This window comes from Lithobates pipiens, unplaced genomic scaffold, assembly GCF_037356315.1.
Source record: "Lithobates pipiens isolate NorthernLeopardFrog02 unplaced genomic scaffold, aLitPip1_a1.2 Scaffold_30, whole genome shotgun sequence".
Lineage (NCBI taxonomy): Eukaryota > Metazoa > Chordata > Amphibia > Anura > Ranidae > Lithobates > Lithobates pipiens.
This window is the reverse complement of record NW_027507791.1, coordinates 11,496,068-11,784,425: the sequence shown is the minus strand read 5'-3', so window position 1 is coordinate 11,784,425 and position 288,358 is coordinate 11,496,068. Positions and strand designations below refer to the sequence as shown.

Here is a 288,358-nt window from a genome sequence, read left to right as displayed (position 1 = left end):
GTCTTTCTGTCCTAAATAAAAAATAAAAAAAAATGAGAGAACACGAAGAATAAAAAACACGCCTTTCCAAAGGTAGGACTGTGTAGGGGAGGCATAGAGTAAAAGGGGCCACTGTGATTAGAGAAAAAGGACGGGGCATGACTGCAAGGGGCACTGTAATGGGGGGCTGTGATTGGTAGGGGCACTGTGATGAAAAGGGAACTGCACTGTAAAGGAGGACTGTATATCACAGCGCCCCATTACATTACAGTGTGGAGGACCGACTCCATGATTATTCCATCACCAACCACCCTCGCGAACGGGCGGTTGCTGGAAAATTGGCTGCTCAGTCTAAATTGCCCGGGCCTATTTTTTTGTCCCAGTCCGGGCCTGCTCCCATGTGATGATTTTTAGGTGACAGGCAGGCCCGGATTGGCCATAGGGCAAACCGGGCACCTCCCGGTGGGCCGTGGCCACCGGGGCCGCCAGGCTGCAAGCCCTTGCGGGGCTCAAGGCTTGAGCTTGCGCCGCTCATCTAGCCTCTCCTCGGCCGCCCGGCTGCCAGTTAAGCTCAGCCATCGGCGCCAGGGGGAGGAGCTAGATGAGACGCCTTTGGCGGCCTCTGCGTGGTTGCACGGCCGCCCGTATAGGTCAGCCGTCAGTGCCGGGAGGAGGAGCCAGAGCAGACAGCTTCTGTCGAGAAGTGCCAGAAAAGAAAACGTGAGTTCAGCCCCCCCTGTAAACTGCATAGGAGGAGGGGTGGGGGCGGCTGCATATAGAAGAATAATTCTCTCCATCCTCCTCCCGCAGTAGCAAATGCCTGCGAGAGGTAGAGGAGAAGCAGGCAGAGACTGCAGGAGGAGGGTGGAGAGAATTATTCTTCTATATGCAGCCGCCCCACCCCTCCTCCTATCCTGCTTCTCTCTACTGCTCCCCCTGGGCTCTCCACCACACCCATACTCTCTGCCATCCCCCCATACTCTCCACCTCCCCTCCATGCTCTCTGCAACCCCCCCATGCTCTCCACCTCCCTCCCCATGCGCTCTGCTACCCCCCACATGCTCTCTGCCACCCCCCATGCTCTCCACCTCCCCCCATGCTCTCTGCCACCCCCCCATATTCTCCACCTCCCCCATGCTCTCTGCCACCTTCCCCCATACTCTCCACCTCCCCCCCATGCTCTCTGCCATCCCCCCATACTCTCCACCTCCCCCCCATGCTCTCTGCCATCCCCCATACTCTCTGCCATCCCCCCATACTCGCCACCTCCCCCCATGCTCTCCACCTCCCCCCCATGCGCTCTGCTACCCCCACATGCTCTCTGCCACCCCCCATGCTTTCCACCTCCCCACATGCTCTCTGCCACCCCCCCATACTCTCCACCTCCCCCATACTCTCCACCTCCCCCATACTCTCCACCTCCCCACATGCTCTCTGCCACCCCCATACTCTCCACCTCCCCTCCATGCTCTCTGCCATCCCCCCATACTCTCTACCTCCCCCCCATGCTCTCTGCCATCCCCCCATACTCTCCACCTCCCCCCATCCTCTCTGCCACCCCCCATACTCTCCACCTCCCCCCATGCTCTCTGCCACCCCCCCCATACTCTCCTCCTCCCCCCATGCTCTCTGCCACCCCCATACTCCCCACCTCCCCCCCATGCTCACTGCCATGCTCTCTGCCTCCCCCCATGCTCTCTGCCATCCCACCATGCTCTCTGCCATCCCCCCATGCTCTCTGCCATCCCCCCATGCTCTCTGCCATCCCCCCATGCTCTCTGCCATCCCCCCATGCTCTCCACCATCCCCCCATGCTCTCCACCATTGGACACTTATCAGTTCCATCTGTCATCAATGTCACGTGTCATCGGTGCCACGTATTAGTGCCATCTGTCATCAGTGCCACGTATTAGTGCCATCTGTCATCAGTGCCACGTGTCATCAGTGCTACGTATAAGTGTCATCAGTGCCACGTATAAGTGCCATCTGTCATCAGTGCCACGTGTCATTGTCCTGGTGCTCCAGGGCCTTCAAAAGTGTAAGCCCCTGTACACACGGTCGGAGATTTCCACAACCAAATCCGTCGGATTTTGTCCGTCAGATTGTGTCCGAAACTGTTGCATACACCCACGGTCGGACTAAGTTGTCCAAAAATCTGATCTTTCAGAACGTGATGACGTAATTTCGTTACGATGGGACTAGATTCAGGCTAGTAGCCAATAGCTTTGATGTAGGAATTTGATCTGAGCATGCGTGGCACTTGGTCCAATCAAAATTCTCTACACATGATCGGATTACGTCCGACCGGCCCGGTTGGTCGGGAAATATTTCCAACATGTTGGAAAATTGGGTCCGGCGGAGATTCAGACGGAATCAGTCCAATGCATACCACACACAGTCGGATTATCTGACGACACGGTCCGATAAGACGCATTCCGACGGATTCTCCGACCGTGTGTACACGGCATAATAGGTAGTCAACAAGTTAGATGTATAATTTATGCTCCTAGAACATGTAATGGCGCTCCCTGCATGTTGGGCCTCTCTATGTGGCCAGGCTGTAAAAAAGTCCCACACATGTGGTATTGTAATACTCAGGAGGACTAGCAAATTTTTTTTTGGGGGTGTCATTTGTGGTATACACATGCCACGTGAGAGAAATAACCTATTACAATGACAATTTTGTGGAAAAAAATAAAAAATCTTAATTTTGCAAAGAATTGTGGGAAAAAATTACAACATCAAAAAGCTCACCATGCCTCTTACTAAATACCTTGGAATGTCTACTTTCCAAAAAGGGGTCATTTGGGGGGTATTTGTACTTTCCTGACTTGTTCGGGTCGCAAGAAGTGAGATAGGCCACCAGTACATCAGATGTGATCAATTTTGTATGATTCACACCACAGCTTGTAGACTCTCTAACTTTCTCAAAGACCAAATAATATCCACTAACTTGGGTTATTTTTACCAAAGATATGTAGCAGGATAAATTGTGGCCAAAATTTATGACGAAAAATTAATAATTTGCATAATTTTGTCACAGAAACAAAGAAATATGCGTTTTTTTTCCAAAATTTTCGGTCTTTTTTCATCTATAGCGCAAAAAATAAAAACCCCAGAGGTGATCAAATACCACCACAAGAAAGCTCTATTTGTGGGAAAAGAAGGACAAAAAATTCATTTAGGTACAGTGTTGCACGACTGAGTAATTGTCATTCAAAGTGTGAGAGCACCGAAAGCTGAAAATTGGTCTGGGCAGGAAGGGTGTTTAAGTGCCCAGTAGGCAAGTGGTTAAGATGCAGATATCACGTGGTTCGGGGTTTCCGGTCAAGAAGTATGTTCTGACTCAATGGTCCTGGTCCTCCTGACCAGCCCCCAGGAAGGCTATGGCCTGGGGTGCGGATCCACCCAACTTTATGTCTCGGGGCTGGCTAGCCCGAGGCAAGGAAACTAAAGAAAGGATTCCGAGGTGGTCCGGTGCTGTCTCCGGTCGTGGAGAGGCCCAGCGACTTCGTAACTATCCAGGGAGGACTCTTCAGAAGAAGGTCCGCACGGGTTGGCTTCTTAGCAAGAGCCTGGAGGGGCTGAATTACCTAAGTGAATCCAGTCTCGTGGGTATCGCCAAACTGGCTGAAAGATCCAGGTATCACACAAGTGTGTTCTACAAGTCCTAGTTTCCTACATGTTCTACAACGTCTGTGGCAGAGACTTGTTCCTGATTTAAGCACCTTGTTGGCTGCTAGGCCTTGTGGGAGAGGGACTATCTAACTAGAGTGAACATCCAGCTGTGAATGGCTATTCTCTGGATTTAGTCAAAGTAAGAGAGTTCTTTATTATTGAATTTGACACTAAAGCCCCGTACACACGAGAGAACTTATGTCCGACAGACTTCCGAAGGAGTTCTGCCGGAGTTCTGCCGGAGTTCCGACAGAGTTCTGACGGACTTTTCGACTGAGCGGACTTGGCCACACACAATCACACTAAACTCCGACGGATTCGAACGTGATGACGTACGACTGGACTCGAATAAGGAAGTTCATAGCCAGTAGCCAATAGCTGCCCTAGCGTCGGTTTTAGTCCGTCGGAATAGCATACACACGAGCGAATTTTTCGGAGGGACCGGGTCCGGCGGAGTTCCGTCGGAAAAATTTGAAGCATGTTCCATATTCTAAAGTCCATCAGACTTTGGCGAAATAAAAAGTCCGTTGCAGCCCACACACGATCGAATAGTCTGACGGAATCATTCCGTCGGACTTTGGATGTTCAAAAGTCCGCTCGTGTGTACGCGGCATAAGAGTACCTGAACTTGTCCTCCTGACGCTCTGATCCTATACTAAGAGACTGTTCGTTAACTATGTTTTTTGCAAATAAAAATCCCTTTAACCACTTTCAGACCGGACCAATTTGCTGGTCAAAGACCAGACCACTTTTTGCGATTCGGCACTGCGTCGCTTTAACTGACAATTGCGCGGTCGTGCGACGTGGCTCCCAAACAAAATTGACGTCCTTTTTTTCCCACAAATAGAGCTTTCTTTTGGTGGTATTTGATCACCCCTGCGGTTTTTATTTTTTGCGCTATAAACAAAAATAGAGCGACAATTTTGAAAAAAAACGCATTATTTTTTACTTTTTGTTATAATAAATATCCCCCAAAAATATATAAAAAAACATTTTTTTCCCTCAGTTTAGGCCGATACGTATTCTTCTACATATTTTTGGTAAAAAAAAAATCAAAATAAGCGATTATTGATTGGTTTGCTCAAAAGTTATAGCGTTTACAAAATAGGGATAGTTTTATATCATTTTTATTAATAATTTTTTATTATTTTTTTTTTACTAGTAATGGCGGCGATCAGCGATTTTTATTGTGACTGCGACATTGTGGGGGACCCATCGGACATTTTTGACACATTTTTGGGACCATTGTCATTTATACAGTAATCACTGCTATATAAATGCAGTGATTCCTGTGTAAATGACACTGGCAGTGAAGGGGTTAACCAGTGGGTGGCAGTGTAGGGGTTAAGTGTTCCTAGGGGTGTGTTACTAACTGTGGGGGGGTTGGGCTTTCATTTAGTGAACACTGATCTCTGCTCCAATCACCTGGAGCAGAGATCAGCGTCACTAGTTGCTAGGCAGAATGGAGAAATGCTGTTTACAACGGCATTTCTTCATTCGGCCGCTCCGTGAGACGATCGTGGGTATGCCCGCGGCGATCGAGTCCGCGGGTCCCGGGACCGGACTCACGGGGGTCCCGACCAGCGCGGGAGCGCGCCGCCGGCGGCGCGCTCCCGATGGCAGGGCGGCAAATTTAAAAAGGGACGTACATGTACGCCCATTTGCCTGCCCGTGCCATTCTGTCGACGTACATCGGCGTGCGCTGGTCGGCAAGTGGTCAAGAGGATCTTTCGGCAGTCTCTAAAGTTTCTGGGCCATCTACCATGGGAACCCCTAGACACAAATCGAGGTGAAGAAGGTAACGGTAAGCCCAATCAAACCAGCAGCTCCTTTGGGGGTTAGTGCTACATGTCATACACAGCCACGCCCCCCCCACAGTTAGAAACACTCCCCAGGGCTCACTTAACCCCTCCCTGCCCCCTAGTGGTTAACCCCTTCACTGCCAGTGTCATTTACACAGGAATCAGTGCATTTGTATAGCACTGATTGCTGTATAAATGACAACGGTCCCAAAAATGTGTCAGAAATGTCCAATGTGTTCGCCATAATGTGGCAGTCACGATAAAAATCGCTGATCGCCGCCATTACTAGTAAAAAATTTTTTATAAAAATGCCATAAAAGTATCCCCTATTTTGTAGACGCTATAACTTTTGCGCAAACCAATCAATAAACGCTTATTGCGTTTTTTTTTTTTTACCAAGAATATGAAGAATACATATCAGCCTAAACTGAGGAAAAAACATTTTCTTTATATATTTTTGGGGGATATTATAGCAAAATATAAAAAAGAATGCTTTTTTTTCAAAATTGTCGCTCGGTTTTTGTTTATGGCATAAAAAAATAAAAACCGCTGAGGTGATCAAATACCACCAAAAGAGAGCTCTATTTGTGGAAAAAAAAGGACGTCAATTTTGTTTGGGAGCCACGTCGCATGACCGCGCAATTGTCAGTTAAAGTGACGCAGTGCCAAATCGCAAAAAGTGCTCTGGTCTTTGGCTTGCAAAATGGTCCGGGGCTTAAGTGGTTAAGGAACCAGGATCTGAATTTCTTTGGGGTTAACACTTTAAAGTTTCTTGTTCCCATGACAGGTCCACTTTACAGGGATCATGTTCCCATGAGAGGTCCACTTTAAATTTTTTTGTTCCTGCGACAGGTCCACTTTAAATGAATTCTTGTTCCCATGATGAGTCTACTTTAACTTGTTGCCGCCCGCCCACCGTCAAATGATGGTGGGGCGGTGCAGGTCTCGTCTCTGTGTCCCTGGCTCTTTAACCATGTGAACGTCTGTGTCCAATCACAGCCGGTCACATGTAAACAAGGTAGTGCCGGTAAACGGTGCTCCTCGCCTCACACTGAAAGAATGTGTGGCAAGGACAGCTGATCAGCGGCATCTCCACTCAGGGGGAAATGTAGGAATGTAATCAGTGCACCGATTACAGTATAGTAAAAAAGTGTCACCATACAGTGCCCACCAGTTCCCACCAATGCCAGCAATCATTGCCCACCAGTGGCAGCAATCAGTGCCACCAATCAGTGCCCATTAGCTATCAGTTATTATCAGTTATTGTTGGCAATCAGTGCTGCCTATCAGTGCTGCCCTACAATGCCCATCACTTCTGTTCAATGCCACCCATCAATGCCCAGTGTCCATCAGTACAGCCTATCCATGCCGTCTATCAGTGCCCACCAGTGTCGCCCATAAGTGTCCACCAGTGCCGCCCATAAGTGCCCATCAGTGCCACTTAACAGTGCCGCCTATTAGTGCCAATAAGTGCAGCATATTAGTGCCTCCTCATCAGTGCTGCACCATCAGTGCCCATAAGTGCCACCTCATCAGTGCCCGCCCGTTCAGCCTATCAGTGCCCATAAGTGTTGCCTCATCAGCGCACATCAGTGAAGGCGAAAAATTACTTAGTTACAAAATTTACTGATAGAAAAATGTAAAAAAAACTTTTTTTTTTTAAAATGTTGGTCTTTTTATTTTTTTGTAAAAAATAAAAAAACGCAGCAGTGATTAAATACCATCAAAAGAAAGCTCTATTTGTGTGAAGAAAATGCTAAAAAATGTGTTTAGGTACAGTGTAGCATGACCGTGCAATTGTCATTCAAAGTGTGACAGCGCTGAAAGCTGAAAAATGACCTGGGCAGGAAGGCATCATTTTTTTTTACTTTCTGATATAAAACACATCCAATAAAAAAAAAATCGAGTTTCTTCATCAATTTAGACCAATATGTATTCTGCTACATATTTTTGTTAAAAAAAAAAAAAAAAAATAATTGCAATAAGTGTTTATTGATTGTTTTGCGCAAATGTTACAGCGTCTACATACTATGGGATATATATTTTTCTTTTTTACTACTAATGGCGGCGATCCGAAACTTATAGCGGGACTGCAATGTTATAGGGGACACATCTGACACTGAAACTTTTGACATTTTGTGTCAACCAGTGACACCAATACAGTGATCAGTGCTAACAAAAATTTGCACTGTCACTGTACTGACACTGGCTGGGAAGGGGTCAACATCAGGGGCGATCAAAGGGTTAAATGTGTTCCCTGGAAGTGATTGCTAACTGTGGGGGAGGTAACGATCCGTGTTCCTGCTTAGCAGAAACACAAGATCTCCATTTTCCTCCCTCGCAGAATGGCGATCTGCCTTCTTTACATAGGCCGAATGGCAGTCTGCCTTTCTCCTGAACGATCAGGGGGTCCCAGCGAACATTGTGTCTTCCAGACCCGCTGATTGGACAATCAGCAGGAGCCAATCGCAGCCAGAATGGGTCACCGGCAGCATGCGCCGCCCCAGACCTGGAACCGTCAGCTCCACTTTAAAAGGGCCAATTCAGAAACTTCACATAAGCGCTCGATTTTACTGCATGTTTACATAGACATTTGAGGCTCGTTTGAAGCGCGCTTGGCATGTGTTTAAATGTGTTTTGCACTGCATTTGCAGTGCATTTTTCTATACATCTTTGGGCGTGGCTTTCTTGGCTTAAAGGAGCGTGGTGCGAGTACCTTTGAAGCACGTTTGTAGTGCATTACCTGCATTTGCGGTGCAGAAAAATGCAGCATATCTACCTTTTTGTATGTGAACGATGCCCATAGGATTACTTTGAGTTTGGGCTGTCTATGCAGTTGAAGTGCAGTTCAAAATGCATCCAACTGCGTTCAGTGTGAAAGGGCCCTAAAGGGTTCTGGTTCCCTTTTCAGGTCCACTTTAAAGTGTTCTTGTGACAGGTGCACTTCTAGTTCTTGCTCCCTTTATAGGGTTCTGGTTCCCTTTTCAGGTCCACTTTATAGGGTTCCAGTTCCCTTTTCAGGTCCACTTTATAGGGTTCAGGTTACCTTTTCAGGTCCACTTTATAGGGTTCCGGTTACTTTTTCAGGTCCACTTTAAAGGGTTCTTGTTTCCTTTTCAAGTCCACTTTAAAGGGTTCTTGTTTCCTTTTCAAGTCCACTTTAAAGGGTTCTTGTTTCCTTTTCAGGTCCACTTTAAAGGGTTCTTGTTACCTTTTCAGGTCCACTTTAAAGGGTTCTTGTTCCCTTTTCAGGTCCACTTTAAAGGGTTCTTGTTCCCTTTTCAGGTCCACTTTATAGGGTTCCGGTTACATTTTCAGGTCCACTTTAAAGGGTTCTTGTTCCCTTTTCAGTTTCACTTTAAAGTGGACCTGAAAAGGGAACAAGAACCCTTTAAAGTGGAACTGAAAGGGGAACAAGAACCCTTTAAAGTGGACCTGAAAAGGGATCAAGAACCCTTTAAAGTGGACCTGTCATAGGAACAAGAAACCTTTATAGTGGACCTGAAAAGAGAACCAGAACCCTATAAAGTGGACCTGAAAAGGGAACCGGAACCCTATAAAGTGGACCTGAAAAGGGAACCGGAACCCTATAAAGTAGACCTGAAAAGGGAACAAGAACTAGAAGTGCACCTGTCACAAGAACACTTTAAAGTGGACCTGAAAAGGGAACCAGAACCCTTTAAAGGGTTCTGGTTCCCTTTTCAGGTCCACTTTAAAAAGGATCTCGTTCCTATGACAGGTCCACTTTAATCTTCTGTATTCCTGCTCCTCTGGAAGCCATGTGTAATGGTGAATGGAGTTGCCATGAGAAATCTGTCCCCCTCTTCCCTGCACACACACACAGATCGTCTGGTTGTGGTCGATTGTGGCGCAGACTTGTCAGACTGTTGTGAAACCTCCAGATCAGAGCTGGCAGGTGACCACAAGACCTTCGCAGGTGTGACACCGAGCGAGTCGAGGTTCTCAGAGATGGAAGATTTCCCCCCCCCCCCCCCCCCCCCCGACTCTTCCTGCCGAGCACCAGAAATTCTGAAACTTGAAAAGTTTTTTCTGTTTTTTTAAAAAAGCTACAAAGTTTCCAAGAAATTACGATTTTTCTAGACACAGAGCGTCCTGTCTGAGCTCCTTCTTCTGTCATCTCATTGGCTGATCTAGTCTGCAGCACTTTAGTGATACTCTGCATTCCTGGAATGTGAATCTGCCGACATCGGTGATCTCCAAACTTTCTAAACAGAGGGCCAGTTTACCGTCCTTCAGAATTTGTGGGGGGTCGGACTGTGGCCAGTGGGAGTAGAAAATGGTGTCAGTTGCAGTAAACATTGCCCCATCCTTGGTGTCATTGGGAGGAATAGTGCCCCATCATTGGTGTCAGTGGGAGGAATAGTGCCCCATCATTGGTGTCAGTGGGAGAAATAGTGCCCCATCATTGGTGTCAGTGGGAGGAATAGTGCCCCATCCTTGGTGTCAGTGGGAGGAATAGTGCCCCATCCTTGGTGTCAGTGGGAGGAATAGTGCCCCATCATTGGTGTCAGTGGGAGGAATAGTGCTCCATCATTGGTATCAGTGGGAGGAATAGTGCCCCATCATTGGTGTCAGGGGGAGAAATAGTGCCCCATCATTGGTGTCAGTGGGAGGAATAGTGCCCCATCATTGGTGTCAGTGGGAGGAATAGTGCCCCATCATTGGTGTCAGTGGGAGGAATAGTGCCCCATCATTGGTGTAAGTGGGAGGAATAGTGCCCCATTATTGGTGTAAGTGGGAGGAATAGTGCCCCATCATCGGTGTCAGTGGGAGGAATATTGGGGATAATGCCCCAAGGGCTGGATAAAAGCAAGCAAAGGGCTGCATTTGGCCCCAGGGCCACAGTTTGTAGACAGGTTTTTTTTAAAGCTTAACCCCAGAAGTTGTAGCGGCTCTTCTTCTGGACTGAAATGGCTTACTCTGATTTCACTGCACACTGTGAGCATTAGAAGCTGCGGGAGTTCCGAGCACCACCTCATTTCCAGGAACAAGGACATCCAGCATCACCTATCTCCATCTTCCCCAGACTGTCCCTGGCCCCGCCCCTTTCATTTATTGGATTTCAGTCTTTTCAATCATGGGGGTTCAGCATCACATGTGGGCGTTACCTAGGATCGTCTGCATGCAAATGCAATCTACCGAGAGAATAGCCACTCCTCCAGACTGACATCCACCAATGAAGTCATTTATATATATTTGCAGAACTCATCCCGGGAGCCAGCCCACTGCTTGCATCCGGGTTGGGGGGTTCTTGATAGGAATACCGAGGCAGGGTGCTGTGAGGTTTTCAGGAAGCACTGCACCCTGCTGGCCCCTCCCACCTGCCATGATCTGCCTGCATTGCATAGAAAAGCACAGAGACCCCACAATGACATCACCGGCACTATAAGATGATGTGTTATGAAGCTCAGTCACATGTTGGTGATGGAAAGGAAAATTATAAACAGATTTTATATCAATGTCCCTAGGGCAGCAAATCTTCAAAGCATTTCAGATTGGCATTGGTCAGCTCTGCCAGTGCAGCATATTATGTCATAGAGGAGAACAGAGGCCAACTTCTGCCTGCCGGGTGACATGGGGTCAGCCAACTGCCATATGTCACATGTTAGAACCTCTTCCATGTTTTTACTGCTGTGTCCCCATTGGGATTTCCTCTCACTTGATGTCCAGGTCACAGTAGTCACCATCAAGAGTACATCTCCTGCACACCAGTGTTGTGCATTCAATGCAGATATAAAATGCCATCCGTGCTGCCGCTCACCTGTGTTCCTCGGGCATTACGGTTTTCCTGCCAGTTCGCTGGAGAAACGATCCAATGGTGCGGCCGGCTGCTCCCATAGGCAGGGCCGGACTTACTATTGGGCTTGACTGGGCTCAAGCCCAGGGGCCCCGCCCAATAGGGGGCCCCGCAGCCCTGCCAAGATACATAGCTGAACCTGTCACTCAGAGGGACACTGTCAGCTGCTAGCCTAGGAGATTTGGAACAGCGAGAGAAGCGGGGGCGGGGCTGTGCTGTGAACAGTGGGCGGGGCTGAGGAAAACAGCGAGGGCTGGAGGAGCAAGTCAGTGTATTTTGCAGCAGAGTGTAACTCCCCTCCCCCTCTTCAGCCCGCCACATTGGACTACACAGGTGGTGAATGGGGGAGCTGGGAGGGAGATGCACTGTACCTGAAGCCCCAGGAGGATATAGCAGAGGAAGGTATGACTATGGGAAGATCCCTGCAGCACTGAGCACACACAGCATTCTGGCTGAATGGGAAGAAGATGATGGGGAGCCCTGCACAGGCACATGTAATACTGGCTGGTCAGTGTCCAGAAATGTGTCTTTAGATAGTGCAAAGTTACTGATCAGCCTCCCCCTCCTCCCTCTGTAATCTTTGTTTTTTCTTTATAGCTGCACTGTGATCAGATCTCTGGAGGACAGGCAGCCCCCCAGCATTCTGTGTCCAGTGAGGTCACACTTGGTTGATTGTTAACCATTTCAGCTCAGCTATTTAGCCAGAGCTCTGTGTGTGCTGCAGTTTGATGTTTTTGTGAAGGATTTCCTGCTGATTCAGGCTAGAAGTTTCACAGACCCATTAACTGTTTACTGTCCTCCACTAACCCTGACCAGATCACTGTTTGTAAGAAAAATGTTATTTTGGAAATTAAATGTGCTGCTGTCTTGTCACGTGGTTGCACTTTTCAAAGAAGAATTACTGACTTGATCTTGCAGAACCAGTTTAAATAGAGTGTCACAGTCCTGCAATACGATATATATATACACTGAGTTCAACCATATCTGCAGTCTCTGACCATCCCTTGTACCGTGTCTGAAGTCTCTGACCATCCCTTGTACCGTGTCTGCAGTCTCTGACCATCCCTTGTACCGTGTCTGAAGTCTCTGACCATCCCTTGTACCGTGTCTGAAGTCTCTGACCATCCCTTGTACAGTGTCTGAAGTCTCTGACCATCCCTTGTACCGTGTCTGAAGTCTCTGACCATCCCTTGTACAGTGTCTGCAGTCTCTGACCATCCCATGTACAGTGTCTGCAGTCTCTGGCCATCCAATGTACCGTGGCTGAAGTCTCTGGCCATCCCTTGTACCGTGTCTGCAGTCTCTGACCATCTCTTGTACCGTGTCTGCAGTCTCTGACCATCCCTTGTACCGTGTCTGAAGTCTCTGGCCATCCCTTGTACCGTGTCTGCAGTCTCTGACCATCTCTTGTACCGTGTCTGAAGTCTCTGACCATCCCTTGTACCGTGTCTGAAGTCTCTAACCATCCCTTGTACCGTGTCTGAAGTCTCTGACCATCCCTTGTACCGTGTCTGAAGTCTCTGACCATCCCTTGTACCGTGTCTGAAGTCTCTGACCATCCCTTGTACCATGTCTGAAGTCTCTGACCATCCCTTGTACAGTGTCTGCAGTCTCTGACCATCCCATGTACAGTGTCTGCAGTCTCTGGCCATCCAATGTACCGTGTCTGAAGTCTCTGGCCATCCCTTGTACCGTGTCTGCAGTCTCTGACCATCCCATGTACAGTGTCTGCAATCTCTGACCATCCCTTGTACCGTGTCTGCAGTCTCTGACCATCCCTTGTACCGTGTCTGCAGTCTCTGACCATCCCTTGTACCGTGTCTGCAGTCTCTGACCATCCCTTGTACCGTGTCTGCAGTCTCTGACCATCCCATGTACCGTGTCTGCAGTCTCTGACCATCCCATGTACCGTGTCTGCAGTCTCTGACCATCCCATGTACCGTGTCTGCAGTCTCTGACCATCCCATGTACCGTGTCTGCAGTCTCTGACCATCCCATGCACTGTGTCTGCAGCCTCTGACCCTCTCTTGTACCGTGTCTGCAGTCTCTGACCCTCTCTTGTACCGTGTCTGCAGTCTCTGACCCTCTCTTGTACCGTGTCTGCAGTCTCTGACCCTCTCTTGTACCCTGTCTGCAGTCTCTGACCATCTCTTGTACCGTGTCTGCAATCTCTGACCCTCTCTTGTACCGTGTCTGCAGTCTCTGATCCTCTCTTGTACCGTGTCTGCAGTCTCTGACCCTCTCTTGTACCGTGTCTGCAGTCTCTGATCCTCTCTTGTACCGTGTCTTACACATATACAACTCGCATCACTCACACACACAGCCTACATAGGCTGTATGTGAGTGATATGAGGTGTACGGTATATATGTGATATAGGCTGCATATGAGTGACATTATACACACATACACAGAAAATGTTTACACATATATTAATGTGTCATGTGGGGGGTCTTGTTGCGTCACCACCCTGAAATTAGTTTTTGCAGGTTGGAATTAGGGATGAGCTCCGGCGTGTTCACACACTCTATGTGCAGAGCCCACCAGGAAGTCAGCGCAACGTAGCACGCATCGAGGCAATGTCTCACTGCCTGTGATTCGCGCAGCGCTGCGCCGACTTCCTGGCGGGCTCTGCACGTGGAGTGTGCGAATACGCTTGAGCTCATCCCTAGTTGGGATGTCTGTGAGACTGCGAGCAGACCCGAGAGCCGCAAAGATACACAGGACTCTATCTCTGCGGTGCCATTTTTAAACTTCAAGACTGCAATGACAACAAGGCTGCAAATGACACTGACAAGGCTGCATTGATGGGCATTTAAATGTAAAGGTTTTTTTTCCTCAAACTTCCCACCTAAACTTTGGATGCGTGTTATACGCCGACGCGTGTTATACGGTAATGTATAGAAGGTAGGGCCCGAAAGTGACTCAAGCCCAGGGGCCCCGACCACCCTAAGTCCTGCCCTGCCCATAGGTGATCACAGGCTAAATCATCTTTGTTCGCCTTTATGGCTTTGGAGGACCAGAGCGACGTTATGACGTCACTTCCGGTCCAGGCTTGGAGTAAACTATTTTTATTTATTTTTTTACAGCTAAAAAATAAAAAACTAATTTTTTTGGGTCTTTCGCTTTTAAAAAGGTAAAGAGGAGATTTGAGGTCTTTTTGACCCCAGAACTCTACATAAAGAGGACCTGTCATCCTTATTTCTATTACAAGGGATGTTTACATTTCTGGTCATAGGAATAAAAATGCTAAAAAAAACAAACAAAAAAAAGTGACAGTGTAAAAATAAAAAGGAAAATAAATAGGAAAAAAAAAAATGTAAAGCGCACCGCTCCAGTATGATAGCACGCGGGCTTTCACACTGGGGTGGCATGGGAAGTGTTTTTCAGGAGCTTTACAGGCGCTATTTTTAGCGCTAAAATTCCTGAAAAATGCCTTCAGTATGAAAGTAGCCTAATGCCCTGTACACACAGTCGGATTTTCTGAAGGAAAATGTGCGATCGAATCTTGTTGTCGGAAAATCCAATCGTGTGTGGGCTCCATTGGACTTTTTCCGTCGGAATTTCCGACACACAAAGTTTGAGATCTGGATCTAAAATTTTCCGACAACAAAATCTGATTAAATTAAAATTAAATTACGATCACGTGTAGACAATGCCGACGGACAAAGTACCACACATGCTCAGAATAAATTACGAGATGAAAGATATTGGCTACTGGCCTCTTTATAGTCCCTGCGTACGTGCTCTACGTCACCGCATTCTGAATGATCGGATTTTCCATCAACTTTGTGCGACCGCGTGTATGCAAGACAAGTTTGAGCCATAATCCGTTAGAAAAAATCTGACGGATTTTGCAGTTGGAATGTCCGACCGTGTGTATGGGGCATAACAGTTTCTAAATACATCTCAAACGCACTATAAACACCATAGGGGCGTTTGTAACGCATTTACATGGACATCAATGGAATGTTTTTGGGAAGCAGAAAAAGCCTGGCAGACAACACATGTAGGGTTAAATTTTGACGCAATTTTTTATTTTATTTTTAATAAAATCCTTATTATTTTATATAGAAACAACATTAAAGCAATACAGTCAAAACCACAAAAACAAAATCACTCCAAACCAAACCCAAGAAAACAAAAAACGTTTGACGCAAATCTAACGCAACCAACACTGGGTGCTGCCAATGCACACAATTTTGACAAGCATACATGGAGCTTTAAAAGCGCTTATGAAATGGATGCTAAGTGTAAACTAATAGTTATCAGAGCCCGAGCCTGTCTGCACGCCCAGCACCCACATAGGGGAGACTGGGGTGTCCTGGCCCCAGATATTTAGTATAAACAGTGTGGAAGGATTTCCTCCTCTTACCTGTCTGCAGATCTGCTTTGCTGGATATGAAGGGTCTGCCTGTGAGTTCAGCTGTTGTCCTAATCAGAGGAGGATCTTCTCTCCACCTGAGCTCAGCCTCATTGATTACTGACCAGCACAGGGCTGATAGAACATGCTGGTTGCCTGCTAAACCTGCCCCTAGATCAGTGATGGCGAACCTTGGCACCCCAGATGTTTTGGAACTACATTTCCTATGATGCTCAGCTACACTGCAGAGTGCATGAGCATCATGGGAAATGTAGTTCCAAAATATTTGGGGTGCCAAGGTTCGCCATCACTGCCCTAGATCGATCGAAATCTGTCTGGTTCTGCAAGCATCGGCCAAATTTCAAATTCAATCCATGTATGGGTACTGTGGTTGTACAGAAGTGGGTTTACTGATTGACTTCTGTACAGCCGCCCTGCATGAAAATTTCCTCTCAATCAGCACAGTACCCTACAGACTACAGCACTGATCTGTGTATTCTGACAGCAGGGCGATACAATGACATAGCAAGAAGATTCTCCCCATCCACCTTGAGCCTAGGTGTGGAGGGCCGTCTGTGATTCTGATCGCATTCCTGTTCAAATCACATGCAATGTCTGTGCGTTGCGATTTAAGCCTATTCCATACCTCCCAACTGTCCTGATTTAGAGGGACTGTCCCTGATTTGGAGCAATGTCCCTCTGTCCCACATTCCTCCTTATTTGTCCCTCATTTTGGTCTGATCTATATAGATGTACATAAAATGCACGTTTTATCTATCAAAAAGTGTTTTCAAGCGCTAAACCTTTCATCTGATTTCTAAATTGCTGCATTTGTAAATTCCAAAAGTCAATATAAAGGAATAGTAGTGGTAAAAAAAAAAGCACTTGTGGGTTTAACCAATCTTGTTTTTTGTACAATTCTCCTTTAAGGGGCGTGGCAAGGGGGTATGTCCTATGCCTGCATACTTTTGCTGATAGGTGTCCCTCATTCCCATCTCAAAAAGTTGGGAGGTATGCCATTAATTCTGTATGGCTTAGATTGCAATCATTGCGCACCAAAATGGTGCAGGATCCTTTTTTATTAATTCATTTTTTTTTTTTTTTTTGCTGCACCAGAATCACATCGCATGGGTGTCGACACTCATGCAATTGGATTCAGGCAATCGCACTGCATTTTGAGAGTTGCTTCGGGGTGTCCCTGGACTGACTTGTGTGCCACTCCAGCTCACCGGAACGGGGTGTGAATCCCAAGCAGATCCACCGCTGGGAGTGCCGACAGGGGAGGGAGCCCATCCCAGCTCCTCCGATCAGTAAAGAGAGGACTCCCTGGAGCCGCAAATCCCTGCTGTCCCTAAACTTGATCTATGAATGGCAACCTCAGTCTAGACTCCAAGCAGGCCTTCGGGGGGTGTTGTTAATTTAACATTGACACCTGCGGAAGATCGCATGTACGCTGTGCGATTTCAATGCAGTGCGGGAAACGCACAGGATTCGCTGCATTTCCCACATCACAGATATGTGAACCGAGGGTTACTGTGTGGAGGGGGGAATAGGGTCTGTTTTTTTTTTTTTCATTCAACCCGCTGGTTGAATATAAAAAAAAAAAAAAAAAAAGACCCATCTACAGTATCTCACAAAAGTGAGTACACCCCTCATATTTTTGTAAATATTTTATTATATCTTTTCATGTGACAGCACTGAAGAAATGACACTTTGCTACAATGTAAAGTAGTGAGTGTACAGCTTGTATAACAGTGTAAATTTGCTGTCCCCTCAAAATAACTCAACACACAGCCATTAATGTCTAAACCACTGGCAACAAAAGTGAGTACACCCCTAAGTGAAAATGTCCAAATTGGGCCCAAAGTGTCAATATTTTGTGTGGCCACCATTATTTTCCAGCACTGCCTTAACCCTCTTGGGCATGGAGCTCACCAGAGCTTCACAGGTTGTCACTGGAGTCCTCTTCTGCTCCTGTACTACTGCATGTGCTTAACACCCAGTTCACATCTGGGTGTTCTAAAATTGCTGGCAGAATCATGCGATTCTGCGCACCATTCTGGTTTGCGGCAATCGCACACAACAGAAAAAAAATAAAATAAAAAATCACACACAACAGGCATTTGGGTACCATTGTTGTTATTGGCACCCCAAACAAGCACATGAAATGGGCATTTTGCTACGCACAAAACACTTAAAATCGTGCTTTGGAATTTTGAATTTTGGTATCGTGTGTACGGGCCTTTAGCTATGGCGATGCAGGCCGCCAAAATGACAAAAGCCAAACGTGCCTGTTAATGAGTAGAGAAAATTGTGTACCCTAATCCAGAATCTACTGACTTTTGGGCACTCCCACCAAATATGGTGGAACAAACTGTCTTGGGAGCAGCCTCTAAAGCCTGTCAGGTTGTTTTTAGGCATCAGTGTCCCATTTGGGAGATTTCCTTTCACTTCCTGTCCCATAGCCAAAACAGGAAGTGAGAGCAAATCCCTCCAAAGTGAGGAAATTCATTGCTGTCACCAGAACTAGTGTCCCCACTGGAAGATTTCCTCTTTATTCCTGTTCTGTCAACAACCCAAATATTGGGATTTTCTTCATTCTCAGTGATAAGCCAACAGGAAAAATAGAGAGGGTGAATCTCCCTAACAGGGGGGCACAGAAAAGAACCGAAACCTGACAGCGGTTTTAATCCACCTGCACTCAATCCAAAAGTAGAAAAAAAGATTACGTTTAGTTGTACTTTAAGGAGGTTGTCACTATTGAGCTACCAATGCTAGTTTCCGGCCTGTTATGCCAACCACCTACCTTCTGTACCCTTTGGAATATGGGGGTATCTTTTAGAATCTAATTCCAGGTTCAGACACCGCTACTCCAGTGATCTCCATTTGCTTCTGGGTTCCATGCCCAGTGGCTGCTCTGCACCATTGAGATCACTCACTTGGTATGGGTGCCCTTCCAAGAACACTTTACAAAGCATTTTTAAACTAGATGAGGTGAAGAGGTGGGGCGGTGGCGTCACGATATCCACCCTGCCCAGTTGGAGAACGCTTTAAATTTATTGAGAAAATGCAAAGTGTTCTCTAAATGGTGCCTTGTGAGGGGGCAGTCTTGAGGAGGAACTTCAGTAGCATGGTTGTTCAACATCATTGATGAGCATCCCGTTGTTCTTCTGGCATACAACGAACAGATGAGCATGTGCTCATGGCCAAGTACCTGGGATGGTGTGGAGGATATTGTGGCCTTGAGCCACAAGATTCCTGGTGTCTTCTACCAAACTTGTTTTTTCTATATTGTTGGTTCTCATACATTTCTTGATACGCTAGAACCCATTGGTTATCTTGCCGAGTCAGGAAGCACCACATGCAATATGGCGATCGTGCATTCTAGGCGGTGGATATGACATGACCCAGAAGTCCTTACTGACGCGTTTCATCATCAAGAGTCTTGCTCCCGAAGACATCACAGATTGATGGTAAAACACGTAGGAAGGGACTTCCAGGTGACGTCATATTTGCCACATGCAACACAGGGCAGCCATATTGGATGTGGTGCGTCTTGTTTCATTTATACAGGCAGGTTTATGATGTCTTAAGAACATGCATTACTTTGATTGGTTAATATTTAAAAAAAAGCGTATTTACATTATATGAGGCCCCATCCCTCTTCCTCACATTTGAGGCACCTTCACTGGGCTATACAAATGGGCATTCAGGAACACCACAATGACCTGGATGGATGATTTCCAAAGGGGATGAGAATATTCAAAGTCTCTAAATGGTGCCTCATGGGGAAGGTGGGGCCGTCTTAAGGAAGAAACTTCAGCAGCATGGTTGTTGGACGTCATTGGTGTGCATCTCGTTGTTCTTCTGGCATATATCGCACAGTGAGGGTATGCATTTGGGCAAGTACCTGGAATGGCGTGGAGGATATTGTTGCCTGGAGCCAAGTTATTTTTGTGTCTTCTACCAATCCTTTTTTCTTCTATATTTTTGATTCTCGTGCCTTTGTTGATGCGCTTGAACTCATTGGTTATCTTGGAAGCATCACATGCAATATGTCGTACATTCCAGGTGGCAGATATGACGTGACCCAGAAGTTCTTCCATAAGTGTTTCATCATCAATCTGAGAGCCTTCCGGGCCATATCTGCCACCTAGAATGCATGGCGGCCATATTGGATATGGGGCTTCCCGATTCATTTATACGGGTGGGTTTATGTCTTTTTATGTACATGCATTACTTTAAAGTGTATTTACATTATATGAGGATCTCTCCTCTACCTCCCTCATACATGAGGCATCTTCTCTGGGCTATACAAAGGGGCATTTAGGCACACCCAAATGACCTGGATGGAGGATTTACAAAGGGGATGAGAAAATTCATAGTGTTCTCTAATTTGTGCCTCGTGGGGAAAGAGGGGGTTGTCTTAAGGAGGAACTTCAGCAGCATTGTTATTCGAAATCATTCGTGTGCATCTCGTTCTTCTGGCATACATCACACAGAGCGAAGGTGCGCTTTTGGGCACATACCTGGGATGGCGTGGAGGATATTGGTGCCTGGAGCCATGTTATTCTTTGTGTCTTCTACCAATCCTGTTTTTTCTATGTTTTTGGTTCTCATACATTTCTCGATGCACTGGAAGCCACCGATTATCTCCAAATTCCTGAATCAGGAAGCACCACATCCAATAGGGCGGCTGTGTGTTCCAGAAGACGCAAATTATATCACCTGGAAGTCTTACCCTACATGCTTGCTGCACATTTTCACTGGAAAGTGAAAATGTGTTCACAGAGCACTTGAAGCACAAGTTCTAGTTGACACTTTTCCAATTTGTGGCAAGTCTATAGCAAGAGCAAAGTTGTAGTGGCGGGTCTACAGCTCTGCAAGTCTACAGTATATAAATTCAGCCACAGTGACCCCTGTGGCGGGATGACTATTCTACATCAGAACTAAACAAGAACTTGCAGCAGAATGTTTGCAAAGAAAGTTAATCTGGAGTCATGCGATGTGGACTTGCTGCAATTGTGTAACAAAATTGCGAAGCGTGGAAAGTCTAGCAATGGCTTAGCAAGTCATTTTCAACCTTGCAGCATCCGGGGCAAGCCTTTGCTCCTGAAGACATTGCAGATTGATGACGAAACGCACAGGGAAGGGCTCATACGTCTCTTTATGTGCTTGAAACCCATTGGTTATCTCTCAAAGCCAAACCACATCACACAAGAAGAAAATAGATCTCAAATTATATTTAAAAAAAGTCTATTTATTTGCTGCACATACAAGACAAGGCAAGACACCAACTTACAAATAAATACAAAGCACCACCAAGCTCCCAGAGATAGAACTTGCTGTTAACATACGATGTGAACGCAGCTGAGCCAGGAGTTGGACTCCAGTAAGGCTTTTGTCCAAGGCTTTGCAAAGAGACCAAAAAAAAAAAAAGTACAGTTCAGAAGAGAAAGCGACCATTTTGCGGTTTTAGCTGCTACAATTGGATATATAAAACACTACCATTGCGAGATATTACGTAAATGTATAGGAGGTTATAAAACAATCACTTAAGAACAGGTAAGCCTACTCTCGTCTTCTCAAAAGACCTTTTCTTTTTTTTTTTTTTTTACCCCGCACATTAAGACATTGGTTTTGTAAGATTCCATCTGCGAATGAGAATGAACCCTTAAGTCCAGAGCACCATGCAACAAAGTCCACCACTGAGGAAAGAGTTTCAGCTCCTGCTGCAATATGGAAGATTGTGTACTATACTGCCGTGACACTGTTACCTTCATCACCATTCAAGACCAGCTGATAGAGCTAATCATGACATAACTACAAGGGGCTAAATATCCGATAAAATACACTTAAGGGAGCAGTTTGACCCGCCAGATTTGTATTTCTATCCATCCAGATCTGACATTTATACAGCTCTTCTACATAACGCAGACCTCTCTGGCAGAGCTGGAAATCTGATTAGTCTCTGCTGCAGTTAACATAAATGGGTCTGGTCCCTCCCTGATCCTGTGATAGGACAGTGCAGCAGACTGATGAGCTCATCACTGAACCATTCTGCCCTCTCCTCCTAACAGCATGCTCCATGTTAACACATAAGCACATAAGCATAGCAGCACAATCTATTGGCTCCTTGTGCTCTTTCTCCCTCTCCCAGTCTAAGATCCATTGTACAGGGATGACAAAAATAACTTGTCTCTCTCACAACCTGTGATAGGCAGGGCAGGACTTAGGCTGGTCGGGGCCCCTGGGCTTGAGTCACTTTCGGGCCCTACCTTCTATACATTACCGTATAACACGCGTCGGCGTATAACACGCATCCAAAGTTTAGGTGGGAAGTTTGAGGAAAAAAAACCTTTACATTTAAATGCCCATCAATGCAGCCTTGTCAGTGTCATTTGCAGCCTTGTTGTCATTGCAGTCTTGAAGTTTAAAAATGGCACCGCAGAGATAGAGTCCTGTGTATCTTTGCGGCTCTCGGGTCTGCTCGCAGTCTCACAGACATCCCAATTAGGGATGAGCTCAAGCGTATTCGCACACTCCACGTGCAGAGCCCGCCAGGAAGTCGGCGCAGCGCTGCGCGAATCACAGGCAGTGAGACATTGCCTCGATGCGTGCTACGTTGCGCTGACTTCCTGGTGGGCTCTGCACATAGAGTGTGTGAACACGCCGGAGCTCATCCCTAATTCCAACCTGCAAAAACTAATTTCAGGGTGGTGACGCAACAAGACCCCCCACATGACACATTAATATATGTGTAAACATTTTCTGTGTATGTGTGTATAATGTCACTCATATGCAGCCTATATCACATATATACCGTACACCTCATATCACTCACATACAGCCTATGTAGGCTGTGTGTGTGAGTGATGCGAGTTGTATATGTGTAAGACACGGTACAAGAGAGGATCAGAGACTGCAGACACGGTACAAGAGAGGGTCAGAGACTGCAGACACGGTACAAGAGAGGATCAGAGACTGCAGACACGGTACAAGAGAGGGTCAGAGATTGCAGACACGGTACAAGAGATGGTCAGAGACTGCAGACAGGGTACAAGAGAGGGTCAGAGACTGCAGACACGGTACAAGAGAGGGTCAGAGACTGCAGACACGGTACAAGAGAGGGTCAGAGACTGCAGACACGGTACAAGAGAGGGTCAGAGGCTGCAGACACAGTGCATGGGATGGTCAGAGACTGCAGACACGGTACATGGGATGGTCAGAGACTGCAGACACAGTGCATGGGATGGTCAGAGACTGCAGACACGGTACATGGGATGGTCAGAGACTGCAGACACGGTACAAGAGAGGGTCAGAGACTGAAGACACGGTACAAGAGAGGGTCAGAGACTGCAGACATGGTGCATGGGATGGTCAGAGACTGCAGACACGGTACATGGGATGGTCAGAGACTGCAGACACGGTACATGGGATGGTCAGAGACTGCAGACACGGTACATGGGATGGTCAGAGACTGCAGACACGGTACATGGGATGGTCAGAGACTGCAGACACGGTACATGGGATGGTCAGAGACTGCAGACACGGTACAAGGGATGGTCAGAGACTGCAGACACGGTACAAGGGATGGTCAGAGACTGCAGACACGGTACAAGGGATGGTCAGAGACTGCAGACACGGTACAAGGGATGGTCAGAGACTGCAGACACGGTACAAGGGATGGTCAGAGATTGCAGACACTGTACATGGGATGGTCAGAGACTGCAGACACGGTACAAGGGATGGCCAGAGACTTCAGACACGGTACATTGGATGGCCAGAGACTGCAGACACTGTACATGGGATGGTCAGAGACTGCAGACACTGTACAAGGGATGGTCAGAGACTTCAGACATGGTACAAGGGATGGTCAGAGACTTCAGACACGGTACAAGGGATGGTCAGAGACTTCAGACACGGTACAAGGGATGGTCAGAGACTTCAGACACGGTACAAGGGATGGTTAGAGACTTCAGACACGGTACAAGGGATGGTCAGAGACTTCAGACACGGTACAAGAGATGGTCAGAGACTGCAGACACGGTACAAGGGATGGCCAGAGACTTCAGACACGGTACAAGGGATGGTCAGAGACTGCAGACACGGTACAAGAGATGGTCAGAGACTGCAGACACGGTACAAGGGATGGCCAGAGACTTCAGCCACGGTACATTGGATGGCCAGAGACTGCAGACACTGTACATGGGATGGTCAGAGACTGCAGACACTGTACAAGGGATGGTCAGAGACTTCAGACACGGTACAAGGGATGGTCAGAGACTTCAGACACTGTACAAGGGATGGTCAGAGACTTCAGACACGGTACAAGGGATGGTCAGAGACTTCAGACACGGTACAAGGGATGGTCAGAGACTGCAGACACGGTACAAGGGATGGTCAGAGACTTCAGACACGGTACAAGGGATGGTCAGAGACTGCAGATATGGTTGAACTCAGTGTATATATATATCGTATTGCAGGACTGTGACACTCTATTTAAACTGGTTCTGCAAGATCAAGTCAGTAATTCTTCTTTGAAAAGTGCAACCACGTGACAAGACAGCAGCACATTTAATTTCCAAAATAACATTTTTCTTACAAACAGTGATCTGGTCAGGGTTAGTGGAGGACAGTAAACAGTTAATGGGTCTGTGAAACTTCTAGCCTGAATCAGCAGGAAATCCTTCACAAAAACATCAAACTGCAGCACACACAGAGCTCTGGCTAAATAGCTGAGCTGAAATGGTTAACAATCAACCAAGTGTGACCTCACTGGACACAGAATGCTGGGGGGCTGCCTGTCCTCCAGAGATCTGATCACAGTGCAGCTATAAAGAAAAAACAAAGATTACAGAGGGAGGAGGGGGAGGCTGATCAGTAACTTTGCACTATCTAAAGACACATTTCTGGACACTGACCAGCCAGTATTACATGTGCCTGTGCAGGGCTCCCCATCATCTTCTTCCCATTCAGCCAGAATGCTGTGTGTGCTCAGTGCTGCAGGGATCTTCCCATAGTCATACCTTCCTCTGCTATATCCTCCTGGGGCTTCAGGTACAGTGCATCTCCCTCCCAGCTCCCCCATTCACCACCTGTGTAGTCCAATGTGGCGGGCTGAAGAGGGGGAGGGGAGTTACACTCTGCTGCAAAATACACTGACTTGCTCCTCCAGCCCTCGCTGTTTTCCTCAGCCCCGCCCACTGTTCACAGCACAGCCCCGCCCCCGCTTCTCTCGCTGTTCCAAATCTCCTAGGCTAGCAGCTGACAGTGTCCCTCTGAGTGACAGGTTCAGCTATGTATCTTGGCAGGGCTGCGGGGCCCCCTATTGGGCGGGGCCCCTGGGCTTGAGCCCAGTCAAGCCCAATAGTAAGTCCGGCCCTGGTGATAGGACAGTGACAGAAGAAACAGACTGTCTGCTGTCTTCCCATCAGCATACCTCTTGTTAACACATAAGGACTACAGCACATCTGGTTGGCTCCTTGTGCGGCTTCTTCTTTTCCAGTCTGAGCTCCTCTGTACAGGGACAGCGAGAGGCTGATACCAGGACATTATCAGATACTTGCATTAAAATAAAATTCCTTTAATGATGTATTAATAAAAAACAGAGCTGCATTAATGTCTTTTATATTTGCCGAGTTCAGTTTTAGGGGTTGATTTATAGATTTATAATGCATTTGCATTGCCATTCACCAAAATAAAGTGTGTGTGTGTATCAGGGACGTGCAGTGAGGTCAGTGGCTGGTGAGGCCCTGGCTAGTATCAGATCCAGATACACACAAGTTATATAGAGCAATAATTATAGCACTAGACCTCTTCTGTAACTCTAAACATGTGACCTGTAAAAAAAAAAAAAAGTAAAGTGTCGCCTATGGAGATTTTTAAGTACTGAAGTTTGGCGTCATTCCGCGAGTGTGCGCAATTTTAAAGCGTGATATGTTAGGTATCTATTTAGTTGGCATAACATCATCTTTTACATTATACAAAAAAATAGGGTTATCTTTAGAGTTTTTTTTTTTGATATATATATATATATATATATATATATATATTCATGAAACAGTTAAAAAAAAAATGCATTTCAAAAATTGTTGTGCAAATACCGTGTAACATAAAAAGTTGCAGTAACCACCATTTTATTCCCTAGGGTGTGACTGATAAATTTTCTAGCAAAAAAATTATGATTATTACATGTAGGAGAGAAGTGTCAGAATTGGGCTGGGTGGTAAGGGGTTAATTACCATAAGTAATACACAAATAATTATTATATATTGTTTTTAAAGGGGTTGTAAACCCTCGTGGTTTTTCACCTTAATGCATTCTATGCATTAAGGTGAAAAACCTTCTGTAGTGCTGCAGTCCCCCCTGTTGTACTTACCTGCACGCCGTAATCCTTATGGTACGTTACTCCATCTAGTGCCCATATGTAGTATTTTCCATTTAACTTAAATTTACATTGAATTTTTCCCCTTTTACTGGGTGAATGACTATGCACATTATAAATCAACCCCACAGACTACACCAAGCATAGCAGATAGAATGAAACTCCAGAAATAGAGCTGTAAACGATGGCGATAAAATCCTGCCCAGAACTCTCCGTGGGACTAAGGCTAGGTTGAGCTTGACCCATTTTTGAAGCGTTTTTTTATGCGTGTTTGTACACAAGTTTTTCGGGGCGGTTTCAAGCTTGAGTGTTTCTTGGTTTAACCAATGGAAAGCTAGTTACTAAGAGAAGGAGAGGCATTAAATTGTGCAAATCATGCAATGTACACGTGTGCTCCTTCTGAAGTCTATAGGACCAGAGATGCAAAAGACTGCCCCAAAGAGGCCCATGTACTTTTTCAAGCTTTTTCAAGAGGTTTGAATGGGTACCATTGATTATAATGGTTGTGAACTTGACCTTGTGCCAACAGGTTTTGGACTTGTGCTGATGGCATTAGTTTAATAAGCTTCTGGGACCATTCAGAATTGATTGACATGGGTAGCGGACCTGCTTCAAGTGAGATTTCCCTTTCCCATAGATGTGTACATCAATTCAAAACTCGTTTTAAGTGCAAAAAAAGCCCATCTACTAAGAGCAATACTCATTCCATCAAAGTCAACCCAGAACTAAAAATATTACTTTTGGCTGGACTGACTTTTCAAATGACAATAGGATTAGGGGATATTCTTGGGAACCCATCTAAAGCCATGCAGGCAACTTCTGGTAAAACACTGACACGGCAATCAGAGAAAAGTCACAGCAAAACCATGGAGGATTACTCTTTACTCGGTGTGCTTTCTTGCAGAACAAAAGGGACATCCTCAGGACCAACCACAGTGGTCATTGACCTTCATATAAGAGTCTGTGTATATTATCCACTGCTGGAAAGACATATAGAGAGAGGAAACAGTACTGTTACTATCAATCATCATAGTCGTATTGGTAGAGAAGTGATACTACTATGTTCAAGAATATATTATTCCACAGTGATATAAAGCAGTGATGTATGACTGTGTGTGAACTCAGTCCCTTTGAAGCCCATAATGTCAATCTGAATTATCAGGATTTGTGAAGAAAGCACCACAACAGAGTAAGAAAAAAGACTGCATCACTGGTATGACTAAGGTAGGTTGTCAAACAGGTTTTGTACATCTGCTAGAGACGGATGACATCACTGAGAATGCAGCATGTCCATTCACTAGAGACCGGTGACATCACTGAGAATGAAGCCTATCCATTCACTAGAGACTAGCAACATCACTGAGAATATATCCTATCCATTCACTAGAGACCAGTGACATCACTGAGAATGCAGCGTGTCCATTCACCAGAGACCAGTGACATCACTGAGAATGAAGCATGTCCATTCACTAGAGACTGATGACATCACTGAGAATGGAGCCTATCCGTTCACTCGAGACCGATGACATCACTGAGAATGCAGCGTGTCCCTTCACTAGAGACCAGTGAACATCACTGAGAATGAAGTCTATCTATTCACTAAAAAATGAATATAACCGAGAATGCAGCCTATCCATTCACTAGAGACTAGTGACATCACTGAGAATGCAGCCTATCCATTCATTAGAGAACAGTGACATCACTGAGAATGAAGCCTATCCATTCACTAGGGACCAATGACATCACTGAGAATGCATCCTATCCATTCACTAGAGACCGATGACATCACCGAGAATGCATCCTATCCATTCACTAGAGACCGATGACCTCACTGAGAATGCATCCTATCCTTTACTAGAGATCAGTGACATCACTGCAAATGCAACCTATCCGTTCACTAGAGAAAGATGACATCATTGAGAATGCAGCCTGTCCATTAACCGGAGACCGATGACACCACTGAGAATGCAGCGTGTCCCTTCACTAGAGACCGGTGACATCACTGAGAATGAAGCCTATCTATTCACTAAAGACGGATGACATCACTGAGAATGAAGCCTATCTATTCACTAAAGATGGATGACATCACTGAGAATGCAGCCTATCCAAACACTAGAGAATGATGACATCACTAAATGCAGCCTATCCGTTCACTAGAGACCAGTGACATCACTGAGAATGCAGCCTATCCATTCACTAGAGGCCAGTGACATCACTGAGTGCAGCCTATCCATTCACTAGAGGCCAGTGACATCACTGAGAGTGCAGCCTATCCATTCACTAGAGACCGTTGACATCACAGAGACTTTTTTTGTAAAGATGGGTGTCTGCATTTTGTGTATCATCCTTGTATCAGGCCGTTTAATATTCATACATCAGATTGCAGTAAACTGCCAGGTAATTTATTTAATTGCACAGAACATTGTAAACATGTAATATTTTATAAATATAAAGTGAACCATTTAATACTTGCATTACATGGAACATAGAGCCGTAGGGACTGAATTCATACACAGTTTATACAGTAATTCAACTGGAACCCGTGCAGAATATGTGGCACTAGATTCCTGTGACGTCAATGACAAAAATAAAGAATAAAAAGACAAAAAGAAAAAAAAAACCTCCCCACAAAATAAGAAAACACACAGAACATACTCGCTTATTCATACATCACAAAGCATCCATATCTTGGTTTTCACTTAAACTCCATTACTTTTGGTTTGAAAAGATTTTTGCTGACTTATGAGCTTTTCAGGATTTTGGCTTGAACCTAAAATGAGCACCAATGACTTGTATGCGATGTGTAGCATGCACCACATAAAAGTACACTTTAGGCCTTATTTATCAAAGGCGTCTGTAGATAAAACAATGCTTGTTGCTCATGGCATTTGCACCCGGTTTTCTGTTCTCAATACAGTACTGGAGTTGTCAAAAGGAAGAACCCAACATTCTTTAGACACCAATAAATGAGGTGGAATATTGTTTCGGTGTCCACCACGGATTCCCCATAAAGTGCAGAAAACTCACAAGAGGCTTTATAAGTAAATTGGGGTCCACTGATGAGTAAGTACAATGAGGCAATTCACTAGGGGGTAGGGACTGAATATTATACTGGAACCGAAATAGGAAGAAAAGCTCTAAAAATACAGTTCAAGTGTTACTAAACCCAGGAGCCTGCATTCACTATATCTGGTCTCCCACAGTACACAGAAATGCAATTATTTTAGTAAATATAAACTGCAAAATACCTTTTCCCATCAACAGTATATAGCAGTCTTGTGACTTCTATCAGTGTCTAGTTAAAGCTTGTAGGAGGAATTTTCATTCCTCTCTGACTGTCCTATGAGGCTGCATGACCCCTGACCCTCTGTCAGGACAATGCTGATTTGCCCTATGCTAATCACCCTCCCAAGAAAAAAAAACCTCTAGAAATACACACCAAACTGAGCTTGTGCAGAGTGACTGCAAAGGCTCTGTCTTATCAGGAGATAGACTGGGATCAGAGAAGACAGGATCAAACAGCCTTTTTACACAGTGAGCAGGATTAACCCCTTAGGTTCCACAGCAAGTATAGCAAGCATGCTTTACTGCATATACAGACTGATTTTACTGTTGTGGGTTTAGTAACACTTTAAGGGTGACAAGTCAATGATGTACAACTTTTTTTTTTGTTCAGCTTTCATTATAAATTTTAGTTTGCGGCAATAGAGCATCCAAAAAGACAAAGTATAAGGAAAATTGTTCCAAACTCTCCAAAATCAGATGCATCCTGAAATATTTTGGGAGAAGGGTTGGCAAAACCTTTGGGAACACAAAATCTTACACCTTTTTGGTGCCTCTACATATCTTGAAGGTGGCCATAACGAGGTAAGAAGATGGGTCTAGTTTTATCAAGCTGCCATAGCACATAAGGCATGCTCCTAATATCACATACTGCCTAAAAAGTGACGTTGACTGAGCCTTAAATGTTTAAGTAACGACAGTGCCGAAGTGCATTGACTATAAGTCTTGAAAAGTATCCTCATGACATGCGATGACCCCTTGGACCAGCAGAGGACTGGAACCATTGGCATCGGGGGGGGGGGGGACGGGACGGGACGACACAACCAAGTGGTCCAGAGGACCCTCTTTCTTGGACTCTAGACAAAGACTGGAGCCTTTGCACCAAAGTAAAGGTGGGCGGTAGAGGCTCTGGCATTTAATGGTTAAATGAAAGGGGCTGGAAGTTAAACTTGGTTTTACAGAAGTTGGGGCCCCATGTTCAACCTAAGAAGGGGGGGAGGGCACTGTTTTCACATTAAAAACATTTTAGGCCAGCAGGAGCTAGATCAAAGATATTGCCCAACACAAACCAAAGGCCAAGGCTGTTTTATCATAACACCTTGTTACCTTAGGCCTCTTTGAAGGGGTTGTTGCCCATTGCAACCAGATGCTCCCTTTCCGTCTCCTATAATGAACTGGAAATGGAAAAAAAAACAGCCAACTGGTTGCTCACGGCAATAAAAACAGCTGGTTCAACCCTTTTGAGAAATAAAGCATACTGCATTCCTTTCCAAAGTAGACCCCATTGTAACGCTCCATCATATGTCAATAGCCACACTTGTAGGTCCCACATTTCAGTAGTAAGCATTACCAATCCAGAAGGATAATTGCCAGTATAGCCCTTACTACACCACAGTTGGATCATAAAGTACTGAAATTCAAATATAGTCCTTGTAACCGTTTACCCCCAACTCCCCCCTCTCGACTATCAACTGCCAAACTGTATCACTTACAAACTGTAAATATACATGGAGGAAAAAAGCCTGCGATATCCAACCAACCGCCCATCTGAAGCAGTTGGAAAAGGTAAAGAAGCAGCAGTGTTCAAAGATCATTCTCAAATGACATTCAATAGGTCATGTTATTCATAAACTGCCATTCCATTTCTCCTGGGAAAAGAAATAAATCCTTTATGGAAGGTGGCTGTTCAGTCGTTTCTAGCCCTCAGCTCGTTAAAGCAGAACTAAACCCAGCACCCAACGGTTTCAAAAGAACTTACATTTCCAGAATGCCGGGAAGACTAACGGTCACATTTGTTTGAGCTTTCAAACTGTCAAACAATCATATGTGTTTGGTGACTGATCACATGTGCAGCACCATGGCATTTGCAGATCAAACAGTGGCTAAAATGGCAGCTTCCTTGGCTGAAAAGGATAGGAGGGGTTTAGTTACGCTTTAAAGTAGAACTATAAAGCAAACATTTTTTGTTTTTCATTTTGGATAGAGTAAGGAAGAGGTTACAACCCTTGCCAGATTCGTTTTTTCGCCATCTGTGTCCCATTACGGAGATTTCCTTTCATTTTCTGTCCTATAGCCCAACAGGAAGTGAGAGGAAATCCTGGCAAATTAGGTCACAGAACTAGTGTTTGGCTAAACTCAATAGTAAACCCCACGGACTAAGACTGGGTTGCCATTAAAGTTCATGTGCGTGTAAAGACAGGCAAACCAATACTTTTGGTAATATAGTGTAGGTCTTTTATGGATAGGGAAGGGAATATCACCGCTCTAGGTAGGTCAGCCAAAAGTGAAACCTCTCCTCCTGTTTAGAAGCCACAGGTGCTGGCAATGCAGATAGCAATGGTAAATAGGAAGAAGTTCTGGACAGCCGCACTCCAAAAATGACCTTTTATTCAAAAAAACAGGATCAAAAATACATGCCACAGCAGAACGGACAGAAGAGCTGATGCATTTCACACTATACACAGTGCTTAATCATAGCTATGATTAAGCACTGTGTATAGCGTGAAACGCGTCAGCTCTTCTGTCTGTTCTGCTGTGGCATGTATTTTTGATCCTGTTTTTTTTTTTAATAAAAGGTCATTTTTGGAGTGCAGCTGTCCAGAACTTCTTCATATTTTCCAAGGCCTTTTGTGGATTTGAGTTTAGGAGCCTTGACAAAAAAAGACCAAAACCTCCTAAACAAGTGTACATGAAGCCTAATGGGTTTGAACCCTTCCTCATTCTATCCTAAAAAGTTTTAGCTACAAAACACTTTTAAAGTCACGTTAGCCTTCCATTTGACTAAATTAGTAGTCACTGACCATGCTGGCCATGCTAAAAGAAAAGGGTCTAAAATGACAGTAGCCCTCAGGAAACCTGTCTGTGTCCTATTGACCCGTTTGCACTTTAGTCTCCTCCTCGCTGGTTGGTGTGAGGGCACCACGAAAAGGGCACAGTGGTTGTCAGATCCTAAATCTACAGAAGGGGAATCCTACAACCAGACCTGTCCAAATATAACAAAATAATTCCGTATTTCAAAATAAACTCCTTTGAAGCTAAAGATATAAGTCTGTATACATATATATATATATATATATATTGAATCTGTTCACATACAAAATAACTAGCATGCGGTACAGTATATGGAAATATAAACTGCAAAACGGTACAAAAATAAAATGTAATTTCTTCACTAGGTTCTGTTTATATTTGCCCCATAGCTAGAGTTACATCTTCACTCGCATCACTAGATTAATATTGATTGGCCACTATATAAAAAAATAAATAAATTAAGGTGCAAATTCATCTTTGCATCTCAAAAATAAAATGGAGAAATGCGTTGTTCAGAGATGTACATCCTAGAATAACCTACCTTTCTATACGACTTTCTTACCTACGCTTTATTTTTTATTTTATACATTTTTAATTCAAAGAGTAACTCCACTTTTTGTTGAGAAAAAAATATATATATTCCTCTCTGGGGGATCTCTGTACATTGAAGGGATTTTTAACAATCTCTGTTGCAGATTCCTACCTTTCGTTATTCTGGAGAAATAGCTGTTTGTGTCCATGTGCTCAGTAAATGCATGGGAGTGGCTTTATAATTATCAATCAGCTGCTGTACCCGCAGGGCTCTAATGAGGGAGCTTGCAGGGTCTGCAACCCTAGAGGTGATTTCCCATTGGGAATATCTCACCAGAAATTATATTTTTGTTGCAGGAGATGCTCAAAATCAAATTTGTATCTTAGTGCAGACTTCTGGGAAAATCAGTGAGCCAATCACATAAGTAGGAAGTTACATTTCTGGGGGCATTCTGTATACCATCTGTGTGTACAGAACACCTCCAGGTTGCCATATTGCTTTTTTTTTTTTTTTTTTTAACAAGAAATGCCATATTGTATTTTACAGAAAATTACAGAGCAGCAGATTGAAAAGGAAAGGTCATTTTTAATAACATTCTATTACAAAATGACTTGCAATTGTATGTGTTAAAAAAAAAAATGCAATTAAAAAAATAATATAAGTGTAAAATGTAAAAACGGATAAACTGCACTGTCTCTTTAAATTATATGGTAGCAACCAGCACAGCAAAGGATCAATTTGCAAAGTAAGAAAATATACGCAATTTTTTTTTCCCCACAAGAGTTGCCCTTGAAGTTTTTAAACATTTTCTTAAATGGAAGTTTAATTAAAATTTTTAAAGAAATCAAGGTGGATGACTTCTCCTAATGCTCTCCGGGAGTGATTGTGAGCTTCACCCAAAGGTGAACTTGCGCTTTAGACCCCCTTCTTAGTGTCATTCAGTTAAATCTTTATACATCTATATTATACGTTTTGTACTGTAAACATTTTTGCCCTAAGAAAATGCATAAATTTGAGTTTTGGCTTCATGTATGAAAGTGAAAATGGCGCTGCTCAGGGCAACCCAGATGACTTCTCTTTCCTTATCTAATCTGCACTGAGAAGGAAATGCTTATTGGTTGCTATAGACAACACAGCTACTTCACTTTTATACTGAAAAGACTGCCTGTGTTGCTCCTAGCAACAACCAAATAGTTGCCGTCCAGTTTAGAAGGAATATAAAGGAATAAGGGGTTTACATAATGAGGTGTGTAAGGGTACAGGTCACTATGGCCAGGAGAGATGTTTCTGCCCCACAGACCTCGCAACTGGCTTTCCGTGTTGGAGGTGAAGAGAGGTATAGCTGACCCAGTTGGGTGCAAGAAATGAAGGCCTCAACGCATAAACACAATTCTTTGTCTAAACACACCGAAAATTAAACAGAACACATTTTTCTTCCATACTAGATAAAATATTGGTTTATAGGAGATACCATAAGGCATGTGTAATTACCTGACCTATGCTCCACCAAGATTATGGTGTACATTTCCATTGATTGGGCAAGTGAAAGCTAAAGCCCCATACACACGATCAGAAATTCTGCCAGCAAAAGTCAGATGTGAGCTTTTGGTCCAACCGTGTGTATGCTCCATCGGACTTTTGCAGCAAAAGATTGAGAGCAGGTTCTCTATTTTTCAGTCGGAAAAAGTTCCGACCAGAAATTCCAATCGTCTGTACAATTTCCGACGCGCAAAATTCCTACGTATGCTCGGAAGTATTGAACTTCATTTTCTCGGCTCAGTGTAGTGTTGTACGTCACCGCGCTCTTGACGGTCGAAAGTTCAGAGAACTTGTGTGTGACCGTGTGTATGCAAGCCAAGCTTAAGCGGAATTCCGTTGGAAAAACCATCCAAGTTTTTTCCGACGGAAAATCCACTCGTGTGTACGGGGCATTACACGAGGCTATGTGCCATCCCACTACATGCCTGGCAATTAGCCAGCCAAGAATACAACACTAAGGGGAGGCAGGTTGAGATGTCAAAGGTTCGCCCTTATTTGAAAGCACTGGGTATTTCTCAGACATTGGGGTGGCAGAAGAGCATGGGGAAGGTGAAAATGGTAAGGCTGCGTGAATCAGTTGGTATTATACTTGCTAAGAGTAAATATAAATCCAAATCTAAGAATGACTGCTTATCATCAAACAATTTGACTGAAAAGCACAAGGTCCTCACTATATTTTGAATGCCAAACCCATGCAGAATGGACATTCTTGTTTCATGTGGTTCCAGGCAAGCCGAATTACATGGTGCCTTCTTATTTTAATCTATGGCTCCATCAATGAGATTTCGATATCAGAATTAAGAGTTTTGTCCATCCACAGATACATCCGTGTTCACCTACTAAATACACCACAAATTAAGAGTCCGGTTGTTAGAGGAGGACATAGGGGTTGATTTACTAAAAGTGGAGAGTGCAAAATCTGGTGCAACTATGCATGGTAGCCAATCAGTTTCAGCTTATTCAATTAAGCCTGGAAGCTGATTGGTTTCTACTCAGAGCAGCACCAGATTTTGCACCATTCAGATTGGGTAAATCAACTCCCACGGGGGCAGATGTGGGTGGAGAAGACGATGCACTGTTTGGCCAAAGTTCAGCTTGTTAGACATCCTATTCCAAAACCATATTCACCCACTTTTGCAGACCCTCTTCACTAGAATTGAAAGACTTTCCACAAGATTTTGGTATGTCTGTGGAGATTTGTGCCTATTCAACCAAAATAAAAAAAGATGTTATTGGCAGCAGAATGGCTAAGTGGTTAGCCCTTTGCCTGGCAGCAGTGGGTTCACTGGTTCAAATCCCAACCACAGCGCTGTGTGGAGTCTGCCTGTGCCTGCGTGAGTTTCCTCCCACACTCCAAAGACATGCTTGTCTCCTGTTGAAATTGGCCCTAGAATGAGTATGAGTTAGGTCATAGATGATGTGAATTTCTTTCCTGCAACCACGGGATGGGTTGCAGGAAATAAATTTGCACGATTCCCCCTTCAACACAGACACTGACAGGGGGATCCTTTCTGCCGAGACATTGTATTCTTCCGGTGGGGGAAGCTGTCCCCACCAGAAGACAGTGATTATTGCTAGAGGTTATAGCAGCTGCTAGTGATAATCACAAGTAAAATCCAGCAGGTTGGTTGTACCCAAGTTGATCTATCGATCAACGTGGTACATGAGGTCTGCCTATACACAGTTCAAATCTTGGCTGGTTCCTGCTGAACCGGTCGAGATTCGAACTGCCCATGGCTGGTCTTAGGGACCTTAGATTTGTTAGCGCCTTGAGGGCAGGGACTAGTGGTAATGTATAGTAAATATGTAAAGCACTGTGTAAACTGACAGTGCTATATAAGTACCTGTAATAAATAAATGTTGGATGAAAAGACTTGGCTTGCAATCTGTGCTCTAATTCATCCAAAAGTTGTTCAGTAGGGTTGGTCTGTGAAGGCCACTGGAGTTTCTACACACCAAACCCATCAACCCATGTCTTTATGGAGCTGGCTTTGTGCAGTCATGCTGGAGCAGAAAAGGGTCTTCTCAAAACTGTTGTCACAATGTTGGAAGCCCACAATTGTCTAAAATGTCTTTGTATGCTGTAGCATTACCAGTTCCCCTTAATGGAACCACAAGAACTGAATTTGAAGGGGTTTCCTACTTTTAGCCATATAATGTAAAAGCCATGGTGATGAAATACTGCCACTGGAAACATGCGTGATTCAGCCACCGGTGACCACTCTAAAATCGAAATACAGTCTGTACATGAAGTCTTTAAGGATTAGCGCGATCGCTGTTGGGACGGATCAGCACCAGTAGAGCCAAACATTGACCACTAACTGGTGTATGTATCGATATTTCAGCCCAATAGCACATCGTGCCAAGTTGAAAGACAACATGAAAACTTTTCCACCCTGAAAACAGCCCTCTTGAAGGTATCCCTTCCATTTAAATGCATTATCTAACGGGCAGTGATGACCGCCATGATCATGATATATACTGCTAGTTAAGGTTTATCAGTTTAAAAAAAAAAAAAAAAAAGGTGGCCATCGTACGCCCGCCATTTGCAGCCGATCCACTAAGAATAAGGAGCATCTCTAAGTCCTGGAGGCACCTCTTGCTTTAGTGAAGGCACAGATTGCTTTTAAAATCAAAAGCTGAAACTTGACAAGTCTACAAAACAGCTTCTTTTTGCACGAACAAGGCAGCACCTTCTGTGGAAAGAGGACCTGTCTTTTGTAATGTTTTTATTCATCAATCCAGTTCCAGTAATGACTTTTTTTAATATTCTTTAATGTTCAAAATGTTTAATGGGGTGCCACTGTTGGATGACCACCCCTTCCATCATTGGTGGCAAAAAAGGCTGTGCAGTACAGGTTGTGGATATTGAGGTTTTTAATACTGTCTGCCCCGGTTGAGATTACTTTAAAGAGGATTAGTGTTTCAGAGGAGATTTCTCTTCTCTTCCTTTTCTGACACCTGAACAGGAAATGGGGGGAGATCTCCAACAAAGAGACAAAGACAGCAATAAACCCCTTGGTAAAAGATCATCAGGGCTGTGCTGAAAAGTTCTGGTAACTTCTAGGCTGGCCACTTGAGCAAGCCCTAGAATTACAAGCTTGCTAATCGAACCACTTTCCAGTATCAACTCTCACAAGCCCTGATGAGGAACCTTATATCCAGAAATGTGTTGGCTATATCTCTGCGACAAATCTGAATTTAGCTGGACATTCATCCACAGACAGGCACGGTCTTTCCTTTGATCATATCACTTCTACCCTGTGGACTCTATTCTAGGCCCATCGGATTCCAATTAGTTGTCATCGCCATCGACTAAGCCCCTGCATCAAACTTCAGTTGGAGTGCCTACACAGACCAAGGTCCAGCGCCCCACCAAGACAACTTGTTTCAGAGTTTCTTAAAGCGGGAGTCCGCCGGGACTCCGCGTTTTTTTTTTTTTTTTAAAAGCCAGCAGCTACAAATACTGCAGCTGCTGACTTTTAAAATAGTGACACTTACCTGTCCAGCGCGCCTGCGATGTCGGCACCCGAAGCCGATCTCTAGATCGTCTCTCGGGTGCTGCCGCCGCCATCTTGGGTATGGGAATCAGGAAATGGAGCCTTTCGGCTTCATTTCCTGGTTCCCTACTGCGCATGCGCGAGTCGCGCTGCGCAATAAGGACGGTCCCCGCTGCCTCTGGGATCTGTGTGTTTCCCAGCAGGCAGCGGGGCACTTGCGGAACGGGGCGGGCACTTGCGGAAAGGGGCGTAATCTACGCCCCTTTCCACAGAGAGCTATCCCGGAAGTGGGTGCAGATACCTGTACTGTACAGGTATCTGCACCCCCCTCCCCCCTGAAAGGTGCCAATTGTGGCGCCGGAGGGGGGGGGGGGTTCCGATGAGCGGAAGGTCCACTTTAGGGTGGACCTCCGCTTTAAAGTGGTTGTAAAGGCTGAAGGTTTTTTTTTTTTACTTCATGCACTTTGATTGCCTGACTCCAGGGATTGGCCGGGGCATGATAAATATTCAACTGATCATCTGAATCTCCAAGCCCTATTCTCTGGAAACTTCTTTCAGAGGCAGGGAGAAACAATCAAACTCTCAGTTCAGGAATCCTGATCAGACCAATCAACAACCACTCCACTTACTACAGTGGAGCCAAAAACTAAACGTACCTAGCTGCCTAACTTACCTGAGCCCAAACCAGCGATGTGCATGGGAGTTGAGGGTCTCTCCCTCCTGATTGGCTGAGATACAGCAGCAGGGGCCATTGGCTCCCACTGCTGTCAATCACAGCCTGTGAGGGGGCCGAGCCACGTTCTGTGTGTCTTAGGGACACAGAGCCAGCTCAGGAGTGAGCATGCACTGGTGTCCTCACAGCAAGCAGCTTGCTATGGGGACATGTGGCAATGGAGAGGGGCCCAGAGCACCGGCGGGGACCTGAGAAGGAGGAGGATCTGTGAACAATGCAAATTGTAGCTTTTTTCATATTATTTCAGTAACAGCACAGTGACTTAGTGGTTGGCATTTCTGGGGTCACTATCTGCATGGAATTTGCCTGTTCTTGCATAGTTCCTCTGGGTACTATGGTTCCCCCCACTCTCCAAAGTCATACTGGTAGGTTAACTGGGTTGTGTCTAAATCAGCTCTAGAACATGTGTGCATGTTTGTAAGATAGAGGCTTTAGATTGTAAGCTCCTTGAGGGCAGTATGTTACATAGTTACATAGTAGGTGAGGTCGAAAAAAGACACAAGTCCATCCTATGTGTGTGATTATATGCGAGTATTACATTGTATATCCCTGTATGTTGTGGTCGTTCAGCTGCTTATCTAATAGTTTCTTGAAACTAATCGATGCCCCCCGCTGAGACCACCACCTGTGGAAGGGAATTCCACATTCTTTCTGCTCTTACAGTAAAGAACCCTCTACATAGTTTAAGGTTAAACCTCTTTGCTTCTAATTTTAATGAGTGGCCACAAATCTTCTTAAACTCCCTTCCACTGTAAAACAGTGCATTCATTTTCGACGCTATGTAAATGCCAGTGATAAATATTTAGCACAGCTAACACCTCTAAAAAGGAGGCTTTACAAATCTGCAAACGTAAAAAGTGCTACTTGTGCTGACATAGGAGTTTTTGCCAATAAAGGATATCAGAGATGTCAATAAACTTACAATCCGATTGATAAATAAGACATTTCAAAAAACAAAATGGTCCTCCTGGAGGATAACTGCCCACGTTTTGTGTTTTAGTCGCCAAGCCTTTGAAATGGATTTCCTCTGTTCTGCTAGAGATAAGCTTAGAGCATGGGTGCGCAACCCGTGGCCCTTCAGCTGTCGTGGAACTACAATTCCCATCATGCCTTCTGCCTTTGGAAGTCGTGCCTCTATCAGCTGTTTGCAATGCCTCATGGGACTTGTAGTTCCACATCAGCTGGTGGGCCACAGGTTGAGCACCCATGGCTTAGAGGCACCAGAGCACATGCCTGTACTCCCGATCATTCACTACCAGCTACAGACAAGAGCTGAAGATGCAGCTTAAAACCTAAAAAAAACATATATATATATATATATATATATATATATATATATATATATATATATATACACACACACATATATATATATATATATATATATATAAATATAAGACGATGCTAAACTTTTTTTTTTTTGGAATATGCTGTAAACAAAATATAATATTGCAAAGTCGCTTTTTTTAATTTATTTTTTACTTACCTTTCCCTAGGTACACCCCACTTCATTGTGAGTTGCTCCTGATTTACATATAATTCAATGGACTTTCACTGTGTTCTCCCCTCCCCAGGGTCCCTTTAAATCCTCTGTGGTTCTCCAGCATTTATTAACAGTGATCTGGAGCCTAAAGTGTATGTCTGGTCAAAATTCAAACATATTCAGTGTACAGTAGCGCCTTGGTTTACGAGTAATGCAGTTTTAATGAGTGTTTTGAAAGACAAGGAACTTTAAAAAAAAAAAAACCCTGACTCTGTTTGTGAGTGTTGTCTCGCAAAATGAGCAGGATTCAAGCCACTGGGGTGTGCAGTACCGCATTTGGCCAGAGGTGCTGGGGTGCCGGTGACACTCGGAACGATTCGGAGCCATTCGGAAATACTCGGAATCACTCAGTTCCCGAGCCGTTCCGAGTGCAGCCGAGATGTCCCCAAGTATTTCCGAGGCTCCCCAGCACCCCCACCTCTGGCCACATGTGGTATTGCATGCAATAGAAGTCAATGCGGAACAAATTATCTTAGTTTCCATTGACTTCTATCAGGAAACTCGCTTTGATATGTGAGTGCTTTGGGTTACAAGCATTCTCCTGGAACGGATTATGCTTGTTATCCAAGGTTCCACTGTACCTCTTTGCAACACATGCACATTTTCTGCATCTTGTCTATAAAAACCAAGGACATCAAAAAATACCTGTCCAACTGCCACAAATCCAGTGAGCTCCCTACTTCCTGTAGTATGCCAACACTGCCTGCGCTTCACTGAGATCCCAAGCAGAGTTGTCAGCACTATTTCAAGTGTTACTAAACCCCATTCACTATATCTGGTCTCCCACAGTATACAGAACATGGAAATGCAATTATATTTCTAAATACAAACTGCTAAATACCTTTTTCTCATCAGCAGAATACAGCAGTCTTGTCACTTCTATCAGTGTTCTGGTTAAAGCTTGTAGGAGGAGTTTTAATTCACCTCTGACTGTCCTATGAGGCTGCATGACCTCTGTCTGGACAGTGCTGATTGGCCCTGTGCTGATCACATGCATCTTCCCACAGAAAACAAACAACTCACTAGCAATACACACCAAACTGAGCATGTGCAGAGTGCCCCCAAGGCTCTGTTCTATCAGCAGATGCTAGATAGATGGGGATAGAGGAAGAAGGGGAGGATCAGAGAGGACAGGATGAAAGACTTATTTACACAATGCAGAGGATTAACCCCTTTGGTTCCAGTAAGTATAACAAGCATGCTTTATTGCATATACAGACCGATTTTACTGTTGTGGGTTTAGTAACACTTTCTTTCTCTCCTGCAGGACAAAACATCTCTCCTAGAGATAAGTGGAAGAGCGTGGTGTGTAGCACAGCGGGGTTCAGCTCAGCCATGCATGTATTGCAGAGATGTACTGTATAGGTTTTTATTTTACTCAGACATATCAGAACTATACTACAGGGATGTGGTGTCCATGTTGGCCACCGACACCTTTGGACGCTTTTTTTTGTTTTTTACCAGGTACCAACCTTTGCTCGTTTTCATTGGCCAGGCAAAGATGAGGCCACTCCGACACATGCGCGGGAGTTCATTCATCTCGGCATTGTCGAAATTGTAAACTGAGCTGCGCATACGTAGTTCAGTGTACAGTACGGACAGGTAATGTAAAAGACATAGGGGTTGATTTACTAAATGCAAATAGACTGTGCACTTTGCAAGGGCAGCTGTTTCAGAGCTTAGTAAATGAGGTAAGGCTTCACTTTGTAAAGGATACCCAATCACAAGCAGGGGAAAAAAAACAAAAAAAAAACCCCCAAAAAAATGCATTTTAGCCCATAAGGCGGTTTTAAGGCGCCAGCTAATTAGCATAGCCTCTAGGAAAAATAGGGAACGATGGCAAAAAATATATACACTGACCACGGAACTAGACAATTTATACAAAATACAAATAGGGAATCCAACACTGTCCAATGCACAACTGGTAGCGCAGAAGCGGCTTGAATTGGATACCACTTTGTCTTCCAAAACAGAAAAAACCCTTCGTTGGTCAATTTTCTTCTACATAGCAATTCGGCTTCCTCTAGGTTTGCCCGTAAATTAAATCAGACCATACATGCCCCTCATCTATACAAACTTCGCAACAATTCTGTTCATGTTGTCTCGCATCCCAAAGAAGTCCTGACGGAGTTTGAAAGTTTCTATTCTAACTTGCTTTCCCATCCTCCCCCCTTCCGATCCCAAGCTTCACAGGACTGGCTATCCTCTTTACTACTACCCTCAGGGCCATCTTTAATATTGATTGGACCCCGGGCAAAACTTTTCTTTGCCCCCCCCCCCCCCCCATGCAGTTTTGCTCTCCACCTGCTCTGAGACATACAATAAATAGCAGCTGGACTCAAAATCAGTTTACTGAATCAGATCAAGCAGCTATTGCGATTGGTTGCCAGAGGTTACAGTGCATCATTGCCGCTCACTGATTGGTTGCTAGAAGTTACAGCACACATTACGGCTCGCTGATTAGTTACTAGAGGTTACAGCACATGATTTCTGCTTGTTGATTAGCTGCCAGAGATTACTGTGAATATAACCTCAGGGGGGCATGATATACATATCAATGCCACCGACATTTACATATGAATGCCACTGCTATTTACATATGAATGTCGCCACTATTTACATGTAAACACAGGGTCTGCAGGTGAGTCATCTGTACTAATAGGGCGGAGCTGGGCAGCATTAGAAGCAGCACTTCACACTGAGATATTGGGACACAGCACATGACTAAAACTTCATAGGAAAAGGGAATTTAAACCAGAACAGTTGGCAAGTATGAGGCACCTGCTTTGGGCCCCACAACAATGACAGGGCCCAGGGCAGCTGCCCCCTTTGCCCTGCCTTAACGGCCCTGACTACCCTCCTTAACATCCTCTCAAGTAGAATCCCTAAATGCACTTTTTATGGAAGAGGAACTTCATAGGGTAATTAAATCCTTTAAAAGATCGGTTGCCCCAGGCCCAGATGGGTTTACTGCCAGTTATTACAAACACTCTGCCCCTGCCTTGACCCCTTCATTTAACCACCATGTTTAACAAAGTCCTTAATGGAGAACGTTTCCCAAATGAGCTGACCCTGGCCAATATGTCCCTGTTACTAAAACCCCTTAAGGACCATTCTCTCCCACAAAACTACAGGCCAATATCGGTCATTAATAATGATCTAAAAACTTTCAGTCGCGCCCTAGCAGATCAATTGGCCAAGATTATCAAAACCCTGACCACCCCTGCTCAATCAGGCTTCATCCCAAATAGACTTATTACAGACAAATTCACCTGGCCTTGAACATTCTTCAAGATGCTAACTTACAAAAAAACGAATAAAAAACTGCATTTTTGCTTGCACATGATTGGTTGATGAAAGTCAGCAGAGCTTCTGCTCTTTTACTAAGCTCTGCAGCAACCTAGCTTACAGAATGCACAGTTTGCCTTTAAAAAAAAAAAAATTTAAAAAATCAACCCCATAGGTTTCTTCTTCATTAAAAATTCTGCCTGATCACCATTTTTGTTTCCTAAAGTTCCACTTGAAGCCACTGCTGGAATTGCCACCTGTTGGAGACGATCCTTCGTTATTGATTGGATGTCAATGTTGCTACTGAATAAAGCCCTATATACTTAAAGTATATGTGAACCTGTACTTTGTAAAACAATGTAAACAGTTTAAAATAGAAATGAAAGGCAAAACATCTGTGTATACGCTAGGTATTAAAAAAAAACAAAAAAAAACAAAAAACATACAAACATAAATACCTTTCTTTCCCCTTTCTTATAATGAGATATCCTTTGTTCTCAGCGGCATAAGGAGCTCAGAGAGCTGAGGGAGGAGAAATAGCAGCACACTGGTGTTCTCAGGGCATGGTTGGGCGGGGGGGGGGGGGTCATTAGCGGAGAGCAGGCTGAGTTCCCAGCATAGCTACAAAACTGACCACACTGTGCTCTCCTGCTTTGTGTGGTCAGTTCTTAATAGGAAAGCACAGGGACTGGCGAGATCACCGGTGATTTCACACAAAGGAAGCAATATGAAGAGAACAGGAGACTTTCTCATACAAGTACATGTTACAGCATGCACATATCAGGAATGCAAAGTGTTGGGTTTACATATTCTTTAAAGCTATATTCAATAGCAACATTGGCTAGACTTTTGTATAATCTGAGTAGAACTATACCCAGTGTGATATTTTTAAAAATGGATAGGTCAAACCATCAACCAGAAAATAGTATTTTTTTTTTTTTACCCATTTTGTTCTATACTGGCCTTTGGGGTGACTTATTGACAAGAGCAAACTGTAGACCAGCATAAGGTTGATCTTCCCGGATCCTGCTGAGTTTTCCTAAACCCAGGAACCATATTTGACCTCTGCAGACCTTGTAAGGGCAAATTTGGCTGTTGCCTCTCGATAAAAAACAAAAAAGACTTGTTATTTGGCAACCCCCCCCCCCCCCCATCCTGACTACAAAACGCAAAAAATATAGAAGGATAAAATGCTCACCTTACACCCCAGGTTTCAGTAGGCTCCACAAGGTGAAGGTGACTTTTTTGGGGTCTTCTCATGGAATCCTGGGAAAGCCAAGCATTCCAAATCCTATGAGAATGTCCTCACACCCAGTGAGCGTGGACAGGACTGAGCCTTGCACCGTGTGTGAATGGACACACAGAGCAGCGGCTCAAGAGCGAGCCTGTTTGGTCCCCCCTATAGCAAGCTGCTTGCTATGGGGGCACTCACTTGGGAGGGAGGGACCTGAGGAGTATCGGGGGCTGCTCTGTGCAAAACCACTGCACAGAGCATGCAAGTATGACATGTTTATTATTTTTTATATATATTTTTTAAATCTGGCGTTAATATCACTTTAAATTAATTAGATTCATACTACTATGGTCTCATGGCTGTATTCACTCATTTATCAAGCACTTCTACAATCCTGAACTCTACCTCACTGGTGCTTACTCTTCTGGTGTCCATTTCTCCAATAAACCATTTAGCAAGGTCCTGGAGCTGTGTCTACAGAATGTTCTTAGAGCTCTATAGCTCCTTTATGGCAGCAAGCAAAATGGCAGCACTTGGGACAACCAATAGACTATTAGGCCCCGTGAGATCAGCTACAGGAAGCGGACAGAACTTGCGGAGTAATCAGGAGGTGGGGGTCTGCAAACTAAGTGGACCTTGTATTTCAGGTCCTCCTTAAAAATAATTACACCCATGCTACTATGGTTTCATGGCTGTATCCATTCATTTACTCCAGCTCATAGGTGCTTACTCCTTCATGGGTCTATTTCTCCGAAAACCATTTTGCAAGATCCTAGAGCTGCGTCTCCCAAATGTTCTTAGAAGATTATAGCTCCTTCATGGTAACAAGCAAAATGGCAGCACTTGGGACAACCAATAGACTTATTAGGCCCCATAAACTCAGCTATAGCAAGCAGACAGAACTCCAGGTGAAAGGGGAGCTACCAACTAAGTGGATCTTGTATTTTAGGTCCTCCTTCAGTTAATTACACTGTGGTCTCATGGCTGTATTAACCCTAATACTCCAGCTCACAGGTGCTTACTTCTTACGGGTCCATTTCTCCAATAAACCATTTAGCAAGGTCCTGGAGCTGTATCTACAGAATGTTCTTAGAGCTCTATAGCTCCTTTATGGCAGCAAGCAAAATGGCAGCACTTGGGACAACCAATAGACTATTAGGCCCCGTGAGATCAGCTACAGGAAGCGGACAGAACTTGCGGAGTAATCAGGAGGTGGGGGTCTGCAAACTAAGTGGACCTTGTATTTCAGGTCCTCCTTAAAAATAATTACACCCATGCTACTATGGTTTCATGGCTGTATCCATTCATTTACTCCAGCTCATAGGTGCTTACTCCTTCATGGGTCTATTTCTCCGAAAACCATTTTGCAAGATCCTAGAGCTGCGTCTCCCAAATGTTCTTAGAGGATTATAGCTCCTTCATGGTAACAAGCAAAATGGCAGCACTTGGGACAACCAATAGACTTATTAGGCCCCATGAGCTCAGCTATAGCAAGCAGACAGAACTCCAGGTGAAAGGGGAGCTACCAACTAAGTGGATCTTGTATTTTAGGTCCTCCTTCAGTTAATTACACTGTGGTCTCATGGCTGTATTAACCCAAATACTCCAGCTCACAGGTGCTTACTTCTTCAGGGTCCATTTCTCCAATAAACCATTTATCAAGGTCCTGGAGCTGTGTCTACAGAATGTTCTCAGAGGTTTATAGCCTCTTTATGGCAACAACAAAATAGAAGCACTTGGGACCATCAAAGGACTATTAGTCTCCATGAGATCAGCCACAGGAAGTGGGCAGGACTTGAGGAGTAATTGGGGGTGGCTGCCAAGTAAGAGGCTGTTGTATTTTAGGTCCCCTTTAAATGAATTATGCTACTCACCCATTTATCAAACACTTCTACAATCCTGAACTCCTCCTCGCTGGTGCTTACTCCTCCAGAGTCCGATAAACCATTTAGCTGGGTCCTAAAGTTGTGTCTATAGAATGTTCTCAGCGTTTTATGGCAATAAGCAAAATGGCAGCACTTTGGACAACCAAAGGACTATTAGAAATACAAGTGAACCAAACAGATAATGACAACATAAACTGATGACCTTTTCTGGCCTTTCTTACAATATGAAGTTTAGAACAGATGAAATGCAATATCACACATAGAAGGTGAATGACTTGAATGCAGAGTGAGAAACTTCATTTGAATTTATTGAGAACCTGACAGTTCAGACAGATGCCCTAGTTTAGGGTGATATGGTGAAAGGCAATGATGCACAGCATCGAAGAATGATCTTAAAAATGTAATAACTGGTAATTGTGTCATAAACCTACGACATCATGGAGCTGCTTTACATTTCAAAAGTGAAATATTACGGCCAGAGATGAGCCAACCCATTCAGGAATCAGGTGAGTGGCTCCACCGGATCACGATCAGCAAATTTACTCCGCGTGAGGGCAACAGCCGAAAACCCCAGATTGTTGGATCGATTGGCTCATCTCTAATTGCGACAGATGAATCGCTGTAGTAGCTGCAACCAATCCGCTACTTTTTAGGATGTTTTCCCATAATCACCAGCAGAAAATGAAAAAATAAAATAAAAACGACAAAAATGACATCATGTTAAATAAAAAGGGAAAATTGGTAGTCATGGAACTATGTGTGTTTTTGTGATAGGTGGACACTGGTGACAATGGCAATGAAAAGGTGGATCTAAATATGGAGATGACCGTTATTTTACAGGATTTCCTTAAACTTCCATTTAAGGCCAAGTAAATCTAAAACTACAAATGAGAATTCTATAACCCTCAAATGTGTAAAATCTCCCGTGTCCAATCAGAACATGAGCTATTTGACATATATTGAAACCCAATTTCCCCATAAGGGGAATGTGGTGGAGTGTCCTTCATTGGGATAATTGACAGCTAGTCATCATTGTGACCTAACCGTCTACCCTCAGGATCAGAACTTTACATCAAATGCACTCTTTTCTAATATGCCTATGGAACTTTTACATGCGTTTATAGAAAGTTGCGATAAACATTTTTTGGGACTTTATGGTTTCAACACCAGTGTCACCTTCACAATTTTTAGTCTTTGTCGAAAGCCTAAAAGGTTATTCCCAAAGCCACATGGCAGCGGAAAGCAAGGTTCCGGAACCCCTTCTCTTATTGTCCAAAGGCTGTGGCATTGACAAAGCTCAGGTCTGGCAAAGGGTCAAAGCGTAGCTAAACCCAAAAACAAAAAATGATTACATTGCAACGTACTGGTCCTTTCCCTTCATCTGCAACCTGGTAGTTCTACCAACAACGCATACACTGTCCTAGGGTGAGACCGCTCACTCCTCCAATGTATCTATGGGGGCAGCCATGGTTGCCTTTCAGGCTGGACTACAAACATGTCTGCCTTTATTCATCTCCATTACATGGGGAGATGGGGAGACATGTCTGCCTTTATTCATCTCCATTACATGGGGAGATTAGTAGTTTGCAAAAGGTAAACATTGTTTTATGCTGCATTTCAGGCAATATCAATGGATATTTTATGTACTTGCTGAAAAAATGTCCTGGAAAAAAAAGAAAAAAAGAAATGCAGCCAGCATAGCTAAGGTGTGGGTGAGCTGCAACATATCAAATTTATATTCTTGGGTTTAGTTATCCTTTAATACTCTCTGATGGGGGTGACAAATGGATGTTATCTAGAGATTGACGCAAAACGCAGTGGCTATACTTTGTTCTGAAAAAAATAAAAATAAATCACAAATATAGCTTTGATACTATTGGGCAGATTAAAATATTATATATATATATATATATATATATATATATATATATATATATATATATATATATATCCCCTTTCTGTCTGCTACCCCCTGAGCAAAAGTTATCACAAACTATTCCCAATTCCTGTCCCCGCCGAACCCCCACCCCACCCCCACCCCCTTCCTCACCCTACCTCAGAGCAAAACAATTAAAAAAATAAATAAATTAAACCTCACAACTTAAACCTCAGTTAGCACAAGGGTGAAACTACTCTTCAATCATTGACAATTCCAACACGCTCTGTGTAACAATAAAGAGGTCAATCATTGCACAGAATGTCGCGGTCTTGTGCGTCGGAGCCCCTCCCCCGGGGGGGTCCTTGGTTCCTTCTGGTTTTCGGTTCCAGCTCCAACAGGTCCACTTCCAAGTCTGGGGACCTCTTGGTTTTTTTTTGTTTTCGAGACAGATTGTACAAAAACCCCAAGCTGCTCTTTCCTTATAAAAACAGCACCTGGCACTGCCCGCTATCAAGGGTCCGGCAAGTCTGATGTATCGACTATGACTTTAATAAAAATAGTATCGTCTTTTATGTACGTCCCGTTTTCCAGCACGGTCTGAGCGACAAACACAGGGCACCCGGAGGCAATGTTCATTTCCCCGGTGGGTTTTTTGAAGCTGCTGCTGTTGGGGTCTGGCTTGAAGGCGTCGCCTAGATGGCGGCGTGACGGTCCCTGGTCCATTAGCATGAGGCTTACTTTCTGTTTGAATGGCCAAGGAAGCAAAGAATCGTACTCTCCCCTCATGATAACGAAGAACAGCGATAAATGAGTGTTCTTCCCCATGCCGTCCCCGTTCAGGTAGACCCTGGCGCACATCTTGTAGCCAAAGTAGCCGGTGTAGAAGGGCTGACTGTACAGCGACAATGTCTTTCCCATGACGGCCTCTTGCTTCCGCCTCTTGTAATCACGGATTTTCCAGATCAAAATGCCGTTGTAGCTCGCGGTCTCCAGGACCTGGAACCGGAGGTCCATGTCGGCCAGGCGGATGTCGTGAACGCTCAACATCTGGTCGTGTCTATTAATTTGGGTCTCCAGGACACCTAAGGGAATAAGGCAAAAACATTAGAAAAATATGAACATCTACTGTGAGGGGATATAAAATCTGATCTCTAGGCATCAGAAACGACTCTTGCAGTGGGGGTTGCTGTACCCCCCCACTGCAATGGATGAATGCTTGCTTATTCTAGGGGTGCACAGATAAGGTGCAATACTTATACCCCTGGCTTCAATGCTTCCGCCCCTATAAGGTGCTCTCAAGCTGCGGTCGGATCTCCTCACGTACAATGGAGGGTTAATAACCCTGCACTCTACATGATACAGAGGGGCAGGTCACAGAGCTTCAGGCTGAGAACACCACTGGAGCAAGGGTTGGGGTAAGTAATAACCTTATACTTGGACCCCTAGACTAAGTGTACACTCACACTGGGGCCAGTTAAACTGAACCGTGCCCTTCTTCCCCTACTGGTCTGCATTCACATTAGCAACACCTACAAATGTTCTTGGGCACCATAGGTCTGTACAGGGGGTGTGCCAGGTGTGCCTGGGCACACCCTAATTACGTTTAGCGCCGATTCCCCAGTATTCCTCCCCCGCAGGGCTGCTGGCTTTCCGCCTCTCCCCCCAGCTGCTGCGGGGGATGTTTCAGGATGGAGAGTGGGGGAAGGGGTAACTATGTCACTTACCAGCACCTTCCATTTTCTAAATGATTACACTCACACATAACTGAACCACAGTAAACTGTTTTCACTACGCTTCAGTTTGTGAAGGAACAGGAAGCCGCTCAGCATAGAGCACTTCCCATTCATTCACTGTCCAGTGCAGCTTAGGCTGCAGAGAAAGCCATGTGTGTTTTATCTTTGGGGTGCACACCCTAATGCAATAAGCTGCACACATCTATACTGGGCACAATCCTCTGATAACCAGACCACTGATACGAGCTTCATTATATTGCCCTCTATGGTGTTCTGTGCTCTGGCATGGTTTACACTCACACTGAAGCAAACTGTACTGACCACAAGTGAACCTCTGTTCAAAGCTTGGGGTGCTTAATCAATCCCAAGCACAGTTCAGAGCACTCGCACTACACAAAATGAACCAGCCCAAGGGGGGTGAACTGTGCCCAGGACTGGTTCAAAGTGCCAGCGTGAGTGTACCCTCAAAGAACAAGAAAGAAAAAGGGCACCACCTTCTAAGTGTAGTTTATTAGTAAACCCATAAAAACAAATTGATAATTATGCACTTACTGTTTTTATTGGTCTATACAGCGTGTTTATAATTATAGATTTTTGGGGTTTTATGGATTTATACAGTGAGTGCATAATTACCAATTTGTTTTCATGGGTTTACTAATAAAATACACTTAGAAAGTGGTGACCTCTTTCTTTCTTGTTACCTTTACACTCTACAGCAGTGGTCTCCAAGCTGTGGCCCTTTGCTTGCCTTTATCTGGCCTTTGAGCTCCATTCCAAGAAAAATGACACCTATAATTGGGCACCTTTCCTCCTACTGACACCATCATTGGGGCACTATTCTTCCCATTGATACCAACAATTGGGCACTATTCCTTCCATTGAAACCAACGATGAAGCACTGATGCTGGGGCATTTTTTACTGCCACTGGCCACAGTCTAACCCCTTTAACACTGAAGGACAGCAAACTGCCCTTTGCTTAGGATACCCGAGGTCCTATTACCCAGAGGTGCAGCAGCCATATTGTGCCTGTCTCTCCCCCCCCCCCGCCAAAAAAAAAAATGTTAGATGTTCCTCCAGGTCTCAAAGTGTACATCCAGTGATCCATAGGGTACTCTGATGGGGACACTTGGTGTAAGGGAACACTGATGGGGACAGTTAATGTAAGGGGCTCTCTGCTGGGGACAGTTGATGTAAGGGGCTCTCTGCTGGGGACAGTTGATGTAAGGGGCTCTCTGCTGGGAACAGTTGATGTAAGGGGCTCTCTGCTGGGAACAGTTGATGAAGGGGCTCTCTGCTGGGGACAGTTGATGTAAGGGGCTCTCTGCTGGGGACAGTTGATATAAGGGGCTCTCTGCTGGGGACAGTTGATGTAAGGGGCTCTCTGCTGGGGACAGTTGATGTAAGGGGCTCTCTGCTGGGAACAGTTGATGTAAGGGGCTCTCTGCTGGGGACAGTTGATGTAAGGGGCTCTCTGCTGGGGACAGTTGATGTAAGGGGCTCTCTGCTGGGGACAGTTGATGTAAGGGGCTCTCTGCTGGGGACAGTTGATGTAAGGGGCTCTCTGCTGGGGACAGTTGATGTAAGGGGCTCTCTGCTGGGGACAGTTGATGTAAGGGGCTCTCTGCTGGGGACAGTTGATGTAAGGGGCTATCTGCTGGGGACAGTTGATGTAAGGGGCTCTCTGCTGGGGACAGTTGATGTAAGGGGCTCTCTGCTGGGGACAGTTGATGTAAGGGGCTCTCTGCTGGGGACAGTTGATGTAAGGGGCTCTCTGCTGGGGACAGTTGATGTAAGGGGCTCTCTGCTGGGGACAGTTGATGTAAGGGGCTCTCTGCTGGGGACAGTTGATGTAAGGGGCCCTCTGCTGGGGACAGTTGATGTAAGGGGCCCTCTGCTGGGGACAGTTGATGTAAGGGGCTCTCTGCTGGGGACAGTTGATGTAAGGGGCTCTCTGCTGGGGACAGTTTATGTAAGGGGCTCTCTGCTGGGGACAGTTGATGTAAGGGGCTCTCTGCTGGGGACAGTTGATGTAAGGGGCTCTCTGCTGGGGACAGTTGATGTAAGGGGCTCTCTGCTGGGGACAGTTGATGTAAGGGGCTCTCTGCTGGGGACAGTTGATGTAAGGGGCTCTCTGCTGGGGACAGTCGATGTAAGGGGCTCTCTGCTGGGGACAGTCGATGTAAGGGGCTCTCTGCTGGGGACAGTTGATGTAAGGGGCTCTCTGCTGGGGACAGTTGATGTAAGGGGCTCTCTGCTGGGGACAGTTGATGTAAGGGGCTCTCTGCTGGGGACAGTTGATGTAAGGGGCTCTCTGCTGGGGACAGTTGATGTAAGGGGCTCTCTGCTGGGGACAGTTGATGCAAGGGGCTCTCTGCTGGGGACAGTTGATGTAAGGGGCTCTCTGCTGGGGACAGTTGATGTAAGGGGCTCTCTGCTGGGGACAGTTGATGTAAGGGGACATTCTGATGGGGACAATTGATTGATGTAAGGAAGCACGCCACTGGTGACAGTTGATGTAAGGAAGTACCCCTTTACAAAATAAAGCTTTGGCTTTAAATTTTACATCCCTGGGGTCAGGCTAAGATCTTTCGGTTGTCCTTACCTGGATTCCATGCAGCAGCAGTCTTACTTATCGTCTCCAACTGAGTCAGACGGGCCTGTAGTGACTCCAGAGAGCTCTTTATATTATCTGCGTCTTCCCCTGTCTGCCGCAAGCTATGGATTTCCTTATCCAAGTCCTTTAGCTTTTCTGCTTGGCCTTCAATTACTCTCTGCACAGAGGAAATAAAATGTCAATAATAAAAACGATACACCAACTAAGAAGGATAACAAAAATCAATCTGGGTGCAATTCTCCTGCAAGCCCAGTTATCTGATGGCAACAAACTGCATTGAATTAAACCCAACGCAGGAAAGACATTGCACCTGGCCATCATTTAGCAAGCCAAGACACGGTAAAATCTCCTTCAATTATCATGAGCCTATCAGATGCACACAAAGTTGTCCAAAATGATCAGAATCTCTCAAATTGTGGCCTGGCCCCTATTGCTCCATGATGGGGATTTTAAATTGGTAAAACCAACTGGTAATACATAGGTTAATAACTGATAATACATAGGATAATAACTGATACAACTGATAATATAGCCGAGGCTTTGCAGACTTACTTTACAATTATTAGTCTTTATAAAATCCAATACTTGAGATGCATTAAGAGCAAAAAAAGATTTAAGAAATCCTTTGCAAAAAGGAACAGAACTAAGATTCACAATAGGGAACCTAGGTCCTTACTCTTTATCAACAGGCAAAAAAGGGCAAACCCCTCAATCTGTCTCCCGAGGGTGGCGCTATAACCCAATGAACAGAGATCAAAATCTCAGGAGGTCCCCTTCAAATCTTAAATGTTCTCTTTTTGAGAGCTCTTTGGAAATGTAATTATAGTGGGTCCAGAGTACAATCTGCACATGAAATGCAAAAAATATATTGTAAAAGAAAGAAGCAGATGATACTCATATGAAGAAGACAAATTTAATACGGTTTATATCGTTTATAATGAGAATACTACTATAATAAATAATAAAGCTAAACTCCAGGCAGATTTTAAATATACCAGTGAATGCATTTATGTCTAAAAAATAAAATTTGATTTATTTTAAATAATAAAAACAAAAATATAAATTGGCTTCATTTTAGACCCCTTTCACACCAAGGTGCTTTTCAGGCGCTTTCACCCAAAAAAAAAAAAAAAAGCACCCGAAAACCTATTTCCATTAAAATCAATGAATGCTTTCACACTGGGGCAGTGGGCTGGCAGGGGGAGGGAAGAAACACCCCTCTCCATTGAAATTAATGGAATGCGCTTCAAAAGCGCCTGAAAAGCTCTTTAAAAGCATTCAAACTGGTTTAGAGGCGACTCCGTGTGAAAAGGGCCTTAGAAGCTGGTAAATCCTTGCACATCAGCACTCACACTGGGTGAGGGAGGGTCAGCAATTGGACCAATCAGCTGTCCTGAATTCACATGTGCTGACAAGGAGCATGCTTACAGGAAGAGGGGGGTAAGGGTGGGCTATCTAAGCTTATCCCTGCTCCTTGACTGTCCAATCACAGACTGAGGAAAGAAAGATGACCAGGCTGTGTTGCCAAAAGCAGAACAATGGCCTCCGATTAAAAATGATGGTGCTGCAGCACTTAAAGAAGAGCTCCACCCAAAAGGGGAAGATCCACTTGATCGTTTACTTATAGGTAAAATTCATGCATGGGAGTTTACTACTTCTTTAATTTATGAGGCTTGCATACATCACATAGCAGTCTTTTTTTAAGGAAAAAAAATAAAAAATCACCACCCCAGACAGGCTATGCTGTCTAGGCAGGGCTGTGTAAATCTCAGGACTGGTTGGGCAGAATTAAAAATCCTTTGGCAGGTAGGGCATGTTTCAGCTGTGTATTTTGCTGGGCACCTGGAGTTCAGCTTTAAGAATGAATACACACCTGCCCTGAACTCCCCTTGTGATGCTTATGAAAAGTCGCTTATTACAAAAAAGTAAAGTCACTTATGACAACACGCGGAGAGCCCCCCCCTTTTTTTTGGGTCTTTATAAAAAAGTATGCAAATGTTTTCACAGAAATTGTCCATTTCAAAGACTTGTGAAACCGTTATGTCAGAGTGAGAAATTTCTGCAGCTCAAACACAATACGGTTACTTCTCTCCCCCCCCCCCCTGCACAGGAAACCCTCTGATGACAGGTAGAAGAGATCTTTCCTGGCAGGTCTGATAGGCATTAAAGGAGAACTCTGCCAGGAATATCCTCCGGCGGAGCTGGGCACATAATACAATGGTTCCTGTGCAAAAAAAAAAAAAAACAGCCGTAGACACATTACTCTATTTATTGATAATTCTATTATAATAAATAGATTTTCTCCATCCCTTTGAGATAGCATACTGGCTAATCAGGACTCTGTTTTGCTCAGCTCTGTTAGTCTAACACTGTAAATGTGCTTACATGAAGGGAAAGCGCACAGCTGACCTCATCACTCCTCTGCTGCTCCTGCCCAATTAGCACCAAGCTGTAACTGCACTAGAAGGAATGCCTGCATGACAATACTAGCTGAACAGGAGGCCAACATTTTAAAGTGTTTTCAAGTGAACATAAATCCATTTTTTTGTGTGTGGATTTAGGTAAGTAGTGGTTAACTTTCTTGACATGGGGGGGCTTCAAGCTTGGCACTCAACATCACAAATGGGCTGCACATAAACTTGTAAACTATAAATAACTATAATAGTAAATATTCAGTGTCAGAGACAGCAGACAACAGGATATAGTCAGACTATTGGCATGATACAAAAGATGGTCAGAGACTGCGGACATGATACAGGAGATGGTCAGAGACGGCGGACATACTACAAGAGATGGTCAGAGACGGCGGACATACTACAAGAGATGGTCAGAGACGGCAGACATACTACAAGAGATGGTCAGGGACGGCAGACATACTACAAGAGATGGTCAGGGACGGCAGACATACTACAAGAGATGGTCAGAGACGGCAGACATACTACAAGAGATGGTCAGGGACGGCAGACATACTACAAGAGATGGTCAGGGACGGCAGACATACTACAAGAGATGGTCAGAGACAGCAGACATACTACAAGAGATGGTCAGAGACAGCAGACATACTACAAGAGATGGTCAGAGACGGCAGACATACTACAAGAGATGGTCAGAGACGGCAGACATACTACAAGAGATGGTCAGAGACGGCAGACATACTACAAGAGATGGTCAGAGACGGCAGACATACTACAAGAGATGGTCAGAGACGGCAGACATACTACAAGAGATGGTCAGAGACGGCAGACATACTACAAGAGATGGTCAGAGACGGCAGACATACTACAAGAGATGGTCAGAGACGGCAGACATACTACAAGAGATGGTCAGAGACGGCAGACATACTACAAGAGATGGTCAGAGAGAGACCTACAGGGCAACTGAAGAATCAAGTTTTTGAATACTGACAAGGAAGTCAATATACAATACATTTTTGTTTCTGAAGGAATGTAAGCTGTGGAGGAAGTAATGTACAGAACTGCAATTTCCCTGTCTGAATACTGAGTACAGCATGTTCCTGGTCATGTAGGCAATTTAAGATTACAACAGATTAAGGCGGGCACTGTGCCAAAACTATAGGCCACATCTGTGTACAGGGTTATAGTAGTTCTGCGGTTGTACACCGTTATCATATAATATGTATATAGGAGCATTGAGTGACGGAAAAAAAAAAAAAGGACCTTGAAATGGCAATAATAATTGTAGTAAGAACTACATTAAAACATATGTTGTCCTTGCTTTCCAAATAACCTTTAACAGAGGGAAATCAACAGCCAACAGACAGCATCAATGGGCAACCAGCCACCAACGGTTATCAACGGTCTACAGAGGGCAACCAATCACCAACCAACCATCAAAAGAAGCTAGCCAACTGCCAAGAGTGGGCAACGGATTGTCGACCGACAGAGGGCAACGGATTGTCGACCGACAGAGGGCAACTGATTGTCGACCGACAGAGGGCAACTGATTGTCGACCGACAGAGGGCAACTGATTGTCGACCGACAGAGGGCAACTGATTGTCGACCGACAGAGGGCAACTGATTGTCGACCGACAGAGGGCAACTGATTGTCGACCGACAGAGGCCAGCAAACTGCCAACATAGGACAAACATCCACCAACAGTCAGTCAGAGCAACCAGTTACCAACCAACCATCAAAAGAGGGCAACCAACAGTCAACCAATCACAAACCAGCTTTCAACAGAGGCCAGGCAACTGCCAATAGAAGGCACCCAACTAACAGTCAGCGCAACCAACCACAAACCAAAAGTCAACAGAGCGCAACCAATTACCAACCAACCATCAAAGAGAGGACAGGCAAATGGGGCAACCAACCACCAACAAAGTGTTAACCAATGGGGGCAACCAATCACTAACCAACCATCAACACAGGCCAGCCAGATACCAACAGAAGGCAACCAACCAATAGCTAAGAAAGACCAACCATCCACCAACTAACTGTTAACCAACAGTCAACAGAGGGCAACCAACTAATAGAGGCTTACCAACCGCCAGCAGAGGGCAACAAATCGTTAACCATCAACAGAGAACAATCACCAACCAACCACCAACAAAGATCAACAAACTGCCAACAAAGGAAAATCTGCTATCACACAAGCATCAATGGCAAAACGATTGCTGACGAAAAATGCATCAAATCCTAAGCACAATAGTACGACCCCCTCAAGAGAAACCTTGGGAATAGAAGCCATATTTGTATTGCTTACCTGCAGTTGATGGATTTTGGCTTCATTGTTTCTCAGCATCTCTTTGTGTCTCTCAATCTCCACTTCAAAGTTACACATCTGTTTATGAAGTATCTGAATACTTTTGTTTTTATCTGAACTTTCATTCTGTAACAAGGACACCTATGGAAAGGAAAACACATGACAAGGCCGGGTGAATGATGAGCTCCATTTTCTCTCCATTAACTTGTAAAGTTACCATAAATTATTTTTAAGGGTGGCTGATATCTGTAGTAACAATGGAAACATGTCATACTGTTTACTTAAAGATTTGTATCAAGGAAAAAAATTACGTGAAACTACGGCAGTAAAGCAACTTCCGCATGGTGCCTCTACTTCCTTTACAAGGCTAGTCCACCTGAAACTGACCTTTCCAATGCTTGGTAGATGTCAGAGAGCTACAATTCTGGCTTTACACACATTCTGTGCCACTTATGAGGGGCTCCCACAATCCCTGCTGGATTTTATTTTTATTTTACACTATGCGGAATATAGCTGGAACAGCGGGAACAGTGCTAAGAACTCTCATAGGGAGATCTCCTTTTTTGAAGTATTCAAGACATATAAAACACCAGGCAAAACATTGCTCTTGAATTAAAGAGCTACACCAAATGTCCAAAATTAAGTTTATTCCAAATATTGAAGTATGGGATATAACGCGTTTCGGAGATCGTTCCCTTCATCAGGGCTTAAAGTAGAAGTTCAGGTTAAAACTAAAATACTTGAAATCTACTTGCAAAGCAGCCCACAGAGAATTGCACCCATGATCACTGCAGCACAGGAACAATGCATAGGCTTTCCATTGCTGCTCCCCAGGCTCAGACCGTTAGGGTCCCGCTGTTATTGGGCTGGTGCATTGTGGCATACAACCATTGTTCTGCAGACTAGAAGAGGGGCTGCAATTTATCCCCAAAGTTGTGCATGGTCGCACATCTAAAAGCCCCACCTCACTCCCTGACTGTGCCTGACATTGGACTGGCATGTCACTTCAAGGCAGGAGAGATGGAAGGTGAGGCTGAGAGGGAGACAGCAAATGCACACAGGCACAAGCTCTGTGAATACGCTGTGGAGGGACCTCTAATACTAGTAAGTCCTCTGGTAGCCTATGTGTTTCATCAGCAGTGCACAGAGACTGTTTGATAGTCTCCATGCACCTACCCTTAATACAAACCTGCATGAGGGTAAGAAAACCTTGAGCCTTTACAAACACTAAGTCGCACTGATCTGAACGGGTGCCATTGAAAACAATGGGCTGCGACTTGTCCTGCAACTTTGTCTCCAAAGTTGCATGACAAGTTGCACAAGTGTGAATAGGGCCTTATCCTACAATTTTAAAGTGTATAACTCTTTTCCCATTCCCCCTGCAGTCTGCACCCTGGGCAGCCGCACTTTTTACCCTTATATTCGGCCTGCTAAATTCACATGATCGTTCCCAATACTACATTGAGAAACATTCCCCCATCCTAGCATCCTTGTACAACACTGTTCAACAGCACCTCTCCAAATATAAAACTCTTCATGAACAAAGCAGAGGATGCCTAGTACTTGACTTTAAGCTCTGTGTAGACTTCTAGAAAAAAAGCGAGCTGACTGTAAGTACAGGGGAAGGTGAAAATTAGGAAGCCCATGGAGTACTATTTTCATGATTGAAAGTCAGTAAAATAAGATTTTTCAGCAGCTACTGAAACTTCTAGCAGGTGCAAAATGAAATGAAATGGCGATATCTACTGACATTCAATCACATAATGGCAGAGATTTCCTTTAACAAGTGATATAATGCTAATTTAGTAATTTAAATCTTTTGTTGGACCTAGTGGCTGTATAAATCACATAAATGTAGCAGGGCAATCTTCCCAGCTTAGTATGGAAAGCCCCAGCGCCGTATAGACTTCCTGGTCAACGGGGGGGGGGGGTGTAACCATAATGTCTCTAACCAAACATCTGTCTGATCAAGATAAATACAACATTACAAAAATAAGAATTAAAAAAAGATATAAAACAATAGCAGATTCCCCAGCTGGAGGAAGAAGAAAAACAAGCCCCCAGTTCCTTATTGACAGTCATCACATGGCCAGGCTGTGGCTTGCTTGGCAAATCCTGGGATTTCCAGTGATTCATCATTAACGGGTAAAAGGAAGCAAAGAGTCCTAAGAATAAAGGACGACCATGGGAAATAGTACATATGATAAATGGCAGCTATTTATCAAGACTATCAGAGGAGTCACTTTATTGGCATCAGGAGGAAGCTGCTTGAATCCCACACAATGGGGCCTGATCATATGTATATACACAAACTGTGTGTGTATATATTATATATATATATATATATATATATATATATGATCACGCTTACGTTGTTTAAAAATATAATGTGTGGAATCCCTTCTACATGATCTATTATGGAGCCTACACATCCCATTCACCAGAGACCGGTGACATCACTGAGAATGCAGCCTATCCATTCACTGGAGACCAGTGACATCACTGAGAAGGCAGCCTATCCATTCACTAGGGATCAATGACATCACTGAGAATGCAGCCTATCCATTCACTAGGGATCAATGATATCGCTGAGAATGCAACCTATCCATTCACCAGAGACCGTGACATCACTGAGAATGCAGCCTATCCATTCACTAGAGACCATTGACATTGCTGAGAAGGCAGCCTATCCGTTCACCAGTGACATCACTGAGAATGCAACCTATCAATTCACTAGACAGCGTTGACATCACTAATAGGCAGCCTATCCATTCACCAGAGTCCGGTGACATCAATGAGAACGCAGCCTGTCCATTCACTAGAGACCGGTGACATCACTGAGAATGCAGCGGTTTCATTAACTAGAAGTATCTGCTTACCTTACTCTCCAGAAAACTACTCCATTCTTTCATTAAGTTGACATGCTGAACAGCTGAACTGGCTTCATGTGCTTTAATCTGCTGGTTTGTTCCCTAGGAAGATGAAACAAAAGAAATAAGCAAAGACTACAAGGAGGACAGGTTGATTGATAGATATATATATATATATATATATATACACACACACACACACACACACACACACACACACACACACACACACAGCGAAGGGAAAAAGTATTTGATCCCCTGCTGATTTTATACGTTTGTCCACTGACAAAAAAGACGATCAGTTAGTACTTGGTGGCAAAACCCTTGTTGGCAATCACAGAGGTCAGACGTTTCTTGTAGTTGGCAACATCTCAGGAGGGATTTTGTCCCACTCCTCTTTGCAGATCCTCTCCAAGCCATAAAGGTTTCGAGACTGACGTTTGGTAACTCGAACCTTCAGCTTCCTCTACATATTTTCTATGGGATTAAGGTCTGGAGACTGGCTAGGTCACTACAGTACCTTAATGTGCTTCTCCTTGAGCCACTTCTTTGTTGCCTTAGCTGTGAGTTTTGGGTCATTGTCATGCTGGAATACCCATTCACCACTCATTTTCAATGCCCTGGCTGAGGGAAGAAGGTTCTCATCCAAGATTTGATTGTACATGGCCCATCGTCCCTTGATTGCAGTGAATTCGTCCGGTCCCCTTAGCAGAAAAACGCCACCAAAGCATAATGTTTCTTTCCACCTCCATGTTTGATGGAGGGGATGTGTTCTTGGGGTCATAGGCAACATTCCTTCTCCTCCAAACATGGCAAGTACAGTTGATACCAAAGAGCTCGATTTTGGTCTCATCTGAACACAACACTTTCACACAGTTCTCCTCTGAATCATTCAGATGTTCATTAGCAAACCAGACTGGACTGTATATGTGCTTTATTGAGTAGGGGGACCTTGCGGGTGCTGCATGATTTGTCCTTCATGGCAACTATGGTCCCAGCTGCCTTGAGATCATTGACAAGATTCTTCTGTGTAGTTCTGGGCTGATTCCTCACCGTTCTCGTGATCATTGAAACTCCACGAGGTGATATCTTGCATGGAGCCAGAGACCGAGGGAGATCGAAAGTTATTTTGTTCCTTCCATTTGCAAATAATTGCACCAACTGTTGTCACCCTCTCACCAAGCTGCTTGGCGATGGTCTTGTGTAGGTCTACAATCTTGTCAATGACATGCTTGGACAGCTCTTTGGTCTTGGCCATGGTGGAGAGATTGGAATTTGATTGCTTCTGTGGACAGGTGTCTCTTATACAGGTAACAAGCTGAGATTAGGAGCACTCCCTTTAAGAAAGTGCTCCTAATCTCAGCTTGTTACCTGTATAGAAGAACACCTGGGAGCCAGAAATTTTGCTAAATGATAGGGGATAAAATACTTCTTTCACTCATTAAAATGCAAATCAATTTATAACTTTTTTTAAAATGGGTTTTTATGGATTTTTGTTGTTATTCTGTCTCTCACTGTAAACATAAACCGACCATTAAAATTATAGACTGATCATTTCTTTGTCAGTGGGAAAACGTACAAAATCAGCAGGGGGTCAAATACTTTTTTCTCTCACTGTACTGTATATATATTTATATTATTTATCAAATACACAGCACTAAAGACAAACCTGCAAAAGGAGTGCAATAGCAGCAGCACCCACTAAAATCAGACAATACTAAAATGAATTAAATTGGAAACAATAGCACCCGATTATGCTACAGTGCAAATTAACAAAATGTGCAATTAACCACTTGCCGACTGCTGCACGCCGATATACGTTGGCACAATGGCAGCGGTGGGCAAATGGGCGTACCTGTATGTCCCCTTTAAGAGCCAGGGATAGCAGGCGCATACGCGCCTGCTGCGTACAGCGTTACTGGCGGACTTGATGTCCGCCGGTCTCCCGGTGATCGTGTTACAGAGCCTCAGAACGGGGAAGTGCCTATGTGAACAAGGCATTTCCCCGTTCTGCCTAGTGTCATGACAGAGATCACTGCTTCCTGTGATCCGGAGCAGTGATCACTGTCATGTGACTTGAAGCCCACCCCCCCCCCCCACAGTTAGAATCACTCCCTAGGACACACTTAACCCCTTCATTGCCCCTTAGTGGTTAACCCCTTCACTGCCAGTGTCATTTTTATAGCACTGATCGCTGTATGACAATGGTCCCAAAATAGTGTCTAAAGTGTCCGATGTGTTCGCCATAATGTCGCAGTCCCGATAAAAATCAGCGCCATTACAAAAAAAAAAGACAAAACTACCCGTAGATTCGTAGATGCTATAACTTTTGCGCAAACGAATCAATATACGCTTATTGTGATTTTTTTTTTTATACCAAAAATATGTAGAAGGATACATATCGGCCTAAACTGAGGAAATACATATATTTTTTTTATATATATATTTTTGGGGGATATTTATTCTAGCAAAAAGTAAAAAATAATGTGTTTTTTCCAAAATTGGCGCTCTATTTTGTTTATAGTGTAAAAAAAAAAAAAAAAAAAAAAACACAGAGGTGATCAAATACCACCAAAGGAAAGCTCTATTTATGGGGAAAAAAGGATGTGAATTTTGTGCGGGTCACACGTGCAATTGTCAGTTAAAGTGACGCAGTGCCGAATAGCAAAAAGTGCTCTGGTCAGGAAGGGGGTAAAATCTTCCGAAGCTGAGTTAATAACTGTAAGAAAACAGTTCGATGTTTTTTTTTGTTTTTTTTAGGATCGCTTGGCCCCGTTTTGTGTAACACATACTGACCTTAAAACTGCAGCCGTAACGTTTAAAACTGCATGTACTGGGGGCGTTCACACATTCTGCTAAGTGAGCGTTCAGCTGCAACAAAAGAGAAAATATAAAATATACATGGAAGATACATAAGACAATTCATTATACAAAAACAAGAAAAGATGATGCTAAAAAAAAACAAAAAAACGACCAAAAAAAAAAACACACACACACACACAAAAAAAAAACACACACATGCAGTTCATAAAGTCAATTTTCAACACAGACCAACGTAACATGAACCAAAGCAGCCATATTTGGCAAACTACATGCACTACACAAAGCCATAAAGAAAGTCGAAGTCTCATTGATTACTATGTGCAGCAGTGCAACTGTTCTGTTCTTCACTCAAAGTACCTACCTCACTTCTTAATAAGCTTTTTACACTACATTTATGAGGACAGGAAACAACGACAGACGGGCAATCCATCTCTTCGTGTTTCTAGAATAGACAGAAAGGCACACATTTTACAATTAGCGGGAGATTGCTGGACTGCTCAGAGACATAAAAGCACATCCTGAGAACACACATCACTTAATACCGTTGTGTACTGTAGTTGTGAAGTGCACATCAAGATTTTAACAGGAGAGCATAAGAAGAGCTGCACACACACAAGCCTGCATTTTACAGTCCATTCATAAAATGCAATATTGAACCTGCAGCTGATTTTTATTTACCTCTCCGTCAACAGATATATACTATATTACCAAAAGTATTGGGACGCCTGCCTTTACACGCACATGAACTTTAACGGCATTCCAGTCTTGGTCCGTAGGGTTCAATATTTGCAGCTATAACAGCTTCAACTCTTCTAGGAAAGCCATCCACAAGGTTTAGGAGTGTGTCTGTGGGAATGTTTGACCATTCTTCCAGAAGCGCATTTGTAAAGTCAGGCTTGAGGTCAGGACTCTGTGTAGGCCAGTCAAGTTCCTCCACCCCAAACTCGTTCATCCATGTCTTTTTGGACCGACCTTGCCTTGTGCACTGGTCCAAATCATTTGGTGGAGGGGGGATTATGTTGTGGGGATTGTTTTCCAGGGGGTTGGGCTTGGCCCCTTAGTTCCAGTGAAGGGAACTCTTAAGGCATCAGCATAACAAGACATTTTGGACAATTTCATGCTCCCAACTTTGTAGGGATGGGGATGTGCAGACCAGTCAAGTTCCTCCACCCCAAACTCGCTCATCCGTGTCTTTATGGATCTTGCTTTGTGCACTGGTGCACAGTCATGTTGGAACAGGAAGGGACCGTCCCCAAACTGTTCCCACAAAGTTGGGAGCATGAAATTGTACAAAATGTCTTGGTATTCTGACACTTCAACCACTTCAGCCCCGGAAGATTCTACCCCCTTCCTGACCAGAGCACTTTTTGCGATTGGGCACTGCGTCGCTTTAACTGACAATTGCGCGGTCCTGCGACATGGTACCCAAACAAAATTGATGTCCTTTTTTCCCCACAAATGGAGCTTTCTTTTAGTGGTATTTGATCGCCTTTGCGGTTTTTCTTTTTTGCGCTATAAACAAAAAAGTTACAATTTTGAAAAAAAAAGCAATACGTTTTACTTTTTGCTATAATAAATTTCCCCCAAAAAGATATAAAAAAAACGATTTTTTTCCTCATTTTAGGCCGATCTGTATTCTTCTACATATTTTTGGTAAAAAAAAATTGCAATAAGCGTATATTGATTGGTTTGTGCAAAATTTATAGCGTCTACAAAATAAGGGATAGATTTATAGCATATTTATTATAAAAAAATTTTTATTAATGGTGGCGATCTGACGTTTTTATCGGTACTGCAACATTATGGCGGACACGTCAGATACTTGACACCCAGCATGCAGAACCGCTTCTTTAAGGGGATGTACTTGTACACCCTTTTGCCCACCAGTGCCATTCTGCCAACGTGAATCGGCGCGCACTGGTTGGCAAGTGGTTAAAGTGACTATAAAGTCTTGATTAAAAAAAAATATGTAAATAACAAAATGTTATACTTACCTCTTCTGCGCAGCCCAGATCCTCCTCTTCTCGGGTCCCTCTTCGCTGCTCCTGGCCTCTCCCTCCTGTTGAGTGCCCCCACAGCCAGCAGCTTGCTATGGGGGCACTCGAACAGAGTCACAGCTCTGTTTGTCCATTCAGACTAAGGCTGGCATGCCATTAAAGTTCATGTGCGTGTAAGGCAGGCGTCCCGATACTTTTGGTAATATAGTGTATCTCTGTGATTAGTTTTCCTGTATTCCCATTTATTTTAAAGTGAACTTAAACCGATCCATTTAACAGCAATTTTACACACCCTTTGGTTGTACTCTCAACCAAACTGTCAAACCATCCAATGGTTGGTGTCATTGCTTATGACATGTGCAGCATCATGGCAGTTGTAGATTTTACAGAGGTCAAGATGGCAGCTTCCTTGGCTGAAAATGGTTTACTTCCATTTGTGCTTTGCCAGCTTCTGATTCCCGTAACCGCTTCCCGACCGCCTCACGCAGATATACTGTGGCAGATTAACATACCTGTATGTTGCCCTTTAAGAGGCGGCTCATGTGCGCACCCGCCGGGAGCTCCGTGACCGCGGGTCCCGAGGACCCGATGTCCTCAGGGAAAGCCGCGATCGTCTCACGGTGAAGAGGAACGAGGAGATTCTAATGTAAAACGAGCCTCTCCCCGTTCTGCCTAGTGACACTGTCACTGATCTGCTCTTCCTGTAATCGGGAGCGGCGATCAGTGATGTGTCACACACAGCCCCTACCCCCCACAGTTAGAATCACTCCCTAGGACACACTTAACCCCTACAGTGCCACCTAGTGGTTAACCCCTTCACTCCCAGTGAAATTTTTACAGTGATCAATGCATTTTTTTTAGCATTGATCACTGTATTAATGCCAATGGTCCCAAAAGTGTGTCAAAATTGTCCGCCATAATGTTGCTGTCACGATAAAAAAAAAAAAAAAAAAAACGCTGATCGCCGCCATTAGTAATAAAAATGGCATATAACTATCCCCTATTTTGTAGACGCTATAACTTTTGGGCAAACCAATCAAACGCTTATTGCAATTTTTTTTACCAAAAATATGTAGAAGAATACGTATCGGTCTAAACTAAGGCAAAAAAAAAAAAATGCAGAGGTTATCAAATACCACCAAAATAAAGCTCTATTTGTGTGTGTGTGTGGGGGGGGGGGCGTCAATTTTGTTTGGGAGCCACGTCACACAACTGCGCAATTGTCAGTTAAAGCGACGCAGTACCGAAACGCAAAAAGTGCTCCGGTCAGGAAGGGGGGTAAATTCTTCCGGGGTTGAAGTGGTTAAAGTAGATGTAAACCAGATTCGTGAAATTTGAGTTGGGCACATATATCTGTAATGTTTTGTTATCTCTTTTCAAAGCACTATGTCCTGTGTCTTTGTCCTGCTCTGTTCTTCTGTTATCAGCCTGATAACTCCTGACAAGTCCTCTGTCACATATGATAAAAGCAGCCAGAGTTTTGTGTTGGAGAGGATGCTATCAATAGATTAGCAGAGTGCTGATTCAACAGAGCTGAAAGTCCCTACCTATGAGGAGAGGGGGTGTGTGCCTTTCCTCCAATCAGCAGTCTTGGCTGCATGCCCAGGCTTCACTGCAGTGCTGAACAGGAAGAGAAAATTCTCCTAACACAATCTGCACTTTCTAAACAGTATGTAAAGCTGAAGCCAGCAGATATACAAGTAAAACTTATGTAGGGAGATTTGTTTCATCTCTGTATCATCTGAGGCTGTACACTTCAATGGGTATATGTGAGGGTTTACATCCACTTTAAGCCAGCTGAGTGCAATTTGGATTTGTGTCAAAGGGCTTTGAAAGGTTTAAGTCAATGACATCAGAGAAGAGCGGTTTATCAAAGTGGGCGTACCTGCATTTCTGCCAGTGGGACCTGGTTTTTACAGTACTGACACGGCATCTCGCGATACTTGCATTTCTTCTCTATGTGTTCGCTCAGGTCTTTGCGAAATACCTTGTCTTTGCAGTCCGCTCGGGGGCAGGGAAGTTCTTCAAACTGGCAGTCGCTTTTTAAGTGGATCTGCAAACAGAAAGGGAGAGAATTTTTTTTTCCCGGAGCCTCCAATCAAACTACTGTATGCATTGCACATGCACATAGGGGAGTCCATTCATTTCATTGGGTTGCCCTACATGAAACAAACAGGGCAAAGTAGCTCAAGCAAACTTTTTGAGCTTCATGTGTGTTTCCATGATTTTTGCAAGCTCTATTGCTCACAAAAACGTGATGTTTTTATTTTTTTGAATGTTCACACAATACTAGTGTAAATACAGGATTACTGTTTTCCAGATCACAGCATCCAACACCATCAGTATACCAGAGGGGAAGGGTTCTGTAGTCCTCAGGGATGGCTGGGAATAATGTAACTAAAAAACAGTGCAGCACAGGAAGGGAGCACAGAAACGTATGAGCCTACAGAATTTCTGGCAGGATCTACTGGTATTTTTTTTTTTTTGCACGTATTGAACAGATATAACAAAACTCTTCTGTTAGTTTATTAATCAGACCAAAAGGGGCCACAATAAAAGCAGTGTTAGGGTAGACAACCCCCTCCCCCAAGACCTGAAAGTTATTTCATGGGTTCCTCCATGTTAAAAAGGCCGGTCTAAAGCCTTGTACACACGATCGGATTTTCGGCAGGGAATTGTGTGATGACAGACTGTTGGCCCAACCCCACAGCTGCATGTACACAAAAGGGGCGAGATGCTCATGACATCATATGACCTCTTGAGGTCAATGTCATTGGCCTAAAATGACCAAACAAGGTCAATGATGTCACAATCTGTCTATTTGCAGCAGTGGGGTGGGGAGTGTCCAGGCTAAAGCCTGATGGTCCAGGAATCACAGCTGCCTTCCATGTTCAGCCAAACCCAACCAGGCGCATCTCTAATCTCAATGGCACCAGTGACGAGGTCCAAGGTCTGCAGAGCTACCGGGAATTCTCACTTCCTGTACTGGTGATGCTTATACAAAAAAATGGGGGTGTGGTGAGCACTGGGACAGGAAGGCACAAACCGCAAAAAAAATTAAAAATCCGACCGTTAGTACGCTCCATTAGACAATTGTTGTCCAACTTTCCGCCAACAAATGTTGGATGGCAGGCTAGTAAATTTTCGGCGCAGAACGGTCTGTTGTCAGATTTTCGTATCGTCTGTATACAAATCCGTCACATAAAAGTCCAAAGTACAAACACGTATGCTCGGAATCAATGCTCACCAAACACGACATTAGCAGAAGGTGCCCAAAGGGTGGTGCTCAAGAGCTGAAATTCTACTTTGTTCGTGTTTGTTGCCCGACAATTGTGTGTCGTTAGTATGCAAGACAAGTTCCTGGCACAGGCCCTTCGGACAAAAGTCTGGAGCTTTGTCTGCTGAAAATCCGATCATGTGTACGAGGCTTAAGTCTTGGAAGAAAATACATTTTTCATTGCAATTATTTTCTCTACACCATAAGTTGTTTGCTTTTTGACCAAAGTTAGGAAAGCATAGCTGACCATTTCACCTAGTCAAGATTGGCAGCGGTCAACAGTTCCCGCACACTGGCAGGACGTTGGCGTACACAACAATGCCTCTGGCTGCCTTCGCTGCCCCTCTAACTAAACAGGCCCCCAGTATCAGCCAAGATGAATAAGTGAGATATTTTATTTTTATCCCTCAGATACCAAACATTACTTCTACTGAACCATGAAATACTTTTATAAAATCAATTCCTTTTGATGATTTCCCTACAGTCACAATGCTGTTGGCGTTTCTCATGATCTCCGATGAAGGATTCCGGTGCAGAGATGGGCTTCGGTAAAAACTTCCATGTACTGTGTGCACCGAGAACTACCATCCTCTGCTGCTTTAAAGGGCCAGTCTACCTAACACTGGCTTTTCAGCTTTTCGGAGATTCCCAAGTAGTAAACCCATAGCTCCCAACTGTCCTTAATTTCGAGGGACTGTCTCTGATTTGGAGCAATGCCCCTCTGTCCCTCTTTCCCCCTCATTTGTCCCTCATTTTGGTCTGATCTATATAGTTGTATATAAAATGCACTTTTTATCTTTCAAAAAGTGTTTCCCAGTGCTAAACCTTTCATCGAAATTCTAAATTGCTGTATTTGTAAATTTTAAAAGCCAATATAAAGGAATAGAAGTGGTAAAAAAAAAAAGCCCTTGTGGATTTAATTAACCTTTTTTTTAGGGTTAATTCTCCTTTAAGGGGGTGTGGCAGGAGGCGTGTCCTATGCCTGAATACATTTGCTAGTAGGTGTCCCCCTTTCCCATCTCAAAATGTTGGGAGGTATGAGTAAACCAAATGGATTCTTCTGCATCTCAAGTAGGGATGAGCTTGGCTTTGGCTCCAGGTCTGGTGCCAAACCACGCTCAGCGGAACACGGGAGTCAGCCGTCCGTTCCGGGACAATGAGCTGCGGATGGGAGGGGGATTCCCAACCCCACAGCTGCATGTACACAAAAGGGGGGAGATGCTCATGACATCATATGACCACTTGAGGTCAATGTCATTGACCTAATATGACCAAACAAGGTCACAAGCATCTCCGCCCCATTTGTCTATTTGCAGCAGTGGCGTGGGGAGTGTGCAGGCTAAAGCCTGATTGGTCCAGGAATCACAGCTACATTCCATGTTCAGCCAAACCCAACCAGGCTCATCTCTGATCTCAATGGCACCAGTGACGAGGTCCAAGGTCTACAGAGCTACCGGGGAGATTCTCACTTCCTGTACTGGTGATGCCTATACAAAAAAAATGGGGATGTGGTGATCATTGGGACAGCAAGGCACAAACTGCAAAAAAAATGTTTTAAATTATAATCTGTCCTTCTAAACATATTTTTGTCACACTGGGGGGGGATCTCCCATCACTTTCGATCATAACTGGTGAAAAAACAGAACAGAGTCCAGCCAAAAATGTTTTTCTTGGTATTGGCATTTTACCATTATCTGGGCTTCATTTCAGAGATTTTACCAGACAGAAGTGAGACGAATGTTCCAACAGCAACCCAGACAGAAGTCAAGAATACTTTCCTTTGGAAGAGCAGGGAAAGGCTTGACCCCCTGTCATATTTTTATTTCCCTCTGTGTTCCTGTAGATTTTCCCTCTCTTCCTGTCTGGTGAAAGCGTGGTCAGCAGGACAGGAAGTGGGGGTAAATCTGTCTAATGGACACTCATTAGAAAAGTAGCTTGACCTAAAGAATAAAGATGAACTCCAGGCAAATACACTATTAACCACTTTTTGACTAGGTTTTTTCTGGCGCTTGTTTACAAATTTAAATGAATATTTTTTGCTAGAATATTACTTATAACCCCCAAACATTATACATCTTTTTTTTTTTTTAGCAGAGACCCTGGGGAGTAAAATGGCATTGTTGCAATATTTTATGTCACGCGGTATTTGAGCAGCGAAAAAAAAATTTTTAGGAGGGGAAAAAATACACTTTAATTAAATAAAAAAACAAAAAAAAACAATTGACCCCAATTATTTTGTAAAATGTGAAAGATTATGTCACACCGATTAAATAGATACCCAACATGTCATGCTTTAAAACTGCATAGAATGTATGCAGGTAAAAAATCTTGTGCTTTTACAACCACTTTAACCACTTCAGCCCCAGAAGGATTTGCCCCCTTCCTGACCAGAGGACTTTTTGCGATACGGCACTGCGTCGCTTTGAGTGACAATTGCGTGTTTGTGCAACGTTGCAACCAAACAATATTGATTTCCTTTTTTCCCCACAAATAGAGCTTTCTTTGGTGGTATTTGATCACCTCTGGGGTTTTTATTTTTTGCGCTATAAACAAAAAAAAAAAAAGAGCGAAAATTTTGAGAAAAAAAACACATTTTTTTTACTTTTTGCTAGAATATATATCCCCCAAAAACTATAAAAGTGCACTGATTACTGTGTAAATGACACTGGCAGGGAAGATGTTAAACACTAGGGAGCGATCAAAGAGGTTAAGTGTGTCCTTGGGAGTAATTCTAAGTGTGTGTGTGGGGGGGGGGGGGGCTACAACACACATGACAGCGATCACTGCTCCCAATGACAGGGAGCAGTGATCTCTGTCATGTCACTAGGCAGAACGGGGAAATGCCTTGTTTACAAAGGCATCTTCTAGTTCTTCCGCTCCGTGGGCACTGGGGTGCCCGGTGGCTCGTGCCCACAATGCCGCATCTTAAAGGGGACATACCTGTACGCCCTTTTGCCGAATTATGTCGGCGTGTGGCAGTCGGGAAGGGGTTAACAAAGCATGTGCTGTACTTAGAATAAATTAGTCAGGAGTATGAAATGTAAAACAGTGAGGGGAATTTATTAAAACTGGTGCAGTCAGAATCTAGAACAGCTGCCCATGACAACCAATCAGCTTCTATCTTCAGCTTATTCATCTTTAACAATGAAAGCTATGAGCCGATTGGTTGCCATGCACAGCTGCTCCAGTTTCGATAAATTCCCCTAAGGCAGTGATGGCGAACCTTGGCACCCCAGATGTTTTGGAACTACATTTCCCATGATGCTCTGCAGAGTGTATGAGCATCATGGGAAATGTAGTTCCAAAACATCTGGGGTGCCAAGGTTCGCCATCACTGCCCTAAGGGCTCTTTCAGACAGGCACTGAGACAGGTCCTGTATGCTGAGCCACTTTTTGCTGCATCTGCATCCACCAGAGAGCTTCACCTATAGAAGTGGGTGCACAGATCCGAATACAGACACTGTGCGTTCGGATACATGCATCCCTTCCTGTCTGCGTGTCAAATTTTGACATTCGACTATGTCCATGCAGCTGCTGCATCCCAATCGACTTTGACTGGACTGGCTGCACAGACAACCAAGTATGCCCACGCGGTACACGGCCATCACAATGGGCATGGACACATAAGCTCCATGTGAATGAGGCCTTAATGTTCATGTGTGATAGCAGGAAAGAGGAGATGTCGGGTATGTAATTTTTTTTTTTTTTTAATCATACTTATGTAGGTGGATGCTGCATCTGTCCCCCCGGCTGGCTCTAAGGCTGAGAACTGAGTAATCAAACTGATCACTCAGTTCTCAGTACTCCCTGAGCAGAGAGCTGGTGGCTGTAAGTCTCTGGCTCTCTGCTGTACCCTCCACGCTCACAAACACTGGGCTGTGGAGGGGACGGGAGCGGCTAGCCCAGGGGGCTGTCGGCTGACCTCACAGAGCTGATCCAGGCTGGGGAAAGATCGCAACCATGTGATCACGTGCCTGAACCGGCTCTGTGACATCAGCCAACAGCTTGCCCTCAGCTGAAAATAGGTCGACCGAAACTTATTGGACAAGCCCATGTGAAAGGGCCCTTAAGCTGCACAACTGGGTCCCTGACCTGTCACAAACCAATGACGGGGCAGTGAAGAAGCAACAGCCGACTAATGAAGTCTTCACTCCCCTCCTTTCAGCACATGTGATTGCTCTCAGTACTGCCCCTCACAGGATAAGTGCTCTGGGGATTATAAAAGGACTAAAATCAAGTCCAATTCAGTTAATTACTGTTTGCATTAGAAAATAAATGTAATGTTTTTTTAATAAATACGTGAATTTCATGAAGTGATTTTTTTTTCTTTTTTACACATCTGCCTGGAATTTCGCTTTTACTTGCTGAAGCATTGGGACCCTCGAGATGACTACGATTTAATTCTGCAAAACCAAAACTAGCTATGACAGAAGGGCATCTCTGGGAAATCACATTGTGGAGTACAAATCAGGAAGAATGGCCTATTCTTCTCAAAACTGTCACTTTTGATTTTAAACAAGAACAGAGAACAAAGATTTACTGTAAAAATAAATCAAGGTTTTACTAAGGTGACCATCACTTTGAGGGATATCTTCAGGAGCGCCATCCACCTGCCAGTCTCTAAACAAGCCTTTTGCAGGCCACGCACAGCTGCACTACGAAGACAATTCAAACATTGGTAACTTTATTCATTCAGGCACAATGCACAGAAAATCATTGCCTAACCTCCACCTGAATCTCGCTCATCCATGTCTTTATGGACCTTGCTTTGTACACTGGTTCGCAGTCATGTTGGAACAAGAAGGGGTCATCTCCATACTGTTCCCACAAAGTTGGGAGCATGAAATTGTCCAACATTTCTGGTATGCTGACACCTTAAGACTTCCCTTCATTGGAACTAATGGGCCAAGCCCAACCCCTGAAAAACAACCCCACACCATAACCCCCCTCCACCAAATGATTTGGACCAGTGCACAAAGCAAGGTCCATAAAGACATGGATGAGTTTGGGGTGGAGGAACTAGTCTGGCCTGCACATTGTCCTGACCATAACCCTATAGAACACCTTTGGGATGAATTAGAGCGGAGACTGTGAGCCGGGCCTTCTCGTCTGACATCAGCGCCTGACTTCACAAACATGCTTCCAGGAGAATGGTCAAACATTCCCATAAACACACTCCTAAATCTTGTGGACGGCCTTCCTAGAAGAGTTGAAGCTGTTATAGCTGCAAAGGGTGGGCCAACGCAATACTGAACCCTACGGACGAAGACTGGGATGCCATTAAAGCTCATGTGCGTATAAAGGCAGGCGTCCCAATACTTTTGGTAATATAGTGTGCTGCACACCCAACAAAGATTAGGGAATTTTCTTTGCCTTAGAACATGAGCACAGGTATGTAAGGTATATCACCCTACAGAGATCAACAGATAAGCCAAGCTGCATTGTCCTCAGTATGTGAATCCACCGTCTGTCTTGAACACTATACTATAGCAAAAAAAAAAAAAATTAGGTTAATGCAATTGGTGGCGTCTCATTAGGGGCCCGTCGGTGGGATCTGATTCTGTCTCACAATTGTAAATCTAGAAGCAGCAATTCCTAGTATTGGATCTGATTCCGCAGACACAGGTTACGTTTCGACAAGGTTTAGGGTGTCTCTTTCACTCTTTGTCTTGCTGTCATGTACTCTCTCCTAAGCTTCCACTGACCAAGTTCTGTCACTCTACGAGACCACCAAAACTGAGAAACAAGACCCTTCATTGCAGCTGGCATGCCCCCCCCCGCTAGGCCAGTGATAGTCAACTTCTGAGCTAAAGGGGGCCTTAAATCCGGCCCCTGACATCACCCCAGGTGTCCGGTTGGCGTTTTTGGTGCTTGATGTTGGCTGCTGACTTATAGCTATTCTCGGCACAAGACACTTTTAGCCAGCAGTGACTTCAGCACACGTTTGCCCATACCAGCTCAGCCCTTGGTCATCTGCACTGATATTCCATCAAGCTAATTTTTTATTTGTGTGTTCCTGACCACTGGGTCATTGGATTCCAGCCTTAGCCAGGCGGTCCAGTTGGGCCCACCGCGCCCCTTATGGTGTTTACCAAGAGACAGCTTTGCATCTCAACTTGGTTTTTATCCGTTTACAGCTCAGGGCATCATCTGACAGAGTTTGAAAATCCTTGTGCCTACAGAAGAGCATCTGAAGAAGACCTCATAAGTCTCTATAGCTTGTGTATATAATCAAGGTCATGTTCCTCCATTGTTTCTGTATCCAATGTATACTGTTCTAGCCGTGATTGTGCTTATTTTTATGGATTGTGATACCATGTGACATAAAATATTGCAATGACCACCATTTTATTCTCCAGAGTCTCTGGAAAAAAATAAAAATAAAAAAATTATAATATATATATTAGATAAAAATATATTGTAATAAAGATTTGTATATTGTGACCTTTTGGAGCATATTTGTCTGTGGTGCCACTATATAGTCCCTTGTTTGCCTGGGAGGGTATTCTGTTTTCAGATTTTTGGGATGAAGGCACTCCCACCAGCCGGCTGGTGCTCAAAATTTGGGGGGGGGGGGGGGCGCAAATTGAAAAATACTGAACCCTCCCATCAACAGCAGTCTCACTGTGCCCATCAAATGCAGCCATTGTGCCCATCATACGCAGCCACTTGTGCCCATCAAACGCAGCTGCATTGTCCTTCACGAACTGGGCAAATATAAAAATGGTCTCTGTGCGTTTTTCGGTTTGATTTCAGTGTCAAGTTCGCACCTGAAACACTGAATGGAAACCGCACCAAAAACCAGACCTGCATTACTGTGAACCCAGCCTAAGAGTGCCGCAGAGCTCTGAAGAAAGGGGGGGGGGGCGCGACTACAAAAAAAAGTACTATCTGGCCCCTTACAGTTCTAGGTATTAAGCTTTTAGAATAAGTTTGCACCATTATGCATTTATGTACATGTTTAAGGTAAAAAAGGAAAAGCACAGAGGTATACTGATTAAAAAAATAATAAAATAAATAAAAGATTGCAGCTAGGGGTAAAACTGAATGTTATTAGGCTACTTTCTCTCCTGGTTGAATATTATGGATTCATAAAGAATGGAGCAATTCATGAAAATACCACATTACAGACACTAGATGGAGCTCACAATCACAGTGAAGTATTTCCTCATCTGCTCCATCTAGTGGCTATAATGCAGTATTTTTTCCCCACTTTTTCACTCTGAATAACATTTGACCCGGGCAGAAAATAGCCTAACATCATTTGATTTTGCCCCTATTCAGACAGAATGATTGTACATAGAGAAGAAGAACAGCTCTATGATTTTTTTTTTTTTTTTTTTTAATACACTAAAAGTGTTTTAACCAGTGATAGAAGACTGCTTGCAACTTTAAGGCTTTAGCAGCTATACATCAGCAGAAACCCAATAGCCTCAATGATGTGGCCAATAAATGATTAATTCGTCAGGCAGCACTGGCTGGGTATATATACGAGGCAAGGTAAAGGATATGGTAATGAGATGCCGAGTTAAGTCAATAATTCCAAGCCCAAATTTTAAGGCTCATTCACATCACAACACGCATTACTGCAACATATTATAACCTGCAGGTGGTGTGCGTTGCAGTATATTGCCTTAGAACGTAACTTACAATACGCAACTACAGTGTACAATGATACCTGTACATTGCACAGACCAGCATTTCATCCCCGAGCAAGAGGGAGGCAATTACTATTATTCAGAATTTAACCACTTAAGGGCCTCTTTGATTTGTTGTTTACAAGTTAAAAACAGTTTTTTTTTTACTAGAAAATTACTTAGAACCCCCAAACATAAAAAAAAATTTCTAACACCCTAGAGAATAAAATAGCGGTTGTTGCAATACTTTGTCACACCGTATTTGCACAGCGGTCTTACAAGCACACTTTTTTGGGAAAAAATACACTTTTTTTTAAAATAAAAAAAATAAGACAACAGTAAAGGTCAGTACAACAGTAGAGGTCTCTAAGGCTAGAATTATTGCTCTACCAATGGCGGCGAAACCTCCCATGTCGTTTAAACACAGTTTTCATATGTGGGCGCTACTCACGTATGCGTTCGCTTCTGCACGCCAGCTCGTCAGGACGGGGCGTTTAAATTTTTTTTTTTTTCTCATTTATTTTACCTTTTTTATTACACTGTTCTTTAAAAAAAAAAATGGTGTCACTTTTATTCCTATTACAAGGAATGTAAACAACCCTTGTAATAGAAAAAAAAAAGCATGACAGGACCTCTTAAATATGAGATCTGGGGTCAAAGAGACCTCAGATCTCATATTTGCACTAAAATGCAATAATAATAAAAAAAAAGTCATAAAAAAAAAGGGCACTTTAAGAGCTGTGGGCGGAAGTGACATTTTGACGTCCCTTCCGCCCTGCAATGATATGAAGACGGGCGGGGGCCATCTTCCCCTCACTCATCTCCATGTCACACAAGAGAGAAGCCCTCCGTCGCTGGCTCCATTAAGAGGCAGAGGGCACCGGAGCGTGGCGGGTGGGGGAGGGCCTTTCCCTCTGCCAATAAAAGTGATTTTGCGGCTAATCCGCCACAGAGACCACTTATCTTGAAGCGCGCCGCCTGCTGAAGAGGATACCGGGGCTATGGCAGCTAGCTGCTGCCATAACAACAACATTCCTCATCAAAGTACCGACGTATAACAACGGTGGGTGGTCCAGAAGTGGTTAAAGAGTGCCAACAGTTTGGGCATTGCTTTTCAATATAAAAGGGAGACAATACAGTTATAATACAATAAAATACAAGAGGGTTAAAAGGACCCTGCTCATAAGAGCTTACAATCTAATAGGGTGGGGCAGGTGGTACAAAAGGTTATAACTCTGGGAGGGATGAGCTGATGGAAGCAATTTAAAGATTAATTGGAGGCGTGATAGGCTTCCCTGGAGAGATGGGTTTTCAGGGATCGCCTAAAAGCAGCCAGAGGAAATAGAAATAGACTGGACAGATTTAGGTAGAGAGTTCCAGAGGATGGGAGAGACTCTGGAGAAGTCCTGGAGACGAGCATGGGAGGAGACGACAAGGGAGCTTGAGGGCAGGAGGTCTTGAGAAGAGCAGAGAGGTCAATCTGGGTGATATTTGGAGACAAGATTGGTGATGTAGCTCAGGGCAGAGTTGTGAATGGCTTTGTATGTTGTAGTTAGTACTTTGAATCTAATGCGGTGGGCAATCGGAAGCGAGTGTAGGGATTTGGTGGAGAGGGATGGCAGACACTGAGCGGTTGGGTAAGGCAGAGGAGTCTGGTAGCAGCATTCATTATAGACTGAAGAGGGGATAGCCTATGGAGAGACAGGCCAATGAGAAGGGAGTTGCCCCAAAAATGTGTTGGCTGTACCCATCATCTGTCATCTTCAATCTCAAGAACCGCAAGTGAGACGATCTTTTGGGACCTATCCAACTTTTGTACTTTTGGCAAATAGAATTACACACCTATTTCTTATATATCCAATAAAATGATGATGTCACAAGGGGCGGTGCCACCAGGTGAAGTCACCCAGTGGCCCTGCCCCTTACCTATTTAATAACTGTCAGCGATTCGTCTTCGACAAGTGAGGAGCTTTTTCTTTTTCCTGGTTCAGCAGCCTGCATGATCTAGGGCCCCCTTGTTAAAAGGGGCTACTATATTCTAATAACCCCCCCCCCCCCCGCCTGCAGACCCCCGACAACAACAGTGCAGGCTTGTGGGAAAGAGGCCTTTGTCCCCATCAACATGAGGACAAGGTGCTTTGGGGTGAGAGGGGCAGAGCCCTCCCCTCCGCCCCAAATCAACCTGTCCCATGTTGAGGGCATGTGCCTGGTATGGTTCAGGGGGGGCTCACGCTCCCCCCCTTCTTTGCTGACCTGCCGGGCTGCATGCTCAGATAAGGGTTTGGTATAAATTGGGGGGGGGGATCCCCATTCCTTTTTTTTTCTATTTTGGCGTGAGGATCCCCTCCAAATCCATACCAAGCCCTTCAGGTCTGGTATGGATTTGGAAGGGACCCCCGATGCCGTTAACCAATTGCCGCCCGCCATATAGCAATATGACATTGGCAATTGGCGGCTCTCCGTGTCAGAGGGGGGTCTGTGCTGATAATCAGCAGGTTGAAGGTCAGTGCAACCCCTATCAGAGGTGCGCATCAGCTGCCAATCACTGCCCATCAGCTGCCAGCCTGTGCACCATAAAGAACGCCTGTCAGTGCCCATAAATGTGCCAATCAGTGCCCCATCAGTAATGCCTGTCAGTGTCCTTCAGATGCCACTCAGTAATGCCCATCAGTAGCTCCTAGCCAGTGCTGCCTATCCAGTGCCATCTATCAGTGCCCATCAGTGCCACCTATCATTGCTCATCAGTTTTTTTTTTTTTTAAATGTCGGTCTTTTTTTAGTTTGTTTAGAAAAAAATAAAAACCCCAGTGGTGATAAAATACCACCAAAAAAAAGTTCTATTTGTGGGAAGAAAAATGCAAAAAATTTAGTTCGGGTACAGCATTGTATGATCGTGCAAATGTCATTCAAAGTGCGACAGCGCCGAAAGCTAAAAATTGTCCTGGGCAGGAAGGGGCTAAAGCGCCCGGTATTGAAGTGGTTAAAGACGTGGCGGCAGGCTTCCCAGCCCGCTCATTAGTAACCAGCTATACACAGTGTTTTTAAAGTGGAAAAAAAAAAATTGCATGAAAAATGCATCAACTGCAACCGCATAGATGTGAACCTCTTATTGTGGGTTCAAGCCAGGAATTACCGTATATACTCGAGTATAAGCCGAGATTTTCAGCCTCTTTTTTGAGGCTGAAAGTGCCCCCTCGGCTTATACTCGAGTCACCGCTGTCTGACTGCTCGATCAGCGTATCGAGCAGACAGACGGCGGACATTAAAATTCAAAAGCCGCGCCTCCTTCTCCGCCTCCGCCTGTGATAGGCGGAACACTGAATTTCCCAGCAGTCAGTGTTCCGCCTATCACGGACATCCGCTCATTCTCATACTACGGACGACGATGAGAGGATGTCCGTGATAGGCGGAACACAGGCTGCTGGGAAATTGAGTGTTCCGCCTATCACAGGCGGAGGCGGAGGCGCGGCTTTTGAATTGTAGAATGGCCGGCGAGAAGAGCGGCGATCCATCGGCACGACACGGGACGGAGGAGGCACGGGACGGAGGAGGCACGGGACGGAGGAGGCACGGGACGGAGGAGGCACGGGACGGAGGAGGCTCGGGACGGAGGAGGCTCGGGACGGAGGAGGCACGGGACGGAGGAGGCTCGGGACGGAGGAGGCACGGGACGGAGGAGGCTCGGGACGGAGGCTCGGGACGGAGGCTCGGGACACAGGTAGGCTGGACACACACACAAGGCTGCACGGACACACACACAGGGATGGATGGATGGACACACACACACACACACACACACACACACACACACACAGGGATGGATGGATGGATACACACACACACACACACACACACAGGGATGGATGGATGGATGGATGGATACACACACACACACAGGGATGGATGGATGGATGGACACACACACAGGGATGGATGGACGGACACACACACAGGGATGGATGGATGGATGGACACACACACACAGGGATGGACGGACACACAGGGATGGACAGCCATGTCTCACCCTCGGCTTATACACGAGTCAATAAGTTTTCCAGTTTTTTGGGGGTAAATTGGGGGCCTCGGCTTATATTCGGGTCGGCCTATACTCGAGTATATACGGTAAATGGCTCCTCTTTTACGAGCGCCATCCAGCAGCTCTGCGCATTCGCCAACTGCGACTTACAAAAAAAAAATAAAAAAAATAATAGTAATAATAATAATAGAGAGAGAATTCATATCTCACCAGTAGATTTCCTAGTGTGATCTGTTCCTTGCAGCCTCGAGTATCATTCCTGCAGTACATCTGAAGAGCCAACACTTCCCGCCGACAACAGTTATCCTTAAACACCTGCAATTCAAGAGATCCGTTTATTGCAAACTGATTTACATTTTATAAGCCGGGAACATAAATCCTTATCCCCGGCTGTGATGCGTTTAGCGCTCGGGGAGGGAGCCCCGCTCCAGTCTCTGCCCAGAACTAATTCACTTAAGGGAAATTGAGGATTAATTTAGGAAGCGTGTCCCCGCATTCAGACCTGTTTAGAGTACTTTATGGAAGGAACAGGCTTTTAAGTAAATTTTTTATTCAGGTTATTAAAGACTTAAAGTCCAACTCCGGGCACAAGAAAGTAAATTCTTTCCCCTGACCCGATTTTTTTCAAGAACTAAAATGCTAATTTTTTTTGCCTATAGCTAGCAGAATAAGAGGTAATAATTATCCAAGACCCCTTTCACACTGGGGCGTTTTTTCAGGCATTTTAGCGTTAAAAAAAAGCGCCTGTAAAGCGCTTGAAAGAAGCGTCATCTGCAATCCCAATGTGAAAGCCCAAGTGCTTTAAGAGCCCTTTCACACCGCCAGCGCCCGAAAAATGCTCGTAAAGCGCCGCTTAAACTAGTGACGCTTTACCAGCATTTTTCGAGCGCTAGTGGGGTGCTTTTAACCCCTGCTAGTGGCCAAATAAAGGGTTAAAAGCACCCACAAAGCGCTGCTGCCAAAAGCACTTTGCAGGTGCTTTTCAGTCGTTTTTGCAGGTGCTTCCCATTGATTTCAATGGGAAGGGGCGCTTTAGAAGCCATGTATTCACCGCTCCAAAAGCGCTGCAAAGAAGCTGCTTGCAGGACTTTTTTTGACGCCCTGCCAGCGCAGCGCCTCAGTGTGAGAGCACTCGGGCTTTCACATTGGGATTGCAGTTGCGGCTTCTTTCAGGCGCTTTACAGGCACTTTTTTTAAGGCTAAAGCGCCTGAAAAATGCCCCAGTGTGAAAGGGATCTCAGTGTGAAAGCACTCGGGTTTTCAGTTTGGGATTGCAGATGAGGCTTCTTTCAAGCAGGTGTTTTTTTTAACGCTAAAGCACCTGAAAAACGCCCCAGTGTGAAAGGGGTCTTATTCCTTGCTCCAACAGGGTGTCTCAAGTGATGCGACTGGTCCTGAAAAGCGTAAGGCTGTCCATACCTTACACAGTCTCTTACACACCACATGCAGTCCAGTGCATTTTTTTTCTGCATCAAAAAAGCATTGAAAGTAGGTTATATGATTTCCAATGGCATAATTCACATCAGTGCAGTCAGTTCCAGAAAAAAAAAAAGTAGAACATGCTGCATTTTTCCTGCACTGCACCGGAATGTGGTAAAATGCATCAAAAACGCACTGGACTCCAAGTGCAGTGAAAAAAAAAAAACAGCTTGAATGCATCTGGAAACGCACCAAAAACGTGCATGCAGAAACGCTCCTGGAACAGATCTGGAGTGCCTTTTTGTCATCCCTTACTCTTACCAAAACCATAGAATATTATACAGGATTTATATAGTGGCAACAGTTTGCGCAGCGCTTTACAACATGAGGGCAGACAGTACACTCACAATACAAATCAATACAGGAGGAATCAGAGGGTCCGGCTCGTTGGAGCTTACAATCTAGAAGGGAGGGAAATAGGAGGTCAAACCAAAACACTTTCAGGGCCAGTTCACACCATAGAAACTCAGTAACGATGCGACTGCTTTTCTGCATGCGCGGTTTTGCCGTGTTTTTTGGTAGGTTCCAGTGTGTTTTTGGTGCACTTTTTTCTTAACCTTAAATAAGGGCACGTGTGTTCCAGTGTTTTTTTTTTTTTTTTGGTGCGTTCCAGTACGTTTTTGATGCGTTTCACAGTGTTACAGTACAGTCCAGTGCAGGGAAAATGAAGCACGTTCTACTTTTTTTTTATTTTTTTTTAACTGCAAGCACTGGTGTGAACTATGCCATTGAAAACCATATAACCTACTTTCCTTGGTTTAAATGCGTCAGTGACCCCAAACAAGTGTGAAGGTCAACAGCTGCAGCTTCACTTGCTCTATTGTTTGGCTTTGAGGCTGGGTTCACACTGCAGCGGTGACGAGAATCGGATGTGATACGCACCGCACTGCATTGCAAATCACATGCGATCTCTGTGCGATGCGAGTTCAGCCATACAGATAGTATGGCTGAATTCGCATCGCACCCGGCCCAAACTCGCAGAATCGGATCGCATGGGTGTTCACACCATGCGATCCGATTCCTGTCCGAGTTTGCAGATCGCACTGCTGGGGGTGTCATTAACTTTTCACTGACACTCCCAGCCGTTCGCATAGGGCAGTGTGAACTGCCGCTGGGAGGCATGCGATGCGGGAACCCGCAGCGGATTCGCGGCGTTCCCGCATCGCTGCTATGTGAACCCAGCCTAAGGCTGGGTTCACACTGCTGCGATGCGAGAACCCTGCGAATCAACTGCGGGTTCCCGCATCGCACTTGACACGCACGGCAGTTCACACTGCCATATGCGATCTGATGGGGAGTGTCATTATATGTTAACGACACCCCCATTTCAGCTCACATATCGCACTGCGAACTGACAGTTCGGACATGAATCGGATCGCATATGTGTGAACACACATGCGATCCGATTCTGGTCCGAACAGAAAAAAGGGTCCTTTGCGTGTTTGGACCGAATGCGGTGCGATATCAGCCATACTATCTGTATGGCTGACATCGCACCCGCACAGACATTGCATGTAATGTGAACAGCAGTGCGCTGCGAATTACATGTGATGTCTGGCATCGCACAAGTGTGAACCCAGCCTTAAGCCAAAGCCTCTGCTATAATAGCCAGGCAGCTGGTAATTTTTTGAAGAAGGTCAACACTGGCAGCCAACCCATTTCCCACGCTGAAGGTTTTCTTTCATGCTTGCAAGGCCAAGGGTTGACTAACGTATTGCACCTCGGGTGGCAATTTATTCATTTTTTTGTTGTCACCTCTAATCAGATGCCATCATTCATTCAAAAGAATTGTAGATTGAGATCGAGGGTCCACCAACATTCCCGAGCATCGGACAGTGGAGGAGTGGTGTGCTGGCTGCTGAGGGAGTGAGGAATAAGGCAAATATATCACCATATTCATCATTCCCTAGGCAGAACAAGCAGTTAACCCTTGCAGTGGGGAGGGGGACCCACTTCAAAAGATGATTTTCATCTTGAAGTTCAGTGTGAAATGCAGTCTACGTAACCAGATTTGACTTTTGCAGCACCTGTACAGCAAAGCTCAGACTGGGGATAAGAGAAGCAACACAAGGAGATGATCGTGTGGCAGCACACCAACAAGCTACATTAGATGCCGATAGGAGAAGAGGACAGAGTGACAGAAAAATGACCAGACTGCCGCTTCTCCTTCACGATCCTGTCACAGGCTGGTGGAGACACCTAAGCCCCTGTACACACGGTCGGAGATTTCCACAACCAAATCCGTCGGATTTTGTCCATCGGATATTGTCCGAAACTGTTGCATACACACGGTCGGACAAAGTTGGCGAAAAATCCGATCTTTCAGAACGTGATGACGTAATTTCGTTACGATGGGACTACATTCAGGCTAGTAGCCAATAGCTTTGATATAGGAATTTGATCTGAGCATGCGTGGCACTTGGTCCGATCAAAATTCTCTACACATGATCGGAGTATGTCCGACCGGCCCAGTTGGTCGGGAAATATTTCCAACATGTTGGAAAATTGGGTCCGATGGATATTTCCGACGGAATCAATCCGATGCATACCACACACAGTCGGATTATCCGATGACATGGTCCGATAGGACACATTCCGACGGATTCTCCGACCGTGTGTACAAGGGCTAAGTGTTACCTAATTGTAGCAGAGAAAAAAACAGGTCTCCTGTCCTGCCAGATAGAGCTGCCCCGTATGGCAGAGTGGTGCAAATTTCAGAACTGGAAGGACAGAAATACAAAGTATGTCAAGTAAAACTGCTCTTTTATTGGCATTTCATCTGTGTATTTAGCGATTTGCCTGGCATTCGGCTTTAATCATCTTTATTGTTTTCGCTAGTTGCTTAAATATAGCCCACGTTTTGAAGAAGATCTATTTGGTGCCCAGAGAAACCAACTAGGATTTGCCCTTAACTTCCAAACCTGCTGTGGGAAAATGAAAGGGAAATCCGACTGGTTGTTACGAATAGCTCAGACCGCTCTAAATAAGTCCCCAAACTTCTGCATTTAAATATCTGGCTCCAGTCTCTTCTGAGGTGAAGGCGCCTACAGGCACGCACAACCCCATCCAAGGAGCTGAGATCAGATTTCGACAGAAATATCCTGTAAACATGCATCCTGTTTCATGCTTGGGACTTTCCAAACCTTGTCAACCCTGCTCATTTCAAAGAAACAATGCTGAAGATGTGACCTCTGGATTGCAAGGCTGTCGCCACTCCCCGGGTGTTCACGTTAAGCTTTCTCGCTTATCAAATTCCCACCATATTGAACTGTACTTCACCCAACTTCCATTCTTGCGTCACAGTCGTATTTGTCATTTCATAATTCCCCCAAATTCCAGTCTTACTGTACCTCCCACTGATCAATTGCAATGTTTGTTCACAGTTGCTGGGAAAATTCTGAATATTAGGTCTTTCATAGTGGTCAACATGGTGGTTTGTCAAAAGTCAAGTAGACCATTCGATTTTAGATTTTACACCCAAAGATTTTCGTGAAACCCTTCTAAAACTTGTTGAGTTCATCTTGTACTTCCCTAACACTTTGATTCCAGCTCTAGCTATAGGTTTATACATCTTAGTTTCTCCTCATCAATTTCATCCACAACAGCTTTGACGTTCTTCTTTCTAGACCAGTGATGGCGAACCTTGGCACTCCAGATGTTTTGGAACTACATTTCCCATGATGCTCCACTACACTGCAGAGTGCATGAGCATCATGGGAAATGTAGTTCCAAAACATCTGGGGTGCCAAGGTTCTCCATCACTGTTCTAGACTATCAGTCCTGGTATCTACTGGTTGCAAGATCACTCAGCTCCATGACAGACCCAACACAAGTCATTTCTATTTATGGTACTTGACAATAGTATCTCTAGGTTCCTTAACCACAGCATGGTTTTGTTGAAGAAGGCAGACTGCAACAGCACCCTCCCCCATCTATGCTGAACCCAGAACCAGCCTCTCTCAGCTTTGGGACGTGAGCACGGGCCTTTTCCAAATCCCAAACCCAAGAATGAATATCCTTCAAAGTCTTGAGTCCAAAACAAGCCTCTTAAAGACTCTAAAGCCAAGCAGTGGCTTTTCCTAAATCCTATAATGTACCAGGATCCCTCAGTTCCCGTTTCACTATTATCCACCTCTCTATGTCCCACATATGTTAGCACTTAAATTTCAATGTCCCTAGAAGCCAGTACCAATTTCTCACATTCACTAGACACCAGCACCAATCTCTCACATCCCACAGATGCCAGCACCAACCTCTAGTGGTCCCTGGACACAATAATCTCTCCTGGTCCCTGGACCCCCATCAACATCTCTTGGTCTCTGAACCACCATCAACATCTCTTGGTCCCTGGACCCCCATCAACAACATTTCTTGGACTCTAGACCCTCATCAACATCATCTCTTAGTCCTTAGACCCCATCAACAACCACTGTCCCTAGATTCAACAGTCCCTTGATTCAGCTGACTTTCTTCTAGACCAGTGGTGGTCAAATGTGGCCTTTTGCATGCCTGTATGTGGCCCTTGGGGCACTGTTCCTCACACTGACACCAATGATGGGGAATGTTTCCTTCTATTGAAAGCAATGAAAGGGCACTACTACTTCCACTGCCACAACAATAGGGCACTAGTCCTCCCACCAACAATGGGGCACCATTTTTCCCACTGACACCAATGGTCGGGCACCATTCCTCCCACTGACACCAATGATGAGGCACTAACCCTCCCACTAACACCAATAGGGGGCACTATTCCTCCCACTGACACCAATGATGAGGCACTAATCCTCCCACTAATAGCAATGATGGGGCACTATTCCTCCCCATACTGACCAGGGTTATATCATTTTTTTTACTTCACCCTGCCACCACTGGCACCAGGGCGCTTTCTTCTCCAACTGGCCACAGTCTGGCCCTCCTAAAGTCTGATGGACAGTAATCTGGCTCTTTGTTTAGAAAGTTTGGAGACTCATGTTCTAGACCATAGCACCATCTCCTTCTAGTTACTGCACCACCCTAGCTAGGATTCAGGTCCCCAGAATTAGCCTTTGCAGTTTCCTTGATGCCACTTTGTACTACTTCTAGTGCAAAGTCGTCCTTAATCCCTGCTCCCAAGTTACTGTTTCTCTCAATTCAATTTGCCCTTTTCTTGTTCTCATTTCCTCCCCTTCTCTTTGATCTTCTCAGCTCTCCTCTATCTAGATTGCTTCTTGTAATGTATTTATTTGTTCTTTCCATTTATATCTCCAGGCCACTTTTATTAGCATTTCTCATTCCACTTCCATCCCCATTTCCAAACGCTCACTCTTCTCCATCGCTCTTCTAGCCATGTTTGTCATCATGTAGCTTCCAATGCCTGTTCTACTTCAGAACTTTGATATTAATAATGAAGAGCTGCAGTGATGGAAGAGTTAACACTTGCCATGTAATTATACTTCTCCGCTTAGAGATTGAATGAGCAGTATTTTCCATCCAGAGCCTCCCACATTGGCGCCAGCCACCACTAAATTCTACTAGAGAGAGGAAGAAATGACACGCGGTACACTGTTCTGAGATACACAAATTACAACTGGAAACCGAGAAAGGTTCATAGAGGTGGTGATCCTCCGCGACAAATTACGGCCTATTACATTCCATCATGAAACAATCATCTCTTATTGCTCCTCCTCCATCTCGTGACAAGTCATCACTGCTATGTAAATACAAGTGATGTCATCATAACAGGCTATGACATCACTACTCACTACATGTAAGCTGTATTCTGCATCTCACATCTAAGAGATAAGCAAGATGCATACAAGACAGAAACATGACGTTGGGAGGAATATCCAGAGGCAAACACCTTCCAAAGGCACAGATGGCTCCCATACAGATAGTGACAGATGATTTCATCTATCAATTGGATCATTGATTGATTGATCTATCAGGGTTGACCAATTATTATGGCATTCAGGATCCAGTCTGTCCAGTTCCCAATTTTAGTCCTCTTTCGATTAGACACACTATAATACTAAAAGTACAGTATTGGGACGCCTGCCTTTACACACGCACATGAACTTTGCCATCCCAGTCTTAGTCCGTAGGGTTCCATATTGAGTTGCCCCACCCTTTGCAGCTATAACAGCTTCAACTCTTCTGGGAAGATTGTCCACAAGGTTTAGGAGTGTGTCTATGGGCATTTTTGACCATTTTTCCAGAAGCGCATTTGTGAGGTCAGGCACTGATGTTGGACAAGAAGGCCTGGCTCGCAATCTCCACTCTAGTTCATCCCAAAGGTATTCTATCAGGTTGAGGTCATGAACCACCAACCGGGGACACCACCAAATGTTAATTTTTCAATTCGCACCTCCATGGAAGTTGAAAGAGAAAAAAAGAAAAGGAGACCCATGCTCCACATAGTGTAAATTTGATAAAGCCCTATATTATATCACATCAATTGCACTCGCATGTACAAGAAGTACAGCTGCACCATATTAAGCATCTAAGCTGACCAAATTCAGAATCTGGGAACACCTCCAGTATGTGATGAGTTCGCATAACTCTGCCCAATGTGTTTCGTCAGAGATGACATCTTCCAGGGCAACCACTGGCTGTGCAGATACAGGTGAGCAGCGATGGCTCCTCTTAGCCTGTCATTACTTCATACAGGCTGAGCCACCGCCGCTGCTGTTTGCATACAACCGTCATCCCCAGTCGCACCAATCTGGTGGTTCTTCCCACTGGAATCTGGTGTATGAATGTCACCACCCTTATGAAGGCAGTTTTAAGGAACTTTGGCCAGCTGGCTCCTGGGATTTGTCCCCTCCTGACTGGATAGATGGCATCCTGTTGCCCAACTTGTAGGCTGAGGGTCCTTCAGAACCTGTTTGGCCATTGGAGCAACAGCATGCGTGAGAACACTGGTTTGTAAAGTGGTTCTAATAGCATAGTGATCTCATGTGACACGTCATTAGTCTTGGAACGTCTCTTCTATAGCATGTCCCCAGGCTCTAACAACTATGGGTTGCAGGAAAAAAAAATTTGGATTTTCCCATCAACACAGTCAGCATTGATGAGGTCTTCCCTGCTTGCGGAACTCAACGATTACTGCTAGTGGCTATAGCTACCAGCAGTAATCGCATGTAAAGTAATCTGACAGGCTGGCTGTACCCAGTCTATCAATGGATGGATCGACTTGGGTACAACCAGGTTGCCCCTTCATGGATCGAATCCCGGCCGGTCCCTGCTACTTCTCACCTACTCGAGCAGCGAAGTAGTAAGTAAATCACAAGACTGGATAAACAGTACTTTGGCAGATGAAACAAGTAATTTAACTTTCCACAGGTTTGCCACCTGCCTGGTGTTTCCCCTTTAATAAAAAAAAAAAAAAAAAAAAGAAGATTACAGGCTCGTTGAATTCTTACGGCTGTCCAGTCGCCTACAAGACAGCCAGGTCGATCAATTCACTTTTAAAATTGCTCGACAACAGAAAATACAAGAAGGACAAGTCAATTAGGGACAGGCCATTAAGGCTGAGCTGATCAGCATGACAACCAAACAACCACGCGCCTCACAATCGCACTAATTGCTGCGCAGATCACAAACGCCAACGCTCCAGCCCCACTTCCAGGTCAAATGGCGACCTCAAGGAAAAAACGGTTACGCCGCTCTCCGTTTTACAGGGTCACACGAGGTCAAAAAACATCAGAGACGCTAAACCTACACAGCGTTTGGCCAATTAAAGACACAGCTTAAAAGCTTCCTATGGAAAAGCTAAGCAACATGTGGCCAAATGCCCAGCAATGCGATCGATGCAGCGCTTCGATGATGGAATCCCGTCTATCACAAATTAGCTGCGCTAAATGGACCATCCAACTGTTTTCGTCAATAAAGAAACAATTGATCCAAGGGGAAAAATGCAATGCAACCAATTTGATCGCTTTCTTTGTGTTGAATGAGCTCTTGGTAAGTGAAGGAATCAAATCTGTCACTGGTTGTTTATCGCTACCTGTATAGTCTAAATAAGGCTACTTGGGCTAACAGAAGCTGCTTCATGGACCATTACATCTATTCAAAAAGAAGAAGAAGAAAAAAAAAAGGGAAATCGGACTATAGAGGCTAAACAAGGAGTACATCAACATGTGTAAAAGCATAAAGTTTTATTATACAAAAAGTTAAAAAGCCAAATACCATATATGCATAATAATAGTTAAAAACAATTACATATTGTGCTTGGGGTTGAGCCAACCGTAATATTAGAATATATATATATACACACACACACACACATAAATACATACATACACACAGCAATGTGTATTAACATGCTTTACAGGATCTAATGCCAATTAGAGGCCTTCATGTGTCAACGCATTTCACTAGAATTAGCTTCCTCAGGACACATGAAAGAACAATACAGTAGTCGTCTATAAATAAAGAATGACACGCAAAGAAATCTCTGTTAATCAATGTCCAACGTACATGTGCATTTATTGTATGAGACATAACTCAGCACTAAAGCACAGAAAGCTCCCTTGGCGGGCACCAGAGTAAAATGAGCAGCCAGAGAGAGGGAAGGGGACAAAAGATGGGAACCCCCAGAGCCAGACACTGGTGTACCTAGTTAAAAAGATTATGACGTCATACAGCCATACGGGCATGATGCTATCCAGACAATTTTATCAACCCTGCAGCGTTTATATGATTGTCCGGATAGCATCATGCCTGATGTGGCTATAAGACGTCATCATTTTTTTATGAGGGGTTTCCATCTTTGGCCCCTTCCATCTCTCTGGCTTCTCCTTTTACTCCAATGCCCACCTAGGGAGATTTCTGCACGTTGGTACTTTGGAGCTGAGGTAGGCCCCATACAATAAATGCATACATATGTTGGACATTGATTTACAGATATTTGAGTGTCATTTTTTCTTTATAGACAACTTTACTGTATTGTTCTTTTGTGTGTCCTGAGGAAGCCAACTCTAGCGAAATACGTTGACACATGAAGGCCTCCAATCAGCATTGGAACCTGTAAAGCATGTTAATATACTTTGCTGTATATTAATATATAGGATATATGCAGCTGCCTCAACACTAAGCAAAATATGTAATTGTTTTTAACTATAACTATGCATATATGGTGTAAGTTTTTTTTCTTTAGCCTTTTGTATAATAAAACTTTATGCTTTTAGGTATGCTGATGTACTCCTTGTTTGGCCTATATGGTCTGATTCCCCTCTTTTTTCTTAATCTATACATTACAGGTTTTGGCCATAACTATCACCACTATTTTTGTACATCTGTTCAAGCTGAACTCCAGGAAGATATAAAAGACACAAATATCTGTATTCAACACCACATACCAAAATCTTATTTTTAATCTTTTTTTATGAAAGGCGTATAAGTAATTGAATTTGATCCAATATCAGTACAGCAGAGCTCAAAATGGAGGGAGAGAGAAGCAACACAAGGAATCAGTAGTTCTGCAGTGCACTGTGCACGTAGATAGGAGGAAAGAGCAGAGTGCCAGATAGATGAGCTCTTCAGTCTGTTCCTTTCACGGACCAATCATAGATGGACAAATACAAATTCCAGTCCCCATCCTACATCAGGGTCCCCATCAGACACCCCATCAAATGAAACCCCCCTTAGTCGCCATCAACGAACCCCCCCCCCTCCCCATTACATGAGAGTCAGTCCCCATCAAAGTCCCTCCTTTACATGAGTCAGCCCCCATCAAAGTAACCCCCCCCCTTACTTGACAGTCCCCACCAAAGTACATCAGAGTTCCCCTTTATAGGAGTTAATCCCCATCAGACCCCCCTTTCATCACAGTCCCCATCAAAGTAATCCCCCTTTATAGGAGAGTCAGTCTCTTTCAAATCCCCCCCCCCCCCCCAATAACATGAGTCAGTCCCCATCAGAGTCCCCTAACATCAAAGTCCTCCTCCTACCATCTGAGTCCCCCACATAAGAGATGATTTACCTTGTCTTTAATGATTATTTCTTCACATGCCATGCATTGTGGACTTGGAGAGCTGAAAACAGACAAGAGATAAAGAATACATAAGAGCAGGGGTCTCCAAACTTTCTAAACAAAGGGTCAGTTTAATGTCCTTCAGACTTAGGATGGGCTGGACTATGGCCGTTGGTAGTAAAAGAGTTCCCCACATTGGTGGGAATAAACAATGGCCCGTTTTTGGTGTCATTGGGAAAAATTCTGCCCCATCGTTGGGTGTTATTAGGAGAAATTCTGCCTCTTCATTGGTGTCAGCGCCCCATTGTTAGTATCAGTGGATGAAAATAGCGCCCCAAGAGCTGGATAAAAGCAAGCAAAGGGCTACATCTGGCCATATTTTCAGGAAACGTACTGAGCCCGAATAAAGAAAACTAATGCAGCCACCACAACTAAGATTTTATAAGATATCACACATTACATTGTTGTTCTTGGGTTTAGAAACACTTTACATCATTAGAAGAATACAGAGGATTAAAATTAGGTGATTAACCACTTCACTTCAGGAAGGTTTTACCCCCTTCATGACCAGGGTATTTTATTTGCGCTGCTCTACATTAACTGGTAATTGCGTGGTCATGCAACACTGACCCAAATAAAATTAGAATGTTTTTTACACAAGAGAGCTTTCTTTTGGTGGTATTTGATCACAACTGTTTTTTTTTTTTTTAAATAGGAAAACAGAAAAAAAAATTAGATATATAATCTCAATATATATATATATATATATATATATATATATATATATATATATATATATATATATATATATATATATATATATATATATATTTATTTATATTAATTTTTTTTGGCTATAAAACATATCCAATAAAAAAAAATTATAAAATCGAATTTCTTCATGAATTTGGGGCAAAATGTATTCTGCTACATGTAAACGAAAATCCCAATAAGTGTATATTATTCGGTTTGCCTAAAAGTTATAGATACTGGAATATTTTTTTTTCTTTCAAAGGCGGTGATCAGCGACTTATAGTGGGACTGTGATAGTGTAGCGGGCAATCTGACACTAATTGATGCTGGCAAGGGGGAAGGGGGTACACTGACATCACCAGTGACACTGATACAGTGATCAGTGCTAATACTAATACTATACACTGTCACTGTACTAATGGCACTGGTTGGGGAAGGGGTTGACATCAAGGGGAAATCAGGGGGTTACATGTGTGCCTAAAAATGTGTGTGTAATGTACTAAGCAATCTTGCTGTTTTTTTCACTGCGGGGAATTAAAAAAAAAAAAAACAGCAAGATCGCCTGTCAGTGTTCAGACAGACAGAGCTGATCAGCGGGTTCTGGTGATCAATCATTGGCCGGCACCCGCTGATCAGCTTGTACTGTAACAAATCACAGCACAGTCGGGGCGGCAGGCGCATGTCCCCTACCTGGCAGTGTGGTTTTCGTATAAGATATGTCATCCAGCGCAGAGAGGCCGCCGTGCCGCAGTATATCTGCGTGGGGCACTCGGCAAATGGTTAAAGTGGATCTAGCATCAGGTGTGTATGCATGATAGGCAGTGTGTAATTGACTCAGAGATGACACAATCATGTACACACTGGTGTCTTCTGTGATTTGCTACAAAAGATACAATATATTGTCAAAAGTATTGGGACATCTGCCTACTTTGGGTGAACAGTTTGAGGATGGCCCCTTCCTGTTCCAACATAACCGCGCACCAGTGCACAAAGCATGTCCATAAGTACATGGATGAGCGAGTTTGGGGTTGACTGGCCTGACTTCAACCTGACATAACACCATTGCAATTAGTTAGAGCGGAGAATGCGAGCCAGGCCTTCTCGTCCAACATCAGTGCCTGACCTCACAAATGGGCTTCTGGAAGACTGGTCAAACATTCCCATAGACACACTCCTAAACCTTGTGGACAGCCTTCCCAGAAGAGTTGAAGCTGTTATAGCTGCAAAGGGTGGACCAACTCAATATTGAACCCTACAGACTAAGACTGGGATGGCAAAGTTCATGTGCGTGTAAAAGGCGTCCCAATACGTTTGGCAATATAGTGTATAATGTTGCAGTCTAATCGCTGTGGGAGAGGAGACAGAGTAAATGCTTGCTCCTGCTGGCAAATGACTGATGACATCATCTCTTCTGAGGCAAAGCCACCCGACTGGAGCTCAAGGACGGCTTTTTAATAAAAAGGAGGAGCTTTTTGGAAAATAACACTGTTGCTGTATATTGTGAGATGTGAGGAATTCATTTATGTAGACTTGTAAAGTTACTAAATGGTTTGCTTTAAAGCCGAGGTTCACAAAAAAAAAAAAAAAATCGAACCTCCACTTTTTGGAACCCTCCCCCCCCTCCTGTGTCACATTTGGCACCTTTCAGGGGGGAGGGGGTGCAGATACCCCTCTAAGACAGGTATTTGCACCCACTTCTCGGCATAGACTCCCATGGGAGTCTACACCTCTTCACGTCCCGCCGCGCTGTCTGCTGGGACACACGGGTCCCACAGACAGCAAGGAGCATTCTGATTGTGCAGCGTGACTCGCGCATGCGCAGTAGGGAATCGGGAAGTGAAGCCGCGAGGCTTCACTTTTTGATTCCCTTACTGATGATGGCGGCGGCGGCAGCATCCAAGGACCGAGGGACGGTTCGGCCTCGGGTGCTGACATCGCTGGACCCCGAGACAGGTGAGCGTCATTATTTTAAAAGTCAGTACCTACAGTATTTGTATCTGTTGACTTTAAAAAAAAATAATAATTTGCGGGACTCCCTCTTTATAACTCCGCTGAGTATAATTTGATTTAAAGCTGTCTCATATTTCAGGCAGACCTTACCTTAGCAGCGAATTCATACAGGTCTCACAGAAGCGGTGCCCACATTCTGTCTGCCGGGGGTTGCAGAGGACTAGCCGGCACTTTTCACACTTGTACTTCTCTTCCACATGCTTCAGGAACTTCTCTTGGTATCCCCCTTGCTCGGGCACATAGATGGTAGTGGCGAGGCTGCGATCTGGGTTGGCTCGCTGTTGTAGTGTTTGTGAGGACACGGCTGGCTCAACTCTTTTGCTTGCATCCATGATATAACAGCTAAATTCTGCAATGAGAAATGGGATCATCAGGAACAAATGAAGCTTATACCATCACTCCCTGAACTGCCTGCTGAAAACAGGTTTTCATCCCATCACTCACTGCGAAGGTCCAATCTCCCCTTTTATTTAAAGTGTATGTGAAGGAAAACATTTTTGGGGGGGTTCTGGATAGAGGAGGAGCAGCCTACCCCTTAGCAAAAATAAGGGGCAGGCTGCTTCCAAGCCCTGAATTGGGTCAACCATATGGAGGGTGGATGCTAAATGCTAGTAGGGACTTGTTCCTTTTGACCTGGGGTCTCCAAACTTTCTAAGCAAGGGGCCGGTTAACTGTCCTTCGGAGGGAGGGGGGGGGACGGACGATGGCCTGTGGGAGTAGAAAATGCCCCAGCATCAGTGCCCATCATTGGTTTTAATGGGATGAATATTGCCCTATTGATGGTGTCAGTAGGGGGAATGGCACCCTATCATTGGTGTTAGTTGGTGGCATAACACACCAAAGGCCAAATAAAGACAAACACAGGGCCACAGTTTGGAGACCACTGCTTTAGACCAGTGGTCTCCAAACTGCGGCACTTTGCTTGCTTTTATGCAGCCCTTGGGGCCATAAGTCCCCCCACTGACACCGATAAAGGGGCACAATTCTTCCCACTGATACCAATGATGGGGCACAATTTCTCTCAATGACACCAACAATGTGACAATATTTCTCCCAATGAGACCAACAATAGAACCCAATGACACCAACGATGAGGCACAATTCTTCCCACTAATACCAATGACGGGAACAATTTGGGCACAATTTCTCTCAATGACACCAACAATGTGACAATATTTCTCCCAATGACATGAACAATTGGGCCCAATGACACCAACGATGGGGCACAATTCTTCCCAGTGACACCAATGATGAAGCACAATCACTCTCACTAAAGCAAATGACGGGGCATTATTTTTTCCCCACTGATGTTGGGACCTTTGCTACTCCCATTGACCACAGTCTGTACCCCCTCCCAAAGTCTGAAGGCCAGTACACTGACCCTTTGTTTAAAAAAGTTTGGAGACCCCTGCTTTAGACTACACAGATCTAAAAGGAAAATACCAGCTGCACTACAAAGACAATTCAAACATTGGTAACTTTATTCATTCAGGCACAATGCACAGAGAGTCCTTGCCTAACCTCCACCCCAAACTCGCTCATCCATGTCTTTATGGACCTTGCTTTGTGCACTGGTTCGCAGTCATGTTGGAACAGGAAGGGGCCATCCCCAAACTGTTCCCACAAAGTTGGGAACATGAAATTGTCCAAAATGTCTTGGAATGCTGACACCTTAAGACTTCCCTTCACTGGAACTAAGGGGCCAAGCCCAACCCCTAAAAAACAACCCCCTCACCATAATCCCCCCTCCACCAAATGATTTGGACCAGTGCACAAAGCAAGGTCCATAAAGCCATGGATGAGCGAGTTTGGGGTGGAAGAATTTGACTGGCCTACGCAGAGTCCTGACCTCAACCCCAACAACTTTGGGATGAATTAGAGAGGAGACTGCCTATTCCCATGGACACACTCCTAAATCTTGTGGACGGCCTTCCCAGAAGAGTTGAAGCTGTTATAGCTGCAAAAGGGTGGGCCAACTCAATATTCAACCCTACAGACTAAGACTGGGATGCCATTAAAGTTCAAGTGCCCCAATACTTTTGACAATATAGTGCATGTTGAAATAGACACTAATCTCCAGTGAAAGCCTATGTGATAAGGTGACAACACAGGAGCACAACTGGGGGATGGGGACAGGGACAGAGCGTTGTCACCCTATAACAGGAAGAGCTTGGGCAAGGACATTCGTAGCAGGATGACCAGGTATTTTTTAAATGAAAGCTGCAAATTTCCAAATACTGAACTGACCTCAGTTATGCAAAAATTCAGTATAGAATAAAAATAAAAAATTATAATTGACGTGTTAAAGTGAATATGAGATTTTAGGAATTTTTGATACATCTTCTTTAACAGTTAATTTTGAACATTCCATTCTGGCTTCCTACACAATTGCCCGTATGCTGCCTTCCTACACCGTATCTTGTTCACTATTCGAGTGAACAGTATATTTCCAAGGAGACCTTGTGACCTTACTCCCATTACGCAGCTCTTCATCACGGTGAAAATGAGCCAAGAGAATCAAAAAGTTTTAATGAATGAAGGGCGGTATCAATCAGTTTCTACATAAGCCTACACCTCGTTCTCGGAAGTGGCCCCACTAAAACATTCTGAAAATGTCAAACAGCATCTTCCCGCCCTAGGCTCTGTACCGCGCGCTCGTGTTTACAATTTCCACTAACCAGGTCAAAAATTAAAGAGTTGTAAGAGTCATGCAAGACACCACAAGATACTCAAGTAACAAAACCTTCACACCACGCCCCGCACAATTTTTTTTTTTTCTTTTTTACAATTATTTTCCAGAATAACTGAGACAGCAAAAAAGAAAAAGGTTTAAAACTCTCTGACTCAGAAATACAGTACAAAAAAAGTTAAAAATAAAATTTTAAGAGTTTGTAAAAGAAAAGTGCGTGGGTGCCGAAAGAAAACGACAGCCACGGCAGATTTTTCTCTAATTAGGAAAAAAAAAAAAAAAGGAGATTCATGGTTTATTAGCAAACTGGATTATGCAAGCTGACCGAATGGTGGGCCTTAAAGGCCAACTCCTACTAAAACCACTATTTCAAGTTTTTAGTTGGTACCTGTGGGCTGAGCCAACCCAATATTTGCAAATATCAGATTTATAGGCGAGTGTGCCTGGAAGTGGAATTTTAGTTCTAGCTAAAACCTAGTAGGCTGAGTTTACCCCGGTTTCTCTATATGTCTTGGACAGTCTAAATCTGTCCATACACCAGTCGTTCAACAATTTCTACCAAAATTCAGAAAAATTGTCAGAGCATCCAACAGTACCAATTATGGTACAAGCTTTGTATGAAACCCTCAAAAACTTGGTCAATTGCCATGCCAAGGTTTCAAATTCAATGTTTAATTTTGGAATCACATGTTTATTACAATAAGTAAATTTTTTCCCAAATTAAAATAATATTCACAATTAAAATGTTAATAAAGAAGTGTTTTCCTTCTTTCTTTAATACTCCTCTACAGTACACCATGGTTAAACAAGAGATTGTCAAGTTGACCCCACTGGCTATTAAAAATTTTTAATGAATGTTAGAAAACGCATTTCAAAAAGGAAATTCTACTGGTGAGTGGGCAGAACAGTGAAAATCTCCCAGCCTTAACTCCCAATTTTGTTCCTTCCCAACTAGAAGTTTTCTAGTAAAACTGGCATAAAAGATCCTCCTGGAATCTGACACATCAAGTACTGATGATTTGTTGGTCCTCCACCGCTAAGTGGTTCAGTCCACAGGTCCCTAGAAATAGCAAGTGTGCGAGAAGAAAAAGGAGCGAGCCAGAGAGAAGAAGAAGAGAAGGATAGAGGGAGAAGGAGCAAGCCAGAGAGAGGAAGGAGGAGCGAGCCAGAGAGGGAGGGAAGGAGCGAGCAAAAAAGAGTGAAAAGGAGCGAGCGAGAAAGAGGGAAAAGGAGCGAGCGAGAAAGAGGGAAAAGGAGCGAGCGAGAAAGAGGGAAAAGGAGCGAGCGAGAAAGAGGGAAAAGGAGCGAGCGAGAAAGAGGGAGAAGGAGCGAGCGAGAAAGAGGGAGAAGGAGCGAGCGAGAAAGAGGGAGAAGGAGCGAGCGAGAAAGAGGGAGAAGGAGCGAGCGAGAAAGAGGGAGAAGGAGCGAGCGAGAAAGAGGGAGAAGGAGCGAGCGAGAAAGAGGGAGAAGGAGCGAGCGAGAAAGAGGGAGAAGGAGCGAGCGAGAAAGAGGGAGAAGGAGCGAGCGAGAAAAATTGAAGGAGGAGAGAAAGAGAAAAATTGAAGGAGGAGAGAAAGAGAAAAATTGGAGGAGGAGAGAGCCAGAGAGAAAACTCGAGAGGGAAGAGAGCAACAGGGAGTCAGCCAGAGTGAGAGGAAGAAAGGAGTGAGCAAGGGAGAGGGAGGAGTGAGCAAGAGGGAGGAGGGGAGAAAAGGAAAGAGGAAGAAGGAGCGAGCCAGAGAGAAAACTTGAGAGAGAAGAGAGCCACAGGGAGAGAGAGCAAATAGAAAGTTTGGGAGAGCAAAAGAGAGTGAGAAAATAGCGTGAAAGAAAGAGGACAGAGGTGCCACATGAGCCATGAGGTTCCCATCGAGTTTAGGCACCTCATTACTAGAGGGCGCCCAGATACTCCTATCGATCACACAGTCTACACTTCCTTACATTACCCCAAGTTCCCTGATATGGTGACACAGATAAATTAAACCTCTTAGATTGTACATCTTCCCCACTTTACACAGCAGCATATTGATTCTTGGCTGTGAGTCCACTGCAGGGAATTCCCCCCATATCCTGTGCCAAGGATGCCAGGAAGTAAGGAGTAAAACTTAAGCTGGTGGCTGGGAAATGGGTGCTGAAAGTGCTAGGATGAAGGTAACGAGACATGCAAAGTGAATCTGTGCCCAGATCATGCACAAAATCTGGAACAAGCACTAAAAGCGCTTTGAAACAAGCCATTATTCATCTATAAGCATTCTAGAGAAATTACATTTTCAAAGTTCACAACACTAACACTGAAATCTTGTCTTTTCAGCCGACGGGACGCATCAAGAAATTATACAATAGATCAAATCCTGATGCCAACATACATCAAGATTGAGGCCTGATTCACATCTACAGGTGTGTATGAGCACGCGTGCGCATTTCCAGGTTGTTCCTGTGCGAAACATTGAGAGGCAGCCAATTCATTCCAATAGGCTGCTCTACGCGTAAAGAAGGACCTGCCTCTATTCCAAAAAACCTGCCGCATAGGTGCCAGTAGCAATTTATTGCACCACCACATCTGCTAAAGGGCAGTGCGTTTCTGTGTGTGTTGGGAAAGAGCATGATTTTGCGCATGTTCCCGACATGCAAGGACGACGTAATTAACGCTCAACCTCTCGCTTCTTTCTCACCGACCGCATTTCGTGAATATAATGCAGATGTTAAAGCAAAATGTACTGTTAGCATCAGGACGGTTGGTCTACAGAACTCCAAGACCATTGTTCACATGGATGGCCAGAGGGCGGTAAAAAACGGACGATTACACAGCTTATAATGCTTTGCGTTGAGCCATGGTAGCACTGCCTAACTCTCCCGTTCAAGTCCTAGGGTGACAGAGTTGTTCCTTTACACTAGGGGTCTCCAAACTTTCTAAACAAATAGCCAGTTTACTGTCCTTCAGACTTTAGGGAGGCTGGACTGTGGCCATTGGGAGTACAAAATGTCCTGGCATCAGTGGGAGTAAACGATCCCTCATCATTGGTGTCAGTTAGAGGTGCACAGAATGGAAATTTTGGTACGGAAAATGCAGCATGCACTTGGCCGAAAACCGTAACCAAGAGGATCCGATCGCCTCCGCCACTGCCTATTGCTCTGGTAAGTGGCGGAGGGCACCCTCTCCCGCCACCGATAAAAAGTGATCTTGTAGCGCAGAGACCACTATTATCGGAAACAGGACCGCCGGCCGAAAAAGAGGATACTGGGGTTATGGCAGCTAGCTGCTGCCATAACAAAGCTATCCCTCTTCAAAGTTAGGATGTATATCGGCGTGCGGCGGTCCAGAAGGGGTTAAAAAAAAATGCATCCCTTTAAAAATTCTATGTATGTCTTCACATGGGTCCATTGCGCTTCCATTGTGGTGTTAAAAATCCTGCTTGCTGCTTTTTTGGTCAGAAAAAAAAAACAATTCTCCATTAAAATGCATTGAGAATTCATCAGGCTCCATTCACACCTGATCTGCCGGTTTCAAATCGCTGCAAAACACGGGACACGTTTGCAATGCCATTACTTCTTAATAGCACCCCAATCGCTTGTTGCTCAAAAAGGAAGAGCTTCTTTTGGGTGACAGCGTTGAGATTTGCCATGTTTGCAGCATGATTTACCATGTGACAATTGCAGTAAAATCTCAGCGCGATTGGGGTGTCATTAGAAGTAATGGCATCGCGCACCAAAACTGGTAAGCTGCTTCTGGCACTTCAGCCCCTGTGTACATTACACAGGAGTTTTTTTTTCCTCAACCATAAACGGTTTAGAGGAAAGATAAGTGGCCTTAATCGCATCTTCACTCAGTGGAAGAAAACGCACTAGGCCCCCCTCTGTCACCCAGGACCCTCAGAGTGAGGAACTCTGGGATAAAGGAGAGGAATCCCCCTCAGAGGATCGGGAGGAAACTGATGATTCCACTTCTAAAGGAATCTAGCGGAGTAGGGCCCTCTTCAGCTTCTCAGGATGAGACAATGTTGGTGCAAATTCTTGCTGGATTGGTCCGGGGCAGGTGGTGGATGGGACGGAAAGGCGGCAGGTGGTGGTGTATATTACCGCTCTCTGCCCAGGCCTGTCTCAGCCCCCTAATCCGTGGAGGGAGAATCCCAGAAGGAAAAAAACACCTTACCTTCATCCTTCCTGGAGCATGGCTGGAGGAGCATAGAGCGTGGACACCAAGCAGACAGATCAGGCATGAAAAGGTATGTGCTCTTGGCAGCCCCCGGTGGCGACTATAGGCATAGCATACATTTACTTAAAAGGAGAAAACCTACTAGAAAAATTCTTGAGGAGTCTCCCTTACCTTATCCAGCTGCAGGGTCTGAATAACAGACCCAATCTTCACCTCTCACGGTGGGCTCCGTTACTAAAAAACCTTCAGACTGGGGCCCCCTTGAATAGGGGTATCCGCAGTTCTGGGCCTGAAAGCACCCTGCCAGGAATATGGCTGAAAAAAAAAACAAATACTGGATCCCAGGGTCCAGCTCTCTAAAAAGAGAAACATTACAGGTAAAACCTTGTTTCTTCGGACACAAGGCCCGGGTACCGTCCAATTCAGTCTGGAAAATACACTTTGAATGGATCCGGTTGCATAGCTGGCCCCAGTTAGGATATTCCAGCGGAGCTCAGCACAGCACATCTTTACTTGTGACCAAGACCTAAGACACTGGAGAAAAAACTGAGGTACTTCCAGTATGGGGAGGGGTTATATCGGGGATTGGACTTCCTGTCTAGGGTGTGCCAGAGTCCAATCACCTAGTGATACCCTATAACCCACCAGTAATTACTAAGTCTCTGTGTCCCGTGATGTACGAGAAAGAAATTTCAGTGCATCTCTAGTGTCAGTGGGAGGAATAGTGCCCCATCATTGGTGTCATTGTTGGTGTCTTTGGGAGGCCACTGCTTTATACAGTTTCTAACAAGGTCGCCAACATCCACCAGCTCTGTGATGTCATCATGGAGGAGTGGAAGAGGACTCCAGTGACAACCTGTGAAGCTCTGGTGAACTCCATGCCCAAGAGGGTTAAGGCAGTACTGGAAAATAATGGTGGCGAAACAAAATATTGACACTTTGGGCCCAATTTTGGACATTTTCACTTAGGGGTGTACTCACTTTTTAAAATTCAGAGCAAGTGGTGGGACTTTATATGAAGCACACGGCAGCACAAAAGTAAGTCAAGAGACTGGGAAATACTGTTTATTCATGTTGTATAATTAACATACAACGAAATGGGTATATAACCTTCAAAAGCATTTGATCATTTACAACAGAAGTTACATAGTAGTCCGCAATCATTGAAACCATTATAGAACAGACAATGGATACATTTTTATAAACATAGGTAAATGAAAAACAAAACTAAATCTAAACAAAAAAATATATAAGAAAATGGGGGGAAAAAGTTTTTAAAAGGAATAAACATAATTCATATACTGAACGATTATAAACATGAATAAAACCATAGAGAATATAAATTGGTCCATGGTAGAATGATAGTAAAGTCTAAGGTTTGACGCGTTTCGTGGCCTTATAGCCGCTCATCAGAAGCATAAACCATGGAACAGATCTAAAAACAAAAAATATTAATTCTAAAATTGTCAAAAAGATAATTGACTTTAGTTGTATTGTATAAATTGTATAAGAAGGTTTGTTACCAGGTTGCATATTGAACCTACATCTCCATCTACGCAGCGGCAGTGTACTCACTTTTGTTGCCAGCGGTTTAGACATTAATGGCCGTATGTTGAGTTATTTTGAGGGGACGGCAAATTTACACTGTTATACAAGCTGTACACTCACTACTTTACATTGTAGCAAAGTGTCATTTCTTCAGTGTTGTCACATGAAAAGATAGAATAAAATATTTACAAAAATGTGAGGGGTGTACTCACTTTTGTGAGATACTATACAATGAGCCTGGTCATCCCAGGACAGGAGTATGCCACTGACAGGATCACCAGAAGAAAAAGGAATAAAGCCCTAAAATAAAAAAAATAAAACGAATGCAGCCACCACATCGAAGGACTGGTAAGTTGCAATATATCACATTCTTGTTCTCGGGTATAATTCCGCTTATTTTTGGTAGTTGCTCCCCCCACCACCCTTTAAGGTTTTTTCTTGGCCCTCTAAAATCTGGTCCCTTTTGAAGATCAGTACACGTGGAGTTTATTGCTTTTCTACTTCTGACTACAACCACGAGTGGCAGACGGGAATAACGAGTCAAACTATTACATAATATGCAAAAAGAAAGTGAATGGTATGCGAGGGGGATCACCACAGGGAATAACGCGGGGGGTGGGGGTAATGCGGTAAATCCCGCCCCCCTTAGGCTCATAACACACTGAGGCCCAGAACGATTCCTGGAAGATCGAAAAATGTACACAAATATAGAGCGATGACATAAATTCGGGGGGCACACACAAAACAGACCTGAAACCAAGGATTACTCAGAGGGGGCTGAGACGGAATTCACAGCTTGTAGAATTAGTTGGCTTCACATGTTTCACTATTAAATGGTTCCCAAAATGTAAATACAAACTCTTGTCAGCATGTGAGAAGAAGAGGAGGAGGAGGAGGAGGAGGAGGAGGAAGAGGGGAGATTGTATGAGGGTTCTTCAAAAAGTTTCTGCACTGTTTTTTTTTTTTTTTAAGTTTCGCAGTCATCTTCACCACAGCGGGACAACCCATACTAAACTGCAAGGACAGCCGGTGTACCAGACTAGTCACATGACACTCTGACACGACCAATTTCTACTTCTCCCGCCCTCAGCGTTTACAACAAAAATGTAAAAGTGCAGAAACTTTTTGAAGACCCCCACGTATAAAACTCCCTGGTTTTATTTAACCAGTTTTCACGTTTTTTTGAAGCTGGAATGCAGAGACCAAATGTCAGCTCATTGGACAAGAAATCTAGAACTTGCCGGTTTGAGAACTAGAGGTTCACTCAGTTGCACATTATAAAGTTCTCGTGTGATAGGTCTATTAATGTTCTCACAGGATACAATCTACCCCAAGACGCCCCAAAGAATGTATCCTATCCATTGACTAGAGACCAGTGACATCACAGAGAATGCAGCCTATCCATTCACTAGAGAGCGGTGACATCACTGAGAATGTAGCTTATCCATTCACTAGAGAACGGTGACATCACTGAGAATGTAGCTTATCCATTCACTAGAGAACGGTGACATCACTGAGAATGTAGCCTATCCATTCACTAGAGAACAGTGACATCACTGAGAATGCAGCCTATCCATTCACTTGAGAATGGCGACATCACTGAGAATGCAGCCCATCCATTCACTAGAGAGCGGTGACATCATGAAGAATGCAGCCTATCCATTCACTAGAGAACGGTGACATCACCGTACTTAGTGTTATAAGTACGGTGCTTAGTGTTATATATCAGAGTGAACTATGGCAGAAAAAAAATGTGCCTCAACACTAAGGCCCGTACACACAATACGAAAATCATTAGTACGGTGCTTTCGACAGCCGATTCCAATTTTTCAGATGACAAAAGCTAAATGTGCAGACTATAAAATTTTAATGGTATGTGAACACAATGTCCGATTTTCGTTTAATCAGTACAGTTTTCGCCCAAAAAATAAAAATAAAAATCGGAACAGCAAGACTACACATGCTCAGAAACGAAAGAATACATACAAATCTATTTAACACATTATGTCACTTCTGAAGTTCAATTCTGTCGTATAAGGATTTTCGCATGGTGAGCAACCTCTTAAAGTGGAGTTCCACCCAGAAATGGAACTTTCGCTTATGGGATTCCTCCCCCCTCCAGTGTCACATTTGGGACCTTTCAGGGGGGAGCGGATACCTGTCAAATCCAGGTGTTTGCTCCCACTTCTGGGCATAGATCACCACACTTTCTGTGGCAAACTAAGGCATGTACGCCCCGGTCTTCTGGGAGACACACAGGTCCCAGAAGACAGCAGGGACCATTCAGAACACGCAGTGCGACCCGCGTATGTGCCGTAGGGAACCAGGAGTGAAGCCGAAATTCTTCACTTCCTGGTTCCCTCACCAGGAATGGCGGCGGCAGCGGCACCCGCGAGTCGATCCAAACATCGGCTTCAGGTGCCGACATTGCGGGCTTCCTGGACAGGTAAGTGTCCATATATTAAAAGTCAGCAGCTACCGGATTTTGGAGCTGCTGAGTTTTAATTTTTTTTCCCCAGGCAGAACTCCGCTTTAACTTTCAACATGAGACTAGCGAGCAACAAAAAAATTGGACAAACGTTCGTCCAAAAATCTGATCGTGTGTACAAGGCTTTAGACAATGGGACAAAGTTCTACATTACGTACAGTACTTTATCCACTGGGGAACAGAACATGCTATTAAAAATCAAAGTAGGATGTTTTTGAAGTTGTTCAGTGGTGGTTGTTCTCTTTCAGCACTGCGTGGACAGTGGCGGTGCCATTGGACTGTACACCCCCGTGGGTCAGCAACTGATGTGACATGCAGCCAACATGTCATTACCCAACTATGTGATAAATGTCATGATAACAGTGGTAGGATTTTAATCAGTCCACTTTCTAAAAACGTCCTTAAATTAAATTTCAGACTGGAAACATCTACAAACCAGAACAATCAAACAACATCCTGAATATACTGTAAGAAAGCAAGAACAAGACAAAGAAAACAATGCAAACTTTCCCAATGATCACTTCCACTGGAATTCTTCAGAATAATACACTGGTAAGTCTGGTATTCCCCCAATTCTGTATATAGATCTTTAGAACGTTGCAATCCACGTACTTATCCTGCTGCTTACACAATGAGGCGGAATGGTTCATACAGTTCACGAACCTCGAGCAGCAGAGCAGAAATGATCCTTCAGACTAAAGGCTACTGAGCTTTCCATTCCAGTTCTATACAGCCAAGCCCAGCAGTATTAGAGGACATCTTTGGTCAACAACTGAAAGCACACAATGTATACAGTCACTTTCCTATACTGCCTGGAGTAGCCATTCCCAACCAGGGTTTTGTGGATTCCTAGAGTTCCTCCAGAGGTTGCTAGGGGGTTCCTTGAGCTGTGGCTGATAGATTTGCCATCTGATGGTGCCTACATAGGTCCAGGGTCAACGCAAATTGGTAGATCCAGGGTTTACTGCCATTATTCCCACTGAAACTGTACTTCCTCCAAGCAAGAGGCACTACACAAGATGAGATTGCAAAGGCACTATCCCCCGAACTCATTTCATAGTTGGTAAGGTCGAATAAAGACACCTTTTCTCTCCACCAGTTTTAACTCAAAGTCCTGCACCACTGCACGAGGTTGAATAATCCGTTCAATGCCTTGCAGCAAATCTTCACCTTCATGAGACACTTCCCTCCTATCCACCCCCTCTGCTAGCAAAATAGGGGTGTCTTACATTTTTTTATTTACTTTTTCATATAAAGAAAAGTGCGGAACTAGATATTCAGACCCTTGGATCTCAGTGGGTCATATCAGGCATTAAAATGAGTATAAACAAACAATAACCTTGTAAAAGAACCCATTCCATAAAAAAAAAAAAAAATTAAAAGCAAATAAATATAAATATTATACACACATGTACACACATATTATAAATAACACTTTTTCCCTTATTTATTAGTGATCACATTCCCTCTGTTCGCAGCTGCACGAGCTGGAGGGAGGAGAAGCAGCAGCACACTGATCTTCTTAGTGAATGGCTGTCCAGTGGGGGCGTGTCAGGACGAGTCTCATCATTGGGGGAGAGCATACCTAATTCCCAGCACTGTCTGCTCTCATGCTCTCCTGGGATTTCACACAAAGGAAGCAATACAAAGAGAACAGGAGACTTTCTTACACAAGTACATGGTACAGCGGACACATATCAGGAATATGAAGTGTTGGGTTTACAAATGCTTTAAGTAACGGGACAAAGCACCCAGGCACAAAACCTCCCTCCAAACCAACATCAGCATCTTAAAGTGCTCCAGGAAATATCACAGGACATACCAAAAACTAAGATCAAAGTGTAGTATACTAATCAAACCAATTTATTCATTAAAATATGCTTACAGAAGTAAAAAATTGTGGCGGTCCTATTGATATATAAAATTGGTAACATCAAATATGGCAGAGCTCAACTTCCTGTCTGACATCACTTCCTCCTTGAAATCCCTATAGAGAGTTGGTATCTTTTTAATCAGCTTTGGAAGATAACCTGGTCAGCTTTGTCTAATAGTAAGAGATTTTCTAGAGTTCTAAAATTGATTGTCATTGACTATTTGCTGTGGTCTGAGTTCTAGAAGAACAAATTCATGTTGACCCAAAACCATTACAGTTTCCCTTCCAAGATGCAAAGTTTGATAGTGCATAGATGTCTCCTGGGTCGGAAAATGCCCAACCTGAAATGTTCTATGAAGGTTCTCATTTAACCAGGTCTTGGTATAGATAGTAGTAGCTGTTTGCGTTCAACTGGACTGCATGTTGAAGATGTTTCATAACTCTCCAAGCCACTTCTTTAGCTCCAATGAGTGTCAGGAACATACACCGCCATTTATATTTACACAAGGAGAACATGTACCTTAATCCAATCAATATGAAATGTATGAAAGCAGGCGTTGAGCATCAAAGAACAGGAAGAAGATGCGAAAGTTATGGAACCACCCTGTTCTAATCATAGAAACCCTTTTGTGTCAGGAAGTCTGTACATGTTACTCCTTCAATTGACATTGCTGAAGGTGTGAAGTATTGCAACCAATAGCAATTCACAGCTTCAGCCATGTGAAAGTAAGAAATATTAACTGGGATGATGTAAAGTGGTGTGAAAAAGTGTTTGCCCCCTTCCTCATTTCCTGTTCCTTTGCATGTTTGTCACACTTAAGTGTTTCGGAACATCAAACCAATTTAAACAATAGTCAAGGACAACACAAGTAAACACAAAATGCAATTTGTAAATGAAGGTGTTTATTATTAAAGGTGAAAAAAAATCCAAACCATCATGGCCCTGTGTGAAAAAGTGATTGCCCCCCTTGTTAAAACATACTATAACTGTGGTTGTCCACACCTGAGTTAAATTTCTCTAGCCACACCCAGGCCTGATTATTGCCACACCTGTTCACAATCTAGGCATCACTTAAATAGGAGCTGCTTGACACAGTAAGGTCCACCAGAAGATCCTTAAAAGCTACACATCATGCCGAGACCCAAAGAAATTCAGGAACAATTGAGAAAGAAAGTAATTGAGATCTATCAGTCTGGAAAGGGTTATAAAGCCATTTCCAAAGCTTTGGGAATCCAGCGAACCACAGTGAGAGCCATTATCCACAAATGGCGAAGACATGGAACAGTGGTGAACCTTCCCAGGAGTGGCCGGCCGCCCAAAATTACCCCAAGAGCGCAGCGACGACTCATCCAAGAGGTCACAAAAGACCCCACAACAACGTCCAAGGAACTGCAGGCCTCACTTGCCTCAGTTAAGGTCAGCGTTCATGCCTCCACCATCAGGAAAAGACTGGGCAAAAATGGCCTGCATGGCAGAGTTCCAAGGAGAAAACCACTGCTGAGCAAAAAGAACATCAAAGCACGTCTCAATTTCTCCACAACACATCTTGATGATCCCCAAGACTTTTGGGACAACATTCTGTGGACCGATGAGACAAAAGTGGAACACTTTGGAAGGTGTGTGTCCAAGTATATCTGGCGTAGAAGGATCAACATCAAAGCACGTCTCAATTTCTCCACAACACATCTTGATGATCCCCAAGACTTTTGGGACAACATTCTGTGGACCGATGAGACAAAAGTGGAACACTTTGGAAGGTGTGTGTCCAAGTATATCTGGCGTAGAAGGAACACTGCATTTCATAAAAAGAACATTATACCAACAGTAAAATATGGTGGTGGTAGTGTGATGGTCTGGGGCTGTTTTTCTGCTTCAGGACCTGGAAGACTTGCCGTGATAAAAGGAACTATGAATTCTGCTGTCTACCAAGAGATCCTGAAGGAGAATGTCCGACCATCTGTTCGTGTACTCAAGCTGAAACGAACTTGGGTTCTGCAGCAGGACAATGATCCTAAACACACCAGCAAGTCCACCACCGAATGGCTGAAGAAAAACAAAATGAAGACTTTGGAGTGGCCTAGCCAAAGTCCTGACCTGAATCCTATTGAGATGTTGTGGTATGACCTTAAAAAGGCCGTTCATGCTCGAAAACCCTCTAATGTAACTGAATTAGGACAATTCTGCAAAGATGAGTGGGCCAAAATTCCTCCAGGACGCTGTAAAAGCCTCATTGCACGTTATCGCAAACGCTTGGTTGCAGTTGTTGCTGCTAAGGGTGGCCCAACCAGTTATTAGGTTTAGGGGGCAATCACTTTTTCACACAGGGCCATGATGGTTTGGATTTTTTTTCACCTTTAATAATAAACACCTTCATTTACAAATTGCATTTTGTGTTTACTTGTGTTGTCCTTGACTATTGTTTAAATTGGTTTGATGTTCCGAAACACTTAAGTGTGACAAACATGCAAAGGAACAGAAAATGAGGAAGGGGGCAAACACTTTTTCACACCACTGTAACTAGAAAATCGAGGTGGCGGGTTCCACATATTTCACACCTTCCATCCTGTTCTTGGGCAATGAGCATTTGCCTTAACACACCTTAAGGCCCCATTCACATCTGAGCGTAGAGTTTTGCCGTGCGTATTTGTGCGCTTCCATATAGCGCTTTCCGGCGTTTTTGAGCTTTGCCATTTTTATCTATTAGCCAATAGGAAAAATTATCATCCGTTTCGTCATTTGTTGCTATGTTTTTAGACTTCGTCATCTGCTTCCTGCTCCAAAAACGCCCAAATCTGCCCGATTTGAGCGACAAAAAAGGGTCCAGAACTTGTTTGAGCTTCAGACGTAGGGCTTCAGGCGACTTGGAGTGGAGATGTGAACCATCTCCATAGTGACTAATGGATTTTTTTTTCCCCTCAAGCGTTTTGTAGCTTCAGGCTTCAAGTTACAAAACGCTCAGGTGTGAATGGGGCATTATCCATGCAGATAGGATGTCTGTGTTACCGGTTTTGATAAAAATGCTGCGTTATGTCAAGCATGTTCCTGACCCTCATTAGAACTGAAGAAGTGGCTTGGATAAGCTTCAACATTACAGAACAAGTCCAATTGATAGTGACCCAACTTGACTTATTCTATAACTCATGAGGTGCAGTAAGTGGTCAATGTGAGGTAGGTACTATTGAGATTCTAGAAAACGTGACAAAAAAAATTCACACTTTCAGCCATGTGAATTGAGGTGTTAAACACCTAGGCAGACTTTCTGACTCCAAGGATGGGATTTATATAACTAAAATGGGGTGGATCCACAACTATCAGATCCTCTCATTCTGTTCTTAGGCCATCACCATCTACCTTGACTCATTCCTTGCTGATCGGACAAAAGGTGTCTGTGTTAGTGTGGCTATGCTGGGGTATGTCAAGTGTTGAAGTGTTACTAAACCCAGGACCCTGCATTCACTATATCTGGTCGCCCCCCATACACAGAACATGGAAATGACATTATTTTAACTATAAACTGCCTTTTCTTATCAGCATGATAACACGCCTCGTCACGGCACCCTGGTATCTGTGGCCCCAACACTAAAATATGAGTGTGCCCGCAGTGGAGGCACATGCAAGTTGTCTGTGAGCTGGTTGGTAAGTAGGCTTGGGTTTTTTCCTGGGCATTCCCCAGGCTTTGTTGTTACCCGTTTTAGCCTTCCAATGCTGCTTACTGCAATAACCAGCTATAGACGAGGACGGTGGCAAGTTTTTTTTCGTTATCGTGTTGGTGTTTGTATTGGTCCAGCAGCACACCAACACCTTTGCAGCCATTCTGCTACTTGCTGGGTGTTTGGTGTGCTGCTGTACCTTTAAGAAGGGGTTAGGCTCTCCTTCAGTCCACCTGCCCTCATTTATCCATCAAAATGCATGTGCCTCCACCATGGGGACACTCATATTTTAGTGTGAGGACCACAGATACCAGAGTGCCGTGACGAGGCTCTGCGGCTTACGCACGCGTTTGCAAATGTGTGCGGACTAAACCCGTTTTTTAACGCATACTGCTAGACTGGTTAATTCAGTTGTCTGCGAGCTGGTTGGTAAGTAGGCTTGGGTTTTTTTCCTGGACATTCCCGGGCTTTGTCGTTTTCATATCAGCAGTCTAGTTCAGGGGTCTCAAACTAGTGGCCCTCCAGCTGCTGCGAAACTACAAGTCCCATGAGGCATTGCAAGGCTGACAGTTACAAGCATGACATCCACAGGCAGAGGCATGATGGGACTTGTAGTTTCGCAACAGCTGGAGGGTTGCCAGTTTTAGACCCCTGATCTAGTGACTTCTATCAGTGTCTGGTTAAACTTGTAGGAGGAGATTTGATTCTTCCCCAATTGTCCTAAGAGGTTGCAGGACCCCTAACCTTCTGTCTGGACAGTGCTGATTGACCCTGTGCTGATCACATGCACCCTCCCAAGAAAAAAAGAACTCTCTAGCAATACACACCAAACCGGGCATGTGCAGCTTGCCCCCAAGGTTCAGTTTTTATCAGCAGATAGAGTGGGGACAGTGAAAGAAGGGGAGGAATAAAGAACACAGAATCAAACAGCCTTTTTTAGACAATGCAGAGGATTAACGCCTTAGGTTCCACAGTGAGTAAACCAAGCACGTTGAGACAGCTCTCGGCAGTCATGCAGTACTCCAGACACTTGCCCGCTTTCAACTTCTCACTACTCCAGTCCACACCTGCTCTAGGAGGAAAGAGGGACATTGCTTCAAATCAGGGACAGTCCCTTGAAATCAAGGACAGTTGGGCGCTATGCCTTCATGCATTAAAGTAAAAAACCTTGCGCCTTTAAAGTAGAACTATAGGCAAAACTTTTCTCATTTTGGATAAAAAGGTTATAACCCCCGTCAGATTTTTTTACCATCTTTGTGCCATTGGGTAGATTTTCCTTCACTTCCTGTCCCATAGCCAAACGGGAAGTGGGAGGAAATCCCTGCAAATTAAGGGAATTCCTTTGGGACCCCCAGGTCACCAGGACAAGTGTTCCCATTGAAAGATGTCCCCTCTATTACTTTTCTGGGGACAACCCAAGCTTGGATTTTCTTTTACGTTCACTTTCAATCATAATGGTAAACAGGAAAAATAGAGAGAGTGAATCTCCCCAATGTGGGCACAGACAGCAATAAAAACCCTGACACGTTTTCTGATCCCTCTCCATGCTATCCAAAACTAAAAAAAAGTTTAGCCTTTGGTTCTACTTTAAGACCACTTTGAGATTCCAGAGCACTGCACGTTAGTCTTCTCCTTCCTGGTGGGACTACCCTGGGACCCTTTACCCTGCATGGGTGAGAACCCCTGAGTACACCAACTGCATACCGCAAACCAAATATGGGTGAAATATAGCACCCATCCTGTACACAAGTATGTTCCCGACCCTCATAAGAACTGAAGAAGTGGCTTGGAGAAGCTACGAAACATCTTCAACATTACAGAACAAGTCCAGGTGAATATGAGCCAACTTGAGTTGCTACTTCTAGAACTCACGAGCACAGTACATCGTCCGCGGGAATCACTTTCATGGCTCTAGAAAAACTGAATGACAATTCACACCTTCAACAATTTACACCTTCCATCCGTGATGTGATCCGAAGGAATGACACCTATGCAGACACCCCCACACCAAGGATGGGTTTATGCAACTAGAATGGGGTCCTTCCAAAACTTTCACACCTCCCACCCTAGTCTTGGACAATCAACATCCACACTTTCCATGGTGTCTGTGCCATTTGTGTGGATATACATGGATATAAATGGTGGGGTATCTTCTTGACACTCAATGAAATGGAAGAAGTGGCTTGGAGAGGCTAGGAAACGTCTTCAACATTACAGAACAAGTCCATTCGAATGTCAATGACTACTACGAACTATACAAGGACCTGGATAAATGGGAACCTTCATAGGAATGTCAGGTTAGTTGTACGAATGAACATTTAAGAGAGGATTCCTTGAGGCTGCTTTCGTCTAACTGAAGCCGGTCCTAGCCTAGTATTAGATCGGAGACGGCCTCAAACAGAAAGTAAAAGCAGGCATGAGATAATTGGAGCCAGAGAACTGTGCAGAGTTTCTATTTCCAAGAACTAACACTGCTGTACGGACCCAGATGATAAATAGCACCACAGAAGATTAGATCTTTTAAGGGGCAATTCCCAGTAATACGTAAAACTTCTCGTGAACTGCCAAGGACCTTCTGGACCCCATTCATTGCCCTGATAAATGTGTAAATAGAATAATCTTACAGAATAAAGTCCAACTACAGGCAGTTTTAAAAAAAACAGAAACTCAGACCGCAGGCTTTTGTTTCTGTGCCTAGTGTCCTACTCCTGAAGGTGGCGCTATACACTCACTGGCCACTTTACTAATCAGCCAATTAGATGGCAGCAACTCAATGCATTTAGGCATCTAGACGTTTCTGAAGTTCAAACCGAGTATCAAAATGGGGAAGAAAGTGTTGCTAAACCCACAACAGTACAATCATTCTGTATATGCAGCAGAGCTGCACGATTAATTGTTAAAGCGGAGGTCCACCCTAAAGTGGACCTTCCGCTCATCGGAACACTCCCCCCCCTCCGGCGCCACAATTGGCACCTTTCAGGGGGGAGGGGGTGCAGATACCTGTACAGTACAGGTATCTGCACCCACTTCCGGGATAGCTCTCTGCGGAAAGGGGCGTAGATTACGCCCCTTTCCGCAAGTGCCCCGCTGCCTGCTGGGAAACACACAGATCCCAGAGGCAGCGGGGACCGTCCTTATTGCGCAGCGCAACTCGCGCATGCGCAGTAGGGAATCGGGAAATGAAGCCGAAAGGCTCCATTTCCTGATTCCCATACCCAAGATGGCGGCGGCAGCACCCGAGAGACGATCTAGAGATCGGCTTCGGGTGCCGACATCGCGGGCGCGCTGGACAGGTAAGTGTCACTATTTTAAAAGTCAGCAGCTGCAGTATTTGTAGCTGCTGGCTTTAAAAAAAAAAAAAAAAAAAAAAAAAAACGCGGAGTCCCGGCGGACTCCCGCTTTAAGAATCGTTATCGCGATTTCTTCCCCATTTCGATCTTGAAAAAAAAAAACTATCTACCGATTCTTTCTACGCAGAGAATTCTCTATGCTCTGCTCAAGCCAGCCTTCAAAAGAAAGGAAAAAACAAAAAAACAGGCAGTCTGCCAAGAATCACAACATTTTTTAGCACTGGAACTTAAGTAGAAACATTGTAACAATTTGTCCTTTAGATCAAAGGAATACACTATGATGTGAAAACGAGGGAAGTTTAAACACTTAAACCAGCCATTCTCAACCAGGGCTCCGTGGAACACTGGGGTTCTCCCAGAGGTTGCTAGGGGTTCCTTGAGGTGTGGCTGATGAACCACCTATTTGATGGTGCCTACAGAGTTCAAGGTTCAGCATCACTTGGCAAAGCCAGCAGCATGACACCAAATAGCTTTTTAGCTGTCTTTAAGGGTGGCATTCTGAGCACCACTTTAAGGGGGACATTCTTCATATTGGCCGCCAGTATAAGGGGCATTGTTCCTGTTGACCCCCGATTCATTTTTAGATTTATTTTGTTTAGTAGAGACTCTAGAGAATAAAATGGTGGTTGTTGCAATATTTTATGTCACACTGTATTTGAGCAGCAGTCAAATGCAATTTTTTGGGAACAAATGACCCTTTAATGAATTTAAAAAAACAAAACAAAAAAAAAAAACAACAACAACTAACCAGTAAACTTAGCCCAATTTTTTTGGGATAATGTGAAAGATTTTATGCGAGAATTGTGATCTTTTTACTCTAAGCAAAAAAAAATTGTGATTCTCATTTTGGCCAGAATTGTGCAGCTCTAATATGCAGATAAGCATGCTCGTCATACTGACTGTGAAACCCAAAGGGGCTAATCCTCCACATTGTGTAAAAAGGCTGTTTGATCCTGTATGCACAGATCCTCTCCTCCCTGCACTGTTCCCCCCAGACAAGTCCGGACAAGACAGAGCCTTTGGAGTCAAGCTGCACATGCTCAGTTTTTCTGTGTTATGCTAGAGAGGGTTTTATTTTCTTGGGAGAGTGCATGTGATTAGCACATGGCCAATCAGCACTGTCCAGAGGGTCAGGAGCCCTGCAGCATGAAGTATGAAAATTCCTACAAGCTTCACCAGGAACTGATAGAAATCATAAGACTGCTATATACTGCTGATGATAAAAGGTATTTAGCAGTTTGTATTTACTAAAATAATTGCATTTCCATGTTGGGTGTCCTGTGGGAGACCAGATATAGTGACTGCAGGGTCCTGGGTTTAGTAACACTTTAATGTACAAGATGGTCTGGTCTGAGTATTTGAAAAACTGCTGATCTACTGCGATTTTCACGCACAGCCATCTCTTACCATCTCATTTACAGAAAATGGTCCGAATAAAAGTGAAAATATCCAGTGAGCGGCAGTTGTGTGGAGGAAAGTGCCTTGTTGATGTCAGAGGAGAATGGGCAGACTGGTTGGAGATGATAGAAAGACAACAGTAACTCAAATAACCACTCGTTACACCCAAGGTATGCAGAATACCATCTCTAAACGCACAACACATCGAACCCTGAAGCAAATGGGCTACAGCAGCAGAAGACTACACCGGGTGCCATTCCTGTCAGCTAAGAACAGGAAACTGAGGCTACAATTCACACAGGATCACCAAAATTGGACAATAGAAGATTAGAAAAACGTTGCCTGGTCTGACGAGTCTCGATTTCAGCTGCGACATTCAGATGGTGGGGTCAAAATTTGACGTAAACATGAAAGCATGGATCCATCCTGCCTTGTATCACCGGTTCAGGCTGGTGGTGGTGTAATGGTGTGGGGGATATTTTTACATCCTGCCTTGTATCACCGGTTCAGGCTGGTGGTGGTGAAATGGTGTGGGGGATATTTTCTTGGCACATTTTGGGCCCCTTAGTACCAATTGAGCATCGTTTAAACCCCACGGCCTACCTGAGTATTGTTGCTGACCATGTCCATCCCCTTTATGACTACAGTGTCCCCATCTTCTGATGGCTCCTTCCAGCAGGATAATGCACCATGTCACAAAGCTCCAATCATCTCACCACTGGACAATGAGGTCCCTGTCCTCCAATGGCCTCCACGCTCACCACATCTCATCCAATAGAGCAGTGGTTCTCAACCTCAGACCTCAAGTACCCCCAAACGGGTCATGGGAACTTCCCTTAGATAAAATCGCTCTTATCAATACCATGTCATTTAAGGCGGCTTGTGCAAAGTAAAGGAAAACCTGAAAACATGGCCCGTTGGGGGTACTTGAGGACTGAGGTTGAGAACCGCAGCAATAGACCACCTTTGGGATGTGGTGGAACGGGAGATTGCAGTCATGGATGAGCAGCTGACAAATCTGCACCAACTGTGTGATGTTATGTCACTATGGAGCAAAATCTCTGAGGAAGGTTTCCAACACCTTGTAGAATCTATGCCACCAAGACTGAAGGCAAAAGGGGGTCCAACCCGGTACTAGCAAGGAGAACCTAAAGAGTGGCTGGTGGGTGTAAGTGAGTGCGTCCCATTAGATGAAGTCACAGCTCGGCAGCACCATTGTAGTCAGGCAGCCGTGGGTGCCTCAATATAACAGTCGGGAGTGAAGATGATCTGATGTTGGATGCACGAAAATCTAGCAGCGTGATTTTGGTCAGTAGGAGGAGCAGCTGATTCCAACGCAAGTCTGTGGAGGGCATACATACTGCATGCAGATACAGTACCCAGCACATTAAGGCTTTAGCCAATGAAGCCTGTGCAAACCAATGACGGGCTGACAGTCGCCACAGCCATCCTTTGCACGTATTCGCATACGAAGCGATTACTTGCGGTTAGGGACAGGTCACCTCTGGACACATGGCTCCTGAACGCCAGCTTATTGAAAGCCTGATGTTTTACTCCTGCATGTTGGCTCTGTGTTTTAAAGCAAGAATTAAAACGGTGGTTAGGCTGTGCCTTGTACGTATTTTCATGCTACATAATGGAGTCTGGAGCGCACCTACAATTATGAAGATACAAGTTCAGTCCTGACCCGGAGTGTCTGCAAAGACAACCTTTGTGCAGAGCTGCAATGTCACGAGGTGAAGGAACAAAAAAAAAAAAAATAAAAAAAAAAAAAAAAAAGGTGCTTTTTGCACGCGACCAGTATAATAGCTTTGTTTTGTTGGTGAAGGGAAATCCCAGACTGCGTTCTCTGGTATGAATTATACAAGCCCTTCCAGGTTCAGAAGATGTGACTCCATCAAGTTACTTAAGTTCAAAAAGGAAAACTTTTTTTAGTGCTATTTTTTTTGAGAGATTGGAATAAAGGGGATTTGCTTAAAGTCAGTCATCTGATGTCTGATAAGTAAGCCCAATGCAAACACCTGGAGAACACTAATCCAACAATGGAGGAAAAACGCCATCAGTAAAGGTTACGTCTGCTCGTACTTTTTTCCATCCGGTGATCAGATAAGACTTCATGCATATGGGTAGTTGGGCTCGTATAGTGTACAACACGGATGTTTCGGGGTGCCGGGGGGAACGGAACGGGACTGGTGGATTGCACTAGCAGTCTTGTAAGATCTATGACAAGCTGAAATGCGCAGATGCTGGACACGGCACAGGACTCGCATACCGAGCTATGTCTATGGAACGACTTGTGCCCCCGATTACAAAACATCCACGTTCTGGTCGCATGTCCTCGTACTCATGTGGTCCTGTGTGTGTGTACGTACCACTAAGAACAGCAACCAGCCGCTGTATTTTTTTTACACGGTTACTGACTTTGACCAACTGCTGGACATAACTGTACGTTACATCCGTGCTTCCCAGGAACCCATGACACACGGTTTTTATGCTGTACTGGCCAAACCGCTTGAGTGCATGAGCCCTACACTAACTAAAGCCAGAAGTCTGCTTATGCACCTTAAGTCGTACTATATAGAGTATGAAGCATGCATTGGAGCTGATCTGACATCTGTAGTGCATGTATTGAAGCTGATCTGACATCTGTAGTGCATGTATTGAAGCTGATCTGACATCTGAAGTGCATGCTTTGCAGTTGATCTGACACATGAAGTAAATGCATTGGGGCCGATCTGAGGTCTGAAGTGCATGCACTGGGACTGATCTGATACTGAAGTGCATGCATTGTGGCTGATCTGACATCTGAAGTACATGCTTTGGAGTTCATCTGACATATGAAGTAAATGCATTGGGGCCAATCTGAGGTCTGAAGCGTATGCACTGGAACTGATCTGATATTGAAGTGCATGCATCGGGACCAATCCGAGGTCTGAAGTGCATGCACTGGACCTTATTTGAGGTCTGAAGTGCATGCACTGGACCTTATTTGAGGTCTGAAGTGCATGCACTGGACCTTATTTGAGGTCGGAACTGCATGCACTGGACCTTATTTGAGGTCGGAACTGCATGCACTGGAGCTATCCTGAGGTGTGAAGTGGATGCACTGGAGCTAATCTGTTGTCTGAATTGCATGCATTGGGGATGATCTGAGGTCTGACCTGCATGTATTGGAGGCCATCTGAGATGTGAGGTGCATGCATTTGAGTTCATCGGAGGTCTGAAGTGCATGCATTGGAGCCAATCTGACATCTTGCATGCATGCATGCATTAGGGCTGATCTGAGATGTGAAGTGCATGCATTTGCACTGACCTAAGGTCTGAAGTGCATGCATTGGAGCTGATCTGACATCTTACATGCATGCATTGGAGCTAATCTGAGATGTAAAGTGCATGCATTGGAGCTGATCTGAGGTGTGAAGTGCATGCATTGGAGGTGTGAAATGTATGCATTGGAGCTGATATGACATCTTACATGCATGCATTGGGGCTGATGTGAAGTGCATGCATTGGGGTTGATCTGAGATGTGAAGTGCATGCATTGGAGCTCATCTGTAATGTAAATTGCATGCAGTGGAGCTGATCTGAGATGTAAATTGCATGCAGTGGAGCTGATCTGAGATGTAAATTGCATGCATTGGAGCTGATCTGAGGTGTGAAGTGCATGCACTGGAGCTGATCGGAGGTGTGAAGTGCATGCACTGGAGCTGATATAAGGTGTGAAGTGCATGCACTGAAGCTGATCTAAGGTGTGAAGTGCATGCACTGTAGCTGATCTGAGGTGTGAAGTGCATGCAATGGAGCGGATCTAAAGTGTGAAATATATGCATTGGAGCTGATCCGAGATGTGAAGTGCATGCATTTGAGCTGACTTGAGGTCTGAAGTGCATGCATTGGAGCTGATCTGAGGTGTGAAATGTATGCATTGGAGCTGATCTGACATCTTACATGCACTGGGGCTGATCTGAGGTCTGAAGTGCATGCATTGGGACTGATTATCTTGCAATGACAAGTTAAACGAATGAATGGCTAAATATTAATATCCAAGTTTAATTTGCGATTAGCAGTAGCGCCATCAACACAGAATTTAATAAATTGGCGCATGCACAGAAATTGAAAGACTTTGCAGCGCTGCTGTGCACCGGCCAGTCATCGAATTCTTGCAGAAATGACCTTTAATGCGGAGAGGGTCGCTGACCTCTGCCTGGACTGGTGAATGCCTGAGCAGCCTTGTTTATACCTCTTCTTGTTTTTTCTCCTTCAGTGTCATGTTTTGTTACCAGCTTAAAGACCAAAAATACTCAGCGGAGGTCTCTTAAAAAAAAGGGGATTTCCAGCTTGAAAAAACGGGTTGTTTTCAAACACAAACATACCAACGCCACCGCCACTGCGTAATCGTAGGTTGTTAAGTAAACATAGTAACGCTAAATAGACAAGGGAGGAATTTGCAGATCGGGGACTGATTGCTTCAAGTAGAAATCTTTCAGGTCTTGGATGGAGCAGAAAAGGTTAGAACCTCTGCCAGGTTTCTACTTATCTGTGTTTCTGCTGAGATTTCCCACCAATTCCTGCCCCATAACCAAGACAGCCAATGGATGAGCATACCCAAGTGAGACAATTACTTGTGTCCCCATGGGAAGATTATCCTGCTGATCTTGTTCTGGTGAAAACCACAAAATAACATTTTGGATTTTTTTTCCCACCTTCTGACAAGGAGTTCGTCTCCCCAAAAGGGAACAGACAGCAATAAAAACCAAAGGAACATTGAAACGCTTTCCGTTAGAGAAGAAAAGAACAGGCTGGAGTTCTCCTTTAAGTTGTACACTCTCACCCTTGGTGTGAACTTCTCTAGAGATACACTCGTAAAGAAACGGGCAATGCCGATTTACTGCTGATGTGTGAGAGACCACATCATGAGCTGTGATGCGATGGGGAAGGGCTCTGCCTGAGCTGCCCACCTATTCTCATGCAGGACAAATTAAAACTTTTGGAGGGGCTTTACATACAGCGAGGAAAGCCATAGTCACAAGATAGCTGTGAGATTGTTCTGCAAAACGAATGCGGTATAAAAATGCATAATCACATCAATGCATGAACAGAAAACCTCTCCCTTACTTGGGGGGCAATAGCAATCATCCAAAATATTCCAAGTTTAACTTTGATGGCCAAGGGTGACAAGGAGGAGGGCCTATTTTGTTGTTTTTACATCTACTACGCATTAGCCAAATTTATCCCCAAAACATGTGGCATCATTACCAGGAGTGTAAAAAGCTTGCATGGGCAGCTACTGGCATTGGCACACCCCTCAGAACTACATATCCAAAGAGCCCTTTCCCTTCATACAAATACACCCCAGAACGACATCTCCCAAGAGTCCTTTCCCTATGGACACACCCCAGAACAACATTTCCCAAGAGTCTTTTCCCTATGGACACACCCCAGAACTACATCTCCCAAGAGCCCTTTCCCTACACACACCCCAAAACTACATCTCCCAAGAGTGGTTTCCCTACACGCACACACACACACATACACCCCAGAACTACATCTCCAAAGAGTCATATCCCTTCACACACACACACACACCCCAGAACTACATCTCCCAAGAGTCCTTTCCCTACATGCGCGCACACACACGCACACACACGCACACACACACACACACACACACACACTTCTCCCAAGAGTCCTTTCCCTACACAGATACATACACTCCAGAACTACATCTCCCAAGAGCCCTTTACCTAGACACACACCAGAAATACATCTTCCAATAGCATTTCCCTACACACACCCAAGAACTACATTTCCCAGGAGCTATTTTTCTACACACACGCACAAACCACATCTCTCAAGAGCCCTTTCCCTATACACACACACACACCAGAACTACATCTCCCAGGAGGCCTTTTCCCTACACAGTATGTGAGCAGGATCTTAGGGCTCAGTCACACGTTTTGGTCTCTGAATAGCAATCTGAATGTGGATTGCTCCACATAGAGCACTTGATAAGCGGTGAGGACTTGTATCGCCTCTTCACCACCTGCTTTAACCTCTCAATTGCCACTACTAGTACACCACAACCACGTGCATTGAATGCAGTTGCGGGGTGCTTGCAGTGCAGCCCCATTCACTTGAAGTAGGGGGTACACTGGATTTTTGACAGGTCAGCAGGTATGTTTCTGTACTTGCAGCATTTTGAAATGAATAAAGCACGGTGTAATGTGCATGCATCTTAGGGCCGGTTCACACTGCAGGCGAGGCGAGGCGACTCCGACTTGCCTCGCCGCGACCTGCCGCGACCTCAGCGGCAACTTGCAGATGACTTCTGTATAGAAGTCAATGCAAGTCGCCCCGAGGTCGCCCAAAAGTAGTACAGGAACCTTTTTTCTGAGTCGGAGCGACTCGAGTCGCTCCTCTCAGAACGGTTCCATTGTACAGAACGGGGGCGACTTGCGAGAGCGAGGCGAGGCGAGTCGCGTCGCCTCGCATCGCCCGCTGTGTGAACCAGCTCTTAGAGTTGTATCACTGATGGATTATTTCTTATCTTCCTCTGACATACGCAGTACACCTATCCTGTAAATCTCACTTTTTATAAGCTGGACTTGTAGAATACGAAGACTGGAAGCCAGGCCATTCAGACCCAGCCTATAAAATCATATCAACAGAGCGGTCTGTTCCCGCTGGTCGGTGAAATAGAGAAGGGTATAAATAGGTTAAGCACTGCGGTGCGCCTGGCTGTGATTTCACGGCTGCCTCTAATTGAGTGCATTGCTCCAGGGTGCCCTTGTTTAATTTCGTCTCACTCTGCGATCATTACTCTATTAAAATCGCTGTTCGGATTTTCTAGTAGCGAGTGAACAAGAGATGACTCTCCGCAGCTCCTGACTGTCACAGACCAGTCCTATTTTGGGGCAAATTCTTTGACTGTTTTTTTTTGTTTTTTTTAACATTAATGTATACAATTGAGGATGGTAATAAAATATGAAACCCTCAGCACTTTTTTTTATGTTAACACATTGAGCATAATTAAATAAAGATTCACAACTTTCAATGCTGCTGGCTCCCTCTTTGTCGGTGCTGCTTCCCTGAACATCTGGTCTTCACAGGAAGGAGACAGTGGACAGTGCAGTCTCCAGCCAGTTTGTTAGCTTAGAGAAAAAAGGGGGAGGAGGAGGGAAGAGCAGGGGAGGAGCCCTGCCATCTTAAGCTATGGGGCTTTGTGTTTCTATTGATGCACACAGTGTAGGGAAACATAACTCTAGTCCCTGCATGCAAGGGTGACTCCAAAGGATGCTGCAAAATAAAGGAGACACCCTGAAACAGGAAACCTGGGATACCGGTCACAGCACCAGCTTAAACATATGAGGTGTGTTGGTTTGTTGTTTCCTGGACCCCCCCCCCCCCCAGGCACTGCAATGTCGTCTTTCGATCACTTCTACACATGATGCAAGTTTCAAAATAATTGAAATGAGTTTGTGATATATTGATATACACTTGCTAATTGTGTAACATTTATGTTTGATGTGAAACTGAATGATACTTCTAATCTTAACAGCAGCTGTACGCCGGATGAAGCTAGAAACGAAACGCGTAGAGTCTATGATCCCCCTTATTATCCAGAGCAACTCTGTAGATATTCCAGGGCAGGATCCATCTGTTCCTGCTTTGATATCAGTGTAGGAATGTACTAATATTCATTTAGATGTTGTTACAGTTTTGGGTTGGTCATTAGACACTGTGACAGACCCAGCCGGAACAGGGGCTTTTGAAGGGGGCTGCAGGCTAGCATCTTGCCTACTATGATCTAGGACCCTGGCTTTTGAGAGGGTTCTACAGCCTTGGCCAAAAGTTTTGAGAATGATACATTCATTTTCACAAAGTCTGCCGCTTCTGTGTTTTTAGATCTTTTGGTCAGATGTTACTATGATATACTGAAGTATAATTACAAGCATTTCATAAGTGTCAAAGGCTTATATTGACAATTTCATTAAGTTTATGCAAAGAGTCCATATTTGCGGTGTTGACCCTTCAAGACCTCTGCAATTCTCCCTGGCATGCAGTCAATCAACTTCTGGCTGAGGACAGTCCATTCTTGAAGAATCAATGCTTGGAGTTTGTCAGAAATTGTGGGGTTTTTTTGTTTGTTTATCCGCCTCTTGAGGATTGACCACAAGTTCTCAATAGGATTAAGGTCTAGGGAGTTTCCTGGCCACTGACCCAAAGTTTTGATGTTTTGTTTCCCAAGCCACTTAGTTATCACTTTTGCCTTATGACAAGGTGCTCCACCATGCTGAAAAGGGCATTGCTCCTCACCAAACTGTTCTTGGATGGTTGGGAGAAGTTGCTCTCGGAGGATGTCTTTGTACCAATCTTTATTCATGGCTGTTCTTAGGCAAAATTGTGAGTGAGCCCACTCTCTTGGCTGGTCTCAGGATACTTGACTGTTGGCACCTTTTCTTCTCCGGATAAGGTTTTTTCCGGATGACCCAAACAATCGGAAAGGGGATTCATCAGAGAAAATTACTTCCCCCCCCCCCAGTCCTCAGCAGTCCAATCCCTGTAACTTTTGCAGAATATCAGTCTGCCCCTGATGGTTTTCCTGGAGAGAAGTGGCTTCTTTGCTGCCCTCTGGACACCAGGCCATCCTCCAAAAAGTCTTCTCCTCGCTGTGTCTCATTTTCAGCTGCAACATTCAGATGGTTTGGTCAGAATTTGGCATAAACAACATGAAAGCATGGATCCATCCTGCCTTGTATCACTGGTTCAGGCTGGTGGTGGTGATGTAATGGTGTGGGGATATTTTCTTGGCACACTTTGGGCCCATTAGTACCAATTGAGCATGGTTTAAACACCACAACCTACCTGAGTATTGTTACTGACCATGTCCATCCCTTTATGACTACAGTGTCCCCATCTTCTGATGGCTCCTTCCAGCAGGATAATGCACCATGTCACAAATCTCCAATCATCTCACCACTGGACAATGAGGTCCCTGTCCTCCAATGGCCTCCATACTCACCACATCTCATCCAATAGACCACCTTTGGGATGTGGTGGAACGGGTGATTGGCATCATGGATGTGCAGCTGACAAATCTGCAACAACTGCGTGATGCCATCATGTCACTATGGACCAAAATCTCTGAGGAATGTTTCCAACACCTTGTTGAATCTATGCCACGAAGAATGAAGGCAAAAGGGGGTCCAACCCGGTACTAGCAAGGTGGACCTAATAAAGTGGCCGGTGAGTGTATATTTGTAGCAGTAAATATTTTTGGTGTGGTAGATGGACTAGCAGATCATTAATGTGGATATTTTCTGTAGTCATTGTAAATGTTTATGGTTTGTATTGTCGCTTACCAAAAATAAACAGGATTTATAACAGATGGACTAGCACAGGGGTCTCAAACTGGTGGCCCTCCAGCTGTTGCAGAACTACAAGTCCCATCATGCCTCTGCCTGAGGGAGTCATGCTTGTAGCTGTCCGCCTTGCAATGCCTCATGGGAGTTGTAGTTTTGCAACAGCTGGAGGGCCACAAGTTTGAGACCCCTGGACTAGCAGATTGAGACAGGAGCCAATTAGCCTGCAAGCATGTGTTGGAGGAAATAGGAGTACCCGGAGGAAACCCACCCTGGCACAGGGAGAATAGGCAAACTCCAAGCAGGTAGCGTCATGGCTGGGATTTGAACCGACGACCCAAGTGCTGCTAGGTGGAAGTGCCAACCACTTAGTCACTCTGTTGCCCGTAAATAATACACTAACAAATTGAAGCCAAACTCCACTTAATACTTTATAATCAGTTACAGCAAACTGTTTTTTTTTTCTTTTTTCCTTTTGGGGTAAAAGGTTTTACATAAATGAGGATCACTGTAAGCAACCCTGTCAGTGATAAATGGTTTGTCTCATCACTCCCTGTCTCTGCTACATCTGCAGGATAGTTCGTTCCTTTGAAAAAAAACAACAGGATTACTGGCCAGATCACCAGGTGAAAATAAAAGGAACTAAAGCCTAAAAAAGAAAACGAATGCAGCCACCACATCTAAGAATTGGTAAGCAATAGTATAATAAGCAGATAGTAGATTTGCTTAGGGTTTCATACCACTTTAACCCACAACATTTGGAACTATAACAACTACCAAAAAAAAAAGTGGAGTGAATGGAAAGCACGCAGGATGATCAATTTAAAAACAAACAAACACAACACTCACCTTATGAAGTCAGCATCCCCATCACTGAACACACTACTAACTCCATCCCAGCCTGAGCCTATCTCACCCTCTGCATATCCATGTAGTAAGACTGATCTCTCTCAGCGATGTGCAGAGTGTGTGTGATGAGAAGGGGAATACCTCTATGGAAGATTGCACACATTCATTGTACAGTCCACTTCAGATGCACTTCCTCTGTGGAAAGTTTCTAAGAGTCTGGGCTGTATCACAAAAGTTTTTATTTGTATTTTTTTTATTTTAATCAAATTGAAAGTGAAATCCCCCCCCTTTTTTTTCTTTTTTTTTATAATAGCTTGTTATTGCTCATAGATTGGCCTGGTGCCTAAAAGCCACGTAAAGCTCTCCTGTGGGGTAGGGAACAAAGTTATTTCTGAAATACAGACGCATAACCAAAAATAAAAAGGAAAATAAAATGTGTGCGTGTGTGCTGGTGTCACTGGTTCTCTCAAAGTGTCAGAATGTCTGCCACAATATCGCAGTCCCGCTTTAAGTCTTTAGTCGTTGCCATTACTAATAAAAAACAAAAATTACATTATATATCCCATAGATTGTAGATACTATAACTTTTGCACAGACAAATCAATATACACTTATTGGGATTTTTTTTTATCAGTTTATCTTGATCAATATGTAGCAAAATACATAGACCAAAATTTATGAAAAGAAAAAAAAAATAATAATAATTATATATATATTATATATTTATTTATTTTTTCATAAATTTAGGCCAATAAGGATTGTCTTGCGCAAAAGTTATAGTATCTACGAACTATGAGGTATATAGTGGAAATTTTATTTGTGTTTTTTTTTTTACTAGTAATGGAGATGACCAAAGACAAAGAGGGACTGCGATATTGTGGGGGACATTCTGACACTTTGCGGGAACCAGCGACACTAATACAGTGATCAGTGCTAAAAATATGCACTGTTATCGTACTAATGACACTGGCTGGGAAGGAGTTAAACATCTAGGGCAAGCAAAGGGTTAAAAGCTGTACCTAACTATATATATATATATATATATATATATATATATATATATATATATATATATATATATATATATATATATATTTTTTTTTTTTTTTTTTTTTTTTAACTTTCTGCTATAAAACCTATTCCAATAAAAAAAAAATAAAAAAAATTGAATTTCTTCATAAATTTAGGACAATATGTATTTTGCTACATATTTTTGGTAAAAAAACAAAAAAAACAACAACCCATAAGCGTATATTGGCTTGCGCAAAAAGTTAGAGAGTCTAGTACAAACTACAAAATATATATATAAATAATTTTTTTTTATTTTGATACTAGTAATGACGACGGCCAACGACTTACAGCAGGACTGCGATATTGCGGCGGACATTCTGACACTTTGCGGGAACCAGTGCTAAAAATATGCACTGTACTATTGATACCGGCTGGGAAGGGGTTAAACATCTAGGGCAGGTGTAGGCAACCTGGGGCCCTCCATCATGCCTCTGCCTGTGGGAGTCATGCTTGTAACTTGCCAGCCTTGCAATGCCTCGTGGGAAATGTAGTTCCACAACAGCTGGAGAGCCCCGGGTTGCCTACCCCTGATCTGGTGCAATCAAAGGGTTAAATGTGTGCCTAATCAGTGTTTGTGTGTTCTATGTGAGGTGTTATTACTGATCAGCGGGTACTGGTGGACATCCATTGGTTGGCGCCCGCTGATTGGCATCAGTTGTGACTAATCACAGCAGAAGTGGCATCCCCTACATGGCTGCGCACAAGAGTGCAATATATATAAAAATATGGCTCGCCACTATGTGGGAGTGCAGAAATATATACACACGCGATTCTGCACAGAGCGGCCGTCCTGTAGCAGTAAATCTGCTATAGGGAGGTCAACAAGTGGATAATAATAATAATAATAATAATAATAATAATAATAATATTATAAATATACACGCTCCAATCAGGCATAGCATTAAAACCACTGACTGGTAAAGTGAATGATTCCAACTATCTCAATGGCATCTAAAAATGGGTGGGATAAGTTAACCACTTCAGCCCTGGAAGAATTTACCCCCTTCCTGACCAGAGCACTTTTTGCATTTTGGCACTGCGTCGCTTTGACAACTGCGCGGTCGTGCGATGCTGTACCCAAACAAAATTGACGTCCTTTTTTTTCCCCACAAATAGAGCTTTCTTTTGGTGGTATTTGATCACCGCTGCGGTTTTTATTTTTTGCGCTATAAAACAAAAAAATACTGACAATTTTGAAAAAAAAAAACGCATATTTTTTTCCTCTTTTTGCTATAATAAATATGTCCCAAAAATATATTAAATAAAAAAAAAAAAATTCCCCTCAGTGTAGGCAGATATGTATTCTAATTGAAAAAATTTTTTGGTAAAAAAATAAAATAAAAAATAGCAATAAACATATATTCATTGGTTTGTGCAAAAGTGTAGCACAAACCAATGAATTTTGTAGCATCTACAAAATAGGGGATAGATTTATATTATTATTATTATTTTTTTTCCTAGTGATGGCGGCGATCTGCGATTTTGTTTTGTGACTGCGACATTATAGCAGACACATCGGACAATTTTGACACATTTTTGGAACCATTGGCATTAATACAGCAATCAGTGTGATTAAAAATGCATTGATTACTGTAAAAATGTCACTGGCAGTGAAGGGGGTTAACACTAGGGGGCAATGAAGGGGTTAACTGCGTTCCCTGGGAGGTGATTCTAACTGAAGGGGGAGGGGACCAACTATAGGAAGTGACGGATCGTGGTTCCTAGCTAAGGAACTGAGTTCCCACCAAAGCTAGAGAACTGACCACGCTGTGCTCTCCTGCTTAGTGAGATCTGTTTTTAATAGAAAGCAACAGGACTGGCAGGATCACCAGAGATTTCACATAAAGGAAGCAATACAAAGAGAACAGGAGACTTTCTCATACAAGTACATGGTACAGCAGCCACATATCAGGAATAGGAAGTGTTGGGGTAACAAACGCTTTATTAATCATTATGATTGTCAGTTCCCTCTAGTGGTGATAATGCAGTATTTTCCCAATTCACGCTATTCTTATAAGTGAAGAACTTTTCTGCCGGACGGGGTCACAGCTGCTGGGCGGCCCCACCAAAATCCTACTATGGCGCGCCATGAATAGTTGTTACTCCCTCCTGGTACAAATATAAAGTGAACAACAACAGATCTTAAATCAGAACCCTAAATACACTGCAACATAATGAGAATTAAAGCTGGAAAAAGGCAAAATGAAATAATTTTTTTTTTTAAAAAGTATGTGGGCAGCTGCTTCCCCCCCCCCCCCCCTTTTTTTTTATTTTACTGTCATTTTACAAAAATGATTACCAGCTAAAAAGGAAGCAAAAATAAGCCGGCAAACCAAATCACCTGCTAGAATAAAAAATAGTCAACAACGTTCTACAAAGAACCCTCCCCCCACTCATTACAATCCCAAGGGCAATGTGTGTGCCCGCTGTGATTGCAATGGCATCGGGCGCCGTGCCCTTGCCGCTTTTTTTTTTTCTCCGCCGCAAGCATTTTTTTTTATTTAGCAAAATCTGTCAGAGCCAATTCTTGATTACGGTCTGGATCTTTTGTACAAAAAAAACAAAAAAAAAAACACCTTTATTATCACACTAAACGTGTGCATGCAAAAACCAAGAAGAGAGCGCGGATTACTGAGCGATTGCGACTGCGATATTTGCTGGGCCCTCATGTATAGGAACTGCGCACATACGACGTATACATTGAAATATTTGACATGGTTCTCCAGGAAAAAGTTAAAGCTGAACTCCAGACCGATATAAAAGACCCAAATGAATACATCAATAAATGTATTATTGATGTATCCCCCCCCCCCCCCCCCCATACAGCAGAGCTCAGACTTGGAGGAAGAAGCAGCGCAAGGACCCAGTGCTAAAAAAGGAACATGCTGATTGAAGGAAGGAGCATAGCGAGAGAGAACAGCTCATCAGTGTGCTACTGTCTAGTCCGGGGATGGCGAACCTTGGCACCCCAGATGTTTTGGAACTACATTTCCCATGATGCTCATCTACACTACAGAGTGCATGAGCATCATGGGAAATGTAGTTCCAAAACACCTGGAGTGCCAAGGTTCACCATCACCGGTCTAGTCACTCGCTGGAAGGAGGACCATTCTATTTGTCCTTAAAGAGGAAGTAAACCCTGATGGGTTTACTTCCTCTTTGATTCCCTGCAAAGGTAAAGCATAATGGACTACTATGCATCGCATAGTAGTCCATTATGTGTCACTTACCTGACACAGTAGCCAGCGATGTCACCGCTGTCCCCTTGTGTACAGAGCCTCCATCTTCTTGGTGGGTCTCGCTGCTCCGGCGCCGTCATTCGACGGAGCCGCGATGACGTCACTCCCGCGCATGCGCACGGGAGCCGCCACTAGCGGCATTTCGCGGTTAACAGCTGCGTGCTCAGTTCGCCTGCGCGCCGCTGTCTACGGCGCATGCGTTGTAGACAGCGGTGTCTGTCTTTTGGCAATTATCTCCTAAACTGTGTAGGTTTAGGAGATATTTCTTTGACCTACAGGTAAGCCTAGATTAAGGCTTACCTGTAGTAAACCTTAATCTAGGCTTACCTGTAGGTCAAAGTGGTTTATAAGGGTTTACAACCACTTTAAAGTAGAGACCCTGTAAAGGTTCTTTCTTGTCCTCTTTGTCTCATGGTGGAGATTTCCCTTCACTTCCTGTCCCATAGCCAAACAGGAAGTGAGAGGAAATCCCTGCAAATTAAGAGAATTCTTTGGGGATTCCCTGCACTTGTATGAATCTTGTAAATGCCGGATTAAGATCGTGGGGGGGGGGGGGATTTTTTTTTATTGTTTAATTGTGCAGCTCTAAACTGAAGCGTTTATTTGGGGGGGCTGTCGGGTTGGCTGTATGGGGGCCCTGTGGTTTCTAACAGCAGCCCTGCATACATAAACCTGGGAATAAGGCCTAGAGCCTACTACACAAGGGCAGACTGTCGGGCGACATGGGCCAGTTCCATAAAATAAAATGCCCGACAATAAATATTTGGGAAAGTTTGTGGGAGGCTGAGAGATCATTGGTATGCTGCAACGTCCCAAATATCAGTAATTTTGCCTACATGCCCAATGAGTCCTCTAGGGTTACAGAAGAGGGACTGGCGACCTTAAGGGCCGGTTCACACTGCGGGCGATGCGAGGCGACACCGACTTGCCTCGCCGCGACCTCAGCGGCGATTTGCAAATGACTTCTGTATAGAAGTCAATGCAAGTCGCCCCGAGGTCGCCCAGAAGTAGTACAGGAACCTTTTTTCTGAGTCGGAGCGACTCGAGTCGCTCCTCTCAGAACGGTTCCATTGTACAGAACGGGGGCGACTTGTCAGATTGCGGCGAGGCAAGTCGTGTCGCCTCGCATCGCCCGCAGTGTGAACCGGCCCTAAAGGTACTAGTAAAATTGCCTATGTACAAATGCGATCTCAATTGGAGTCCCGAAAATGACTTCAGCGTCCCCATCACCCCCCCCCCCCCCCCCAAAGTACGGTTGTGCAATAAATTTCATTCCCTTCCCTCTCCAGTCTTGAAACCCTTCCAGCTTAGCCAACTCAACATAACTGGGGTTCTGTCCGAGTGGGCAAATACCTGGACACATGAAGAGTAGTTCACCACTTCCGAATCTTCCTAACTTTGAAGGGGGATATTATTGTTATGGCAGCAACTAGCTGCCATAACCCCGGTATTCTCTTCTTTAGTCCGGTTTTCGATAAGAGTGGTCTCTGCAGTGGATTCGCTGCAAGATCACTATTATCAGCGGAGGGAGAGGGGGCCCCCCCTCTCCTCTCGCCCTGCTCTGGTGCCCTCCATAGTGGCGGAACGCAATCGGATCTTCACCCTGGCTGGGCATGGAGACGAGTGATGGGAAGATGGCCCCCACCCATCTCCATAACAGTGACGGATCGGAAGCGACATCAAAACGTCACTTCTGCTCATAGCTCTTAAAGGGCCATTTAAAAAAAATAATAATTAAAAATGACAATTTTTTTTTTTTATTGCATTTTAAGCCCCATACACACTATCAGATTTTCTGCAGATTTTTTTCTTCAGATTTACCAAAACCATATAATATGAGGTCAAACCTTAGGAGTTTCAACGTGTATGCAATCAGGCAGGCCCTGCACTACATGGTTTTTATTAAATCTGAAGGAAAAAAATCTGCAGAAATCTGTGTGTATGGGGCTTTAGTGTAAATATGAGATCTGAGGTTTTTTGACCCCCAGATCTCATATTTAAGAGGTCCTGTCATGCTTTTTTTCTATTGCAAGGGATGTTTACATTCCTTGTAATAGGAATAAAAGTGACAGCTTTTTTTTTTTTTTTTTATTAAACAGTGTAAAAATGAAAAAAGGTAAAATAAATAAGAAAAATTAAAAATTTAAATGCACCCCATCCTGCCAAGCCCATGTGCAGAAGCGACCACATACATGAGTAGCACCCGCATATTAAAATGGTATTCAAACAACACATGTGAGGTATCGCAGCGATCGGTAGAGCGAGAGCAATAACTCTACCACTAGACCTCCTCTGTAACTTAAAACATACAACCTGTAGAATTTTTTTTAACATCGCCTATGGAGATTTTTAAGGGTAAAAGTTTGTTGCCATTCCACAAGCGGGCGCAATTTTGAAGCGTGGCATATTGGGTGTCAATTTACTTGGCGTAACATTATCTTTTAAAATATAAAAATTGGGCTAACTTTACTGTTGTCTTATTTTTTAATTCAAAAAAGTGTATTTTTCTCCAAAAAAAGTGTGCTTGTAAGACCTCTGTACAAATACGGTGTAACACAAAGTATTGCAACGACCGCTATTTTATTCTCTAGGGTGTTCGGAAAAAGAAATATATAAATGTTTGGGGGTTCTAAGTAATTTTCTAGCAATAAAAACTGTGTAGAAGAAGGTCCGCTGTGGGGCATTGGGGAGGAAGGGCTGGAGGGGCCATTTCTAGATGGAAGAGGGCTGAAATATCAGGGCCCGGGAGTGCGATTAAGCGAGCGTCAGGGTCCTCGGTTATCTAGTAGGTCCCAGCCGGTTATCTGTTGAAATCGGGCCGCTAAGAAATACATCCTAGGGTCAGGAACTGCTAAGCCCCCCCAGAGTCCTTGCCATACCATATAGTAGATAATGTGATCCTAGCTGCTTGTTGACCCTATTTTTTATTTATTTTTAATATGGCAAGCAGATGTAGACTCAATCCTATAAGACTTCCCTTTGCACATTTTTGGATATCAACGAAATGTTTTATTATTGTAGAATATCTACGCTATGCACAGCTTGGTTCATAGCCCTCACATTCCACTCATATCTGGCCTTACATCTCCCTCCTGGGCTTTTCCCAGATAAGTCAGAAACCTTTGTGCTTTTGTTTTCTTTTAAGGCGATGAGGATAGGCGCTCTTTCGTCACAAAGACGGTGGAGAAACATCTCTGTAGAACACGGTTAAGCTGGAATTTCCAGTCCCAGATCCACAAGATTTCACTTCTCAAGAGTCTAAAAAAAAAAAAAAAGTACCTGTTGCATGTATAAACATGAGGAGCTCATTGTGTGAGCAAATCCAGTGTTCAGCCAATCACTGAAGGTGGTGAATGGCGAGGTCACCTGAGGAGAATAATTTACCCTTTCCTTAAAGAGTAAAAATCACCTCTGGGTGAGCAATGTGCATTGTAGAGATAAACTTTGTAGCACATCCTGTTCTGAGGAAATAGCTGTTTGTTCACCCATGTCCTTTTCAGACTGATTCTGAATGGGAGGGTCTGGTTCACTATAATCACCTGGTGTACTCCTAGGCTGGATTCACACCTATGCATTTTTTGTGCTTTTTGAATTTTGCAGATTTGCACTACAGAACGTGTTCCATAGGAACCCATGTTAAATGGCTGTATTGCAAACCTGCAAAATGCAAAAAGCACTAAAAATGCATAGGTGTGAATCCTGCCTAAATCAGGCCCGGATTTACTCCCTTTGCCTCCCCAAGGCCAGGTCCTTCAATGCCCACTGCCTCTAACCATCCTCTGAAGCATGACGGTGTGAACATCCTCTGTAGCATGCCCACAGTCTCTGACCAGCCTCTGTAGCATGCCCACAGTCTCTGACCAGCCTCTGTAGCATGCCCACAGTCTCTGACCAGCCTCTGTAGCATGCCCACAGTCTCTGACCAGCCTCTGTAGCATGCCCACAGTCTCTGACCAGCCTCTGTAGCATGCCCACAGTCTGACCAGCCTCTGTAGCATGCCTACAGTCTCTGACCAGCCTCTGTAGCATGCCTAAGTCTCTGACCAGCCTCTGTAGCATGCCTACAGTCTCTGACCAGCCTCTGTAGCATGCCTACAGTCTCTGACCAGCCTCTGTAGCATGCCTACAGTCTCTGACCATCCTCTGTAGCATGCCTACAGTCTCTGACCATCCTCTGTAACATGTCCACCACCTGACCATCCTCTGTAACATGCCCACCGTCTCTGACCATCCTCTGTAGCATGTACACTGTCTCTGACCATGCTCCTGTGTCACACCCATAAGTCTTTTACCATATCCTTTTGTGTGTCTGCTGTCTCGACACCGAATATAAACTGAATACCATGGGTGGCCCTGTGGTGATGTCAGGTGCAGCCATACTCATGGTCCCACTATCAAGCAAGTCAGCCACCACTGGGGGAGAAGAACACTCTCACCAGTGCCGCTGCCCAATTATAGGCTAGGGTGGATCATGGACCTGCCTGTGCAGTATGGTCCAGGACCTGGCTGCCTATGTGGAAGGAGTGTCGGGATTTTCAAGACTAGCTAAACAAACAAATCCCTACAGTACACATCCCATAATTGTATTAAACCTGATATTTTGCATCTTGCCCCTAAGTTATCATTCATATTATTAGTAATAAAGGCCACAACATTTCCTATTCCTTTTGAACAGATAAAACCCTGGGGAAGGAGTGCAGATTAACCACATAGCAATAAGAATAGGCATTGTGCGTGGAAGATGCAAAGGACACACAGGACGCAACACAGGACGTCACAAGGGAACAATTCAAACAACAAATATATTATTTAAATATTAATTAATAATAAAAAAAGGGGGGGGGGGGAATAAATGCCAATGCACTGCATTGTATTCCAGGCCTGGGAGTATAAATAACAAGAGTACTGAACTTCTATTGCACCACATGTATCCAAATATTATATCATCTGACAACATTATGTCATTAGAATACTATAATATCAGGGATCTGATATCGTACTATAATATAACAAAGTCCTTTTAAAATCAAACCAACATGACCATATCTTTAAGTGTTTGTCAACCCTGCCCTTGATTATTGTACCTAAATTCTTCTTTATGACATACAGCATCTATTTTTTATAACCATTGAGCTAAGTTCGGTGTAGCTTCCAGTACATCGGTACTAAGGATTTTTAGCAAATGCGAGGTTATTGCGTTTTTATATCTAGATATTGATTGTGAAGTACGGTGAAATAGAATAACCCAAGAATCAAACTGGATTATATCTTTTTGTATTATAGACACCATATTAATAACTGTCTGCCAATATTTTAGAATAAAAGGGCACGACCACCAGACATGACCGTGCGTAGCACGACCCCCAGACATGACCGTGCGTAGCACGACCCCCAGACATGACCGTGCGTAGCACGACCCCCAGACATGACCGTGAGTAGCACGACCCCCAGACATGACCGTGAGTAGCACGACCCCCAGACATGACCGTGCGTAGCACGACCTCCAGACATGACCGTGCGTAGCACGACCCCCAGACATGACCGTGCGTAGCACGACCCCCAGACATGACCGTGAGTAGCACGACCACCAGATAGGACCGTGAGTAGCACAGCCTCCATATTCTCTCCAGCATAGAAGAGAATTAAAAGAGAACATCGAATGCAACTTAACAACGTGAGAAAGTATCAGAATCTTGTCTCTTTGTTGTTTTATGAAGACTAGATTGTAAGTCAGTTTCCCAAAAGCTTAGATACGCTGGATATCCAGTCTCTTGAAAAGACAGCAAATCTTTATAAAATTGCCATAGACAATACTGGGGAGAATCCACCCATCAAAATATTGCCTCTACTTTAGTTAATTAGTTTAACCACTTGAGCCCCGGAAGGATTTACCCCCTTCCTGACCAGAGCACTTTCTGTGATTCGGTACTGCGCCGCTTTAAATGACAATTGCGCGGTCGTGCGATGTTGCACCCAAAACAAAAGTGACGTCCTTTTTTTTCCCACAAATAGAGTTTTCTATTGGTGGCATTTGATCACCTCTGCGGTATTTTTTGTGCTATAAACCAAAAAAGAGCGACAAATTAAAAAAAAAAAAAAAAAAAAGCAATATTTTTTACTTTTTGCTATAATAAATATCCCCCAAAAATATATAAAAAAAAAAACAAAAACAATATTTCTTCATCAGTTTAGGCTATATATTGGGTAAAAAATAAATAAAATAAAAAAAAGCAATAAAGGTGTATATTGACTGCGTTTGCGCAAAATTTATAGCGTCTACAAAATAGGGGATAGATTTATGACATTTTTTAATTTATTTTTTTAAATTAGTAATGGTGGCAATCTGTGATTTTTATCATGACCGCGACATTAATGCGGACACATCGGAGACTTTTGACACTATTTTGCTATTTGGGACCATTGTCATTTATACAGCCATCAGTGCTATAAAAATGTACTCATTACCGTGTAAATGACACTGGCAGGGAAGGGGTTAAACACTAGGGGGCGATCAAGGGGTTAAGTGTTTCCTAGGGAGTGATTCTAACTGTGGGGGGGGGGTGTACTCACTATAACTTGACAGAGATCCCCGCTCCCGATGACAGGGAGCAGTAGATCTCTGTCACGTCACAAGGTAGAACAGGGAAATGCCTTGTTTACATAGGGATCTCCCCGTTCTGCTGCTCCTTGGCGCAATCGCGGGACCGGTCATGGAGTATGCAGCGGCGCGCACCCACAGTGCCGTGTCTTAAAGGGGACATGGATGTACGCCCATTTGCAGAGCCGTGTCATTGTGCCGATGTACATCGTCGTTTGCTGGTCGGCAAGCGCTTAATGATCGAATAGGTTGTGGTAAACTGCCTACAAAATGAGAGGACAGGTATAGTGCCAAATATCCGGGTACCTATATCTTGTTTGACCACATATTAAATCGCATAGATTTCACTTTAGAGTTTTCGGTCACATGGTGAAGTTGGGGTTTGTCCTCTAAAAACCATGACCTAAACCCTTTATCCAAGGAGCCAGGCAAAAAATAGGAATGGTTAGACAAGGGCATCAAAAGGGGAATTATATCTACGTAAGTATCGGGAGTGCAACGAGTCCCATATAGCCAAGGTGGGTACCGTGTGGGCCGATACTGAAGGTGCTAAGGTTCTATATTTACGTGGTAGCCATACAATAACCGTTAGGTCAGTTTCTGCCAGAGTATGTTCCATCTATACCCACAACCTGGAATCCCGTACATATTTCCAATCTGATATTCGGGTTAAGACTATTGCCTGGTAATATAGCTTAAAATTAGGAAGAGCTAAACCTCCGGCTCCTTTAGTGCGACACAGTACATCCCGGGGGATTCTGCCCTTTCCATATAAAACAGCAAACCAAGGCTTGAAGGGTAGAAAAAAAACACAGAAGTGACCCCAAAGGGAATCATTTGAAACATGAATAAGATAAGTGGTAGGATATTCATTTTAACTATATTTATTTTCCCCAACCAAGTTTAAAAAATATACAGTAAAACCTTGGATTGAGAGTGTTTCGCAAGACAAGGACATTTTTTTTTAAATTCAATTCTGACTTAAAAGCGGAGGGCCACCCTAAAAATACCATTAATATTCTTAAAAAAATAAAACATTTGGAGAATTTTTTTTTTTAACTTACCAGAAACCCCTGTTGCTAGGCAGTCTCCCTAATCTGCCTCTTCCTATTCTACGGCGCTTCCCCCTCTTTGGCGAGTGGCCCCGTTGCCTTCTGGGTCATGTGTGTGTCCCAGATCACAACGGGGCCATTCACAAAGCATTGCGCGGCTTCCTCATGCGCAGTAGGAAATGGGCTCCACTGCCCATTTCCCTTCATTAAGATGGCAGCGCCAACAGCCGATCCGATGGGTGGATCGGCCTTAAGGTGGGGGGGGAGGGGGGGTCGACATTGCGGGCTCGCTGGACTGACAACTGAGTATAAAAGAGAAGAGAGGCACCTCTAAGTGTAGCAATATGGGTACATTTAATGAAGGTACAACATTTAGCAACTCAAATGCTTGATGATTAAAACAGGCACATCTAAGTATGCAGACATCCGGGGTTAAGCTGTCCACATAGACCCTGCCCCCGCCCCACCGTGGATGTCATTCCTTCCACGCTGTGCTCCACGAGGGCTTCAAGCCTCGCTTTCAGATCGCTGTACTGCAGGGTAGTCTTCCCGGTTATGATTGCAGACTGACAGCGGTGAGAGCCGGCGATGCGGAGGACGGTCTATGTGGAAATGCTCTTTTATTCTCTGGTGCTCCTGCTGGATTTTTCTTCTAATCCCCTTGTGGAGGCTTCCATTTGTGGATGGACATTTTATGGTTACACAACCCATCACATTGCTATAATCTTTTTATATGGACTATAAACTGAAGGATTTATGAATAAATGGTTGTGGAACAAATCATCTGAGTTTCCATTATTTCTTTTTTTTTTTTTTTTTTTTCGTTCAAAAATTTTTATTTTATGTTAAAATAAATTACATGTACAGAATATAAGACAAATTATGTGATACCAGAAATAAAAAGTAGACATATTGAAGTACGGATGATACAAAGCAAAGAAGAATTTCAAGATATTCTCGTGGGAATGACAATAAATGGCCTTATATATTTTAGAATTTGAAAACAGTCTTATAGCTGAGTTTTAAACATTTTAATCCCAAGAAAATATAAATATGTCTAAAAGAAAATATATGATTTTAAAGTTTTGGTTTCCATTATTTCTTATGGGGAAATTTGGATATACAAGTGCTTTGGATTAGAATTGTCTTTCTGGAACGAATTATGCTCACAATCCAAGGTTTTACTGTAAGTCCATTTACGTAAATCAGATTTAATTTCATTCAGGAGAGGAAGATAATTACCGTATATTGAAACATGTCCGACAAAACGGGCTATCAGACAGGAAGTCACTTAACTGGAAAACCCCGAGCGCATTCTACAGAACAGGGAGTGAAAGGAGAAGAGCGTTCGGTTGGCTTTGATCACGGCCGGTTTTGTTTTCTAGGAATTCCGTCATTCCTGGTAAGTTCACAGAATTAAAAAGGAAGAAAAGGAATCTGAACAGGAAGTGGATGTGGATGTGTTCAAAAATACCAGGCCGAGCGAAACCATCTGCCCACTGCACCTTAAATCCAAAGCCAACACAAGTCGTGTGTATTCTTGCTTGAATCTCGTATGCTTTGCATATTTCTTCCAGATCTGTGCAGTCATCCAGTCTAAAAACTTCCCGTAATAAAGACCGCTCAGTGCTGCGCTCTTTCCTTGTGCAGGGTGACTGGTCTGGTCTCCGCCCCTTCCGTAGTTCTATACAGGCAGTAGTGGGCGCAAAATGCAACGGGGAACATTAGCAAAATAGTCACAAATGATCTATTATGTCCTAGCCACCATAGATTGTAAGCAGTTCGGCGCCACCCACTGCTCAGCGCATTAAAGTCCCCATTCTACGCCCCCCCCCCCCCCAAAATAAACGCAAGGTTTTCAATCATATGTCTGACAAACTGACATTCAAATGTCAGAAACTGGATTTTCCCATTTCTGACGCACGTCGCATTTTACAGGAACGTTCGCGGCAAATCATTTGTTTACTTGCCAGTATAGTAAAAAATTTCACAATCTGCCCTATTCTAATGTTGCAATGACTGATAGTTTATCGACCCAATAAGTACATAAGAGCGACAACTTGTGACAAGCCCTTAACCCCTTTCTGCCCAGCACTCTTAAATAAAAATAAATGTATTTCAGTTACTTATATAGCGCTGTCAATTTACGCAGCACTTTACATATGCATTGCACATTCACATCAGTCCCTACCCTCAAGGAGCTTACAATCTAAGGTCCCTAACACACATTCATACATACTAGGGACAATTTAGACAAAATTCAATTAACCTACCAGCTTGTCTTTGGAGTGTGGGAGGAAACCGGAGTACCCGGAGGAAACCCATGCAGGAACAGGGAGAACATGCAAACTCCAGGCAGGTAGTCCCGTGGTTGGGATTGGAACCAGCAACCCTTCTTACTGCCAGGCGAGAGTGCTAACCACTACACCACCGTGCTGCCCATGGGACTTTATGATCAGGTGACTATTGTGATTGGCTGGTCACATGATCAGGAGCCCCCCCTGCCGGCTCCCAATCCTGACTATAGAAACAGAAAGGTGTTGACAGCTCAGTCACTATGCTGGGGTTGTGCTCTCAACAGAGAAACTTCATCCATCCATGTGTGGTGTGTGTAGGTGTTACAATTGACACCTTTTTTGTCACTGTTCATGTGTGTCACATAAGTAAAAAGAGGTTAATGTGGAACTTAAAGAGGAGCTCTAGGCACCCCCCAAAAAAAATAAGAAGTCAGCAGCTACAAATAATGTAGCTGCTGACTCTTAGTATAAGGACACTTATCTGTCCAGGGATCCAGCACTGTGCTCACCCGAGCCAATTCTTCAATTGGCTTTAGGTGGAGGCGCCGGTGTTCTGCCTAATAGAGTCCGGCCATCAATATGTGTCCGCTCCGTACTGCGCATGCGCAGTAAGGAGCAGACGAAGCTTCGGAAAAAGTCCGAAGCTGAACGGCGCCTGCGCCGTGAGTGGAGGTGGTAGCCCCACCATCCAAGCGGACATAGGGTTGAGAATTTTAGAGGGCCCCTCGCGGGCGAGCTTCGCTCGCCACGCTTCGGGCTCGGCCTCGCTGCGCTCGGCTCTTTTTTATTCTAACTCTATGTCCACTTGGATAGTGGGGATAGAACCTGGACTCACGGCGCAGGCGCCGTTCATCCTCGGCAATTTTCGGAATCTCTGTTCCTGTGTACTGCGCATGCGCAGTACGCAGGGGACAGCATCTGATGGAGGACCCTATTTGACAAGACACCGGCATCTCAAGTAAGAGAAACAGGCAGTGAAGTTTCTTACGCCATACTGCGCCTTGGGAATGGTCCCGTTGTCTTCTGGGACCTATGATGTGTCCCAGAAGACTGTGGGGGAAGGACGGGGCAAACTTCTGGCTCTGATCTGGGCCCCAAGTGGGAGCGTGTACCTATCAAAACAAGGTGCCCGCCCCCCCCCAAAAAATGGCAAATGTGGCACAGGAAGGGGGGGGGGGGGTGAGGATGTAAATAAGCCGTACTTTCTCCTTTTGGGCTCATCTGTAGGTAGAATGAATATCTCCTAAACGTGCACTGTTTAGGAGATATTCACCTTGCATGTGACCCAATCGGTGCATGCACCCTGCAGATCCAGCATACCTTGCCGGGACTCCAGAGCTTCGTGCCGGAACCGAGTGACGTCATCGCAGCTCCAACCAATCACACAGCCAGAGTGTGCCAACCCGGAAAAAAGACCGGATGAAGATGTCAGCCCTCTCAGCAGTGACAGCACACCGCAGGAAGGCTTCAGTCTAAGCCAAGTATTCCATAATGTGCTAGTGTGCTATGCATGCTAGCACATTATACATTTGCCTTACGGGTTTTTTTTTTTTTAACCAGACGCAGTTTACAACCGCTTTAGGCTGGGGGGGGGGCTCAGAGTTAGGAGTTGTTGGCAAAAAAGAAATATAAAATGAAAAGCAAAATGTCCCTTACCACCTCCCAAAAAAGCCTCTACCTCCTAACAGCACACTCCCCCTCTACCTGCCCTGCAGTCTTTTACACATTTGACACTACCTGGAGTGTCAAAAGTCTGCCTTGCCTCCCCTCCAGTTGCACATTTTAGTTTCTTCCTTATTGCCCATACACACAATCCGAAAACAGACGACAGATTGTCTGACTTTTTACGCTTAATAGTCGCAAGTAGACATTGAATAGGTTACTAAAGTTACAAAAATTCTCGTACGTCAGGGAAAAAACAAAAATCGGAAATGATGTCATGTATTTGTATTGTATTTTCTGACAACTGTACTGACTAAACGAAAATAGCACAATCTAGTATCATACAATCGAATAATATCGGGTGAATCGTTGTGATCGGCTCTCTAAAAGCTCTGTACTAATGATATGATTATCGTACAATCGCGCCAAAAGCGTTATTTTTCGTCCGATTTTGGACCTCTACGTCATGTTGCGATCTGTATTCCTCCCTTTCTTGGACCCAAGACACAAATCACTCTGCCAGAATTAGAAACCCTTTACCAGTATCATCCAAGTCTCACTTATCTGGTTGCATTCTCTATTTTGAAAATGGAAAGCCAAGACCACAGCAACAATAGCATTGTCCGAGCCACCCGATCCACCCAAAATCAGTATAAGGTGGACTGAGATTTTTAGGCCTCAATCGCACAGGCACTGTGGTCAGTACAAGGTGAATGGGCCATTTGTTTATGTGGCTAGAGCTTCAGGCAGGCCGCCTATGTACGGGCCATATGTATACGCCCACATGTGTGATTCTATAGTCACATGGGCTGCTCAGGTGTGATAGGGAAGAAAGGCTCAGCCTATAAACTCACCGAAAACTGAGCATGTGCAGAGCTGCCAACGCTGCTCTGCAAAATCCCCAACTACAGTGGGGACATAGACAGGAGGGGGACATAGAGAGCAGCCGGATCAACCAGTTTTTTATGCAGAATACAGAAATCAAATCTCATAGTGACAGAATGAGTATGAACAGCTTGTAATACACCATTTATTGATCATTTTTTTACGATATGGGTTTAATGACACCTCAACACCATGGACGTTCAGTCATCTTTACACCTTTGGAGGGTTAATACATCTTTCCCTACTGAGCAATGCCAATACAAAAGAAAACAGCGTAGATTCTTCAAACGCGACCTTTAAAATGTCAGCGCGTTTTATAAAGATTTCAGATTTCTCCTGATAGATGCTGACATTGGAAGAAGCTGCTGTAGATATTTAGCTCCTCATCAGCTGAGCCCCGTGTGCATTAATGAACCAAAGTAGTCGACCTGTTCATCAAAGTTATAACATTACATGGTGCCAGGCTAGGAGGGCGACAGTCGACGAGCGTTCTAGGCCAACATTCTCATACACAGCGCATCAAATGTGGACTGAAAGCGGTAAATGCCAAGGTGATTTATAGTAAAAAAATAAATAAAAAATACGACGATGAAGCAAAGTCAGGTGTGGTGGGTCACTAAATGGAATCAATGAGGACAACAGAGATTCACAATGTGATAATGGCATATGTGGCGAATGTTACAAAGATCTGCAAACGTTACAGGAGATCAGCTCAGAATGGGAAGATCAATTGTTGACCCGGAGATCGAGCAATGCAGTACAGGCTGGCTGCCACATCCACTACCTCGCACAGATACCAATGATCGGGCATTATTCCTACCAATGATGGGGCACTATTGCTTCCACAAATACTAATGATGGGGTACCATTATCCCCACAGACACCAACGATGGGGAATAATTTCTGCCACAGACACCAATGATGGGGCACCATTATTTTCACAGATATTAATGATGGGGTACTATTCCTCGCACAGATACAAGTGACGGGACGCCAATGCTCCCACAAAGATCAATGACAGGGCACCATTGCTCCCACAGATAGCATTGATGGAACACCACTATTCGCACAGATATAAATGATGTGGCATTATTCCTACCAATGACACCAATGATTGGGCACCATTACTTCCACCGACACCAATGAAGGGGCAATAATTTTCCCTCGAACACCAACAAAGGGACATTATTCCTCCCAATAGAACTAAGAATGGTGCATTTTGTAATCCCACTGGCCACAGTCTGGGCCCCCTGATCTAGATAGTTAACTTTTTCCTGCCCATCCAGGTGTTACTTTTAAAGTTCTGGGGAATGATTGGCAATCATCAGACCAATGTGATTGGCTGTCACAATGGTCACATGATTGGGAGCTGGTACCACTAGTTACCGATCATTAGAGGGGACAGCTAGCACAGAAACATTGACTGTCCAGTGACGCATATGTGCAACGCATGCACGCAACAACCGGCATCAGTTCTGCATGCTGCAACAGGTAAACACTGGGACTAGTCCCCACAATCTCTTCTCCCCTGCAGTCGCAGATCCTCCGACATCAAGTACAATGTAGGGCCCAAAGCCTTTAATTGGACAACAGGAGGCCAAAAGGCAGACCACAAAGCTGGACCAAAGGAGAGCACCATCTCCCAGGGAAGCAGATCAGGCAAGTAAACCAAATTTTACCACTACTCTAGACCTAAAGTGCTATTATTATTTTTTTAGCCCCAATCCCCCTTTTCTGGGGTCCCCTATTAACGCTCCGGGCCCCTCCCCTTCTGGGAGTTCCCCCCCTCCCAAGGAAAGCCACTTTCCCTGGGGGCGCCTGTGCGTGTTCGCTGCCAAGCCGCCCAGCATCTATTAACACAGACTGGGCGGCATTTGATTGACAGCAGCGGGGTGCCAATGGGGAGGGAGCCAGGGGGGAGAGAGAGAGAGAGAGAGAGAGAGAGAGAGAGAGAGAGAACCAGGGCTTCCTGTCTAAATGGACACAGCTGTGACTCGGCTCAGGTGCCCCCATAGCAAGCTGCTTGCTGTGGGGGCACTGGACAGGAGGGAGGGGCCAGGAAAGCTGGACAGGAAAGCTGAACAGGGACCCGAGAAGAGAAGGATCGGGGCTTCTTGATACAAAACCAATTGCACAGAGCAGGTAAGTATAACATGTTTTTTGAAGGAAAAAAAAAACAAAAAACAGACTTTACAACCACTTTAAAAAAAATAAAAACGTTGAGGCTTTAGAACCACTTTAAAGGAGCATTTAACCCTTGCAGTATGGGGCGGGAGGGCAGCCCCACTATACAAGGGATCGTTTTTCCTTTCCCCGGAGATTGGCTTTAATATGATTCCAGCAGCGGAGGGGAAAGCCATTCATTACAGTCACATAAAAAGAATTACACTTTACTAACCACAAACATGACAAATAACCTGGCACCGTCCAAAAAAAAAAGTAACCAATCAAGTCAGCCGTCCTTAACTATTAACATCTAACTATAGAACTCCCATTCCATTCCTCAGGCTGCACTGCCCCCTGTAGGTCATTATGCCCACTGCCGCTCTACCGGGATCCCACGTCTTCTGCAATTTCCATACGTTCTGCGGACGCCACCTGCTGATGTCTGGCACAGCCGGGTGGGATTTTTAAAAGGGACACGGTCTTCGTAAATGAAAATAGACATGCAGTCCTTAAAAGGGACAAAATCATAATAAATATATATAAATGCAAAGACCATGTCCAGCCAGGAGAGGTTGTTGCATTATGTCTAGGCAGTGGTCAATGGAACCTTAGCGGTAAGTGATTGAATTGCTGGGTTCCAATGAGATACATGATTCCAACTGCAAACAGCCACATACATTTTTTTTGGCCAAAGACATCCTTTAACTCAGGGGTGGGCAACACAGGGCCCTCCGGCTGTTGCAGAACTACAAGTCCCATCATGCCTCTGGGAGTAAGTGTAACTTGCCAGCCTTGCAATGCCTCATGGGAAATGTAGTTCAACAGCTGGAGGGCCCCCAGGTTGCCTACCTCTGCTTTAACTCATTCAATACCAGGCACCTTCACCACCTTCCTGCCCAGGCCAATTTTCAGCTGTCACACTTTGAATGACAATTGCGCGGTCATGCTACACTGTGCCCATATGACATTTCTATAATTTTGTTCACACAAATAGAGCTTTCTTTCGGTGGTATTTAATCACCTCTGGGGTTTTTTTTTTTTTTTTTTTGCTAAATAAGCGGAAAAAAAGGACTGAAAATTTTCTGTTTCTGTTATAACATTTTGCAAATAAATAATTGTTTTTTGATAAATTGTATCAAAACAAAATGTATCAAACAAAATGTATCAAACAAAATGTATCCAGCTACATTTCTTTGGTGAAAATAACCCAAATCAGTGTATGTTATTTAGTCTGTAGGAAAGTTATACAGTCCACAAACTATGGGATAGATCTGAAAATCGATCAATCCTGATGTACAGACGGCATCCCAAAAATGTCAGGACAGTACAAATAATCCCCCCCCAATAACCCCTTTTTGGAAAGTAAACAGTCCAAGTATTTAGTAAGAGGTTTTTTAAGTTCTAATTTTTTGGGAAATAAAAATCTTTAGTGGGCCCAGAGGACAGGAGTAGTGGGTGGATAGTAGTACATAGTGGGTCCTGAGGACAGGAATGGAGAACCACTGGGATAAAGGAATATTCCTGAACTTTGGTTTTATCTCATGGTTACTGTGAAATTGTGTGACTGCATCAATGCTGAGCATGTTCTCTCAACTTGAGCTTGGATTCATTGAACGAGTTTACCAAAAATGTAAATATTGCAGAATATACAGCCTCATGCTACATAACTAAGCACCATTTCATGCTGAATAAACTAAATTATTAATGTATATTAAATAAAAAAAATAAAAAAACGATCTTTAGATTTGTACTCCAAAAGCATTTTATTAAAATAAATTTGATAAAAATCCCCCCCAAAAAAAAAAAAAAATTTGATTGAAATCCAAAAAAAAAAAAAAAAAAAAAAAAAAAAAATCAGATTTAACATCATTGATTTTTATCCACCCTGGCACAGGATTCGGCACTAAAGATGAGGCACTGGCTTATGGGGCTCTTGATCCCTACCACACCTCCAACTTTACAAGTAGTCCCTCTGCAATGCACTTTGTTTCATGCTCTGGGATGGCGGGCCAGCAAGCCCACACCTCAATCTACCAGTCACCTGTCCGCGATTTACAGGTTGCTGACCCCCGGTTTAGAGAAACACAGAAACCTAGTGATGACATCACTGGATCTACAATAAGGCATGTAATGAAAGTGGAAACGTTATACTTAACTATTTCATTAGGAATCAGGGAAGGCAAAATGTAAAACATATTACATATATAGTTCGGGCTGGGTGTAACAAGATGTCTGCTGCTGCTTACTGCAGCCGAGTGCAGGGGGTACCAAGATGGGTGTCGCAGCATAGTGTTTAAAAAAAGAAAAAAAAAATCCTTTCCTCATGTCATTTATTGCTGCATTTCAGTGCCAGCCATCAGTGCCCATAAGTGCCATCTATCAGTCAAACTGACGGACTGACGGACCCTGCACGTCGTTGTTATCAGTGTTTTGAAGGACTATCATTATGGCAGCAGCTTGCTGCCATAACCCCGGTATCCTCTTCTTCAGCGGACGTTCCGCTTTTAGATAAAATTGGTCTCTGTGGCGGATTCGCCCCAAGATCACTTTTAATCGGCGGTGGGAGAGGGGTCCCCCCTGCAGTGCTCCGGTGGTCTCTGCTGCTTACTGGAGGCGATCGGGTCCGTTCTTCTGATAGGTCCTGTCTCCATACCATTGCAGGGCAGAAGTGATGTCAAAACATCACTTCCACCCATAGCTCTTAAAGAGACATTTAATATAAAAAAAAAAAAATAATAATAATTTTAAACAATTTTTTTTTATTTTTTTTATTAAATTTAAAAAAAAAAAAAATGTATTGCATTTTAGTGTAAATATGAGATCTGAGGTCTTTTTGACGCCAGATCTCATATTTAAGAGGTCCTGTCATGCTTTTTTTTTTTTTTTCCTATTACAAGGGAAGTTTACTAAATGACATTTTTTTTTTTAAAGAACAGTGTAAAAAAGATAAAAATAAATAAAAAAGTAAAATAAATAAGAAAACATTTTTTAAATGCGGCCCATCCCGCCGAGCTCGCGTGCGAACGCATACGTGAGCAGCGGCCGCATATGAAAACAGTGTTCAAACCACACATTTGAGGTATCGCCGCGATCGTTAGATCGAGAGAAATAATTCTCGCCCTAGACCTCCTCTGTGACTCAAAAAGTACAACCTGTAGAATTTTTTGAACATCACCTATGGAGATTTTTATAGGTAAAAAGCTTGACGCCTTTCCACGAGCAGTTGAAATTTTGAAGCGTGACATGTTGGGTATCAATTTACTCGGCGTAACATTATCTTTCACAATACAAAAAAAAATGGGCTAACTATACTGATGTCTTATTTTTAATTCAAAAAAGTATATTTTATTGTAAGACCGCTGCACAAATACGGTGTGACAAAGTATTGCAACGACCGCCATGTTATTCTCTAGGGTGTTAGAAAAAAATAATATATATATATATATATATATATATATATATATGTTTGGGGGTTCTAAGTAATTTTCAACTCGTAAAACACCAAATCTCAGAAAGAGGCTCAGGGCTTAAAAGGGGTTGTAAACCCTCATGGTTTTTCACCTTAATGCATTATATGTGACATGTCTAATGGAGGCCATAGAATGGACGAAATATCGTTCAGACTCGCATTTGAAAAACGAAAAATCGTTCAGTATTGCTCACAATACTACCACCATGTAGTCACCAAATTTCAGATGAGAAATTGACGTAAATTATTATTATGAATATTATTATTATTACGGATTTACATGGCATTAACGGTTTGCGCAGCACTTTACAACCTAAAGGTAGGCAGTAAATTTACAAATACAGGAGGGTTAAGAGGACCCTCCTCATAAAAGCTTACAATCTAACGGAGTGGGGAATCGATTTATTGCTTGGTTTGTTCACATAAAAAAAAAAAAAAAAAAAAAAAAACATACAATTTTTACCGTGCGGCAAACACGCTAACTTTTCAAATTTAGGTTGGCTCATTCCCGCAAAATGCCATAGCTGTACGTCGGTCCCTTTAACAGCTACAGCAGGCGGGTGAGCTAATGCGCATGGCCGCCGGCCACCCGTGATCACTCCACAGAGAGCCAGAATCTGTCAATGATCTCGGAGATCTGTAAATGTAAACAAACAGATCCCCGTTCCGACAGGGAAGTACAAAGTGTTTGTCTGTTCCTAGTGATCGGGAACAGCAATCTCTCTCTACCTGTCAGTCCCCCCTCCCGCCACAAATAGAAAGTTTCTAAAAAAAGTGTAAAATAGGGGCCAATCTGTCCGTGTAAAACACAGCCACGTGTTTGAAGTCCTTCACTGCCAGTGTCATTTACACAGGAATCACTGCATTTGTATAGCACTGATTGCTGTATAAATGACAAGTGCCCCAAAAATGTGTCAAAAATGCCCAATGTGTCTGCCGCCATTACTATTAAAAAATAATTTTAAAAATGCCATAAAACGATCCCCTATTTTGTAAACGCTATAACCTTTGCGCAAACCAATCGCTTATTGTGATTTTTTTTTTACCAAAAATATGTAGAAGAATATGTATCAGCCTAAACTGAGGGGAAAAAAAGTTTTTTTTTTTATACATTTTTGGGGGATATTTATTATAGCAAAAAGATTGACGCTCTTATTTTGTTTATAGCGCAAAAAAGGGATGATCAAATACCATCAAAAGAAAGCTCTATTTGTGGGAGAAAAAAGGCACGTATAAGCAGAAGTTCCACTTTTGGGTGGAACTCCACTTTAAGTATTCAACAAGCTGGTATTTTTTGTTTTACAGCGGCCTCAAAGTGAGATTGTGTTCTAAGGAACAAAAGCAAGGGGGGGACAACTGAGATCAGGGTAGCTTTGTAAAAAAAGAAAAATTGATCTCAAACTACGTTAATAAAAGCAGTATCATACATAAGAATGGGATATCCAATAGATTTCTACTAGGGTTGCACCGATACTAGTATTGGTGCCGATACCGAGTATTTGCACAAGTATTGGTACTCGTGAAAATTAAATTGTGAAACCGATACTTTCAGGCTCGGTTCTTTGAGCCGTCAGTGGGTCTCCCCTGTTGACATCTGAAATGTTAAAGAAGTCCAGTAATTGGAGCTGTCAAAAAAATAAAAATAAAAAAGCAGCTGAAACACAAAAATAAAAGAAACATTGTTTCTTTTTGCATCTTTCTGTTTCTTCATCTGCAGATCAAAAGGCATAAACAAATGTTCCTCTGTTTAACCCTTAATTTACTCTAATCAGCCTTAATTAACTCCCTATTCTCCTCCTCCTCCATTTATTTTATTGCTTTTCTTTTTCACATTTATTTTATAAACGATAAAAAAAAAAAAAAAAAAAAAGTTTTCATTGGTTTACTTTGTTAGTGAATATTTTTACACATATATGAACACATTTCAGATTGGAAAAGCACAAAATTAAAAAAAATAAAATAGATTTAATTTGTTTTTTCAATGCTTTGTACCATTGCTGACAGCTGAAGTGAAAACAAAACAGTTGCGGTAGATATTGATAATTGGTATTGGTGAGTACTAAAAAAAATAAAAAAATAAAAAATAATAATAATAATAATAATAATAATAATAATAATAATATCAGTACTCGTAAAAAAAAAAAAATGGTGCATCCCCAGTTCATACGGGTGTGATGGACAGGTTGGCTAAATAGTGTACCTGGCCCACAGATCCTGGAACCGATCCATCTCGCCTCCTATTGTTTTATGTCCCATTTACTAAGCTGGTCTGGGGAGCATGAAAAAGTGGATTTAAAATATATGCAATGTTCAATAATGACAAAGACTGTGGCTGCAATAGCTGGCAGCATGCCCAGTGCACCGTCTTTTCCCTCTCAATGTAGAACAAAGAGGTGTGAGCTCTGCAGACAAAGAATTTAATTACCTCTATAGGTGCCGACAATAGCGGAAGGTTATTAAAGCAGAAAGTACCTTTCGCACTGTACGCATATCAAACATTTCCATTATTTGGATAACAGCGTCCCTCCAACCACAATGCAGGAAGCTGGTGTGCGGTGTATGTCTGTGTACACGCAACAGCTGAATAATGCAGCGACAAATGTAACTCCCTTCGCGGATATATGTTGCAATGGTTTATGACACTGGCCGGGAACCCAATGAGAACATACAGTTCCCGTCACAGCGACAATCTGCCGACTATCACTTCCACTGTGTAGAAGAGACAAAAAAATAAATAAATACATAAATAAAAAAAGCACCAACCCAGCAGACATCGCCGACCTCAAGCGAGAAATCCCCTTTATCAAAGCAGATGCCATTAGTCAGCATATGTGCCACGTGTCACACCTGATTGGCCGCAGGTGCTGCCCCTCCCACCGCCGTTTGGAGGATTAAAAGAAGCCAACCTCTATATTCTTTTTTTTTTTTTTTAAATAACAGACATGGGGGGTTATTTACGAAAGGCAAATCCACTTTGTACTACAAGTGCAAAGTGCACGTCAAATTGCACTGAAAGTGCTCTTGGAAGTAAAGTGGATTGTAGTGCAAAGTGGATTTGCCTTTAGTAAATGGTATACTTACCTGCTCTGTGCAGTGGTTTTGCACAGAGCAGTCCCAATCCCCTGCTTCTGGGGTCATTTGCCTCCCCAGAAAGCCACTTATTTGTTTTTTTTTTATTTTTATTACATTTATTTTAATAAAAAACGCTTTTGCGTAAAAATAGCTTTCTATTTAAGATACAATCATTTTGTTTATTCAGCATGAAATGGAGCTTAATTATGTAGCACGAGGCTGTATATTCTGCAATATTTACATTTTTTACTCATTCAATGAATCCAAGCTCTCTGCAAGCTGAGATAACATGCACAGTAACCGTCAGATAAAAAAAGTTCAGGAATATTCCTTTTTTCCCCATTGTTTTGCAAATCTATGTACACTACAAACTGTATGATTGAATCTGTTCGGATATCGCTGTTTTACCAACTTGACAGCTTATTATTCTAAATAGCAAACCTTCGTTTTGTTTGCAAATATTAACCACTTTCAGACCGGAAGATTTTCCCCCTTAATGACCAGGCCATTTTTTTGCCCAATACGACACTGCGCCGTTTTAACCAACAATTGCGCGGCCGTGCGATGTTGTACAAAATTGATGTCCTTTTTTCCCCCACAAATATAGCTTTCTTTTGGTGGTATTTGATCACCTCTGCTGTTTTTATTTTTTGGTTTATAAACAAAGAAAAAAGACAAAATAAAGCACCGCACCCCAGGTCGCACTCTACGGTCAACTGACCAGAACCTCCTCCACATCCCCAAGACCCGTTACAAATTAAAAGGCGAATGAAGGACCATGGCTGTGGAATGCTCTACGGAAAACTATCTGGCCTTCAGGAAGAAGCTCAAGAGATTTTATATATTTATAGAAGAAATCATTTTTTTTTATATATTTAATAAACAGTTTAGGCCATATATTGGGTAAAAAATAAATAGAATAAAAAAAGCAATAAGGTGTATATTGATTGTAGTTATAGTGTCTACAAAATAGGGGCTATATTTATGGCATTTTTATTTTTTACTAGTAATGGCGGTGATCTGCGATTTTTAGCACGACAGATCAGACACCATTGGGACCATTGACATTTATACAGCGATCAGTGATATAAAAATGCACTAATTACAGTATAAATGTCACTGGCAGGGAAGGGGTTGACACTACAGGGCGATCAAGGGGGTAAATGTGTTCCCTCGTGTGCGTTTCTAAACTGGGGGGGGGGGCTGACTGGAGGAGGAGAGAGATCGCTGTTCCTAATCACCAGAAACAGCAGATCTGTCTCTCCTCCCCTGTTAGAATGGGGATCTGCGTGTTTACATTGACAGATCCCTGTACTGGCTCTCGTGCCCGCGATCGCGGGTGGCCGGCGGACATTGTGGCCACCAGCCACACGCATCGGGTCCCCCAACGTGTGCCGCTGACAGGCAAGTGGTTAAAGATTCTGTGACTGACTCACCCGGGACAGAGACTTTGGAGGGGGACTGAATCCTAGCCTCTTGCTTACCGACTATGGGCCCTGGCATTTGAGAGAGTTACAAGCATTTAGGAAGACGTTTCTGTTATGTAATGCAAAAGGACGTTATTAAGGAGGCCATGATGGTCTCTGCCAGCTTGGGACTCAGGGGACAGATGTATGTGAAAGGAATGCCGATTAACCACTACCGGATCGCCCACCGCCGTTATACGTCGGTACTTTGAAGAGGGATATCGTTCTTATGGTAGCAGCTAACTGCCATAACCCCGAAATCCTCTTCTTCAACCGGCAGTCCGCTTTCAGATCACTTTTATCAGTGGCGAGAGTGAGGCTCCGCCCCTCCCGTCGCGATCTGGTGCCCTCCGCCACTTACCGGACCCCTCGGCAGCGGCAGAGGGAATTGGATCTTCACCCTTGCTGGGCATGGAGACGAGTGAGGGGAAGATGGCCCCCACCCGTCTCCATATCATTGCAGGGCAGAAGCGACGTTAAAGTGTCCCTTCCCCTCATAGCTCTTAAAAAGGGACATTTTTTTTTTCCTTTGAGTTTTTTTAAATGACAATTTTTTTCATTTTATTTTTTTTTATTGCATTTTAGTGTAAATATGAGATCTGAGGTCTTTCTGACCCCAGAGCGTCATATTTAAGAGGTCATGCTTTTTTTCCTATTACAAAGTATGGTTACATTCCTTGTAACAGGAATAAGTCACAATTTATTTTTTTTTTTAAAACAGTGTAAAAAAAATAAATAAAATAAAATAAAAAAAAAGGTAAAATAAATAAGATTTTTTTTTTAAAACGCGCCTTGTCCCAACAAGCTTGCGTGCAGAAGCGAACACATATGTGAGTAGCACTCGCATATGAAAACGCTGTTCAAATCACACATTTGAGATATCGCCGCAATTGGTAGAGTGAGAGCAATAATTCTAGATTCAGACCTCCTCTGTAATTCAAAACATGCAAACTGCAGAATTTTTTAAACGTCGCCTATGGAGATTAAGGGCAAAGTTTTGTCGTCATTCCACTAGCTGGCGCAATTTTGAAGAGTGACATATTGGGTATTCATTTACTCAACTTTACATTACATCACATTACATTTACATTACATTATCTTTGACAATACAAAAAAATAAATTGGGCTAACTTTACTGTTTTATTTTTTTATTAAAAAAAGTGTATTTTTTCCAAAAAAACTGCGCAAATACGGTGTGACAGAAAGTATTGCAACGACGGCCATTTTATTCTCTAGGGTGTTAGAAAAAAAATGTATAACAAGTAATTTTCTAGCAAAAAAACAAAAAAGTTTTTAAATTGTAAACAAATCTCAGATAGAGGCTCGCTCCTTAAGTGGTTAAACTTTTCTTGCGCTAAAGGTGCCAATAATTTCATTTAAATTCATGACATTAATTAAAAAGTCTAATATAATACATATGTAAGGATTGAGAGACTCCAAAAATTGGGGGACTTTACAGGCACATTCCGTTTTTAACTTGTAAACCACAAATCTCAGAAAGAGGCTCGGTCCAAGTGTTTAATGAGATCTGGAAAGCCTGCGTCTTTCACCCAGTAGTTTATTGTGCTCATTAACACACTCCCAGCAAACTATTGGGGGATGTGTTTCTACTTCTGTGTATTGTAAGTTGGGAGTGAGGAGACGTCAAGTCTACCCTGAAAGGTCATATCTCTAGTCACCTAGTCTGGTTAAATGATTAGATAACTAGCTCATGTTAATTAGGTTTCTGGTTACAGTGTGTATTGTCAGTCTGCTATACAGTATATATTTGCCTGTCATCTTAAAGCAGTTCAGTCCATGTTCAGCAACCAAATGAGTATGGTCTTTGTTGTTGGGAGCGGTTGGAATATCTGCTATCTAAATTCAGACTGCGAAGAAGCGGTATATGACGAAAGCACTCAAGCGTAGTGTGGGCCTTTTTGTTACAGATTCTAACTACCAGCAAGAATGAGCAGACAGAAATGATACTAAGGCTATGTTTCCACTATTGCGTCCCCAAAGTCGCACAATCTTTTTGCTGCGACTTGAAGCAATGCCTGTGATTCTTGAGCTCTATGAACCTCAAGTCGCATCAAAGTGGGACCAATGTAGTGCAGGGACTTTGAAGTCGCAAAGATATGAACGGTACTCACTGGAAATCATGGGGTATGACTTGACATGCGACTTTTCAGTCCCAAATCGCATGAAAAGTCCCACTAGTGGAAACCTAGCCTTAGTGCTCTGGACTGAGACAAGTACACACTATAGATGGATTTGCTTTGTTCATATTTCATGTCTGAGGTTCACAACTACTTTACAGCAATGCTTTATCCATAAAAAGCACCATTCACAATAAAAAGCAATCCATAAAACGTATCTATAAAAACAACTTTCACAAGAAATGAAAAAAAAAAAAAAATAGATCAGTATACTGTAAATTTTCTTTTCTTTACAAAAACCTCCTAAAATGTCTATGGCACGTTTCATACATACGTCAGCTGCAGAGTTCTGCTGTACTGTCCCTTTAAGAAAAATCCCCTAATACTTTCACAAGTACATAATCATTGCAACACAACTCTACCAGCCCGGCTCATATGCCCAGTAAATATCTGCTGCAAAACCAGAGTTGATTTGTAATTTTAGAGGTCTCCCAGAAAAAATAAATAAAAAAAAAGGAGCATAAAAAAGTAAATAAATAAAAGAAAGACTGTGCAAACAATTCTTGTGTAATATTATGGATAATACTACTGCAGGGGCCCTGCATTGTCCATGAGCATGTCGGGGAGGGGGCCCATCCACATATCAGGAGCATTGGAGTCAGCAAGGTGATGGAGCAAGGGATAAGGTAAAGTACTGCCACTCATCTCTCACTCCGAGTCAAAAAGAGTATTTGTGCATTTTTACAGCTGAATGAATTAGGCAAAAAAATAAAAAATATATAAAAAAAAGTTTACCCTCTGAGCTGCCTATCAAGTCTGCAGGGGGCATGCTCCAACCCGATGGGCGGCCCACCTGCCGACTGAAGGAGTGTGTATGGCAGGCTGACAACATTGCTGCTAATTGTACGCCAGCGGCTTGCGTCGTCAGCTTGCAATAAAAAGTTCTGTTACTGGCAGATCCCTAGTTAAAGGGGAACTTCAGTCATTTTTTCATCTATTAAATCTTCTGCCCTTGTTGTTTTAACTTTGGATAGTAAAACATTTTTTTTTGCCATTAAATACCTTATACAGCCCACTTCCTATTTCTTTTCTGGTCATTACCCTAGGCTTATGACATCATGCCTACTTTCTGGATTTACACGGAGGCACACCTCCAGCTCTGCAGCTCTCATTGGCCCTCTTATGACATCATGAGTCATAAGTGGGCCAATGAGAGCTGCAGAGCTGGAGGCGTGTCTGTGCAAAGCCAGGAAGCGAACAGGCAGCAGCTTCAGCTGCCCGCAGTTAAAATGTTTGCAGTCAGACTCAGTGGAGGGGGATTTCTGCAGCATATTTGGCGAGTACAGAATCCCAGTGTATATAAAATAATATGCAAAGTGGTTGGAGGGAAGCTTCACAATGGCAAAGATGTTTTTATTACAAATTTTGTGAGCAGACCGCAGTTCCTTTGTAAGAAACTTTGCAACAAATTCACAAATGAACCGATTTGCTTATAGCAGAACTCTGTAAAGCCTAGTTCACACAGGCCGCATGTCTGGCAGCACTCGACAAAGGCCCATGTGACCAGCATGTCACGTTTTACAGTTTGAAGGTAAATGAATAGATAAGATAAACTAACTCAATATAAGTCTCTATATCATGAGTTTTATAACTAATCTCGCCCTTGGTTTATGAGATATTGCTGGACATCAAATAAACTGTATGCAATCCTGTTTCGATAGAAAATGATTTGTTATATCAATTTCATCATAAAACTGTTTGGGCAACTGTGACCACCCCATAAATATTTAATGTTTTGGAAATCTTATATGTCCCTCATAAAGAATCTCAATTTCTGCTAATACTGGGTCACAATTCTGTCAATATTATATTCTCAGGTTACTGCAATATTTTTATTGTATTCATACTATTCTAAAAGCCCTGACGAAACGCGTAGGCCATATATTTGATACATTTTACCAGGATCAGACCCAATTAACAGTAACTGTACTTTTACAACTGTAATATGTTTTTAATAGATTAAAAATTAAAGTTTAAATAGACTTTTTAAAAATTGGTGAGAAATTAAATATATATACACACACATATATATATATATATATATATACACACACATATACATATACACACACACACACACACATTTTTTATATATTCTTTATTTAAACCCTACAAAAGGTTCAAAGTCCCACCCCACTCTTGATTCCAAATGCTTTAAAAATAGTTTGTTAAATTAGTAGTAAACTCTGTTCTACCACTTTTACCTACAGGCAAGCCTATAGTAAGGCTTACCTGTAGGTACAGCAAATATCTCCTAAACCTGCACAGTTTAGCAGATATTAAGAGTGCATGCAGCCGGTGACATTACTGGCGGATGTGCTCTGAAGGTCTGGCATACAGTGCTGGACCTTCAGCGCCCGTACCGTAAATGGCGGTTCCCAATGCAATATGCGGGAGTGACGTCATAGCACCCCTGGCCACTCATATAGCCAGAAGGAAGACCCGGGGGGGGGGGGGGGGAGATGTCAGCCTTCAGGAAGGACAGTGCACTGCTGGAGGGCTTCATTCTAAGGTAAGTCTTTCATGATGTGTGATGCATACTAGCACATTATGACATTGCCTTGCAGAGCAAAAAATAAATAAAAAATCCCCATCCATTGCTTTTTACTACTGCTTTAATGATTAGAGAGCTGCATTAATTTGGGTCCTATATATCTGCCCGCAGCTTTAAGCATACTGTATACAGTCAAGAATGATGCCAAACATACTGAAAAGCAGATTTGAGGTTTGCATAGAATTTAATTGTAAAATAAGGAAGCTTTTAAAAAGCACAGCTGGTATTTGTGACTTTTTTAGGCAATCGGCAGAATTAAATCATTGGGAGGATTTGAATTTTAGATTAAAGATCATTTATAATTAAACAATGGCCACTCTGATTTTTAATTGCCTGTAGTAGGCGGCAGCTGAATCGCACATATTGTGATCACAGTAAAATTTTATTAGGTTGATCCTGAAAAAGAAATCCAACAAAAACACGGCATGTAGTCTATTTAAATTGAGCTAGCTCACTTACTCTGACCTTACACGTTGCATAAGGATTCCTTCACATGGGCAGCCAGGAGGGTGGTAAAAGCAGATCAAGCCAAGGTTTTACTAAACCACCCCCCGGACTGTCCACCTAAAGAAAGGCATGCTGTAGTTCAGGGCTGTACATATGCCGCAACCATGATGCTTTGCTTCACTATGGCAAAAAGTAGACAGCATGCAACATTCAGCGTGTGGCACCAAACATGACCTGAGTGTGATGCCACAGTGCAACCACATAACACATGCAGTTGGGGTGCACTGGTGCGGCATTCAGAGGGTTAGAACAGGAAGTGAGGCGGCGACAAATCCATCACGGATTTTCGTGGGGCACTAAGGGCCTACCGCACATATAAATAAGCTGGTAGCGTCATCTATTCAGTGGAATGAGCTGCTGAATGCCCCACAGCAGACCATTTAGAATGAATGGCACTGCATCGCACCAATGTTTTTAGTGTGTGTTACCAGGCCTTACCAACACGCAGTCAAGTGAATGGGCTCTTAAAAAGGAGAAGCCCGCTGTCGGCTGACATCACAGAGGCGGTCCAGGCTCGAGCAAGATCACGACCATATAGTCGCGATTCACCCACATGCCTGGACCAGTACCCGACTCAGCCCCTCAGTGAGCCACCAAGAGCCTGAGCCAGGTGCTTCTGCCTCCACAGCCCAGCGCTCCAGCGAGCGCAGGGGGGTAGAGCAAAGAGTCGTGACTAAAAGTTACCAGCTTTCTGCTCAGGGAGCTGTGAGAACCGAGCAATCGGCAGTATTTGATCGCTTGGTTCTCAGTGTGTGTGTGTGTGTAATGTAAAATATATATATTATATATACACACACACACACACACACACACACACACATTATATATATATATATATAACACTCAGCCTAACAGTTTAAAAAAGAATTATCACTTTTATATTATTTAGGTTCCTAATGGGATAATGTACATTTAGTACTTGGTCTCATCTCATCTTCTTAGATATCCTGTAACAATAGCTACAATGTTGGGCAGGGTGTTCCCATTTGACACAGCTAGCAAAGAGATGGTTGCTTTGATAGCAAGCTCCTGTCTCCGGCTCTCTGCACTTGCCTGATCAAACCACTGGCACAAGAAATACAGTAGAACGTGAGACATGTCAGCCTCACCTCCCTCGGTATTCCACCTGCTGGCCATCGACTGGGAGTCGGATACAGGTTCTCACTATCAAAAAAAAAAAAATATTTCCTTGCTAGCTGTGGTGTTGGGCAGCTGGGCCCCAAGAGGTGGCATCCTGTCCAACAACACAGCTAGGGCACCTAAGAAGATGAGACTAAGTATTACATGTCCTTCCCCCAACCCAATTCATCCCCTATTAAAACAAAGAATATATTCAGAAGCCGCTTCTGTCAATCAGCACCAATTTTGGAAGCCATGGCCGGTCAATCCAGCATTGCTCCTCCTAACGTCATAAAAATTTGCAGTCTTACTGGACAGCCAATAGAAATTTCCATGTCACCCAGGCAGTGACGTAAACCTAATGAAGGACCCTTCTCCACTTAAGGGAAGAACAGGGAAGACTCATAACCTAGAGCGTCACATAACCACAGATTTAGAGGAATGTTTTAAGCATTTAGAATAAAACTCATCATTTAGCTTGAGGAGGAGGATGAAGAGGATGAGGATGTAAGGGACAGGGAGACGTTTTAAAACTCACCACACACACACACACACACACACACACACACACACACACACACACACACACACACACACCTCAACTCTACTTTTAAAGAACACCTGTACTGAGAAAAATGGCAACTTCCATCGCTGATCTCCTACTCTTAGCTGCCTGGCCTCTATTGACTTCAATACTCTTTGGTAATGACTTGGACCAAGTATGTGGATAAGGCATTCTGACTCCACCAATTCGCTTACATCCATGTCGTAAAATTTTAAACCTGGCGGCTCACGATATCAGTCCATTATAGTATATCTAAAGCCAAAACGTTTTTTCCTTTTAGATTTTAATAGTGTTGAGGGGTGAGGACTTACTCTACTGCTTTGGTGACCACTCATCGGAACTTGAACTTACTGGAAATGTTAGAATTTTGAGTTGCCTCCAGGACAAGAATAGAGGGGAAATCTTCCAATAAATACTTCAGTTTTAACTTTGGCATTTCCTAACTCTAAAGATTTACTCTCACTTTCTGTTGTGTCTACGGGACAGAAAGTGAAGAGAAATCCCCCTAATGGGAGACAGATGGTTAAAAAGAAAGTTGGCAGGGTTTCAGCTATCCCCTTACGTTATACAGTAATAACAATTGTTTGGGCTTTACATATACGGTACTTTACCAGGCATTATTAGAAAGAGGTCAGCAATGACAGGCTCTATATTTCACTCATGACAAATATCAATTAATGGCACCTTCCAATCTGGTCATACAATATCAAACGGAATCACTGACGGTTGGCAGTGGTCCATGCGTGGGCAGATCATTGGCAGAGATGTTCTAAAGTGATCTCCTAATCTTCAGTTTAAAGGCAGCTTAAAGTGACCTGTTACAGGAATAGGACAAAAACAGCCAGAAAAGTGGCCCTTGTACCTTGAAACTTCCTACCCCTCCAATGACCCAAACAAAACTTATTTAAATTAAAAAATAGGACCTTCTGGCTCCAAAAACAGGCAGACACCCTAATTCAGGGTTTATCAACCAGGGTTCTGTGGGATGCTAGGGTTCCTCCAGAGGTTGCTAGGGTTCCTTGGGCAATGAGTGATTTCTGCCTCTCAGATAAGTTCCCACTGACTACTGTAAAAATATGAGCTACCCAATGGGTACTACACTTAGGTACACTGTATGATGGTGCAGGAATTGGGGTTGATTTAGACTCCTATATGTCAGAGCTCCAGAGTGGCAAAACAACAAAGCCATGGAAAGGTCAATACCAAGGCACAAATGCCCTGGGACTACCCAAATGTCTGCCAGCTTTTCTCATCACCATTTTCAGTTTAGGTGCCAATACATCACATACAGTATCTCACAAAAGTGAGTACACCCCTCACATTGTTGTAAATATTTTGTTATATCTTGACACTTTGCTACAATGTAAAGTAGTGAGTGTTCAGCTTGTATAACAGTGTAAATTTGCTGTCCCCTCAAAATAACTCAACACACAGCCGTTAATGTCTAAACCGCTGGCAACAAAAGTGAGTACACCCCTTAGTGAAAATGTCCAAATTGGGCCCAAAGTGTCAATTGTGTGGTTACCATTATTTTCCAGCACTGCCTTAACCCTCTTGGGTATGGAGTTCACCAGAGCTTCACAGGTTGCCACTGAAGTCCTCTTCCCCTCCTCCATGATGACATCACAGAGCTGGTGGATGTTAGAGACCTTGCGCTCCTCCACCTTCCGCTTGAGGATGTCCCACAGATGCTCAATTAGGTCTGGAGACATGCTTGGCCAGTCCATCACCTTTACCCTCATCTTCTTTAGCAAGGCAGTGGTCATCTTGGAGGTTCGTTATGTTGGAATAGTGTCCTGCGGGCCCAGTCCCCAAAGGAAGGGGGGATCATGCTCTGCTTCAGTATGTCACTGTACATGTTGGCATTCATGGTTCCCTCAATGAACTGCCGGCAGCACTGCTGCAGCCCCAGACCATGACACTCTCACCACCATGCTTGACTGTAGGCAAGACACAATTGTCTTTGTACTCCACACCTGGTTGCCGCGACACACGCTTGACACCATGTGAACAACATCCCTTTATCTTGGTCTCATCAGACCACAGGACATGGTTCCAGTAATCCATGTCCTTAGTCTGCTTATCTTCAGCAAACTGTTTGCAGGCTTTCTTGTGCATCATCTGCGGCGTATGGTCTGAACACTAACAGGCTGACCCTCCCCACCCCTTCAACCTCTACAGCAATGCTGGCAGCACTAATACGTCTATTTCCAAAAGACAACCTCTGGATATGACGCTGAGCACGTGCACTCAACTTCTTTGGTAGACCATGGTGAGGCCCATTCTGAGTGGAACCTGTCCTGTTAAACTGCTGTATGGTCTTGGCCACCGTGCTGCAGCTCAGTTTCAGGGTCTTGGCAATCTTCTTATAGCCTCGGCCATCTTTATGTAGAGCAGGGGTCTTCAAACTATGGCCCTCCAGTTGTTCAGGAACTACAATTCCCATCATGCCTAGTCATATCTGTGGATGTCAGAGTTTCACAATGCCTCATGGGATATATAGTTTTGCAACAGCTGGAGGGCCGTAGTTTGAGGATCCCTGATGTAGAGCAACAATTCTTTTTTTCACATCCTCAGACAGTTCTTTGCCATGAGGTGCCATGTTGAACTTCCACTGACCAGTATGAGAGAGTAAGAGCGATAATACCAAATTTAACACACCTGCTCCCCAGTCACACCTGAGACCTTGTAACACTGAGTCACATGACACCGGGGAGGGAAAATGGCTAATTGGTCCCAATTTGGACATTTTCACTTAGATGTTTACTCACTTTTGTTGCCCGCGGTTAAGACATTAACGGCTGTGTGTTGAGTTATTTTGAGGGGACAGCAAATTTACGCTGTTATACAAGCTCTACACTAACTACTGTACATTGTAGCAAAGTCTCATTTCTTTAGTGTTGTCACATGAAAAGATAGAAGAAAAAATATTTACAAAAATGTGAGAGGGCCGGTTCACACTGCGACGCGAGGCGAGGCGACACGGCTCGCCTCGCCTCGCTCCCGCAAGTCGCCCCCATTCTGTACAATGGAACCGTTCTGAGAGGAGCGACTCGAGTCGCTCCGACTCAGAAAAAAGGTTCCTGTACTACTTTGGGGCGACTTCGGGGGCGACTTGCATTGACTTCTATACAGAAGTCCTCTGCAAGTCGCCGCTGAGGTCCGTGCAGGTCGCGGTGAGGCAAGTCGGAGACGCCTCGCCGCGCATCGCTGTGTGAATCGGCCCAGAGGTGTACTCACTTTTATAAGATACTGTATGTGTGCCATTTTTTGCCCTTTTTCATGCAAACCTCAATTAATTCCATTGACTAAAGCCGGATACACATACGATTTTTGTTCTTCAACTTCCTTTAGATTTACCTTAAACTATGTAGTGCAAGGGCCTGCCTGACTGCATACAAATTGAAAGAGTTTAGGTTTGACCTCATATTATATGGTTTTGGTAAATCTAAAAAAGGAAAAATGTGAAAAAAAAAACAAAAAAAAAAAAAAACAATTATAAAAATTGTATAGTGTGTAGCCAGCTTTAAAATTTTTCCCTCACAGACAACCCCACAGGACAATTGTCACTATATCTTGCTAAATTTATAAATAAAATAATAAAAACATATTTTATACCTTATACCCTCCTATACCTTTTGTATTGTACTGTAATTGGTGTTGTCCCCCCTACACATTGTAAAGCGCTGCGTAAACTGTTGGCGCTAAATAAATCGATAATAATAATATTATATATAAAATAAATATATATGAAAAATAATATAAAAAAAATAATAGCAGTGGTAAAATATTACACAATAATAATAATAATATATAAAAATAATACTAAAACTATAGAATAAAAAAACTGATATTTAATGTCTATATTACTTTCTATACGTAAACTGATTTTATAAAAAAAATAAAATAAAATAAATAAAAAAATAATAAAAATAAATAAATAAAAAATAAATAAAAAAAGGACAAAAAGGAAACCCAACTTGGGTAATAAAATTGTGAAATGAACACAGAAGCTGTAGAGCCATGAATCAGGCACCACCTGCAATAGAACTAACACAACCCCAACATACAGCGTTTTAAAAAGTCCTACAAAGTACAAACCTTTAGCTGTTGTTGTACAACAATCTCCTAGCTTGTTGGCCCTCATAGGACTTCAGGTGGACAGCCATGTAATAATACATCATCGTGAAAAGTCCCATCAACGTTTCCTATTCAATTTTGCAGACATTAAAGATACACGGACAAAGTGCGACTTCTCACAACCGCTACGCACTGAACGAAGGCTGTACGTATCCGTCTGATTAACGGAGGATTTTTCGAGGTTGTGAGGGAAAGGTCTCCTTGTATAAACAGATCTAGTCCAGGAACCTCCAAAAGTCCCCGAAAAAATAAAGCAGCTTCATCAGCCGCACGTGTAACAAGGAAGAATGCAAAAAAAATGAAGTTCAGAGAGAGAGTCAGAGGAAAGAACCCGACATCCTGGAGACAATTTTTCACAGTGAGTCAACGCGATCAAACCTCCCGCAGCAGCTAAAACGATGGCATCCAAATTAGGAAGGATGACACAACCATTGTAGCGTAGGTTTCACAACACTCATGTGCTCATAATGTGGAAACGGCCGGAGAATGACATATCATGACGTCTGTGCCGGGACTGTACAGTCAGCCAGGAATTATGAGATGGGGAACATTCCACAACTGCCGTTCTATCATCTTAAAAAGGGGTTATGACTTTCCCAGCAGAAGGATCTATTGTCCACCTGAAGCTATACACAATTAAAATAGAAAAGGGGTTTCAGAGTCCAGGTTTTCACATTATCATTTCTAACCAACTTCCTTATTCCACACCGGTGCCTACAGGTCTTCCTGCATGTTGGCAGCTACTGTAGAGTTGCATGGGGTCTAAAATGAGGCTAATAACTACCCACCTATCACAACGGGCCAAGAAATGTGCCGGAGGAAAGAACTTGGGCCACTGATAACCGGATTTAATTATTACATTTTTCTTCTCTTGGACTTGCATAAAGAAAAAATCCACCCATAGATGGTCCTGTCAGCACCAAATATGAAACATCGACGCAGCCGGGTGAAACAGCCAAACAGTGACTGCATTCTTTTAGATACAGTTCACGTATTCTGACAGACGCGGGCGCCGCAGCTGTCGCAAATAAAATAGCCAGCATGGGAGATTCCTCCATCCATGCTGCTTATCGCGGATGGAGGAATCTGATTTTTTTTTTCCTCTTGAGCTGGACCAGAAAAATTAAAACGCGTGCAGGGCCAGCCCTAATCTACCAAGGAAGTTCTGCCTTCTAACAGTTCTATAAAAGGAGGTCTGGTTTCTCACACACCAGCAATAGATCTACACTGCCATTGGTTGAGCAACTGTGGGTTGCTGGTAAAGACATGATCATGGGGGCAGTAGATAATAAGTCCCCGCACAGCGCCACGTGCTTATTGAATTAAAACGACAAAGCACTTGTTTTGGAACATTTGCATGGACTGAAAACTAGTAATGCATTAGGGGGTATGATCCTTAAAGCGGAGGTCCACCCTAAAATGGACCTCCGCTCATCGGAATCCCCCCCCCCTCCGGCGCCACAATCGGCACCTTTCAGGGGGGAGGGGGGTGCAGTTACCTGGATAATCCAGGTAACTGCACCCACTTCCGGGCTAGCTCTCTGCGGAACGAGCGTAGGTTACGCCCCCGTTCCACAAGCGCCCGCCCCCTTCAGCAAGTGCCCCGCTGCCTGCTGGGAAACACACAGCTCCCAGAGGCAGCGGGGACCGTCCGGATTGCGCCGCGCGGCTCGCGCATGCGCAGTAGGGAACCGGGAAATGAAGCCGAAAGGCTCCATTTCCTGATTCCCATACCCAAGATGGCGGCGGGACCCGGCAGCCGAGCGAGCGATCGGCTTCGGGTGCCGACATCGCGGGCGCGCTGGACAGGTAAGTGTCACTATTTAAAAGTCAGCAGCTGCAGTATTTGTAGCTGCTGGCTTTTAAAAAAAAAAAAAAAAACGCGGAGTCCCGGTGGACTCCCGCTTTAACCGGTTCCCACCCGGCTCATGCAGATATACTGCGGCAGAATGGCTCTCCTGGACAAAACCCCATATGGGTGTGTCCTACCCTGTTTCGTCCACCAGAGGGTGCACACTCGCTGCTGCACAGCAGGGAATCTGATGTGCGTGGCCGGCGGCCACACGCGATCACATGCACGAGCGCCAGCACGGGGATGTGTGTGTGTAAACACAAATATCCCTATGCTTGTCAGGGAAGACATATTGTTTGTTCCTACTAAGTATGAAACACAATATGTCTCCTCTCCTAGTCTCTCCCACCCCCCCCAGTTAGAATCACTCCCTAGGACACACAGTTAACCCCTTGATTGCCCCCTAGTGTTAACTCCTTCTCTGCCAGTGACATTTACACAATAATCAGTGCATTTTTATAGCATATGTATAACTGTCAATAGTCCCAAAAAAAAAAAAAAAAAGTTAAAAAAAAAATTATATATATATATATATATAAAAAAATCAGATCTCCGCCATTACTAGTAAAAACAATAATGATAATAATAATAAAAATGCCATACATTTTTCCCATAGTTTGTAGATGCCTATAACTTTTGCGCAAACCAATCAATATTCGCTTATTGAGATTTTTTTTTATCAAATATAAGTAGAAGAATATATATTGGCCTAAACTGATGAAGAAATGTGTTTTTTTGTTTAATTTGTGGGGTATTATAGGAAAAAGTAAAAAATTATTTTATTTTTTTCAAAATTGTCGCTCTTTTTTTTTTTTTTGTTTATAGAGCAAAAAATAAAAACCGCAAAGGTGATCAAATACCACCAAAAGAAAGCTCTATTTGTGGGGGAAAAAACAAAAAACACTAATTTAGTTTGCGTACAGCGTTGCACAATTGTCAGTTAAATCAAAGCAGTGCCAAATTGTAAAAAGTGCTCTGGTCAGAAAGGGGGTAAAATCTTCCGGGGCTGAAGCGGTTAAAGTGTTTTCCTAAACCCAGGGGCCTGCATTCACTCTATCTGGTCTCCCACAGTACACAGAACATGGAAATGCAATTATTTTAGTAAATATAAATTGCTAAATACCTTTTCTCATCAGCACTAGAAAGCGGTCTTGTGACTGCTATCAGTGTCTGGTTAAAGCTTGGAGAAGTTTTATTCTCCTCTGACTGTCCTATGAGGCTGTAGGACCCCTGAACCTCTGTCTGGTTAGTGCCGATTAGCCCTGTGCTGATCAAATGCACCCCCCCCCCCCCCAAGAAAAAAAAAAAAAAAAAAAAAACACAACCTCTCTAGCAATACACAAACTGAGCATGTGCAGAGTGTCCCCAAGGCTCTGTATTATAAGGAGATTGATTGGGGACAGCGGAAGAAGGGGAGGATCAGAGAAGACAGGATCAAACAGCTTTTTTTTACACAATGTAGAGGATTAAACCCTTAGGTTCCACTGTATAACAAGCATGCTTTTTATTGCACATACATACTGTGTGGGTTTAGTAACACTTTAAGGCCTAGTTTACACCTATGGGTTTTGTTAGTGCGTTTCTGCAAACTGAAAACGCACTAACAAAACCGTTTAACATTGATCTCGTACCCATCTGTGCGCTTTTTGGAAAGGGTCAGGGACTTTTTTTCCCCCTGCAGAAGGTTGCATTTTTGGTTCCATAGAGTTCAGGTGAAACGCATCAAAAACGCAATGCTTGTGGGTTTTTTTTCCCATAATAAATTTTTATTGAAAGTTTAGCAAGTTACATAAGCGCGGCAAAATAGAAAAATAAAATAAACGTAAAATGAAGGGTACAGAGAATTTTCAAAGTCACAAAAAACACTGTCAGGTTGCAAGAATAATAACTATAATAGACATATCTCTGAAGACAAGTAGTGCTTGTGTTTTTGATGCGTTTCTGCTGCGTTTCTGCTGGCTTCTCCTGCAAGACAACAGACACCTCCCAAAAACACAAAACGCTTAACACACGTGTGAAAGAAAGAAAGCAAAACGCACCTGGAAAACACATCAAACCTTCGTAGATGCGAACCAGGCCTTATGTCAAGGGTTAACAATATGAAGATGGACAATGGTTGGAGAGACACTTATTCAATCTTTCATAAGACGAGCCGCAGAGCGTAATCGCCGCAGTTATAACATTGCGAGGATAGTCCGTTCAACGTCACAATTTTCACACCAAGACTGTTATCGTTCAACCATTAAAAATACTTTTTTCCCCCTGAGACCCATTCACACCTGATCGTTTTGTAGCTTGAAGCCTGAAGCTACAAAACGCTAGAGGGGAAAAAATCCATTATTCTCAATGGAGATGGTTCACATCTCCACTCCAAGTCGCCTGAAGCTCAAACAAGTTCCGGACCCTTTTTTGTCGCGCGAATCGGGCGTTTTTCTTCTTTTAACATTGGTGACCTTTTGCCCTGCACAAATTCGCGGTAAAAAAACACTGCAGAAAACGCTACGCTCAGGTGTGAATGCAGCCTAAAGCCGACCATACAGAGTTCTCACAAAAGTTTGTTGGTCACAACATTCGAGAATACCATCAGCGACTCTACAAAATTGGAATTCCATGTGAAGTTGTGTCTCTCTCTCTCTCTCTCTCTCGATCTCTCTCTCTCTCTCGATCTCTCTCTCTCTCTCGATCTCTCTCTCTCTCTCGATCTCTCTCTCGACAGAAGCGAATGCGATCCAGGTAAGAATTTTGCTTAATCAGATAAGAAAAAAAAAAATGTCCATCCTTCTCCTTCGATTTTAATGGTCAAAAACAGTCGGAACTTTGACCATCCTATCTATAACAAAATCCAGAAGACCATTTTGAATGAAATTCTTACCAGTGCATGGCTGGCATGATCTAAGAAGCTGCCTAGAAAATACAAACATTGACGCTGGCTATAAATTTTCCGCCAATTTTTGACCAGCTTTTGATGGAAAAAAAATGGAAAAATGGAAAGATGGACATAATCCGCCACCAACTGATAGTAATTTCAATACATAGAGAGGATAGTGGTAGGTCACGTTGGACTTATTGATAGTTAATTGCCCTTACCAATGCTCCATGTATGGTCGCCACTCGGAGTGGTTGAATAAACACTATCAAGCAGATAAACTACTTGGAGAAAGCCACATACCACAACAACCTCATAAAAACAAATATAATCACACTAATAAAAAAGCCATCATCTCTAGTTCCCAAAAGTTGCAAACTGTTGGTGGAAGATCGTTTTTCCTACTGGCCAACGTTAGCCATACCCAGAATCAAAAAATAAATAAAAATAATAATAATAATAATAATAATAATTAAAAAAAATTCATATAAAGTGGTTGTAAACCTCAGACATTAAAACATCAGACAGATTGGCTCCCATTCACGGCTTCACCAGATTTTGCGCCTCTCTAGTTTTTAGTAAATCAACCCCAATGACAATTTCAGAGACATCTATCCCTTGCGTGCAAGACCAAACCTCCACAGTTGCCCAGAGTCTCTCAAACCACCAGATCAGTAAAGCAAATGGAGAGAACAGCAAAGTGTGTCCGATCCTCCACAGTTCTGGGATTTTTTGTTGTTGCTGGTGCCAACTTGTGAGTTTAAACTTCTCCCTATCCTGGTGAAGGACCGTGTACAAATGCCTTGAGGTTCTAACCACCATCCCGGGAGGTGCCCTGGCTGAGCTATGATGGGTCTTGTTTGCACGTTACGCTGTGTTGGTATGCAGAATAGTCAAATAAGGCTCATTGGTGTAAATGGACCACCACATGAGTGGTTAGAACCTCAAGGCATTTGTATATGGTCCTTCACCAGGATGGTCATATGACAGTAGGTCCATTAATAGCACGTTCAGAAAAAATGGAGAGCACATATTCAGTGTAAATATGTCGCAGTTTATGAGCATGTGACAAAAAGGTCATATGGCCATCCCAGTGAAGGACCACTCATATGGTGGTTCATTGACACCTTTTTGACCATACCAACACAGCATAACATGCAAATGATGAGTTCAAAACCCCTATTCCCAGCGCACGTGTTTCGGAAAAATGGCCATGGGTGCTGAAACCGAAGGTATTCAAAGAGAGAAGTATGTGACCAGCGCACCAAGGACCTCTGGAAAGCCATGGTGTGCTGGTAACGTGCACAAAAGACCCATCAAAAATCGGCCTGGACACCTCCGGGACCACCAGGAGAAGTTTAGAATCACAAGATGGCAACAAAACCAGGTGGATACGGAAACTCAGGTGTAAATGCAGCTTCGGGCAGGATAACAATCTGTGTGCGCACAGGTAACAGCCACTTAGCAAGCGAGCCTTCCTAGACTACAACATTGAGGCAGACACTACTCAAACTTCATATAGCGGGAACCCGTGATTTTTACGCAATTCCGCGCATCGCACTAAGGCAGCCCACTGAAATGAGGTTTCATCGCCCAATAGAGGCTCCTTCTCCATTTTTGGATGACAAGCTTCACATGATTTTTGCTGCAATTGCAGCGCGATTCTCTATGGGGTGCCATTTGGAATGAATAGCATCCAAAATGTACGTTTTGCAGCGATTACCACGCGATTTGGAATCTCTGCGAATCCGCCCACAATTCCAAACCATAAGGTGTGAACGGGGCCTTAATTAAAATGCTTGAGATGCATTCACTTAAGCAACCCATTGCATTAAAGGTCATCCCCTGTAGCTGTAATCCATTGAGAAGTCTAAATGTTTCACGTCTTCATGTTTGTATCGTGGTTCTAAGGGCCACGTCAGACGGGCGATTTATAAGCAGTGATTCCAATTTTTCTCTCACTATGGATATTGTAGTTTTTTTTTTTGTTAGTCGTTTTATATTATGGAACCTCTAACTCGCCAATTTTACGCCATTTTGTAGACACTGCACATTTCATGTCACTGACCATCGCCCTTCCTTCACCAGTATCGTTATACTGGAAATCGCTGAATGAGCAGGACGCACCAACCCAATGCTGGACCAATAGTATAGCTTATAGCAGCGACACATCCCCCGGCGCGTCTGCCGACTCGCTTCTCCGCGACACATCCCCCGGCGCGTCTGCCGACTCGCTTCTCCGCGACACATCCCCCGGCGCGTCTGCCGACTCGCTTCTCCGCGACACATCCCCGGCGCGTCTGCCGACTCGCTTCTCAGCGACACATCCCCGGCGCGTCTGCCGACTCGCTTCTCAGCGACACATCCCCGGCGCGTCTGCCGACTCGCTTCTCCGCGACACATCCCCCGGCGCGTCTGCCGACTCGCTTCTCAGCGACACATCCCCGGCGCGTCTGCCGACTCGCTTCTCAGCGACACATCCCCGGCGCGTCTGCCGACTCGCTTCTCCGCGACACATCCCCCGGCGCGTCTGCCGACTCGCTTCTCCGCGACACATCCCCCGGCGCGTCTGCCGACTCGCTTCTCCGCGACACATCCCCGGCGCGTCTGCCGACTCGCTTCTCCGCGACACATCCCCCGGCGCGTCTGCCGACTCGCTTCTCCGCGACACATCCCCCGGCGCGTCTGCCGACTCGCTTCTCCGCGACACATCCCCCGGCGCGTCTGCCGACTCGCTTCTCCGCGACACATCCCCCGGCGCGTCTGCCGACTCGCTTCTCCGCGACACATCCCCCGGCGCGTCTGCCGACTCGCTTCTCCGCGACACATCCCCCGGCGCGTCTGCCGACTCGCTTCTCAGCGACACATCCCCGGCGCGTCTGCCGACTCGCTTCTCAGCGACACATCCCCGGCGCGTCTGCCGACTCGCTTCTCAGCGACACATCCCCGGCGCGTCTGCCGACTCGCTTCTCAGCGACACATCCCCGGCGCGTCTGCCGACTCGCTTCTCAGCGACACATCCCCGGCGCGTCTGCCGACTCGCTTCTCAGCGACACATCCCCGGCGCGTCTGCCGACTCGCTTCTCCGCGACACATCCCCGGCGCGTCTGTCGACTCGCTTCTCAGCGACACATCCCCGGCGCGTCTGCCGACTCGCTTCTCAGCGACACATCCCCCGGCGCGTCTGCCGACTCGCTTCTCAGCGACACATCCCCCGGCGCGTCTGCCGACTCGCTTCTCAGCGACACACCCCCGGCGCGTCTGCCGACTCGCTTCTCCGCGACACATCCCCCGGCGCGTCTGCCGACTCGCTTCTCAGCGACACATCCCCGGCGCGTCTGCCGACTCGCTTCTCAGCGACACATCCCCGGCGCGTCTGCCGACTCGCTTCTCAGCGACACATCCCCGGCGCGTCTGCCGACTCGCTTCTCAGCGACACATCCCCGGCGCGTCTGCCGACTCGCTTCTCAGCGACACATCCCCGGCGCGTCTGCCGACTCGCTTCTCAGAGACACATCCCCGGCGCGTCTGCCGACTCGCTTCTCAGCGATGCGTCTACCAATTCGCTTCTCAGCGACAAATCTCCGGCGCATCTACCGACTCACTTCTCTGCGATAAATCTCCAGTGCGTCTATCTACGCACTATTCAGAGACAACTCCCCCGTCACGTCTACCGACTCAATTCTCAGCGTCAAATTTCCGGTGCGTCTGCCGTCTCGCTTCTCAGCGATACATCTCCGATGCATCTACTGACTCGCTTCTTAGAGACAAATCTCCCGTGGATCTACGATTACATTTCTTGCTAGAAATTGCAGTCATTAACGATTATTTACTGTTACAAAATCTCCCGTCTGACACGATGCCATAAACCACATGCAACGGTGAAATCGCATGACCCCGGGCCCTCCCACTCAGTCGCATGCCCACCCAGACCACCCACCCAGTCGCATGCCCCAAAGCGACAAATCGGCATAACCCGACATCTAACCACCTGGGAAATCAGAATATTACAGAAGAAAAAGTTAAAATGATATTGGCGATAACACTCGCCGCCATCGAATGACGACCTGGTACCTGACCGCCGACACCGATAACATGGCGGACTGACGGACGCTCCGATTGGACTTTTTTGGCTTTGTAATAAAAACAAAGTGCCAAGTTTTTTTTTTGGAGGGGTGAGGGGGGGGGGGGGGAAGAGGCTGAATCGCCCTAACTTGTCGCAGGATAACGCAGATTCCAACCTGAACGCAGTACCCAGACCTGAACCCAAACACCGGTCACCCCCTACCCCAAAGACTGCATTCATACACCATTCCAAGTCATGCAATAGAAGTCTGGGGGGCAAAGCTCAGCTAGGGCACCTCAAAAAAGAGGAAGGGGGAGGAGCAGAAGCTGGGGTACAGAGAAGCAAAAGAAGGAGGGGGGGGGGACACCAGCAGCAGAGCAGCACCCCCTCCTCCCTATGACAGGCTGGCATGATGCATGCTACTTACTATTCATCAGTGAAGTCCTGGACAGCTTGGCCTGCAGCAGGGAACACACAGCTCAATGCAGCTGCCACTTCTATCGGTTAGCAAGAGGAGCCGGACATAGAAAGCCCCCCCACCCCCATCCATTCTAGTGCACAAGCTTCTTCTCTCCGCCCTGGATGGAAAGTCCCTTGCTCACTTCCTCTGCTATGGAAATCCCCTACACATGCTTCAAGTGCTGAGAGCGCTGCTGCCGCCACCTAACGGCCGCTCCGGGTACTGACAACGCAAGGCTGAGCTGTGTATAAAAGGGGAATCGCTGCTGCCACCTAGTGCTCACTCCAGGCACTGACCACAGTATGGCTGAGCGGTCTCTGTGTTCTGATACATTGTGGCAAAAAGAAAGAGTTTTTTTTTTTGTTTTGTTTTTAATTAACCACTTGCCGACTAGCATTTTTTTTTTATGTCACACGGTATTTGCGTATTTGGAAAAAAAATGTGTAATGTCTGGGGGTTATAGGTAATTTTCTTGCGAAACATACTGATTTACTTATAGCCCCCAGACATTACACATCCCCCCCCCCCCCAAATAAAATTATTGCTCCACAAATACCGTGTGACATACAAAAATAGCAACGATCGTCATTTTATTCCCTGGGGTCTCTGCTAAAAAAAAAAAAATGTTTAACATTATTTTTTTTATGTTATATTAAAAAAAAAAAAAAAATGTTTATCATTTTTCCTATGTCACACGGTATTTGCGAAGCGATAATTTTTTGGGGGGAAAAAAATAACGTGTAATGTCTGGGGGTTATAAGTAATTTTCTAGCGAAAAATACTGATTTACTTATAACCCCCAGATATTACACATCCCCCCCCCCCAAAAAAAAATGATTGCTTCGCAAATAACGTGTGACATAAAGAAATGGCAACGATCGTCATTTTATTCCCTGAGGTCTCTGCTAAAAAAAGAAAAAGAAAAATGTTTAGCATTTTTTTTATGTCACATGGTATTTGCGAAGCGATCATTTTTTGCGGAAAAAAAATAACGTGTAATGTCTGGGGGTTATAAGTAATTTTCTAGTGAAAAATACTGATTTACTTATAACCCCCAGATATTACACACTTTTTTTTTTCCGAAAAAAAAAAATGGATGGCTTCGTAAATACCATGTGACATAAAAAAATGGCAACGTTCGTCATTTTATTCCCTGGGGTCTCTGCTAAAAAATTTTTTTTTTCCTTTTTTTTAGCAGAGACCCCAGGGATTAAAAACACATTGGTTGCCATTTTTTTTATGTCACACAGTATTTGCAAAGCAATCTTTTTTTTTTGAAAAAAAATGTATAATGTCTAGGGGGTATAAGTAATTTTCTAGCGAAAAATACTGATTTACTTATAACCCCCAGACATTACACATTTTTTCCCCCAAAAAAATGATCCCTTTGCAAATACCATGTGACATAAAAAAAAGGCAACGATCGTCATTTTATTCCCTGGGGTCTCTGCTAATATATGTATATTTTTTTAAGCAGAGACCCCAGGGTATAAAATGACAATCGTTGCCATTTTTTTATGTCACACAGTATTTGCGAAGCGACCATTTTTATTGGGGGAAAAAAAAGTGTAATGTCTGGGGGTTATAAGCAAATGAGTATTTTCCGCTAGAAAATTAGTTATAACCCCCAGACATTACACTTTAAAAAAATAAAATAAAAAGATCACTTCGCAAATACCGTGAAATAAAAAAATGGCAATGTACGTCATTCGTACTGATTTACTTATAACCCTGACATTACACATTTTTTTTTTTCCTCCCCAAAAAAATTATCGCTTCACAAATACCGAAGTGATGATGGCAATGATCGTCATTTTATTCCCTGGGGTCTCTGCTAAAAAAAAAAAAATAAAAAAAAAAAAAAAGAAAGAAAATTTTAGCAGAGACCCCATACATACGTAGGTCACGCCCACATCTGTAAAAGGCGTTCAAATCACACATGTGAGGTGTTGCCGCAAGTGTTAGAGCGAGGGCAATAATTCTAATCCTAGACCTCCTGTCTAAAAAGGCAACCTGTAAAAAACAAAACAAAACAAAAAAACATATATAATGTTTGAGGATTCTGAGTAATTTTCTAGCAAAAAAAAAATTATGATTTTTACATGTAGGAGAAGAGTGTCAGAATTGGCCTGGTAGGCAAGTGGTTAAAATAACGAAGTGGTTAAAATGTATTTTTCCCCCCAAAAAATGACCGCTTTGCAAATACCGTGTGACATAAAAAAATGGCAACGATCGTCATTTTATTCCCTGGGGTCTCTGCTAAAAAAAAAAGAAAGAAAATTTTAGCAGAGACACCAGGGAATAAAATGGCAGGGAAGGGGTTAACACTAAGGGGCGATCAAGGGGTTAATTGTGTTCCCTGTTTGTGTTTCTAACTGTAGGGGGAGGGGACTAATAGGAACTCACGATCTGTCATGCCTCTCAGAACAGGAATTCACACACTCGTCCCTGTTCTGCCTCTCTTGCCCGCGATCGCTCATGGCCGGTGGTCATCGCGACCATCGACAGGGAGCATCGGCACCCCCGCTGTGCAGCGGGCTCGGGCGTGCACGTACCTGCTATCCCAATCCCGTAAAATGACGACGGCTGGTCGGCAAGCGGTTAAAGTTGTATCCCTATCTCCTTTTTGTTGTAACCCAGATCTCCTTTTTAATGCATGCCAATATTCTGTTTGCTTTATTAGCAGCAGCTTGGCATTGCATCATATACTAGGACTCCCAGGTCCTTTTCCATCCTAGATTCCCCCAGAGGTTCTCCCCCCAGTGTATAGATTGTATTCATATTTTTGCCACACAAATGCTTTATTTTACATTTTTACATTTTACATTTTTCTGCATTGAACGATTGGTGTGCACCATGATAAAAATTATATAGAAATAGCGGCGGGAAGAAAAAAAGCACAAGAGAAAAAAAAAGGGGGAAGAGAGAAAAAAAAAGAAATATGGGTAGAAAGAGAAAGATAAAGAGAGATAGAAAAAAGAGAGGAAAAGAAAGAGATGAAGGAAGGAAAGAAAGAAAGAGAGAAAGTGAGGAAAGAAAGAAAAAGAAAGAAAGAGAGAGAAAGAAAGAAAGAAAGAGAGGAAGGAAGGAAAGAAAGAAAGAAAGAAAGAAAAAGAAAGAGAGGAAGGAAGGAAAGAAAGAAAGAGAGAAAGTGAGGAAAGAAAGAAAGAGAAAGAAAGAAAGAGAGAGAAAGAAAGAAAGAAAGAAAGAAAGAGAGGAAGGAAGGAAGGAAAGAAAGAAAGAAAAAGAAAGAAAGAGAGGAAGGAAGGAAAGAAAGAAAGAAAGAAAGAGAGAAAGTGAGGAAAGAAAGAAAGAGAAAGAAAGAGAGAGAGAGAAAGAAAGAAAGAAAGAAAGAAAGAAAGAAAGAAAGAAAGACAGGAAGGAAGGAAAGAAAGCAAGAAAAAGAGGAAGGAAAGAAAGAAAGAAAGAAAGAAAGTGAGGAAAGAAAGAAAGAAAGAAGGGAAGAAATAAAGAAAAAGAAAGAAAGAAAGAGAGGAAGGAAAGAAAGAAAGAAGTGAAGAAAGAAAGAAAAAGAAAGAAAGAAAGAAAGAGAGGAAGGAAAGAAAGAAAGAGAGGAAGAAAGAAAGAAAGAAAGAAAGAAAGAAGCGAAGAAAGAAAGAAAAAGAAAGTAATAAAGAAAGGCGAAATCCAGAGAGACAAAAAGAAGGAAAAAAGAAAGGAAAGTAATTCTATGAACTCAAATTTCCTGCATTGGATGAGGTTGAACAGAACAGGATTCTACACCCTCCTCATTGATTGTGAATATTATGCCTACACACGATTGTACTTTCCGGCAGACTAGGTCCAACAGAATCAGTCTGTCGGACAATCCGATCATGTGTGGGATAATCCGATCGTTTTTCATTTTTAAAAAATCTGACGGACCTAGAAATATAGAACAAATCTGTTTCAAATCTGTCCGATGGAATCAATTCCTTTCGGGAAATTCTATGTATTCTTTTTTCCCACATTGGATGTGGTTGAACAGAACAGGATTCTACAGCATCCACATTGATCGTGAATATTGTGTAATATTATATTGATGAGCCTGTACCCTGTCGGGGTCACCTGAGCACGTTTTAGAAAAAAAATATCCGGAGTGGTGACACATGGCAGCCCCCCTCCGCAGCCCTTTAGGAACACGATCCGTCTTGTAGGAGCCAGGCTTTCTATGAGGATCATCCCTGTGCTGATACGGGAGGAGGGGGCACAACCGGGTGGCGCCAATTCTGGGTTCTCCCAGCGGCCTCTCATCCTTGGAGGCACTTAGCCTTAGAAATAAATAAATAATCAGGGCTGGATTAAATGCTGTAATTAGAGACTGGCTTCCCTATTAGGCTGTCTCCTTGTTATTTAAAGAAATATCCTTCCACGCCACCACCACTGTCTGCGTTAACACTATCCGAGATTACACGCTGATCATTTACTAGGCGTACAACATGAGCCAGTCCCTATGAAAATATCTATTTCAGTGATCACCGTGATGTAAAATTATAAATGTTTCAGGTTGGCGTTCATTTTCAGAGGTACATTCTTCAAGAGAAATGCTCAACAGCATCCATTGTAGAACGTACTGCTTTATATCAGGGGTTCTCAAACTTATTGAGACCTGGGCCAAGTAAATTCTTCAAAACCTTCCAGGTCTCAACAGTGAAACAAAAAGTTTATACTCAAAAAAATATAAATATGGCAAAACAAAATATGTATTGAAAGGTCTGAGGGCTCTGGATGGTTCTGGGCATCACTGTGAGGGGATGGATGTTCTGGAGGGGTTCAGGTGACTCTGTAGCAGACATTTTGGCCCTTTAGGGGGATGCGATTTCTGTAACAAGCTGGGGGCAACCAGGGCTGGACTGGGACAGAGATTTGGCCCTGGACTTCATCCAGACCGGCCCACTTACATTTTGAGTGTCCCATCAGCATCCCCCTTACATCAGAGTGTCCCATTACCAGCCCCCTTACAACAGAGTCTCCCATCAGCAGCCCCCTTACATCAGAGTGTCCCATCAGCATCCCCCTTACATCAGAGTGTCCCATCAGCAGCCCCCTTACAACAGAGTGTCCCATCAGCAGCCCCCTTACAACAGAGTGTCCCATCAGCAGCCCCCTTACATCAGAGTGTCCCATTACCAGCCCCCTTACAACAGAGTGTCCCATCACCAGCCCCCTTACATCAGAGTGTCCCATCAGCATCCCCCTTACATCAGAGTGTCCCATCAGCATCCCCCTTACATCAGAGTGTCCCATCAGCACCCCCTTACATCAGAGTGCCCCATCAGCAGCCCCCTTACATCAGAGTGTCCCATCAGCAGCCCCCTTACATCAGAGTGTCCCATTACCAGCCCCCTTACATCAGAGTGTCCCATCACCAGCCCCCTTACATCAGAGTGTCCCATCAGCATCCCCCTTACATCAGAGTGTCCCATCAGCATCCCCCTTACATCAGAGTGTCCCATCAGCATCCCCCTTACATCAGAGTGTCCCATCAGCACCCCTTTATATCAGAGTGTCCCATCAGCACCCCCTTATATCAGAGTGTCCCCATCACCAGCCCCCTTACATCAGAGTGCCCAATCAGCAGCCCCTTACATCAGAGTGGCCCACTGAGCCATCGGCCCACCGGGAAACTCCCGGTAGTCCCGATGGCCAGTACATGCCTGGGGGCAACTGTGGAGGATGGAAGTAAGTGGATATCTCTCTGCAACAGGCTGGGGCTTTGCAGGGGCACCATGATAGGTGATAGACTGGAGGCCACTTTGGGGCACTATTGGACTATTGAGTATTGTTGTCAAATTTTGGGGCTGCGTAGCCCGGTAGGGGTGCCCATACTAACCAACCAAAAGCACCTACAATGGCCATATGAGCATCAAAACGGGACCACAGAGCAATGAAAGAAGGTGGCCTGATCTGATGAATCACATTTTCTTTTACGTCATGTGGATGACCGGGTGCGTCACTTACCTGGGGAAGAGATGACACCAGGATGCAGTATGGGAGAAAGGCAAGCCGGCGAAGGCAGTGTGATGCTTTGGGCAATGTTCTGCTGGCAAACCTTGTGTCCTGCCATTCAGGTGGATGTTACTTTGACACGCACCACCTACCTAAACATTGTGGTGATAAAGTACACCCCTTCATGGAAACAATCTCCTCTGATGGCAGTGGCCTCTTTCAGAAAGATAATGCGCCTTGCCACGCTGAAAAAATGGTTCAAGAATGGTTTGAGGAACACAACAACGAGTTTGAGGTATTGACTTGGCCTCCAAATTCTCCAGATGTCAAAACATCCAGCATCTGTGGATATGTGCTGGAAAAACAAGTCTGAAACATGGAGGCCTCACCTCGCCAATTTACAGGACTTAAAGAATATTCTACTGAAGGCTTGGTGCCAGATACCACAGCATACCTCCAGGGGTGTAGTGGTGTCCATGCCGCGACAGGTCAGGACTGTTTTGATAGCAATAGGGGGACCTACTCAATTATAGGTGGGTGGTCATGAAGTTATGGCTGATTGGTGTATATAGTATATGGCCCAAGAAGAGACCTAAAGTCCCTTTCCAGGGCGGACATCCACTTTAATAATAGTCATTGTACACCTGTAGAATATTTTTATGTCACTCCTGGCTTTTAATTAGTTATCCCATGCTATATATTAGCTTTATCCAACCTGAGACTGTGACCATCCTTCCACATCCTGAAGTCGTTCCTCTCCAACTCTCTCTGCTACACCCCTCTGATGAACATCTGCCAACAAAAATCTTCTGGCAACAAAATATGAAATATCATCATAGCAGAGTTTATTCGCTATTACTCATGGGATTAAGTATTGTAATAATAAAAAAAAATATGTTATTGTAAATTGCTGTTTGGGTGTTCCCTTCAATATTGAGTGTGAAAACGAAAACAAAGTCAATTCAAAGGAGAAGTACAGCCAAAGCAATCAGTTCTGCGCTCCCGTGACAGTGGAAGAAGGGGAGGATCAGAGAAGACAGGATCAAACAGCCTTTTTACACAATGCAGAGAATTAACCCCTTAGGTCCCACAGTGAGTATAACAAGCTTGCGTTACTGCATATACAGACTGATTTTTCTGATGTGGGTTTAATAACACTAAGTACAACTAAAAGCAAATAGAGTGGGGAGGGGTTTAAAGTAGGTTTTTATTGCTGTCAGTGCCCCCCCCCCCCCTTTAGGGAGATTCACCCTCTTTATTTGTCCCGTGTATCATTTTCATTGCTAAAAGTTCAAGAAAAGCCCAAATTGTGGGTTGCCCCCGAAACAGGAATAGAGGGGAAATCTTTATAGTTTCATAGTTAGTAAGGCTGAATAAAGACAACAGTCCATCCAGTTCAAGCTGAGTGAGGTGTCTACAATTGTCCCTATCCCTGTACATTGCACACTCACATCGGTCCACTTCCTGTTTTGTCTATGGGACAGGAAGTGAAGGGAAATCTCCCCAATGGGACAAAGATGGCAAAAAAAAAAATCTGACAGGGGTTATAAACCTCCCTTACTCTATCCAAAATGAAAACATTTTGTAGAAAGATGCTACGGATGACATTTGCACAAAGTGTGATGCGCATGTAAATTTAGTTTTTGCCTCAGAACAGTAGGGGTTCTGAGGGTTAATTACATAGGTTGGCCTTGACATCAGTCTGGCCGGGCTGTGGTGGAAGTTCTGCCTGGTCATGTGAACGGTGAGGTGCACATGACAGGTCAGAACCAGGCCTGGTTGGACGTTTTGAGTATCAACCTTCTTCAAACCAATCAGTGGGAGTGCCGGGCCCCGCTGGGGAGTCTGGGAAGGGGTACTTAAGGTGTGGGTCACATGTTTTTATAGAGAGGATTTCTTGATGCCCGTGTGTTCTGGTCTTGTTCCAGGACCGGAGTAGCCCCGGTCACGGGGTGTTTGACATCCCGCAACATGTTCCTGTTAGATGCCCCCAATGGACCCATCTGGTCTGGGGTAGGGATCCGTCTGTTCCCGAGTCTCGGAACTGGCTGGTCCAAGGCACAGTAACTGAGGGAGGATTCAAGGTGTCCAGGTGTGCTCTCAGCTTGGAGAGGCACCACAGCTCGTGAAAGTGACCAGGGGAGGACTCTTCGGAGGAGGGCCGACAAGTGGCATCCTGAGAAGTGCCTGGTTACAAGGACATTGACGAATTCATGTTTTTCCAGTACCATTGAGGAGACAGAGAACGTTCCAGGTACTGAGGAAAATGGTTCCTGTTCACCCTTAGTTACAACTTGTACACGTTCATAGGGTTGCTTCAAGTTTTAAGTCAACGTGCTGACTGCCATGATCTCTGGCTAGAGATCTGTTCAGCTTTGATGTACCCAGCTGCGAGTGGCTACTCTCTGGGTGGAATTAGAGACTTTGATAGATCTGCAGTTCAAGGTGCCTGAGTTCTTCATCCATGCCCTCCGTTCCCACGAAAGACTGTGTTATTAGATGTTACAATTGCAAAATAAAACCTTCAAAAGGACTTTATTTGTGTCAGCGATCAAGTTGTTGGGTGTCAACCCTGGGAACCCCTAGACGTGAGAGAACAAGCGAAGTGGAGGTAACTGGTAAGTCCAATAAATTAAGGCTGCCCTACAAATAGTTATGGCCGCTACATGTGGGGGTTCGTAGTCCGGGATTTACAGTTACCTCGCAGGGCCTTGGAACAGAGGGTGAAGAATGTTTTTGAACTGCGCCACAAAGATCAGTGCCATTTTGAAAAGACTTTCACTGAGGTGCGTAAGCATGGGAGGAGCCTTTATCAAAAGCCTGCAAAATTACACAGGAGCCAGCACCCAGTGGGAGGAGTCTAGGCTGATCTTTTCCCCACACGAGGCACCGCGTGAGTGTGTGTTGCGTAAGGAAGAGACGCGTTCCGTTTTCTCTGAGTTGGAGAGAAAATTCCTCGGAATGTACCATGTCCCAGGAGTGCAACTTGTTCCAGGACCCAGGATTCCTATTGGAAGGGGTTCCGTAGGAACACAGTGTCATGAAAAGGTCCACCCGTTGGTGGCGCTGTTGATCTTTTGGATTGCAGTACCAGTGTCCACCAGCGGGTGTCTTCTAACACCCAGGGTCTGTATTAAGAGGACCTACCTCTTGGTGGCACTATTTGATCCCTGGACTGTAGTACCGGCGCTCACCAGCGGGTGTACTCCGGCAGTGTGGAGCAGACAGCATCTGCTCCGATCAGCTGTTACGTGAGGGTAATCATCAGTCTTATATATACCCGGCAAGCGCTAATATGCTTTGCCTTGGTATCTCTCTCTGCAAGTGCCCTGACCGCTGGACCCTGTACCTGAACCCTGTACCTGAACCCTGTACCTGAACCCTGTACCTGAACCCTGTACCTGAACCCTGTACCTGAACCCTGTACCTGAACCCTGTATCTACCTGACCTGTCCCTTTCCAATCCTGAGCCCATCCATCCGTCCTTACCCATCGACTGATTCCCTGGTGTATGACCTCGGCCTGGCTTTCATTAACGTCTCCGGTAGTTCCTATTTATTGTATATATATTTCTTTCTGTTGTGGTTGGTTGTGCACTGTATGTTTTCACTTTCCTTTTATTTATAATAAACACTTGTTATTTTTACGCACATTCGTTCTGGGTTTCCTCTGTGCAGTCCACACAGTCTGGTCTAATAATTCCCTGACAGTATACCAAGGCCATCCCTGACCAGACGTGGCTGCATTGAGGAACCATCCCGACCTGTTAGTTGGCCAATATGGATTTCAATGAAATCTCGTATTATTCTCTGCTGGCAGAAGAGGATGGTGAATATTGTCGCCAGCTTCTAAAAGGGTGGACTAGTGACCAGCTGATGGAAACCATCCGATCAGCTCATTCCCTGGTGGATCAGGGCTACAGGTCATTTGAGGATGTACAGCCCTTGATCCAGTTATGTGCACAGCCAGCCCTGTCATGTTATCCCGAAGGAAGTGATGATTTTTCTCCCCCCTTCAATTTGGGCCAAGTTGAATCTCTGGTATGGTTGTTAGAGGATGATCCAGCCTATTTTATGGAATGTTATTCCTCTTGTCCATGGCAGGTGTTGTCTGATTGCATCTATTCAGTGCAATCTCTGGTTAGTCAGGCTGTGTGTGAATCAATGTTTGTTCAACCTGTACTACAAGCATGGTCAGATCTCCTGCGTTTAGCCAAGCCACAACCTTCCAGCCCTGTCATTAACCACCTGCCTTCCCAAGTAACTATCTCCCCATTGCCTACAGCAACCTCAGCTACAGCCCAGTCTACCCCACTTCCTACCAAATACTATTATCCTGTCACCAAGTGTTGCACCTATCCTGCCTTCAATCCACCTGCCTCTTCTCCTCCACCTGTAACAATCCCACACAACCCTCCTCCTGCCACTGTTCCTTGGTCTTCCTTTTGCCCAGATACTTTCTTTTCCTACAGCCCTGCACCTACCTACAAAGCTGCAGTGGCTAAGTCAAAAAAGAAACGAAAGTTCTTTCCGACCCGCACAATCCTGCCAGTAACCCAACCTGCCTCCACACCAACCAACCCAGTCCCAGTTTCTGCTACCCAGCCTGACGTCCCAGTTTCTGCTACCCAGCCTGACGTCCCAGTTTCTGCTACCCAGCCTGACGTCCCAGTTTCTGCTACCCAGCCTGACGTCCCAGTTTCTGCTACCCAGCCTGACGTCCCGGCTACCCAGCCTGACGTCCTGCTGCCTACCTTCCAGTCCAACGTGACAGCCTTCCAGTCTGGTGTTGTGCTGCCTGCCTTCCAGTCTGATGTTGTGCTGCCTGCCTTCCAGTCTGATGTTGTGCCACCTGCCTTCCAGTCTGATGTCGTGCCACCTGCCTTCCAGTCTGATGTCGTGCCACCTGCCTTCCAGTCTGATGTCGTGCCACCTGCCTTCCAGTCTGATGTCGTGCCACCTGCCTTCCAGTCTGATGTCGTGCCACCTGCCTTCCAGTCTGATGTTGTGCCACCTGCCTTCCAGTCTGATGTTGTGCCACCTGCCTTCCAGTCTGATGTTGTGCCACCTGCCTTCCAGTCTGATGTTGTGCCACCTGCCTTCCAGTCTGATGTTGTGCCACCTGCCTTTCAGTCTGATGTCGTGCCACCTGCCTTTCAGTCTGATGTCGTGCCACCTGCCTTTCAGTCTGATGTCGTGCCACCTGCCTTTCAGTCTGATGTCGTGCCACCTGCCTTTCAGTCTGATGTCGTGCCACCTGCCTTTCAGTCTGATGTCGTGCCACCTGCCTTTCAGTCTGATGTCGTGCCACCTGCCTTTCAGTCTGATGTCGTGCCACCTGCCTTCCAGCCTGATGTCCCGGCCTTCCAGCCTGACGCCTTCCAGCCTGATGTCCCGGCCTTCCAGCCTGACGCCTTCCAGCCTGATGTCCCGGCCTTCCAGCCTGACGCCTTCCAGCCTGATGTCCCGGCCTTCCAGCCTGACGCCTTCCAGCCTGATGTCCCGGCTTTCCAGCCTGACGCCTTCCAGCCTGATGTCCCGGCCTTCCAGCCTGACGCCTTCCAGCCTGATGTCCCGGCCTTCCAGCCTGACGCCTTCCAGCCTGATGTCCCGGCCTTCCAGCCTGACGCCTTCCAGCCTGATGTCCCGGCCTTCCAGCCTGACGCCTTCCAGCCTGATGTCCCGGCCTTCCAGCCTGACGCCTTCCAGCCTGATGTCCCGGCCTTCCAGCCTGACGCCTTCCAGCCTGATGTCCCGGCCTTCCAGCCTGACGCCTTCCAGCCTGATGTCCCGGCCTTCCAGCCTGACGCCTTCCAGCCTGATGTCCCGGCCTTCCAGCCTGACGCCTTCCAGCCTGATGTCCCGGCCTTCCAGCCTGACGCCTTCCAGCCTGATGTCCCGGCCTTCCAGCCTGACGCCTTCCAGCCTGATGTCCCGGCCTTCCAGCCTGACGCCTTCCAGCCTGATGTCCCGGCCTTCCAGCCTGACGCCTTCCAGCCTGATGTCCCGGCCTTCCAGCCTGACGCCTTCCAGCCTGATGTCCCGGCCTTCCAGCCTGACGCCTTCCAGCCTGATGTCCCGGCCTTCCAGCCTGACGCCTTCCAGCCTGATGTCCCGGCCTTCCAGCCTGACGCCTTCCAGCCTGATGTCCCGGCCTTCCAGCCTGACGCCCTCCAGCCTGATGTCCCGGCCTTCCAGCCTGACGCCCTCCAGCCTGATGTCCCGGCCTTCCAGCCTGACGCCCTCCAGCCTGATGTCCCGGCCTTCCAGCCTGACGCCCTCCAGCCTGATGTCCCGGCCTTCCAGCCTGACGCCCTCCAGCCTGATGTCCCGGCCTTCCAGCCTGACGCCCTCCAGCCTGATGTCCCGGCCTTCCAGCCTGACGCCCTCCAGCCTGATGTCCCGGCCTTCCAGCCTGACGCCCTCCAGCCTGATGTCCCGGCCTTCCAGCCTGACGCCCTCCAGCCTGACGTCCCGGCCTTCCAGCCTGACGCCCTCCAGCCTGATGTCCCGGCCTTCCAGCCTGACGCCTTCCAGCCTGATGTCCCGGCCTTCCAGCCTGACGCCTTCCAGCCTGATGTCCCGGCCTTCCAGCCTGACGCCTTCCAGCCTGATGTCCCGGCCTTCCAGCCTGACGCCTTCCAGCCTGATGTCCCGGCCTTCCAGCCTGACGCCTTCCAGCCTGATGTCCCGGCCTTCCAGCCTGACGCCTTCCAGCCTGATGTCCCGGCCTTCCAGCCTGACGCCTTCCAGCCTGATGTCCCGGCCTTCCAGCCTGACGCCTTGCAGTCTGATGTCCCGGCCTTCCAGCCTGACGCCTTGCAGTCTGATGTCCCGGCCTTGCAGTCTGATGTCCCGGCCTTGCAGTCTGATGTCCCGGCCTTGCAGTCTGATGTCCCAGCCTTGCAGTCTGATGTCCCGGCCTTGCAGTCTGATGCCTTCCAGTCTGATGTTCCAGCTTGCCAGCCTGATGCCCCAGCTTGCCAGCCTGATGCCCCAGCTTGCCAGCCTGATGCTCCAGCTTGCCAGCCTGATGTCCTTGCTTGCCAGCCTGATGTCCTTGCTTGCCAGCCTGATGTCCTTGCTTGCCAGCCTGATGTTCCAGCTTGCCAGCCTGATGTTCCAGCTTGCCCGCCTGATGTTCCAGCTTGCCCGCCTGATGTTCCAGCTTGCCCGCCTGATGTTCCAGCTTGCCAGCCTGATGTTCCAGCTTGCCAGCCTGATGTTCCAGCTTGCCAGCCTGATGTCCTTGCTTGCCCGCCTGATGTTCCAGCTTGCCCGCCTGATGTTCCAGCTTGCCCGCCTGATGTTCCAGCTTGCCAGCCTGATGTTCCAGCTTGCCAGCCTGATGTTCCAGCTTGCCAGCCTGATGTTCCAGCTTGCCAGCCTGATGTCTTTGCTTGCCAGCCTGATGTCTTTGCTTGCCAGCCCGATGTCTTTGCTTGCCAGCCCGATGTCTTTGCTTGCCAGCCCGATGTCTTTGCTTGCCAGCCCGATGTCTTTGCTTGCCAGCCCGATGTCTTTGCTTGCCAGCCCGATGTCTTTGCTTGCCAGCCCGATGTCTCTGCCTCCCAGTCTGACGTGCCCGCTGTCTGCCCTGACGTGCCCGCTGTCTGCCCTGACGTGCCCGCTGTCTGCCCTGACGTGCCCGCTGTCTGCCCTGACGTGCCCGCTGTCTGCCCTGACGTGCCCGCTGTCTGCCCTGACGTGCCCGCTGTCTGCCCTGACGTGCCCGCTGTCCGATTTGAAGTGCCCGGTACCCAGCTTGACGTGCCCTCATCCATGGTGTGGTTTGAGGCCATTAACCTGGGACAATTACACCTGGTTGGAGCGTCCGGAGGCCGCTCCTTTGAGGGGGGGTACTGTCATGAAAAGGTCCACCCGTTGGTGGCGCTGTTGATCTTTTGGATTGCAGTACCAGTGTCCACCAGCGGGTGTCTTCTAACACCCAGGGTCTGTATTAAGAGGACCTACCTCTTGGTGGCACTATTTGATCCCTGGACTGTAGTACCGGCGCTCACCAGCGGGTGTACTCCGGCAGTGTGGAGCAGACAGCATCTGCTCCGATCAGCTGTTACGTGAGGGTAATCATCAGTCTTATATATACCCGGCAAGCGCTAATATGCTTTGCCTTGGTATCTCTCTCTGCAAGTGCCCTGACCGCTGGAACCTGTACCTGAACCCTGTACCTGAACCCTGTACCTGAACCCTGTACCTGAACCCTGTACCTGAACCCTGTACCTGAACCCTGTATCTACCTGACCTGTCCCTTTCCAATCCTGAGCCCATCCATCCGTCCTTACCCATCGACTGATTCCCTGGTGTATGACCTCGGCCTGGCTTTCATTAACGTCTCCGGTAGTTCCTATTTATTGTATATATATTTCTTTCTGTTGTGGTTGGTTGTGCACTGTATGTTTTCACTTTCCTTTTATTTATAATAAACACTTGTTATTTTTACGCACATTCGTTCTGGGTTTCCTCTGTGCAGTCCACACAGTCTGGTCTAATAATTCCCTGACACACAGCCACTCAGTTCGGTGTTCACAGACACGGGCATTCAGTTGCTGCCGCAGGGGCGGTTCATACTCTACACTACTGGAGACATTGATGTCCTGTGTGGGAGGTGCGACGGCCTGGTCGTCAACCCTCAGCCATTTTCTAGATGCAGAAAGTTGTTGGGTATCAACCCTGGGAACCCCTAGACATAAGGGAACAAGCCAAGCAGAGGTAACCAGTAAGCCAAATAAGTCAAGGCCACCCTACAAATGGTTATGGCCGCTACATAAACAAACATTTCCCTGTTCTGACAGGGGAGTAGAGAGAGATCGTCTGTTCCTAGTGATCAGGAACAGCGATCTCTCTCTACTCCTAGTCAGTCCCCTTCCCCCACAGTAATGCCGCGTACACACAACCAGACTTTCTGTCAGAAAAGGTCCGACGGTCTTCCCGACGGAGTTTTCCGACGGACTTCCAACCAAACGGACTTGCCCACACACGATCACACTAAAGTCCGTTAGTTTCGAACGTGATGACGTACGATGGGACTAGAAAAGGAAGTTCAATAGCCAGTAGCCAATAGCTTCCCTTGCGTTGTATTTGGTCTGTCGGAACCGCATACAGACGAACGGTTTTCCAGATAGAAAACGATTCCGTCGGACAGATCTGAAACATGATCTATTTCTAGGTCCATCTGAATTTTTAAAGAAAAAAGTCAGATGAAGCCCCCGCACGATTTTAATATTCGCCAGACTGATTCCGTCTGACCTTTTCTGCCGGAAAGTCCGGTCATGTGTACGCGGCATTAGAAACACCTCCCTAGGACACACTTGACCCCTTGATCGCCCCCTAGTGTTTACCCCCCTCCCTGCCAGTGTCATTTATACAGTGGTCAGTGGCTATTTATAGCTCTGATGACTGTAATCATGTCAATGGTCCCAAAAAAGTGTCAAAAGTGTCCGATCTGTCTGTCGCAGTCCTGCTAAAAGTCGCTGATCCCGGCCAACTAGTAAAATAAAAATAATAATAAAAATGCCATAAATATATCCCCTATTTTGTAGACACTATAACTTTTTGTGCAAACCAATCAATATGCGCTTCTTGCAATTTTTTTTTTTTTTACCAAAAATATGTAGAAGAACACACATTGGCCTAAACTGATGAAGAATTTTTTTTATTTTTTTTTCAAAATCGTCTGCCTTTTTTTTGCTTATAGCGCAAAAAAATTAAAACCGCAGGGGTGATCAAATACCACCAAAAGAAAGCTCTATTTGTGGGAAAAGAAGGACCTCAGTTTTGTTTGGGTCATTTTTTTGGGGGGATATTTATTATATTAATATATTTGTTACAGCAAAAAGTAAAAAATATAGTTTTTTTTCAAAATCATCTGCATTTTTTTGCTTATAGCGCAAAAAAGAAAAACCGCAGAGGTGATCAAATACCACCAAAAGAAAGTTCTATTTGTGGGAAAAGAAGGACTTCAGTTTTGTTTGGGTCATTTTTTTTTGGGATATTTATTATATTATTGCATTTGTTACAGCAAAAAGTATTGGTTTTTCTTTCAAAATTGTCTGCCTTTTTTTGCTTATAGCGCAAAAAAATTAAAACCGCAGAGGTGATCAAATACCACCAAAAGAAAGCTCTATTTGTGGGAAAAGAAGGACCTCAGTTTTGTTTGGGTCATTTTTTTGGGGGGATATTTATTATATTATTATATTTGTTACAGCAAAAAGTAAAAAATATTGTTTTTTTTCAAAATCGTCTGCATTTTTTTGCTTATAGCGCAAAAAAGAAAAACCGCAGAGGTGATCAAATACCACCAAAAGAAAGCTCTATTTATGGGAAAAGAAGAACCTTGGTTTTGTTTGGGTACAGCATCGCACGACCGCACAATTGTCAGTTAAAGCGATGCGGTGCCGTATCGCAAAAAAAATGGCCTGGTCATTAAGGGGGTAAATCTTTCCGGGACTGAAGTGGTTAAACAGCAGTGAAGAAAGGTTGTTCTTTGATCGTTCACCTAATAAATATAATTAGACCTGGCGTTCCGTTTCAAAGCCTCATCACATGGGATTCCGGTGGAAAGATCAGGTTTGGTCGGCTGACTTCGTAAATAGAGCTCATGTGAGAATCTGAAAAAAGTGAAAATATTTTTAAAAGCGAGTGTCAGGGAGGGTTCGGGAAAACCCCGTCTATATATGTTAAGCCGGGTGATTTTAGTAACAACTGACGCCATACTGTGACAGGCGAGGCCGCCAATGTCACCAACAAAAATAAGGTATTTCTATTTTCGGGGAGATACTTACAGACATCCCTAGATCCATTACAGGATTACACTCCACTAGAACCTAAAAATGGGACATTAGGCTGCATCTAATCTGTCTTCATGGACACGATCCGCTAATTGACAACTTTTTTTTTTTAGGCCATAAAATACGCCCGGCGTAAAATTTGCACCATTTTTTCGCACGTAAGATGCTGCAGGCGCGGCATACAACTAGCCATAGAAGTGAACAGATGCTGTACTCATTTAAATGACAATGCACATGTTTACCACATGTTTACCTGCGAATTTGCGTAGAACATATTTTCCAGTCGCAAAACTTTTTGCATTTGTCACGCACGCATGCGCGGGTGCACGCCAATGTACAGAAGTACACTAGCACAGGAGCGTACAGCCATTCATGTCTATCTATGACTGGATGTACATCTCCTTCCTGTGGCACTTTGGGTGCGGAAATTTTACGCCAAGGTGTATTTTATGTCTGCAAACATCTGTGTGCATGTAGTGTGCAATTCCACTTTTGCAGCCAAACTGGGATAAACACCTTCATTTATGTTTGTGTGCATATCTTGTTTACAGTTGATAATGGGATCTGCCAGCACAGTATAGTCAGGGTTTATTTTTCATGGCAAACATACAGGAGCTCCCCAACCCCCAACCATTTGCCAACCAGGCAATTCTGACAGTTCTCTCATATGTCAAAATCTGTGTTTTTTTTGCTCAAAAATTTACTTAGAACCCGCATAGATTATATATATATATATATATATATTGTGGCAGCACACAGGTAAAGTCACCTGGTTGTATCCAGGATGGGAAATATGTGTGCCCTAGATTCAGGCTTTATGCAGACTTTTACAATTAGAGGGGAAGAGTTAATGAGCCCAGCTGAAGTAAGTGGGCTCATTAAGACCTCTACAAAAAACCCCAGCATGCTTAGGGAGATGCTCCATCCTGGACCCAGTTTTCTGTTGTATAGACTGGGGAGTGTGACACATGTTCTGTGCGGTGAGTTAACGCCTGTGTGGCAAACCTCTACAACAGAGACAGGGACTGGTGCAGCACAAGGCTGCACTCAGTTGTTAGATAGGGAATCTAAGTGTGTAATTACAGGTCAAGCTGACCAGGATTTATTTTCATGTTTTATTTTTGTTTGGCTGTTATATGTTTCACTGCATGTAGCATAAATAAACCGCATCTTTTGTTTTTTTTGCACCTACAACGCTGTCTGCTGTGCCTGATTTTGTGTTGTGAACCCATCCAGGGGGTCACACACACCCGCTGCCGAGCTAACCCCTCACAATATATATATATATATATATATATATATATATATATATATATAATTATTTTTTTTTATAGCAAAGACCCTAGCGAATAAAATGGCACTTGTTACAATTTATGTACACTGTATTTACGCAGCAATTTTTAAAATGCGTTTTTTTGGGGAAAAAACACACTTTCATTAATTAAAAAAAAAAAAAAATATGATATATACCCCAATTTTTTTGTATAATATAAAAGATGATGTTACGCCAAGTAAATGCGTTAAAATTGCGCACACTTGTGAAATGGCAAGAAACTACGGTACTTAAAAATCTCCATAGCTGACAATTTAATTACATTTTTTATTTTTTTTACAGGTTACCTGTTTAGAGTTAGAGAGGAGGTCTTGGGCTAGAATTATTTCTCTCGTTCTAACGTTTGGAGCGATACCTCACATGTATAGTTTGACCATCGCTTACATATGCAGGTGCGACCTATGTATGCGTTAGCTTCTGCTTTCAAGCACGAGGAGATGAGGGCGCTTTAAAAAAAAAAAAAATTATTATTGTTTATTTTATTTTTACATGTTCCCTTTTTTTTTATTATTACTTTATTATTATTTATTTTTACTTTTATTCTATTACAGGCCAGTGAATGTAAACATCCCTTGTGATAGGAATATGGCATGACAGGTCCTCTTTACAAAGCTGGAAAGCCTGAAACAAAAAAGAAAAATAACAAACAATCTCAGGTTTTCCAGAAAAAAACAGCAGTGTTTACATGCCCCGGCGCTGGAGGTGACGCCATGGCGTCGCTTCCGGCCTCCAAAGGTCATAAAACTGGCCGTGGACCATCTGGCCAGCTCTATGGTAAACCTTCGGTGCTGGCAGTTTCATTCCCCAATTGCACGGGAGAGACCGGAGACGCACCAGAATGTGGCGGAGCGGGGGGGGGGTCATCTAAATGGTGTATAAAAAAAATAAAAAGTAAAAAAAAACTTTTAATTGAACAAAAGGTTTAAAATTGGCTGGTCTAGACATTTCACGTTCTGATCTTATATCATTCCTACAATATACGTATACTACATGGATACATTAAATTATTAAAATAGATTGCATATCCACAAAGTCAATCAAACGCGTTTCAACTTATATAAAGTCTTCATCAGGGGATAAGGAAGTGGAAGCAATCAAAGATATAGACGTGACTGGATGTCCAGACCGACAGGTAATGGCTCAGTGGTGCAGACCACAAGGGTCTCAGCCCAACCCAGACCTAAGGACCTGCAGAAGATCAATGGCTATCAAGCAGAAGGCAACAGAGGCAGCTTCCTCGAATTCACTAATGGAAGAGTAGGAGGCCTCAAAATATATGTATGAAGCTTGATGGTAGATAACCGCAGCAAAAGGAGAACAATCTCCTATAAAGCCATAGAGCATGGGTTGATCCATGGGCCCGTTCACACCAAGACATGGTGCAGGAAAGGTGAGTTCTGTGTGAGTTTCCCGCACTGCAGGGGAACAGACTGCCTTTGTGATCTGCATACAGAAGCCAGTGAATTTTTACTGGCACCCCAAGTGCATCTTGCAAATGGTTAAATGGATCTCAAGACTTGGGTGGTCCATTATATGATAATGGTCTTTAAAAAAAAAAAAAAACTGTCCCTAAATCTGTCCTCTAGTTGTACATTCCAAGCCAGAGGCATAACCAGAACCTTCAGGGCTACCAGAACAGTGAAGGGCCCTTCCCCCCAAGCTCGATGGCAGAACATCAGGACCTGGTCGCAAGTGTGCCCTGGTAGTTCTGCCACTGGTGTCAGTAGTTTTTAATTTGTGTTACCTTATTTAAAAAAATGTATTATTTTATTTATTTTACTATTTTATTTTTTACTCTTTTTTACTATTTTTTTAGGATCCCGGTTGGGGGTCTTTGGTGAAATATCATGGGTTTGAGCAGACTAATGTTGCACCTTTTGAGACAGAGCACGGAGATTGAGGACACAGCAGCCCTCAATCCCTATCTCTGCAGCCTCGGCTGCACAGAGAGAATGGACAGGAACAGGGCCGTCTTTAATATGGATTGGACCCAATGGCGGCTGGTGGGTTTTTTGTTCGGAGGGGGGAACCACACCCCCAATCGATGCGGCACTAACAACCCACCTACACCTCTGCCAGTTGTTCTGACACTTACCCGGATAGATAGATCTAGATATATGGGGGTTGTCAACCAGCACGGCGGGGTGCGGACAGCAGCTCCAGGCTAGCGGGTGCTGGGACCGGCCAGTGGCTCCAGGCTACCGAGTGCCGGTGTTCTGGCATATTCAATCCAGCCATCATATAGCATCCGCCCCGTACTGCGCATACGCAGTACGGGGCGGAAGAAGCTTCGTAAAATTTGTGAAGCTGAATGGCGCCTGCGCCGTGAGTGGAGGTGGTAGCCCCACTATCCAAGTGGACATAGGGTTGTGAAAATTAGACGGCCCCTCGCGGGCGAGCTTCGCTCAGGCTCAGGCTCAGGCTTCGCTCAGGCTCGGCCTCGCTGCGCTCGGCTCTTTTTTATTCCTACTCTATGTCCACTTGGACGGTGGGGCCAGAACCTGGACTCAGTGCGCAGGCGCCGTTCATCCTTGGCTATTTTTGGAATCTGTGTTGCTGTGTACTGCGCATGCGCAGTACACAGCGGACGCTATCTAATGGCGGACCTTATATGATAAGACACCAGCAGCAGCTCCAGGCTAGCGGTTGCGGGCAGTGGCTCCAGGCTAGTGGTTGCTGGCAGCGGCTCCAGGCTAGCGGTTGCGGGCAGTGGCTCCAGGCTAGTGGGTGTGGGCAGCGACTCCAGGCTAGCGGTTGCGGGCAGTGGCTCCAGGCTAGCGGTTGCGGGCAGCGGCTCCAGGCTAGCGGTTGCGGGCAGCGGCTCCAGGCTAGCGGTTGCGGGCAGCGGCTCCAGGCTAGCGATTGTGGGCAGCAGCTCCAGGCTAGTGGGTGTGGGCAGCGGCTCCAGGCTAGTGGGTGCGGGCAGCGGCTCCAGGCTAGCTAGTGCGGGGTCCGGGCAGTGGCTCCAGGCTAGGGGATGTAGGGCCTGGGCAGCAGTTCCAGGGTGGCGGGCTTCCTCTCTGACTTCAGCGGCTTCCTCCCTGGCTCCACATTAGGCGTCCAATTGGATCGCCTGACATTTTGGCCAATCGGGAAACAGGTCTCACATCTGCTTCCTGAATGGCAGGGAGAATATTTAGTGTGAAAATAGAAAAAATTAATTTGCTATTGTCACACAACTGGGTGGAATCGGGACACAGTGCCCTGTACAGACTTTCCCGTTCATTCACAAATGAAGTGCACTTTTTTCTGTGTGGTTTTGTTTTATGGTCCACATACTGGTGGTTTTTGCGCACCCGCCGCAAGCTTGAAGAAAAAAAAATGTAATGGGCTCGCGGGAACATTTGCACCCATTCCTGGAATGTACCAATAGAAACCATAAACAGCTATAATAAAATCCATATGTACTGTATATTGTACAGAGTCATTGACAGGGACAGCAATGCACCTCCTCTTGTTTTCTGCAGATGTTATAAAGGGAACGTTTATGGTCATTTGCAGAACAAACGGCAGAAAATAAATAATAAAAATTCCAACCTTTGTCCCATAATAATCCTAGGACCTCAAAGAACCTTATAATCTTATATAATCGGATGGGACTTCCCACCTTCAGATAACCACTTAAAGGACTGGTAACATATTGCAGATTACCAGTTCTTCGAGGTGGTGGCTGTAGTGGTTTTTATCTCTTTCCCCTTATTTTCACCTGGTGATCCTTAAGCCCCGTACACACGACCGGACTTTTCAACATCCAAAGTCTGACGGAATGATTCCGGCAGACTATTCGATCGTGTGTGGGCTGCAACGGACTTTTGATTCACAAAAGTCTGACAGACTTTAGAAATGGAACATGCTTCAAATTTTTCCGCCAGAACTCCGCCGGACCCAGAAATCCGCTCATGTGTATGCTAGTCTGACGGACTAAAACGGACGCTAGGGCAGCTATTGGCTACTGGCTATGAACTTCCTTATTCTAGTCCAGTCGTACGTCATCACGTTCGAATCCGTCGGACTTTGGTGTGATTGTGTGTGGCCAAGTCCGTTCATTCGGAAAGTCTGTCAGAACTCAGTCGAAAGTCTGCCGGACTTAAGTCCTGTCGTGTGTACGCGGCATTACAGAAGCACACTTCCTGCCCTAGGGTGACAACGCTCACTACTGTACTGTATCTATGGAGAGTGTTGTCACATGCATTTATACCCTCGTTCCCAGAATGCGGAAATATTTGTATGCATAACATATTGTATACACGACTAAACACAATAATAATAAAGGCTCACTTCAACCTATAACATATGAACAAAATATTTTTTTTTCCAACCAAGAGCAATATCACTATTATACCACATACATACTGTATGTATATGTAAAGATAGGTGACATTCTGATACATGTTATGGATCCTAAATTCTGATTAAGCTTTTATGGGGATGTTATAAGACTTTTTGTGGGTTCCCTGGTGGCTGGTGTCCGGGTAACAGGCAGTCAGAAACCCGGGTAGAGGATGTAAAAACTGGACTGTCCGGGTGAATCCACCGGACAGGTGGTAACCCTAGTCAGAGAACCTTAGCAAACAAACAGCATCATGAAGGCCAAGGAACACACCAGACAGGTCAGGGATAAAGTTGTGGAGAAGTTTAAAGCAGGGTTAGGTTATAAAGAAAATATCACAAGCTTTGAACATCTCACGGAGCTCTGTTCAATCCATCATCCGAAAATGGAAAGCGTATGGTACAACTGCAAACCTACCAAGACATGGCCGTCCACCTAAACTGGCAGACTGGGCAAGGAGAGCATTCATCAGAGAAGCAGCCAAGAGGCCCATGGTAACTCTGGAGGAGCTGCAGAGATCAGGTGGGAGAATCTGTCCACAGGACAACTATTCTGCCCCATATACACTGTTGGAAATTCCGATGGAAAAAGTCTGATCGGATTATGTTGTCGGAAAATCCGATCGCGTGGTCTCCATCTGACTTTTTCCGGCGGAATTTCTGATGGAAAAAGTTTTGAGAGCTGGATCCAAAAAATCCGTTCAGACTTTTTCCGATCACGTGTAGAGAATTCCGACGTACAAAGTGCCACGCATGCGCAGAAAAAATTTGTAGATGAAAGCTATTGGCTACTGGCCTCTACGTAGAGCCATTGTACGTTTTGTATGTCACCTCATTCCGAACAATCAGATTTTCCTACAACTTTGTCTGACTGTGTATATGCAACACAAGTTTTGGCCAAAATCTGACGGATTTTGTGGTCGGAATGTCCGACCGTGTGTATGGGGCATTAGTCGTGCACTCCACAAATCTGACCTTTATGGAAGAGTGGCAAGAAGAAAGCTATTGTTGGAAGGAAAAAGCCATAAGAAGTCTCATATGCAGTTTGCGAGAAGCCATGTGAGGGACACAGTCATGGGCGACAGCAGAATCTTTTTGGGGGAGGGGGGCATAATTTTAAGGTCACCCATGCGCCGCACCTTTTTGACAATGTTATTATCACATTATCAATGTCAGAGACTGCAGACATGGTACAAGAGATGGTCAGAGACTGCAGACATGGTACAAGAGATGGTCAGAGACTGCAGACATGGTACAAGAGATGGTCAGAGACTGCAGACATGGTACAAGAGATGGTCAGAGACTACATAGTACAGGAGATAGTCAGAGACTGCAGACATGACACAAGAGACTGTCAGAGACTGCAGACATGGCACAAGAGTTTGTTAGAGACTACATGCATGGCACAAGAGACTGTCAGAGACTGTGAACATGGCACAAAGGCAGGACTGCTACAATAATAATCACAGCCAGATTCTGACACCATTAAGCTAGGAGCAGCTTGCTTGCTTTACCTTCCACAAAGATTTTTGTCTACTTAGACGAAGATGCATTTTAGCGAACCCCCCCACCCACCCTACCTTATCCTGACATCTTAAGGTGGCTGTCTAAGCAGCCATAAGCACCTGGATATATCCCACACTGAAGCAAACTGTCCCCACAAGAGTCTGTGGTCAGGTGTCAGTGTGAGGTCCCTCGGTTAATCCTTTTAATCCTTACAGTCGAATCCCTGCTGGAAGAAAAATGTTTCCCCCTTCCTTTTGACTTATTGTGACTTATTGTGTTAAACTTCCTATTGTGTAGGATTCTGTCTCCCTTGGGTGCAGAGGGGGGTTGAAAGAGGAGGGAGGAGCACTGATGAACCCCTCTCTGCTGCAAATCCTGCAATGTAATCTGTGAGGCCCCTTTGACACAGGGGGGTGAGAGAGAGAGTGAGAGAGGGCATGACAGAGAGAGAGGGCATGACAAAGAGAAAGTGAGAGATGGCATGACAGAGAGAGAGGGCATGACAGAGAGAGAGTGAGAGAGGGCATGACAGAGACACAGAGGGGTGACAGAGAGAGAAAAAGCTGAGCAGGACAGAGAGAGAGGGCATGACAGAGAGAGAGAGAGGGAGGTGAGAGAGAGAGAGCGCGAGAGAGGTGGGTTGATGGTGAGAGAGAGACAGAGAAGTGAGAGAGACAGAGAGAGAGGTCATAGAGAGAGAGAGGTGATGGAGAGAGACAGAGAGTGAGGTGATAGAGAGAGAGGGAGGTGAGAGAGAGACAGAGAGAGAGAGAGAGAGAGAGAGAGAGAGAGAGAGAGAGAGGTGACATAGAGAGAGAGAGGGGTGATAGAGAAAGAGAGACAGAGAGGTGATAGAGAGAAACAGAGGGGTGATAGAGAGGGAACTGACAGAGAGACAGAGAGAGAGAGACAGGGAGAGGTGATAGAGACAGAGAGAGGCGATAGAGAGAGAGACAGAGAGAGGTGATAGAGAGAGGTGATAGTGAGAGAGGCGATAGAGAGAGAGACAGAGAGAGGTGATAGAGAGAGAGGTGATAGAGAGAGAGGGAGGTGAGAAAGAGAGTGGTGATAGAGAGAGAGGGAGTTGACAGAGATAGAGACAGAGAGGTGAGAGAGAGAGACAGAGAGAGAGGTGATATAGAGAGAGGGAGGTGATAGAGAGATGGGTGCTAGAGAGAGAGAGAGAGAGAGAGAGATAGAGATGGGTGATAGAGAGAGAGAGGTGATAGAGAGAGGTGAGAGAGAGAGGGGGGGGGGGGGTAGAGAGAGAGACAGACAGAGAGATAGAGAGAGGTTATAGAGAGAGAGAGGTGATATAGAGAGAGGGAGGTGAGAGAGAGAGACAGAAGGGTGACAGAGAGGAGGGGGGGGGCAAAGAGAGTGTGAGAGAGGGCATGACAGAGAAAGAGAGGTGTGATAGTGAGAAAAATCTGAGCAGGACAGAGAGAGAGAGAGAGAGGGGCGATAGAGAGAGAGGGAGGTGAGAGATAGAGACAGAGGGGTGGCAGAGAGAGAGAGGGTTGTGGCAAAGGGAAAGGGGGTGACAGAGAAAGAAGGGGTGGGTTGAGAGAGTGAGAGGGGGGTGACACAGAGAGCAAGACAGGGGGTCAGGGGGTAACAGAGGGGTGTCAGAGAGAGAGGGGGGATGACAGAGAGGGGTGATGGGGGGTGAGAGGGAGAGGGGGTGATGGGGGTGAGAGGGGGGACAGAGAGAGAGGAGGGGTCAGAGACAGAGACCCCTAGCCCTGTCTGCAGTCCCTCTCGTGCCCCTATGTCCCAATGGTGTGTGTAATGCTCAGTAAGGTACCTTGCATGCCAGCAGGATGTCCATGATGGCCAGCAGCTGACTAGACCCCTTTTCATTCTGGGTGAGGACAGTAGGTGCTCTGTTCCTTCCACCAGATCTATGATGTGACATGGAGTGATCCCTGGCTGCCTGCATTTCCCGTCCGTCCTTGTTCTCCGAAACCCCTGTTAGTCTGTCCTCCGGGCCTGAGAGCGATGAGGTTGGTTTATCATGTGGTGGGGATGCTTTTCTTCAGCAGGGACAGGGAAGCTGGTCAGAGGTTGATGGGAAGATAGATGGAGCCAAATACAGGGCAATCTTAGCCCTTGTACACACGGTCAGAGAATCCGTCGGAATGTGTCCTATCGGACCGTGTTGTCGGATAATCCGACTGTGTGTGGTATGCATCGCACTGATTCCGTCTGAATATCCGTCGGACCCAATTTTCTAACATGTTGGAAATATTTCCCGACCAACTGGTTCGATCGGACATACTCCGTGTAGAGAATTTTGATCGGACCAAGTGCCACGCATGCTCAGATCAAATTCCTACATCAAAGCTATTGGCTACTAGCCTGAACGTAGTCCCGTCGTAACAAAATTACGTCATCACGTTCTGAATGATTGGATTTTTCGACAACTTAGTCCGACCGTGTGTATGCAACAGTTTCGGACAAGATCCGACGGACAAAATCCGATGGATTTGGTTGTCGAAATCTCCGACCGTGTGTACAGGGGCTTAGAAGAAAATCTGTTAGAGTCTGCAAAAGACTTGAGACTGGAACGGAGGTTCACCTTCCAGCAGGACAACGACCCTAAACATACAGCCAGAGCTACAATGGAATGGTTTAGATCAGTGGTCTCCAAACTGTGGCCTGGGGGTTGGATGTGGCCCTTAGCTTGCTTTTATCCAGCCCCTGGGGTCCTTGCTGCCATAGTTCCTGCCACTGACACCAACAATGGGGCACTGTTGCTCCTACTGACACTTATGATGGCACTTCATCCCATTGTCACCAATGATGTGGCACTATTATGCCTAATAGCAATCATGGAGCATTGTTTACTGCCTCTGTCGCCAGGACATTTTCTTATCCCACTGGCCACAGTGCGGCCCCCTAAAGTTTGAAGGACAGTAAACTGGCCCTTTCTTTAGAAAGTTTGAAGACCCCTGATCTATCACATACAATCCCAATCAAATACAGTTAAGTTTTTGGTTGTAACATGATAAAATGTGAAAAATGTCAAGGGGTGTGAATACTTTTTCAAGGCACTGTATTGTATATGTGAACTTTTATATTGGCCACTCTGTCTAGCCAGTCTTGTGATTTACCCAGCTCTGCCGCATTTGCATAGAGGGAAGGATGACACCACTATTATTTGCTGTATATGCCATTTCCTCAGAGTCATTTGTCTGCTCATGTGACAATTATTCTTCATAATCACATAGCTGATTCATCACGAAGCTGAAATAGGAAATAGTGGAGTCAGCTTCCTGGGTTAAAATACACTAAAATACACCGCATTTCCCCAAGCGCTCAGTAATCCAATGGCGGACGGTGATATCGGCCCCTTTAGAGTTATCTACACAGCACTATACATTCTGTAATAGGCCCATACAGCAGATAAGAGGATGAGCTGCTCTGCAAGGAACGTGAGTGCGTGGCTGGAAGGAAACTGGCAGGTAGCCTGGGGCTCCGTGACCTCACAAGGCTCAGAGACAGTAAAGCTGGGTATACATTAGTAGAATTTCATTCAACATTGTTCATTGTAAGAAAGTTTTTTCGTTTTTCTAACCATTAGTGGGGTCAAATCTACTTTTAATTTTTGACCGCAGTGATGAGAAAATTCCAAGGAGCAGGATGGAAAACTTTTCTTGAATATACAAGCGTTTAATAGTATATGTGGTTTTTATTCGGTGAAATCTTTAACTACTTTTGAACAACATTCGAATGTCCTCAGAATTTTCCAGTGAATTTTTGTTCTACAGCTTAAAGTGGATATATATATATATATATATATATATACATATATACATATATATATACATACATATACATATACACATATATATATATATATATATATATACACACATATATATATATATATATATATATATATATATATATATATATACATATACACATATACATATATATATATACATATACATATACACATATACATATATATATATATATACATATATATATATATATATACATATATATATATATATATATACATATATATATACATATATATATATATATATATATATATACATATATATATATATACATATATATACATATATACATATATATACATATATATATACATACATATATATATACATATATATACATATATATATACATACATACATACATACATACATATATATATATATATATACAGTACAGACCAAAAGTTTGGACACACCTTCTCATTCAAAGAGTTTTCTTTATTTTCATGACTATGGAAATTGTAGATTCACACGGAAGGCATCAAAACTATGAATTAACACATGTGGAATTATATACTGAAGAAAAAAGTGTGAAACAACTGAAAATATGTCTTATATTCTAGGTTCTTCAAAGTAGCCACCTTTTGCTTTGATTATTGCTCTGCACACTCTTGGCATTCTGTTGATTAGCTTCAAGAGGTAGTCACCCGAAATGGTTTTCCAACAGTCTTGAAGGAGTTCCCAGAGATGCTTGGCACTTATTGGCCCTTTTGCCTTCACTCTGCGGTTCAGCTCACCCCAAACCATCTCGATTGGGTTCAGGTCCGGTGACTGTGGAGGCCAGGTGATCTGGCGCAGCACCCCATCACTCTCCTTCTTGGTCAAATAGCCCTTGCACAGCCTGGAGGTGTGTTTGGGGCCATTGTCCTGTTGAAAAATGATGGTCCAACTAAACGCAAACCGGATGGAATAGCATGCTGCTGCAAGATGCTGTGGTAGCCATGCTGGTTCAGTATGCCTTCAATTTTGAATAAATCCCCAACAGTGTCACCAGCAAAGCACCCCCACACCATCACACCTCCTCCTCCATGCTTCACGGTGGGAACCAGGCATGTAGAGTCCATCCGTTCACCTCTTCTGCGTCGCAAAAAGACACGGTGGTTGGAACCAAAGATCTCAAACTTGAACTCATCAGACCAAAGCACAGATTTCCACTGGTTTAATGTCCATTCCTTGTGTTCTTTAGCCCAAACAAGTCTCTTCTGCTTGTTGCCTGTCCTCAGCAGTGGTTTCCTAGCAGCTATTTTACTATGAAGGCCTGATTCGCACAGTCTCCTCTTAACAGTTGTTCTAGAGATGTGTCTGCTGCTAGAACTCTGTGTGACCTGTTCTCTAATCTGAGCTGCTGTTAACCTGCGATTTCTGAGGCTGGTGACTCGGATGAACTTATCGTCGGCAGCAGAGGTGACTCTTGGTCTTCCTTTCCTGGGGCGGTCCTCATGTCAGCCAGTTTCTTTGTAGTGCTTGATGGTTTTTGCCACTGCACTTGGGGACACTTTCAAAGTTTTCCCAATTGTTCGGACTGACTGACCTTCATTTCTTAAAGTAATGATGGGCACTCGTTTTTCTTTACTTAGCTGCTTTTTTCTTGCCATAATACAAATTCTAACAGTCTATTCATCAGCTGTGTACTGTATCCACCTCCTGCACAACACAACTGATGGTCCAAACCCCATTTATAAGTAGTGATGGCCGAACGGTTCGCCCGGCGGTCGTTTCGCGGCGAATTTCCGACTTTCGCCGTCCGCGGGTTCGAACGCCTTTTTCCGTCGTTCGCCCCGGCGGACTTACGTGTTTAATGTATACAAGAACTTTAACCTTTCGTGACACGTTTATCATGTGTTACAGGACAACCAATTGAGACATGACAGCTCATGGACACTTGGACATTCCCCCTAACCTATAAATACACCCGATCCGGTGGCCATTTTACATTCTTTCTTCTGTCACTGTAGGGAAAGGATCCTGTGTGGAGTAGGGACAGAGAAAACGCTAGCTATTTGGTACACAAAAGTTCTTTTCAGGACTGGTATAGGTGTTAGGTCAGCAGCCTGAGTTTCTTTTGTCAGTTTAGATAAAGGGACAGAGCGCTGTATGCTGCTATTTTAGGGACAGCTCAGCCAGATTAGTCTTTCTTCATCATCATCATCATCATCATCATTAGCTGTTACTATCAGGTCCACAAAAGAGCTGTTCCAGCTAATCGTTCCAGCCTACTCTTTTTTGCCAATTTGTATAGGGACAGGCAGGAAGCAGTGTGTCAGGCAGTGAGGATAATTTTAAAGACTTGCTGTTACTATTAGTTCCACAAAGGTTCTTTTCAGGACTGGTATCAGTGGTACGGTAATAGGCTTGTACACGTATAATATTCTTTCTTCCAAATATAGAAAGAATATTATACTTGACTGCTGCCCTTCTGCTGCAGTCTGCTAATCATTCACAACTCACTTGTTCCACAAAGCTCTTTATCAGGACTGGTAACTTGGTCTGTCTAGGGTGCTACGGTACATAGGCTTGGGTGCGGTACAGTCTGCTGTTCTGTAAGGACCGCTATCGGTCCACAATACATAGGGTTGCCGTGCACTACTGCTGACCGCTGCCCTATACTGCAGCAGTCCTTCATTGGTATAGGGACTGACGTACAGTCTGCTAATCACTAACACACAACCTGCTTGGTCCACAAAAGTTCTTATAAGGACTGGTAACTTGGTATAGGGTGCTACGGTACATAGGCCTGAGTGCGTTACAGTCTGCTGTTCTGTAAGGACCGCTATCGGTCCACAATACATAGGGTTGCCGTGCACTACTGCTGACCGCTGCCCTATACTGCAGCAGTCCTTCAGCGGTATAGGGACTGACGCACAGTCTGCTAAACACTAACACACAACCTGCTTGGTCCACAAAAGTTTTTATAAGGACTGGTAACTTGGTATAGGGTGCTACGGTACATAGGCCTGAGTGCAGTACAGTCTGCTGTTCTGTAAGGACCGCTATCGGTCCACAATACATAGGGTTGCCGTGCACTACTGCTGACCGCTGCCCTATACTGCAGCAGTCCTTCATTGGTATAGGGACTGACGTACAGTCTGCTAATCACTAACACACAACCTGCTTGGTCCACAAAAGTTCTTATAAGGACTGGTAACTTGGTATAGGGTGCTACGGTACATAGGCCTGAGTGCGTTACAGTCTGCTGTTCTGTAAGGACCGCTATCGGTCCACAATACATAGGGTTGCCGTGCACTACTGCTGACCGCTGCCCTATACTGCAGCAGTCCTTCATTGGTATAGGGACTGACGTACAGTCTGCTAATCACTAACACACAACCTGCTTGTTCCACAAAAGTTCTTATAAGGACTGGTAACTTGGTATAGGGTGCTACGGTACATAGGCCTGAGTGCGTTACAGTCTGCTGTTCTGTAAGGACCGCTATCGGTCCACAATACATAGGGTTGCCGTGCACTACTGCTGACCGCTGCCCTATACTGCAGCAGTCCTTCATTGGTATAGGGACTGACGTACAGTCTGCTAATCACTAACACACAACCTGCTTGGTCCACAAAAGTTCTTATAAGGACTGGTAACTTGGTATAGGGTGCTACGGTACATAGGCCTGAGTGCGTTACAGTCTGCTGTTCTGTAAGGACCGCTATCGGTCCACAATACATAGGGTTGCCGTGCACTACTGCTGACCGCTGCCCTATACTGCAGCAGTCCTTCAGCGGTATAGGGACTGACGCACAGTCTGCTAAACACTAACACACAACCTGCTTGGTCCACAAAAGTTTTTATAAGGACTGGTAACTTGGTATAGGGTGCTACGGTACATAGGCCTGAGTGCGTTACAGTCTGCTGTTCTGTAAGGACCGCTATCGGTCCACAATACATAGGGTTGCCGTGCACTACTGCTGACCGCTGCCCTATACTGCAGCAGTCCTTCATTGGTATAGGGACTGACGTACAGTCTGCTAATCACTAACACACAACCTGCTTGGTCCACAAAAGTTCTTATAAGGACTGGTAACTTGGTATAGGGTGCTACGGTACATAGGCCTGAGTGCAGTACAGTCTGCTGTTCTGTAAGGACCGCTATCGGTCCACAATACATAGGGTTGCCGTGCACTACTGCTGACCGCTGCCCTATACTGCAGCAGTCCTTCAGCGGTATAGGGACTGACGCACAGTCTGCTAAACACTAACACACAACCTGCTTGGTCCACAAAAGTTTTTATAAGGACTGGTAACTTGGTATAGGGTGCTACGGTACATAGGCCTGAGTGCAGTACAGTCTGCTGTTCTGTAAGGACCGCTATCGGTCCACAATACATAGGGTTGCCGTGCACTACTGCTGACCGCTGCCCTATACTGCAGCAGTCCTTCATTGGTATAGGGACTGACGTACAGTCTGCTAATCACTAACACACAACCTGCTTGTTCCACAAAAGTTCTTATAAGGACTGGTAACTTGGTATAGGGTGCTACGGTACATAGGCTTGAGTGCGGTACAGTCTGCTGTTCTGTAAGGACCGCTATCGGTCCACAATAGATAGGGTTGACGTGCACCACTGCTGACCGCTGCCCTATACTGCAGCAGTCCTTCAGCGGTATAGGGACTGACGCACAGTCTGCTAAACACTAACACACAACCTGCTTGGTCCACAAAAGTTTTTATAAGGACTGGTAACTTGGTATAGGGTGCTACGGTACATAGGCCTGAGTGCGTTACAGTCTGCTGTTCTGTAAGGACCGCTATCGGTCCACAATACATAGGGTTGCCGTGCACTACTGCTGACCGCTGCCCTATACTGCAGCAGTCCTTCATTGGTATAGGGACTGACGTACAGTCTGCTAATCACTAACACACAACCTGCTTGGTCCACAAAAGTTCTTATAAGGACTGGTAACTTGGTATAGGGTGCTACGGTACATAGGCCTGAGTGCGTTACAGTCTGCTGTTCTGTAAGGACCGCTATCGGTCCACAATACATAGGGTTGCCGTGCACTACTGCTGACCGCTGCCCTATACTGCAGCAGTCCTTCAGCGGTATAGGGACTGACGCACAGTCTGCTAAACACTAACACACAACCTGCTTGGTCCACAAAAGTTCTTATAAGGACTGGTAACTTGGTATAGGGTGCTACGGTACATAGGCTTGAGTGCGGTACAGTCTGCTGTTCTGTAAGGACCGCTATCGGTCCACAATAGATAGGGTTGACGTGCACCACTGCTGACCGCTGCCCTATACTGCAGCAGTCCTTCAGCGGTATAGGGACTGACGTACAGTCTGCTAAACACTAATACACAACCTGCTTGGTCCACAAAAGTTCTTATAAGGACTGGTAACTTGGTATAGGGTGCTACGGTACATAGGCTTGAGTGCGGTACAGTCTGCTGTTCTGTAAGGACCGCTATAGGTCCACAATAGATAGGGTTGACGTGCACCACTGCTGACCGCTCACCTATACTGCAGCAGTCCTTCAGCGGTATAGGGACTAAGAGTTTTGTCACAGGGTCATTTAAAAAATGACATGCAGAGGAAGAGGCAGGCCCTTCCGCAGGGGTGGTAGGGGTAGGGCAGGAGCAACAGGCTTGAGCCAAAGTGGGAAGTTGCAGAAGGTGCGTTCAATTACTTTAAAGGATGCACCAGACTTGGTTGAGTGGCTCGCTCAGCCTTACTCTTCTGCACCCTCCTCATCCTCTCGATCTGCACCCTCTTCTTCACTCTCTGCTATGTGCACCCCCAAAGACACTACCACCAACAACACGACCACCACCACCACCACCACATACCTTCCGCTTGAGTCACTGGAATTATTTTCCGATCCATATCAAGAGGACATTTCTGATGCGCAGCCACTCTTGGTATTGGATCAGGAAGAGGAGGTAGCAACAAGCGCTACTCAGCAGTCTGACGCCAGTACCCAGATCAGCCCAAGGAGGAGGTTGGTCCCCGGTGTTGCTGCCTACTCTACTTATAGCGGTGGGGAAGGTGACGTTGATGATGACGTGTCTAGTGATGTCACGTGGGTGCCCACAAGAGAGGAAGAGGAGGGGAGTTCAGAGGGAGATATGGACCAGCAGATAGGGAGGAGAAGCAGCAATGACTTACATTGCACAGCAGGGACAAAGCAGACTGCAAATGTATCAGGAGCGAGTCATCGACCATGTACGGTCACATCTGGCGCTCCCAGGACACCGGCACATGGCTCCGCAGTGTGGGCTTTTTTTAACGTGTCCGCTGCTGACAATAGCGTTGCCATCTGCAATCTTTGCAGTCAACGCGTTAGTCGCGGTAAGCCCAATACTCACCTAGGGACGACCGCCTTAAGAAGGCACATGAGCAGCCATCACCGAGCCCAGTGGGAGCAACGGAACACACAAAGCCACACTGCAGGCTCTCACCGTCCAGCCTCGTCTTCTACTTCTCCTTCTCCTCTCTCCTCACAATTGTCCTCCACTCCACCTTCCATCACGCCAAGCTCACATTTTTCTGCAAAAAGGCAGGCTTCCGTGGGCCTAATGTTTGAGCGTAAAAAAATGATGACGCCGGATAACCCTCTTGCCCAACGGTTGGCGGCTGGCTTGTCAGAACTCATAGCCCGCCAACTACTGCCATATAAACTGGTGGACTCGGAGGCCTTTCGCAAATTTGTGGCCATTGGAACACCACAATGGAAGGTCCCAGGAAGGAAGTATTTCTCAGAGAAGGGCATCCCAGAGCTATATGGCCATGTTCAGCGGCAAGTGAATGTATCTCTGGCACACAGTGTCGGTGCCAAGATACATCTGACCACAGACACGTGGTCTAGCAAACACGGGCAGGGAAGGTATATCAGTTTTACTGCCCACTGGGTGAACCTTCTGACGGCCGTCAAGCATGTAACCCGTGGCACCCGTGTAGATTTGGTTTTACCGCCACGGATTGCATGCAGGCCTGACTCTTCTTCTCCTCCTCCTACTCCATCCTCCTCCCTCTCCTCCTCAGCTGCCTCCTCCTTTTCCGCTGCTAGCGTCTCTTCCACTGCACCGCCCAAGCTCCCCAGAACCTATTCCACATGCCAGGTGAGACGTTGCCATGCCGTGCTGCGTCTGTTGTGCCTGGAAGCAAAGAGCCACACTGGCCCGGCACTCCTTTCAGCTTTGCGTTCACAGGCAGATGAGTGGCTAACACCGCTCAATTTGACAGTTGGTAAAGTGGTGTGTGACAACGGTGCCAATCTGCTTAGCGCATTGAAACAGGGCAAAATCACGCACGTGCCGTGCATGGCACACGTCTTAAACTTGGTCGTGCAGCGATTCCTTGTCAAATACCCTGGGGTCCAGGACATCTTGCGGCAGGCAAGGAAAATCTCGGCCCATTTCAGAAGATCTTACACGGCCATGGCTCGCCTTGCTGACATTCAGCGGCGACACCATCTGCCGGTCAGACGTCTTATTTGCGATTGCCCGACGCGATGGAACTCAACCTTCTATATGCTTGATAGGCTGCTCCAGCAGAAACGTGCAGTTAACGTCTACCTGTATGAACTCTGCGAAAGAAACGGTTCTGGGGAGCTGGGTTTTTTTTCACCGCGCCAGTGGCTGCTCATGCGCGACACATGCAGACTTCTGCGGCCATTTGAGGAGATCACCAAACTGGTCAGTCGCAGCCATGGCGCCATCAGTGACATGGTACCTTATGCCTTCTTTCTGGAGCGTGCATTGCGTCGTGTCATTGATCAGGCTGTGGAGGAGCAGGAGCGGGAAGATGAGGAAGTCGCAATGCTGGATGAATTCCCAGGGGGGGCTACTCTATCTGAGACAAGTCAACAACAGGAGTCTGATGAGGAGTCAGAGGAGGATGGTGCCGGGGCGGATGAGCAGGAGCAAGAAGAGCATGCTTTAAACCTTTCTGGGATCCCTGTTGTGCGAGGATGGGGAGAGGAGAATGAAGAGGACGACATTATCCTGGATGATGAGCAGGAGCCAGGCCACCACACCGCTTCCACTTTAGTGCAAATGGGGGCCTTCATGCTCCAGTGTTTTAATAGGGACCCCCGTATAAAAAGCATGAGGGTCAAGGACCAGTACTGGGTGGCAACGTACTTAGACCCCCGGTACAAACACAAAATGGCGGAAATGTTACCGCCGTCGCAGAGGGCTGTCAGAATGCAGCACTTCCAGGCCTTGCTTCGAGAAATGCTGCATTCTGCTTTTGCGTGCGCTGGCAGAGGAGCAATTCCCACTCCCAGAGAAGGATTTGCGGGTACCAATCCAACAGCGCCTGCAAGAAGAGGCCGGTTTGAAGATGTGTTGGTGACTTCGGATATGAGGTCATTCTTTCAGCCGACCCATCGACAGGTGTCATCCGGATCCAGCATCAGGGAACGCCTAGACCGTCAGGTGTCCGACTACATTGGGTTAACGGCCGATGTGGACGCTCTGAGGAGTGATGAACCCCTAGACTACTGGGTGGGCAGGCTTGACCTCTGGCCAGAGCTTGCCCAATTTGCAATCGAACTGTTGGCTTGCCCCTCATCCAGTGTCCTGTCCGAAAGGACGTTCAGCGCAGCAGGGGGGATTGTGACCGATAAGCGTACTCGCCTAGCTCACCACAGTGTTAACTACCTCACATTTCTAAAAATGAATGAGGCATGGATCTCGGAGGAATTCAACACATGTGATCAGTAGACCATGTATATGTCTATAAACAATTTTTGGAATCAAGCACACAGACCTTCTTAATTCATTTGGCTCACTTCCCTGACCCAAAAAAGCACACCGTACTATATGCCCCTACCCTCCTCTTTGAAGAGGTTGAGCGGTGTCATATTTCTACTGGGGCTGCTTATTATGAGGGGTTCCCACCATCCCTGTGCTGTGCTGACTTCCTCCTGGGTGTTCTTATTATGAGGGGCTCCCACCATCCCTGTGCTGTGCTGACTTCCTCCTGGGGGTTCTTATTATGAGGGGATCACACCATCCCTGTGCTGTGCTGACTTCCTCCTGGGGCTGCTTACGGTGCTGCTGTCAGCGCTGTATGTCACGGAGCTGCTGTCAGCGCTGTATGTCACGGAGCTGCTGTCAGCGCTGTATGTCACGGAGCTGCTGTCAGCGCTGTATGTCACGGAGCTGCTGTCAGCGCTGTATGTCACGGAGCTGCTGTCAGCGCTGTATGTCACGGAGCTGCTGTCAGCGCTGTATGTCACGGAGCTGCTGTCAGCGCTGTATGTCACGGAGCTGCTGTCAGCGCTGTATGTCACGGAGCTGCTGTCAGCGCTGTATGTCACGGAGCTGCTGTCAGCGCTGTATGTCACGGTGCTGCTGTCAGCGCTGTATGTCACGGAGCTGCTGTCAGCGCTGTATGTCACGGAGCTGCTGTCAGTGCTGTATGTCACGGAGCTGCTGTCAGCGCTGTATGTCACGGAGCTGCTGTCAGCGCTGTATGTCACGGAGCTGCTGTCAGCGCTGTATGTCACGGTGCTGCTGTCAGCGCTGTATGTCACGGAGCTGCTGTCAGCGCTGTATGTCACGGAGCTGCTGTCAGCGCTGTATGTCACGGAGCTGCTGTCAGCGCTGTATGTCACGGAGCTGCTGTCAGCGCTGTATGTCACGGAGCTGCTGTCAGCGCTGTATGTCACGGAGCTGCTGTCAGCGCTGTATGTCACGGAGCTGCTGTCAGCGCTGTATGTCACGGAGCTGCTGTCAGCGCTGTATGTCACGGAGCTGCTGTCAGCGCTGTATGTCACGGAGCTGCTGTCAGCGCTGTATGTCACGGAGCTGCTGTCAGCGCTGTATGTCACGGAGCTGCTGTCAGCGCTGTATGTCACGGTGCTGCTGTCAGCGCTGTATGTCACGGAGCTGCTGTCAGCGCTGTATGTCACGGAGCTGCTGTCAGTGCTGTATGTCACGGAGCTGCTGTCAGCGCTGTATGTCACGGAGCTGCTGTCAGCGCTGTATGTCACGGAGCTGCTGTCAGCGCTGTATGTCACGGTGCTGCTGTCAGCGCTGTATGTCACGGAGCTGCTGTCAGCGCTGTATGTCACGGAGCTGCTGTCAGCGCTGTATGTCACGGAGCTGCTGTCAGCGCTGTATGTCACGGAGCTGCTGTCAGCGCTGTATGTCACGGAGCTGCTGTCAGCGCTGTATGTCACGGTGCTGATGTCAGTGCTCTGTATTACGGTGCTGCTGTCAGTGCTCTGTATCTCCTGCACCCTCTTGTTTGCCTACCCTGGTCCCTGACCTTCCCTCTCCTCCATTGCCTTCATTAGCTCCATAGTCCTGAATTGTCAGAACAATTTCCCAAATAAAAAAAAAATGCTTGTAGTTATCGATCCCAAATTCACCTCATACATGTATTATGCTATTGTCCAGGTGGTGGGACTACGTGCTACCCCCTAATAATTACCCCGTGGCCGCAAATTCGACCTAAAGGTTTGCGAAATTCGCCTCCCATTGAAGTCAATGGAGCCCGCGGCGAACGGTCGTTTTCGCGAACGTTTGTGTCCGTTCGCGTTTCGCGTTCGCGAAACGTCCCGTCGGAAGTTCGTCCATCACTATTTATAAGGCTTGAAATCCCACTTATTAAACCTGACAGGGCACACCTGTGAAGTGAAAACCATTTCGGGTGACTACCTCTTGAAGCTCATCAACAGAATGCCAAGAGTGTGCGGAGCAGTAATCAAAGCAAAGGGTGGCTACTTGGAAGAACCTAGAATATAAGACATATTTTCAGTTGTTTCACACTTTTTTCTTCAGTATATAATTCCACATGTGTGAATTCATAGTTTTGAGGCTTTCAGTGTGAATCTACAATTTCCATAGTCATGAAAATAAAGAAAACTCTTTGAAAGAGAAGGTGTGTCCAAACTTTTGGTCTGTACTGTATATATATATATATATATACATACATATATATATATATATATATATATACATATATATATATATATATATATATATATACACACATATATATATATATATATATATATATATATATACACACATATATATATATATATATATATATATATATATATACATATACACATATATATATATATATATATATACAGTTGTGCTCATAAGTTTACATACTCTGGCAGAATTTAGGATTTCCTGACCATTTTCAGAGAATATGAATGATAACACACAAACATTTCTTTCACTCATGGTTATTGTTTGGCTGAAGCCATTTTATTATCATTTTATTATCAATTAACTGTCTTTACTCTTTTTAAATTATAATGACAAGAGAAACTACCCAAATGACCCTGTTACAAAGTTTACATACCCCAGTTCTTAAAGTGGTTGTAAACCCTTACAAACCACTTTGACCTACAGGTAAGCCTAGATTGCTAAAACACAGTGACAGCTGTCTACGGGACATGCGCTGTAGACAGAGGCACGCAGGCGCACTATCGCTGTTAGCAGCATGCCGCTGCTAACAGCGACATGCCGTTAGTGGCGGCTCCCGTGTGCATGCACGGAAGTTACGTCATCGCTGCTCCAGTGCTGTGAGTGGCCGGAGCAGCGATACCCGGAAGAAGATGGACGCTCCGGACTACTGCTGGCTCCTGTGTCAGGTAAGTGACACATAGTGGGCTACTATGCGATGCACAGTAGCCCATTATGCTTTACCTTTGCAAGGAGACAAAGAGGAAGTAAACCCATCAGGGTTTACTTCCTCTTTAAAGGTAACCATCCTCACCTGTGATCTGTTTGCTTGTAATTATTGTGTGTGTATAAAAGGTCAATGAGTTTCTGGACTCCTGACAGACCCTTGCATCTTTCATCCAGTGCTGCACTGACATTTCTGGATTCTGATTCATGGGGAAAGCAAAAGAATTGTCAAAGGATCTGTGGAAAAAGGTAGTTGAACTGTATAAAACAGGAAAGGGATATAAAAAGATATCCAAGGAATTGAGAAAGCCAATCAGCGGTGTTAAAACTCTAATCAAGAAGTGGAAAATGAGGGGTTCTGTTGAAACCAAACTAAAATTTCAGCCACAACTGCCATGAAAATTGTTGGGGATGCAAAGAAAACCCCACAAATAACTTCAGGTGAAATACAGGACTCTCTGAAAACATGTGGTGTGGCTGTTTCAAGATGCACAATAAGGAGGCACTTGAAGAAAGATGGGCTATATGGTAGAGTCGCCAGAAGAAAGCCATTACTACACAAATGTCACAAAGTATCCCACTTACAATACGCCAAACAGCACAGCGACAAGCCTCAAACCTTCTGTCACAAAGTCATTTGGAGTGATGAGACCAAAATTGAGCTTTTTGGCCACAAACATAAACACTACATTTGGAGAGGAGTCAACAAGGCCTATGATGAAAGGTTCACCATTCCTACTGTGAAACACGGAGGTGGATCGCTGATGTTTTGGGGATATGTGAGCTACAAAGGCACAGGAAATTTGGTCAAAATTGTTGGCAAGATGAATGCAGTATGTTATCAAAAAATACTGGAGGAACATTTTCATTCATCAGCCAGGAAGCTGCACATGGGATGTACTTGGATATTCCAACATGACAATGATACAAAACACAAGGCCAAGTCGACCTGTCATTGGCTACAGCAGAATAAAGTGAAGGTTCTGGAGTGGGCAGCTTCACCATCTGAGAAGATAAAAAGCCTCATCCACAAAATACTTCAAAGCCGTCATTGATGTTAAAGGGGGCAATACATGGTATTAAAGAGGAAGTAAACCCTGATGAGTTTACTTCCTCTTTGATTCCCCGCAAAGGTAAAGCATAATGGACTACTATGCATCGCATAGTAGTCCATTATGTGTCACTTGCCTGACACAGGAGCCAGCGAAGTCACCGCTGTCCCCTGTAGTCCAGAGCATCCATCTTCTCGGTGGGTCTCGCCGCTCCGCCGCTGTCATTCGGCGAAGCCGCAATGACGTCACTCCCGCGCATGCGCACGGGAGCCACCACTCGCGGCATATCGCCGTTGACAGCGGCGCGCTCAGTGCGCCTGCGCGCAGCTGTCTACGGCGCATGTGCCGTAGACAGCTGCGCCTGTCTTTCAGCAAATATCTCCTAAACCGTGTAGGTTTAGGAGATATTTCTTGGACCTACAGGTAAGCCTTAATCTAGGCTTACCTGTAGGTCAAAGTTGGTTGTAAGGGTTTACAACCACTTTAATAGCCATTCAAACCCCTTTGTGTCAACTTGTGTGCATGATGTTAGCCCAAAATCACCAGGGTATGTAAACTTTTGATCAGGATCATTTGGGTAGTTTCTGTTGTCAATATTGATATAAAAATAGTAAACACAGTTGATTGATAATAAATGGCTTCAACCAAACACTAACCATGAGTGAAAGAAAAGTTTTTGAGTTATTCATATTCTCTGAAAAATGGCCAAGAAATCATAAATTCTGCCAGGGTATGTAAACTTATGAGCACAACTGTATATACCGTATCTCACAAAAGTGACTACACCCCTCACATTTTTGTAAATATTTTATTCTATCTTTTCATGTGACAACACTGAAGAAATGACACTTTCCTAAAATGTAAAGTAGTGAGTGTACAGCTTGTATAACAGTGTAAATTTGCTGTCCCCACAAAATAACTCAACACACAACCATTGATGTCTAAACCGCTGGCAACAAAAGTGAGTACACCCCTAAGTGCGAATGTCCAAATTGGGCCAAAAGTGTCAATATTTTGTGTGGCCACCATTATTTCCCAGCACTGCCTTCACCCTCTTGGGCATGGAGTTCACCAGAGCTACACAGGTTGCCACTGGAGTCCTCTTCCACTCCTCCATGATGACATCACAGAGCTGGTGGATGTTGGAGACCTTGCGCTCCTCCACCTTCCGTTTGAGGATGCCCCACAGATGCTCAATGGGGTTTAGGTCTGGAGACATGCTTGGCCAGTCCATCAACTTTACCCTCAGTTTCTTTAGCAAGGCAGTGGTCGTCTTGGATGGGTGTTTTGAGCCATTACAATGTTGAAATATGTTTGTGTGATACTGTATATCACACACAGCGTCAGTAGGGCATAGGCTGGTGTTAGTAGGGCAGACTGGTGTCAGTAGGGCAGAGGCTTGTATCAGTAGAGCAGAGATTGGTGTGTGTAGGGCAGAGGTTTGTGTCAGTAGGGCAGAGGCGGGTGTCAGTACAGCAGAGATTGGTGTGTGTAGGGCAGAGACTGGTGTCAGCAGGGCAGAGATTGTTACGTGTAGGACAGAGACTGGTGTTAGTAGGGTAGAAATTGGTGTAGGTGAGGCAGAGACTGGTGTCAGACTAGGGCAGAGACTGGTGTCAGTAGAGCGGAGATTGGTGTGTGTAGGACAGAGATTGGTGTGTGTAGGACAGAGATTGGTGTGTGTAGGACAGAGATTGGTGTGTGTAGAGCGGAGATTGGTGTGTGTAGGACAGAGATTGGTGTGTGTAGGGCAGAGATTGGTGTACGTGAGGCAGAGGCTGGTAGTAGGGCAGTGGACGGTGTTAGTATTTTATTATTATAAAAAAAAAATGTTTTTGTTATTTAATATTTTTTAGTTTTACATTGGGGGACTTTGGTAAAATATCAAAGGTCTAAACAGATCCCTGATGTCTCACTTTAGAGACAAAGAATATATAACATACATAACATATAACATACATATGATAACAGACATTCCCCACTCCCTTTCTCTGCAGCCTCAGCTGCACTGGACAGTGAATGAATGAGAAGTGCTCTGTGTTGAGCGGCTTTCTGTTCATTCACAACCTAAAGCATAGTAAACTACTATGTGTCAGTTATGAGTGAACACAGTGAGTGATCATTTACCGGCCCCTTCCCCGCTCTCCATCCTGAAACAATCCCGCACAGCAGCCACCGGGAAAGAAAAGTAGGGAAGCTGTCAGTGCTGCGGGGGGCACAGCAGGAGGAATCTGTGCCAAACAGGTAGACTGGGGGGGGGGGGGTGCCCAGGCACACCTGGAACACCCTGTGCTTATGGCTATTCATGTAGCAGAGGAGAAGAGGAGTGGATTGGAGAGGATTCTTTTTAGAGGGCAAAATTCTGCTTTAAAGTGGTTGTCAACCCTCACATATACTCAGTGAAGCAAACAGAGATGAAACAAATCCCCCTACATCATTTGTGCCTGTTTAGCTACAGTCTTCTCTTCTCTACATCTTTCCAAAGTCCAGAATTTATGAATGTTGTTTGAGCTATCAGAAAGCAAGAGGTGGGGAGCTAAACTTACATTCCTCAGAGCTCAGAGAGTGCTGATTGGAGGGAAGGGACATGCCTCCCTCCACACCGCTCGCAGGAACAGAGCTGAGGCTGTCAATAAGCTGGAGGCCCCTCCCCTATCACCTTTTTTTTGTTTTGGTGTTGGTGTCAGGAAAACTTGTCAGGAGTGACTCATGCTGATAGCAGAGGAATGAGGTACCAGGCAGAAATGGCACTTAGTGCTCTGGACGGAGACAAGTACACACTATAGAGTGGTATGCTTTGCTCATATTTCATGTCCGAGGTTTACAACCACTTGAAGGGATAATTTAGACTTGTGGTCTAAGGCCGGGTTCATACTAGCTGTGTCCTCGGCTCACAGTAGGGGGTCTGGTGCGTCCCTTTTCTCTGTTTCAGGGGCAAATCAGGTCCAAATTTTATTCTGAATTTGGACCTAAAATGGAGCTAAAGACGCACAGGACCCTTTTCAAGTGCGCTACGCGGCCGCCCCAGAGATGTGTGAACCGGCTCCATTGGTATCTCCTGTTATGCAAATTGGACACCCAAATCCAATTCGCTAAAGTGTGAACGCAGCCTGAGACCTGTAATACCAGGCGGTTGAGCCACGGTTTCACCACCCCTCAACCACCCTCCTCAATCTAATACGGCGACCAGAGGTAGGTTGTACAAATGCCTTGGCCACAATGTTTAGCCACAATTATACCCCTGTAACATTAGGCAGCAACTACCACCAATAAACACAACCTATTCAAGTTAATGGGAGAATGTTGCCACTGCCTGCATCTGGGTGCAATGCTGCATAGTGGTCCAAGCTAAAACAGGCACCAAGGAGCCAACATATCACCCCCTAGCCACCTGCCAATATGTCTCCTTAAAAGTAATCCACCATGAATCACTTTTCAGCTGGCGATGCAATGTAGCAAGTCCTAAAACTGTTGGGTTCCTGATGAGTCTGCCATGGTTGGCCCTGCTGACTATCTACCTGGCATCCCTTTATTGAACAATGGAAAGAGTGTAACGAAGAATTAGCTGGCTGAAAAGTGGCTGCATCCAATCAGATGCAGACGCTGATCGAATTTTCTGACGGCTGCCGGTGCCAGCTTTCAGAATACAATAGTGGCAGCAGAAGATTCAAAACACATTTCCCTGTGTATGGGCAGCTTTACAGTCTTGACCCCTTATGGGTTGCACTCCGGTGTCCATGGCATGCCAACAGAGGTGCAGCATTCCGGAAGGGAAGTTTATAAGGGTAGCAAAGGGAGTCGCACAACTGTTATTAAAAATTGTGAACGTGCAAAAGGATTATGAGGGTGATTTACTAAAGCCAAATAGGCTGTGCACTTAGCAAGTTGAAACGTCACTTTGCAAAGTATACCCAATCACATGCAAGCACTTTTTTTTTAACTTCCCCTCATTTACTAAGCCTCAGAGCAAACGCCCTTGCAGATAGCAACAGCACTTGCAAAGTGCTCAGTCTATTTTCCTTTAGTAAATCAACCCTTATATCTGCAAGGGAAATGTAGGTGGGTAGAAAACTGGTGTTTTTTCTGCTAACCACAGGCAAACTTAACCACTCCACCTGCGAAAGATTCCCCCCCCCCCCCCCCCCCGACCAGGACATTTTTTGCAATACGACACAGAGTTACTTTAAAGTGGTTGTAAATCCTTACACACCACTTTTCCCTACAGGTAAGCCTATAACAAGGCTTACCAGTAGGTACTGGAAATATTTCCTAAACCTGCACGGTTTATTAGATATCTACCATATACGCTTGTGCCGACGTCATTGGCGCATGCGCACCGAAGGAATGGCGCGATCGTGCCGTGTCCAAAGGGCCCGTGCTGTGACCGGCGTCTCCCACGCGCATGCTCCTTGCACTGCAGCACAGCTCCTTAACCGCTTCTCACTCCCGCAGTCTGAACTCTGCTGTAGGTACATCTAGAAGCTGATACCAGGTCAAATGATGGTGCTTACACTTCTTGCATTAAAAATAATAAAAAAAAAAAAAGGTTCAAAAGGCCAAATATATTGATTTCAACACAGGTGTCCAAAAACAACATGGTCAATGCATTTCAGGGCTATAAGGTTCTCCCTTCATCACAGCTTAAACTTTTGGACTTAACAGACTGTTGGACCTATTTGGGTTAAAAGGGTGTGTGAGGAACCTTCACAAAGACCAGTCTGAAAAACTTTGTAAGAATTACAGATATAACCGGGATATATCATACCTAGGTATAAAACTCACATATCCATCCTCCAAACTATATGATGCAAATTTTCCAAAACTCCTAGAACAAACTAGCAAAGACCTACACCAAATCCAAAAAGCTCAACTATCATGGGTTGGTAAAATAGCAGCGTTTAAAATGCAAATACTACCCAAGATATTGTATTATTTCTGCTCCTTCCCAATACTGATTCCCTCCAAATTCTTTAAACAAATGAACACTAAATTAAAGAAATTCATATGGAATGGGAAAAAACCAAGAGTAGCATTCTCAATACTAACCGCCGACAAAGACCTAGGAGGAATGGGAGTACCAGACATTAGAAATTACCATTATGCATCTATATTAGACCAAATGAAATTCTGTTTTACCTCCCCTAATGATAAATTATGGTTAAATATTACAGGCCATGATCTATTCGCCCTTTCTATGGCAAAACACATAATACCCAAAAAAAAGTAATTACAGTGGAACCTTGGATTGCGAGCATAATCTGTTCCAGGAGAATGCTTGTAATCCAAAGCACTCGCATATCAAAGCGAGTTTTCACATAGAAGTCAATGGAAACTAAGATAATTCGTTCTGCATCGACTTCTATTACATGCAATACCGCATGTGGCCAGAGGTGGGGGGGCTCCGGAGAGCCTCAGAAATACTCCGGGATAGCTCGGCTGAACTCGGAAAGGCTCGGGAACGGAGTATTTCTGAGTGTTTAAGAATATTTCCGAGTGTTTCCGAGTATTTCAGAGTACTTCCGTACGACTCCAAACTGCTCAGTGTCCCTGGCGCCCCCCCCCCCTGCACATCTGGCCAAATGCGGTACTGCACACCCCATTAGCTTGAATTCTGCTCGTTTTGCAAGACAACACTCGCAAACCGAATCAGAATTTAAAAAAATAGTTGCTGATCTTTCAAAACGTTCAATAACTACGTTACCCGTAAACCAAGGTTCCACTGTATACCAAACTTCCTTTCTATTAAATCAACTTTAATAGCATGGAAACATATTCTATCTAAAGCCAAAAAGGGAAATTTGTACACTAAAATAGCATTACCGTCAAGAATAATAGATTACTGTAAAATACGTCAATCAGCAGAAGAGTTGACCAAACAAGGCTAATAGAGATATAAATGCCTACCACACTTCAAGAACATAGTGGAAGGGAAAATAACCAAATGTGCATATATAAAAAATATAAACTTTTCTGACAGCATTGATATTCCAACAGGAATATGGTGATATTTCACATACCACAAGTAAAAAAAAAAAAAAAGGAATTAGACATTTTTACAACCTTCTTTTCCCCTTCCTCTGCAGATGACAAGGAAAGAGGAAGTAAAGGCACTTTAAAAATAAAATAAAAAATGCAACCTGCAAGGCAAAGGCATAATGAGCTAGTATGCATATCATACTAGCTCATTATGAATAACTTACCTGAGAACGAAGCCGCTGAAGCGGTCCTCCTCCTTTATCTTCACCACTGCCATGTATCCCGGAGTAACTTCTGGGTCTCGCTGCTCCGGCGCTGTGATTCGCCTGAGCCGCGATGACGTCACTCCCGCACATGCGCATGGCAGCCGACATGAGTGGCATATCGCCGTGATCTGCAGCGTGCTCAGTGCGCCTGAGGGCCGCTGTCTACGGCACATGCACCGTAGACAGCGGTGCCTGTCTTTTCGTAAATATCTCCTAAGCCGTGTAGGTTTAGGAGATATTTCTTGGACCTACAGGTAAGCCTTAATCTAGGTTTACCTGTAGGTCAAAGTGGTTTGTAAGGGTTTACAACCACTTTAAAATGGGAAAAGGATATTCACAAAGCTATACATGGGAACAATGGCAGAAAGCATTATAAATCACTAGTAAAGCATCCTCATGTATTGAACATTGGGATAATTCACAAAAAAATTCTTAACAGATGGTACATGACAGGGGCGTTGCTAGGTCTACAAAAGATCTGGGGGTAGAGCCAATAGCAGCATAGTAAAGAAAGTCATACATTTGGGCGGGCATACACATGTATATAATATATGTTTGTATGTGTGTGTCCACTTACATCAGGGTCGCCAGAGAGCCTCCCCCTTAAATCAGGGTCCCCAGAGAGCCCCCACTTATATGAGGGTCCCCAGAGAGCCCCCCACTTATATCAGAGTCCCCAGAAAGCCCCCCACTTATATCAGGGTCCCCAGGGAGTCTCTCCACCCTTTGGGGACCTCTAAAGAGACTCGGGCTATGGGTCCCAGATTCGGGGCTATAGCCCCAAAAGCCACCCCCTAGCGACACCACTGGTACCTGATACCTTATAGATTATAAAAAATATACCCTTCCACCTCCCCTATATCCTGGAGGTGTAAGGAACTAGTAGGAAACCTTGGAACTAGTAGGAAACCTTCACCACACTCTTTGAGCATGCAAGAACCTATAAAGTTTTTGGAACTCTGTTTCATCTTTTATTGCAGATATTACAGGCAGGGCAAAAGGGGCGGCTGCCCCGGGCCCAAAGCAGCTGCCCCTTAAGCCTACACTGCCTAAAAAAGTGGATTTGGGAGGGCCCAAGAAAAATGTTTGCCCAGGGTCCAATCAAATATTAAAGATGGCCCTGATTACAGGTAATCTGACAGAACTGCCACCTGCAACGGCATTATTAGGATTAAATCTAGATGTATATCTACATTGTTTTAAAAAATAGTAACACATATCCTAATAGCAGCGATGCTTACCATTGCCAGCATGTGGAAATGTACAGAATGAATGAATACAGAAGCTCCCAATCTGTCAAACGTCATCATAAGATTAAACACTTAAGCTCAATACGAATTGATGTTAGCATTCAAAAACAAATTCTATCATTAATTTCAAGAAAAAATGGCAAGCATGAATAAACAACCCAAGAGCCTCTAAATATCTAAAGAACAGCGTTATATGTTACACCAAGATAATGAAAACCATAAAGACCCTTCTTCTTCTTCTCATCCCTAATAATTTAAACACTTAAGGACCGAGCCTCTTTTTGAGTTTTGTTGCTTAACCACTTGCAGACCGGACCATTTTGCTGGTCAAAGACCAGACCACTTTTTGCGATTCGGCACTGCGTCCCTTTAACTGACAATTGCGCGGTCGTGCGACGTGGCTCCCAAACAAAATTGACGTCCTTTTTTTCCCACAAATAGAGCTTTCTTTTAGCGGTATTTGATCACCCCTGCGGTTTTTATTTTTTGCGCTATAAACAAAAATAGAGCGACAATTTTGAAAAAAACGCATAATTTTTTACTTTTTGTTATAATAAATATCCCCCAAAAATATATAAAAAAACATTTTTTTCCCTCAGTTTAGGCCGATACGTATTCTTCTACATATTTTTGGTAAAAAAAATCCCAATAAGCGATTATTGATTGGTTTGCGCAAAAGTTATAGCGTTTACAAAATAGGGATAGTTTTATAGCATTTTTATTAATAATTTTTTATTATTATTTTTTTTTACTAGTAATGGCGGCGATCAGCGATTTTTATTGTGACTGCGACATTGTGGGGGACCCATCTGACATTTTTGACACATTTTTGGGACCATTGTCATTTATACAGTAATCACTGCTATATAAATGCAGTGATTTCTGTGTAAATGACACTGGCAGTGAAGGGGTTAACCAGTGGGTGGCAGTGTAGGGGTTAAGTGTTCCTAGGGGTGTATTACTAACTGTGGGGGGGTTGGGCTTTCATTTAGTGAACACTGATCTCTGCTCCAATCACATGGAGCAGAGATCAGCATCACTAGTTGCTAGGCAGAATGGAAAAATGCTGTTTACACGGCATTTCCTCCATTCGGCCGCTCCGTGAGACGATCGCGGGGATGCCCGCGGCGATCGAGTCCGCGGGTCCCGCGACCGGACTCACGGGGGTCCCGACCAGCACGGGAGCGCGGCGGCGGCGGCACGCTCCCGATGGCAGGGCGGCATTGAATATTGGACGTACCTGTACGCCAATATGCCTGCCCGTGCCATTCTGTCGACGTACATCGTCGTGCGCTGGTCGGGAAGTGGTTAAAAACATTTTTTTTGCTAGAAAATTACTTAGAACCCTTAAACATTATATATTTTTTTCTAACACCCTAGAGAATAAAATGGTGGTCGTTGCAATACTTTCTGTCTCACAGTATTTGCGCAGTGGTCTTATAAGCGCACTATATTTTTTGGAAAAAATTACACTTTTTTGAATTAAAAAATAAGACAACAGTAAAGTTAACCCAATTTTTTTTTACATTGTGAAAGATAATGTTACGCCGAGTAAATTGATACCCAACATGTCACGCTTCAAAACTGCGCCCGCTCGTGGAATGGCAACAAAATTTTGACCTTAAAAATCTCCATAGGTGACGTTTAAAAAATTCTACAGGTTACATGTTTTGAGTTACAGAGGAGATCTAGGTCGGGTATTATTGCTCTCACTTTAATGATCGCGGTGATACCTCACATGTGTGGTTTAAACACAGTTTTCATATGCGGGCGCTACTCCTGTATGAATTTGCGTGAGCTCGGCGGGATGGGGCCCGTTTAAAACTTTTTTTTTCTTATTTATTTTGCCTTTTATTTTTTATTTTTACACTGTCCTTTAAAAAAAAAAAAAATCGTGTCACTTTTATTTCTATTACAAGGAATGTAAACATCCCTTGTAATAGAAAAAAGCATGACATCTTAAATATGAGATCTGGGGTCAAAAAGACCTCAGATCTCATATTTACACTAAAATGCAATAAAAAAAAAATTGTCATTTAATTTTTTTTTTTAAATGGCCCTTTAAAAGCTAGGGGCGGAAGTGACGTCGCTTCCGCCCTGCAATGTTATGACGGGTGGGGTGCATCCTCCCCTTACTCGTCTCTATACCCAGCAAGGGACAACATCTGATCGCCTCCGTTGCTGCCGATGGCTCCAGTAAGCGTTGGAGGGCACCGGAGCAAGGCGGGCCCAACCTGTCAAACGTTATTAGATTAAACACTCAAGCTCAATAAGGCCCCTTTCACACTGGGGCAGTTTTCAGGCGCTACAGCGCTAAAAATAGCGCCTGTGTAGCGTCTGAAAAAACTGGCTCCTTTCACTCCAGTGTGAAAGCCGGAGGGCTTTCACACTGGAGCGGTGCGCTAGCAGGACGGTGAAAAAAGTCCTGCTAGCCGCATCTTTGGAGCGGTGAAAGGAGCGGTGTATTCACCGCTCCTACCCATTGAAATCAATGGGACAGCGCGGCTATACCGCCGGCAAAGCGCCGCTGCAGCTGTGCTTTTAACCCTTTTTCGGCCGCTAGCGGGGGTTAAAACCACCCCGCTAGCAGACACAGACCGCATCTAAAACGACGGTAAAGCGCCGCTAAACCTACCGCTTTACCGCTGACACCCAGTGTGAAAAGGGCCTAAGAATTGATGTTAGCATTCCAACTTTTATCGGCGGCAGGAGGCCCCCCTCCCGCTGCTGATAAAAGTGATCTTGTGGCAAATCCGCCGCAGAGACCACCATTATCGGAAAGCGGACCGCCGGCCAAAGAAGAAGATACTGGGGTTATGGCAGCTAGCTGCTGCCAAAATAAAGATATCCCTCTTCAAAGTTAGGACGTATATCGGCGTACGGCGGTCCGTAAGTGGTTAAGTACTTGATAACCAGATCCCGTTTAGGCCCCATTCACACTTGAGCGTAGCGTTTTCAGCCAGAAAGTCGCGTAATTTTATCGCAATTTTACCACCGTTTTTTTAGCAATTTTTTATGCATTTTTTGTACAGGTCAAGAGGTCACCAATGTAAAAATCTGAAAAACACTTGTAATCTGCCTAAAAAAAAAGTTCCAAAACTTCTAGCTTCAGTTTTGAAGTTTCAGGCTTCAAGCTACAAAACGCTCAGGTGTGAATGGGGCCTTACAGTTTGATCCCATATGGGGTTGGCGGGAGTAGGTTATCAAATTTCAGATAGTGTACGTTACCATTATAACTTCTTATTAATAATTTCTTAATACATTGATCTATGCAACATGATAAGCAATACCAAATAATTGTAATCATTTTTGTTGGGAACTATTCTTTCAAAAAACCTAATAAAAATTGAAAGTAAAAAAAAAAAAGAGGGTGTGTGAGGACCTGGATCACCTGCTGGTGGCACTGTGGTTCCCTGGGCGGAGGGTTATTAGTATTTTTATTAATATTATTATACAGGATTTATATAGCGGCGCACCTTTTCAACATTAGGGCAGACAGTACAATTACAATACAATTCAATACAGGAGGAATCGGAGGGCCTTGCTCGCTAGAGCCTACAATCTAGGAGGGAGGGTCAAGTCATACGAAGGGTAATAACTGTGGGGAATGGGTTCATATTTTGAGACTAGGCTAGTGATGTAGCTGGGGGCAGAGTTGTGGATGGTTTGTAACTTATTGTTAGTATTTTGAATTTAATTTGTTGGGCGTGTGGCAGCCAATGGAGGGATTGGCAGAGAGGGGTAGCAGACGCTGAGCGGTTTGTAAGGTGGATGAGTCTGGCAGCAGCATTCATGATGGACTGAAGGGGGGATAGTCTATTTAAAGGTAAGCCAATGAGGAGGGAGTTGCAGTAGGACAAGGCAAGAGATAACCAGGGAGTGAATCAGGAGATTTGTGGTTTCATTATTTAGGAAGGGACATAGTTGTAACTTATAATTTTAATTTCAGTGTCCATGAGCAGGTGTCTTCCAGCAGCTAGCAGTTTCTAGTTATCAGTCTCCACCTAATGTTGGCTGCTGGGAAGGTATTTAGTCCCTTCTGTGACATTATATTTCAAATCAGTGTTTTGCTTTGCTAGTCAGATACTGTTTGCCATTCATCCTGCTCCTGATCTACTCTTGCCCTGCATCCTGTACCCTGGACCCAGCTGCCTTATATCTGCTCTTTTTGTTCCCGACCCCAGTCCTGGCCCCCCCCTTCTTGCATCAACTTCGGTATTCCCTATGACCTGTGTTCCTAATTTTGTATATATTGGTATTATACAGAAGTCAGGTTGTTAGATATTCTGCTCACTTGTATCAGGTTTCTTTAAAAAAAAAAAAATGTTTATATTATATATATATATATATATATATATATATATATATATATATATATATATATATATATATATATATGTATATATATATATATATATATATATATATATATATATCCTAGGTTCAATGGATAGTTTGTAATGATATATGTTCATGGAGAAACCATATTTGCTAATTACATATGCAGGCTCTGCTTCCAGCTTTGCAGCACTATACAAAAATTGTGCTTTGCTGCTCCATCTTGCACTGCAAGTCTATCAGTCTCAACAGCTGTAAAGCAGAATGAGGGAGTCACTGCAATAAAGCATATAGCACCATCTAGTGGTCAATCTATAAATCTCTATATTTAATTCAATAGTAAGGAAATATACAAAATATAAGTATGTAAAATGTAAAAGTCACATAAAGAATTCATTTAAAAGTTAAACATGCAATAATAACACAGATACTTGCTGAAAAGACACTATGCATTCGCCTAAAGCTGACTGGTGCGTACCATATGCACCTCCTGTTCCTGAACAACTACAAGTGCCAGATGCTGGCAAGGCACGCTGGGGCTTTTTTTGGTTGTACCTGTATGCAATGAAATATGTAATTCACCCAGATTATGCATCAGAATACAGACTGCTGCCAGTTTGGCTTCCACCATCACAGGGGTGACCCCTAGCTGTCACCAGGCAAACTGCACCACCCTATTACATTCTAAAACCGTTTTATTATTTCACACCAACAGACATTATTACACATAGTCCGTCCTTCTCCTGGATATCTAATCAGCACAGACACTAATGACTTGCTTGGAAAAAGTAATTTCAATCAACTAGTTAAATTCAATTTATGTATGACAAATTCTCATATCATGTCATATCAAAGAAAATAAACATATTGTTGAATTGTATTTAAAAAAAATGTTACAGAGAGGAAGAACAAAATTAGATCTTTTTTTTTTTTTTTTTTTTATGAATCACCCAGCTGATGCACCATGTAAAACAAATGACTGCATTTATAGTCAGTTTCAATGGACCAAACAATTCTCTTTAAACCCCCAAAAAACATAAATAAAAAAAAAAAAATTAGCAAAGGAGTTTATACAGATAGAAAAAAATCTAAAAGAAAAAAAAAATCACCAAATCTACAGCAGCTAAAATTAGGATGTTTTTGTAGCCCTATGACACATCCTGTATATGTAATGATGGAATGCTGAAAATCTTATCAACAGGCAAAGAGGAAAAAAATGAATATTGGTGGGTCTGGTGTGGATACATTCCAGATGTATTATAATAAAAGCTCTTTAAAAAAAAATAATAATTCACATAATGAATTGTTTCCTCTCTTTCTTTTTTTTTTCTGGATGACACAGCATCCGGATTCTGCAACAACGCTCGCATACCATGCTGAAATATGACCAATTGTAGAATCATGTTACTCATAGGTTACATAGACGACACTCTTCACTTCTGGCTAAATTGTATGTACGCTAATCTGAACACTTTTTCTCTGGCACATTTAATTTTGAAATTAATAATAATCGCCCAAAAAATTATATATATGTGTATATATATATATATATATATATATATATATATATATATATATATAATTTTTTTTTCTTATATACACATACACTGCAGTCAAATTTTGAAGGTGGGATATACATGTCAGTAAAATTGTACTTCACTAAATAAATAAATATAATTATATATAAAAACACACACACAGTCAGTAAAAAAAAAAAAAAATATATATATATATATATATATATATATATATATATATACACACACACATAGTGAAGTCAGTGAAATAGAAATTGATAGACATACCCATTATATATATAATATATGGATATGTCTATCACACACTCTTTCCAAGGGTGCATTTGCATCACTCGGGAGCCACCCTCGTTGCAAATCCACTCCGGCCAAAACTGCCCTCTTGCCCATGCCAACCACCAAGCCCCGTGGAGGTGAACTGGTGAACCTGGCACACACTGTATTAATCTTACTGCAGCCCCATAGCCAAGGGGGGCAGTGCCAGAATGTCTCTCTGCATCCATTGGTGCCAACATGGGCACTGCCAACTGCAGCAAAAAAAAAAAGGGAAAAAGCCAGACTCAGCAGTGCACACTACAGGCAAAACCAGTTAGGAATATAAGTAGGCAAAAGATGAAATGGGAAGACCATGCAAAGCAGTTGATTTTCCTCTGGTGACACCCATCTGCCATTCACACACACATCGGGGAGGTCAACGGATATGTATGCCCCGCTGCACAAGTGCACACCTACCTTTTTCTCACTTTGCTAAATTCAGTGCTGGCACTTAGCATTAGAGGTCCTGGCTCCATTGTCAGGAGAGGTAAAAAAAAAGAAAAAAAAAGAAATAAGAATAGAAATCAATGCAAATTAAATGTCTAGGTGAAGGCAGCGGTGATTGCAATCTTGCTGGCACATTGCTCTGCGATCTGGCTGATCAGGCAGGTGTAAGTAGCAGCAGCCACATACTAGTTGCTCAGCAGAAGGTACCATGTCATCTGCAGGCTGCATGGAGGAAGGAGCTGACCGCAGTGCTGAGGTCACAACAGCCACATCTGCAGCAGATGCATGCCCTATAGCAGCCAGCATAGCACCCATACATAGCCCTGCTGGGCTGAGGATGGGGAGGGAGGGGTGGAGTGCCACAGCTGCACAGGGGTATTGATTGCTTAAATTAATTTCCTCAAAGGATGCTGAGCAGCGTACAAGCAGGGCTCCCCCCCTTTTTCAGACAACAATGGTGGAATCCAGGAGGAAAAAAAAAAAAAGACAGGAGGCTATAATTCTGCAAAGCATCCTCTGTGTGTGCTGGGAAAGCGGTTTGAAATATGTAGTTACAATGTAACACTAGCAGCCGCAGCAGGTCGGGTAAGGACAGCATGGAATGTACATTTTGAAATGTTTTTTTATTATTTTTTCCTATATTTTTTTTCGTCTAGCTGCAAAATACTTTTCTCATCAATTTAACTCTCATTCATAAAAGCTGAACTTCGGGAGAAATTAAAGAAAACTACCCTTGGGCCTCCTTGACACAGGCCGCTGGGGGGGGGGGATTGGGCCGTAAAAACAAGCTGCATTTTCTTTCAGCCCCCGACCGTCCACCTAAAGCAGGGGTCTCCAAACTGCAGGCCTTTTTTTGCCTTTATCTGGCCCTTGGGGTACTATTCTTCCCATGTTACGAGATTCTATTCTGCTAACTGACACCAACAAGAGGGCACTATTCCTCCCCATGACACCAACAATGGGGCACCATTTTTCCCCCAATTACACCAATGATGGGGCACTATTCCTCCAAATTAAACCAACTATGGGGCACCATTTCTCCCACCGACACCCACAATGGGGCACCATTTCTCCCACTGAAACCAACAGTGGGGCACCATTTCTCCCAATGACAGCAACAATGGGGCACCATTTCTCCCACTGACACCCACAATGGGGCACCATTTCATCCACTGACACCCACAATGGGGCACCATTTCTCCCACTGACATCTACAATGGGGCAATGTTTCTTCCAATGACACCAACAATAGGGCCCCATTTTGTCAGAAACCATGAAATCAGACCAAGACAGAAGTACAGTTAAATCACACTTGTTTAATAATAAAACTAAAAAGAACAAACGTAGTCAAAACATAGCCAAAGTTCAGTAACCAGAACGGATAGTCAGCCAAGCCAGAAGTCAGGGATCAATGTAGTGGAACAGCAAGCAGGATCTGGAGCCAGAAGGGATGTCAGCAAAGCAAGTCTTGAACAGGATCGCAGTTTCTGTGATGTTGACCAAGGCAACGGCAGAGATTCCCTGGGCTGGGCGGCTTAAGTAGGCAAGACTGACGAGCAAGATCATCAACAGCTGAGTAACTGTGGAGAGATAGGAGCTGGCAATTAGCCGACAGCTGAGCGGCCAGCTCCGCAAACTCCATCATTCAACTGAACAGGGCGCACTGCAACCATGAGCCAACAGCTTGGCTCGCATTTGCCCCATTGTAAACAACAAAAAAACATGGAGGTGTACACTTTGGATCGCTATTCAGAGCATGGGCTAGTGTGACCCTAGCCTTGCAGTAGGGCCTCCATACACTACAAGGGTTCAAGGCTTCCTAAGGTACCATTAAAAAGTGGGTTTACTTATATTTTTCCTGGCCCCTCCAGCAGGTGGCGCTTCAGGTGGTGGGCGGGCATCCTCACCTGCAATGCAGGGCTGCTGATTCTACGTTGTCCGTAATGACATCACGGTTGGTGTGGCGGAGAGAAGCAGCTTGCACAGAGAGGAGGAGCCTGGGGAAGCATAGAATAAGGTAGGTAAAACTGCTTTTTTTTGATACCCTAGGCCAGTGATGGCAAACCTTGGCAGCCCAGATGTTTTGGAACTACATTTCCCATGATGCTCATGCACTCTGCAGTGTAATTGAACATCATGGGAAATGTAGTTCCAAAACATCTGGGGGGCCAAGGTTTGCCATCACTGCCCTAGCCAAAAATTAGGCAACTCTTAAAGTCGGGGGTGTGTCCCACTGGATGGTTGTTTTTTTTTCCCCACAGAGATCACCTTTAATTAAAAGCCCACTTAAAGGCCATCTCTGGAAAGAACAAAAATGCTACCTTGCAGTTGAGCTGTGCCAGTCCTTCAAGAGTTTATTGCGTTTTTTAGGTCTAGGGGGCACAAAAAGCACTTTTACTTGATCAGTCTACTGTTGGCGCTTTCCTCTACTCCCCTGTGTTTGGGCAGTGAATGGTCTTAGGGCCTTCTCATGTCCAGTATGGGGCTCTCTATATACACTGTATTGTCAAAAGTATTGGGACACCTGCCTTTACACGCACATGAACTTTAATGGCATCCCAGTCTGTAGGGTTCAATATTGAGTTGGCCCACCCTTTGCAGCTATAACAGCTTCAACTCTTCTGGGAAGGCTGTCCACAAGGTTTAGGACTGTGTCTATGGGAATGTTTGACTATTCTTACAGAAGTGCATTTGTGAGGTCAGCATGTGCTCTGGGCTCTGCAGGCTGTGAGTTTCATTGCTTCCCCTGTCTTCTGGAAGTTTCAAGAATGTAGCAGGTGGGAGAGTCAAATGAGCAGCCTAAATATTTATGTAGCTACAGCCAATCCCTGGGGAGGTGTGCCCAGATGGTGGTTGGGGAGTGGACAGATTGTTTGGAGCTTCCAGCCCTTCCTGGCAGTCTAGCTGAAGATCCTGCCTGTCTCATCAAGGGCCCAGCTGTGCAAGGCTGCTACCCTGTTTCCCGGAAAATAAGACCTAGCGTGATTGTCGGTGATGGCTGCAATATAAGCCCTACCCCCTAAATAAGCCCTACCCTGTTTCCCCAAAAATAAGCCCTACCCTGAAAATATGACCTACAAGGACTTTAACTAGGGCTTATTTGGGGGGTAGGGCTTATATTGCAGGCATCACCGACAATCACGCTAGGTCTTATTTTCGAGGAAATGAGAATTCTTGGAAGGAAGTTTGTCAATGGGGCGGCAAGGTCTGCTGCAATTGTAAACTAAGCCTAAGACAGTTGTCATTGGAACAGATGTCCCCTCTGGAAGATTTACGCTTACCACTTGTTTTGGTGACAGCTGTACAACTTTGGATATTCCATCACTTTCTGTATCAGTGATTGTGGTCACCAGGACAAATAGAGATGGTGAATCTACCCAGTGGGGACACAGACAGCAAAACTTGACAGGGGTTTAACCCTTCTCTAATTTGTCCAAAACCCCCAGAAAATGTTGACTATACATACACTTTAACCACTTGCCAACCGCAATACAATATATATACGTTGCGGTTTTCAAGTCTTTTAGCGGGGTGAAGATATCAACCATGAACCCGTTACCGTTTTTTTCTGTCGATGACTGGCTTTCTTGTGAGACCGGTCCGAGCACTCACCGGTGTTTCTCGGGCTTACTGTTTCCACAGGTTCGCCCAAGAAACGATCCGACAGTGTGGCTGGCTGCTCCCATAGTTGGTCAAAGAGTAGACAATCTTAGTTTGTTAAATACCAGGGTTATGGCAGCAGATAGCGTCCCATCCATCCAAACTAGCGTGCAGAAGTGAATGCATACATAAGTTGCTCCCGAATATGTAAATGGTGTTCAAACCATACATGTGAGCTATTGTCACGATCGTTAGAGCGAGAGCAATAATTCTAGAGCTAGACCTTCTCTTTTACTCTAAACTGGTAAACCTGTAAAGGCGTTTAAAGCGTTGCCTACTGAGATTTCTACAGTGCCTTGCAAAAGTATTCACCCCCCTTGGCTTTTTACTTATTTTGTTACATTACAGCCTTTAGTTCAATGTTTTTTAAATCTGAATAATATGTGATGGATCAGAACACAATAGTCTAAGTTGGTGAGGTAAAATTAGAAAAATATATACTAAAAGCTATTTTTCAGAAATAAAAAACTGATAATTGGCATGTGCCTATGTATTCACCCCCTTTGTTATGAAGTCCATAAAAAGCTCTGGTGTAACCAATTACCTTCAGAAGTCAAATAATTAGTGAAATGATGTCCACCTGTGTGCAATCTAAGTGTCACATGATCTGTCATTACATATACACACCTTTTTGAAAGGCCCCAGAGGCTGCAACACCTAAGCAAGAGGCACCACTAACCAAACACTGCCATGAAGACCAAGGAACTCTCCAAACAAGTAAGGGACAATGTTGTTGAGACGTACAAGTTAGGGTTTGGTTATAAAAAAATATCCAAATCTTTGATGATCCCTAGGAGCACCATCAAATCTATCATAATAACCAAATGGAAAGAATATGGCACAACAGCAAACCTGCCAAGAGACGGCCGCACACCAAAACTCAAAGACCGGGCAAGGAGGGCATTAATCAGAGAGGAAGCACAGAGACCTAAGGTAACCCTGGAGGAGCTGCAGAGTTACACAGCAGAGACTGGAGTATCTGTACCTAGGATGACCATAAGCTGTATGCTCCATAGAGTTGGGCTTTATGGCAGAGTGTCCAGAAGAAGACATTACTTTCAGCAAAAAACAAAATGGCACGTTTTTGAGTTTGCGAAAAAGGCAAATGGGAGACTCCCAAAATGTATGAAGGAAGGTGCTCTGCTCTGATGAGACTGAAGTTGAACTTTTTGGCCATCAAAGAGAACGCTATGTCTGGTGCAAACCCAACACATCACATCACCCAAAGAACACCATCAGTGAAACATGGTGGTGGCAGCATCATGCTGTGGGGGTGTTTTTCAGCAGTCAGGACTGGGAAACTGCATATAAGAAAAAAAGATAGGACAAAGCCTTCCAAAGGGGTCACAGTAACTGAACACTACAGTTGAATTACTATACTATCATCCTCCTTCCTAATTAAGCAGTGGTTTGTGTTCATCCCAAACAGGATATATAGCTGTAATTTGATTGAGATGTGAATGCGCATGAACAAACAAGTGGGTGTAACATGGGCCATCCTGGGTCATTAGTAAACAAATTCAACTGTGGCACCTAGGATTAAGGGCTCTCATTTGTCTATTGGAGGCACAGATAGCTTAATTGTAAAGGTTGCAGTGTCCAGTAAGCAAGGCTGTGGGGGGTAAAACTTCTTAAGTGTAATACTCATTTAAAAGTTCACTGACCCATCACAAGTAGGTATGGGGGGACGACGACACAGCAGGGGTAATTGGTGTTGTCAGTCCACAGCTAATCAGCAAGTTCAACTGAATGGTAGTAATGTAAAATACTCTCACCCACATCTGTGTCTCCTCATACCTCCACACATCTTTTCTGAGCCGAGCTCCACTCCTGAAGTCACCGGATTTTCCCCTTGGGAAGTTGGTCTAGGTGTTGGATCCAGTGTCATCCCTGCCTGCAGCAAGCTCTTAACTGTTCCATCGCCACTACCTCAGTACACTTTATTTGTGTTAGAGCTACGACCCCTCCATCATCACGAATGTGCTGACATCATGCTAAACTGGGAAACTGGTCAGAGTTGAGGGAAAGTTGGATGGTGCTAAATTCACAGATATTCTTGAGCAAAACCTGTACTAATCTGTGTGTGATTTGAGACTAGGACGGAGGTTCAGCTTCCAGCAGGACAATGACCCCAAACACACTGCTAAAGCAACACTTGAGTGGTTTAAGGGGAAACATGTAAATGTGTTGGAATGGCCTAGTCAAAGCCAAGACCTCAATACAATAGAAAATCTGTGGTCAAACTTAAAGATTGCTGTTCACAAGCTCAAACCATCCAACTTGAAGGGGCTGGAGCAGTTTTGCAAGGAGGAATGGGCAAAAATCCCAGTGGTAAGATGTGACAAGCTCATAGAGACTTATCCAAAGCGACTTGGAGCTGTGATAGCCACTAAAGGTGGCTCTATGAAGTATTGAATTTAGGGGAGTGAATAGTTATGCACATTGACCTTTTCTATTATTCTGTCCTATTTGTTGTTTGCTTCACAATAAAAAAAAAAACATCTTCTAAGTTGTGAGCATGTTCTGTAAATTAAATGATGCAAATCCTCAAACAATGTTAATTCCAGGTTGTGAGGCAACAAAACACGAAAAATGCCGGGGGGTGAATACTTTTGCAAGGCACTGTAAGTACCGTAGTTTGTCCCTATTCTACAAGCGTGGGCAAATTTTAAAATGTGACAATTTATTCTGCATAACATCATCTTTCACATTATACAAAAGCATTGGGGTCATTATTGAGTTTTTTTTTCCTTAACCTCCCTGGCGGTATGATTCAGTCCGGTTTTAGGTGCTGAAAGTGGTACAATTATTTTGCATGGGAATTTGGCGTTTTATTTTGTAGTCCTGTAATTCTTAGGAATATCTCTCTTAAATCTGTTCAAACCAGAGTCTAGCAGACATCCCGGGTATGATAAAGTTTATAATATAATAAAGAATACTAAAAATTATTCAATAATGTAATCAAATCCAAAAACACTGAAAAAGAGACACTTTTTGGTTGCTATGGACAATCTCCAAATTCCAGGCAGAAAAAACAGTATTTATAATGTAAAAGTGCATGCAGGGCACTGCACAGACCACTAGGGACAAAGGGGGTGTGTATTTTTTAAGATTACAGTGCTGTGTGTGTTTTGTGTATTTTTACTTTTTTGAATTTGCCGCTGTTCTCCGCTTCCGTGCGCCGTAACGTCGCAGGGAACGGAGCTCGGCGGCATTCGGCACTGTGAATCGAGCGGAGGACAGCTCGATCACACAGTGCGGGGGACATCGCTGGATCCAGGGGACAAGGTAAGTAACTCTCCCTGTGTCCTCCCCTGCATCCAGCGAAGCGATCCCGAGTCTGGCTCGGGGTTACCGCTAGGGGGGTTAATTCATTAAAGTGTATTTTTTTCCCCACTAAAATGTGTATGCAAAACCACTACGCAAATACTGTGTGAAATAAAAAAATTGCAACACCATTTTATTCCCTAGGGTCTCTCCTAAAAAATGTATAATATTTTGGGGTTATAAGCAATTTTCTAGCAACAAATACTGATTTAAACTTAAGTGCCAGAAAAAGCCTGGTTGGCAAGTGGTAGTGTTAAAACAGAACTCTGCAATGTAAAAATGAATGGCCTATATCAGGGGTAATGAATTAAAATTCAAGGAGGTCCGGTCGCCAAAATTTTCTTTGGGCCGAGGTCCGAATCTCAAGTCTGTGCTATGACTCAGAAAGATTGTAGTCACTGTATATCTATCAAAAACATGAGAAATGTACAATTTCCTTAGCATTTCAACAATATTTATTGTCAAGTTTCAGTTACAATATTAAACATGTGGACAGTTGGAACTAGGATAGCTTTACATTTGCTCTTTACATCGGGTGTCCCCATCACAGTGTCCCTTTACATCGGGTGTCCCCATCACAGTGTCCCTTTACACCGGGTGTCCCCATCACAGTGCCCCTTTACATCGGGTGTCCCCATCACAGTGCCCCTTTACATCGGGTGTCCCCATCACAGTGCCCCTTTACATCGGGTGTCCCCATCACAGTGCCCCTTTACATCGGGTGTCCCCATCACAGTGCCCCTTTACATCAGACCTTCCTGTCAGAGTGTCCCCATACATCAGATGTCCCCATCAGGGCATCCCTTAACATAAAATAAGGGTCACGCTGATAGGTTAATTTTATGTCAAGGGTCACGCTGATGGGTCAATTTTATGTTAAGGGTCACGCTGATGGGCACATTTTATATTAAGGGGCACTCTGATGGACACAACAAAATGTGCCCCTTTACTTAAAATTTGCCCATCAAAGTGCCCCTTTAATATAAAATGTACCCATCAGTGTTACTCTTAAAATAAAATGTGCCCATGAGTGTGCCCCTTTACATCAGGTGTCCCCATCACAGTGCCCATTTACATCAGGTGTCCTCATCACAGTGCCCCTTTACATCTGGTGCCCCCATCACAGTGCATCTTTAAATCAGGTGCCCCTTTACATCAGACATTCCTGTCAGTGTCCCCTTACATAAGATGTACCCATCAGAGTCCCCCTTAACATAAAATGTGCACATCAGGGTGCCCCTTAACATAAAATAAGGGTCATGCTGATGGGCACATTTTATATTAAGGGGCACTCTGATGGACAACAAAATGTGCCCCTTAACTTAAAATTTGCCCTTCAGAGTGCCCCTTTTAATATAAAATAAAATATGCCTATCAGCGTGCCCCTTAACATGAAATAAGGGTCACACTGATGGGTGCCTATTATGTTAGGAGGCACTCTGATGGACAAATTTTATTTTAAGGCATGCTGGTGGGTATATTTTTAATGTGCGCATCAATGGGCATATTGTAGGGCACATTTTGTTGTGCCCATCACCGTGCCCCTTAACAAAATATGCCCATCGATGTGCACATTAAAAATATACCCATCAGCGTGCCCCGTAACATTTAATTTGTCCATCAGAGTACCCCTTAACATAAAAGGTGCCCATCAGCGTGACCCTTATTTTATGCTAAAGGACACTCTGATGGACACATTTTATTTTAAGGGGCATGCTGATGGGTATATTTTTTAAGTGCACACTGAAGGGCATATTTTGTTAAGGTGCACCTTAACAAAACATGCAAATCAGTGTGCATATAAAAAATATACCCATCAGCATGCCCCTTACAAAAAAAGCCCAGCATTGTGCAAATTACAAATATACCTATCAGTGTGCCCCTTAAAATATGCCCAACAGTGTGCATGATGACTTATGTGCCCACATACCTCAACTGCAGGAGGAAGGGCACAACTGAAGCTGCCTCAAGGAGAGCCAGGACCCGGGAATCGCGGGCAGCATGGGGGGCGGGGCGCGCACGTGACGTCACACCCCCTACTGCCTGTGAGCGTGAGTGTCTTCAGCTCCGAGACGCGGCCAGGAGCAGGGGGCGGGCGCATGCGCACAGCGTCACTGGTTGCTAGGGAAACCCGCGGTCCCAGCAAACAAGTGATTGCTGTAATTTACTACGCAGGCGGCATAGCGGTCCAGGCAGAAGCCCTGCTCGGTCCAGACTCGGACCGCGGGCCGCCATTTAGTGACGGCTGGCCTATATACGGTAATCAAACAGAGTCAGCTTTTTCTGCAATATACAGCTTTAATTTAGAGATTTCACACACAATGCTTTTTTTCTGTTGCTAGATATTGTCAGTCTGGTGGTCAACATCATTCAACTCACTTCCTCTGAGCCCGATCTCCCTGGACTGTGAAAGTGAAAGAGGAAGCAGCACAACAAAGTGCTCATCTCTCTGTCACTCTACTCTCTCTTCCTATCAGCATGCTTCTTGTCAATATATGATCGGCTTGTCTTCCTGTACGAAGGGAACAACTAGACCCCTGCTGGCTGTCCCTCAGAATGGCCAATAAACTACCTATCCTGGTCAAAGGCATCACCTGGGTGAGAATTCAGGTCGGGGACCTGATGGTGGATAGGGTAGGAGTTGTAGTGACTCATTGCCCAGTTTACCTGGCAGTGCCTGTTGTGCTGGGCATGAATGTTTTGAAAGACCTGGACTTACCCCACCTGTTGGCCAAATATGAACATTTAGGCCTATGAGCCCCATGTAGGGAAACCAAGAAACAACCCAAGTAGGGTTGGTCTATAAACCCGCCCCAAACAAAAATTAATCTGGGCAACCCTGCAAAGAGTGGTTTGGTCACTCCCTGTTGGGGCACACAAGAAGTTACAGGAGGTCACTGTTATGGTAAAACCCCGCAAGGACCCGTGACGTCAGGGGAGTGGCTGGAGGGCTGTATCTTGTTCAAGGTCCAATGGGGAAGAGTCTTTAGTGCAACTTATCAACCTAGGAACACAACCAATCTTGCTGCACAGGCACACTGCCTTGGCTCAACCCTACATGGTACCTCGTCACCACATCTCTGAGGCCCAACCAGGGGTAGAAGCATTATGTGCCCCTCTAGAGGCAGCTATGGCATCCTAGGATGAGACCCAATAAAAGTCACTTTTATTGGAACAGTTGAGCATTCCCTTCAAAGACTTTTCTCTAACCCAACAGACACTGCTTAATCAGCTGCTGGAAAAACACCTGCTAGTGTTTGCCACCAGTCCAGAAGATTACAGGTTCACTAAAGCCACAAATCACTCGAACCACATGGGGGATGCACTGCCCATCCAGGAGAAGTACTGTCACATCCCCCCCCTAGCATTGTGTCAAAAGAACAAGGATTTAATTCATAATATGTTACGGACTGGAGTAATCCAGGAAAGCTGCAGTCCTTGGGCTGCCCCATTGTCCTGGTGTGAAAGAAGGATGGCAGTCCACATTTCTATGTGGACTATCGGAAACTCAATGCATGCCTATCCACTGCCTTGGGTGGAGGAATCCCTAATGGCCCTTGGGCAAGCCAAGGTCTTCTCCACCCTGGATCTGGCCAGGGGCTACTGCCAAGACTAGGTGTGGGACCAGGACCTGGAGAAGACCGCCTTTATCACACCCCCAAGACCATTTGAGTTTAATTGTATGCCCTTTGGCCTCATCAATGCACCTTTCAGTGCCTGATGGAAAGATGTCTTGGAGACTTAAATTTTGTGACTGTGCTGGTTTACCTCGATGAGATTATCATATCATCTTCTCCAAGACCATAGATGTGCGCAGCTTATTCCATTAGGGTATGCACCCCAAAACTCAAACACGTATCTGTATGTATATAGTGTATATGTATATAGCAGCAGGGTAATGGACGGTGTCAGTAGAGCAGTGGACAATGTCAGCAGAGAGGTGGATGTGTCAGTAGGGCAGAGATTAGTGTTAGTAGTTTATTTTTATTATTATTACTTTTTTACAATTCTTTTTTTTTATTTATTTTTTTACAATTTTTTTGCAAAAATGTATTATTATTTTTTTTACAATCATTTACGAACCCATTAGGAGGCTTTGGTGAAATATCAGGAGTCTAAACTGACCCCTGATGTCTCACTTTTGAGACAGAGATTCCACTGTCCCTTTTCTCTGCAGCCAAGCAGCAGGGGAAAATCTGTGCAACACAGGGCGATTAGGGTGTGCACAGGCACACTTGGCACACCCTGTGCGCATGCCTATGTCCAAGACATTTCAAGCCCTACTCCAGGAAATGCATGAAATCCTTCCTTTTGCAGTGGGGACAAGAAAAGCAATTTTACTTACCTGAGCCTCCAATCCCCTTGGCAGATAACACTCCCCTACGCTCCAGAGGTAGACTATTCTCACCATCCCCACATCCAAATGAAGGCTATGGGACCTGGATCAAGTATTTAAAATGCTTTAGATGCAAACAAGCAGTGAGTCCTTGCACTGCAGAGGCAGCCTCACAGCAAGGGTGACATTTTGGTTTAGCTTTAAACTACTTATGCTGCCTCTCCCATTGTGAGCCGTGCAGGGCATAACATAGAACATAGGTACCGCTTATAGCTGAACCTATGGTTTGCCATTTTTTACATAATTGTACCCTGAAAAATTTGCCTTTTAAATCTTAAACTCCTTCTAAAAAACAGCAGTGCACATCTGGTGCATAGCCAATACACACTTCTGTCCCTTGAGCCTTATAGATGTATAGCTGTAGTGTGAGATCATCTCAGGCAATCTCTCAGGAGATTTGGAGTGAGTTTTAGTTATGTCACTACTGCGCTGCTCACTGTTCTCCTTGCTGGAGAGGAAACTGCACCTGAGGACCTACAGTGGAAGAATTTCCCTGCTTCTGCTTTCTAGTTTCTATGGCTTTGACCTTTCTCCACTTCTCCTGTTGCTTTTTGAATAATTCACCACCAGTTATCAGATCAGCAGGGATTATGGGCAGCTCTGACATGGAGAAGTCCTGCCTATAAAAATATGGCTGCCTCCACACAGAGGCACAGTGCAAAATAAGGTATGGTAAGCCAGAGATGAGGAAATGGTCAGCTTTAGGAAGACCACAGACATTATTGAATAGTCTTTTGCAGGGGCGGCCTGTCCATTGTGGGCACATGGGCGCTGCCCCCCTATCCATACCCCAGGGTTTTTTTGTTTCTTTTTAAGCACCTGATTAGAGCCAGAGGCCCTAATAGTCTTCAAAAAAGGGTGGGCTCAGGACGCAGAGCATTGCATCTGGAGCCCACCCAGTTGTGTTGCAACAGTGAATGAATATTCACTGTAGCAACACTGATCCTCCTCCCGGCCAATTGGGAAGGGGGTCTGATACCTTCCCTGAAAGGACAGGCGATCCTATTGGAAGCCTAGGAGGAGGAGAGGAAATGCACGGCGGAAGCAAAGAGGAGAAGAGTCACTGGCCAAAGCCTGGATGCCCCGCCCCCACCAATGCCTGGATGCCCGCCGATGCCTGATCCCCGCTATCTAGATAGGGTAAGTGTCTGTGGACCGACCAGCAGACAGTGGGGGGGGTTCAGTTGTTTGCCGCCCCCCCAAACAAAAAACCACCAGCCATCACTGATCTTTTGTTCCTTTTTAGGCATAGGTTCCACATTACAGGTTCTCTTTCTCTTTTAATGAATACATATTTGGATTGAATTAAGTTTTTGATATCTGCTTCAGCCTTAAAGTGGTAGTAAACTGTCTATTTTTATTATAACCTACAGGTAAGCTGTGTAGGTTAAATGAATATCTCCTAAACGTGCGCCGTTCAGGAAATATTCTAGTGGGCAGCAGCCGGTGACGTCACCAGCACATGCTCTCTAAAAGAACAGCATTCTTGTACTTTTCCTTCAGAGCTCAATGTTGTGGCCGTGACTCGCGTGCATGTGCAGGAGTGAGGTCATCGTGGCTCGGCCATTCAAAAAGGCTGCAGCCCGTGAACCCGGAAGTTAGACTGGTGAAGATGGAAGCCTCTACTGCAGGTGACAGTGTGCCGCTGGAGGGCTTTGCTTCAAAGTAAATCTTTCATAATGTAAATCTTCTGCAATGTTCACTACCGCTTTAACCACTTGCCTACAGGGCACTTTTACCCCTTTCCTGCCAAGGCCAATTTTCAGCGCTCTCACACTTTGAATGACAATTGCGTGATCATGCAGCACTGTACCCATATGAAATTTTTATTATTTTTTTCACACAAATAGAGCTTTCTTTTGGTGGTGTTAAGGAATCTAATGTACATAATAATAATCAGAAAATGTCTATTCGCTTATGTGTATACATGTTCCCACTCTCCTTACTTATTATGTAATATACAGATTGACTTTCTGTTCGGAGCCAAGATGGCGTCTATACCCTACATCCCCCGCGTTAGAAGAATGCATTTGAGATAAGGGAACCAGCGTCAACCAAACTTCAAGCATCAAGTTTCTTCATTTCTCTTGTATTGTAACCAATGAGATGTACCTATTAGACTGACATATCAATGACGTATCTTTCTGTATAAAATATCAACACCGCCCACCAATAAATCAGAATTTAGAAGTAGCCGAGCTGAACGTGTCTCAGAGAGTGTTGACTTCTAATGTGCATGCACATTTATACTTTTTAATTAGAAATAGCAGCAGATAACCAAGAACTAATTTGTAGTTCTTATCTATTACAGTGGTATTTAATCAAAGCTGAATTTTTTATTTTCTGTTAAACAAACAAAAAAAGCCCGAAAATGTTGAAAACAAAAAATGTTTTCATAGTTTGCTATAAAATTTAGCAAACAGGTCATTTTTATCCTTCACTGATGTGCGCTGATGAGGCGGCACTGATAAGTGACACTGATGCTGAGACACTGATAGGTGGCACTGGTGGGCACTGATGGGCACTAGTGGTAAATGTTGGGACCGGTGTTAACAGAAGCCGATTATCAACTTGAGGGAAAAAAAGAGCCAATAACCGGCTTCTGTTTGCATCATTGGCTGACAGCTGATCACATGGTAAAGGGCCGCTCATTGGCCCTTTACCGCGATCTGTGATCAGCCGAGTCTGAAAGACTCAGCGATCACAGAGCATGCCGCCCGCAGGTCCATGGATGCCCTCCCAGCCTTGGAAGCCCGAGCTGTAGCTGTCTTTCAGCTATAGTACAGGTTAATAGCACCAAAACCTTTATTTAAGGTGGTATTAAACCCAAAAGCAAACATGTATTATAGTGCAACTTACTATTTCTAATGCCGCGTACACACGGTCAAACTGTATGACGTACTTAGTCTGGCGGAAAAGTACGCCAGACTGTCCGTCAGAATTTCCGAACGGGCTACTTGCCCACACACGGCACTTTTTGAGCAGACTAATACGGCGGACTAAGTCCGCCGTACTATCCGCTCTACTTTTGAAATGAACGGACTCGCCCACACACGCGGAGGAAAGTCCGCTCATTTCGAGCGCGTCTCCAGGTAGGCGGGGCCCGCGAAGGAGACGTCGCTGGCCCCGCCGCCTGGTATGGACTTAAAGGGGGAACCCCAACGCCGAAAAAAATCGGCGTGGGGGTCCCCCCCAAGTCCACAACAGACCCTTGTCCGAGCACGCTACCCGGCCGGCCAGGAAAGGGGGGCGAGCGAGCGCCCCCCCTCCTGAGCTGTACCAGGCCGCGTGCCCTCAACATGGGGGGTGTGCCTTGGGGAAGGGGGGGGGCGCGCGGCCCCCCCCACCCCAAAGCACCTTGTCCCCATGTTCTTCTTCTCCAAGAGATGTTGACTCGACGCTCTCTCCGGCCACAATGCCAGGGCCGCGCTGCGCGGCCACTTATATAGGGACAAGGGGCGGTGTCACATGGCTTTATGTCACATGGGTTGGTCACATGGGGTGATGTCACATGGGGACTATGACATCGTAAGGGGGCGGGGTCACCATGTGACACCAACCCATGTGACATAAAGCCATGTGACACTGCCCCTTGTCCCTATATAAGTGGCCGCGCAGCGCGGCCCTGGCATTGTGGCCGGAGGGAGCGTCGAGTCAACATCTCCTGGAGAAGAAGAAGAAGAAGAAGAACGGAAGGCGGCAGCGGCGACAGAAGACCGGGCCACCGCCTGTAAAAGAGCTATAAGAAGGCGCGGTGGCCCGGCAGAAGAACCGAAGAGGGGGACAAGACCCCCGAAGTAGGGAGAAGAGGCCGGCGGCGAGGAAGAAAGCCGGACTCCTCCGCTAGCAAAAGAGCTACAAGAAGATAGCGGAGGAGTCCGGCGAGAAGACCCCCGAAGACGGAAGACCCCCGGAGCTGTGCAATAAAGTATTTTATCTCGTGTGTTGTGTTTTTTTTTTGTACTTTTATTTTACAGGTGAATGGGTAGGGGTACATTGTACCCCATACTCATTCACATAGGGTGGGGGGCCGGTATCCGGGGGCCCCCTTATTAAAGGGGGCTCCCGGATTCCGATAAGCCCCCCGCCCACAGACCCCGAAAACCAACGGCCAGGGTTGTCGGGAAGAGGCCCTTGTCCTCATCAACATGGGGACAAGGTGCTTTGGGGTGGGGGGGCCGCGTGGCCCCCCTTCCCCAAGGCACCCCCCCATGTTGAGGGCACGCGGCCTGGTACGGCTCAGGAGGGGGGGCGCTTGCTCGCCCCCCTTTTCTGGGCGGCCGGGTAGCGTGCTCGGACAAGGGTCTGTTGTGGACTTGGGGGGGACCCCCACGCCGATTTTTTTCGGCGTTGGGGTTCCCCTTTAAGTCCATACCAGGCGGCGGGGCCAGCGACGTCTCCTTCGCGGGCCCCGCCTACCTGGATACCCGCTTGAAATGAGCGGACTTTTCTCCGGGCGGGAAAAGTCCGCTCATTTCAAAAGTACGGCGGACTGGCATACACACGGCCGGATTGTCCGCCGAAATGCGAGTACGACGGACAGAATTTCGAAAAAAACGAAATTCTTAGTACGCCGGACTGCACGCTGAAAAAGTCAGCTGAAGCCCACACACGAGCGGACTGTCCGCTGAAATGTGTTTCGGTGGACTAAGTACGCCATACAGTCCGTCCGTGTGTACGCGGCATTAGATATCATGGCTGCATTTGTTTTCTTTTATTTAAGTTTTATTTCTTCTATTTTCATTTGTCGATCTAGCCAGTAAGTCTGTTTTTCAAAACATCAAGCTCTCCAGCAGAATGTATCAATTACAGAGATGAGAAAAACCATTTAACTGGGGGGGGGGGGGGGGGTGCTTGCAACAATTAGCTTGATTTATTAATGTAACAGCTTTATCCCAAAAGGAACAAAACATCCCTGTAGCTGCTTATAAAGCATCGCCCCTAGCGACGCCCAATCCACTTTTTTCCTACAATTTTTCAATACACTTCAACAATTTCACTCACCACATATTATCTTAGGAGGAGACTTTAACTCAGTCCCCCAACCCAATCTCGACCGCAGCAGATAAAGCATCAGCTGGAGTATGGCTTTAGCTTATTTAAATATTATTTTAATATTTAAATCTGCTAGTACATATTTCAATCCCCTCACCCCTGCTCCTTCATCTAGAGTGGGGGGAGGGCGCTCTCATACAGGAAGTGTGTTACTGTCCAGATCATCAGGTCAAAATAGAGGGGGAAAAAAAAGCCTAAAAAAGAAAACGAATGCAGGCACCACAGCTAACGAATGGTGAGCTGCAATATGCTACAATTATGATTTTGGGTTTAATACTTAGCTTTAAGACCCTGGGCTTCCTGTTATCTAACCTCGCTGGGAGTTTTGTTTTGCTCCACTTACAGAAAATGCTGGACACAAATTGCAGAGCTTGTTGTTCATTATTAAGTGGCCCCAATTAGCGGTTAATTTCTCGTCTGTACGCTCCCATTTCGTATCGCAGCTGCTCTCTGGTGGGAAATAAAAACCAAGCAAAAAGGGTACAAATATAATGCGGGGGACCATAATGCAAGAGTAAAAAGAACCTATTCACAGAATCTGCTCCCAGGGAACAATACAGTGAGCAGATATAATAAAACATTTACAAAAATGTGAGGGGTGTACTCACTTTTGTGAGATATTGTATCTTTTCATGTTTAGACATTAATGGCTGTGTGTTGTTGTTTTGAGGGGACAGCAAATTTACACTGTTGTACAAGCTGTACACTCACTACTTTACATTATAGCAAAGTGTCATTTCTCCAGTGTTGTCACATGAAAAGATAGAATAAAATACTAACAAAAATGTGAGGGGTGTACTTACTTTTGTGAGATAATATATATATATATATATACCGTATTTATCGGTATATAACACGCACAGGTATATAACACGCAAATTAATTTTAAGAGGGAAGTTTCAGGAAAAAACTTAATTTTTTTTTTTTATTGGCGTATAACACGCATATACTATTTGCACCCGATTTTCATGGTGAAAAAGTGAGTGTTATATGCCAATAAATACAGTATATATAGTGGAACCTTGGATTACGAGCATAATCCGATCCAGGAGAATACTTGTAATCCAAAGCACTCTCATACCAAAGCAAGTTTCCCCATAGAAGTCAATGGAAACAAAGATAATTTGTTCCGCATTGACTTCTATTACATTCACTTCCGCATGTGGCCAGAGGTGGGGGGGGGGGGGGGGCGCCGGAGAGCCTCGGAAATACTTCGTTCCCGAGTGTTTTCAAGTATTTTCGATTCATTTCAAGTATTTCCGAACGGCTCCGAACCTTTTCGAGTGTCCCCGGCGCCCCCGCACCTCTGGCCAAATGCGGTATTGCACCGGCAATTAGCTTGAATATCTGACTCGTTTTGCGAGACAACACTCGCAAACCGAGTCAGTATAAAAAAAAAGTTGCTCATCTTTCAAAATGCTCACTAACCACATTACTCATAAACCAAGGTTCCACTGTATGTATGTATGTATGTATATATATCTATATATAGATATATATATATCTATATATATATATATATATCATTTATATTGATTTTTAACCCACTGGTGCTGATATATAGGAAGAAATAAGTCTTCTTCCTCTTATCACACCAGCTTCTCTTCTAGATTCTCCAGGGCCGGATTAACATAGGGGCTATTGGAGCTGCAGCTCCAGGCCCCTTTCTCAAGATAGGCCCATTTGCCCCAAAAAAAAAAAAATCAAGAAAAAAATAAAAAAAGACTTTTAGGATTGTAGCTCAGCGATCAGGAGCCACAGTGACCCCACATTTGGGGGGTAGGTAGCTAAAGACGCACTCCAGCACTGGTTAAAATATGGGGCTGCTATCATCTATGGTTACGGAGATACGGGGCTCCTTGCACAGCCTGTCAGAAGCTACATACAGAGCGGCAGTATAAATACAAGCTGGAACACTCTGCAGCAGATGGAGAGGATGACCTCACAGAGCTTATAATAATTATTTGTATATTACTTATGATAATTAACCCCTTGCCACCCAGGCCCATTCATGTAAAAATCATCATTTTTTTTATGCTAGAAAATTACTCAGAACCCTCAAGCATTATATATTGTTTTAGCAGAGACCCTAAGGAATAAAATGGTGGTCTTTGCAACTTTTTATGTTACACGATATTTGCGCAGCAATTTTTCTAACTTTTTTTTGGAAAGAAACTGTTTCATTCATAAAAAAAAAAACACTAAAGTTAGCACGATTTTTTGTTGTGTACTAAGCGATGCTTTTCATTTTTTTACAGGTTACATGTTTAGAGTTACAGAGGAGGTCTAGTGCTAGAATTATTGCTCTCGCTCTAATGATCGTGGCGTATGTAACCTGTGTGTATCTGGCTCTCATACTAACCAGTGCCTACCCAGGGACTGACCAGTATCTCTCCCCAGCCTGTCCCCACACACCCTCTCACCTGCTGACCTGTGAATGGGGCAATCACTCCCGCAGTGTTATTGTGTTCTGCCAGTGAATACAATGATTAGTGTTGCTAACTATAGCTGGCAGCACTGATTGTTTTGGGGAAAACCTGACAGGCTGGTTGTAATCAAGTCGGTTGTTAGGTTGACTTGTGTAAAACCAGCTAGCCCATACATAGATTGACTATGGCTGGTCTCTGCTTAATTGGTGTAATTTCAATCCATGTATGGCCCGCTTAACCACTACGCAGTCCCTAAACATCCTTCCACAAACCTTTACATTTTTCCTTCCCAGATTACTTCATCCTCCTCTCCTATACATAGTGCCCACTGTCATACTATCCACACCCCTCTCCTGTACATAGCGCCCACTGTCATACTCTCCACACTCCTCTCCTGTACATAGTGCCCACTGTCATACTCTCCACACTTCTCTCCTGTGCATACTGCTCACTGTCATACTCTCCACACTTCTCTCCTGTACATAGTGCTCACTGTCATACTCTCCACACTCCTCTCCTGTACATAGTGCCCACTGTCATACTCTCCACACTTCTCTCCTATACATAGTGCTCACTGTCATACTCTCCACACTTCTCTCCTATACATAGTGCCCACTGTCATACTCTCCACACTTCTCTCCTGTACATATTGCTCACTGTCATACTCTCCACACTCCTCTCCTGTACATAGTGCCCACTGTCATACTCTCCACACTTCTCTCCTGTACATATTGCTCACTGTCATACTCTCCACACTCCTCTCCTGTACATAGTGCCCACTGTCATACTCTCCACACTTCTCTCCTGTACATACTGCTCACTGTCATACTCTCCACACTTCTCTCCTGTACATACTGCTCACTGTCATACTCTCCACACTCCTCTCCTGTACATAGTGCCCACTGTCATACTCTCCACACTTCTCTCCTGTACATACTGCTCACTGTCATACTCTCCACACTTCTCTCCTATACATAGTGCCCACTGTCATACTCTCCACACTTCTCTCCTGTACATACTGCTCACTGTCATACTCTCCACACTTCTCTCCTATACATACTGCCCACTGTCATACTCTTCACACTTCTCTTCTATACATAGTGCCCACTGTCATACTCTCCACACTTCTCTCCTGTACATACTGCTCACTGTCATACCCTCCACACTTCTCTCCTATACATAACGCCCGCTGTCATATCCTACACACTCCTCTCCTATACATAGTGCCCACTGTCATACTATCCACACTCCTCTCCTGTACATAGCGCCCACTGTCATACTCTCCACACTCCTCTCCTGTACATAGTGCCCACTGTCATACTCTCCACACTTCTCTCCTGTACATAGTGCTCACTGTCATACTCTCCACACTCCTCTCCTGTACATAGTGCCCACTGTCATACTCTCCACACTTCTCTCCTGTACATACTGCTCACTGTCATACTCTCCACACTCCTCTCCTGTACATAGTGCCCACTGTCATACTCTCCACACTTCTCTCCTGTACATACTGCTCACTGTCATACTCTCCACACTTCTCTCCTATACATAGTGCCCACTGTCATACTCTCCACACTTCTCTCCTGTACATACTGCTCACTGTCATACTCTCCATACTCCTCTCCTATACATAGTGTCCACTGTCATACCCTCCACACTTCTCTCCTATACATAGTGCCCACTGTCATATCCTCCACACTCCTCTCCTGTACATACTACTCACTGTCATACCCTCCATACTTCTCTCCTATACATAGTGCCCACCTTCATATCCTCCATCCACACTCCTCTCCTGTAATTACTGCTTACTGTCCTACTCTCCACACTTCTCTCCTGTACATAGTGCCCACTGTCATACTCTCCACACTCCTGTACATATTGCTCACTGTCATACCCTCCACACTCTTCTCTTATATATAGTGCCCACTGTCATACTCTCCACACTTCTCTCCTGTACATATTGCTCACTGTCATACTCTCCACACTTCTCTCCTGTACATACTGCTCACTGTCATACTCTCCACACTCCTCTCCTGTACATAGTGCCCACTGTCATACTCTCCACACTTCTCTCCTGTACATACTGCTCACTGTCATACTCTCCACACTTCTCTCCTATACATAGTGCCCACTGTCATACTCTCCACACTTCTCTCCTGTACATACTGCTCACTGTCATACTCTCCACACTTCTCTCCTGTACATACTGCCCACTGTCATACTCTTCACACTTCTCTTCTATACATGGTGCCCACTGTCATACTCTCCACACTTCTCTCCTGTACATACTGCTCACTGTCATACCCTCCACACTTCTCTCCTATACATAACGCCCGCTGTAATATCCTACACACTCCTCTCCTATACATAGTGCCCACTGTCATACTATCCACACTCCTCTCCTGTACATAGCGCCCACTGTCATACTCTCCACACTCCTCTCCTGTACATAGTGCCCACTGTTATACTCTCCACACTTCTCTCCTGTACATAGTGCTCACTGTCATACTCTCCACACTCCTCTCCTGTACATAGTGCCCACTGTCATACTCCCCACACTCCTCTCCTATACATAGTGCTCACTGTCATACTCTCCACACTTCTCTCCTATACATAGTGCCCACTGTCATACTCTCCACACTTCTCTCCTGTACATACTGCTCACTGTCATACTCTCCACACTCCTCTCCTGTACATAGTGCCCACTGTCATACTCTCCACACTTCTCTCCTGTACATACTGCTCACTGTCATACTCTCCACACTTCTCTCCTATACATAGTGCCCACTGTCATACTCTCCACACTTCTCTCCTGTACATACTGCTCACTGTCATACTCTCCATACTCCTCTCCTATACATAGTGTCCACTGTCATATCCTCCACACTCCTCTCCTGTACATACTTCTCACTGTCATACCCTCCATACTTCTCTCCTATACATAGTGCCCACCTTCATATCCTCCATCCACACTCCTCTCCTGTAATTACTGCTTACTGTCCTACTCTCCACACTTCTCTCCTGTACATAGTGCCCACTGTCATACTCTCCACACTCCTGTACATATTGCTCACTGTCATACCCTCCACACTCTTCTCTTATATATAGTGCCCACTGTCATACTCTCCACACTTCTCTCCTGTACATACTGCTCACTGTCATACTCTCCACACTTCTCTCCTGTACATACTGCTCACTGTCATACTCTCCACACTCCTCTCCTGTACATAGTGCCCACTGTCATACTCTCCACACTTCTCTCCTGTACATACTGCTCACTGTCATACTCTCCACACTTCTCTCCTATACACCACTGTCATACTCTCCACACTTCTCTCCTGTACATACTGCCCACTGTCATACTCTCCACACTTCTCTCCTGTACATACTGCCCACTGTCATACTCTTCACACTTCTCTTCTATACATAGTGCCCACTGTCATACTCTCCACACTTCTCTCCTGTACATACTGCTCACTGTCATACCCTCCACACTTCTCTCCTATACATAGTGCTCACTGTCATACTCTCCACACTCCTCTCCTGTACATAGTGCCCACTGTCATACTCTCCACACTTCTCTCCTATACATAGTGCTCACTGTCATACTCTCCACACTTCTCTCCTATACATAGTGCCCACTGTCATACTCTCCACACTTCTCTCCTGTACATATTGCTCACTGTCATACTCTCCACACTCCTCTCCTGTACATAGTGCCCACTGTCATACTCTCCACACTTCTCTCCTGTACACACTGCTCACTGTCATACTCTCCACACTCCTCTCCTGTACATAGTGCCCACTGTCATACTCTCCACACTTCTCTCCTGTACATACTGCTCACTGTCATACTCTCCACACTTCTCTCCTATACATAGTGCCCACTGTCATACTCTCCACACTTCTCTCCTGTACATACTGCTCACTGTCATACTCTCCACACTTCTCTCCTGTACATACTGCCCACTGTCATACTCTTCACACTTCTCTTCTATACATAGTGCCCACTGTCATACTCTCCACACTTCTCTCCTGTACATACTGCTCACTGTCATACCCTCCACACTTCTCTCCTATACATAACGCCCGCTGTCATATCCTACACACTCCTCTCCTATACATAGTGCCCACTGTCATACTATCCACACTCCTCTCCTGTACATAGCGCCCACTGTCATACTCTCCACACTCCTCTCCTGTACATAGTGCCCACTGTCATACTCTCAACACTTCTCTCCTGTACATAGTGCTCACTGTCATACTCTCCACACTCCTCTCCTGTACATAGTGCCCACTGTCATACTCTCCACACTTCTCTCCTGTACATACTGCTCACTGTCATACTCTCCACACTCCTCTCCTGCACATAGTGCCCACTGTCATACTCTCCACACTTCTCTCCTGTACATACTGCTCACTGTCATACTCTCCACACTTCTCTCCTATACATAGTGCCCACTGTCATACTCTCCACACTTCTCTCCTGTACATACTGCTCACTGTCATACTCTCCATACTCCTCTCCTATACATAGTGTCCACTGTCATACCCTCCACACTTCTCTCCTATACATAGTGCCCACTGTCATATCCTCCACACTCCTCTCCTGTACATACTACTCACTGTCATACCCTCCATACTTCTCTCCTATACATAGTGCCCACCTTCATATCCTCCATCCACACTCCTCTCCTGTAATTACTGCTTTCTGTCCTACTCTCCACACTTCTCTCCTGTACATAGTGCCCACTGTCATACTCTCCACACTCCTGTACATATTGCTCACTGTCATACCCTCCACACTCTTCTCTTATATATAGTGCCCACTGTCATACTCTCCACACTTCTCTCCTGTACATACTGCTCACTGTCATACTCTCCACACTTCTCTCCTGTACATACTGCTCACTGTCATACTCTCCACACTCCTCTCCTGTACATAGTGCCCACTGTCATACTCTCCACACTTCTCTCCTGTACATACTGCTCACTGTCATACTCTCCACACTTCTCTCCTATACATAGTGCCCACTGTCATACTCTCCACACTTCTCTCCTGTACATACTGCTCACTGTCATACTCTCCACACTTCTCTCCTGTACATACTGCCCACTGTCATACTCTTCACACTTCTCTTCTATACATAGTGCCCACTGTCATACTCTCCACACTTCTCTCCTGTACATACTGCTCACTGTCATACCCTCCACACTTCTCTCCTATACATAACGCCGGCTGTCATATCCTACACACTCCTCTCCTATACATAGTGCCCACTGTCATACTATCCACACTCCTCTCCTGTACATAGCGCCCACTGTCATACTCTCCACACTCCTCTCCTGTACATAGTGCCCACTGTCATACTCTCCACACTTCTCTCCTGTACATAGTGCTCACTGTCATACTCTCCACACTCCTCTCCAGTACATAGTGCCCACTGTCATACTCTCCACACTTCTCTCCTATACATAGTGCTCACTGTCATACTCTCCACACTTCTCTCCTATACATAGTGCCCACTGTCATACTCTCCACACTTCTCTCCTGTACATACTGCTCACTGTCATACTCTCCACACTCCTCTCCTGTACATAGTGCCCACTGTCATACTCTCCACACTTCTCTCCTGTACATACTGCTCACTGTCATACTCTCCACACTTCTCTCCTATACATAGTGCCCACTGTCATACTCTCCACACTTCTCTCCTGTACATACTGCTCACTGTCATACTCTCCATACTCCTCTCCTATACATAGTGTCCACTGTCATACCCTCCACACTTCTCTCCTATACATAGTGCCCACTGTCATATCCTCCACACTCCTCTCCTGTACATACTACTCACTGTCATACCCTCCATACTTCTCTCCTATACATAGTGCCCACCTTCATATCCTCCATCCACACTCCTCTCCTGTAATTACTGCTTACTGTCCTACTCTCCACACTTCTCTCCTGTACATAGTGCCCACTGTCATACTCTCCACACTCCTGTACATATTGCTCACTGTCATACCTTCCACACTCTTCTCTTATATATAGTGCCCGATGTCATACCCTCTACACTCCTCTGCTGTGCATACTGCCCACTGTCATACCCTTCACACTCCTCTCCTGTACATAGTGCCGTCTGCCATACCCTCTGCACTCCTCTCATGTACATAGTGCCCACTGTTAGACCCTCCACATTCCTCTCCCTCACCTGCACATACTTCCCACTTTTATACCATTCATACTCCTCCCCTATGCCTCTTACCCACAAAAACTGTTCTTTAAAATTATGCTGAATATCCTCAATGTTACCAGCTCTAGAATGGGCACTTTTGTCAGTCCAACTAAAGGAAATCTCACAGTCCTCATATTTGTTCTGCCCCATTATTAGTACTTATTTAATTTTGTAATTACTATTGTGATGTATAGAAGAACACGGGGGATGTCAGCTACTCTAAATATAGCACTTGTAAAAAAAGCATCCCTGAAAATATTTTTGAAATGTTGACAACTATGCACTTAGGCACTGCCCAAGGGCCACAGGGTCAGTAGGGGGCCCCATGAGAGGCTCCTGTGATATTAAAGTGGTAGTAAACTTTTCTAACATTACTACTTTTTAGAGGCCCTGGGGTAGGTTATGCCATAATGTACAAGTATGCCCAGCATATTAGCACATTGGGGCACACTTACCTGTCAGACTGAGCCCTCCAGTGCTGTGCTGTGATCAGTCCGACGGGGCCCGGGCACTTCCATCTTCACCCGGACTTCCTTTTGGGTTCTGTGCCTTCCGTCACTTGCCTTGGCCAGGCTGTGTTGATGTCATTCCCACACATGCTCATGTGCATCCTCTCTCTCCCATCCCCCCCTTTCTCTCTCATCCTCCCTCTCTTACCCCTCACACCTCCTTCGTCCCCTTTCTCTCTCTCTTTAATTTAATTTGTTATAACAAAAAATAGTTTGCATTTTTATTTATTTATTGTTTATAAAAGACCCCACCAAAATCCTCAGCACCAGGCCCATGATATTCTTAATCTGGCCCTGAGATTCTCCACCTCTGAGCTGAAATCTGGGAGGGAGTCATTTCATTGTAACGGCTGTGAGATCTTCATATCTCAATTTCATAAACTGGCCATTTGTAACAGAACGGTCATGTGCTGTGATGAGAACACAGGAACATGTTCTCTGCTCCCATACCTACCAACATTTTGAGATGGAAATGAGGGACACCTACTTGCAAACGTATGTAGGCATAGGACATGCCCCCTGATACACCCCCTTAAAGGAGAATTAACCCAAAAAAAGGTTAATTAAATCCACAAGGACTTCTTTTTGCCACTCCTATTCTATTATATTGGCTTTTAAAATTTACAAATGGAGCAATTTAGAATTTGGATGAAAGGCTTAGCACTGGGAAACACTTATTGAAAGATAAAAAGTGCATTTTATATACAACTATATGGATCAGACCAAAATGAGGGACAAATGAGGAGGAATGAGGGACAGAGGGACATTGCTCCAAATCAGGGACAGTCCCTTGAAATCAGGGACAGTTGGGAGCTATGTGCTCCTCATCTCAGCTACATAAACCGGTATACACCAGAGATCAGCGGTGATCCCGAAGGCTCACGGCTTTTCTCTGTTTCATAAAGGGACGCCAACCAGATATTAAAAAATGAGTGTATGCAGCGCTAAAAACATGAAATGAAGAGTCCACAGTGTTTAAATTAAAGTCCTTGTTCAGGGAACAAAAAAAGCTGGACCCACCCATGGTATAGACATAGACACAAATATGGGAGCGTGAAATTATCCTCCACCGAACAGCAACACATCGGGCCTCTTACCAAAGAAAATGGACCACTGAATTACAGGTGGTCAAAGAAGCATGATATGTCCACAGCGCCACAAAACCACTTCAACTGGATCATAGATGGCTGGGTCTTGTAGTCTCACCAAATGGCAATTCATAAGTACATGCATAGAATACAAGAAAGCAACCCCTCATGGTGTATTATTTAAAACCAGGATACATTTATTTCTTAAAAAATAACCAGGGTACTCACATTTTGTTAAATAAACACAGGCATGTCAGAAGCAGCAGTCTGTCATGGGTAGCACTTGTTTCCAACCATAAAGACGGCCGCGATCAGCATGTTACTGCATCATGACATCAGAGCTCCACCCTACACAGCGTTTCGTCCAAATCACTTACCTGTACGTCATTCTGCTTCAAGTGGTTGTACCGGGGTGATACCGTTTTTTTTGGAGCTGACAGTCAGCTTTCTTGTCATTAATAACCAATGCAGCTAAGCAGCTGCTCGATTGTCATTACAAGTAGCGGTGAGGGGGCGTTGTCTCCCCACCCTCCCACCACTCCACCCGTGCTCTCCCGTCCCACTGGGAGGCCTGAGCGATCCGGCTTTGATCGGGTCTCGGATCTAGCAACCTGGAAGTGACATCATGACATCACTTTCGGTATACTGGCGCCTTAAAGGCACCAGATTTAAAAAAAATGTCAGCATTCCTGGTCTTTAAAGTGATTGTAAGCGTTGTTTTTTTTTACAATAACAAACATATCATACTTACCTCCACTGTGCAGCTCGTCTTCTGGGCTCTTGCGTCTCCTCCCCACATCAGATAACACCCTAGAAGAAGCACTCTCCTATGGGGGTTACCTTGCGGGCGTGCTCCCGAGTTCAGCATTCGGCGTCCATAGCTGCCAAATGTATGACTCGGCCCCACCCCCCCGGCACCCGCGATATTGGATTTGATTGACAGCATGGTTTATGCTTCTGATGAGCGGCTATAAGGCCGCAAAACACGTCAAGCCTTACATTTTACTACCATGGACCAATTTATATTTTATATACGGTTTATATACGGTTTTATTCATGTCTATAATCATTCAGTATATGAATTATGCTTATTCATTTTTATTTTTTATTTTCATTTATTTTATTTATTTCTTTTTTTCCCCTCCTAATTTTTTTGTTATATTTAGTTTTTTTTTAAATTTACCTATATTTATAAAAATATATCCATTGTCTGTTCTACAACTGTTTCAATGATTGCAGACTACTATTTAACTTATGTTGTAAATGATCAAATGCTTTTGGAGGTTATATACCCATTTAGTTGTATGTTAGATACAGTTAGGCCTCATGCACACGAGACGCAGTTAAACGCGCGTTCAGATGCAGTTGGACAGTTTTTTCAACTGCACCTGAACTCATTCAATGTTATCCTATGTGTCCATGCACACAGTCTAGTTTTTTTCCGTTTATATGCAGTTGCGTTTAATCTCGTTTTTCCAGAAGCAAAAAAATGCGTTCAGAAACAAAAATTTCTGCGTTTCAGACGCAAAACGCGGCTAAACGCGGCACCCGCGTTTAGCCGCGTTTGCGTTTATATGCGTTTTTAAAGGTGACCTTTTTTTTTACATTAAAAATCTCAAAAATGATTGCAAATGATGAAAAACCATTAGAAAAATATTTTAAACAATTGCAATTGCAAGTGGACAATCCACAACTTGTGGCAAGTGACGTGGCAAGTGGACAATCCACAACTTGTGGCAAGTGACATGGCAGGTGGCAAGTGATGTGGCAAGTGGACAATCCACAACTTGTGGCAAGTGACGTGGCAGGTGAAGTGGCAAGTGACGTGGAAAGTGGACAATCCACAACTTGTGGCAGGTGACGTGGCAAGTGACCTGGCAGGTGACGCGGCAAGTGACTTGGCAGGTGACGTGGCAAGTGGAAAATCAACAACTTGTGGCAGGTGACTGGCATGTGACGTGGCAAGTGGACAATCCATAACTTGTGGCAAGTGACGTGGCATGTGACGTGGCAAGTGGACAATCCACTTGTGGCAGAGGACGTGGCAAGTGACGTGGCAAGTGGACAATCCACTTGTGGCAGGTGATGTGGCAAGTGATGTGGCGAGTGGACAATCCACAACTTGTGTCAGGTGACGTGGCAAGTGGACAATCCACAACTTGTGGCAGGTGATGGGGCAAGTGATGTGGCAAGTGGACAATCCACTTGTGGCAGGGGATGTGGCAAGTGACGTGGCGAGTGGACAATCCACAACTTGTGTCAGGTGATGTGGCAAGTGGACAATCCACAACTTGTGGCAGGTGATGTGGCAAGTGATGTGGCAAGTGGACAATCCACTTGTGGCAGGTGACGTGGCAGGGGACGTGGCAAGGGATGTGGCAAGTGGACAATCCACAACTTGTGGCAGGTGATGTGGCTGGTGACGTGGCAAGTGGACAATCCACATCTTGTGGCAGGTGACGTGGCAGGTGACGTGGAAAGTGGTGTGGCAAGTGGACAATCCACAACTTGTGGCAGGTGATGTGGCTGGTGATGTGGTAAGTGGACAATCCACAACTTGTGGCAGATGGCATGGCAGGTGACGTGGAAAGTGGACAATCCACATCTTGTGGCAAGTGACGTGGCAGGTGATGTGGCAAGTGACGTGGCAAGTGGACAATCCACAACTTGTGGCAGGTGACGTGGCAGGTGATGTGGCAAGTGATGTGGCAGGTGATGTGACAAGTGGACAATCCACATCTTGTGGCAAGTGACGTGGCAGCTGACGTGGCAAGTGACGTGGCAGGTGACGTGGCAAGTGACATGGCAAGTGGACAATCCACATCTCGTGGCAAGTGACGTGGCAGGTGATGTGGCAAGTGACGTGGCAGGTGACGTGGCAAGTGACATGGCAAGTGGACAATCCACTTGTGGCAGGTGACGTGGCAGGGGACGTGGCAAGTGACGTGGCAAGTGGACAATCCAAAACTTGTGGCAGGTGACGTGGCAAGTGACATGGCAGGTGACGTGGCAAGTGATGTGGCAAGTGGACAATCCACAGCTTGTGGCAAGTGACGTGGCAAGTGGACAATCCACAACTTGTGGCAGGTGACATGGCAGGTGATGTGGCAAGTGACACACTTCTCTCCTGTACATACTGCTCACTGTCATACTCTCCACACTTCTCTCCTGTACATACTGCTCACTGTCATACTCTCCACACTCCTCTCCTGTACATAGTGCCCACTGTCATACTCTCCACACTTCTCTCCTGTACATACTGCTCACTGTCATACTCTCCACACTTCTCTCCTATACATAGTGCCCACTGTCATACTCTCCACACTTCTCTCCTGTACATACTGCTCACTGTCATACTCTCCACACTTCTCTCCTATACATACTGCCCACTGTCATACTCTTCACACTTCTCTTCTATACATAGTGCCCACTGTCATACTCTCCACACTTCTCTCCTGTACATACTGCTCACTGTCATACCCTCCACACTTCTCTCCTATACATAACGCCCGCTGTCATATCCTACACACTCCTCTCCTATACATAGTGCCCACTGTCATACTATCCACACTCCTCTCCTGTACATAGCGCCCACTGTCATACTCTCCACACTCCTCTCCTGTACATAGTGCCCACTGTCATACTCTCCACACTTCTCTCCTGTACATAGTGCTCACTGTCATACTCTCCACACTCCTCTCCTGTACATAGTGCCCACTGTCATACTCTCCACACTTCTCTCCTGTACATACTGCTCACTGTCATACTCTCCACACTCCTCTCCTGTACATAGTGCCCACTGTCATACTCTCCACACTTCTCTCCTGTACATACTGCTCACTGTCATACTCTCCACACTTCTCTCCTATACATAGTGCCCACTGTCATACTCTCCACACTTCTCTCCTGTACATACTGCTCACTGTCATACTCTCCATACTCCTCTCCTATACATAGTGTCCACTGTCATACCCTCCACACTTCTCTCCTATACATAGTGCCCACTGTCATATCCTCCACACTCCTCTCCTGTACATACTACTCACTGTCATACCCTCCATACTTCTCTCCTATACATAGTGCCCACCTTCATATCCTCCATCCACACTCCTCTCCTGTAATTACTGCTTACTGTCCTACTCTCCACACTTCTCTCCTGTACATAGTGCCCACTGTCATACTCTCCACACTCCTGTACATATTGCTCACTGTCATACCCTCCACACTCTTCTCTTATATATAGTGCCCACTGTCATACTCTCCACACTTCTCTCCTGTACATATTGCTCACTGTCATACTCTCCACACTTCTCTCCTGTACATACTGCTCACTGTCATACTCTCCACACTCCTCTCCTGTACATAGTGCCCACTGTCATACTCTCCACACTTCTCTCCTGTACATACTGCTCACTGTCATACTCTCCACACTTCTCTCCTATACATAGTGCCCACTGTCATACTCTCCACACTTCTCTCCTGTACATACTGCTCACTGTCATACTCTCCACACTTCTCTCCTGTACATACTGCCCACTGTCATACTCTTCACACTTCTCTTCTATACATGGTGCCCACTGTCATACTCTCCACACTTCTCTCCTGTACATACTGCTCACTGTCATACCCTCCACACTTCTCTCCTATACATAACGCCCGCTGTAATATCCTACACACTCCTCTCCTATACATAGTGCCCACTGTCATACTATCCACACTCCTCTCCTGTACATAGCGCCCACTGTCATACTCTCCACACTCCTCTCCTGTACATAGTGCCCACTGTTATACTCTCCACACTTCTCTCCTGTACATAGTGCTCACTGTCATACTCTCCACACTCCTCTCCTGTACATAGTGCCCACTGTCATACTCCCCACACTCCTCTCCTATACATAGTGCTCACTGTCATACTCTCCACACTTCTCTCCTATACATAGTGCCCACTGTCATACTCTCCACACTTCTCTCCTGTACATACTGCTCACTGTCATACTCTCCACACTCCTCTCCTGTACATAGTGCCCACTGTCATACTCTCCACACTTCTCTCCTGTACATACTGCTCACTGTCATACTCTCCACACTTCTCTCCTATACATAGTGCCCACTGTCATACTCTCCACACTTCTCTCCTGTACATACTGCTCACTGTCATACTCTCCATACTCCTCTCCTATACATAGTGTCCACTGTCATATCCTCCACACTCCTCTCCTGTACATACTTCTCACTGTCATACCCTCCATACTTCTCTCCTATACATAGTGCCCACCTTCATATCCTCCATCCACACTCCTCTCCTGTAATTACTGCTTACTGTCCTACTCTCCACACTTCTCTCCTGTACATAGTGCCCACTGTCATACTCTCCACACTCCTGTACATATTGCTCACTGTCATACCCTCCACACTCTTCTCTTATATATAGTGCCCACTGTCATACTCTCCACACTTCTCTCCTGTACATACTGCTCACTGTCATACTCTCCACACTTCTCTCCTGTACATACTGCTCACTGTCATACTCTCCACACTCCTCTCCTGTACATAGTGCCCACTGTCATACTCTCCACACTTCTCTCCTGTACATACTGCTCACTGTCATACTCTCCACACTTCTCTCCTATACACCACTGTCATACTCTCCACACTTCTCTCCTGTACATACTGCCCACTGTCATACTCTCCACACTTCTCTCCTGTACATACTGCCCACTGTCATACTCTTCACACTTCTCTTCTATACATAGTGCCCACTGTCATACTCTCCACACTTCTCTCCTGTACATACTGCTCACTGTCATACCCTCCACACTTCTCTCCTATACATAGTGCTCACTGTCATACTCTCCACACTCCTCTCCTGTACATAGTGCCCACTGTCATACTCTCCACACTTCTCTCCTATACATAGTGCTCACTGTCATACTCTCCACACTTCTCTCCTATACATAGTGCCCACTGTCATACTCTCCACACTTCTCTCCTGTACATATTGCTCACTGTCATACTCTCCACACTCCTCTCCTGTACATAGTGCCCACTGTCATACTCTCCACACTTCTCTCCTGTACACACTGCTCACTGTCATACTCTCCACACTCCTCTCCTGTACATAGTGCCCACTGTCATACTCTCCACACTTCTCTCCTGTACATACTGCTCACTGTCATACTCTCCACACTTCTCTCCTATACATAGTGCCCACTGTCATACTCTCCACACTTCTCTCCTGTACATACTGCTCACTGTCATACTCTCCACACTTCTCTCCTGTACATACTGCCCACTGTCATACTCTTCACACTTCTCTTCTATACATAGTGCCCACTGTCATACTCTCCACACTTCTCTCCTGTACATACTGCTCACTGTCATACCCTCCACACTTCTCTCCTATACATAACGCCCGCTGTCATATCCTACACACTCCTCTCCTATACATAGTGCCCACTGTCATACTATCCACACTCCTCTCCTGTACATAGCGCCCACTGTCATACTCTCCACACTCCTCTCCTGTACATAGTGCCCACTGTCATACTCTCAACACTTCTCTCCTGTACATAGTGCTCACTGTCATACTCTCCACACTCCTCTCCTGTACATAGTGCCCACTGTCATACTCTCCACACTTCTCTCCTGTACATACTGCTCACTGTCATACTCTCCACACTCCTCTCCTGCACATAGTGCCCACTGTCATACTCTCCACACTTCTCTCCTGTACATACTGCTCACTGTCATACTCTCCACACTTCTCTCCTATACATAGTGCCCACTGTCATACTCTCCACACTTCTCTCCTGTACATACTGCTCACTGTCATACTCTCCATACTCCTCTCCTATACATAGTGTCCACTGTCATACCCTCCACACTTCTCTCCTATACATAGTGCCCACTGTCATATCCTCCACACTCCTCTCCTGTACATACTACTCACTGTCATACCCTCCATACTTCTCTCCTATACATAGTGCCCACCTTCATATCCTCCATCCACACTCCTCTCCTGTAATTACTGCTTTCTGTCCTACTCTCCACACTTCTCTCCTGTACATAGTGCCCACTGTCATACTCTCCACACTCCTGTACATATTGCTCACTGTCATACCCTCCACACTCTTCTCTTATATATAGTGCCCACTGTCATACTCTCCACACTTCTCTCCTGTACATACTGCTCACTGTCATACTCTCCACACTTCTCTCCTGTACATACTGCTCACTGTCATACTCTCCACACTCCTCTCCTGTACATAGTGCCCACTGTCATACTCTCCACACTTCTCTCCTGTACATACTGCTCACTGTCATACTCTCCACACTTCTCTCCTATACATAGTGCCCACTGTCATACTCTCCACACTTCTCTCCTGTACATACTGCTCACTGTCATACTCTCCACACTTCTCTCCTGTACATACTGCCCACTGTCATACTCTTCACACTTCTCTTCTATACATAGTGCCCACTGTCATACTCTCCACACTTCTCTCCTGTACATACTGCTCACTGTCATACCCTCCACACTTCTCTCCTATACATAACGCCGGCTGTCATATCCTACACACTCCTCTCCTATACATAGTGCCCACTGTCATACTATCCACACTCCTCTCCTGTACATAGCGCCCACTGTCATACTCTCCACACTCCTCTCCTGTACATAGTGCCCACTGTCATACTCTCCACACTTCTCTCCTGTACATAGTGCTCACTGTCATACTCTCCACACTCCTCTCCAGTACATAGTGCCCACTGTCATACTCTCCACACTTCTCTCCTATACATAGTGCTCACTGTCATACTCTCCACACTTCTCTCCTATACATAGTGCCCACTGTCATACTCTCCACACTTCTCTCCTGTACATACTGCTCACTGTCATACTCTCCACACTCCTCTCCTGTACATAGTGCCCACTGTCATACTCTCCACACTTCTCTCCTGTACATACTGCTCACTGTCATACTCTCCACACTTCTCTCCTATACATAGTGCCCACTGTCATACTCTCCACACTTCTCTCCTGTACATACTGCTCACTGTCATACTCTCCATACTCCTCTCCTATACATAGTGTCCACTGTCATACCCTCCACACTTCTCTCCTATACATAGTGCCCACTGTCATATCCTCCACACTCCTCTCCTGTACATACTACTCACTGTCATACCCTCCATACTTCTCTCCTATACATAGTGCCCACCTTCATATCCTCCATCCACACTCCTCTCCTGTAATTACTGCTTACTGTCCTACTCTCCACACTTCTCTCCTGTACATAGTGCCCACTGTCATACTCTCCACACTCCTGTACATATTGCTCACTGTCATACCTTCCACACTCTTCTCTTATATATAGTGCCCGATGTCATACCCTCTACACTCCTCTGCTGTGCATACTGCCCACTGTCATACCCTTCACACTCCTCTCCTGTACATAGTGCCGTCTGCCATACCCTCTGCACTCCTCTCATGTACATAGTGCCCACTGTTAGACCCTCCACATTCCTCTCCCTCACCTGCACATACTTCCCACTTTTATACCATTCATACTCCTCCCCTATGCCTCTTACCCACAAAAACTGTTCTTTAAAATTATGCTGAATATCCTCAATGTTACCAGCTCTAGAATGGGCACTTTTGTCAGTCCAACTAAAGGAAATCTCACAGTCCTCATATTTGTTCTGCCCCATTATTAGTACTTATTTAATTTTGTAATTACTATTGTGATGTATAGAAGAACACGGGGGATGTCAGCTACTCTAAATATAGCACTTGTAAAAAAAGCATCCCTGAAAATATTTTTGAAATGTTGACAACTATGCACTTAGGCACTGCCCAAGGGCCACAGGGTCAGTAGGGGGCCCCATGAGAGGCTCCTGTGATATTAAAGTGGTAGTAAACTTTTCTAACATTACTACTTTTTAGAGGCCCTGGGGTAGGTTATGCCATAATGTACAAGTATGCCCAGCATATTAGCACATTGGGGCACACTTACCTGTCAGACTGAGCCCTCCAGTGCTGTGCTGTGATCAGTCCGACGGGGCCCGGGCACTTCCATCTTCACCCGGACTTCCTTTTGGGTTCTGTGCCTTCCGTCACTTGCCTTGGCCAGGCTGTGTTGATGTCATTCCCACACATGCTCATGTGCATCCTCTCTCTCCCATCCCCCCCTTTCTCTCTCATCCTCCCTCTCTTACCCCTCACACCTCCTTCGTCCCCTTTCTCTCTCTCTTTAATTTAATTTGTTATAACAAAAAATAGTTTGCATTTTTATTTATTTATTGTTTATAAAAGACCCCACCAAAATCCTCAGCACCAGGCCCATGATATTCTTAATCTGGCCCTGAGATTCTCCACCTCTGAGCTGAAATCTGGGAGGGAGTCATTTCATTGTAACGGCTGTGAGATCTTCATATCTCAATTTCATAAACTGGCCATTTGTAACAGAACGGTCATGTGCTGTGATGAGAACACAGGAACATGTTCTCTGCTCCCATACCTACCAACATTTTGAGATGGAAATGAGGGACACCTACTTGCAAACGTATGTAGGCATAGGACATGCCCCCTGATACACCCCCTTAAAGGAGAATTAACCCAAAAAAAGGTTAATTAAATCCACAAGGACTTCTTTTTGCCACTCCTATTCTATTATATTGGCTTTTAAAATTTACAAATGGAGCAATTTAGAATTTGGATGAAAGGCTTAGCACTGGGAAACACTTATTGAAAGATAAAAAGTGCATTTTATATACAACTATATGGATCAGACCAAAATGAGGGACAAATGAGGAGGAATGAGGGACAGAGGGACATTGCTCCAAATCAGGGACAGTCCCTTGAAATCAGGGACAGTTGGGAGCTATGTGCTCCTCATCTCAGCTACATAAACCGGTATACACCAGAGATCAGCGGTGATCCCGAAGGCTCACGGCTTTTCTCTGTTTCATAAAGGGACGCCAACCAGATATTAAAAAATGAGTGTATGCAGCGCTAAAAACATGAAATGAAGAGTCCACAGTGTTTAAATTAAAGTCCTTGTTCAGGGAACAAAAAAAGCTGGACCCACCCATGGTATAGACATAGACACAAATATGGGAGCGTGAAATTATCCTCCACCGAACAGCAACACATCGGGCCTCTTACCAAAGAAAATGGACCACTGAATTACAGGTGGTCAAAGAAGCATGATATGTCCACAGCGCCACAAAACCACTTCAACTGGATCATAGATGGCTGGGTCTTGTAGTCTCACCAAATGGCAATTCATAAGTACATGCATAGAATACAAGAAAGCAACCCCTCATGGTGTATTATTTAAAACCAGGATACATTTATTTCTTAAAAAATAACCAGGGTACTCACATTTTGTTAAATAAACACAGGCATGTCAGAAGCAGCAGTCTGTCATGGGTAGCACTTGTTTCCAACCATAAAGACGGCCGCGATCAGCATGTTACTGCATCATGACATCAGAGCTCCACCCTACACAGCGTTTCGTCCAAATCACTTACCTGTACGTCATTCTGCTTCAAGTGGTTGTACCGGGGTGATACCGTTTTTTTTGGAGCTGACAGTCAGCTTTCTTGTCATTAATAACCAATGCAGCTAAGCAGCTGCTCGATTGTCATTACAAGTAGCGGTGAGGGGGCGTTGTCTCCCCACCCTCCCACCACTCCACCCGTGCTCTCCCGTCCCACTGGGAGGCCTGAGCGATCCGGCTTTGATCGGGTCTCGGATCTAGCAACCTGGAAGTGACATCATGACATCACTTTCGGTATACTGGCGCCTTAAAGGCACCAGATTTAAAAAAAATGTCAGCATTCCTGGTCTTTAAAGTGATTGTAAGCGTTGTTTTTTTTTACAATAACAAACATATCATACTTACCTCCACTGTGCAGCTCGTCTTCTGGGCTCTTGCGTCTCCTCCCCACATCAGATAACACCCTAGAAGAAGCACTCTCCTATGGGGGTTACCTTGCGGGCGTGCTCCCGAGTTCAGCATTCGGCGTCCATAGCTGCCAAATGTATGACTCGGCCCCACCCCCCCGGCACCCGCGATATTGGATTTGATTGACAGCATGGTTTATGCTTCTGATGAGCGGCTATAAGGCCGCAAAACACGTCAAGCCTTACATTTTACTACCATGGACCAATTTATATTTTATATACGGTTTATATACGGTTTTATTCATGTCTATAATCATTCAGTATATGAATTATGCTTATTCATTTTTATTTTTTATTTTCATTTATTTTATTTATTTCTTTTTTTCCCCTCCTAATTTTTTTGTTATATTTAGTTTTTTTTTAAATTTACCTATATTTATAAAAATATATCCATTGTCTGTTCTACAACTGTTTCAATGATTGCAGACTACTATTTAACTTATGTTGTAAATGATCAAATGCTTTTGGAGGTTATATACCCATTTAGTTGTATGTTAGATACAGTTAGGCCTCATGCACACGAGACGCAGTTAAACGCGCGTTCAGATGCAGTTGGACAGTTTTTTCAACTGCACCTGAACTCATTCAATGTTATCCTATGTGTCCATGCACACAGTCTAGTTTTTTTCCGTTTATATGCAGTTGCGTTTAATCTCGTTTTTCCAGAAGCAAAAAAATGCGTTCAGAAACAAAAATTTCTGCGTTTCAGACGCAAAACGCGGCTAAACGCGGCACCCGCGTTTAGCCGCGTTTGCGTTTATATGCGTTTTTAAAGGTGACCTTTTTTTTTACATTAAAAATCTCAAAAATGATTGCAAATGATGAAAAACCATTAGAAAAATATTTTAAACAATTGCAATTGCAAGTGGACAATCCACAACTTGTGGCAAGTGACGTGGCAAGTGGACAATCCACAACTTGTGGCAAGTGACATGGCAGGTGGCAAGTGATGTGGCAAGTGGACAATCCACAACTTGTGGCAAGTGACGTGGCAGGTGAAGTGGCAAGTGACGTGGAAAGTGGACAATCCACAACTTGTGGCAGGTGACGTGGCAAGTGACCTGGCAGGTGACGCGGCAAGTGACTTGGCAGGTGACGTGGCAAGTGGAAAATCAACAACTTGTGGCAGGTGACTGGCATGTGACGTGGCAAGTGGACAATCCATAACTTGTGGCAAGTGACGTGGCATGTGACGTGGCAAGTGGACAATCCACTTGTGGCAGAGGACGTGGCAAGTGACGTGGCAAGTGGACAATCCACTTGTGGCAGGTGATGTGGCAAGTGATGTGGCGAGTGGACAATCCACAACTTGTGTCAGGTGACGTGGCAAGTGGACAATCCACAACTTGTGGCAGGTGATGGGGCAAGTGATGTGGCAAGTGGACAATCCACTTGTGGCAGGGGATGTGGCAAGTGACGTGGCGAGTGGACAATCCACAACTTGTGTCAGGTGATGTGGCAAGTGGACAATCCACAACTTGTGGCAGGTGATGTGGCAAGTGATGTGGCAAGTGGACAATCCACTTGTGGCAGGTGACGTGGCAGGGGACGTGGCAAGGGATGTGGCAAGTGGACAATCCACAACTTGTGGCAGGTGATGTGGCTGGTGACGTGGCAAGTGGACAATCCACATCTTGTGGCAGGTGACGTGGCAGGTGACGTGGAAAGTGGTGTGGCAAGTGGACAATCCACAACTTGTGGCAGGTGATGTGGCTGGTGATGTGGTAAGTGGACAATCCACAACTTGTGGCAGATGGCATGGCAGGTGACGTGGAAAGTGGACAATCCACATCTTGTGGCAAGTGACGTGGCAGGTGATGTGGCAAGTGACGTGGCAAGTGGACAATCCACAACTTGTGGCAGGTGACGTGGCAGGTGATGTGGCAAGTGATGTGGCAGGTGATGTGACAAGTGGACAATCCACATCTTGTGGCAAGTGACGTGGCAGCTGACGTGGCAAGTGACGTGGCAGGTGACGTGGCAAGTGACATGGCAAGTGGACAATCCACATCTCGTGGCAAGTGACGTGGCAGGTGATGTGGCAAGTGACGTGGCAGGTGACGTGGCAAGTGACATGGCAAGTGGACAATCCACTTGTGGCAGGTGACGTGGCAGGGGACGTGGCAAGTGACGTGGCAAGTGGACAATCCAAAACTTGTGGCAGGTGACGTGGCAAGTGACATGGCAGGTGACGTGGCAAGTGATGTGGCAAGTGGACAATCCACAGCTTGTGGCAAGTGACGTGGCAAGTGGACAATCCACAACTTGTGGCAGGTGACATGGCAGGTGATGTGGCAAGTGACGTGGCAGGTGATGTGGCAAGTGACGCGGCAAGTAGACAATCCACAACTTGTGGCAGGTGATGTGGCATGTGACGTGGCAGGTGATGTGGCAAGGCACGTGGCAAGTGGACAATCCACAACTTGTGGCAGGTGATGTGGCTGGTGACGTGGCAAGTGGACAATCCACAGCTTGTGGCAGGTGGCATGGCAGATGACGTGGAAAGTGGACAATCCACATCTCGTGGCAAGTGACGTGGCAGGTGATGTGGCAAGTGACGTGGCAAGTGGACAATTCACAATTTGTGGCAGGTGACGTGGCAGGTGATGTGGCAAGTGGACAATCCTCAACTTGTGGCAAGTGACGTAGCAAGTGGACAATCCACAACTTGTGGCAGGTGCCGTGGCAAGTGACACGGCAAATGCAAGTGTACAACTGCTCTCTATGCTGCTGCTGCTCACTCTGATCAAAATAGCAGAAATAGTTAAAAAAAATGCTTTGAGAGCTTGGGGAGGGTCTACATGATGTTATCTTTATAAACGCGTTTAAACGCAAACGCGCCTAAACGCGGCATTCAAACGCGGCAAAACGCGCGTTTCTAAACGCGCGTTTCAGCTTTTTTTTAACAGAGGTTTCATCTGTGTCTCGTGTGCATGAGGCCTTACTTTGGTTCCTGCCTCATTTAAAGTTCCAACGTTCCTATACTTATTATAATTTGATTGACAGCAGTGGGAGCCAATGGCTCCTCTGCTATCAATCTATCCAATCAAGAGCTGAGAACCCCCCGGGCAGGGAGACGGCGCGTCCCCGCCGGGTCAAGTTCCTGGGGGGGGGGGGGGGGGGGGGTTGTCATTTTTTTTTTTTTTTCAGGGTTTTTTTTTTCCTTTATTTTGACCTGGATGTAGGCAGCTGCCAGTCTCCTTCCTCCACTGAACTGTTTTGCCTCTACTATAATACAATTTCTACTAATCGCACCGGAACTGTGTGTGTGTTATTACCCCCCCACATAATGTGATCCTGCCACTAACACATTTTCTGTCCTAGGGTGACGACACATTTTTACTATTAATAATCACTTTTCTATCTATGGAAGAGCAGCGTTGTCACCCAAGGCTGCTTGCTCCTGGTTTTAACTGCAGAACCCCTCTCCATCTACTCATCTCAATAAACATAGGAAAAGGTGTTCTGTACTTCAATGAGGCAACACCAACCACTTCAGCTCCGGAAGGATTTACCCCCCTTCCTGATCAGAACAGTTTTTGTGATTCGGTACTGCGTTGCTTTGCGTTGTGACAATTGCACAGTCGTGCGACGTTGTACTCAAACAAAATTTACATCCTTTTTTCCCCACAAATAGAGCTTTCTTTTGGTGGTATTTGATCACCTCTGCGGTTTTTATTTTTTGCGCTATAAGCAAAAAACTGCGACAATTTTTAACTTTTTGCTATAATAATTATCCCCCAAAAATATATATAAAAATAATTATTTCCTCAGTTTACAAATTTTTAGTTTAAAAAAAAAAAAACGCAATAAGCGTATATTGATTGGTTTGCACAAAAATTATAGCGTCTACAAAATGGATAGTTTTCTGGCATTTTTATTATTCATTTTTTTTAATTGGTAATGGCGGCGATCTGCAATTTTTATCCTGACTGCTCCCACGGCATGTGCCCGAAAGGTGGCATATTTAAAGGGATGTACTTGTACGCCCATTTGCCTGCCTGTGCCATTGTGCCAACGTACATCTATGTGCGGCGGTCAGCAAGCGGTTAAAGAGGAGCGCCAGTCTGCGCAAAAACAAGTACTGTAGCTACTGACTTATAATAAGGACACATACAGTGTCTTTGAAAAAGTATTCACACCCCTTGAAATGTTCAACATTTTCTCATGTTACAACCAAAAACGTAAATGTATTTTATAGGGATGATAGACCAACACAAAGTGACACATGATTGTGAATAGGAAAGAAAATGAAAAATGTTTTTCAACATTTTTTACAAATAAATATGTGAAAAGTGTGGGATACATTTGTATTCAGCTCCCCTGAGTCAATACTTTGTAGAACCGCCTTTCACTGCAATTACATCTGCAAGTCTTTTTGGGGATGTCTCTACCAGATTTGCACATCTAGAGCGTGATATTATTGCCCATTCTTCTTTGCAAAATATCTCAAGCTCTGTCAGATTGGATGGAGAGCGTCTGTGAACAGCAATTTTCAATTCTTGCCACAGATTCTCAATTGGGTTTAGGTCTGGACTTTGACTGGGCCATTCTAAGGCCGCGTACACACGGGCGGACTGTCTGCCCAACTTAGTCCGCCGAAACACATTTCAGCGGACAGTCCGCTCGTGTGTGGGCTTCAGCGGACTTTTTCAGCGGACTGTCTGACGAACAAAGTCTTACGGAATTTCCGTAAGATTGTCCGTCCAAACATGGTTTGAGCGGACAGTCCACCCGTGTGTGTGCCAGTCCGCTGTACTTTCGAAATGAGCGGACTTTTCCCGCCCAGAGAAAAGTCTGCTCATTCCGAGCGGGTATCCAGGTAGGCGGGCCCCGCCGCCTGGTATGGACTTAAAGGGAAAGGGAAACCCATGTGACATATACCATGTGACACCGCCCCATTGTCCCTATATAAGTGGCCGCGCAGCGCGGCTCTGGCATTCCGGCCGGAGAGATCGTCGAGGCAACATCTCCTGGGGAAGAAGAAGAAGAAGAACGGAAGGCGGCGGCGACAGCGACAGCGGCGACAGAAGACCGGGCCACCGCCTGTAAAAGAGCTAGAAGAAGGCGCGGTGGCCGGGCAGGAGAACCGAAGAGGGGGACAAGACCCCCGAAGTCGGGAGAAGAGGCCGGCGGCGGGGAGGAAGAAAGCCGGGCTCCTCCGCTAGCAAAAGAGCTACAAGAAGATAGCGGAGGAGTCCGGCGAGAAGACCCCCGAAGACGGAAGACCCCCGGAGCTGTGCAATAAAATATTTTAACCCTGTGTTGTGTTTTTTTTTGTACTTTTTTTCACAGGTGAATGGGTAGGGGTACATTGTACCCCATACTCATTCACATAGGGTGGGGGGCCGGTATCCGGGGGCCCCCTTATTAAAGGGGGCTCCCGGATTCCGATAAGCCCCCGCCCGCAGACCCCGACAACCAACGGCCAGGGTTGTCGGGAAGAGGCCCTTGTCCTCATCAACATGGGGACAAGGTGCTTTGGGGTGGGGGGGCCGCGCGGCCCCCCCTTCCCCAAGGCACCCCCCATGTTGAGGGCACGTGGCCTGGTACGGCTCAGGAGGGGGGGGGGCGCTCGCTCGCCCCCCTTTCCTGGCCGGCCGGGTAGCGTGCTCGGACAAGGGTCTGTTGTGGACTTGGGGGGACCCCCACGCCGATTTTTTTCGGCGTTGGGATTCCGCTTTAAGTACATTCCAGGCGGCGGGGCCAGCGACGTCTCCTTTGCGGGCCCCGCCTACCTGGAGACGCGCTCGAAATGAGCGGACTTTCCTCCGTGTGTGTGGGCGAGTCCGTTCATTTCAAAAGTTGAGCGGATTGTATGGCGGACTTAGTCCGCTGTATTAGTCCGCTCAAAAAGTGCCGTGTGTGGGCAAGTCCGTTCATTCAAAAGTTTGGACGGACTGTCTGTCGGATTGTCTGACGAACTTAGTTGGGCAGACAATCCGCCCGTGTGTACGCAGCCTAACACATGAATATGCTTTGATCTAAACCATTCCATTGTAGCTCTGGCTGTATGTTTAGGGTCGTTTGTCCTGCTGGAAGGTGAACCTCCTCCCCAGTCTCAAGTCTTTCAATCCCTGATACTCTCCGTTCCCCTATAGTCAGTATCTGAGTATAAAAATAAATTGCTAAAGTGAGGAATCTTTTCTTTGGGTGGCTGGGGAGTTAAGAGATAGACTCCTCCAATGGGGATACTCCTCTACCTGCCTTTAGAAGGCATTTAAACAAGCTAATAGCCAACAGAGACACAATCTTTTGTTTCCCAAGAAAAAACAAAACAGAAAAACCACACATGATTTCAGATCATCACCAAATACAATAAACACAAAGCCATTAAAAGAATAATTAGGACATTCTGACATTTGCTATGCACAGATCCCAATCTAAGCCCGCACATACCCGATGCTCGGGCATCGGAAAGCCAAATCACTGAAGGGACACTTGGTCCATAGTGGTGAGTATGTGGGCATTTTTAGACAAGACCCTTGCAAAGAATTAGGCACCAACTTGTGGGGATTGCTTACTTTGCCAGTATATGAACACTCAATCCAATGCTGTATTACCTAATGACTGTATTTACAAACCACACCATTTTGCGAACTGCAAAACAGTGGGCGTAGTCTATCTATTGACCTGTCAATGTAAAACCAAACTGGAGTTTTCTAAGAGAGCTTCCAGACGCGTGAATAGCATGAAAATTGCAAATCCAGAGCTTCCTCTGGCCAGACGTGATTAACTGTCACCAGAATTATTTTTTTCCCCCGGAATACGATTTGTAATCTTAGCCCTTGTACACACGGTCGGACATTCCAACGGAAAATGTCCGATCGGACCGTGCTGTCGGATAATCCGACCGTGTGTGGGCTTCATCTGATTTTTTCCGTCGGAATGTCCGACCGACAAAGTTTGAGAGCTGGATATACAATTTTCCGACAACATGATTCCGATCAGACTTTGCCCGGACGTTTGTAGAGAATTTCGATTGGACAAAGTGCCATGCATGCTCAGATCAAATTCCTAGACCAAAGCTATTGGCTACTAGCCTGAACGTAGTCCCATCGTAACTAAATAACGACATCACGTTCCGAACGATCGGATTTTCCGGCAACTTTGTCCGACCGTGTGTATGCAACACCAGTTTCGGACAAAATCCGTCGGGAAAAAAAATTTGTTTGTATGTGCCTCCGATTTGTCATTTTGACACTTGTAAACAGAGTATCGTGAGGTCAGCAGTTGTGTTACCATAGGTGCATTCATCTGAGTATGTGGCCCCCCTGAGTCCCGCCCGGAGCACGGGTGGGTAGCCTCCCCTGAGTCCTGCCCGGCACAAGGGGGCCCTCCCACATCAATGGGAGGCCTTATTGCGGCCCAGGAGAGGGGGGTGGCGTGGCCTCCTTCCCAGGTCTCTGACCTGGATAGATGGGCTTCCCCTCTCCCTGGGGATACCACGTGTGGGTTGGTGGACCATCTGTGCATAACGCTCGTCCCATGTACCTACATGGGGGGGCACTGTGCATCCTCGATCTGAGGGATCCCTCATACTGCGGCGCGTAGGCGCCGATGCTATGCACTGGTGTCTGGCTATGACAGGAGATCTGGTTACGAGTCCCCTTTTTTTTATAATGCAAAACCTGGCCCTTCTTTAGCAGCACCCATGTACGCCATTAATTATGGTCCCCTTTAAGGCGGCAGGCTTGAGCTGAGGGGATTCTACTCCCGGTATCCATGGACACCCCAACCTGCCAAAACGTGCTGTAAAGGTACAACACCCCATTGATTCCCATATATGGTGGCTGTGTCGTTCTGGCTGCTTTTAACTGAACGACCACTTTCTGGAGGATACCACTGTGCCGATTGGGTGCCATTTGGTGACCTCATAGAATATGGATACTAGTTGGCCTCACAACTTGTGATCTATCCAATAATTGTTTTTTCTCTTCTCCCTTTTTGTCCTACATCTTTAGACCACCGTTTATAAAGTGGAGTGTTTTTTACACCACTCTCACCGTGGCGGTGGGATCCTTGTGTGGAATCTGCGGGGGGGGGGGGGGGGCACATACCCATCTCCCTCACCCTGGTTTACAGAGAATGGTCCGAAAATGAGAAAATATTCAGTGAGTGGCAGTTGTGTGGAGGAAAATGCCTTGATGATGTCAGAGGAGAATGGGCAGACTGGTTTGAGATGATAGAAAGACAACAGTAACTCAAATAACCACTCCTTACAACCAAGGTATGCCGAATACCATCTCTGAATGCACAACACATCAAACTTTGAAGCAGATGGGCTACAGCAGCAGAAGACCACACTGGTTGCCACTCCTGTCAGCTAAGAACAGGAAACTGAGGCTACAATTCACACAGGATGACCAAAATTGGACAATAGAAGATTGGAAAAACGTTGTCTGGTCCGAGGAGTCTCGATTTTTTCAGCTGCGACATTCAGATGGTCGGGTCAGAATTTGGTGTAAACAACATGAAAGCATGGATCCATCCTGCCTTGTATTAACAGTTCAGGCTGGTGGTGGTGATGTAATGGTGTGGGGGTATTTTCTTGGCACACTTTGAGCCCCTTACCCTGTTTCCCCGATAGTAAGACACCCCCGATTGTAAGACGTATCGGGAGTTTCAGAGGGGTCGGCTAATATAAGCCGTACCCCGAAAGTAAGACATATGTCTTACTTTCGGGGAAACACGGGGGTATTGCCGCCTCCCTCTCATCTAGCCGCGCGCCGCCTCCTGCCCACGTCCGCACCGTCCCCCTCTCCATACGTCGCCGCGTCTGCCATTTCCCTCTGATCTTAATGAGCGCCGCCTCCTGCCCACGCCTGAGCCGTCCCCCTCTCCATACGTTACCGCGCCGTCCCCTGCACTTGTCACTGCCGCCTCCTGCTTAAAATATGGTAATGCACACAGTATTAATCATACATCAGTAAAACATACACACTGGCATACTGGGGTATCATCTGCTGTGTGTAACCCAGTGGGTATCAGCAGGTGTCACACTGGATTAAATACAGCAGGTGGTACTGTATCACACATAAATCTGTTTTATCCTCCAGTATTCCACTGTTCGTTCTTACCATTTTTCATTGTTTTACATGTTATGCAATGTTGTAACAAGACATTCTTGGCACTTCCTTTTATAAAACTGTTTTGTGGTGAATACAATACTGTTCAGGTTGTTAATAAATGTTAATTTTATGGTTAAAACAAAAAATTCGACAATTTTTTTCCAATATAAGACATACCCCGAAAGTAAGACATAGTGGGGCTTTTGGGGATAAAAAGAAAGTAAGACACTGTCTTACTTTCGGGGAAACACGGTAGTACCAATTGAGCATTGTGTAAACGCTTAAGAACTGAGCCTCTGTCTGAGATTTATTGTTTACAAGTTAAAATCATTTTTTTTTTGCTAGAAAATTACTTAGAATAAAAAAAATTATGTTTGGGGGTTCTAACACCCTAGAGAATAAAATCATTGAAATACTTTCTGTCACAGCGTACTTGCACAACAGTCTTACAAGCGCACTTTTTTCAGAAAAAAAATACACTTTTTTGAATAAAAAAAATAAGACAACAGTAAAGTTAGCCCAATGTTTTCTTATATTGTGAAAGATAATGTTACATTGAGTAAATTGATACCCAGCATGCCACGCTTCAAAATTGCGCCCGTTCGTGGAATGACGGCAAACTTTTACCCTTAAAAATCTCCATAGGCGACGTTTAAAAAGTTCTACAGGTTGCAGGTTTTGAGTTACAGAGGGGGTCTAGGGCTAGAATTAATGCTATCGCTCTACCAATCGTGGCCATACTTCACGTGTGGTTTGAACACTGTTTTCACATGCAGGCGCTATTCATGTATGCGCTCGCTTCTGCACGCAAGCTCGGCGGTATGGGGTGCATTAAAAAAAAAAAATCTTATTTTTTTTACTTTTTATTTTTACACTGTTCTTATAAAAAAAAAAATCACTTTTATTCCTATTACAAGGAATGTAAGCATCCCTTGTAATAGAAGAAAAGCATGACAGGGCCTCTTAAATATGAGATCTGGGGGTCAAAAAGACCTCCAATCTCATATTTACACTAAAGTGCAATAAAAAAAAAATGTCCCTTTAAGAGCTATGGGGGGAAGTGACGTTTTGAGGTCTCTACCGCCCTGCAATGGTATGGAGATGGGTGGGGGCCATCTTCCCATCATAACACACAGGGAGAAGGATCCGATCACCTCCCCCGCTACCGACGGCTCTGGTAAGTGGCGGAGGGCACTGGAGCACGGCAGGAGGGCCCTTTCCCACCACAGATAAAAGTGATCTTGTGGCGAATCCGCCACAGAGACCACTTTTATCGGAAACCGGTCCACTCACTGAAGAAGAGGATACCGGGGGTTATGGCCGCTAGCTGCTGCAATAACGATATTCCTCTTCAAAGTCTCGTCGTATATATCGACGTGACCCGGTCCAGAAGTGGTTAAACCCCACGGTCTACCTGAGTATTGTTGCTGACCATGTCCATCCCTTTATGACTACAGTGTCCCCATCTTCTGATGGCTCCTTCCAGCAGGATAATGCACCATGTCACAAAGCTCCAATCATCTCACCACTGGACAATGAGGTCCCTGTCCTCCAATGGCCTCCACACTCACCACATCTCATCCAATAGAGCACCTTTGGGATGTGGTGGAACGGGAAAGATTGGATGGATGTGCAGCCAACATATCTGCGGAAACTGTGTGATGTTATCATGTCACTATGGAGCAAAATCTCAGAGGAATGTTTCCAACACCTTGTTGTATCTCCGCCACGAAGAATGAAGGCAAAAGGGGGTCCAACCTGGTACTAGCAAGGTGGACCTAAATAAAGTGGGCGGTGAGTGAATATCAGTTGTGATGTGCTAACCATATGGTTAATGAATTTCACTGTGAAATATTCCCTTAAATATGTACGGAGACAAGTAAAAAAAAAAAAAAAAATGGTGTTGGCCGCTGGGAAAGAACATATATTCTCATTTATGTCAAGCACATTAAAAGGCAGACAGAGTAACTAAATCCTAAATTAATAGTATTGCCATGGCAACATGCTAGAAGGATAAATAAAATAAAAAAGTGCACAATATTTGCCACTAGGTGGTGCAATTACCAGATTCTCTAGAGCCAGTCACCTACAATGCACGCAGTCGTCGGTAGGCATCTGACAAATGGAAGCGTTCACAACTTCAAAGCTTGTCTAGTTCTCCTAATTGTTAAGAGTGCTAAATGGTAATCCATAATTCAGAAACGACAAATGCAACAGCTATACTGCATGGCTGGCTTAACCACTTCAGCCCCGGTAGATTTTACCCCCTTTCCTGACCAGAGCACTTTTTTTCGCGATTCGGCACAGCGTTGCTTTAACTGACAATTGCGACGTTGCACCCAAGCGAAAACTGACATCTTTTTTTTTCCTCCCACAAATAGAGCTTTCTGTAAATAATATTTGAGTGAAAATAGATTGTAATCCGATAGTATTGTGAAATAGAGAATGGATTGATAAATGTTGGATGATAAAAATTGTAAAAAAAAATGTTTTGTTAAATAAAGATTATAAAAAAAACCAAATAGAGCTTTCTTTTGGTGGTATATGTGGTTTTTATTTTTTTGCGCTATAAACAAAAAAGAGCGACAATTTTGAAAAAAAAAAAGCAATATTTTTTAACTTTTTGCTATGTTAAATATCCCCCAAAAATATATAAAAAAAAAAAATTATTTCCTCATTTTTGATTAAAAAAAATTGCAATAAGCGTATATTGATTGGTTTGCGCAAAAGTTATAGCGTCTACAAAATAGGGGATAGTTTTATGGAATTTTTATAATTTTTTTTTTGATTAGTAGTGGCGGCGATCTGTGATTTTTATCGTGACTGCGACATTATGGCGAACACAGACACTATTTTGGGACCATTGTCATTTATGCAGCAATCAGTGCTATAAAAATGCACTGCTTACTGTGTAAACGACACTGGCAGGGAAGGGGTTAAGTGTGTCCTAGGGAGTGATTCTAACTGTGGTAACTGTGGGGGGGATGGGCTTCAACATACATGACAGCGATCACTGCTCCGGATGACAGGGAGCAGTGATCTCTGTCATGTCACTAGGCAGAAAAGGGAAATGCCTTGCTTACGTCTTTCTGTTCTGCGGCTCCGTGACACGATCGCCGGGACACCGGCGGACATCAAGTCCACAGGTCACGCTGTACGTGGCGGGCGCGCACGTACCCGCTAGCCCCGCCAATTAAAGGGGATGTACAGGTACGCGCATTTGCCCACTGCTGCCATTGTGCCGATGTATATCGGCACGCAGCGGTCGGCAAGTGGTTAAAGTGGAACGCCAGGATGAGCAAATGTCTAAATGTAGGAGTCGCGTGTATTCGTATTTGATTTGTGGTGTGCTTTTGAGTACGGTATTTCTTCAGGATCTGTGCAGTCATCCAGGTTTAGACTTTCCCTCTGTGCAGGAACTTCCTGTGATAAAGACCGCTCCCTGCTGCACTTTCTCTTTGTGAAGGGAGACTGGTCTTGTTTCTGCTTCCCTCCTGCAGTTTTTATTTTTTTCTGCAGGCTCAATGAAAAAAAACTAAAACTTGCCATCAGAATTCACTGATCAGCGTTGTAGCCAATTGGCTGAATGCGCTGATCAAGGAAAAAATTTCTAACGAGCCCATTCATAAGAAGCTTATTATTAGATTGACTTTTAACCATTTCAATACCAGACACGTTTACCCCCTTCCTGTCCAGGCCAAACATCAGCTTTCAGCGCTGTCACACTTTTAATGACAGTTGCGTGGTCATGCAACACTGTACCCATATTATAAAAAAAAAAAAAAAATTCACACAACTAGAGCTTTCTATCAGTGGTATTTAACGACTTCCATACCGGACAATTTAACCCCCTTAATGCCCAGCCCAATTTTCAGCTTTCAGCGCTCTCACAAAATTAGTTTTGATCATTTATTTTTCGCCACAAATAGAGCTTTCTTTTGGCGGCATTTGATCGCCTCTGCGGTTTTTTTTTTTTTGCGCTATAAACAAAAAAACAGCGACAATTTTGAATAAAAAAAAATATCCAATTTAAAAAAAAAAAAAAAAAAAAAAAATCGCAATAAGCGTATATTGATTGGATTGCGCAAAAGTTATAGCATCTACAAAATAGGGGATAGAATTATGGCATTTTTATTATTATTATTCTTTTTTTACTGGTAATGGTGGCGATGCACGATTTTTTATCGTGACTGCGAAATTGCCGCAGACACATTGGACACTATTTTGGGACCAGTGACATTTCTAAGTAATTAAGTGGGCTTAGCACTATATAGTGTGACCAAACCCCGTATTTTTCAATATGTTCAGGTGTTTTTAACTAGCCTTGCGGGATAAATGTCATTTTTGTATGTGTGCGCTGTAATCTGTTTTGTACTGCTTTTGGTCTTAGGCTGGGTTCACACTGGAGCGATGCGGGATTGCCGCAAATCCGCGGCGGGTTCCCGCATCGCATGCCTCCCGCCGACAGTTCACACTGCCCTATGCGGACTGCTGGGAGTGTCAGTGAAACCTTAATGACACCCCCAGATCAGTTTGCATATCGCAGTGCGATCTGCAAACTCAGACAGGAATCGGATCGCATGGTGTGAACACCCATGCGATCCGATTCTGCCACGGACCAAAAAAAGGGTCCCGCGCGAGTTTGCGGCGGGTGCGATGCGAATTCAGCCATACTATCCGGGTCTCCCAGCCGCAGCGGTGTGAACCCAGCCTTATAGCAGCACCATCTTGAATGTAAAGCATTTCAAGTCGTGCCCCCACCGAGTATGTTTTTGTATTATGTATGGACCCTGTCCCCTGTAGCTCGCGTTCAGAAGCAAACATACACGCAAGTCCCGCCCACATATGTAAACGCCGTTCAAACCACACATGTGAGGTATCGCCGCGTGCGTTACAGCATGTGCAACAATTCTAGTAATAGAACTCCTCTGTAGCTCTAAACTGGTAACCTGTAAAATGTTTCAAGGTCTCGTCTATGGAGATTTTTAAGTACCGAAGTTTGGCTCCATTCCATGAGTGTGTACAATTTTCAAGCGTAACATGTTGGGTATCTATTTACTCAGCATAACATCATCTTTCACATTATACAAAAAAATTAGGCTAACTTTACTGTTTTGTTATTTTTTAATTCATGAAACCATTTTTTTTCCCCCAAAAAAAACGTTTGAAAAATTATTGCACAAATACAGTGCAAGATAAAAAGTTACAATGACCGCCATTTTATTCCCTAGGGTGTCTGCTAAAAAAAATAATGTTTGGGGGTTCTGAGTAATTTTCTAGCAAAGAAAATTATGATATTTACATGTAGGAGAGAAGTGACAGAATAGGCCGGTATTGAAGTGGTTAAAAGACGTCTGGCGTCTAATACTGTATGCATATGACAAATAGCAAAATACAACAATACATATAAAATGACACTAATACTTTCCAGTGGATAATGATCCCTGGTATCCAACGCATTTCCAGTTTAACACCTTCGTCAGGGGATAGAGAGTAGAGATAAGTACGATCATAAGTAGTTTACCTCAATCAGAGCGACTCCATATCAGGAGGCAACTGTCAGGATGGGTGCGGGTGAACGCCAACCTAAGATCAGCGTGGGAAAATATATAATCTAGATATATAAACTCTCGCTGATGGCGTGAAAAAAATTGGGTGATAAAAAAAAATGAATGAAGCTGCTATACACAAAGTGCTAGACACCTGGACATAGTAATAAAATATAAATACAGCGCTCACTAACAAAAACTCATAAGTGATGACAAAAAAACATCACGCGCAGGGGCGCGCATCGCGGCGATCGTTGTAAAACTGGGTGTAAAACTACGATCTCGGTAAAGAGTCTCTGACGGAGACTCTTTACCATGTGATCAGCCGTGTCCAATCATGGCTGATCACAGTGTAAATAGGAAGAGCCGGTGATTGGCTTTTCCTCACTCGCTTCTGTCAGACGCGAGTAGAGGAGAGCCGATCGGCTGCTCCTCTGACAGGGTGGTCTGTGCTGATCGATTATCAGCACAGCCACCCCCCCCCCCCGAGGATGCCCACACTGGACCACCAGGGACGCCACCAGGGATGCCCAGCAACAGGTATGCCCCCCTAGACCACCAGGGATACCAGTCAGTGACAAAATGGATGCCAATCAATGCCCATAATGGATGCCAATCAGTGCCCACAATGGGCGTCACTGATTGGCATGCATTATTGTTTGGCACTGATTGGCATCCATCCCTATACAGTACTGTACACTACAATGCCCATCCGTGCCGCCTATCAGTGCCCATCCATGCCACCTATCAGTGCCCATCCATGCCGCCCATCACTGCCACCCATGCATGCCAATCCGTGCCACCTATCAGTGTCTGTGCCACATATCAGTGCCACTTCAGTGATGCCATCAGTGAAGGAGAAAACTTACTTATTTACAAAGTTTTGTAACTGAAACAAAAAAAAGTTTTTTTAAAAATTTTCAGCATTTTTTTATTTGTTTAGCAGAAAATAAAAATCCCAGAGGTGATCAAATACCACCAAAAGAAAGCTCTATTTGTTTTGAACAAAATTATAAAAATTTAGCTTGGGTACGGTGTAGTATGACCGCGCAATTGTCATTCAAAGTGCGACAGCGCTGAAAGCTCAAAATTCATCTGGGCGGGAAGGTGTATAAGTGCCTGGTATTGAAGTGGTTAATAAAATTTTGCAAACAGGAAATGTTTCTCCTTCATTGATGTGCGCTGATGAGGCTGCACTGACGGGCAGGTAGGTGGCACTGGTGGGCACTGTTTAGCAGCATTGCGTGTCCATGTGAGGGACCGATTTCCCTCTGACAGAAGCCGATAATCTGCTTTTTTATTTCTTCTCCCACTCTCAGCGTGAGGGGGAAGAAAAAGCTGATTACGATCTTCTGTTTACATCACATGATCAGCTGTCATTGGATGATCACATGGTAAGGGGCCAAGATCTCATCGACTCACTGATCACAGAGCGCACTGCCTAGGCATCCAAATGGGAGTGGGTATCGCAGCGACAAATACTGTAGCTGTTGCTGACTTTTAATAAACATGAACTTACCAGTCTAGGGATCCAGCACTGTCCTCACCTAGGCCGGCCTTTGGGTTCCTGGAACCGCCATCTGGTGTGCATGCAGTGTGATGGGTTCTCTCAATTGACCTGCAGCCTCTTGGGACCTATGACATATCCCAGAAGGTTGCGGGGGGGAGGAATAGGCTAGGTGAGCCAAACGGGAGTGGATACCGCAGCCACAAATACTGTAGCTGTTGCTGACTTTTGGTAAACATGAACTTACCAATCCAGGGATCCAGCACTGTCCTCACCTAGATAGATTTTAAACCAGCCAAAGTAAGCTGTTGCCCCTATTCACACCCTTGCGGTGTATCATGCTTAGGCTGTCATGTGACCATCCGCAAGAGGAATCCCATTGTCTAGGAGGCCCATTTACCCCTATGTGGGGTATGTCTGTGATTTGGGAAATGGTGCAGACACTTTTTGTTGATGCATTTGGCCCCATAGACTTTGCCAAGCCCTAGCCTTAGCTTCTAATGTTTCCTTCTAGCAGATAAATGTTCTATCTATAACATGGAAGATTGCCAGAAGAGCACCATGGAAATGTATCACTTGCACAGACAGTCGACTAATTAATTGGTTCTAAAAGTCAAGATATATTATCCATCACTTCACATACAGTATTACAGTGGCCCATATTTTGTGGTGTAGGTTAAATAATGCAGTTGTGACCTTTGCTGCCGCTGCTTCTCGTGGTACACTATGTTCGGGAGAGGACAGTTGTGTCACAATCTTACGTGATAAGGGTGTTAAATTGCCTGCAACCTACATTTTATTCATTTTTGTTGTAAACATAGAAAAAGCTTTATTTAACCCCTGTGCGCTGCAGTAACCTTTATATGCGGCAGCAAAAAGCTGGGCTTTAAAGACTGAAGTCTTTTTTACCTCCATACCTTCTATGCATGAAGCTAAAAAAAAAAAAAAAAAAAAAAAAACTTTAGTATGCAGTTACCCCGTTACACTTGCGCGAGCCCAACTGCGATCCAGCAATGTGCATGAGAGCAGCTGCTCTCCCGGGTCTCTGCCTCCTGATTGGCTGAGACGCCAATGGCTCCCTCTGCTGTCAATCACAGCTCACAGCCAGTGAAGAAGGAGCAGGGGGTGGGGCTGAGCCCGATGCTGTGTGTCTTATGGAGCTCGGGAGCAAGCGCGTGCGCACGCATGCACACACGCACGCACACACACACACACACACGCGCGCTCCCATAGTAAGCAGCTTGCCATGGTGGCACTTGAAGAGGAGGGGCTAGGAGTTCAGGCGGGAGTACAGAGAAGAGGAGGATCAGGGCTGCTCTGTGCAAAATCCATTGCACAGAGCAGGTAAGGCTAACATATTTAAAAAATAATAAAATAAATACAGTTAATGTTACTTTAACCCCTTGTCGACCACCGATATACATCAGCACAATGGCGGTGTTTGGCAAATGGGTGTGCCTGTATGTGTAATTTTTTGCGGGGCTAGTGGACGCACGCTGCATACTGTGTGGCTGTGGGTCCCGCGATCGTGTGACGGCATTTTCCTGTCCTGCCTAGCAACATGACAGATCTACTGCTCCCTGTCATCGGGAGCGGTGATCTGTCATGTTGTAGTGAGCCCATTCCCCCCTACCCCCCAATTAGAATCCCTCCCTAGGACACACTTAACCCCTTGATCTTGAATCTCCCCCTAGTGTTTACCCCCTTCCCTGGCAGTGTCATTTACATGGTAATCAGTGCATTTTAATAGCACCGATTGCTGTATAAATCACAATGATCCCAAAATAGCGTCCGATGTGTCTGCCGCAAAGTCGCAGTTACGATAAAAATGCAGATCGCCGCCATTACTAATAAAACAAATTTATAATAAAAATGCCAATCTATCCCCTATTTTGTAGAAGCTATAACTTGGATGGCAACATTATCTTGCAAGGTTTCCACAATAGGTGCGCCGCCTGGCCGTCATTTGACAGCCGGCGGTCAGCAAGTAGTTAAACTCCCTTCCGCGAAAAAGTTCTATCCCTATTGTGGGGTCACTAGTACGGTATTTGTAAATTTAAATCATATCCCCTCTCAAGCGTCTCTTCTCCAGAGAGAACAAGTTCAGTGCTCGCAACCTCTCCTCATAACCAATATCCTCCAGACCCTTTATTAGCTTTGTTGCCCTTCTTTGTACTCGCTCCATTTCCAGTACATCCTTCCTGAGGACTGGGGCCCAGAACTGGACAGCATACTCCAGGTGCAGCCAGACCAGAGTCTTGTAGAGCGGGAGAATTGCTTTATCTCTGGAATTAATCTTTTTTAATGCATGCCAATATTGTTTGTTAGGCTCAGCAATGGCATGCAATGTGAAGCTGCTGCTATCATATACTAGGACCCCAAGTCCTTTTCCATCCTAGATTCCCCCAGTGGTTCTCGCCCTAGTGAGTAGATTGCATTCATATTTTTGCCACCCAAAATGCATTATTTTACAATAAACCTCATTTGCCATGTAGTTGCCCACTCCATTAATTTGTTCAGATCTTGCAAGGTTTCCACATCCTGCGGAGAAGTTATTGCCCTGCTTAGTGTCGTCCACAAATAAACAGAATGAACTGTTTATCCCATCCTCCAGGAGGTTTATGAACAAATTAAATAGGATTGGTCCCAGCACAGAACCCTGGGGGACCCCACTACCCACCCCTGACCATTCCAAGTACTCCCCATTTATCCCCACCCCCTGAACTCGCCCTTGTAGCCATTTTTCAATCTATGTACTCACCCTATGGTCCATACCAATGGACCTTACTTTGTACATTAAACGATTATGGGGAACTGTGTCAAATGCTTTAGCAAAATCCAGATACACCACGTCTACGGGCCTTTCTTTATCTAGATGGCAGCTCACCACCTCAAAGAAGGTTAATAGATTGGTTTGGGAAGAACGATTCTTCATGAATCCATGCCAATTACTTCTAATGATACGGTTCTCACTACTAAATCTTACATATAGTCCCTTATCATCCCCTCCAAGAGCTTGCATACTCTATTGATGTTAGGCTAACTGGTCTGTAATTCTCAGGAATGTATTTTGGCCCCTTTTAAAATATTGCCTCTACATTGGCTTTTCGCCAATCAGCTGGTACCATTCCAGTCAGTAGACTGTCAGAAAAAATTAAGAACAATGGTCTGGCAATTACTTGACTGAGTTCCCCAAGTACCTTCGGGTGCAAGCCATCTGGTCCTGGTGATTTTTTTTTTAATGTTAAGTTTGCCAAGTCTTTTTCTAATTCTGTCCTCAGTTACCCATGAGGGTGGTTCCTGTGATGTGTCATGAGCACAAACACTGCAGTTTTGGTTACTGAAGCCAACCCCCAATTCTCTCATGAGAAGAATATATTCAATAATGTCGCCATCTCCCCATCCTTTGGAACCAGATGTCCCACCTCATTCTTTATGAGACCAATACAGTCTGTCCAAAATATATTATATATATATATATATATATTATATATACTTAAAGAATTGTGGGGGATTTTTCTTGCCCCGCTATCTGTCTTTCGTGTTCTATCTTAGCCGCCCTAATTACACCCTTACATATCTTGTTGCATTCTTTGTAAAGTCTGAATGCTAATAATGATCCTCAGCCTTTTTTTTTTTATTTTTTTATTTTTTTAAAGCCTTCTTTGCTTTTATATGTATTTTTACTGTAGAGTTAAGCCATCCAGAACTTTTTCGCTTTTTTTTTTTTTTAACCACTTGCCGCCCCGCCCTATAGGGAATTGACGGTGGCAAAGTGGTTTCATAATCCTGATCGGACGTCATATGACGTGATCAGGATTATGAGCCGCTGCGCGCCCCCGGGGGCGCGCATCGTGGCGATCGTTGTTGCGGGGTGTCAGTCTGACACCCGGCAACTACGATCTCGGTAAAGAGTCTCCGGCGGAGACTCTTTACCACGTGATCAGCCGTGTCCAATCACGGCTGATCACAGTGTAAATGGGAAGAGCCTGTGATCGGCTTTTCCTCACTCCGTCGGAGACTCTTTACCACGTGATCAGCCGTGTCCAATCACGGCAGATCATAGTGTAAATGGGAAGAGCCTGTGATCGGCTTTTCCTCACTCGCGTCTGTCAGAGGCGAGTAGAGGAGAGCCGATCGGCTGCTCCTCTGACAGGGGGGGGGTCTGTGCTGATCGATTATCAGCACAGCCCCCCCGAGGATGCCCACACTGGACCACCAGGGACGCCACCAGGGAAAAGGTAATCCTCCCTAGACCACCAGGGATGCCAGTCAGCACAATGGATGCCAATCAGTGCCCATAATGGATGCCAATCAGTGCCCACAATGGGCATCACTGATTGGCATACATTGTTTGGCACTGATTGGCATCCATTAGTACAGTATAACACCAATGCCGTCTATGAGTGCCCACCTGTTCCGCCTATCAGTGCCCACCTGTGCCGCCTATCAGTGCCCACCTGTGCCGCCTATCAGTGCCCACCCATGCCCATCTGTGCCGCCCATCCATGCCAGCTATCAGTGCCAATTTGTGCCACCTATCAGTGTCCATCCGTGTCGCCCATCAGTGCCACATATCAGTGTCCATCAATGCCACCTCATCAGTGCCACTTCATTGGTGCCACATCATTGGTGCCCATCAGTGTAGCCCCATCAGTGTAGCCCCATCAGTGAAGGAGAAAACGCACTTATTTACAAAGTTTTGAAACTGAAACAAAAAAAAAGTTTTTTTCGAAGTTTTTTTATTTGTACCGCAAAAAATAAAAACCGTAGAGGTGATCAAATACCACCAAAAGAAAGCTCTATTTGTGATCAAAAAATTTAAAAAAAATTCATTTGGGTACAGTGTAGCATGACCGCGCAATTGTCATTCAAAGCGCGACAGCGCTGAAAGCTCAAAATTGGTCTGGGCAGGAAGGTGTTTAAGTGCCCTGTATTGAAGTGGTTAATTTTCCAATGGGATGCACCGGCTAATGCCCTTATTTAATATGCAAAACCATCTCTCCTCCGTGTTCTTTGTTCCTAAGATTTTATCACAATTTAAATCTTTTTTTTTTTTTTTTTTGTAATTCCTTTATTATTTTCCACAATGAAACAATTTCACATACCATAACAAAAAATGACAGTAGTTAAGATAAGAAACAGAGACAGGAATCGGATTCAGTGTGGCGTAACAGCAGCATCATTAAATATCAGACAGCAGATAGCAAACATCAAATCTCAAAACCCGAGGCTGTGCACCCAGTAAAAGCATAAGTGGTTATGATTACGAAGGACGGCTAGCGGTGCACCGCCCCGGGGGGAACCATCCGACCGCTATCTTAGTAATCTCCTACCGCCAGTTGAGTCACCAGGGCTAAACTGTAGTAGACTCACTGATACCTGTCACGGAGAACCGACCCACCACCAGCTAGGCCCAGCCGTGTGGCGCACCTGATAAGTTATGAAAAATAGGATATTCAAAGTATCTGGATGGGCCGGCCTAGGGTGGGGGGCGAGTCAGGTAATGGAAAGGGGAACAAAGGGAGTGAAGAAGCAGGAAGGTAGGGATGGGAGAGAAAACAGAGAAGCAAAGCAAAGGAAAGTGGAGTGGAGTGGTGGCACCTCCTGATCAGAGGACGGAGTACACTACAGAGACTGAACAGGTATAGCAACCTCGCGGAGGTAGGCTTCCGTGTAGATGTATTGTAGCCATGGTCGCCATATCTCCCGGAAGGCCTTCCCCCCCCCCCCCCCCCCCACGCAGAGTGGCAGTAAGATCTTCCATGTTTCTGATTTCAATCACCTTGGCATACCACAGGGATTTAGTTGGCGGAATCTCCGATCTCCAACACAAGGGAATGCATGCCTTAGCGGCATTCAAGAGATGAATGGTAAGAGAAGCTTTGTACTTCTTTATCGATCGCTTAGAGAGGTGCAATAGACAAGCCACGGGGTCTCCCTCCAGGGCAGCACCAGTCAGGTGTTCGATCGTGCGTGTCACCTCCGCCCAGTAAGGTTGAATTCTGGGGCAGTCCCAGAAAATGTGCAGCATCGTCCCCTCCCCCACATTGCACAATTTAAATCTTTAAGCAAGGTTTGTAGTTTAGGGAAGTTGGCCCTTTTGAAATTCAGTGTCTGTGTTCACCTTGTGTTTCCCATTTGCCCGATTTATACTGAAGCCAATTGACCTGTGATCGGGGTTTCCCAACTTGCCCCGTATTTCCACATCCATTATCAGGTCTGCATTGTTGGTAATCAGTAGATCTAGTAACGCCTTGTTTCTAGTTAGTGCGTCTACCATCTGACCCATGAAATTGTCCTGCAAGACATTTAGGAACTGGCAAGGCTTAGAAGAACGTGTGGTTTCCTCCACCCAGCCTATGTCTGGATAATTAAAATCCCCCATTATAACACTACCCATCCTTGTTGCCAATTCGTTTTCTTTGTCCCTTTATTTTCACCTGGTGAGCCTGCTTGTGAGTTTCTGTCCTGTGGTGACGACAGTCACCATAGTGCAGCTATGGAAGAACAGTGCTGTCAACCTAGGTTAGGAAGGACTACAGAACACCCCAAACATCTTCATAGCATTGGAGGGGGGGTTCTGTAATCTTAACAGCATGGCCTGCCAATAATCACTAAGGTTCTGTTCACACCTGAGTGTAGCGCAGCTGCTACACCAAGGCGTTTTTTTTTTTTTTTAATGGAGCGCCCAGACGTATTTCACCCCCACCTCCAGGGATTAATCTCTTCACATATGGGTGTGAAGTGTGTCAGGAGGCATGGCTTATAAGGCGCTAATGGGCCATACATGATCCGAATATTGTACGAAAACTGAGGAAGAATCGTACGATTTTCGGATCATGTGTACACTACGTCGACAGCAGATCACAACAGTTCATCCGATATTTCGGACATGCACGAAAATTTTCCTTGTACGTTTCCAGATCGTACGATTTTCGTTTAGTCTGTATAGTTGTCATTCAAAAAAAAAAAAAAAAAAAAAATAGGATTTTTATAACCACTTACCTGTAAAATTATTTTCTCTGATGTACATCAGGAGACACAGAGCCATAGTAATAACTGGGTTAAGGCGTGAACTTTCCCCATATAACCCCTCCCACTACTGGGAGTCCTCAGTTTTGTAGCCAAGCAAAGTGTATAAGAAGAAGGGAGTGACCTCTGTGTCCCCTGATGTACATCAAAGAAAAGGATTTTACAGGTAAGCAGTTATAAA

General features: G+C 44.7%; 1 protein-coding gene across 4 annotated transcripts; it reads right to left on the bottom strand.

The window, feature by feature from the left end:
• Positions 1 to 48,416: 48,416 nt before the first annotated feature.
• Positions 48,417 to 172,970, bottom strand: TRAF3 (TNF receptor associated factor 3). Of its 4 annotated transcripts, none has more exons than XM_077463707.1 (11): positions 172,790 to 172,970; positions 94,248 to 94,506; positions 91,404 to 91,455; positions 80,174 to 80,278; positions 66,900 to 67,067; positions 63,379 to 63,459; positions 62,991 to 63,065; positions 60,204 to 60,296; positions 57,325 to 57,465; positions 52,589 to 52,757; positions 48,417 to 49,334 (listed from the first exon to the last, which is right to left on the bottom strand). In XM_077463707.1, the coding sequence occupies exons 1-11, from the start codon at positions 172,794 to 172,796 to the stop codon at positions 48,763 to 48,765; spliced, it is 1,722 nt and encodes a 573-aa protein (XP_077319833.1). In that variant the 5' UTR covers positions 172,797 to 172,970; the 3' UTR covers positions 48,417 to 48,762. The 4 variants fall into 4 exon arrangements, with proteins under 4 accessions (XP_077319833.1, XP_077319832.1, XP_077319834.1 ...); XM_077463706.1 differs by lacking the exon at positions 172,790 to 172,970 and adding an exon at positions 163,540 to 163,904; XM_077463708.1 differs by lacking the exon at positions 172,790 to 172,970 and adding an exon at positions 125,519 to 125,653.
• Positions 172,971 to 288,358: the final 115,388 nt, after the last annotated feature.

What these genes read in the sequence shown, in the direction of transcription:
- TRAF3 (XM_077463706.1), bottom strand. Translation starts at nt 163,585, where the DNA reads ATGAGGGCCAACAAGCTAGGAGATTGTTGTACAACAACAGCTAAAG. An exon ending in TGTATGAATTCGCTGCTAAG is followed by an intron (nt 91,456 to 94,247) that starts GTAAGGTCTGCC and finishes GTCTGTTTTCAG; the next exon opens with CTCTCCAAGTCCACAATGCA. An exon ending in GTAGTTTTCTGGAGAGTAAG is followed by an intron (nt 57,466 to 60,203) that starts GTAAGCAGATAC and finishes TCCTTTCCATAG; the next exon opens with GTGTCCTTGTTACAGAATGA.